This window comes from Nycticebus coucang, chromosome 6 (genome assembly GCF_027406575.1).
Source record: "Nycticebus coucang isolate mNycCou1 chromosome 6, mNycCou1.pri, whole genome shotgun sequence".
Classification (NCBI taxonomy): Eukaryota; Metazoa; Chordata; class Mammalia; order Primates; family Lorisidae; genus Nycticebus; species Nycticebus coucang.
This window is the reverse complement of record NC_069785.1, coordinates 78,495,187-78,781,956: the sequence shown is the minus strand read 5'-3', so window position 1 is coordinate 78,781,956 and position 286,770 is coordinate 78,495,187. Positions and strand designations below refer to the sequence as shown.

Here is a 286,770-nt window from a genome sequence, read left to right as displayed (position 1 = left end):
CTGCACATGGGATCAGTGGCCCCACAGTGCAATGGAACATCCTGTGGTCATTTGAAAATGAGATTGGTCTTTATGTCCTGACCTGGAAGATATCCATGAAACACTGGTGAGAGAAGAAAAGCAAGCGGCCGATCAATATGTATGCCATGACCCCATTTTTGTTTTTTAAAAAAGTCTGTGTATAAGAATATATAGAACAAATACACAGTTGGCAATGGTACACAGCAAACTCTTCACAGAGGCTGCCCCTAGGGGAGACAAGAGGAAGTTTGATATTTTTTGCTTTATTTCTTGTAATTTTTTTAAAAATGAAGACTATTTGGAAGAAAAACAAAGCTGGCATTTTCAAAGACTGTGTGTGTTGAAATCGAGGCCCAGCTGTCCTCAGATGACTCTCCATCGTGTTCACGTCTGCTCTGGATCCCTGGCAGGGACCTGGCCCAAGCCCACCGGCTCTTGCAGCAAATACCCACACCCTGCACGTGCCCCCAGCCACGTAAGCTCCTCCATCATTCTGCCTACTAGTCTCCCTCAGGCTTTAACCTCAATATCAGAAGGACCTCTGGAGATCACATCTCACATCTTCATGGCACGGATATAGGGAAACTGAGGCACAGAGAGGGCAGGGACACGTTGGAAGCCTATTCTGTGAGGCTGCAGCTGAGATGAGGCAAGAGGCAGGTGTCCTGAGGACCAAGGCAACTGCACCCCAGCACCCCATTTTCAAATGGCCGCAGGATGTTCCATTGCATTGTGGGGCCACTGATCCCATGTGCAGGAGCATCTGGACTGTCTCCAGTTTGGGGCTGTATATCTGTGTTTTCTGTATATCTGCTGGGCCCCACTTCCCCCAGAGGGGCCCAAGGGATCGTGAGATGAAGGAGAGAGCCTGAGTGTGAGGGTGAGTGAAAGGGACGGAGGCAAAGAGGAGGAGGGGTAGAATGTTGGGGGCAGTCAGTGCCGGCCTCAGCCCAGAGCCTCCGGCAGCAGCCAGATAATAAGCAAGAATAATAGAGGAAAGAGAGCAAAATGTCACATGTGCTCTCGTGCCATTAGCCACCAGAGAAGGGAAATATCACATAATTAGGCTGGCCTTTGTTTGCCTTTGTGGAGGAGGAGCGTGAGGGACCTGGGTGGGTGGAGGCCACTGGGGACAGGCCTGTGTATTCGGCTGGAGGAGGGGCAGTGAGAAGGGTATTCCAGGGCTGGGGCTCTGGGACCCTAGGGCCCCCTCCGCCTCAGTTCCTGGGCCTGATGTGACTGGGGGTGGGCTGGAGTAGTAATGAGGACAGGGTAGGGATGGGACTTGTTCCATTTTGAAACTGAGACATTGAGCTCCCAGGCCTGCTTGCTAAACTGCCTTTGCGTTGTTTGTTTATATTTCCCTCGTTATTACCCAAGTCACAGAAACACTCGGGTAATAGCTGTAAAATTACACACTCGCAGCTAATTCGGGTACGACTCTTGGCATAGCAGCCGCGTTTTAAGGAGAAATAAACAAGGCCTGAAATAAAAGTCGGCAGGAATACAAATGTGCAGCAAGCAGGCCGGCTCCCTCCTTCCCCACAGCAATCAGCGCACATCACTCTTTCCACACACGCACACGCCTGCACACGCCAAGCACGCGGGCCCACACACCAGCCCTTCCAGTTCCGTTTGCACGCTGCCCCTGCTGCCTACACGAGTGCCCAAGGGGCATTTTTCCACTGCTCCTCCCCCTCTACCCTACAGCAGGGCTGGGGGGCTGGGGTTCTCATCTTTGCTGATCCAGGCTGCCCTCCCTGTCCTAGCACCCTTCCTTTGTGGGTGTCTGTGTTCCTCTCTTCCAGCTAAAGAGGCTCCAACCACCAGCTCATTGCTCATTCATTCCTTCATTTCTTGAGCAACTACTTTGTGCTGGGTGCTGTGCTCTACTGGTCTGTAAAACATTAGAAGAATAAATGCACCAATAAACATCTAGTAGATTATGATAACATTCCACCAGTGTGGAATGAGAAAGAAATAGGGACGACCTTTCTAGATTGGGAGGTCCAGAAAGTCTTCTTTGGGGGGAAAGGCCTGGCCTTTCTGAGTTGAGGCCTGAAGTGAGAGCTTATGGAGTGCAGAGCAGGGAGAGCTCCAGGTGGCCGGAAGAGCATACGCAAAGGCCCTGAGGCTAGATGGCCAGTGTGGCTGGAAGCAGGAAGCTGGGTGGTGGTGTGTGGGGATGAACTGTCCCAGAGAGACCTCGCAGGCACTATATACTCCCAGGAGCTGGGAAGGACTGTACATTCTAAGGAAGAGGTGGTAGTGAAATGAAGTCTTATTTGTGACTTTGAAAGATCTCCCTGCTTGGCTGGGAGAACTTTACAGAGGAGTGATAGGGGATCTGAGCAGCTGGGGCAGGCTGTTGCAGTCACCCTGTGGAAAGATGTCAATAGCTACGCACAGGACAGTTGCAGTGTGGATGGGGAGAAAGGGAGAGATGGCTAGAGCTCTGAAACCAGAGAAGACTGAGGAGAAGGAATCAAGGAAGCTGGTGGATGGAGGCACATTTGGGGGAGAATGCAAGAGGGGCAGGTTTGAGCACACAGGGAGAGGGAGAGAGAGATCCCAATTTGTACTCTCTGTGATCAAATGTCCCTTCCCACCCCACCATTTCTAATAAAATAAGAATAAAAATTCTAACCACAGTCTGTTGAGAGTATGAAACAAGGGGTGCCAAGTGCATTCCTCTGGACGCTCCCTGGTACACACACTGTGGGATTGCGACCAGGTCCCTGGAGGGGGGGGGCAAAGCCAGGGGCTGGGATACTACCTTGATCTGCTCTAGCCAAGAGCCTTTTTATGGCCTGGGAGGTGGGAAATGGGGTGCCCCACATCGCAGATGGGAAGCCAGGAGGACCCCTGGACCTCACCCCAGAGATGGGAGAGCTGAGGGCTAAAGTTTGACAGGGTGGGAGTAGGATGGGGACAGAGAGTGAAGATGGCAGGCTGGGCAGGGGCATATCTGAGGCAGCAGACAAGGACCAAGGAGCTGGGCCAGGGCCACAAGGGGGGCCTATCTCCAGCAGGCAGGCCTGGGCTTCCGGAACCAATTAATTAGCAGAGAACAATGTCTAACAAGGCCTCCCTGGGACTCAGGTCTACACCATGTAGTGTAAGGGAGTATGAGCATGTGAGCTCCCCTTAAAAATCTGGGGGTAGGGGCCTCTGAGCTGGGAAGGCAGAGGCCCTTGTTTGCCAGAGTCCCCAACTCTGGCCACAGACTCCCTAAGGACTCAAGAACCCTCCAAACTGCCACTGCTTGTCCACCTTTGTGTGTTAGAGGACGCTTGTGCACGTTTTTTCCATGGTCCCTTGTGTACTTGGGCACATATGAAACATATGCACGTGGTGCCAACAAAGTTGCACATATGTGCACACATGTAGGATGGTAAGTAGTAGCCTCTGAAGGCCCAGCTCAGTCTCCACCTCAGGAAACACCCACCCATATCCCCCAGGGCATGGCTCCTCTGTCCTTGTGCGCCTACAGCTGGACTGTAGAACTCTCCGGGGACTGCAAACTGAACACTGCTGCCCTGGAAGAAGCAGAAGCTCCCCTGTGCCCTTGTCAGGCCGCCCGAGGAGGTCTGCTGCGTGTAGCTGTAATTAGGAAACTGAGTTAGGCAGGGACAGAGGCCCAGGGTTTCCAGGACCTGCTGAGGGGAACTGCTGGTGCCTTGGGACGAATGTCCACACTGGCCTGAGGGTGCTGTGTTCTTCGGCAACACCTGAGGACTATGCACAGGGTCCTGCTCCAGCTTCCTTGTCTCTTGGCAGAGCCCTGGGGGAGGGACTGCAGGCTAAGTGACCTCATAACCAAGGACGTCTGGATGAGAGGAATCTTGCCGTGCCTTGTAGAATGAAGTTTGGCTTAGACATCATACACTGGCCTGGGTTCCAGGACCAACCCTGCCACTGACATTGTTCTTTGATGCTGGACAACTCCCTTCTCCCAGAGCCCTCTTTCCCAGGGTTTGTCCTTCTCAGCTAGAAATCAATGGCAGAAGGGTCATTTGTTGCATCATTGAGGCTGAGGCAATCAACCTGTGGCCACTGAAGACCACCCCAGCAGTGTGGGAGGGGGGTACAGCCTGTTACAAATGCACTTGTGTGAGCTTCTCATTGCTCCACGTCTGTGGTCTGGAAAGCCTCTCCCTAAAATACTCAGGGTTGTTTAACAACTATGCACTCATCTGAGCTCCGTGCCTTCCAGAGCTCACAGGTCTTCAGGGAGAGAGACACATAAACAATCACAAGCCAAAAGCTGTTATGCAGGTTGGCACGGACAACTGGTTCTCCCCTGCCCCCGGCTGGTTGCCCCAAGCAGGGCCTGAGTTCATACCTTCCTCTTTTCCCTGCTGCCTGTAAACAGGGCCAGGGCAGGAGCAGCCCCAGGAGCTGTTTTAAAATTTTATTTATCATTTTGAAAAGGGAATATATTCACGTTTCAAAATTCCAACAAGATAACATGGTATAGAGTAAAAAGTCTCCCTGCCTTCCTACCGAGTAAGCCCAGCTCTTAGTGTCCTGTGTGTCCTTTCAGAGTTTTCTCTGCTTTCAGAAATGAATACAAATAGGAGCTTCTGAATGGAGGGCCAAGTGATGCAGGGGCTTTTGTGGTGTGGTGAGAGTCAGGCCTCTGTCCCTACCCTTCAAAACCAGGGCTGTAGCCATCACAGAGTGATAATCAATCGGACACTTTCAAATATTCATGAAACACTGATGGATTTTTTCAGTCTGGAGTTGTAGGTTTCATGGAATTTGGCTTTATTAGCCAGAAAGTCAATATTTTCCCTGGGCCGCCGAGAGGCATGTGCTTCTGTCTTGCCTCCAGCCCTGTGGGCCTGACTGCCCTGCCCTGTCAGCTTCTGCTGGTGGCCTGGACTTTTTTCTGCCACTGGGAGCTGGTCAGAAAGGACATGGAGAAGCCAAACCTCAGGGCTGGAGTGGGAGCTTGGGGTTGGACACAAGTTCTGTGCAGACTCACTTGGGGCCTTGGGCAAGTCAGTATCTCTCCGGGGGCTCAGTGACCCAGTCTGTGCAATGAGAAGCCTGTCCCAGTATTGAGTTCCTCGTGGATTGCTGCTCAAGGGGAGCCTCCACGCCTTCCAGACTGGGGGCTCCCCAAGTATAGGGCTGAATCTTTTCTTCCTCCTTTGTCTCCCCCAATATCCCCAGAAGCAGGACAGAGCTGGGGTTCAGACTTTTTCTTCCTCAGAGCACAGCAGACTCATGGCTCCATTATTCTGGGAAGAAGCTGTTTTCATGAAATCTAAGGGGGCTATGTCCTGAGAGCCAGGACTCCTGGGCCTCATCCCAACCTGTCCCTGGCTCATGGCTTCTTGCTGGGGCCCGGGGAGCAGCTGTAACAAAGCTGATGGGATCAGAGTCTGATAGGGATGAGGGATGGCCGCCAAGAATGGCTGATGGAAGGTTATGAAAATAGAGCTGACGTTTCCATGACCCCGAGGTTGGAACCAAGGCGGCAGTGAGAGCTAAGAAGAGCATGGCTGTGGGAGGGGAAGGAAGGGGGCAGCAAGAGGAGCTGGGCGGACATGAGGGGGGCACTTGAGGCCAGGGGAGCTGTGGCAGGGCCTGCTGGTGAAACGTGTGGCCTTGTGAAATGTGCAAGTGCACATATTCAATTTGATGACCTTATGGTCTTAAAAATATTTACACATGCATTCAAGTAATCCACAAATTCACTTTATTGCAAAAATTCAAACAATATGCCAGCATATCACACAGGAGTCTTCCTCTCTTTACTGAGTGTCCTCCACCATCTCCTATTGTTAACAGTCTGATCTACACTTGCAGGCTTCCACCCTATGTTATAATAACATACAAAATATCTACATGTGCACAAACATGGCATTTCTTAATAACATAACTAGGCTCCTACTTGATAGGTCTTATTCTGGAAATTGCTTTTCCCCCACATGTTTGGGAGAATCTTCCCTTGTTATATATAGATCTGCCTTACTCTTTTTAAATATTTTAAGTTTTTTTTTTTTTTTTTTAAATAAAGGATGAGGCTTAGTTCTTTTAACAATTCCCCTATTGATGGGGATTTGGGGAGTTTCTGATTTTTGCTAAGGGATATCCTGATGATCCTGTCTTCTCGGCCTAGCTCAAACTGCTGCTTAGGCCCCAGGTACACAGGGCCCACCTGAATAAAAGCGTCTGATCTGCACGGCCAGCCCTCTCCTGTGGGGGAGGCAGAGTAGCGAGCACTTGGGGAGGCCCTCCAGGCAGTGAGCTGGCAGTGGTGGGCTTCATCTTGTTGCCCCTCAAGTCATGCCTCCTGTCTGCTCACTCTCTCGAGTTCTTGCCTAAGACAGCCTCAGGGGAAACCTTGAAGGATCTGTGTGTGGAGATGGCGCTGCTGGCAGCAGCCACAGTTGTCTGGGGGGAGCTCTGGGCTCGAATGGAACACGATGGGACCATCCAAAGTCACAAGCCAGAGTAAGGAGCTGGGAGTTCACTTCCCCTCAGTGCTTCTTGTGTGTCAGGCACTGTGCCATAGCACTGGATACTATCTGATTTCTATCCTGGGCAGTAGCAATGATTCCCTTTACAGACATTGGTAACACAGGGCAGAGAGGTGAGGTGACTCGCCCCAGGTCAGACAGCTGCTATGCCTGACCGCGTAGCCCAGGCCCTCCCATCTTCTTTGGCTGCCTCCTTTTGGCTTTTTGGCTCCCTGTATGGGGAGGGTGGTCTAGAGTCCCCCACGCCTCCTGCTACCCTGGGGGCTGTTGGGTAAATGGTTAGTGATGACAGGTGGACTGGGGACTCTTCCAGGAAGAGGAGGGTCATCACTGGGTTGACATAGACTGCCCAAACTCATCCCATAGTGGTGTCACTTGGCTCAGCAAAGAAACAGCCCCTAGGATCTGAACTGACATTAGAGAGAGTCAGGTGTGGCTCATAAATCCCTGGGCCAGTGAAATCCCCCAAGTCCAGCTTTGGGGTCAAAGGGCAAGCAGAATGGCCAGATACCCTGTGGCTAGCCGTGAAGAGTCAAGGCCATTCCTTGCTTGTGCCTTCATCCCTCTGTGTTAGGGCAGGATGTGGGGTTTCCTTGAGGTTCTCAAAATTGTCTGTAACCCTAAAAAGAGCTTCCGCCTCTGTGGGCTAACACATAATCTCCAGGTGCAGGGAGGAGACAGGCAGGAGCCCTGGCTCAAAACTACCTCTGCTCTGCCTTGGTGTCCCCATCACTACTATCAGGGATGGACCTGACCATTCCGAAGGGCCTTCTTGGCAGCTAGAGGTGGGCACCTTCCTCCTCCAGGGGAAGCATCCTGGGAGGCCCAGCGGGAGGTCCTGAAGGTCCCTGTGCTCCAATGGACAAAAATTAGGAGAGCGAGATGCTGCCTTGGGGAGCAGGAGGTGCTGAGAGAAGTAGAAGGTGGTACAAGGGTAAGTCTCTTGTCTCTTTTTCTTCCACCAACAGAACTGGGCAGAGAGGGAGGATCCTGATGTGGAGAGCTGGGCTTTGTGTACTTGTCTAGGCTGGAGGGCCCTTAACTCCTCTGCAACCCTCCCGTAGGCCCCAGATCTGATCAGGACCCTGTGGGTGCTGGCCTACCTGGAGAAATATTCTGGTGGGGATGGAGAAGGCAAGCCCCAACCTGTCCTTAGAGAGTTCTTGCCAGGCCTGGTGGACAAATTCAGGTCAAGCCACAGGATTTGGACTCTGGGGCCCCAGAGTCTATGAATATAGGCCTGACACTGGCCGATGGCTTTAACATGGCAAAATCAGGGCAGACTTCCTGGAGGAGGAGGACGAAGACTGTACTGAGTGGGTCCCTTAAGCTTGTGCTCTGGAGCCAGGCAACCTGGGTGGGCCCACCATGTCACTGACGGGAAGTGCAACCACAGACACCCAGCTTGGCCTCTCTGCTCCTCAGTCTCTTGTTTAGGGGATAGGGGCAGCAATATAATAGATCCTAACCCAGAGGGCTGCTGTGAGGGTCCTGTATATCTGTAATGGTGCCTGGCACAGAGCAACTGCTCCATAAAAATAAGCCAGTTTTGTTACTACCCTGTTTCCCCGAAAATAAGACATCCTCCGAAAATAAGACCTACATACAGGAAAGATAAGACGTCCCCTGAAAATAAGACCTAGCGCATCTTTGGGAGCACACCTTAAAATAAGACATTGTCTTATTTTCGGGAAAACAAGGTATTTCCGTCTTTGTGATTAGAGGATGGGAAGAATCTGAAAAGGTAGGGGAACTGTCCAGTGGCTGCCAAGATGGTACTAAGAGCACCAACGCTGAAATATCTCAGAGGGGCTCCAACTCTCCTGGCACAAGGGGTCCAGCACACACTTTCAAGTTGCTGGATTATCCAGGTCCAGATGTCCAGGACCCACACCCTGGGAACCAAATTTTGCCAGCTTTTAGCCTGAACTCTAAGGACTGATCCCCTCCCAAAGACCCAGAACATAAATGGTAGAGTTCTAAGTGCAATAGAATTAGAAAAAATATCTCATAGGTTTTTTTGACTTATTTTGACATGTAGAAGACCGTGTCTCCCAGCAGGTGGTGAGTGGGTGCATCAGACTGAGTCCATCAATAGGCTCAGGGGACAAGGCAGGTCCCCTTCTAGATCTGGGCCTCTATTTCCTCATCTGGATAACAGGAAGGTGTGGCTGGACCAGGTGACTCGAGAGGACCCACTATAAGTGGCTATCTCTGGTTGGCAGACCCGGACAGGAGCCTGGTGTCTGGTATGGACAGTGGGTGGAAGGGTCTGACTTCGGGGAAGGCTCCTCGAGGGAAATGATGGGCAGAGGTTGGGATAGGGCAGATCCTGTCGCTCCTTTCTTGCTACCTGGAGGGTGACAGCTCCTCCACTCCCTAAATGAGACTGAGGCTGACTGACAAGAAGGCTCCAGAGCCAGGCTGTCAGCAAGTGCCCCCTGCCACCTTTGTGTGGCTAATTTGCATAAAATTTGCACAAATCTGCATAATTTAGGAAACAGCCAGTGCTCATCTTGGGCAGTCCAATTCGCTATGATTTTATGAGCTTTGAAGTAGCCCTTTCTTCTCCTGCCCACTCCCCCTCCTGCTTTCCTTTGCTCTGAGTCTGGCCTGTCAGATCCTGTTGTCTCTGCCTACCTTTCTACGGCTGGTGGATGGGCCTTGCAGGCTTTCATGGGTCCCAAGAGAGAGCCCTTCTGCAGCTGCTGAGTGGAACTGCCTGTGAACCTGACATCAGTCCCAGCCCAAGCCTCCAAAAGGCCTTCACAAAGGAGGTTTGGGGACCCTGGGAAAGCTCTATGTGGTTCACAGGCCAAAATGACCATATCCTCTTTTTTACCAGGGCCCTAGGGTACAAGATGCTTCTGGGTTACTGTGAGGCTTTGCACTTGATGCTGGTGAGGCTGGGATGGTGCCCTGAGGCCCAAGAGGACAGGGCATACACTACCACTGACAGATCAAGCAGCTGTCCCCAAGGGAACTGACTTATGGATTACTGTCAGCCCAGATGGATGCCCCTGTAGCAGTGCCACAGGGCTCTGTCCCCGCCCTTTCAGCATTTTTATTCTTGGGTTAATCAAGGCTGTCTTGGGTACGAGTGACACTAACTCAACTCTAAGTGGCTTAAGCAAAAGAAAAGGGAGAGGATTTACTGTCTAATATAACTGAGAAATCCAGGGGTATATGGGCTTCAGGCACAGCTAGATCTAGAGGCTCAAGTGCTTTCATGAGGACATTGTCTCTGCTCTTCTTTCCTCAGTGGTGGTTTAAACTGGCTCCCTCCCTATCAGAGTCCCTGGAAGCTCCGGTGTTACATCCTACCTGCTCCAAGTGCAGATGAATCTGAGCTATTTCCCACCAGTTTCCGCCAAAGTCCAGAATGAAGCCTTGTTGGTTTAGCTTGGGTCATGTGCCCAAAGCTGAATAAATCACTGTAATCAGAAACATGTAACCCTCTCATTGGCTAGGCCCAAGTCATCTCCCTAGGGGCAGGGAGAGAGTCAGCCCCACTGCCAAGGATTGAGGTGAGGGAGGGGGAGGTTCCTTGGGGAAAATCAAGGACCCCTCCCAGAAACCAGAGAAGTAGAATACTGGGCAGGCCCACTCCACTGGACATGCTGTGCCTTCCTGGGATGAATATGTGGATATCAACTCCAAGTACAGGGTTCTGGAGATTGGCTAGGGAGAGGTTTATGAGGACTCAAGAGTCTAAGGATGAATAGCCCATGGTGGGTGCCTGGTGATGAGCATTTTCTTTTCTTTGTGAACAGGCTTGGACAAGATTGAACCCAGTCCCATAGGCACCTGGACACTGGGTGGGGTATGGTGCCATGATTCCCAGTGCTGCACTGCCCTCAGCCGCCTGGCCTCTGAGAAATAGGGACAGTGAGGAGAAGGGATGGTGGTGGCCTACCACATGAGGACCGGGAGGCACTGTGATTGAGCTCGGAAGGAAGGTGGGCAGGGAGGACCCTGAGGGAGCCGTGACCCTTCACAGCTAAAAAGACTGAAGGGAAAGGAATAATTACAGATGGAAGAAACCCCCTATTTTAGCATAATACCTCATCAACTGCCCAGCCCGCCATTCCATCCCAGCATTTGAGGCCAGAACTGCTGAGTCTGCCCTCCCACCTCGGACCAGCTCAGCGCTTTCTGTGCTCACTGAGGGCCCTGTGTTGCCCGGTCCTGATGGAGGCCGCAGCTCAGGCCGGAGCACCCACGCCCACACCCTGTGCTGTCCGGCTTCATCTGCAGCTGGCACAGTCAGGCTCCTCCATGCCAGGACTCTGCCCCAGGGAAGGGCCAGCACTCACCAGGCACTCACGATGAACCAGGCACCAGGCCAAGTGCTTTTACTCATTAATCCCCAACAACTCCAGGAGAAAGATACCATTACCTTCCTCCTTGTTTTACAAATGAGGAGCCTGAGGCCCAGAGAGCTTTAAGCAACTTGCTTAAATTGGCACAGTAGAAAATAGCAGTGAGATTTGAATCCAGCACTGCAGACCTGGGTTCTTTGTTTCATAGTGTGTCACTGCCTCTTTCTGTGCCTCAGTCCTACCACCTATACATTGGGCAGAATATCACCTGTGTGCCATGCTGCCAGAGGTATGGGAGGGTCTAATGCGGCTTTAGAAGACAGGGCTTGGGAAAGTGCCTTCTAGGCCAGAGCCTTTGTCCTCACTGCCATGGAGGAGCAGGAGGCTCCTGGAGCCTGAAAGATCTAGACTGAGAGAATTGTGAAGGAAGATGATCAACTGTGCCTCACTGAAAAGGGGAGGAAGAGGAGGAGGAGGAGGAGAAGGATGGGCCTTTTGGGGGTTGAGATTAAGGCCTTTGCTCAATAGTGGAGGTGGGTGGAAGTCAGCTGTCCAACCCGGAGGGAACCAGCTCATGCCAGCCACTTGTGGAGGATTTCAGCCGGAAGGGAAGGAAAGGAGGGAGGGTGGGACAGAGCTAGGAGAGGGCCTATTGATCCTTCTGGTGGCACAGAAAACAGGCCATGCTTGGGTCAGAGCAGTGGCCATCTGGAGAGGAAGAGAAACAATTACCTCATCTCCCAGTTACACAGCCTCTGCCAGTGGCTCTATGGCCATTAACCATTGCCTCCTCACCATACTGCCTGGGGTGCTGGCACTGTACCCATCTTATAGAGGGGAAAGCAGAGGCTCAGAGAAGCAAAGCACTGAGGGTTCTCCCAGCTTGGGAATAGTGGGTCTGGAGCTCACACAGGATGGAGCTGGGCTCTACGCCCTGCCCACCCACCTGCTCTCTGTGGTTAGGGACAGGCAGAGGCCTTATTTTCGTACATTGTCATACTGTTTTCTCAGAGCTTGAGCAGCAAGCCCTCCTTGGGGGCTTTGGGAGCTCCCAGGGTGGGAGGGAAAACCATCTGGGTCATCACAGCTTCACATGTGACTGGTGTTCCCGAGAAGAGCCGATCTCAGGTTCAGGAACTACCAGTTACTGCCACCTCCAAGATGACACGCTACGTCTGGAGGTGGCATGGGAGCAGTGGCAGGTGCTGACTGGGCCTGGGCTTCTGCAGTTGGGATTGCTGCCCACATGGAAGGTGTCCTGGGCCCCCCCAGTGTCTTTCCCAACTCTTAAGGAGGTCCCATGCCTAGTGGTGGCTTATCTGCCAGACCCCTTGATCAGTGTGTGTGTCTGGGGTCCTTTCAGAGGCCCCAGCTTCATGTGGTAGTGAGTGGCCTCCTCTCTCACTGTGTATGCCTCTTTCTGCCCCAAGTTCTCCCTGGATGTGGGGTGGGCAGATAGATCCTCATAGAAATGGCCGATACTCCTTGGTGAGCAACCATGACAGTTGTCTAGAGCAAGAGAGGGAGACAGAGACCAGGGCCTGGGGCCTGGAGCAGCAACCATGCCACATAGCCAGAGCTACATGGTGCTGCTGTGAGCCGGCTCATGCAGCCACTTGGCCTCCCTAGGAAGCTACTAATCCTGTCTCACACCTCCTGCCTCCTGGGAGGCAGCTTCCTGGAGGACCAGTGTGTCCCCTCTCAGGAGATGTGGGGCGCTTCCTGGCTTCACCAACAGTTTCTGATTCCGCCCTGGGTGGTCATGTAAATTTCCTTCCAAGTCCTCATTTCCACAGATGCCAGCTTGTGGGCTGACTGGTGGTTACCCAGCAACGCAGCAAATATTTGGGCCAGCCTGGCTGGTCAGGGGCCCTCATCCTCAATTTAGTGAGACCCTGTGGGCTTTGTCCATTTTAAACAATATTTAGATACAAAAAAAAAAAAAAATATATATATATATATATATTTGGATACTTTGTAAAAATAACTCCACTTGGCCAAAAGCTTTCTGCTGACCCCTTCTCTAGGGCTTTCTATTTGGGGACTTGGGTGGATAAGTGGGGGACTGGCACAGATAAAGGGGTGGGAGAGAGAAGGCAGCATGCAGCCATGGAAAGCAGAAACGGGGGCTCTGGGCTCCAGTCTCAACCTGGCTCCTGAGCCTCTGGTCGGTGGGAATGGGCAGACACCACAGGCTGCTCAGACACACGTGTCCAAACCAGGCCTCTCGTTTCTCCTGCCCTCAGACCTGCCCTGGCCTCAGGGTTCTGCCCCTTCGTCATCCATCTTGCCCACTCATGAAGTGCTCTGCGTCCTGTGGCTTTCACACTGTGCCCCCTGCTCTCACCTCCTCCAGCACCCCTTTTCTCCCCTAGATGCCTCAGTGGTCCCCTTGAACCCTTCAATTAAACCTCCACACTAGAGCCGGAGCCTGCTCTAGAGGGCAAATCCAATGCCCTCCAAGATCTCGATGAGAAGCTGTGAGCTCCTAAGCTGCCTATACCACACTTGCCCAGACCCCCTGGCTGGGGCTGTTCCCTGGGTACTACCCGTCCTGCTCCCCCCAACCCTCCCAATATCCACCTGGCTACTCCCAGGGCCGCCTTCTGTAGGTACACACCCAAGAGAGAGCAGCGATTTTCTTTTTACTCATCTGTCTCACACCATCCAGGGACCTAGCCTGGTCCATCCACCACTGCCTGGGGAGCTTCTCTGGCTGGGACCAAGGCATGTCACCACTAGCCCTCATAGTGCCTTGTGTGACTTAGAAAGAGATGCCTTTCTTGGGGTGGCCACAGATTCATGCCACCGTGCAGGGCTTGGTAAGTAAAGCATGGGCCGACTATGGCCCCCTCCCCCTCTGTTGGCACGTGGTCCTGGACATACTTGGTCTTGGCTGTGTCCCCGGGGCTGTCACAGAGTGGGCACCCTGAGGGAGCAGCCTGAGTTAGGGTAGAGTGGGCTGTGTCCCTCACAGGAGCCTGTGTCTCAAGCCTCCTGCCCTGGCCAAGCCTGGCTTCTGTGGCAGGTTCATGTTTTTTTTCTTGGCCTTGGGTGTTTTTGGCTGTCTGCTGAGATGAGCTTCTCCCCTCAGAGGGGCTCCTGGCCTGGCGTCCATCCTTGCAGGTGCTCATCCCCATGGATTGTGTAGATTTCACCCCTGTTCTTGTAGAGATTGGTTGGCACTCCAGGTTGGCACTGACAGGCCCGGGTGTCCAGGATAGGGAGGGCCTGGGAGTGAGAGGCAGGGAGGGGCAGACCCTAGTTTGTCCCATCTCCTCTGACCTCATGTTTTATACCCTCCCCACCCTGCCCAGCTAACTCTGCTTCCGCTGTGCTGGCCTCTTCCATGTTCCACCTATGTGCCAGACACGCTCCCACCTCAGGGCCTTTGCACCTCACAGAATCAGAACAGGACTCACTGCATTGGTACTCAAGGACCACCTTTTCAATGAGGGCTTCCTTGAACACATGTTTAAATTGCAGCCCCTCCCCAGTACTGCAATACTTAATTTTTTTTTAATTTTAATTTTTTTCTCCTTAATTTTTTTCCATAGCACCTATCACCATGTAAAATACAATTTATTTCACATTCTTTCACTCAGCGTCGGTTTCCCCGCTAGAACATAAGGCTCATAGTCAGGGACTTCTTACTGCTCTATCCACAGTGCCCAGCAGAGAGCAGGTAGAATGAATTCAGCATAAGCAAAAGAATGAATGAATCATAATAGTAGTAGTAAAAATACGTCCGGTCACCTGGCTGTGCCAGGCCCTTTGCATCTATTATTTCCTTGCATTCTCTGACATCCCTATGCTTCCTAGAATGAGGAAACTGAGACTGAAGGGGCTCATGGCTTTCCCAAGGTTGTTCAGCCAGTGTGGGGACTGAGCCAGGCTTGTCATACTGCGGGTCCCCAAATGTGCCCGTAGTGTGACCACTATGGCAGCAAGGGGCTGCACCCAGGCCTGCCCTTGGCTAGCCCCACCTGGGGCTCCTTTGGCTTTGGCCTAAGGCCAAGTGGCTGCATGCCTTGGTGTTCCAGACCCAGCAATGGGCCGGAGTCTTAGGCTGAGAGGAATATTTGGGGATCCATCCTTTGTTCTGTACCAGAGGACCCCTCCTGGGCCAGGGCCATCTGATGTCCTCTCATGGCCAGCCCACATCAGTGTTCTCGCTTGCAGCTTCCAGAGAATACAACTTAAAAGGCACAGCTTTTTATCTCCCTTCTGCCCAGCCTGCCCCCCACCAACCATTTCAGCCACAGATGAATTATATTCAGACACGCCGCTTTCTAAATCTACTTGTCACTCCCTCTGCTCACATCAGCCTCCCAGCCCCTTATTCCCTCCCATCCTCTGCCATGGCATCCTCCAGCAGGGCCCCCAGGGAATGTTGTGTATGAAATTATTTTGTGAAATCCAATACAAATTTTAATCAGGTCAACATCATTACAGGAAAAGGAAATGATGGATCTTCCCTGATGCAGAAAAAATGTGGAGAAGAACGAACTCCTCCAGCCCATCAGTCCATGCACTTGTGTGCACTCACACCCATGTGTGCATGGCCCCCATGCACACACAGGTGCCCTGCACTTGCACCCGTGCATGCATGCTTTGGGGATATGTGCACATCACTGGACAAATCCCTGCCACCCTCTGGGGTTCAGTTTTGCCATATGTACAGTGGGCCCTAATTGCTGAACTCAAATCCCTGCCAGCTGGGAGACTCCCTAGTCTGGTGCCTGCTGGCACCTGTGCTTTTAGTCACATCACCTGGGGAGGTGCCTACTTTGTACCACACTGCTGAGAGATGCCATCTCAGAACACAGGGAAATGAGTCTAATGCCCCAGCCCCCTCTCCCAGCCCACCCCTACCTTTGTGAGATCTGAGGCAATGGTACAAATGGAGGCTCATGTACCATATGTCTAGATATTTAAAGGTTATAAATCAGACTAACAAACTGTTTAAAAAAAATGTTCTAGGCCAGGCATGGTGGCTCACACCTGTTCCTAGTACTCTGGAAGATTGAAGTGGGTGGATTGCTTGAACTTTAAGACTAGCCTGAGCAAGAGTGAGACCCCATCTCTACCAAAAATAGAAAAAAAACTAGCCAGGTGTGTGGTAGGCACCTGTAGTCCCAGCTACTCAGGAAGCTGAGGCAAGAGGATCCCTTGAGCCTAAGGGTTTGAGGTTGCTGTGAGCTAAGATGATGCCACGGCACTCTACCCAGAGTGACGGAGTGAGACTGTCTGAAACAAAAAAAGTTCTAGTCTCTTGTCTTAACAAGTGGCAACCTGAAAGAACAAAAGACCAGGTTCATTATAGAATTCTTGGGAAGAATTGGCCCTCAGGTCTCAGCCCCAGGCCCTGGCCTGGCCTCCACCCCTTTCCCACTACCACTAGCTCTGTGCTATCCTGAAGTGGACCTGATTTACATATATGGGGACATGTGAACAAGCTCTACCCCCCACCCCCAGCAAACAGCCCCTAGGACTCCCCTCAGGTCTTGAGTGGGTACATTGGTGAACCAGGGAGAAAGCTCATTTTGGCAGGGAGTTCCAGGGTCTTCTAAAGAGAAGGACTCAGGGCAGAAGCCTTCTTGCGTGGGCTGATGGTTGTTCTGACCACCCTCCCGCGATGGGAGCAAGTGGAAGGAGAAGGGGAGGTCACTCCTAAGGTCTTGACAACCAGCCCAGAGGTAGCCCTTAATCCCCTCTTACTCTGGACTTCTCTACAGTTTTCCTCCATGGTGGGGTACAACATTTAAGGGGTACATGTCAGGGAGACAGACAGACATGAAGAAAGTTTTTTCTGTACCTGCCTAGTGCTATGAGCTTCCTCCCTCTGGGATGGGGGTGGAAGCTGGCTGTGGGGACACAGGAGAGAGGGACACCAGCCAGGGCACTCACATGGGGGAGAGGTCCAGATTAGTGCACGTGGGAGGACCATTCACCGCCCTCGTGGAGCTATTGTGGGTGCTCTCGGAGGTCTGCCTCAAGGATATGTGAGGCTACCAGAAACCCCAATTGGTGTCATTAAGATCCTAGAAGACAAATCCATTGGTGCCCATTGTTCTGAATGCAACTGAGAGAAGAGACAGCCTCCCTCTGATTCATTTCTCATCCATAAAATGGGACAGTGGCACTGGCTGCTCTGAAGTTCCTGGGACAGTTGCAGGGGCTATGTCTCTGATGTACACAAGGTAGGGACAGAGAAGACTAACACCCCCACTTCTCCAGCCCTGCCCTGACTCCTGGTTGGAATTCAGGAAGCTGTGTAGCTCTGTAAACTCCTTTGCCTGCCCCTTATCCTTCTGACATTTACAGAAACCACTCCCTCCTCTCCTTCCAGATGACAGCTGAACCTCCATCTGGGCCAGCAGGGCAGTCTTAAGGGCAGGGCTAGAAAGTTGTTTGGCCTCACCCTCTCTTCAGAGACTCCCAGGAGCAGGAGTCTAGAGCCGTAGGCTGAAGGGGGCCAGAAGCAGGGATGGGAAGTAGACCAGGGTCAGAGGGGTTGGGGGCAGCTCCCACTCCACAGAGCTCCTCCTGGGACTCTTCCAGGCTCCCAGGACAAGGGTACTGAGCCCTCAGCAGATCTGCCATAATGGCCTTGGCTTCTCATGGGTGTTTATTCTGCAATCAGGGCCCAGCATTGCTCCATGTCCTGTACAATCCTTCTCCCTTCTTCCTTGGTCTTCTCTGCCCTGGCCCTGTGGCTTCTCTAGTGATCATAGTCTGAGATGGGGAATGGGCAGGGCTTGCTCTCTGTGGGTCCCTGGGCCCCTGGGCAACACCTTGCATGCCTGTCTGTCCAGGTGCTTTGTCTAAATGATTGTGTTATCCCATAATTCATGTGTTAAAACCTAATCCTTAATGAGATGATATTAAGAGATGGGGGTCTTTAGAAGGAGACTAGATTGTGATGGCAGAGCCCTCATGAATGTGATTAGTGCCCTTATAAAAGAGGCCTGAGAGAGAGAGGGTGTTTACTCCTTCCACCATGTGACGACATAGTGAGAAAGAGGCATTTATGTGGAACAGGCCCTCACCACACACCAGATCTGCTGGTATCTTGATTTGGACTTCCCAACCTCCAGAACTGTGAGTAATCAATTTCCATTTTGGATAGTTACCCATTCTGAGGTATTTTGTTATAATAGCAGAAATAGACTAAGACACCTGCATGATCAGTGGTATCAGACCAACGGCACTGCGGTGCCAAGAGAGGTATAGGAAGAACTGTATCTTCCAAGATGACCATCTGGCTTTAGAATAATCAGTAATTTATGGGCTTGGGATTCTCATGGGGACTGTACTCTAGGCTGCCATCAATGACACTCAGAAATGGCCTGGGATAGTCAACAATATTGCCAAACAAGGAAGCAAATCTTTATCCAATACCTACTAGTGCTGGGCACTTGCTACTGTTATCTCATTGAATGTTCATAATAGCCCTGTAAGGCAGTTGGTATGGTCCTCATTTATAGATGAGAATATTAAGGCTCAGAAGTTACATGACTTTTCAACATTCACAGCATAGGAGATGCCGTAAGGCCCTGCCTATATGCGCATTAGTTCCTGCATCCCTACCCCCAGCTTCCCACTATAGCCCTCTGTAATTCCTTGAGGAGGGCTTCCTTGAGTCCCAGAGCTAGCTCAGCCCATGGGAGGGGCACTCCAGCAATGCCAGGCACTAGTACTCCTGGGGCAACCTTAATGAAGGGATGGGAAGTGGTGGGTAGGGCAGCTCTGAAATGTAATCTATGCAGTCCCTCAGAGGTCCCCAGTGGGACTAAACTCTGGTGGCCATAGTGGTCACTTTCTTATTAATGCACCCCGTGTTGACTTCTCTCCCTTGCCTATCACTTCCCCTTCCCCCCTTCCACTGCTTCCCAAGGAAGTTACTTCCTTGAATAAACTACCTGCACTCGAATCCTTGACTCAGAGTCTGCTTCTGGAGACCACAGCCTAAGACTGCCGTTTATGTGGTCAGTGCCAGGTGAGACTGGATCCTAGGGGAGAAGACATTGTCAGTCCCACAAAAGCAAAGCCTGGCTTCTGGTCTCAAGCCTTCCTATAGGACTCTCCAGTGCCCTCAGGACAATGTCTGCACCCCTGAGTGGGGGCCCCCTCTGGCTACCACACCCCCTGTGGCCATACCTGAAAACTCACCAGGCTGCTGGTTACCTCCTCTACCCTCACCAAGCTGGGACCTGCACTAGTGTGGCACCCAGCAGATACGCCGGACTGGAGCCGGCTCCTTGAGTGAATAAAGGTGCTATCCAATTCTGGGAGCTCAGGACAAGGGCTTGGCTGCTTTGGGGGGATTTGGCTGCGGGTCAGGGAACAGCTTTCCCATTACCAGCCCAAAGCAGCTGCTGAGATGAAAAGATGTGAATCATGGAAACGATTTCATGCTTACTGTGATTACTGGAGCGTTGGTGCCACTCTCCTTTGCAATTTCAGTGAAGAGGCCTTTCTGCCAAAAGGAAGCCTTCCCAGCTCTGCGGCAGGGTGGCTTTTGGGTCTGCCAGGGGCATCCCTCTTTGAGTGGCAGAAGCCTCAGGGTGGCAGATCCAGATGGGCAGGGTGTGAGGGGCAGGCTGGGAGAGAGAGACAGGATGGTGGGGACAGGGGAGGCTGTCAGAAAAGAGCTGCGAGGGGAAGGCAGAGCATCGAGAAGGGCTCCACCTATGCCTACGTCTGTCCCAAGTGAAGGCAGAGGAGTGAGGCCACTCAGAGCCTGACACCTCTGGAGGCAGCTCTGCATTGAGTTTGTAATTCCCTTCAGATGTAGAACCAGATGCTCAAGTCCTCCCTTAAGGACTGTCCTATCCTTAAGTCTTGGTCACTCTACATATAACACAAGGGCCCTGAACTAGATGACATTTTGCAAAGAGCACAAGACTCTTCAAAAGTCTGTCTTCCAAAGCCTGACTGTGTTACCTAATGGCTTGTGACCTTCCCTGATTTTCTCATCTGTAACATGGTATAGGGAAGCAAAATCTGCTTCCCCCAGCTGGTGATGGGATACTGTTCATTCTTTCATTCAACAAAAATTTACTGAGCATTTTCAAGGTACTAAGGACACAGCAGTGAATAAAACAAGACAAAACTCCCTGCTCTCATGAAGTTTGTGGGGTCATAGTCAATAAATCAGACAAATAAATACAATATAGGGTCTGGTAGATGTTGATAAATGCTAGGGAGAAAAATAAACCAAGAGAAGAGACTGGGATGTCTCAGTGGTGGTGAGGGCCTGCAATTTTAGGGTGGCACTGAGAAGATGACAGCTCAGCAAAACCTGAAGGAGGTGAGGGGTGAAGACATGGAGACCACAGGTGCTCAGAGCAGCTCTGAGGAGTTGGGAGCTTGAGTCAGGGAAGAAGGCGGTATCAAGAGAAGGGATTGGAGAAGTCTTAGGGTCTAACAGTCATGGAAGAACTTTGGCTTTTACTCTGTGTGAAGTGGGATCCACTTGGAGTTCTGTGTGGAGTGACAGGACCTGATTTGTCTGAACAGATCACTCTGGCTGCTGTGGGGAGAAGAGACAGGGATGGAAGTGGGTAACATGAAGAGATGGTTGTGATTGTCCTGGTAATAGGTGATGGTGGTTCCAGTGGGATGAACAAATGCAGAAGGACCAGGTAGGGGAGGTGATTCTGGGTCATACATGCTCATGTCACCATGTCATTAAATCCTCACCTGGTTAGAAAGCTAGCCTGCTTTCCTCCTTTTGGAAACATTGAGAAAGTCTCTAGTTGGTGCTAGAGTGTGCCTTCCATGCCTCTAACTCTTCCAAATCTCTTTGCCTTAAACCAAAAACAGGCCTCAGATTCACAGGCTTCTGTGTCTAGTTAATGTTTATAGAATGTGGTTTTTGTTTTTATCATTTTCATGATATTGTTTTCATTACCTTCTATTTATGGGAATTGAGAATGGGCTTTCTCTTAAAGTACTAACAGAAAAGTGTCTTTTAAAATAAAATTTCCAGGCTGGGCATGTTGGCTCACACCTGTAATCCTCAGCATCCTGGGAGGCTGAGGTGGGTGGATTGCTTGAGCTCAGGACCAGCCTGAGCAAAAGCAAGACCCCCATCTCTAATAAAACTAGCCGGCATTGTGGCTGACACATGTAGTCCCAGCTACTTGGGGAGGCTGAGGCAAGCGGATTGCTTGAGCCTAAGAGTTTGAGGTTGCTGTGAGGCCATACCACTCTACTGAGGGTGGCAGAATGAGATTCTGTCTCAATAAATAAGTAAATAAATAAATAAAATTTCCACATAAATAAGTTGATTTAGAGAATAATACAGATACTATGATGGTTTGTTAAAAATTATGAGGCTGGTCTTGAACACTGCAGTTTGGGACCCTCTGGGCCAGGGAGGAGACCTTGTCTTTGGCCACATGACACCCAGGCCTCCCGGATTCTGGTGTGCTAAGGCCCTGAAACTCTCAGAGAGACTTTGTACTACCCGGTCTCCCAGAGCTACTCAGTCTCCCTTGAATCTGAACCCGGAAATCACCTCCATGTACCAACCCTGCTCTGCTGACCCCTCCTCCCACCCTGCCTGCTCTGGTTGCAGAGGCAGCTGGGGGATGAGGCAACAGTCAGGACAGGGCTGGCTCAGGAAGCAGGGACCGCATCCTTCCCTCTCCGTGGGTGACAGGGGCATGAGAGCCTCTGCAACCCGCAGCAAAGGAGGGTCCTGTGAGTGCGGGGAGGAGGCCGTGGAGAACTTTAATCACCATGACTGTCATGCCCGTGAGCCAGCCTCCCACTCTAGCCTGCTGAACCATCATCACATTTTCTTAGCTCTCTCTTCAATCTCAACTTGCCCTTTCTCTACATGTAGCCCATAGATCATCCTTAAAGGTTGGCATAAACTAGAAGGGAGGGAGGCAAGGAGGGCAGCAGCCTGCAGGGACGGCCCCAGGTAGGAGGTTTGTTTTGGGCCCAGTGCAGTAGTGTTGGGCCTCCTGTCATGAAAGATGGATCTGGCCACCCACTTGCCCAGCTGGGGACTGCTAGAGCCCTCTCACCCTCTGCCCCAGTACAAGTTTGGGACAACCTAGCCTGGGGCTGATGATTTTGAGCAGAGTCATTGTCACGGCTCTGACTCCCAGCCCTACCCATCCATTCTGCACACTTTGCTCACCGGGGGCCATGCTGGCCATTCCCCTGCTGACATACTTGCACTGGGCCCTGACGGCCTGCAGATTTGGATTCAGAGTGAGTATACTGAGCACCTCTCATGCTCCAAGTAAGATTCTGAGTACTTCCATGACATCACCCTTTTTAAAAGACTCTTCCAGAGCTCCAAGACAAATTTTGGCCAGAGAAGACTGGAAGACTTAGTTAGACCATTGCTGCCTGCATGCTCTGGCTGTCCTCGCTGGCAATCCTGGGCGCAGCCCCCAGGTTCCCCCAAAGTCCCAGTGTGGTATTTAGACTCTGGTCCTGGATCCTCCAGCCGGTTCCATCTGGTTCCATTCCAGAAGCACCAGAAGGACAGAGGACACACAGCTTCTCCTCCTGCCTTTCCTTAACACACAGACACCAGTCTCCCGCCTAGAGGCAGCCCCTCGGCGCCCTCCACCCTGCGCACATCCCCCCAACTCCTTCCCCTTCAGCCAGGCCCCATTCTGGCCCTCAACTTACTTTTATTTTTTTTTGGAGACAGCATCTGGCTCTGTTGCCCAGGCTGCTGGAGTGCAGGGATGTCAATCGTAGCTCACTGTAGCCTCGAACTCCTGGGTTCAAGTGACCCTCCTGCTTTAGCCTCCTGAGTAGCTGGGATGATAAGCATGTACCGCCATGCCCAATTTTAATTTTTTTCCAGAGATGGTATTTCAGTATGTTGCCTAAATTGGTTTCAATCTCAAGCGATCCATCTGCCTTGGCCTACCGAAGTGCTGGGATTATAGGCATGAGCCACTGCACCTGAGACTTAGTACATTAATTGGGCATGGGAGGAATGGAGAGGGACACGGGACAGGTGTGTCAGCTTGGAAGCCCCACCTGGCCTTGCCTGCCTTGTTCTAGTTGTAGCCTAGACTTTCCTTCTGTGCCTCAGTGGCCCCCCACACTCCCCTGATGGCTCGGAGGGTCCTCACCAGATGGGGCCAGCTCGGGCTGGTTACTGAGGTCCTGGATGGCTCCCTGGAATGCTTCTTACCTAGATTTTGTCAGATAGGTGGAAGAGGAGGGGCACCATTCCTTCCTGCTCCCAGAACTTGACCGAGGAGGCTGGGCAGCGAAAAGCAGGATGGGTCAGAGAGGCTGTCCTGTGGACCACGTGCCCTTCACTGGCTGACAGACCTCACTGCTCTGGCGCCCTTTTCTTCTGGAAGAGCTGGCAGATAGTCTGTCAAATTTTTGAGGTGTTCTGAAGTAGCCCTCCCTGAACATCAGGGATGACAAGGAGAATTCAGGAGCTCCCTGGCCCTAAGGAATTGGAGCACACCAAAGTCAAGTAGCTGAGGGTGGGGAGACAAGACAGCAAGCCCTGGACAAAGGAAGCATGCGAGCTGGGGTCTGAGCAGCAGCCGAGTCTTACGCTTTGGTTCCAGACATCACCTAGACTGGAAGAATCTAAGATGCGATGATGATTCTAAGGAATGAAAGATTCTAATAGCAGTTCCAAGGCTCCAAGGCATGAGGCTTCCCAGCTCTGGAGGCCCTAGTGTCCCTGCCTTGCTGGCGTGTACCTGGGGGACCACACCCCCCTCAGCTTGAGTCAGGGCATGGGGAGTAACAATACTTGTTCCTGATGATGGCTTGAGTTTCCCATGTTTCTGAAGGTGAAATGCTGATTTGTTTGGAAAACATGGCCTCTGCTTTCTGAAGGAACAGGTCCATTTTCCTCCTTCACTGGGCTGGGCCAGGCCTGTTGGAGAACTGGCCGTGAGCTTGTGCTCTCTGCAAAAGATTATGGCAACAGCATGCTTGTTATGAGAAATGAGGGACCTGTCTGCCAAGGGGCCAGGGGCAGGGGCAGCAGAGGTGAAGTGAATCCCAGGTACACTTATCCTCTATGCACCTGGGCCTGGGCTCTCCAGCCCCCTGGAAAGGCAGGGCTGCCCCTGGTTTGGCTCCCTCTTCTCCTGTCCCAGGAGACCCTGAGTCTCGGACTGGCAGCTACAGGGGGTGGGAGAGAAGAGTGAGCAAGGGTTTGGGTTGATGTGGAGGTTGGCACATTCACATTACCTCCTGCCTGGTAATGCTCCCCCATGGCCCTTACCTGCCTAGACCCCCAAGGTTGTATTTTCCAGGGTCTGGCTATCCTATCCCCGTCCCCAAACCCCCAAAGGCAAGGAATGCACCTGTTACCTTCCATTCCTCCCTAAGGTTCTTCTCCTATAGGTTCCCTGCTTGAGTAAGTTCAGAGTGCCTTGAAAGCAGGAATCCCACCTTCATTTTAACAGAACACAGGGTGTGACTGTCTAAGTCTGCAATGTCCAGCACAAGAGCCACCAGCCATGTATGGCTACCAATCACTTAAAATATGGCTTGTCTGAATTGAGATGTGCTGGGAATATCAAACACACCGGGGATCTCAGAGGCTCAGAATAATCAAAAAATGTGAAATATTTCATTAATGATTTATAGTACTAATTACATGTTAGAATGATCTTATTTTAGATGCATTGCGTTAACTAAAATACTTCGCAAAGTTCATTTCCCTTCTTTCTTTTTTTCAAATATGGTTACTAGAAAGTTTAAATTCCATGTGTGCCTTGTGTTTGTGGCTGATATTATATTTCTGTTGTCCAGGGTTGGTCTAAGGGCAGAGTCCATGTGGGGTTACCGGGACCCTTAGGTGTAGATCGTAGGAGCCCCAGAAGAACTGGGGGCTCCTGGAAAGAAACTCCAGGAAGGAGTTTCCACCTTTTTCCTGAGAGCAAGTTCTGGGGCCTGTTGAGGCCATGTGTCAGGGTAGGATCTGCCTGGGAGGGGGTTGACGGCTCTGTCTGCTCATGGGGCGTCACGGAGTCTGTGCCTACCAAGGCAGCCCTTACTTTAGCAAGGTCCCAACAGGCTAGGTAGGGCCCTTCCTGTGTCAGGGTTCTGGAGCAAGCACAGCCTGGATTGAAGTTCCAGCTCCACCATCAACTAGCTGGTGACCCCAGGGGCTCTGTGACTCAGTTTCCTTATCTTAAAATGGAGTTAACATCAGTACCTCACAGGGTTGCTGTGAGCAGTGAGTGAGTTAATACATGTAAGGATGTCAGAATAGCCCCCAGCACATAGTAAGTGCTCAGCACTCACAGCCAGGGTGTTGGTGCCCTGGTCTGGGTCACTCAGAGGAGGGAGGAGGCAAGACGTGGCAGTGGAATGGACAGGTTTCAGTCCCAGTTCTGCCATGGCCACACTGTCTTCAGTTTCCCCTGTCACATGAGGGTGGCCAGAGCCCTGATGGCCCACGGTAGGAATGGGGGTCCAGTGAGTATGCACCTGCTCCTCACGGGCCCTGCCATCACCCCCAGAAAGCTGTGTGGAAGATAGAGTCCCACAGAGGCTGGGCAGCTGGAGAAGGTGACCTTGAGGCCTGGCAGGGCGGGGACAGGCCAGGCTGATGAGGGGCTAATAGCTATAGGACCTGGGAGCCTCAGCTCTGCCAGACCCTCTGAAAGTCTGGTCTTAGCACCGCTGGAAATTCTTAAGCTGGGATTTCAGTTTAATTACATATTGATTAAATGGAACAAAGGCGTGGGGGCTCCAGGGAGCAGGCTCTGTGAGCATCTGATGGAATTTCAATCCTGCTTTTTCCCTGCCTCCCACTCTCTTAGAGCCTCAGAGCTGTCCCTGCTGAGGAGCTGGCTCTGCATGAGCTCTGCGGGCATCAGAGGCCCTGCCTTGAACAGAGTGGCAGCAGGTGGCCTTTGGCCACACAGTGCTGGATTTGCTCCCCTGCCTCAGCCACCAGCCCTCCCATCCACTTACTGTCTATCAAACCAGGCCAAGCCCAGAAAAGTTCCCATGGCCTAGCCAAGGTTGTGCTCAAGGTCAGAGATAGTTCTCGGATTGTGTCTGTTTGACAAGTATTTCTTTTTTTCCCCTTCTTTCCTTCCTTCTTTCCTTCCTTTCTTTCTGTTTTTTTTTTTTTTTTTTTGACAGAGTCTCACTATGTCACCCTTGGTAGAGTGCCGTGGCATCACAGCTCACAGAACCCCCAAACTCTTGGGGTCAAGTGATTCTCTTGCCTCAGTCTCCCAAGTAGCTGGGACTACAGGCACCCACAACACCCACCTATTTTTTGGTTGTAGTTATTATTGTTGTTCAGCTGACCCGGACTGGGTTCAAACCCACTAACCTCGGTGTATGTGGCTAGTGCCGTAACCACTATGCTACGGGCGCCGAGCCTGATAAGTATTTCTTGAGCACCTACTTTGTAGAGGTTCTTCTCCAGGCACTGGGAAGTGAGTTGGCTGAAGGTCTTTCTTCAGAGAGCCCTTGGCCTGGTCAGGGGAGGGCTCTTTCTGACCCTTCCTTTCTGAGGAGGTGCCATCTGCCCTGCCAAGAGAAAGGTGGCCAGGAAAAAGTATATGGGATGCAGGCAGAGGATGGAAAAAGCATTCCAAGGAGAAGGAACAATATGTGTGAAGACTGAGGCAAAGGAGGCACTTTGGAGGCCCAGAGAAAGCCAGGTAGGGAGTATTAGGCAGGGCATGCTGGGTGAGAGCTGGACACATGAGGTGGACCCATACGAGGTGGGACTGAGGCAAAGGAGGCACTTTGGAGGGCCAGAGAAAGCCAGGTAGGGAGTATTAGGCAGGGCATGCTGGGTGAGAGCTGGACACATGAGGTGGACCCATACGAGGTGGGACTGAGGCAAAGGAGGCACTTTGGAGGGCCAGAGGAAGCTAGGTATGGAGTATTAGGCAGGGCATGCTGGGTGAGAGCTGGACACATGAGGTGGGCCCATCAGAGAGGTGTATGTATCACGGCATCCTCCATATGAGGGGGTGGGGGGCAACTGGTCATTAGGACATCCTGCTCCCAGCAGTGTAGTTTGGGGACGTGACCTCAGATCAAGAGAGGTCAACTTGCCAGTTGGTGATTCTATTCTCTAACTACTGTTTGGTTTAGGAACAGGCATGTGACTCAATTCTGGGCAATGAAAGGCGGAATTGTATCTTTGAGCTGCTGAAACAACCAGCTTGGAGGATCACCTACTTAAGAATTCATGTTTTGTGAGCCAATACATTTCTTTATGTTGTAAAGCCAGCACTCACTGGATATTTTGTTACTTGCAGCCAAGTACCCTGACTGATGGAGCTGTGTAGACCAGTGATTTTCTTTTCTTTCTTTCTTTTTTTTTTTTTTTAATTTTTGCTTTCAATTTCAGCTGGCTTTCACTCTTCTTAGTTTGAAGGGTTTTTTTTCTTCTTTCGTTTTCTTTCTTTCTTTTTTTTTTTTTTCTGTTCTTCTTTAGCAATTCTCTTGCCCTTTGCCTCCCAAGTAGCTGGGATTACAGGCACCTGCCACAACGCCCAGCTTTTTTTTTTTTGGTAGAGATGGGGTTTCACTCTGGTTCACTCCTGCTCATACTGGTCTCGAACCTCTGAGCTCAGGCAATCCACCTGCCTCGGCCTCCCACAGCGCTGGGACTACAGGCGTGAGCCAGCACGCCCAGCCTAAACCAGTGATTTTCAACCAGTATGCTATGAAAACTTTTAAAGATCATTAATTAAATTATTTTCAAAAGAATTACAAAGCCCAGTAAGTATATATATATATATATATTTTTTTTTTTTTTTTGAGACAGAGTCTCACTATGTCACCCTTGGTAGAGTGCCATGTCGTCATAGCTCACAGTAACTTCAAACGCTTGGGCTTAAGTGATTCTCTTGCCTCAGCCTCCCAAGTAGCTGGAACTACAGGCACCCGACACAACACCCAGATATTTTTTGGTTGTAGTCATTGTTGTTTGGCAGCCCAGAGCTGGGTTCGAACCTGTGAGCTCTGGTGTATGTGGCTGGCGCCCTAGACACTGAGCTACAAGCACCAAGCCAGTATATTCTTTTTTTGCTCCTTTTTTTTTTTTTAAATCAACATACTTTAAGTATGCCATGGAAGTTTAACTATAGGTTCAAGTGTGCCATGAGATAAAAATGGTGGAAAAACAATGGTGGTAAGGACTTTACACTTTGACTTCAGAGCAGTGGGGAGTCACTGAAAAATTTTAACATGAAAATATTTCCTTTTTAAAAATATCACTCCAAAACGAGTGCACTTAACGCTACTGAACTGTACCCCATAAATGCATTAATGTACACAGTTATGATTTAATAAAAAAAGATAATAAATTTTATGTTATGTGTATTTTACTACGATAAAGAAAATTTAGATAAAATGTATCACTCTGAGTGCAAAGTCAAGGAGGAAAGGGTGACATCAGAGACACCAGCTGGGAGGAAGAGGTTGCCAAGGGCAGCAGTGGGCTCCCCAACAGGGAAGTGAGTACGTGGAGGCTGGACTAGAGTCTGTCAAGGGGCTGGAAAGACATCCCATCCCCTGGCAGGGTGTGGGCATGATGCTGTTCTCAGTTCTTGTCCACTGTAAGATTCAGCACCGCTGCAGACTACTTTCCTGCTTCCCAGGGAATTTCAAGATCCTTGGCCTGAGTGAAATTCCCAGATGTAGGAGTGGCCCAGGAGTCAGAGGAACTCTTACCAACACTCCCTATTCCCTTCCCTGATTTGTTTTCCTCCATAGCACTGACCACCCTCAAATATTTGGCCTGTTTTACTTATTTATCTTGTTTGTTCTTTGTTCTTTCCACTAGACCTGTGCTGTCCAATATTATGGTCACTAGCTACGTGTGACTGTTTTGATCACTTGAAATACGACTAGTCTGAATTGTGATAAGCTGTCAGTACAAAATATATACCAGATTTTGAAGGCTTAGTACGAAAAAAGAATGTAAAATGTCTCATTAATTTTAAAATACTGATTACATGTTGAAATGACAAAATTATGGATATATTGGCTTAAATAAATGTCATTTAAATGAATTTCATCTGTTCAATTTTGCTTTTTAAATTTGTGGCTACTGGAAATTTCACATTTAATAATCAGCTTGTTGGCTCAGTGCCTGTAGTTCAGTGAGTAGGGTGTTGGCCACATACACCGAAGCTGGTGGATTTGAGCCTGGCCTGGGCCTGCTAAAGAGCAATGACAACTACAACAAAAAAACAGCTGGGCGTTGTGGCAGGTGCCTGTAGTCCCAGCTACTTGGGAGTCTGAGGCAAGAGAATTCCTTAAGCCCAAGAGTTTGAGGTTGCTGTGAGCTGTGGCGCCACATTACTCTACTGAGGGTGACATAGTGAGACTCTGTCTCAAAAAAAAAAAAAAAATTAAAAAATAATAGTAATACTTGGCTTGCATTGTTTTTCTATTATACAGCGTTGCATCAGACCAGGGTTGGCAAACTATGTTCTATGGTCAAATTCACACACAAACTTGACTTTGTGTAGCCCATGAACTAAGAATGGTTATTATATTCTTCAATGTTTGCAAGAAAACAAAGATAAATATGCAACAGAGGCTGTATGTGACCTACAAAGCCTAAAATATTTACTATCTGGCCATTTATTTACCGAAAATGTTTGCTACCTTTCTACAAGATCACAAGATCGACAAAGGCAGGAACACATGTCAGTTTTATTCTTTGCTGTGTACCCAATGCCTGCAATAGTAGGTGCACTGCTGGGCACGTGGTAGGTGTTCACCAACATTCAATGAATGAAAGAGTTGCCAAACCTTGCATAGCTGCTCTTCCTGCCCTGGATGCTGCCTTCCTAGCCTGCCTGGCTGCTCCCAAGAGCAGTGGCTGTGATGCGGCTTTTTCTGTGTGTCCCAACACACAGCTGAAAATGGGGCTGAGCCCATGGGTTGGAGCATGGACAGGAATGACACACTCAGGGCAGCATGCTGACTCCTCCCACTCTTTTAGAAGCCGAAGCCTCCACTGTCCATTCCTGTTGCCAAGAGTCTTGGGAGTGGGGGAGGCAGAGAAAACCCCTTAAACCAGAGAAATCCTTATTCATTTAAGGGACAGGGCTCTTGACAGAGACAGGAATTCTGCCTTGGCCTGAGGAGGCTGGGGTTGGGATAACATCTTCTTCAGGGCCCAGTTCTTTTCTAAGGAGTCTGAATGGAAGGTAGGATGACTCAGAGCCCCAGAATCAGCCCCAGCAAACACTGGGCACTGCGTGTCCTACACAGGATGCGGTGACTTTGACAGACCAGAAACTAGGAGTTGGCTATGGAAAACAGTATGGAGATTCCTCAAAAAAATAAATGTAGATCTATCATTTGACCCAGCAATCTCGAAAGGAAAAGAAGTCATTTTTGTCAAAAAGACACTTGCACTTGAATGTTTATTGCAGCCCAATTCACAAGGGCAAAGATGTGGAATCAACCTAAGTGTCCATCAGTTCATGAGTGGATAAAGAAAATGTGGCATACGTGTATATATGCTATGGAGTATGACTCAGCCATAAAAAGGAATGAAATAATGTGTTTTGCAGCAACTTGGACAGAACTGGGACCATATCCTAAGTGAAGTGTCTCAGTACAACACATGTACTCTAATTATTGGGAGCTAATCAGTGGGTACACACAGGCACAAAGAGGTGGAAAGGACATTGGAAATCAAGGAGGGGGGAGGAAACAAGGGGTAAAAACTTACCTACTGGGTACAATGAACATTATTATTATTATTATTATTATTTAGTGATAGGCACACTAAAAGCCCTGACTTAAGCCTTATAAAAGGTATCCATGTAACAAAAACGTTTGTATCCTCTTAATATCTGGATATTTTAAAAAGAGAGACCAGGACTTGGCTATCACGATTGCATGCTTTAAAAAAATGTGACTTTTTTTGTTTGTTTGGCGGGACAGTTGGGGAGACTCCTTTGTGTTTGGTTTTTATAGCCATGGCAATAAAATTCCTTCTGACCATCTCTGCCCATCCAGTATGCATAGGAAGAGGGGAAAGGATTCAATGGCTCCGCCTTGTGCATACAGAGACCAGAGAGACAAAAGAAAGAGAGGTGTTTCCTTTGCTGGGCAGCTAAGATAAGTGTAAAAGTCTCAAGATATACTCAAACCAGGGGTCGGGGTATTGACCCCACAGAGGAGGCTGCGTGCCTGCATGGGAGGCAGTCCACAGAGGGCCACTTAATCTTCCGCGCCTCAGTTTCTCCTCTGTAGAATGGCTTAGGGTGAGGTTCAGAAGTAGTGACTTAGCAGAGAGCCTGGCACAGAAAAGGTGCTCTATAAATGGCCTTCATAACTGATAATTTAGGAAATAATTCCCTCTCTAGGGGCTAGAGAAGGGAGAAGTCTGGACAGCACCTATTTGCTTTCTGTGTGTGGTCAAGAAATTTTCTTGTGGCCTGGAGAGGCTCCAGTGTATGGTGTCTTAGAGCTGGGGGTGGGGTGGGGCAGCTGGTCACTGGGCACCAGGGAGAGTGAGCCAGCTGTTCTCCAGCCTGAAAACTTCCCTCCCTCCCACCTACCTTTGTCCTGGCTCAGAGTTCCCAGAATGTGCCAGTGAGAGATTGGCAGCTTCCCTGTTCTCTTTCCCGCCCTCCTTCATTTATTTATTATTTGTTATACGGGCTGTAATTAAGGAGGAAATATTTGCAAAAGTTTAGTGATTCTAAAGATGCCATTCAGGCACAGTGTTGTGGGTAGGGAGGGGACTGGAGGAGACTGGGCCCTTCCTTCCTGCCAAAGGGACTTTGTAGAAAGGGTGCTAGATGGAGCAGCTGGAACTAGCCCTTACTGCCTCTTCTGGAAGCCCAGCTGAGAAAAGCACCTACTATGTTCTGAGCCCTGGGCTGTGGCCTCACTCAAGGGGGTAGCAGCCTGCTGGGTGAGGCAGACATCTTAACAGGTGACTCCACTGCCAATGACATAGGGAAGCTGGGTCCTGCTCCAGACCTCTGTTCTCTTCTTGACTTACTGAGGGACAAGCCCTCCTAGGCAATTTCTCCTGGGGAAAGTACACCTTCTTTTAAATTTGTCCAAAACATAACCAGTCTTATGGGTAGTCCCCTTAGGTGGCTCCAGAGAAGGAGACCACCTAAGCCATGCTGTACTTGGGATGCATTAGGGAAGCCTTCCCAGAGCAGGTAACTTTGGCCCAGGGTTTTGGAAAGTGCTGTGGAGTTTCACGGTCTGGGGCAGGGTAAAGGAGAAAGCAGGATTAAATTTCTAGTCGGAGGGAATGACATGTGTGAAGGCTGAGGGCATGTTGGTGTTTGACATTTGAAGGCAAGGCAGGCACCCTGCTGGGAGTCAGCGCACACCAATCTGTATATGCAGCAGCAGGGACTTGGGAAGTGGAAAGGAGCCAGATCAGGAGGCCTTGAATGCCAACCTCAGCAGATAATGGGAAGCCATCTGAGGGGGACACTTTTGCCCCAATATATAGGTGAGAGCCCTGAGGTTCAAGAGATGAAGTTTTGCCCAAGTTCCCCAGACTGTAGGCTGGGTCTGGAAGGCAGGCGCCAACCTCTGCCTGCTTCTTATATCCGTGTTAATGACTCTAATTCACTTTGTCCATTAACAAGTCTTTATTGAGCAGAAGCAGGCGCCAGGAGTCCATGTGAGCTGCCACATGGGTGCCCCAGGGCCCTGCTCCCAGAGAAGACGGCCCTCTGAGCTCCCTGGACAGCCGTCTGAAAGGCTGATGTAGTCCTTTGTCCCCTGTCATCATCCCTGGGCTACAGTGCCTCCCCCACCCCGCCCCGATGTCCTTCCAGGCTGGTGAAGCCTTCATTCAGGTAATAGATGGCAGATAAGAAAGTGGGCAGTCACTATACTTGCTTGTGACTTAGATTCAGCCAGGTGTCTCTTGGGGTCCAACGTGGGCCTTGGGGATATGGTGGGGAGATGTGTGGCAGGACCAGTCCAGCTGATGCAAGTGTCCCTTTCTACCTGGAGGAGGGCTGTATGAGTGGCCAGAAGAGGAAAGGAGTTAGTCTGGCTTCCAGCAGTCCCCTCTTTGGCTCCCTATGTGGGCTGGCAGGGGGCTGGGAGGAGTATTGGTGGGCTGCTAGTAAAAGAAGAGACTGAGGCTCAGGGATAGGGCTAACTGTGGGGATCCCAGAGCACAGGAAGACCCCTGTGATGAGAACGTGATAACTCAGTCTAGAACAGGAATAACCATGGACGTGCATGAGCCCTTACAACCATGCATGTTAAGAAGGCTGACTGCTCAAAGGGGCTGGCTTGGCTGGGCTTGGGACAAGGTAGAGGTCCCTAGCTCCACTGTCTTTATAGCCTAGTTGGCTCATACAGCTGACAGCTGGAGTGGGAACCCAGTTCCTGCCTTGCTTCTGCTTTCCCCTCCACTGTGATACTGAGCATGAGGCCTCAGCTTTCTTATCTGCACAATGATGATAAATCTCTGCTTGAAACTGTCCCTGGGGGGTTGTGCTAAAGGTCAAAGCCAGGCAGTAGCCATTACTGGGATTGGATTTCCCTATGAAGTTTAAGAAGGGGCTTTAAGAGGAAAAGATTACCAAGAGTCTCAAAGCAGCAGCACTGTAACATTAGGCCCATTTTGTTACCGGTATTTCTTTCTTCAGTAGGTCCTTGGTCTCGGGGATTCGAAGAATGAACCCACAGAGCACAGATCAGTGGTAAGATAGGATTTTATTAGACAGAAAGGAATATAGAAGGGGTAAAAAGCACCAGAGCTTCTGGAAAGAAGGACTAAAAAGCAGCAGAGCTTCTGGCAGAAGGCAAGACCCAAGTGGGAAGACTCTACTGGGCTCTTTGTCTAGGGGTATAAGGTCTTGAGAATTACACTTGGCTAGATCTTGGTGTTAATGAGCGTTATTGACAAATAAATGATACAGTCCCTCCAGTTCAGGGCAAAAGGTCAGGGAATTCCCTTCAGGAAATTGCCCAGGTCCAGGAAAACTGGGGTCCCCTGTCCAGCCTTGAAGGGAACCCTGTATCAATTTCACAGATACAAAAACTGTGGTCCAGAAAAGGAGAGAGACTCGACCAAGGTCATACTATTGGGCTCTATATCCTGTGACCCTAGTCCATGTCACAGTTGCTGCTCTTTCCCAGCCTGGGCACCCATGTTGTTACCACCAAGTCACCAGAGCTTTCTGAACCATTTGTTTTTATGTCTGTACATTGGGCAGCCTGTGAGCAAGGCTGGTGTCACCTGAGTATAAAACTGACAAGAGGCGTTGGCACAGTGTGGAAACTGTCTGCAGAGCAGCCGCCTGTGAAATTAACATGATATCGAAAGCGTCAATGTTTATTTACTGGAAATATCTGGACAGGATGCAAAGCAGGCTGCAGCTGCTGCCTCGGGGCTGAGGGTGAGGGTCATCCCTGTCCATCCCTCCTCAGCAGCCACTAGGCCCTGCTGGCAGACCCAGCTGGCCCTCTGGTTTGAGACTCCCATTCTCTTCTTGACTTGCTGAGGAACAAACCCTCACCGACAAAGTAGAACTTCATTAAAATTTATCCAGCGATGGCCTCCCTCATTTCCCAGAGTTCCAATGATGATGTCCATGGACCTAGTGAATAGGATGGGACCTTTCTGAGGTCCTCGCTGTCTGGGTACCTCCAGGGTGGAAGTCACAAGTCCCTGAGCTCTACTAGCTATACACCCACCTCTTCCCTTCTGGCAGCCAGAGGGACGGCTAGTTCCAAGGCAGCCCTCCCCCAGCACCCCCTGATTGGGCCAGGATATAGTCATCTGACTCAAACCTAGCCAATCAGAGCATGTCTCGTGGGAATTTGAAATCAGGGCACAGAGATTAGGTTAGTTGCAAGGAACTGAAATACAGATGTGCTGGCTCCTGGCAGGGGCTCCCATTCTGGGGTGGTCAAGCTCTGTTAATTGCTTGTTGATAAGTGAAGGAGAAGATTGGATGGTGGAAAATGCAGCAGATGTGCAAAGGGAAAGAGATGAGAGAGACTTTATAGCTCTAGGTAGAGCTATAAAGTTTCAGTTTGGGAGAGGGAGGCCTAGCAGTTCATTCTGCAATTGTGGGTTTTTTGTTTTTGTTTTTGTTTGAGACAAAGTCTCCCTCGGTCACTCTGGGGTTGAGTGCAGTGGTGTCATCATAACTCACAGCAATCTCAAACTCTTGGGCTCAAGCCATCCTCCTGTCTCAGCTTCTTGAGTAGCTGGGACTACAAGTGCCTGCCACAGGCCCGGCTAATATTTTTTTTTTTTAGTAGAGACGGGGTTCTTACTTTTGCTCAAACTGGTCTCGAACTCCTGAGCTCAAGGGATCCACCTGCCTTGGACTCCCAGAGTATTAGAATTACATGCACAAGCCACCACACCTGGTTTGCAATTGTGTTCTTAAAATTTCTCTGTAACCTGGCTCCATGCCATAGCTCCAAGGCAGGCGGGTTCGAACCTGGCCTGGGCCTGCTAAACAACAATAACAACTACAACAAAAAAGTAGCCGGCATTGCGGCGGGCGCCTGGAATCCCAGCTACTTGGGAGGCTGAGGCAGGAGAATCGCTTAAACCCAAGAGTTTGAGGTTGCTGTGAGCTGTGATGGTACAGCACTCTATGGAGGGTGACAGAGTAAGACTCTGTCTCAAAAAAAAATTTTTTTTTTTCTCTGTAACCTTATATTCAGAGAGCACTTTGAAAAAGGGTGAAACTGGCCTTAAGACAGAGACGGACATCCAATAGAGATGACCTTCCAATAAAATGTAGAATTAGCTGGGAAGGAATAAAGAAGGGAGTCAGTGGTCCATGGTGGGAGGTAGTAAAGCTGCTAATTATGCTGTGCCCTAAGGTGTTGGGACCTAGAGGTCGGGCTGCTGAGAGCCAGGCTCAGGGGACCACAGAGAAAAGCAGAATCAGGGCCTCTCCCTAGTTTGCCTCTGCTCCTTCCTGCGACCTCCGTGAACTGGAAACGTGTCTCCTGATAGCTACCAGCCTCACTCCATAGAAAAACTGACAGTGACATTCTCTGGTTCCAAGTTCAAATATCCAAGGAAAGGGTTCTGATTAGTGGCACTTGGGGCAGGTGCCAACTCCTTGTTCACTCAGCAACAAGGAAATGTAGGTGTGGTTACCCCAGCTTGGTTTAGGTGCCCTGCCCTAGACCAGGCTATGCCCAGGGCTGTGGGTTCTGTAAGAAGAGGGCAGCTCCTGCCGGGCGCGGTGGCTCACGCCTGTAATCCCAGCACTGTGGGAGGCTGAGGAGGGAGAATCGCTTGAGCTCAGGAGTTCGAGACTCGCCTGAGCGACAGTGAGACCCCGACTCGTGAAAAAAATGGAAAAACCCAGCCGGGCGCCGCGGCGAGCGCCTGTAATCCCAGCGGCTTCCGGAGGCTGAGGCAGCGGGGTGCCCGCAGCCCGAGTCTGAGGTTGTGGTGAGCTACCACGCCCACTGCACTCTGCTCAGGGGCATAGGGTGGGACCCTGTCTCAACAAAAAAAAAAAAAAAAAAAAGAAGAGGGCAGCTCCTATTTACACCATATGATATGGGGTGGGGGTGGGGAAAAGAGGGAGGCTGAGGAGCACCTTGCAAAAAACAAGCCCTTCTGAGCAAATAAAACAATAAATGTCCACTCTGTTCTTCGGCACAAAGATCTGGGGGGTGGAGGGGCGGGGGGACAGGCCTGCTCCTACCACCTACTCGTCGCAGGAAAAGCAGAGAAGACTGATCAGCCTCGACTGAGGACAATTGTGCAGTGCTGGGCTGAATACTTATCATAATGTCCATTTTGTTATATGGAAGTTGTCATTGCACTTGGGCTATGTCCTCTCATAATTGAATATCAGGTGTGTTGATGGTGAGGAAAGTTTCAATTTAGCCCAATGTCCTCTGACTTTCTTGGTGACATCAGGGCAGTTTAGGAGGGCTGCATGAGGTCTGGAAACCAGAATTCTGACCTTATTTTCTTTTGAGGCTATCTGGGAAACCCTGATTCAGTCTAGGGAGGGTGAACCTCTTAGCCTGAAATGAGACCAAATTAGAGAAATGGATAACACCTCCAGTGTGGATGTGGGTACCAGGACATCTTTAAAGCAGTGGTCTGCACCTGGCTGCACATTAGAATCACCTAGGGAACTCTCAAAACTCCTATTACCCAGGTAGCATCCTACACTAGTGAATCAGAATCTGTGGAAGTAGGAATTAGATATCAGTATATTTTAAAGCTCCCTTGGCAACTCCAATGTGCAGCCAGAGATGAGGACCACTGGTCTAGGGAAATCCATTTTCACTTTACCCACACTCTTGCAGCCAGGAAGCAGTGGCTTCTCCTATTTCCTGGTCCTGCCTTAGCTAACTGCACCAAGGGTGGACACCTGACCTAATCCTGGTACATGGTAATTTATCTTGGGAATTTGGAATTGGACAGGAGGCCGAGTTAGTGCTGTGGGGAGCTGAAGCTGCCATGTTAGAGTAACTGTGCTTAATCAAGCATCCCCTGATTGAGCAGAGAAGGAAGCCACTCCTTCTGCAGAGAGGTAAAGGTGACCTGAGCTGCTGTGCAACCAGAAACTGAGCCAAGAGGAGAGAAAGGATGTGCATCCCTGCCTCCCATCCCTTGAGGCTGGCCAGGGCCTCCCTGAGATTATCAGTACAGAAACCTCCCTGTGAGAGCACATCTTTAAATGGGCTGCCGTTCCTTGCACCCTAACAGTTTAGGACACAGAGCAATGAAAGCTCAAATGAATCCAAGCCCAAAGCCCTACACTCCATTTCCTGGAAGCCCAACAAAGGACAGCAGCTGGCACCTACTGGGCTCATCCCACAAGCCAGGTGCTTTCCACAAGCATTGTGTCCAAGTTTCCCAACAACCCTGTAAAGTGGGAATGATTAGGCTGGTTTTATGGAGAAGTGCAGTAATGTGCCTCAGGGCTCCTGGCTGATTAGTGCAGAGCAGAGACATAAACTGGGGTATGCCAAATCCCTGCCAGCCATCTCACCAGAAGCCAATTATGCAAAGCAGGCCAGCGTGGAGGTCCTGCTGCGATAAGGGAGTGGGGGCTGCTGCTTGCCTGGGGCTGACTATTTCAGGACAACTCTGCTTGGGTTCAGGCCCTAAGAGAGAGGCTGCTGGGAAGTGGGTCACAAGCCGGTGCCCAAGGAGTGCTTGCTAGCTGAGAGCCATGACTACTCCTGTCTTGTCACCACTCTTGTACAGGCTACAGAGTGTGCTTTGAGAACCGCAGAGCCTGTTTCGATCCCAAGTCACAGATTTCTCATAGTTCCCAGTATTCATATCTCTGGTGGCAATGTTTACGTGTGTGTTATCTGAGTGATTCCCTGGTTGGTGTCCAGCCCCCTGGAGGGCATGAACTTTGCTTTTCTTGTTCTTTGTAATATTCCCTAGTGCCTAGCCCTGAGACTGGTGAAAGTAGGCGTTCAGTGAATATGTGGGAAAGAGGGAGGAAGGGAGTACTTGAGAATTATTATCCCCCTTAAGCCGGGCATGGTGGCTCACTCCTGTAATTCTAGCACTCTGAAAGGCCAAGGTGGGTGGATTGCTTGAGTTCAGGAGTTCAAGGCCAAACGGAGCAAGAACAAGACCCTGCCTCTGCTAAAAATAGAAAAACTAGACAGGCGTTGTGGTGAGCACTGTAGTCCCAGCTACTTGGGAGGCTGAGGCAAGAGGATTGCTTGAATCCAAGAGTTTGAGGTTGCTGTAAGCTATGATATCAAGAAACAAACAAACAAAAAGAATCATGACCCCTCTTTATAGATAGGTAAAACCCAGGGAGGGGAAACTGACCACAGTCACTCAGAAAGTCATAGTTGAGCTGAGCTTCAATCAGACCCAGTCAGGAGGGAGGCCCCAGGGAAACAAGACAGATGTGAGGTTCCAGCTCAGATGTAGGCATGAGCAGCCCTAGATAGATGTGTAACTACAGAATGAGTATAGGGTGAAAGAGTATTGAGACCCTGAGCAAAGCCCTTCCATGCTCTCTGGTGAGGGACAACCTCTCCTTCCAGTGGGAGCAGGCAGAATGAACAGTGGTGGTTGTTCCTCCAAGCCATAGGCCTTCTCAGTCTGGGCGGGGCAGTAGTTGGGCCACAAGCTGGAGAAAATGAGAAGCCTGCACAGCCTCACTACAGGGCCTGGTCAAAATGCTGCTTGTTTATAAGGTTCCTAAAGACAGAGGGGGACAGAGAAGCTTGTGTACCTAATTGGGTAAAAGATCATTATGACTGGTGGCCATCACGGACTCTTTCTATCCAGCTGAAGCAAATCTCCTTTTTGAACAGGACACCTTGGTGTTGAAATGGGTCTGTGGGGACAAACTCTCCTTGTCTGCCACCATGAGTCACCTGGTCCAGGGGTCCGTGATAGTTTGGAATATTCTAAATAAAGGCTGGAAGCTGTGTGGGGAATCCGTAAGAATGATAATAGTAGAAGCAGACATTTTTTGGTCACTTACTCTATGCCAGATGGTGTTTTAAGTGCTTTTCAGGCATGATCTAACTTACTCCTCACAAGTTACATGGGCAACTTGCTGGTATGTGATAGAACCAGAATTTGGACCCCAGTCATCTGCCTCCAGACCCCATGCTCTTAAACCCCCTACACTCAGCCCCTTGGGCTAGCCTCCATCTCATGGTATGTTTTATGTTTGATGTGATCCCCAAACTCAAGGTATAGTCTTGCCTAGCCCCCACTTTGGCAGATGCTAAACCGTGGAACTGATTTAGAATGGGGTGTGTGCCCCAGCACTGAGGGGCGGGGGGTGGGAACCTCCCCATTAGAGGGAAGAATGCTGATGGGGCTTGGAGGAGAAGGAGCTTGGGCGTCTGAGGAAGAGAAAGGCGGCCAGTGCAATTTCTTCAGAATCCTCTGGAGACAACGAGACAGGAGAGAGTCACAGAGGCAGGGAGGCTTTGAGCCAGGTCCCCTCGCAGACACACATGGCACCTCTGGCCAGGGTACTTATCTGTAGCCGGGATGTCCAGGTGGATCAGCTTCGCTGGGATTATTTCGGTCTCAGTATTTGGAGCCTCTGAGACACCCCTACTCCTCCTGCCTTCAGCCTAACCCTGCCATCTAACCCTTTAACAACCAGATCGAGTGCACAGGGTCCTGAGTGAGGCGTGGTCCCCGTGGCCACGCCCCTTTCACACTTACCCTGGCAGCTCCTGCTGGTCGCCTAGAAGACAGTCAGCGCCCGGCGCGCTCTCATTGGCCGGCCGCCGTCCGGGGGAGGGAGCGAGACTCCCGGTGTATGCCCTTGTTTGTGCGGACTCACATGGGTGTGCAGGGTGTGTGAGCACTGAACACAGAGGCCGGCCTGGCTGCGCTGTGATCCCAGGAAGGAGGGAGACAGAGGATGGAGACAGGCTATGGACCTCTAGGAGGGCTGCGACGGTTGGAGCTTGGGAGCTTAGTTGGGGCATGGCTCAGCACCTGCCAGCATGCGGGCACACTTCTCTACCTCCGTGTGCCTGAGGGATTCGGGCTGCTCTGCAGCAGTGTGAATGAAAGGGTGAGAGTGTTCAGCGTGTTTCAATGTGACAGCTATTATCTGGTGGACATTGATGGTGTTTGCTTGTGTGGGTGCCTGGGAAAAGGTTTTGTGTGGACACATTGCAACATGTCTGTGTGGGAGATTGTGTGAGGCTGTACACACGTGAGCTCTTCTGTGTGCACATGCCTGCTTGCTGGATAGGGATTGTGTGTGCAACAGAGAGGTGTGCATACTCACCGTTTAGGGGTTTCAGCCTCTCCCTCCTCTGCTCTCACAGCTCCATTCTTTCCTTCTTTGATTCTGAGGTGCTCTCGTGCTCAAAAGCCCACAATAGCTCCCTGTTGCCTGAATGGTGCATTACAGAACACCCTGCCTTAGCTTCCCAAGCCACCCACATCCTCCCTACACTCCACATGGGCATCAAAAGCCAATAGGAGGGGGAGGCTTCAGGCTAAGAATGATGTGTTTAAAGTGGATTCTCCTCATCCTCAGCCAAGGGAACTGTAGCTGGAAAAAGCTGGTGCCTCCCTCTGATCTCCCCTATCTGCTCTCTGCACGAATGGGAATGCTCCCTTAGCCTGCCACTGCCTGGGGTCACTGGGCTCTACAGCCGCAAGGTGCTTACCAGGTGTTGTCCCCTCATCTACCCAATTCCTCCAAGAGTGTTTGGAGAGCGTTCTTTTGTGAGGGCAGGGCTGGAGGTCAGGTGGAGGGTCCAGCTGGAACCTAGGAATACATCATGGGCTACCCTAGCCTCTGCAGCTCTTTGCCTCACTACAGAACAATCCCTTCATCTACCCCACACTTCAGCCTTCCCTTTGTCTCTGGGTAACTGCAGGGGCCCATTAACCTTGCAGTGTCCCTGTCCTTTCCAGCTATCCCACAGGAGAAAGAGAACAGCTGTCCTCCTGGCTCTTAGCCAGCCAGGTGTCAGCCAGTGGTCAGGCACCCTCCTCCATGCTCTGGCTTCAGGTTCTCCCACAAGTCCTTATGTCTTTGCTGGTACCTCCATGGGGCAGAGAATCTTGTCCACTCTTCATGGCCTGTCTTGCCTGGTGGGGCTCTTGGAGCCCATCTTGTCCAACCCCAGCTGTACCGAGAGGAAAAGTGAGGCAGAGGAGCAGAAATTGGCCCCAGGTGATAGATGACTGGTAGGCTGCCAAGAAGGACACAGAAAGACTCCTGAGAGGTGACCTCCAGGTGCATGAGGGTGGCGGAAAGTGGCTGTTCAGATGGCAGAGCCTATATGGGCTTTGGATGTCCAGACCCAGCAGCTCCTCAGGTTGCAGAAAATGGGCTGGGGTGGGGCAGGTGGATTGCTGGCAGGCCCCTGTTCCAGGGCTATGTTCCAGGTGACTGAATGGCCAGTTTGAGCATGGAGAGAGGGGTTAATGGGCCCAGAGCAGGGCTGTAAATGTTATATAACCTGCTGGACAGGTTATAAGTCTGCCTCACTTCAGCGGCAGTGTGGGGGCAGGGAAGTGAGATAGGGGATATGAATGAGGTCTGGGTGAACTCTGAAGATGGAAGAGAAGATGGGGAGACCCAACTGGTGTAACTTCTCTCAGGCCCTTGGGGAGCGTCAGCCCAGAGATGCTCAGGGACTAGTACCAGGTCACACCACCTCCTGCTGCTGCACTGAGGACAGAGCCCAGGCGAGGTGAAGGCTTGGAAAGCTTCACTCAGACCCAGCTGGGTAGCCTCTCACCTCTTCCCCCACCAGTGCCCTTGAGTGTCCTAAGAGAAGCCTGGGGCTGGCAGACGACAGAGGGGACGAGGCTTCACTGTGCCTGCGTCTCTTCTCTTTACGATGCCATTTTTTTTTAACGAGCTATGTAAATGTCTGACTGCTAGTCTGAGAGCAGGCAGGGCCTCCAGCTGCCCCCTGGGAACCTGAGTGCTCCCGGGGCCAGTCTGACCTTGTGTTTCCCATGGGAAGGCCTTCTGGGTGCCACCTTATTGCCACCTCCTGGTCCAGCCCAATCACAGCTATTTGCTGACTCATTTGTTTTGCGACCTTGGACCTGTCACTTCCCCATCTCATAACCTCAGTTTCCTTATTTAAAAGATGGAAGCACACAAGAGCATTTTGTGCTTTCTAAGGTGCCATGACTTAGCTATGCAACCTGGGACAGAGTCTTGGCCTGAGATTTGTGTTTCTCACTGTGCTGATTACTGCCTTTGGGCTGTGCTCTGGGCCCTGGCCCTGGGAGGGGTGCATTTTGGGGAGGGCCCCTCCTCACTTCTCTTTTCTCCTGCCTATCTTTCTTCCACCTCCAGCTTCCTCCTCCTCCTCTGTTCCTCTGGTCCCTTCCTGGGATTGGCTGTCTCTGTGTGGTGTGTCACAGTCCAGCCTGGGAGTGAGGGGGTAGAACTGGGGACAGGGGACAGGGAGAGCCAGGCCCTCATCCCTGCTGCGGTCATATCCGGGGCCCAAAGAGGCCTCTGGGGGGAGGCATGAAGCCTGGGGGTATGAAGGAACTGGGTGAGGAGAGGGGCTGGGCTGAGTACTGGGGCATCCCCCCAGTCTCCACGGCCCCCCAAAGTACCCACTCTAGCCTTCCCAGGTACCAGCACTGTTACTGGTGTGATGACAGGGCCTGGGCTGGGGATGCAGGATGTGCCATAATAGGTTTATGGGAGGCTATAAATCCCCTTACGGGCTGAGCAATCAGCTCCCTCAGGCAGTTAGAGGCTGGAGCTGGGGGGTAGGGGGCTCTGTCCTCCCAGGGATGTACTGTGGGCCACTACTCTCAGTCCCTCAGAACAGGCTCCAGGGCCTAGGCATCATGCTGTGGCCTCAGGGCTGCACAGAGATGCCAGGTAGACTGGGAGCCAGGAGGGAGGAATTGACTGTCAGCAGCTTTGACCCCGATCCCACCCCCATGTGCCCACCCACCCATGCCATAGCACATTCATTCCATTGCACAAAGGAAGGAGGCCACAGGAACTGATGTGGCTGTGCCCACTTCACAGATGGGAAGGCTAAAAGTGGTTCAAAGCAAGGAGCCCAACCTGCTGCTTTTTCTGCAGTGAAATGCTGGTGCCCTGAGTATGACTCCTGACTTTGGCACCTACCTGCCTTGGGCCCTAGGCGATGACTTGTCCTCCTTGAGCCTCTGTGTTCTTATCTAAAAGGGAACATGTTAGAACCACCTCATGTAGGGGTAAGTAAGAAAAAGTACATGCAGCATCTGCCCTGGTAAAACCCTAGGTAAAGAGGAGCTATTGTGATTGTTGCTGTTTCTCAGTACTTCTCTCCTATGCCTGCCCACCGTGGGAAGGACATTGGAACAGGGGACAGCAAACAGGTTCAAGTACTGGCTCTTACCAGCTATAGGTCATTGGGCCAGGCCCTATCACTATATGTTCCCTACTCCTGAGCAAACCATAGCAGCCTGTGCACCAGTAAAAGATAACTTCCAAAGGTGGCTCACCTCCAACTCACCTCCCACATGCCCTTTTGCTGGGTGACTGCGTAGCTCCTCTTGTCAAGAGCTGGGGTCTGTCCTCCCTCCCGTTGAACCTAGGGGGACCTGTGATTTGCCTTGACCAACACAACGCTTAGCCAATGTGATGCTGTGGACTTCCTGGTCTATGCCTTGACAGACTGGCAGCTTCCATTTCTGCCATCTTAGAGCACTGAGCCATGTGGAGAAGACTGGCTAGCCTGGAGAGACATGTGCAAAGAGAGAAGTGAGCTGTCCTTATGTCCTCCTGTCCTCCCCAGCTGAGGGGACACACATGGTCAGAGGCCATGTGGGATTTTCAGCTCCAGACAAGTCTCCCCCATCAATACCAAACAGAACAGAGATGAACTGTTCTCACCAAGCCCTGTCCAAGTGGCAGTACTGGGGACAAATAAATGGTGGTTGTTTAAAATCACTAAATTTTGGGGAGGTTGTTACGTGGAAGTAGATTAATGATACCACTCTTTATCTCTTCTGTACCAGCTTTACCCAGACTTGGCGTGTGCCAGGTTGAGCTCCTTGGCCACAACTTGCTGGGCAAGGGGATGGGCACCTGACTTCAAGGCAGCCCATCCATTGGCCTGTAGATGATCAATCAGATTTCTTTTTTTCTCCTGTAAGCCAAGAAGGAAGTGAAGGAAGTGAAGGTGCCATCCTTGGCCAGGTCCACTTCCAGGTCCTTGTAAGTGAAGGAAGCTGGAGCTGAGGTATTTTGCATGGGAGCTGGGGGTGACAGTTAGTCCTATATAGGCTGTTATGTCATCAGAGGACACCAAATTGAAGAGAGCAGCAGGAAAGGTGCCAACACAGAACTAGGTTCTGTAAGGGCCCTACTAAATCATTTCACTCAGCTGGTCTGTGTTACCCCTATTCCTTGGGCTACATGTACCCCGACTCCAGGCCCTGGAATACTCAAGGTTCCTTGGCCGGCTGGTGACAGAACTTCCCCAGGGACTCCCAATACCAGCCATGGGTCTTCACTGCTCCTCTGACCCATAACCCCTTCTCCTTTACCCCCCTACCCCTACTCCCAACATACACAGGTTGTAGCCTGGCCTCCAGGGCCCCCAGGCATGGCTACTGTCTGTCCTGGGCAGATAGGAGTGATGGCCCTGGAGTCTGCTCCCACCCTCCCTATACAGCTGAGGCCTCCAGCACCAAAGCAGAGGGCATGGTCAGGTTTGGTTTGTATCCCAACCCCCGTTGCAGTTCCAGCTCTTTGGCCTCCCGATGTGTCCTGCACACAGTCCCTTATCCTACCAGTTCCTGAGTTCAGCTACCACTCCTCTGCTTGTCCATAAAGATGCCATGCTAAGAACAGTGGTAATCAGTGTGCCCCAAACAGGTGCCACACACCATGTAGGTGGGCATTTTATAACACTGTCTTTAATCTTCCCAGATACCCTGTAAACATAGGATTCTTACCTCACTCTGCATGTGGGGCTCAGAGGTAGAAATGGAATTTGAACCAAGGTCTGCTGGACTCCAAAACCCTGTTCCACCTGGCACTCTGCTGAGAAACTAGGGAGGTAACTTTCCATCTCTGAACTCATATTTGGACTTGTGAGGAGTAAACCAGGGAAAGGTCCTGGTGCTCACTGCTCCCTCTAATGCTCATCCTCCTGGTGCCATCCTTGGCCAGGTCCACTTCCAGGTCAAGGGTGGTTTCCAAGTCTTATTGCCCCTTCTCTTCAAGGCATGCCTGTCTCATGGAAGAGAAGGTCTAGGGATGCTCCGGTCTTGGTCTCCTGGCAAGTGGGCTAGACTCTTGATTTTTCCCTAGTAGCTTCCTCCAATCTCATCCCTATGGCCTTTCCCTTGGTCTATGCCTTGGCCATATCCCTGTGGCCATAGGGATGAGATTGGAGGAAGCTACTAGGGAAAAATGAGCAGAGCAGTCAGCTCCCTATGGAGTTGAGGTGGCAGGACATCCTGACTTTACAACCTCATCGGATCTGTGGAGGGATGTGGGTGGCCCAGGAAGCCTCTGGCCTCCAAGCCACAGCTGGGTTCAGGCTTCAATTGCACATGTGCCAGGGCAAGAGGATACCTGTTTCTCTTCTCTCCCATTTGGAGGCTGTCAGGCCAGGAAGAAAGTAGCTTCTCCAGCCTGGCTTCCCAGGATGGTCCCCTTAGATCTGGCAGGGCTCTAAGCAGCCGTGGACCTCATTTATGCAACTAGGAAGGAGCTGCACCAGGACCGAAACCCAGGCCTCCTGGCTTCCAGCCTGTGCACTGCCTAGGCCCAGGCTTCTCTGCTGGGGCCAACCCAATCCACTCAGCCTAGGCACTCACATTCTCCACAAACTGACCCTCTTCCCCCATCTGAAAACAAATGAGTCATTTTCTCGTGTTTCTCGGGGGGGTGGGGGCAATTCCCTCCCACTAGCCAGGAATAAATTGGCCCTGACTCCCCACCAAAACCAAAACCTTGAGGTATCCCAGAGGGATTAAGTGACAATTCTATAAGCTGCCTCTTCTAGGCAGGAAATGCAGGGCCTGTGCTTTGGTCTCTCTTGGGAGGTGGGCAGACCTGCTCGGTTCTTGAAGTCTTGCAAGATAGCACTGGCCCCTTGTTGCATACAGGCCCCTTGTGCCCCAAAGTGTTCTCCTGCCAGGAATGGCTCTGAGAAGCCCTAAGCTGGGTTTAGAAGTCTGTGGCTCTGGGAGTCTGGAATTAGGCCCTAGTTCTATCACTTAGTAGCTCTGTGACTTCTGATAAATTACTACCCTCTCTAGTCCTTCTGCATCTGGCAGGATCTGCATTCTAGATCCTTCTGCATCTGTATTAGAGTTGGATAATCATCACCACTACCATTTGTTGAGAGGTTACTGAGTGTCAGGCACTGCCCCAATCAACAAATCTTTTCTCATTTAATCCTCCAACAAATCTTTTCTTGTTTAATTCTCCTAACAACCCAAACTAGTAAGATCATCATTATTTCATTGGTGGTAAGACTGAAGCTATAGGAGTTAGGTAATCCCACACAGCTGGTAAATGCTTAAACTGGAACTCAAACTCAGACCTGACCTCAAACCTCGCAGCCTCATAACCTCTAGTCTAGACTGTCCCCCAGGGACCCTCAACTTTTTGCCCACCAAAATTCCAGGAGGATCCTATTTCCCCCAGGGATAAAATCATAATTCAGAGAGCTGGAGCCTTCCCCAGAAACTGGGTGGTGGCTGGGTGAGGCCAGGGTGAGGACAAGACTGGCCCAGCTATGGCTACAAACTGCACCAGCTAGAACCAGAAGCAGAGCTGCCTCTCAGAAAGTCTTTAGATGGAATGAATGAATGAATGAATGAGCAAATGATTGACTGAGTGCCAACTCCATGCTGGACTGTGCCCACCATGCCATCCCCTCAGAGGTTTGGTTTAGAAGGCACAAGGCATGTAGCTAACTAGTTCATGCCAGCGTAACTTGAGGATGGCTGAATCCAAAGAGTCCCCAAGGAGAAAGAGGAAACATGGAGGGGAGGGACCAGGCCTTCCTGATATTGGTGCCCCTCCCTCCTGACCGAGATTGGGAGTAGATGAGCACATGGTCTGATGGCTGAGCCACTGGCCCAGCTTTTGGAGCCAAGGCCCATGGACTCCAGGCAAGTTATAAGGTGACAAGGTGACTGCTGACTCTTCATACTCTGTTATATGGGGCTCCCTCTCCAGGCTTGAGTTTGGAATATATAGGTTTGGTTTGAAGGGACAGGGCTGAGGGGAGGTGGGCAGATGCTGTTTTACCCTCCTGGTAAGCTCACGTGCAGGGAGATCCCAGCCTCAAACCCAGAACCCCTGGAAGTCCAGGATAAGCTCCAAGTATAGGCTAGTGGAAGATGGGGCAAAGCTGGATGGTGACCTGGGACTGGGCAATCTCAAGGCAGCCCCAAAACTGCTTACCTCAGCCCCCACAGACTGGGCACTTTATGTGGGAAGTGGCATACTGTAGGTGCTTGATAAATGCTTATGGAAAGAAGACTTGGAGAGAGATGATGTTCCCAATCACCGCATAGGTCCAGGCCAACATTTGAGGGGGCCTCCAGCTCCTACAGGGGCTCCCAAACCAGAAGTGGCAGAATCTCTGATTCTCACAGGCCACAGGACCCCCCTGTGAGTCTAGAGCCCCATCTCTCCATTCAATGCTTCCAGCTGCAGCCTGGCCACTGTCCTAGCAGGAGCCTCTAGAAGTCTCTGGAGCTGTCCCTTCCTCTAATGCCCCCCCAAGCCCTGCCCCCATGAAGCTCCCTTCAGCAGCACCCCCTTCCCACAGAGAGATAATAATGACCATAATGAGAACAATCACCCACATGTGTGCACAGCGCTTTACAGGTTACAAAGTGTTTCACATACATCATCTCATCAATTCCTCACAACAGCCCTGTGAGGTAGGCAGGGCGGGGGAGGGGGGGTAATGTTCCCATTTGTACAGATGTGGAGACTGAGGCCCAGAGAGACCAGTGACCCGCTTGAGGCCACATAACAAGTGAGCAGCAGAGCTGGGACCAGAGGCTAGGTCTCAGTCCTACCTCAGGCCCCTGGCTCTCTCCACTGACTGTGCTGTCCCCAAGGAGGACCCCAGCCCCTGTCCAGAGTCTCAGCCACACCCAAGCCAGGCTCCCACCTGCAGGCAGCAGTGCTGCCTGGTAGCCTAGCAGACAGGTCTCCACCCCCACTGGCAGACCCATCCCCTCCACCCACTCCCTGCAAACAGTCAGCCTAGAGCTGGGCCCAGGCCTGCACCCAGCCTGCTCCTGATGGCAACCTGGCAGGGTGGGCAGGCAGATGGGGCTGGAACCTCCTTTCCTGTTTTCCTGAGTGATCCCTCCCCACAGGGGAAGAGAAGAGAAAGGAGGAAGAAGAGGAGGAGGAGGAAGAGAAAAACAAGAAACTGAGTTGGAAGAGGCCCTGGAGCAATCAGGACGTCAAAGTTTGCATTCCGACTAGCTATAGGAAATAGGTTTTTTTTCTTTTTATTATTTCAAGTTTTCATAAAAATCCATAATTATTGAAACCCAAGTTACAGAGGAAGTTCGTAACTTTTTTATTGTATTACTGACTCTGCCGCATGTCGGTTTGCCGGCTTTTGACTCCAGTCTGTCAATGAACGCCCCTGTGCAGTTGGGGTCCCCAGGCCTGGACTTCTGAGGTCCTGGTAGAAAGAGGGCCGGTGGTGAGGGCTGTGGGGGGCAGCAAGGGATGGGGTGGGAGGGAGAAAAAGAAGTGTGGAGGGGTACTGAGAGGGTGGGAAGGACTGGGGAGTGAGCGGTGGCGGCCAGGCCCCTTCCCCTGCCGGCTGCCTGGGGGTCCCTGCCCCCCGCCCGCCCTCATATCATCTTCATGTTGAACTTGCGGGGCGCATCTGCGGAGCTGATGCCTGCATCCGACTTCCGGGGCACATACTCGATCTCAATGTTGTGCTTCGTGTTGCCCTTGCCCCGGCTCCAGAGAAACAGCAGCACCAGGCAGAAGAGGACCACGCCCAGGAAAGAGATGAAGCCCATGGTGGTGGCGATGATGAGCGTCTTGATGTCAAAGGGGAAAGGCACGGTGGCGCGGGTGCTGTTGGCCTCTCCCTCGCCGGGCTGGTTGGAGATAAAGGCGAAGGTCTTATTGGGCTGATGCGGCCAGTCGGGCGAGTAGCTGCGCACATGCAGGTGGGCAGGCATGGAGTCGTTGCCGCCTGCGTTGGCCGCGATGCACAGGTACGTGCCGTTGTCCTGCACCTGGGCGTAGCGCACCTCCAGCGTGCCATCGGGGAAGACGGTGAGCCGCCCATTGCTCTTGGCTGAGACAAGGTGCTTGCGGGGCGAGAGCCAGAGGATGGCGGGCGGCGGGTCGCCATCTGCGCGGCACACAAACTGCACCGTGTGGCCCTCATCCACAAACACCTGCTGCGCCTTGCGGTCCCGGATGCGGGCGCGGCGGCAGGTGAAGTAGTTGGGCAGTAGCACATCGGGGAAGTCCTTGAACTCCTTGCCCTGGACGAACTCGGGCGTGGCGCACGTGGGCTGCTGCCGGTTGAAGTTGAGCCGCCAGCGGCGCCGGAACACCCACAGGAGTCGGCAGTCGCAGGCCAGAGGGTTGGAGTCCAGGATGAGGGTCTCCAGGTTGCCCACCGAGTGGAAGGCCGACTCCTCCAGTGTGGTCAGCTGGTTGCCAGAGACATTGAGCACTCGCAGGTAGTTGAGGCCGCGGAAGGCATACGGCTCCACCACCGCCAGCTGCCCGCCCACCAGCTGGATCTCCTGCAGCCGCAGCAGCTCATGCAACATGGAGCCCTCAATGGTGCTGATGGGGTTGTAGGAGAGATTAAGGAAGCGGAGATAGACCAGGTGGCGGACGGCCAGGTAGGGCACGGTGGTCAGATTGCAATGTGTGATGGACAGGGATGTCAGGTTGAGGCCGTATAGGCAGTTGGGTGTCATGGTGTCCAAGTAGGGCCAGTGGGAGATCTCCAGGACTTTGAGTCGGTATAACCTCTTGAAGGAATAGTCCCGGATGGCATTGATGTTGAGGTGCCGCAGCCTTAGGACGATGAGACCGTGCAGGTGGGACAGCGCCTCGGTGGGGATGGAGGTCAGGTTGCATTTCTCCAGGGTCAGCTGCTCCAGACTGTTGAGGCCACTGAAGGCGCGGTGGGAGATGTACACCAGGTCGTTGTCGCCAACCTCCAGCGACTTGAGGTTGTACAGGTCCTGGAACATGTAGTCCAGCAGGATGACGATCTTGTTCTCGCTGATGTCCAGCTTGGTCAGGTTACTGAGGCCAGTGAAGACACCCAGCGGGATGAGCTTCAGGCGGTTGCTGCGGAGACCCAGCGTCCGGAGGTTGAAAAGGTTGTTGAAGGCGCCAGGCTCTACGGCGCTCACGATGTTCTCGTTAAGCTCTAGCTCCTCCAAGTGTGGGAAGCTGGCAAATTCGTCCTGGTTGAGAGTTTTGATGCGGTTTTTACCCAGATCCAGCAGGCGAGTCTCGGTGGGGATGCCCTCGGGGACCGCCACAAAGCGCTTGCGGTGGCAGAGTACAGCGCGGTCCTGGGCAGAGCACTCACAGCGGGGTGGGCAGCCCGTGGCCGAGCCTGACAGCACTGAGCCCAGCACCAGCAGAAGGATGGGCTGCCAGCAGGCCAGGAGGGGGCTAGGCATGCTCCTTGCACTCCCCGCCAGCATCCTCTCGCTCACCTGTAGCCAGGAGCAAGCACAGGACAGAGGTGGCAGTTAGAGGGCAGGGTTTGACTGGATCCCACCTGAGCCCTCCTGCCTGTCGCGATGACCCTGACAAAGAGAGGAGGGGGTCCACATGCCCAGGCTAGAGGGCCCTGGTAACCTCCTGTTGCTTCTCCCTGCTCAGTCTTCCCAGAGGACTCTCCCAGCATCCCTGGGAAAGGTGCTTTCAGCCAGTTACCCCAGAGGAGCCTGGGACACTGGCACCATTTCCTTCACATTCTGTAGGCAGTGTGACTCCAGGCATGCACGGTCCAGCCCCACCCAGAGCCTCAGCTCCCTTGGGCTGTGAGGGATAAAGCCAAGCGTGCTCAGCTGCCCTGGGCTCACAGATGAGATCAAAGGGGCTCAAGGGTGGAGGCCTCTGGGAACCACCAGACGAGGCTGAGGCTGTTTTCAGCAGAAGTAGTGCAAGGGCTTCAAAGGCTGCTAGGACCCAGCTCCTGCAGGTGCTGACGTTGTGCCCCCTCCCACAGGTTAGCTGGGCACCAAACCTAATGGTACCTGCCAATGTTCATAAATCTCCCTCGTGGGGTTCTTAGATTGGTGGAAGGTGCCCTCATCCAGAAAGCCCAGCCCTGAAACCAACTTCCCTTCCTCTGTACCTGCAAATCTTCTACCTGGCCTCCTGCAGAATCTGACCTCTCCCTTTCTCTGAGTCCCAGTGATGTCTCAGCTGAGGCTCCTGAACTCAGGGCCCTCGGCATGTTTGCTCCTCCCCCTGGCCTTGGCTCTTAAAGTCCTTTCTTCCCAGAATGCCCCTTTCCCTAGCTGTTGAAATCCCACCCTCAAAGCCTAATTTAAGTTCTTTGCTCTGAAAAGCTTCTTCTGCTTCCCCAGTAGGAAGTGTGCTCCACCTCAAAAAATCTTCAAGCCTTCTGTCTGTCTCTCAGGGTTCCAGTCACCTAGTCCCAGGGTTAGTGCTAGTCTAAGGAAGGTGCAGCCAGACTTCCACGGTCCAGGATGGCCAGGCCACCTTGGAGGTACCTGTCCACAAGCTGGCACTGAGGATGTGATGTTTGTTCAAGCTGGGCCCTACGGCCATGCAGGGCTTGGGTGGTGGTGACAAGAGAAAGGGTGCTGGGAGAAAGGGCCCAGACTAGATGGTCTCTGGGGTCCAAGCTGCAGCCATCTTGCTATTGCTGAGGCCAAGACTCACCCCTGCTCTTCCATCCCACCCTTCAGGACCCCTGGCCTTGCTGCTGTGTCCACATCCTGCACATGTGGCCCTCATGGGGCTCACTACAGGAAGGGGAGGCTAGGTTGGATAGCCCACCTCTCTGCCCCAGCTCCGGCCCTTTTCCCACCCACACCTTCACATAGTTTCTGTTTTCAAGGCCACATTCATCCATACTTGTCATCCATACATCAACCATTATGGCAACTGAGGCTCAGAGAGGTTGTGGCTGCCCCAGAATACCCAGACAGTAGAAGGGGCAGATTTGGGACAGGAGCTCTGGTCCATCAGTCTCCAGTGGTGCCACACAATTTCAAATGCTCTACCCGTCATTCAGGCCTTATAGGCACTTCCTGGTTGTTGATTAACTAAGTGACTGACTAACCAGAGAGGACCCAGGGCATCACTGACATGTGGAATCTGCAAGGTTTCTTGTTATCCCCCAGGGCTTTGTCCACCCTGAGCACCCTCTCTTCATCCAGACTCCTCTGTGCTCCAGCCTCTTCCCATCCCACCCCCACCAGGCTATTTTCCACAGTCACACATGCTCCAGTGCCCCACTAGAAAAGCAAACATCCTGACAGGCAATCAATAAGTAATTGGGCCGGCAGCTGGGGCTGGTGCGAGTATGAGGCTGGAGACTTCAAGAGGCAAATAGGACTTTTAGCATCCATCTCAGGGCTGGGCTGAAGGGCAGGATGGGAACTGCTGGAGAAGAGGCTGAGGAATGAGGGGGATAGTGAGGACACTGGCCACCCCGAGATGAAGGCAAGCCCCTCACCAGGATGTGAATCTGCCTGACACCATCTGGCCTCAACATACCCATCTACCTCCTCTCCCACCATTCCCCTCAGTGAAACCACACAGATGTCCCCACTTGTCCTATACAAGTGCTTCTAAGCCACCTCCTGAAGAATGGGCCCAGCAGCTTTTGTGGACTTCTACCCCAAATGCAACCTCCTCTACAAAGTCATCCTTGACATAGTCCATCAGATAGCAGTTCTTGTCCATGACATTAAAGCCACTTTATTCTTATTAGTAGTGATATTATGTAATTGGTATATGGCACGCCTCATTCCAAATGTGCTTTGAGCCCAAATGACAAAAAAGTTATGCTATAAGATAAAAAGATAAAAGCTAAAGAAGAGAAGCCAGTCAGGAAAGAATGCCACAGTCTTGTATAATGACTAAAAGTTAGAGCTTCCTAGTAGCCTAAGCAAAGAGGGAATCATACCCCCAAACCTCAGCACTTGGCACCTCTCCTGTCATGTATGTTTAATCATGAGTCAGTCATGGGCGGATCTGTCTTACCTACTAGAGAGTGAGGTGCTCAAGGTGATACTGTGTCTGTAGCCTCAGAGCAAGTTGTACGCAGAACCGACCCCAGTGAGTGTTCTTTGATAGGAAGTGTGTGGTCATGAGTGAGTTTTTGCAGGAGAGAGTTTTTGACGGAGCTGGCTCACTTAGCAATGAGAGACCCAGGGAGCTGAAATATGTTGGTGGAAAAGCTGGCCAGCCTTGGTTGCAACCTCCAAGCCTGGCAGACCGATAGAGCCATGGGCCATGCTCCATAGGACCACACTCCATAGGACCACGCTAGCTGTAGAAGGACATGTTATGAATTGCTTCCCCCCTTGCCTGTTACATGTGGCTACTTGAAAGGTGGAGAAACTGAGGCCCACACAGGCTAGGATGTTTGCCCAAGCTGGCACAGCAAGAGCATAGCATGCCGGACCTCATATTCTGGCCTCATACCCCCATGGGGTCCCTGTCATCTAGGGATGCTAGGGTCATATCTGTGGAGTTATCCAAACTGCTGAGTGGGCAATGTGCTGCTCTTGCCATTTTAGCACTGTTAATCCTATGGGCTACTCCTGGAATTGCCAAGAAGAGGTGTTTTATGCATTTTAATCAGTGTTTTATTTTGGATCCTTGCCCCCGAAGGGCTTTCCATAAGAGTGAGTTTAAAAATTGGACCAATAAATATAGAGGAAATAAATATTGAAGGCAGGTAGGTGGGCAGGCAGAGGAGTGCTGTGTCTGGGGCACTACACACAGACCCCACAGCCGCTAAAGTCCTCCCTAATCCTGTGGTGGCAGAAGCTGAGCCATCAGCTTCACGCTGCAGAGGGTAAGACCCAGGCTCTGAGCTGCCCCCACTCCTCCCAGGACAGATAGACAGGCCGCCAGCCACCACCATACCCTCACTCATGTTCCTGGGCAGATACTCCTGTCTCAGAAATGCAGTGCTTCCTGACACCTGCAGTTCTCTGAGGCTGCTGTGTGACCTTAGGCAATGCCTGTCCTCTCTGGCCCATCTCACCCACTTCACAGTGAGGGGCTGGATTCCAGGTTCCCTGAGGGAGCTGCCAATAGAAACCAGACTTTCTCCAGCTGGAAAGTTAACATCTTTAAACCTGGTTGGGGGGTAAAAGGGAGTGAGGGAGGTGTTTCAGGGCCCAAATTGTAGCTTCACTAGGGCTGGATCTATTTGAGGGTGGCCCCATGTGGGTTGGCTCCCCTGACTGGGCTATCGCATTCAAGATGTCCCCATGGGGGATTAGGGTTGGACAGGAGATTGGTGGAGAAGAAATGGGGAGTCACCCATGGGTGGATTCCCACTGAGGGAGGTCAGAGGTCATTCTTTCCCACAAGACAGCATCTAGGGACAAAGGTATGTCTCCTCCATAGCACCCAGCCAGGCCCACACAAACCATACCCTTTTAGAAAAGGGGGGGAGCTAACATTTGGAGAACCCCTGCTATGGGCCAGGTTTGTGGCTTTATACACATTTTCTCAGAAACCCTCACACCAGCAATCAAAAGAGGTATTTCTCACCCATTTTATAGATGAGCGAATCTGAGGCTCCCAAAAGGGAATTCAGTTGCCTTAGGCCTGGGCCACAAAGCCAGCGGGTGGCACTGCTGTTTCTCCTGGCCTGGCTGCCTGCCCCCAGGAACGGCCTGGTGTGAAGGGGGACTTAGTTTGATCTGCAGGCGGCCCAGGAGAGGGGCTGGTGTGGCAAGTCAGTGTCAGGCTGAAGCCCCAGCGCAGAGGGAAGGTGCTAGTCCTCAGCTACACCCAGGTGTCCTGCCTCCAAACCCTGACAAAAGCCTTTCCCCAGCTTTCAGAAAATGATGTGCTGAACACGCTGCCTGCGTGTTGGCAGTGTTCTTCCACCATAGCCTTCTCCTGTGCCTGCCACTGCTGCCTGTGTTTGAGTGTCACCTAATTTGGGGCTGGCTGCAGCGCAGGATGGCAGGTATAGTTATTTTAGGTTTACAGTATCAATATTTCATGGTGCTCCCACTCAGAGCTCCTCAGGGACAGCAGGGATCCCCACACACACAGCATGAGATCAGGTGTGGAGGCTGCGCTCCGCGGAGGCTGTGGCCCAGGGCCCTCTGAGCAATGGGCCTCGGGGTTCTCCACCTGGCTGTGTGGCCAGGGGCATCTTCCTCTCTTCTGAAGGAGGTGGATGTGCCTGATCTCATCTTGCCTGGAGGCCTGCCATGCCTGTGACTGGGTCCACAGTAGGGTGGGAGTGAGAAGGGACCAGGAAGGAGCAGACCTGGGAAGAGGTCCTGGAGGGCTTCAGAAAGCCTGCCCTGTGGTCCTGCCCAGCTCCACGGCCAAGAAAGGACTAGGAGATTGGGAGACGGAGAAGGTAACAGAAACAGAGAGCACAGAAGACACATCGTGGGCGAGACAGGAGAGAAAGAAGACAGAGGCAGAGAAAGCAGAGTGGGGAAGCAGGAGAAAGATGGGGCTGAGGGCAAGTGGAGGGGGCCAGAAGTCAGGGAAGAGAAAGGACCACAGCTTGCCCCATGGACCCTTTCCTGAGCTCCCACCATGTGGCAGGTGTGAGCGTGGGGCTTGTTAACACATCCTAGCACCACCAAGACCCACCAGGTGAGTCTCAGAACTTCAACATCCAGGTGGGGAGGCTGAGACTCAGAAAGGTGAAGGGACTCGTTTGTTCTGGATTGCAGAGAACAGGCATGGTCTGGGTTCCTTGTACTCCCCAGGTTCCTGCCTGTCTGAGGTCCCTTCTTCACTTCAGCTCCAGAATGCTGCTGGGTCCAGTTTATGAAATGATAAAGAATGGAAGAGGGACGTGTATCTGCTCAGACTTGAAAGGACTCCAACGGTTACCCCAGCCTGGTCCTTTCTCCCACCACTCCACGCCTGGAGGCCTTCAGAACCAGCTCACATTTTTCCCCAAGCAGCTCAAGCCTCAGGAAGAAGGGATCAGCATCTGTGGGTCCCATCTGGATCTCAGGCACCACCCTCTAACCAGCACTGCTGGTGTGCTTCTCTCCCCTCCGTCTGTGGTAGTGTCTGCAGTCTCCTGTCACAGGGCCCCCAGACTGAGAGCCCCCTCTGCAGGGCTGGGTCAGATACAGCTCTATACCTGCAGGCCCAGCCTGCAGCCTCATCCACCTCAAAGGGGCAGACAGCCCATCCAATAGCTGCTGGACAGCTCATGAGGACATCAGGACGGGAACCCACACTCTGCTCTCCAGCACCTAGTCTGGGCTCTTAATGAAGGAAGGCTTCAGGGAGGAGGGTGACATGCTGTGTGAGCTCAAGCTGAAATACAAACATCTTCCACAGGCCAAGTAGAAGACAGAGTGGGGGCATTTGCAACAGAGAGGACAGCACAAGCAAAGGTGTAGTGGGTGGAGGTGATATGTAGCGTGGTAAATTTGAGAGCATCCTGGGACTCCTGACGACTTCTCTCCAACCCCCAAATCCTGACCCCAGTCCCTGGACTCCTCTTAAAGACACTCCATTTTGGCTTTCCAGGGCCAATCCCTGCTGAGGTGTGAATGGCTGATAATGGCATGAGGTGTGAGCTGCTAATGGGGGAAATAATTCAGTCTTGGCCAGTCTAATCCAGCAGGGCTATGGCGAGAGCCCAAGCCGGAGAGCAGGGCCTGCCTCCTGCACGGGAGGACAGGTGAGGCTGGACAAGGGGCCCTGCGAGGAGGGGGCGCAGTGCCCAAGCTGCCTTCCTGCAGGAGGAATCCGGACTGACTTCCAGGCTCTGCAGCCAGCATCTGCCTGTCTCCCCAGGGCTGGTCCCCGAGGCTCTGCCTGCCTTCTCCCACCTCCTCCTCCTTTAGCCGCCCCCCACCACAGGGAGAGAAAAATAAACCTGGAAGAAAATTGAGGTCATGTCCTTTGTTGTGTATAATTCTTTATTTTCCTTTAGCTCTTGGTTCTGGCAAAGAGTTGCTAAGCTGTGTGTGTGTGTGTGTGTGTGTGTGTGTGTGTGTGTGTGTAGCCTGAGGGTGTGTGTGTCAGCTGCCCCTCCTCCTGACAGCCATTCTCCTAGGTGAGCTCAATCTTCTCCCAGGGGTGCTCACTTGGCCTCCGCCACCCTCATCAGGGCTGGAGGGTACTGATGGGTACAGTGCGGCTGTCCATATGCCTGCCTGCCAGGCACCCCTGGCTGCCCTGGGCTCCCCTTGTCACCTTAGGCAAGCACCTGGCCCCCTTGCACTTGAGGGAGGAATGCCCCTTCCCATCCCATCAGAGCATGGCCATCTCTGGAGCTGCCAGCCTTCCGGCCAGCCCACAGCCCCAGGCCATTTGCGGGATAAATTATGAATTTTAATTGTCAGAGCATCTTAGTGTTTAAAGGCTTCTATATATAGGCTCTGCCCTCTGGGAGTGGCAGGCTTGGAGGGGAGTAGCAGGAGTCAAGCGGGGCCTAGAGGAGGCTCATCTGGGTGAGCAAAAGGCTGAGGCCTTGGCTCCAGCATGCACGTCCCTACTCTGCTGCATGACGTGGGTTGGGGGTCCTGGGCCACTCTGGGCCCTCCTGCCCCCTTCATGAAGTTGCCTGAGTAGATGGCATCCTCACTTGGGTGGGAGCTGTCCCAGAGCAAGGGAGGGGTAAACAAGAGCCTATGTGCAGCGACTTGAAGGAGACCAAGGAAAACCCAAGTCCTGCACCTCCAGATTTCCTCTCATGTCTTGAAATGCCAACTAAGGTTCCCAGGGACAGGAGGGTATCCCATACCCTGCCCAGGCCAGTGGCCCCTTGGGACACTCCTACCTCATTCCCACTCATCTTCTCACACCTTTCTGGCCCTCCCCCCGGCCCCCCCCCCCCCCCCCCCCCCCCCGCTCCACTCTCAGAGCTCCTCCACCTTGGGAATAGCTCAGGCCTGGAAACCAGCCTGGGCCCCCTGGGAGAGCCACAGGTCTTGGGCTTGGGAATGGGAGAGGGTGTCACAGTTTCACAGATCCAGGATGGGCAGTGGGGAGTTGAGGGGAGTTGTGGGACTAGTATGGGATTTGGGATTAGCCAGAGACCTAATAAATATAATGACAATGATGATTGGAAAAACTCTCCTGGCAGGCCATTGGTTCACCAGGCATTATTCCGAGCACTTTACATACAAAAATTCACTTAATCTCATAACAACCCATTGTCATTATCCCCACTTTGAAGATGGGAGAAGTGAAGCACAAAGAGGTTCTGTAACTTGCCCAAGGTCACAAGGGTAGCATGATTTGAAAGCCAGCAGTTTGGCTCCAGGGCCCAGGCTCTGTATTACTCCTCTAGCACCTTGTTAAAAATTTAAAGAAAAAGCTACTACAAACACTTCACACCCGGCACACACTTGTTTGATCCTCACAGTGACCCCATGAGGTTGGTATTAGCATCCCTATTTTATTGCTCAGAGAATTGAGGCACAGAGAGGTGATGTGATTTCCCCAAAGTCACCCAGTGGTAAGTGGCAGAGCTGGGATTAGGCCTGAGGCAGTTAGACCCCAGGTTGTCCTGACCACTCTTGCATAGCACCTCTCTCTGACTCAGGTTCAAGGGCCTGCTGAGCTGCATGATCTTGGGCAAATGGATTTACCTCCTCATTTGGAAAGGGGATGGCAGTCCTCACAGAGCTGGGGGCATAGAGTTCATGGAGAGGGAAGGGAGGAGACATTTACACTGCGCACACTACGTACTTTGATAACCACCATAACCACAGCACTGAGCCTCGCCACATTAACCCCACTTCACTCATGAGGAAACTGAGACTTGAAGCTGTTAGTTCATCCGCTCAAGGTCCTGAGCTTGCCTGACTTTAAAGGCATGATAACCTCCCCATCACACAGATGAGGACACTGAGGCCCAAGAGCATCTAAGACTTGTCCAAGATCTCATGGCATCTCAGGGCTAGGTCGAGGAAGAACCGAGAAAGCTTCCCCACTACAGCCGCCTTCTCTCCCAGTGTCATTGGAGGGTCACATAGCCACTCCCATGGTGGGGCTAGGTCAGGGACGGGTGAAGGTTTGAGTTATTTCTGCCTCAAAAGGGGAACAAATTTAAAAACAATCCCTCTATACTTCACAAACCAAGGTCCAGTGAGTTATTTATAACATGGATAGGCAAACTGTAATAAAAATACTTGCCTTTCCAGCACTAGCCGTTCAAAGCCTTCTCTGCTTAACTGAATTCGGGCCAACCCTTTGCCAAAACCCATTTTTCCAACACTGGTAAATTGAGCTCAGTATCAAGGTGATGGAACTTGTGGTCAGACACATACAGGGGCTGTGCCTTGATTAGACACAATAGATGCCATCCCCCAGCTGCCTGTCCCTGAGAAGCCCATACTTGGGTGATGGGCGAGAAGAACTGGCCCCTCTGCAAATCACTAAGGAACACAGGAAGGCTGAGGGTGCAAAGGACCAAATGCAGGCCCAGAGATTAGAGCCATGAGGCACAGGTGGAATCACAGGGGAAGCCCGTTCAGCTTAACATGAGGAATCAGATGGAAGATCAGATGGCTCCAAATGGAAGACCTGTCTTTTGTAGTGAGCAGCCCATCATGAGAGGCATGCAAGCAGAGACCATAGATTAAGGATGCTGCAGGAAGACACTTCCTCTGGGATCTACACCTTTAGTAGCCCTTCTCAGCTCTGAGATGCCCCTGTCCTGCATACAAGTAAAGGAACCTGAGATGGCCAGCCCAGCATGCACCTGTAACCCTATACCAGGCCAGGCAGAAGCAGAGTGCTGGCCAGGCCCTACCCACTCCCAGAGCTGCGAGCAGGTTCTCTGTAGAGGGAAGCAGTGGAGGTGGCAGAAAAAGATTAATTCCCTCAAATGGGAAAAAAAAAGAAAAAAACACACACACACACCCTAATAACATGTAATAAGAGGTTGGAGACGAGGAACAATGCCCTGGTAATGTCACCCTGGTGGCAATCAATTTGGGTGTCACATGAAATAGGCATAATTATTCTGCCAGCCCCGGCACTCGTCTTTAACCAGCTCCAGGAGCCCAGGCCCGGGTAGGAAGGCAGCATGGAATCAATGGTTGGTGCACTAGGCTGGCACAGGGAACCACTCTGAATCACCCTGCCAGCACCAGGCTTCTCAGCCCCTCTGGGCAGCAGGGGGCTTGAAGGCCTTATGGGTTGGGGCCCTCCAAAAGCCCAGGAGCCACTTTGCTCAGCCACCCCTCACCTTCTCCATGGGCAAGAGCAATCAGAGAGGACTCCCTAAGGAAATGGGAATGAAGAAAGCATGAACACACATTTGTTCCATCCAATGTTCATTCCTTGGGTCACCAAACTCTTATTAAGCACTCACCAATGCTAGGCCCTATGCCAAGAGCCAGGGTATAGAGATGGAGTTTCCAGGGGCTATGCAGGAAGGGAGTGTTAAAACCATGAAACACAGGCTCCCTCTGCCTCCCAAGCTAGGATCACTCCTTCCCATCCTGGGGGAAACAGAGAGCCAACAGGGTTCCTGGAATTTGCTGTCCTCTTTTTACTCTAAACATGCATAGACTTAGCCCTGCTCGATCCTCTTTCATTCCTGTTTCCTTAGGAAGTCTTTTATGATTGCTTTTGCCCACCCCTGCGGGCTAGGCTTGCACAGACAGTATGCCCACAACTGGGGAAACTGAAGTGCGGAGGGAACAACCAATTACTATATACCCATTAGACATTGCCTGCTGCCCATCTCAACCCCCATTCCATACACCAGACACCCTGAATACTAGAAATACAAATCGAGGCCATAAAAGAACACCATCTTATACTCATTTAATCAGTAAAAATCTAGACATCTGACAATATCGAGTGTTGATGAGGGTAGGGAGTAATAGGAACACTCATTTCCTGATTTGGAAAACACTGTGGCACACATTTTCTAGTAAACCTGAATACGAACATGTCCTATGGCCCAGCAATTCTGCTCCTAGCTATGTGCCCCAGAGACATTCTGCATGCTGCCTCAGGTAACAAGAAAAGAAGGTTCATTGGCAGCATTGTTTGTAAAGCAAAAAGGAAAATAACCAACATGACCATTGATAGGACAATAATAAATACACTGTCAATGTCAAATAACAGAACATTATGCCGCAGTGAAAATGAATGAACTATGACTACTATTATTTACAACAATATAGATGAATCTTAAGAACATGATGAAGAAAAAAAGCAAATTCCTACAGTTGATGCTCTTTTTATAAAGTTCAAAAATAACTAAAAATGAACAGTTTTATATAGTAGAACTTCCGTAAGTTGACAATCCAAGGGACTATAACAAACTGGTCAACATATGGAGGTGGTCAACATAAGGAATGAGGCCTCCTGTACTGATATGATACATACATGTGGTGCATGTCCAGTCTATGATAATTAGGGCAACTTGAGGTGGTCAAGGTAGTGAGGTGATCAGCTATGGAGATTCTAATGTATATTAAAATATATGATTTATAAGAGGCAAGAAAATGTTTCTCTCTTTAAAAGAGAACAACTAATTTAGGGCAGCCATTGTCTCAGAAAAAGAAGCCAAGGGATGGGTTATGGAGAAGCACCTGGGAAGATGGACATCATTACTAAAGTGACAGGGCTTAAGTTGGAGAATAGGGTCATGGTGTTCATTATACAATGATTACTACTATTGCTATAAATACTAAATACATCGATTAAGTAATTAACAGGCCAGGCCTGGATCAGGGAGCAAGACCCCCAGCCCAGGGACCAGGAGGAAGGCATTCTAGACCCAGCTGCACGCTTGCAAGCTGGGGACTTAGTGCAAGTCGCTCTGCCTCTCTGGCTCCACCTCTCTGGTTCTGTTTTTCTCAGGTATAAAATCAAATCTCTGTACCTGCCACCTACTAGGATAAGAGCGGGAGCACAGCACTGATATAAACTATGACTAGCTGGCATTTGTCAAGAGTCTACTGTATACCAGGCACTGTTCTAAAAGCTCTGTGTGTATTAGCACGCTTCATCGTTATGACCTCCCTAGAGGCAGATACCATTGTTAGCCTCTTTCTACGAAGAATCTTCCTTCATTCTGGAATCCACTGCTTTCCATGTCTCTGCAAAATCTGCTACTTCCTTAGGACTTAATCTCCCTCTTGGAAGAAGAGGAAAAAGGAAAAGAGACCCCTGACTGCTTCAGCCTCAAGGGAGAAATTCTGCCCTTCTCATGCTGGGTGTGGGCTACTCAGTACCCTGCTATGTCTCTCCCCAACCCCTACCTGGGGCATTTTTGATGTCACCTAGCTCTGTCCATCTATCCAAGCTGAGGACATTAAGCCCCCTCCGGGTAGTCCTTGCCATCTAGCCAACAGCTGCTCCCTGGTGCCTCCCAGTTATCTGCCCTGTCCCAGGGAACAGGCAAAGGAGCCCAAAGGAGGGGCCCTAGAGTTGCCCAGGGTGTTGAAGGCAATCCATGGGAGCCGTGGGGGAGCCCAGCCAGCTGAGAGCTGGGCAGGTAGCTCAGTCAGGATATGGATAAATGCAGGGAGGAATGGGCTGGCGCACCATTAGGTGCAAAGCAGTGTAATTCTACGGTGTGGGTGCAGAGGAGGAGGAGGGTCAGTGACTTGGAGCAGTCAGAGAGGACTCTTGGAGGACCTTTTTGACAAGGATGCAGGACCAAGCCAGGTGAGGATGGGAGGATATGGGGAGGACCTTGTGGGAACAGAGCAGAGAGCCATCAGTGGGTAACTTCGGGGTGGGAGAACCTGGAGCTAGAAGGCCACCATCTTTTCATAGAGTGACACTCATAGGACAGCTAGACCAAGAGACATACCCACCAGGAAACCAAGGCCCTGACTCTGAAACCACCACACTTACTACTGCCTCCTCTCCCTGGCCCTTCTCTGGCCCTACTTCCTCTACCTTCCACCAGACACACTGCCTCAGACCTCCAGGGGACCCTGCACACAAGTCATTGCACTGCCTCATCTCTCAACAGGATTGCACCCCCTACCCCTGAATGTCCACCAGACATTTGCTTCCCTAGGCCCCAGAACAGCAGCACCAGATGAGCCACCATTGGTACCAGGGATCCTGTCTGGCTTCATGCTGAACAGCAACCCATTTCCACAAGAGGTGGGTTTCTCTGGGGTGGGGGGAGAAGTGTCCCTCTGAATTCTAGATTTTAGAAAACAATACCCAGTAACGGAAAAATGGGTGCTCAGAGGGAGGGGAGAGAGGAGATGACCCCAGTGATTAAAGAGACTACAGCAAGGGGAGGAGTGGTCCCTCCACCTCCCTTCCAGTCACATAGGGTCCCTAGGCCTACAAGCCAGGACCTCAGCCTTGAGCACACTGAGCACACACCCATCCGCCTAAAAGCTGCTCCCTGAGATTCAGGACCCACTCTAACTCCAGTGGGGAGAGCGCAGCCTTAACCAAGCTCTACCCAGGGCTCATCTCACACTTAAATTGGCAAGGGGTAGGGAAGGGGGCAGACAATAAAAGACACCACAGGGGGCCTGTCCCTGCCTTTGTTAAGCCCCCTCTAGGAGGGGCAGCCAGTGCTGCTGGAAACCCCTGAATCTGTGCCATCTTTCAGTATGGTTCTAAGGAATTCTTGGCTTCTTTCCTCTGCCACCCCATACCCTCCCTGCTGCCTCAGGCTGCTGGTAGAAAGGAAGGACAATCATGTTGTCCCAGTAGACCAGGTGCTAGCACCTTCCTAGAGTGTGAGGACATTGAGTCTCTCTTGGCCCTCACAAGGACAAAGGGGCTAGGAGCAGCTGGCCCTCTCCTTCCTCACCAGCACTATTCACTGGATCTGGGGAAGCCCCAGGCTCTCTTGACGCTGGGTGCCTGGCTCATTGCTCTGCAAGCTTGGGAGGCACGGCTGCTGAAGCCGCTGGCATAATGACCTGCAGGGTTGAGCCTGGAGCTGTGGGCCAGGCTGGGCTGTGCGCCCTCTGGCTGCCCAAGCCAAGCAGAGGAAGACTGAGGGAAGGCTTGGCTGGCAGGAAGGGGCTTGCCCAGATGGTACTGCTCCCCAGCTCAGGGTCTCCTGCACTCCCACCCCACCAGGGCAGAGTTGTTACCATCCTTCCAGCTGCCCCATGTCCCCCATTCTAACTCCAGGGCCTCTGAGAACAAAGAAGAGGGGCTGGCACAACCAGGGTGGATGGGGCTGCTGTGATCCCAGCAAGAACCAGGAGGGGCTGCCCGCTGGTCTGGCCCCACCCCTCCTCCTCCAAGTGGGATCCATGCAAAGGGACACATCTCCTGGGGTGCCTTGGGGACCAGAAGCCAACAGCCCACCCCAAAAAGGGTGGGGAGGGTAGCAGGAGTCTCCTTCCTCCCTTCCCTCTTAGCTGGCTCCCACCTCCCACCAGCTCTGCCTCAGAATGAAAAGTGGGGCAGGAGGAGGTGAAAGCCCAGCTGAAGGCAGACAAAGGGGAGGCCCCTAAAGGGTTCCTGGATTCTCCCCTCCCTCCCCACCACTATCCCTACTCCCTTCTGGCCATCTCCTTTTCACCTGCAGGAGCTGGAAAGGGGCAGTGCTTGCGTTTGTGTGTGTTGGGGGTGGGGTGGGGGCTACCATCCAGGCTGGAGCTCTTGGAGAAACCCAGTCCCTGATTTGTGTCCACCAGCTTGGAAGTGCCTGGTGCTCGCAGGGGCTGCCTGGGGACAGTTGGGGTCCATGGACAGAGGCACCCACACAAGGCTTACCATCTAGGGTGATCAAAGCTCAGAATGGGTGGGGGACTAGAGGGGGAGACCGGAGCAGGATTGGGACACCGGTGAGGGCCCCTTCACACCTCCAGGCTCCCAGCTTGCCAACCTAGAATTTTTGGGTTCGGGGAATAGGAAAGGAAGAATTTTCATTTCTGAGGGTTGGGAGAAAATCAGGCCTGTGACCCCAAAGGGGGTCTGAGTGGCAATGAGGTGCCTCGCAGCCCCAGGAGGGCGCAGGCAGGGCCAACGGCGGCCCCCGGGGGCGCTCGTCCCGGGGCTGCCTGCTCGGGGATGGGCTGAGGACGCCGGGCTCACCTGCATCTCGGGCGCGCCTTCCGTCCGCTCGGCTCGGTCACCAATCGCATGTCTCTCCCGCCGGCCCGGCCCGGCCCCAGCCCCTGCCCAGCCCCCTCCTCGGTCTCCTCCTCCTCCTCCGACACCTCCGGCCGGCAGTCCGCTCGCCCTCGCGGGGCCGGCCGTCCGTCTGTCTGCCCCACGCAGGCGGGAGCCAAGCCAGAACCGGAGCCGGAGCCGGAGCAGGGGCTCGAGAGCGAGGAGGCGGGAGGCCACGGCCCCGACGGGCGGAGGGGCGGGCGCGCTCAGGACGCGCGACGCGGGCTCCACGAGCCTGGTTCTGAGCCCCGGGCAGGCCAGGAGCCGCCGCCGCCGCCTCCTCTGCCGCTGGGGCCGGGGTCAAGGCCGGGCGCGCTCCGCAACGGGGCTGGGGCCAGGGCTTGGGCCGGCGGACAGCGGCCGCACATGCTGCTCGGAGCCCCGCACGCTCCGGGACTGGGACTGGGACTGCGACCGGGACCCCCCCCCACCGCCGCCGCCTGCGCTGTCGCCCGCCGCCCGCGCCGGCTCCCGCGCCGGCTCCCGCCCGGGCTCCCGCTCGGGCTCCGCGCTCTGCAGCGGCGCAGGGAGGGAGCGCGAGCAGCGAGCCAGGGAGGGAGGAGGGACCGAGGGAGGGAGGGAGCGCGCGCGAGCGGCGGGAGCCGGGCGGGGGAGGAGAAGGCGCGGCCGCAATGCCAAGGTGGGGGGGCGCGTCTCCTTCCAGCGAAGGGGACAGAGAGGGAGGAGCACCCTAACCCCTGCCCTACACAGATGGGGCAGCGAAACTGGCAGGGGGCACAGAAGCGGGGCGCGGCAGCCTAGCTTCCGAACCCGCACCCCCGCTGTCCACAGAGGGCCGCGCCCCTCTGGGTCCTGGGTCCGGGCGAGTCCCGGGCCACACCGGCTCCGGGGAGCTCGGCCGGCGGTCCTCCCAGCGTGCGCGCGCGCACACCCTTGCGTGTGATTATGTGTGACCACATAGATGTGCATGTGAGCCCTGAGTGTGTTCACACGTTAACGCGGGTCATTGCACCCTGCCGTGTGGGCGAACGCACGCACGAGAACGGACAGGGCTCCCCACCCGACCTGGGTTGTTTGGAGGACGGCATGGCAAGGCTTAGACCGCGAGCCTGCGTCCTGCCCCTTGTCCTCTCCTCTTGGAAAGTCCGCGAGACCCTGGAGGGTCCACTTCCTCGCAGCCTGCGGGTAAGGCAAGCAGAGAGGAAAGCTCCAGAGGACCGCAAGAAAGCCGCGCTGGCTTCGCGGCTTTACCCAGGAGCAGGGTCTTGGGTTCCTCTTTGCGGCTTTGGCCCAGCCCAGCCGGCTCCAGGTCCAGCAGGGGGCAGAAGGCCTCTCTGGCCGGCTCTGGCCGCGGGCACTGCACACACAGACCAGCAGAGGGCACTGCTGAGCCTCAGTTAGCGCTTTCCTGTTCCCTACACTGCTTCAGAACCGTCCCGGAGATCCTTGCCGCGGCCGCATCTTCAGATGGGACCAAGGAATGGGACCTCTCCTCAGAGATTCATATCCTCCTTGACCCGCAGATACAGAGACTAGGCTGGGAGGATGCAGAGTAGGCTATTACCCTCGGGACTTCACCTTCTTCCCTTGTACACACCGTGAAGCCCTGTTTTATTGGAATAATCATCAGTGCTGACACCACCAGCGACAATCATCCCTTCATTCCCCCTTTAGCACATTCGCGTTCCTAATACCTTGAGTTCACAGGGGTAGGGGATCAGGTTGATAAAAGAAGCTGAAGCCGGGAGGGGGGAAACTAGCCCAAGGCCTCTCAGATTCTGGGGCAGACCCTAGGAGCCTGCTCCCAGTGATTAGTCCCTTCCCTCCGTGAAGCCTGAGTGACTTCCACTGCAGAGGTGCTGGCTGGGACGGAGAGGCCACTTCCCCACCCCCTGCTCCCCAGCACCATCTTGCTTCTCCCCTGTTCAGCTTCATACATAGCCCAAAGAGTTGCACATACCTTCTGTTCCAGCTAAACCAATCCTCGGGCTCACTGCCACTCCGTTGCTCTGGACAGTCCTGCCTGGAGAACTCTCTACCGTCTTCTACCACTAGGTCCATCCTCATCTTAGGTCTAGCTAGAGCCCCCTCCTAGCAGGTGTCGACGCTCTGCTCTGTGCTCTACATTCATCCTCCAGCAACCCTAGGCGGAGACACTGCTGTCCCCCCCACTCCGTTAAGGAAGGAAGCCCAAGCTCAGAGAGGTTGCACGAATTGCCAGTGGTCACACAGCTCGTAAGGCATAGGAAGTGAATTTGAACCGGCTTCTAGGACTGAGTAAACCAGCAGGGGGCAGGCTTGGCAGAGGGACCGGCAGGTGGGAGGGTAAGTGGGGAGGAGGAGTGCAGGAGTCCCCCTCCCGTCCAGACCCCAGCGCAGGCGCCCCCCATCTCCTCAACTCGGTGCAGCCTGGACCCCTCCCCAGACTCCGCAGCCCCTCCCCACCCGGCTGTTTGTGAGTTACCCGTGAGCTCCCGCCCTCCCGCGCCGCCTCCTCCCACCAGCCCGACAGGAATAGACGCTCGCAAGCTCCTGCGTAAAGGCTCTGCCAGGCACCCGGCGGGCGCGCAGACCCGCTGGGGGGCGGGGGCGGGGGCGGGGGCTATTCCTGGTGCGGCGACTGACGCAGGCAAGGCGCGGCCACCGCACATCTCCGCCCCCGACTCACCTGCTCTCTGCCTCAATGATCTCGGCGGAGAAATGGGGGAGAGTCCACTGCTTCTACCCTCCAACTCCCAGGTGCTAGCTGAGGAAGCTGACCTCCTGGGGTGGGGTCTTCTGGCGTTCACAATTATCCCTCTGTGCTTTGGAGGCAGCAGGAATGACCGCGTAATTGTGTGTGGGAGGAATTGCCCTGCAGCCTTAGTTTTCCATCAGAAACAGTATCCAAGCATTTAGCCTTCCCTGTGTCTCCAAAAGAAATGACCCCTCCCAGATCTCCTTGTCTTATTTCACTAATGGAAGTAATGGTGAGAGAGGGGCTTTGGGGGAACAACTTGGAGGGGAGGCCTTTTGAGGGTCCAGCCTGGGCCTGGTGAGAGAGCCGGCTCCTGAAGTAATTCAGAGACCCTAGGAAGGTAGATCCTGTTACTGGGTCCCCATTCAGTCAGTTGCCTCTGCATGAGCTGTGAAACAAGCATCTCTTTGTTCCTGTCCTGTCGGGTGGTGCTCAACAGAGCCTCTTAGGGGTCCCAGGGCCACAGAGAAGTAACACATGAGGATGGCACAGTCCAAGACTTCTCTAGCACAAACAGGGGATTACATCCAGAAGCTAAAGCTGAAGACTGCTCACCCACACCTCCAAGCTTTTGCCCTTGCTGGTCCACCTGCTTGGCATGCCCTCTCCCTGGTTGCCACCTGTGCTTTAAAACCAAACTGAGTCTGATCTATTTCTATCTCCTCTCCCCAGATTGAAATGCCCTTACAGGCAAGGCTCTCAACCTTTTCCTACTCTGTCCTCAGGCTAGGAGTTCCCAAGAGCAGGTCTGAGACTGTATGCCTCACAGGTGAGCACACAGCAGATCCTGACTTCAGGATGAGAACTCAGCAAGTCTCAATAAAGCAGGAGCTGATGGCTGGAAGCAAAGCAGAGAAGCTGGCATGGGCTTGCCAGGAGACTTCAGAGGAGGGGATAGAGCCTTCTAACATTTATTCAAGCTTGATTGTAAGCCAGGCTCTGAGCAACACTTTACATTCTTCACCTCACTTCAAGATTAGCATTGCTATTCCCATTGTACAGATGAGAAAACCAAGGCTCTAGGAGGGCCTGTGACCTGCTCAACTTCACTCTCTAAATAAGAGGTAGAGCTAGGCTTGGAGCTGTGTGTGTGTCTGATGTCAGAGCTGAAGCCCTGCTCTCCACTCACTCCGGGAGGCTGAAATGGCAGGAGGTGGGGCCAGGGTGGGGCCCAGGGGTTTCCCAGGCCCAGGAAGGAGAGGGTGGCACACACACTGTTTGCATGCCTGCTCTGTGCTGGCCCTGGCTGCTTGCATCTCAGCAGCTCACAGGGTTTTACGATGATGATTATTTCTGAAGGCACTTGAAATTAATGAGGGCTCTAAAATGGCTGGGACAGTGGAGTCATTGCTGAGACCTCTAATTAGCAAGAAAAACGGAGAACAGGAGCTGGGAAGGCAAGTGGGAGCTGGGCAAGTGGCACTGGGAGTGGAGAAGGGTTAGGGGAGTGGGGTGGAGCTGGCATACAGCTGCAGGTCCCCTATGGAGCTGGATGCTCAGGTGTACTCCATGTTCCACTTCATGCCACAAATGAACTTGGTAACTTGCTGTGTAACCTTGAGGAGCTTACTGCCCCTTCTTGGGGCCGAAGTTCCTCCAGCTATGCAATTAGGCAGGGTGACCTGAGGAGACTCTAAGCTCAGGACTCTGTGGGCCTGCCTAGACAGTGGGATGAGGTCTCAAGTGGGGGCTCCTTGGAGGACCTTGAGTCTCTGGAAGGCTGAAGCCTAGAAGCTGGGGGCCATGTAGCCTCTGGGAGCCACAGAAGAGGCCCAGCACTCCCCTTTGGCTCTCACAGGCCTCCAAGCTGGGGTTGCTGAGACCACTGGTGTAATGAAGTCCTTGACACTTGGGCTGGAGTGAAGTGGCTTGAGAAGTGGCAGGAAATCCATAGGGTCAGGGCCCTGCAGTGGCGCAGCTGTGGAGGCCAGCAAGGGATGAGGGCACCTGAGGGGACTAGTAGGGAAGTCCCCTCATGGAGGTGGGCCTGGAGATAGGCCCAGGCTTAGGGCCTTCCTGCCTTCTCCTAACCCCCTTCTCAGGAGACAGAGGAGACTCAGGGACAACAGGTTCCAATGTGGGCATGGTGCAAAGGGTGGGGCCTAGGGATCTTAGAGTAAGGCACTATGTCCCAGGTGTTCTCCGGCTCCTGGCCCTCCACATCCTACATGGCACAGCCAGCAGAGAGAGGCAACTTCTCCCCACAGTGGTTAGCCCAATGTATATGGAAATGTACTGGTTGACATAGAGGGACACCCATGGTGGGTACAGGTTGTGGCTCTGAGGGCAGGGGCGTGGAATGTGCACCCCACTTAAGTGGGGCATCCTCTTCCTGGCCCCTGCTGTAGCCTTGTCCTGCCATGGACAGCTTTTCTGACCCTTGAGTCCTCTCTCCTCTTCTCCTTCTGTCTCAGGACCCTCGGCCCCTCCTTCCGGAAACCTGCTCTGGGAACCTCATCTTCCCCTCTGAGCTGGGCTCTGTCCTTAGGCACCTCACTTAGCTTCAATTTCCTCTGTCCTATGAGAACATCAGCAGAACCCATTTCAAGGGTGGTGTGAGGGCCTCACGACAATGTGCATCCAGGATTCACTGATGCTGAGCCCATGCCCCACAGCAGGTGCTCCATAAACTCAGGGTCACTCTCTGCCCCGCCCCTCCTCTGTGGAGTCAGTGGTCTATCCAGAGGTTACTTTCAGCATTTCCATGCGGAGAAGCCTAGACCAAGTTCCCTGCCCTCTGAGAATCAGGAATATGCTGAGGGTAGGGATTGATCCTTTGTCTCCTCCAGTTACCACAGCAGGGTCCAGAGCCCCAATTCCAGAGCGCTAAAGTGTGTCAATTAAATCCGGCAAAAGTCCTTCAATCAGGAAGGACCAATGGCTCCCCCTAGAGAAGGGGTCAGAGCATGGGGGCAGGGATACTGCTGAACCCTCAGTTCTCACTCCCCTCACCTCAGTGCGCTGATCATCAATGCCGCCATCTCAGCGTTTCAACATGAGTGATATGGCACTTGTCTTGAAGCACTGTGGGCAGCACCCTCCTCTGTTGGGAATGGCATTGAGAGTTAGGGGGAGCCCACAGGTCTTAGAGGATTTGAGGCAGAGAGCCTGGCAGGGAAACGAGGTACTCCGGGCTGCCTGGCTGCTGCTTCTTCAGAGGCCAAGAGGCAGGAAGTTGGTCAAGGCCGTCAGTGAAGGGCACCTTAGCACTGCCCAGCTGAGATCCCTCTAGGAAGACCAGAGTTCTTGGCCTTGAGTTACCATGAGATGCAGCTTTCCTTAAGAGGTTAGAGAAGTGTGCGCTCCATTAAAAAAAAAAAAATTAAACTGGGAGCATAAACACAAAAGCAAATAGAAAACATGGTTTGTGTAAAGGGACTACTCCCTGGCTCTTTGGGAACCTGGGCTCTGTGCTTGGCAGAGCGGCTCCTGAGAGTCTGCCTCGGCTGTCCCCATGGATCATGTCAGGGGGACTCGAGCTAATGTGTGCAAACAGGCAGCACTATTAGCAAATCCATTCATTAAGTGCTTGTCTTGAGTTCTGTTGTGCAGGAGATTTGTTTATTAACTTAAGTCAGAACCTGTTATTAAGTTAAAGGCGGCATGGCGCCTCAGAAGGTATCCAGCTTCGGGCCCACACAGTCTTTGGTTCTAGTTCTGACCCTGACCCTAACTGCTATGTGACTCTGGGCAAGTCACTTTACCTCTCTGAGCCTCTGTTACCCAATGGTAGGGCCCTAAAATGATCCTCCTCCCGGTCCTCCCCCCCCACGTTGTTCCCGCCCTCTGGTATTTCCCTGCTTATGTAATCCATCCCCTTAAGTGTGGGCTGGACCAACTGACTTACTTCTAACGAACAGGATATGGCATAAGTGATGCCGTGTCACTTCTGAGATTAGATTACATAAAACCTGTGGCTTCCATCTTGGGTACACTCTCGATTGCTTGCTTATTTGCTATGAGGGGGGCAGCTGCTGTGTTTTGGGCAGCCCTAAAGAGAAGTCTACGTGCAAATGAACTGAAACCTCTAATCAATACCCCTCAAGACCTTGAGACCTTCCAGTAGCCACATTAAGCAGTTCCTCCCTGAGTTGGGCCTTGGGATGACTAAACTTCTGGCCTTGTGAGAGACCCCGAGGTAGAGACACCTGGCTAAACCTCACCTGGATTCCTGGCCCATGACACTGCGAGATAATACATATCTATTATTTTAAGCCACTACATTTTGGAGTGATTTGTTAGGCAGCAACAGATAACTAATACATGCTTCATCTATGAAATGGGTAACAATTCTTTTCCCCTAGTGTGGCTATGGGTGTTGACACAATGCAGGCAGAGTGTCTACTGCCAGGGAGGGCAAGGAGTGGCATAGCAACTTGGTGGTTATCTAGTCAAGTTGAAAAGCAGCACATTCTATGGCCCAGGAATTCCCCAAAGCACGTGCAGGAGAAGGTGGGTACAAGAACATTCACACTTGTAATAGTGGAAAATCTGAAAGACCTTAAATATCTGTCACTAGAGGAGGAAAGTACAGATGTGGTATCATCATACAAGGGAATGCTATGCAGCAATGAAAACAGGCTGGAGTTACATACATCAGCACGGTGATCTCACCAACACATTGTATGGGAAGAAAAACAAAGATATATACAAGTTTGCACCATTTATAAATCATAAAGTTTAAAAACAAGCCCCAAACTCTATAAACTGAGTATAGATACCAGCATGTATAGGAAAAGTATAAAAATGTGCATGAGAATGATCAACACCAATTCCAGGAGCCCGTTATTAATACAGAGAGAGACAGGGAGGTGGCAGAGTCAGGCCTATCCTGACCTGCATGCCGAACCCCACACCATGAGTAGCACAGTGGTTCTAAGTGTGTTATCCACCCGCTTAGCAACCCATTCGATCCTCTCAACATCCCCAGGGGGTCCCTTCTGTCATTATCTCCTCTTTTTTTATTTTTTATTTATGTTTTATTTTTGAGAAAAGAGTCTCACTTTGTCACCCTCAGTGGAGTGTCATGGTGTCATAGCTCACAGCAACCTCAAACTCTTGGGCTCAAGTGATTGTCTTGCCTCAGCCTCCAAAGTAGCTGGGACTACAGGGACCCACCACAACACCTGGCTATTTTTGGAGATGAGGCCTCGCTCTGGCTCAGGCTGGTCTAAACCTGTGAGCTCAGGCAATCCACCTGCCTTGGCCTACCAGAGTGCTAGGATTACACCCAGCCTAGTTTTTATTTTTTCACTTTTGAAAACAAAGTCTCACTCTGTCTCGCAGGTTAGAGTGTGCCATGGCCTCAGCCTGGCTCACAGCAACCTCAAACTCCTGGGTTCAAGCCACTCTCCTGCTTCAGCCTCCAGAGTAGCTGGGACTACAGGCTCTGTCACAATGCCCAGCAACTAGTTTTTCTATTTCTAGTAGAGAAGGGGTCTCGCTTTTGCTGAGGCTGGGCTTGAACTCCTGAGCTCAGGAGATCCACCTGCCTTGGCCTCCCAAAGTGCTAAGATCACAGGCATGAGCCACCGCACCCAGTCTATCATCGTCTCTTCTTATGGAGGAGGAAACTGAGGCACAGAGTCTCCAGGGAGATATTCCTGGGCTTCCAAGTCCAATGGAGGGGGGCAGGGCTTCTTGGTTCCTCACTCTGCCTCCACACTGCCTCCTTAGCTCAGTCCCTTCTCCTATCAACAAGGGACAGACTCACTCCCTTTCCCTTCATGGGTGTGGACTGAGATATGGCGAAGTCTTAATTAATCAATCCTGAATATTTGCACAGCCCCCAGGAGTCAAGCCTGGTGCCAGCTACATGTCAGGGGAGACTAAGAACAAGGAAGTGTGGACAAGAGAAGGTGTCACTAAGATCATTCAATTCAACACAATTCAGTTAGTTTTACACGGACTCAGTTCACAGACAAAGGTTGAGGCTAAGGAGTATTACTTGAGCTCTTATGGCATGCTAGGCCCTGTACTAGGTGCTTTTATAAATAATCTCCTGTAAGCCTCAACCATACCCTGTAAAGTAGTTAATGAGAAAACAGATCAGGAAGGGTTAGCAGCTTCCCCAGGTTACACAGCAGAGCTGAGCTTGTCATCATGTGCCCTCCCTCCACTCTGCTCTGCCCCCTGTTTGGTGCTGGGGACATGGGTGGAGGGCCCGGGCCTTGGTGCCCAGGGGGTTCTTGATCCAGACCAGAAGAGTCTGGAGGAGTTAGGAGGAGGGAAGCAATCAGGACAGACTTCCGGAGGACAAGGTGTAGGCAGGCACTTCGGTGGACTCACTAGAGGTGAGGCATGTGGAAACATCCACCCATTCATCTACTCATTCATTCATTCATTTGCTCAACAAACATTCATCACAGCACTCAAAGCCCATGGTCTAGCAGGCAAGACTCAACCTAGTGTGATGCAGGCCGAGGTGTGGGGGTTATGCACACAGAGCAGGCACTGGGGAGATGGGATAGGTACTTAGGAGGGTGTGATGGCTGAGCAGAAATAGAAGAGTGAGTAGGAGCCAAGCAGGTGTGCAGAGGTGGAGAATGGTTCTCCAAGCAGCTAGAACTACAGGTGCAAAGGCCTGGGCCCAGGATGGGGGAGGGAGGGACAGCTGACCCTGAAGAGGGTCAGCACTGGCCAAGAAGTTTCCAGCTCAGCCAAGAGAAAGGCATGGGGCTGAGGTTACCATCATCTTTCCCCCAGGTGTGGTGGCTGCCTGCCTTCTCCACCCAGTTGGGTCCGCATGCCATCTCAGTCTTGTCAGGCAGGCTGGGACCCTCTCCAGAGGGATTAAGAGCAGGGGAGTTTGAACCATAACGGTGCATGTAATTATGTGCAAATCCGAAGGAGGGCTCCTTAATAATTGATGGTGGGAGAGAGTAAATATCGGCAGAGGCACCCAGCTGCATCGCCCTGGCCCGTCTGGCTGGGACCCAGGGTGGCCGCCTGGCCGCTAATATGCCTATAAATTATTGAAGTTATAAAGAAGAAAGCAGGTGTCATGTCAAACCCATAAACAGCTTGTTAGCTAAGACTAACGAAGGGGTAGCCAGCTGCCTGGCATTGCACTGGTTCCCCTCACTCATGCCCGTTCAGATTACAGATGGAGACTGAGGGGTGGGTGTGGCAGGAGGCTGAGAGCCCAGCTGGCCCCATGCCCCCCCGCCACTGGCCTGACCCCTGTGGAGTCAGGTGTTGCTGGGAGAAAGAGGAGGCCAAGAGCCAGAAATGAGGCGGTGGGCGTCCCGCCACCACAGCATGAGAATTGCAGCTGGACACACCTATGGCAGAGGGTGTTAGAGATAGACCGCTGGGGATGCTGGGAAGAACTAGACGCCAGGGTCAGATACTCTGGGGGCACATCCCAGGGAGGCCACTTTCTCACTGTGTGACCTTGGACAAGTCACCTGCCCTCTCTGAGTCACTTTGTATTCGTGTTACCTGGGACTAGTCATGCCAATCTTGAGGGTGGTGGGATGTGTGACACTTCTGGTGCACAGTAGGCCCTCATAAATAGCTCCCTCCACCTCCCTGACCCACCCCCTTTTCAGGGGCTGCTCATTAGATCCAGCCTAATGAGGCTTCCTTCTGCCAGACTGTTTATACTCCATTAAGGCCTGAGCCCAGGACAGCAGTGGGAGGGAGAGACAGCTGAGGGGAGGGGTCCAGCTGCTAGGGTTGGCTCAGCACAGGCTACCAAGCACAGGGCACCCCCTCCCAAGGGGTAAAGGAAGGAAACAATAGAGGCAGGGCCCTGGGGCCAGAGCTGCCCACAGAGGCCTTGAGGTGGGGGGACAGGGAGGAGGGACAGTGGAGAGAATGCCTGGGCATGTGAGTACTTTGGCTCCTCAATGCAGAAGAATTTGGAGCCTGTCCCTGAGAGACTGAACTGTCCCTCAGGCTGGGGGTCTGCAGTCTCTGAGACACTCCCTTCCAGGAGGTGAGGCCAGGCAGCCTAATTTGGGCACTTGAGTGCCTGTGGAGTACCACACAAAAGGCAAGGGGGGCAGTCCAGGCCTTGGGAAGTCCCCCCTCTCCCCAGCCTGGCCCTGGGGAGGTTACTGGATCCACCCTCCACAGCCTGCCCAGCGCCACACAGGGAGTAGGGCTGGGCCTGGCACGTGGGCTTGGGCAGCAGGCAGCTGCCTCTCCCCAGTCCTGACATGACCTCAGTGGAGCATTACTTCTGCAAGTGGTTTCCTTCTCCCGGACAAAAGAGAGAATCCCCCAAATTCTTATCAAATACAGCCTGAGCTGGGCCTATTCTTCCTGGGGTCCTTTCTGCACCATTTATCTTACTCATACAGCCTTAGTCTGCCTCATTGGGCCTCTGTCGAAGATTCACAGAGAGGCTGCTTGGCTGCCCGAGGCCATGCAGCACGTCAGCACTGAAGCACCTGGAGCCCCGCCACCTGCCTCTCTCTGCACCCTGAGGTGGTGGGGAAGTCTCACACTCAGCGCACTCTGACAGCCGCTGTGGTGTGGCGGGGTGGCCTTCCCACAAGCTTTTCCTGCCAAGAACTCCTGGTGCCCCTGCTACCTGCCCATCCATCACCTGGCCATTGGGGTGGGGGCAGCTGGGGCAGATGCCTGTAGTGTCAACCAGAGTGCATCAGAGAGAGGACAAAGGGATCTTATTAGGATAGCTCTCAGGGCTAGGTGCCCACTCTGGGCCCTAAGGATAGCTCCCCACCCTTGAGAGGAACAGTCCTGCCTAGGATCACATAGGTCACATGTGGGAACTGGAACATGTCTGTCTGGCTTCAGACACTCACCACACTGAATGGGGTACATAGAAGGTGCGATAGTGCATCCATCAGGGGCTACCAAGAACTGAGCAGGGTGTGCCCTCTGGGGGGTGGGCTTGTTAAGTCAAGTCCAGCCCTCATGGCCCTTTGAGAGTCTATCCCTCTCTGCCCGTCTCTCCCTTCTCTTCAGCTTAACTCTCCTTCTCTCAGAGGAAAGGGACAGCAAGTCAGGCCTTCTTGACCAGGCCTCCAGGATGGTGCTGGCTCCCAGGATGGCTGGGTGGGCTGGGAGAGCAGGACTCTCCTTATCTAGGTCAGGATAGGAGCTGCTGTAACGTCAGCAATGGTCAAGTTACACAGAGGGGCTGGGGGTACAGGGGGTATGTGGGTTGAGCGTCTAAGGGTCTCTTCTGGCTACAAAGGCCTGTCATCCTCTTTCCTGCCTTTCTTGGGTGTGCCAGGCCTCCAGTTAGGGACAAAGTGTCCAACAGACTCCCTCATAGCATGGGGTCGGGGAGAGGAGTTACTGACGACACCCAGCACCTTGTTCAGGGTTTACACTCAGAGAGGAGCCGCAGCACTAGCTCCTGAAATGTCCTTCTTCAGAGTCTGGTGCTGCCTCTAGTAGATCCCTGGGCCTTTTGACTCCCACCATCAAGGGAAGGGGCAGGGGGTCAACATATCCTAGATGTGGGTGGGTATGATGACTGGGAAAACCTTCTAGAATATGGACCTCTCTGGGCAGCCTTCAGGCAAGTCCCCTCACCCCTCTGCCCTCATTTCTTGAATGAGCAGGACCTTGCTCTAAAGCAGTGGTTCTCAACCTTCTTAATGCTGCAATATATTTTCATTGTTAAAAAGGGGTCGAGACCCACAGGATTAAATGAATAATCCATTCGAGAGGATGAGCTGTGCGGTCCTGATTCTGGTTGGGGCAGTGGTGTCTGCTTTGTGTATGGATAAAGGTTTTTGTGGTTTTCTCTTTTTTTTGAGACAGAGTCTCAAGCTGTTGCCCTGGGTAGAGTGCCGTGGCATCACAGCTCACAGCAACCTCAAATTCTTGGGCTTAAGCGATTCTCTTGCCTCAGCCTCCCAAGTAGCTGGGACTACAGGCGCCTGCCATAACACCTAGCTACATTTTGGTTAGAATTGTCATTGTTGTTTGGCAGGCCGGGGCTGGATTCGAACCCTCCAGCTCCCATGTATGTGGCTGGTGCCCTAGCCGCTGAGCTACAGGTGCCAAGGCTGGTGGTTTTCTTTTTTAAAACAACTGTGTTGTAGATCTGTGAGGGACGTATCAAGGATAAACATGTGGTGTCTCTGCTGTGTGTATTGGGGTAGATGTCCAGAGAAGTACTTTTCTGTACCTGTTTCCATTTTTTAAGGCCCATTAGTCCACAGGCAAAAAACCCAAGCCCCAGTCAGAGCCTCCCAGCTGAGCTGGAGGGGGCCCCACCTGTGGTCTGTACCTGGGCTGCGCCCTCCCTCTCTTTCCCTTCTCTGCTCAGGTTGTCCTGGGAACCCAACCCCCACAACATGGCTGACCACAGCCTGGCAGGCAGGTGGCTGAGGGCGTACCCTGAGCATCCGCCTGCTCCTTCTGGACCCATCACCTGCCTGTGGTATTTCTGTCACCTGAGAAATGAATATGGCATTGATGGGGATGTGAGTGACACAAAGAGGGTAAGAGAGAGCCCAGCAGGAAATGTGCTGGGCCCAGAGCAGGGCTGAGCTCAGGACAGACCGAGCCCTGGCCAACCTCTCACTGGCCACTTCTGGAACTGAGGGATGCAGCACTGGTCTGGATCCTTTAATCCCAACAGATGCAGAAAGGGTTGCTGTGGCCATTTCACAGATAAGAAAACCGGGGGGGTAAGAGAGGTGGGGTGACTTGCTCTGGGGGAGCTAAGACCAGCAGCCAGGCCTGGCCCTGGTGACAGTCACAGAGGTTTGGAGTTGGATGGGGGCTTGTGGGTGGGATCCTCCCCACAGGATAAATGATGTGGCTCAGGCTGGCAGCCTGAGGTGGAGGTATCTAGAAGGCCTCAGACAACAGGAGGGCTCCCCACACTCTCAAATCCAAACATGGGCGTGTACATTCAGACACAGTGTGTTCACACCACCTGCTGGGGCGTGAAAACCAGCCATAAATACCTGCACTGTCTTGGTGGCTCATCACACAAGTGGGGAGAGAGGCCTGGTGTGCCCCCAGGAAGTTCCCAGTGACTCACAGAGTGCGGAGCCCCTCTATGCACCCAGACACCCTCCTCCCATGCACACACCCTCAGAACAGGCTTGTCCAGGAATCTTAATCTTTCCAAACAGAGCGGTGGCAGAAGGACCATCCACCTATTCTCCAAATGAGGGGCTGAGGGGACTGGGAGGATGGTACACTGGCTAGCCAGCTTTCAAGACTTAATACCTCACACCCAGGAAAGGGAGACCAGGAGGGCCACCCCACCCCTGGGACTCACAGCAGGGTGGCCAGGGGGTGGAAGCCCACTCCTTAACAGTGTTTCTCTCGCAGGAGTCACCCACACAGCATGCAGAGGGTGGACCTCACTGCCACTCACCCCGCCAATGCCCAGCTCTCTGCTCTGGGACCTGGCAGCAACATTTTCACATTTACTTAACGCGCTGGAGGCAGAGGGGGTGTGTGTGCACGTCTCATGGCTAAAGATAAATGCCAGCTAATGTCTGAAGTGTGGGAAGCATCGTGAACAAATTCAGGGCTACTGTGTTCATCCTTCTATTCCCAGGCCAATCCCCTGATGAATGCAGGGCTGTTGCGGCCACCCTTAGCTACATGTCTGCGCTTACTCTGCACCATCACACATGTCTGACCTTTCCCACTAGAGAGCTGGCTTCAGATCCACTTTATTTATTTATATATTTTTTATTTATTTATTTGTTATTATTATTATTGGAGACAGAGTTTTACTTTGTCACCTTTGGTAGTGTCATGGCGGCATAGCTCACAACAACCTTAAACTCTTGGGCTCAAGTGATTCTCTTGCCTTGGGAGATACTCAGCCTCCCGAGTAGCTGGGACTACATGTATCCACCACAATGCCCAGCTATTTTTAGAGATGGGGCTCTTACTCTTGTTCAGGCTGGTCTTGAACCAATGAACTCAGGCAATCCACCTGCCTTGGCCTCCCAGCCTGTGAGGATTACAGGTGTGAGCCATTGCACCCGGCCCCTCCAGATCCACTTTAGAAAGGCCAATGGCCTTTCCTTAAGTCAGCAGTTAGCTCTGGAAACTGCAGTGTAAATAGGAGCAAAGTTAAAGACCTACAGGTAATTCTCCCCTGTGGATAACACGACCCTGCTTTGCTAAAGTGAGCAGTGAGCGGAAGGAGACGGCCCAGGGGGCATAAGATCCCAAATGCCTCTCAGACCCCTCCAATGCCTTGGGAAGCCAGGGAGTGAATCTGGTGAGTGATTTTTGCTGTTTCCCCACCTACAAAGTAGACGCTGCCTGTCCTGCCTGCCTCACTTTGGGACTCAGGTGGGAGGTGACCTAAGCAGGGTGGTTGAAGGGGCTTCAGCATGAGCCTGGTGGGAGTGTGATGTGGCAGACACCCAGCCACCAAGACTCTGTCCAGCCCCAGGAAAGCAGTAAAATAGTAAAGGCACTGACTGTCCCTCCTGTGCTCTGATCCAGCAGCATGTCAGGAAGTCTGTGTGGTCCAGGTATGTGGCCTGGAAGGGACCCTGCTCAACCCCACCACACAGCAGCATGCCAGAGGCACCAGCCACCCTGGACACAGCACCCACACTGGCACACTCTGGTTCTGTCCCTCCTGCTTCCCAGCACCCCGATGTCATGGCAACCCAGAGAGCAAAGTGGGAGGCAGGGATGGGAAGAAGAGGGGAGGGGAGGGGACAAGGCTGTGGCTCATGGCAAAGTGAGAGAGTCAAGCACTTCCTCCCTGCTCTCTGCACCCCAAACACAGGTCACAAATCCTTGAGCAGGTGGGCCTTGCACAGGTTTAGCCAGGGTTAGATCAGTGGTCAGAGAGCAGAGTGGCACGTGCAGGGCCAGGCTCCAGGGCTAGTCGCTGTCCCAGACCCCCCCAGGGCCTACCGTGATTATTTTCTCATCTTTAGCCCCACAGCCTGAGGCATCTCTGTCCTAGGAGCTTGGGGCAAAAGTGACTGGGCTGGATTAGCTGCCACAGGAGCGTGGGCTCTTCTACACTTGCCCAGAAAGTAGGCAGACCCCCAGCTCAGACCTCAGGAGACGGTAACTGTGTCTAACACTTACCGAGCCTTCCTCTGTGCCAGCAGACCCCAGGGCCCATTACAACCTAGGCAGTGACTCATTCCACACTCCCAACAGCCTCATGAGGAAGGTCCTACTGATATCCCTGCCACATAGGGGAAGAAACAGAGGCACGGAGAGGCTAAGGGACTTGCCAAGGTCACAGTGATGTGAGTGGCACAGATGTGACTGGCACTGGTGTACACTCCAACTGAAGAGCATACAGAGGAGGGAGGGCTGGGCTGGTGGGCTGTGTGCAGGGCCCCTCGAACCCATTTGGTCCACTTGCCTGTTTTATAGGCATCAACACTGAAGCCAGAAGGGTCATCTCCCAGTGGTGTCCGTGGTAGGAGTCTAGGGATGGGCTGGGGATTGGCCCAAGGCCCCCAGAGGCTCTGAGATCAGATCCTGGCTATGCCCCCCCAGGGCTGCCCTGCCCCTGACAGAAGACACCAAGAAACTAGGGCTGAAAGGGCCAAGGTCACTCTGCCAGAGCACAGCCAGGGAGTGGTAGCCCAGCTTACAAGGGATCTGACCCAAAGAGGGTAGTGATCAGAGCTGGAAGGGAGGAGAGAGGCAGCTCAAGCGAAGGAGGGAATACCAGGGTCTCCTGAAGGAGACCAGCTTTTTAGGAGTGGCAGGACCTTGACATGCAGAGAGAGGGCCAGATGTATTTTAGGAGAAGGGGGTACCTGGTGCAATCAGAGGCTGGGCAGAGTAGGGTCTGTACAAGTCCCACGGGTTAGGGTTAGGGTTGGGCCACAATAGCCCAGTGTGGGGTCTGAGGAAGAATATGGCTGGAGGCATAGTGGGAGCCTGGAATCTCTCCAGGGTCTCCCTCCCTAGCACTGGGGCCAATTTTTAACTCACTACTGAGATGCCACGTTACTAAAAGGGGGCTGGGGTGATGGCAGCCTGGGAAAGGCCTTGGTGAAGCCTTGCTCCTCTCTCTGCTACTTGCCCCCTGCCCTTTTCTTCCTGGTTGGCCTTGCCCTTCCCTCCCACCTTTCCTCTATTCTCTCCTTGTGTCTGTCTCTCATCGTTCCTTTCTTTTCAGCCCTCAGCACTTTTCCTGAAAGAGAACAGCTGGGCTGCTGGAGTCACAGAGGAAATATTTTTTTGACTACTTTGCAGATTCCCCTTCTCTATGAAAACTGATGCCACCATTGCTGAGTGATGGATGGACAGTAAGATGTCTATTTCCTTGCCTCCTTCTTTCCTCCCTCTCTGTGGGCTCTTCCCTGGGGCATCTAGGAAAGATGGAACCAATAGCTGGGGAGGGGGCGGTAAGTGGGGAGGACTTTGGTATCAGGTGTGGGCAGCTGGGGCCCTCGATATCATCATTAACCTACCATTAACCCCATTTTCCAGATGAGGAGACTGAGCCCCCAGACCACCCAGACCCAATCATAATTACAATATCCACGTTAGCCATAGGAGCTGGCATTTAAGGAGAACTTCTGCATGCCAGGCACATGCTAGACACTTCACATACAACGAACCTATGAGGCAGACACATGATCAGCAACATTTACAGAGGGGAAGACTGAGGCTCAAGGAAGGGAAGTCACTAGCCCAAGGCCACACAGCTGGGGGCCTGTAGAGCTACAATGTCCACCCACACAACTGTGTACATGGCCACTCTGCCAGCTAAACCCCTCCCCTACTCCTAGATAGCTAAGAGGTGATAGAGCTGAGATTTGAATTCACATTGGTCTACACTCTCCCTCCACACTGGACTCTACTCCCATGTCTGTTACTGTTGCCAAGAGAACATGAAATAGCAGTTTTCTCCTGACCAAAACCTGGATCCTAACCAAAACCTGATTGCCATGGCCCACGGCAACAGAGCTCCAGGCCAAGGCTGTCTCAGCCTCTGGCCTGCTCTCTTTGGGCCTCAGAGCCCCTCATATGGAAGGAAAAGACTGGAAACGTTAGGCCTTGAGTAGAACAAATGAAGTTGGCTGAGGCTTTCCAGGACCACACTCACCCACCCATACTCCCTTCCAAGGGTCACCTCCAGACCCCTGATCCTCTAGGGCAGGCATCCTCAAACTGCGGCCCACGGGCCACATGAAGTGGTATGAATTGTATTTGTTCCTGTTCCTGTTTTGTTTTTTACTTCAAAATAAGATATGTGCAGTGTGCATAGGAATTTGTTCATAGTTTTTTTGTTTTTTTTTTTAAACTATAGTCCGTCCCTCTGACAGTCTGAGGGACAGTGAATTGGCTCCCTGTTTAAAAAGTTTGAGGACACCTGCTCTAGGGCCTTAGTTGGCTCCCTGCTGCCTTGCCAAATGGAGAACCCATGGAGAGGAATCAGAGGAACCCAGGCTTAGGTCTCCAACCTGCAGTCACAGCCCTCAGGGGCCCCCAGGAATCCTGCACACATACCCCAGAGCATCCCCCTAGGGGTGCTTGCTACTGTGGGTCTTGATCTGTGTAACCCCAAGTCCAAACTTAAAATGCTTTTAGGACACATCCAAGGAATGATCCTCTATCCTCCAAGCTGATACAGATCATTTTGGCCAGACATGGGAGTGACACAGGACAACAATCTGCATTGTCTGCAAACCCAGAACCCTCATTGGCTGTCCACACACAGTCAAGCAAATGGGAATAGTCTAGGCAAAGTGGTCTATGTAAATGTTCATGGACTCTAAGTAAACACATTGGGTGGTGATGTCTGTGATCAATGTAAATTCCATTCTTTTTGATAAGACAAAAGACTTTATGAAAAATATGTCTGTCTGATGGAAACACACACATGTGCAGCCAGTAGAAATACGTGTTTTGTATAAATGTAAGGTTGAGGCAAGCATCGTGTGAACCTATAACATGGGGACTGATCCAGGCATGGGGAGCATGAAGTCTTGAGAGCACAGTGTGTCAGGGGGTGGGGATGGCTCTAGAAGGTCTGACAGAACCAAGCGAACCCAGAGGGAGGTCAGGGGCTCTAAGAACCTAGTGCAGCAGGTAAGACTCTGTACCGAGGCTGGACTCCCACAGACCACCCTGCTCTGAGTGCAGCAGCCTCTGGCACTGCTCACGGCCAGGCAGGTGATGACCACCAAGGGGAGAATGGGAAGGATGAGAGGGTGGGAATCCTTTTGTCATCCCTTCCCTCCACCCCATTACACCAGGGGGTCTATTACGGAAAAACAGAACAGGCGTGTCAACAAGACTTAGTTCCAGCCCCACTTAGCCATCAGCTGACACTGGTTAATGCACCCCAAGTCCCAAGCCTCAATCTTTTCACGTGAAAAATGTGAAGGGTGACAAATACTACCTGCGTGGTTCCCATAGGAGATCAGATGTGAAAGGGCTTTGCAAACTGTAAAGTGGTGAGCAATGTGAGGTGAGGGGCTTTGTCGTTGATTGATAAGCACTAGGGAGGCCAATGTGATGTCCACACGTGGCGTGTAAGTACGTATGTGCCTAACTTGTCCGTGCATGTGTGTGTGTTTTTAAGACTTGAGGCGTTCAGTGACTATGCCATGGAGTTTTAGAGTGAGGGGGAAGAGGAGGAAGTGAGATTTCAGGATAATCCTAAAAGTGAAAAAAGTTATTACGTGTCAAAAGGAGTGGGGAGGCTTAAATGGCTCCCAGGTGGGACACAGAATAAAACAGTCCTCGCTGTTATTTTTTGATTGTCTCCACACAGCAAAGACCCGCAGAGGGTCGTCATAGCAACCCTGGGCATCCGGCAGGGGGCAGCCTGGACCCCGCAGGTTTGTCTGGGCTGAGCACTATGAGTCAGCCTGTCAGACTCCGGAAGCAGGGGCTGGGTCCAATGGGAAGGAGTCCCTAGTTCTGTAAGCCTCACCCACAAAGGAGAGAGAACCGACTAGAGGGGCCAGGTCAGGTTGGGACTAGGAGCTACACACACAGGTGGTGAAGTCTCAGGACAGGGATGGGGTCAGAGGCTGCCAGAAAGTCCTGCAGGTGATCACAGAGGGATAAGGCTATGCACAGCTAGCAGAGATGATGGCAAGAGGATTGCGATGCAGCCTGGGGAAGGGTCTGGGTGCTGGAGTAGACAGGGCCCGCGTGGAAGCTTGGGATTGCGACTCTCCCAAGCCACAGGTCTTTGCTAATGCAGGGCAAGTAAACATTTTAGAGGCTGGGTCCAAAGTGGATTTGGCCTCAGTAATGGGATTCAAAGACAGGGGTCCAGCAGAGGAGGAGTGTGGAGAGGGAAAATCCTGATTGGGTGCACACACAGAGGCCACTTTTGATGGAAACCTCAATCGGGGCAGGGGGTGGAGGAGAGAAAGAGTTCCCTGTTTGTGGAGAGGTAGCTATGAGCTTGCTGCCTCTTCCACTGCTGTATCCTAGTGCCTGACATTCAATACGGTTTTTTTTTGAATAAATGATGGAATGACAGAGTACAGAAAGCTACACAGAAGCTCTAAGGGACAGTTAACACCTTCTTCATGATAATTTGTTGGCTGATATTAAAAGAAACAAGCAAGCTAACGAAACCAAACTGACTTAAAAGTAGCAAATGACAAAGTCCCAGGGATAGGAGGCCACAAGAATCTTAACATTAGTTGGCCCAGGGCATACACCCAGAGATTTCAACAACCTGAATCTGGAGAAAGTGGCAACAGCTCCTTCCTAAGGTCAAATGACAAAAGCCTAGATTTGTTTCAAGTAGTGACTGATAAAAGTTCATTTCTACTAAGAAGGTCCCACATTGTACCTAGGTGTTCAGATTTCTTTAGATCATCTTCTGAATTAGTAAGCAATGATTCTGAAGTATGTGAAACCAGCCTCACAGTTTGAAGTTCTTGAAATCGCATTTTCCAAACAACTTTAAGTGAAGAACAAGCACACACAAACTTGAGAGTGCTTGAATGGTGAGCAACCCCAGCAAGTGACGACACGTGGAGTCTGGGCGGTGTGGTGGATGACCCTTCATCTGTTGCACTGCTTCCAGGGAATGGGGCTCCACAGGAATTAGGGGTTTGGTGTTTGTAGGGTTGGGGTTTTGGGGTCTCTGGGTTTTGCCAGGCCTTCAGGGAGCTGAGGTTGAGCATGGGTGGCCATGGGACACTTCTTAAGCTCTAGAGAAGTCAAGGAATGCCACAGAGTGTTAAATCCAGAATCCATTGCCCATCCATTCCAGTGTCCTCCTCCATCCACTCACCAAGCAGATGTCCCTCCAATGAAGGACCATGTGACTCCTGAAAAGCAGGCACAAATGGACCACAGAGTTCAGCAGTGTGAACACATGCTGTGGACAAATATTTCACCTTTTCTGTGAATCAGGGAATCAATGGGTCAGGGCATCCCTCCCAGGGCCACCATGGGGATCGAATAAGATGACGGATACCAAAGTGCCAAAAATAGTTACTACTACTCTTATCGCTGTTATTAATTCATTGGGGAGAAGGGGGGTCCCTGTCCCAGCCTCACTGGGTTTTCCAGCGGCATCCCTTCTCTGCACTGTGAAATCACAGCTGACAGCTCTTCCGTCTTCCCCAACAACCCCAACATCTCTTGCCTACAGCTGCAGCTGGGGAAGGAGAGTGCGTGTGCGTGTGTGTGTTGCTAGAGCATGGAAATCACATTTCCCCATGTCAACACATCTTCCAGGTGACATCTGTCACTCACACCCACTCCAGATGCACCCTGCCGCTAAGCCATTCCTCCTACTGTTCTTCACCTAGTACCCTCCCTGCCCAGCTAAGTGGTTCAGGGTCCAGCTCCCATTCCTCCATCATCAGGCAGTCATTCTGGGTTTCCTCAGTCTAGTGGTGGTCACCAGCAGGCCCAGGAGGGGAGGAGGAAAGGAAATTAGACTTAACCTCACAGACCTGTTTGGTCTGTGCCTTGACTGGTAGCCAATGAGTCTTCCTGTCACCCGCCTGGCTTTTGCCTTGTTACCTGCCTGTCTCCTCTCCTGACTGTGAGCTACTACAGGGGAAGGCAGGGCCTGACCCTCATGCTCATCCCAGTGGATGCAGGGCAATAGCAGGGTGGGTGGATTAGGCCCTCTCCCTCTCTAGCCACCTCACTTTGGGGAGGGGAAAATGCATGTAGACAAAGAGGCTCAGATGGGGACAGGGATGTGGCCAATCCCTTAACTGGAGGAGAATAAAAGGGACTTACCCAAGGTCATACAGCCTGTGACTTTGAACTCAAAGTCCAGAGTCCATGTGGCTCTGGATTCTAGGAGTCCCAAGGCCCAGTCTGCTACACTGGCCCCAGTTGAGTTAAAGTAGCCCAAGTCCTAAGTTGCTCTCCCTGCCTGCTGTCCTCTCCCACCAGGCTCTCTTAGACTGATCTTAGACTCTAGGGAAGAAAGACAGCATCTTCCAGAGGAAAGACGGCTGGGTGAGAGGCAAAATTCCCAGCACAGTGGGCCACTCGGACCACCCCAGGCCCTCTTGGTGGAACGTTTGTTGAGTGGAATTGAATTTACTGTTCGATTGCAGGCGATGTAATCTGATCTGTAGTCTTATGAAGCCCTTGATAAAGTCACGGTATTACTGGTATCTACTGCTTTCTTTTTCATTTGTTAAACAAGGCACAGGGTTACTCAGCTGGGTGTGAAGGTGTCTTCCTGCTCTTCCTGCCTCAGCTGCCACCATGCTGTGTGCCCCTGGGGAAGTTGCTACTTGTCTGTCCCAGAAACAAAGGTCTTCAGCCTCAAGATAGGGAAAGTCCATCAACCCTGATGACCCATCTGCTAGCTAGGAAAGGAAAGGAGGGTTGGATCTCCATGGAGGTGGGGATGAAGGGAAAAGAGGAGACATTTATTAGGTAACTTCTGAGTGCCAGGGTCCCTGTCCCCTTTAGTTCCCTGGATGCTCACGGCATCCCTATGTGGCAGATGTCTGTGATCATCATTAAAAGAGCAGCCATTAATATACCAGTCTTTTCCCTTTTAGGCATGTGCTGAGGAGCCCTATCCCCAGGTGTGGCCATATGACTTGCTTTGGCCAATTCAATTTTAGTAGAAGTTAGACATGTCTTTTACAAGAGAAAGCTTTAAGACCCAGTGTGGCCTCCTCCTGCTGCCATGTTAACTGTTAGATGCACATGCTGAGCTGGTCGGTGTGCCATCAGCCTGTCAGCCTGTACCAAATGACAACAAAGACCCGGTATGCCACACACGCAGTGGGGTGAGAAACAAACCCGAGTTGTTTGAAATCTCTGAGATTTTAAGGTTGGTTTGTTGTTTTACTGCAGCAAAGCCTAGTTGAGTCTAACTGATAAGGTGCCACTGTGCTCCCCATTTTCCAGATGAGGAAATGGAGGCTCAGAGAGGTCAAATAACATGCTGGGTGAGCCAGAGTGAGTTATGGCAAAGTTGAGAGTCAATCTTAATCCACCTGGGACCAAGACCACACTCTTCCCGAAGAAGGGGCTCCTCAGACTGGCCAGGTATGGTCATGGCCCAGACAGCAGAGATAGGGGCCCAGGGCTCAGCAACCATTTCTCCTAATTTTGAGCTCCTTGCTGAGCACAGGGCTCCCACAATCCTTACACTAGCCTGCTGGAAATGTTGGATGGAGACCTTAAGTCTGTCAGGGCTGGAGGAGGTCAGAGGAGAGAGCTATGGGGAGGGCACAGAAAGGTTCCAGAGCTGGACAAACCTAGGCAATCATCCTGGCTTTGCTACCTCGAGTTGGGTGACCTTGGGTAAGTTAACTGTCTTTTTTCTGAGCCTCAGTCTTCCCAGCTGTCAAATGGGAATAATGCTACTTCCCTCATTATTCTAGGAATGAAATGAGAGGTAAAGATCTTGGCAGGATTTGAGACTTGGGCTCTGTTGTTACAGGAGGCACCATACAGGGCAGAGGTGGGCCTGCAACCCCTGCCCTGCCTATCACACTTGCCCATGGGAACAAGGCCAGGCTTCCCTTCTCTGTCTCCCCTAGATGTGCCCTAAGAAGGCTTGTGCCTTCATAGGTTCCCCCCAGCCCTGGAGGAGGGAAGGCCAACCCTCCATAATCCCATTTACAACTGGGAGACGGCAGGCCAGAGGTAGGGTCTCTCCCACGGTTACACAGGAAGAAGTTCTGAGGGAGCTGATGTCACAGTACTGGCCCCCTGCTTGGCAGCTTCCTTTTCCAGGGTCTGGAGGGACTTCCCAGAATGCTGCCTTAGACATGGCAGGCAAGGCTTCTGGGAAGAGGTGCAGGGGAAGAACTGGAGAGTCCATGGAGCAGCAGTTCTCCTTTAGAGCTGCCCACACAGCCCTGGCCTGGCCCAAGTCTGAGATGGGTCAGGCCTGTTTCTATCCCCAGACCCCAAGCTCCCGCCATGTGTCTCACGGCCTTCTTCCTGCCACCTGGCTGTCCTCTCTACAGTGCTGCTCCCGGAGAGTAGTACACTGGTCCCACCACCACGCCTCTGCTCAGGGCACACTTCCCCATGGACAGAGGCATGTCCCTACCTCCCTGGCTGATGCTGGGGACTGCGTCCTGAATGATCACACCAAAAGCAGCCTCCATCTAAGGAGATCTGGTCTGGCCTCTCCACTGTGTGCACAGCACAGGAAACCTGCCAGGCAGGTGCTCTCATTGTGTGAAATGGGGAAACTGGGGCTCGAGGAGATTCATTTGCCAGAGGCATGAAAGATGGAGCCAGATCCACATCCAGGTCTGTCTGCCCCCAAGCATGTCCCATGCCCCAACCCCTGACGAGATGGATGGGTAGGAGCTGTCTCTCCCATCTGCTCCCTGCACGTCCCAGCTTCACCACTAACTGCCCAGCCCTGCACAGTTCCTGTTCTCCAGGCAACCTTCCAGGTCTGCTTTGGCCATGTGGAGGTATGCCGTCTAGAGGTCTGCAAAGGACTCCTGCTCCCGCCCGGGCCCAGGAGAGCAGGGCCTGAGTCTTCTGCCCTCTGCTGTTCCCATTGTCACTGTCCACAGGGCTAGGCACTCGGGACAGGGATGAGGGTAAGAACTCAGGAAAGGTCCAAAGAGTTGCTTTGAAACCTTAGGCAGGGCACAAAGCTATGCATTTTAAGGGAAAGGTTTACCCAAGGCATGGTGAATCAGAGGGTACTCCGGACTACTCTTTGGTCCTGGGCTGAGCTCAGGGGAACAGAGGTCTCTGACCAACCCTCCTAGCCCCAGACAGCTCCCGCTGTCCCTCCAGTTCCCTCTGTCTGACTCCATCTCTCTCCCTCCTTGCCTTTTTCCACCCCCTTCTCCTGCCCTTTTTCCCTTCCTAAAAAACACAGAGAAATGGGATTCAGAAGCCTACACCGCCTGTGAAGCATGGTTCAGCCTCCCCAAAAGAGGAAATGCCAGCGTGCGGGTTCTCATGGCAACTCCAGCTCCTCCCCCCGCAGCCACCCTGCACCCATATGGCGAGACAGGCATGGCACTGGCTCAGTGGGGCCCTGGGGTCCAGGGTCTGGGCTGCAGCTGGGGCCACAATGGTTCCTCAGCTGGCCTGGCCAGAGCTTGTCCTCCTAGGCACCTGAGACCACCTCCTGCAGGAACTCCCCTCAACCCCATCCAGTGTGTAGAAATGTGAGATGGTTTTCAGGAGCTTCTCAGCCCTAATAGAGGGCTTCCTGTGCTTGGCAGCAATCTAAGGCAGACTGAAGAATGGAAGCTAGTGCCAGGTGGACTTGGGGACCACAGGACTGATAGCTCAGGAGCAAATCTTCTTGGGGCTGGCATCATCTTGCCTCCTTTCCCAGGACCCACAGGATAGACAAGCAGGGTCCCTGGTACTGCCCAGCTCCTCCTTCCTCCCCCTGACCCCAGGGCAGCTGCCCCAGACCTCAGCTAGCCCTGGAGCATCTTCAAGGAACTACCTGGGTGGGCTAGGTGGAGTGGTGGGTGGGTGAGTACCCAAGCCCCAAATCTGAGGGGAGTAAAAGTTGGGACTCACTCAGTATGGCTTCATGAATGTGGCTCCCTCCACCAGCCTGGGGACATTCTTTCTGGATACTCTGAACCCCAAAACTACCTGTCTTGATCCCTCTTACATTCTCCCCACTTCCAACATCTCTCCCATGAGTGTCAGAGTCATGGAACACTAAGGGGTGGGCCTGACCCCCTAGGAGTATACAAATGGGGTCAGAACCACACAAGGCCATGAGATGAGTCTGGAGTCAAGCTGGGCCCAGAAGCAGGTTCCCTGTCTCCCTGCCCAGGGTCCTATCAAGGTCCCAAGCCACTTCCTCTGCCTGTCTCCCCCCTGGACTGAAGGGAGGACGGGTGGATGTGGGGGCAGGGAGTAGGGATTTGGGAACAGATGGGTAAGGAGGCTCCGCCGCGGGGGCTTACGGGAGGGGGAGGAGGCCCAGAGAAACTGGAACTGTTACAAAGTTGCGAGTTAAAACATTCTTCACACTCCCGCCTCCTTTACTGTTCTGATGCACCAAGACGTGACAAAAATGTGTCAGATTTTTTAAAAACCACACACACACACAAATGCCAGTCCCCATCTCTGTCGCCCGCCCAAGCTTGGGCCATCTGTTTCCTGGGGGTGGGAGGGGGTGGGGCTTGGCAGTTGGCACCATCACTCTGGACGCCCCCAACCCTGGGTCTGGACCAATGGCCTGGCCCAGAAATGGCCCCTAGGCAATGGCAGGATGCCTAGGAAGGTGAGAGCTGTGACACTGCCCTCCCTCAGCAGCGTTGCCCTGCCCTGCTGCCAGGGCACTGCCAGCTCTGCCCGGCCTGGAGTCCAGCATACGCCTGGCTCTTCACACTGAGGATACTGGCCCTCTCTCCATCTGCTGTGGCTAGGGGTAGTGGGGCCAAAAGAGCCCTCCCTGAGGCTTCTAGAGGCCACCTTTGTGGAACAGATGGGAAACCAAGGCCCAGAGAGGAGCAGAGTCTGCCCAGGCCACAGGGAAAGCGTCATGTCAGTGTCTCACCATGCACCCAGCTAACAGGCACTGTTCTCCCCACGCACCGTCCTGGGCAAGGTGGATTCGGTGCTGAGACAGGTGCAGGCTGCTCTCTGGCAGCTCCAGGACAATGGGGGAGGTAGGCACACAGGCACACTGGGACTTCCAACAAAAGAATGACAAGGAAAAGAAAATAAGTGTGCCTGGTGGTAGGGACTAGAGAGAAATTAGGGTGACAAATCATTCCGATGTATCTGGAATTACCTGGATTTAGCTCTGAAAGTTCTACATCCTGGGGGATACACCTAGGTCCTGGGCAAAGTGGGACAACTGGTCACTCTCACAGCTACTTTACGTTGGTTCGACAGAACTGAGCCCTGAGTGTGATGGAACCACGCAGGGCCTCACAGGCCCTGGAAGGCAATATATACCTGAGAATTTTATTTGGTTACAGGGTCAAATTTTATTGTGGTCATTGAGTCAAATTAGGGAGTAAGCTGGTGCAAAAGGCACAGCCTGCAGAGAATTTTTAAAAATTCATTAAGGCTGGAGACCTGGAGGCAAAGGCAGCAAGTGGCTTAGATGACCAGAGCAGGGAGCAGGTGCTGGATCTTTCCAGGCCTCTGCAGCTTCTGCTGGGAGATGGGACTTGAGCATCAGAAGCCACTGAAGTGTGTCAGCAGGGGCTTGATGTGGTCAGATTTGCAAGAACACCCTTAAGGCTTTGAGCTCTTCATTCCTCCATATAGGACCCCTTCCTGCCACCTCCAGAACACCACCTCCCATTGCCCTACCCCCAAACCTGGGAGCATCTGGCCGCCTGTCAGGGCCCAGCCCAAATGCCACTTCTGAGGCGTCTTCCCTGGATTGCTAAGAGGGGCAGGTGCAATCATGCCCTACGCAGGACTCCCTGACCCAAGATCCCTAAGCAGGGGTCCCAAGGGACCCCTCATCACAATGGCTACCCTTTAAGTTCCCACACTTTGTCACACTGGATCCTCAAGGCCATCTGAACAAACCTACATCCAGGTATGAACATAGACCAGTGATTTTGAACCTTGTTTATCTCACGGCCCACTTGAACCTACAGTTAAACTTCCACGGCACACTTCAATTATGTTGATCAGAAAAAAAGGAGTGAAAAAAGAATGTATGTACTGTGCTTTGAACTTCTTTCAAAAATAATTTAACTAATGATATTCAAATATTTTTGTGGCACACCTAAGATCCTCTCAGGCATACTGATATGCCACGGGACACCAGTTAAAAATCACTGATATAGAGGCTCAGAGAGGCTACATTGTTTGCCTGAGACCACATAGCAATTTACGGCTGAGGTCAGTTCACAACTGTGTCACCTCTCTCTGAGGTCCTGCCCACAGAACTGGGGAGAAACAAGGAGTGGCCAGCCACCTTCCCACAGAGGGCTGGGTGAATGGCCATTACCACACAAGGCTGGATGGAATGGGCCCTGGGGCGTGGTACCTGCCCAGCTGGGAAAAGCTGGCCTCAGCTGGGAGATTTATAATGGAAGCCTCCCAGATCAATTACTGTATTACAGGCAGCCTGACCTTGAAAGCTGGCTGGCAGGAGAGGCTGGGGTCGGGTGGGAGGGGCTGGTGGGTAGGGCTGGGTGGGGACAGCCTAAGAGTAGCTGCTCAGCCTCCTCCAGCAGGGGGTGCCCTGGGGAAGCAGGAGAGAGGAAAGGGGGCAGGCCTGGAATCTCACCATTATTGCACATTCTGTTTAAAATGGTTAAAGTCTCTGTAAGAATGCAACAAACCCTTCCCCACCCTGTACTCCAGGAGGAGTGCATCGGACCGTTCTTCCAGAGAAGAGGAGTCAGCACAGTTATTTCTCTGCTCTGAGCTCCCACCTCCCTACCTGCAAAGTGGAGATGCTCACCCCAGCTTCACTCACACCACAGTGTTCCTCTGAGGCTCCCGGTAAATAGACCTCTATGTGGGCTCTGGGACATGTCCAACCTGGCTCAGAGTCAGGATTGTGGCCAGAGTGCCCAGGCAGAGGTCCAGCCACAGTGAGACTCGGTTTCTTCAGATGGCCTGTACAATGACCCTCGTGCCAAGGGACTTCCTAAGGGGTGCCCTGAGATCCTGAGGTGATGGTGCCCAGCCTGGAGCCCTACCCTCTTGGGCATCTTCTGGGAGATCAGTGAGCCCCCAGGGGAGCAGAGTCCCTGCTGCTTTCCAAATGCCTGACATGGTTTGAGGGACAGCAGCCGGACTCTCTACACCAGTGGTTCTCAACCTTCCTAATGCCGTGAGCCTTTAATACAGTTAACTGTGGGTCACGACCCACAGCTTGAGAACCGCTGCTCTACACTAAGAGGTGGGATGGAGCCTTGGAGGAGGGAGAGGTTTGCCTCCCGCTCTTGTAATCTCCCCTGTTCCTCAACATTCTTCCCTTAAGTTCCTGCCAATTAGAAATTCACTGGGTTAGTGTCTTTATGAAATGACTTAATTTATATGCTGTGTTTAGAACAGTGCCTTCCTGGCCTGGGTACAAAGTGAAGAGTGGAGGCTCAGTAGCCTGTAAGGGCTGAGGGCCTTCCCTAGTTTTCCAGATGTCTAGTTCAGGACTAGTGAAAGGCAGAGGGAGAAAAGAGACCCCTGCCTAGAGCGCAGACCTCTTCCCAAGATGGCAGGGGAGAGGAAGGCGGGGGTCTGGGCTGCAACTGTGCCTGGTGCCTGCTCATCACGGTACTGGGCACTGCCAAGAGAGTTTGGGGAGACCGGGATGGGTTCGGGGTGATTATGGGCAAACAGAGTGGAAAATGAAGCTCTTCGGCTGGCAAATGAGTTTAATAAAAATGAGATGGGCAGAGGCTGTGATGAGAATGGCAATGCTGGGCAAAGGCAAGCGGGTTTTCTAACAGGCATGGGAGGAAAGGTTGGGGTGGGTCAGCTTTACCCCTTGCCATCAGGAGCTAGCCATGTTGCAGGATTGGTGCCCAAGTCCCCAGATCCACCCAGCACCAAGAAAACAGAGGAACAATTGGATTGACCAGGTGGTGAGATGTGGTGAGATGAAGTGAAAGCATGAGGGACTGTAGTCAGACTTGTAGAAGCAATTCTTGGGACAGCATAGAAAGCATAGGGAAGGCTGGGAAATCCAGTAGACAAGCATTTGCCCCTCCGAGAGAGCATTTGCCCCCTGGCTCTGCCTCAAGGCAGCAAGAAAAGCCTCTTCACTGAGGCTGTTTGAAGATCCTTCCAGGGCAGGCTTCCCTTTGCGCCTCAGTTTGCATGTCTTGAAATGGGGATAACAGTGCCTTGCCAAGGTCATATGGGGCTCCAAATATGTCCCAGAGCCAATCACTGTCCATTCCCCAGATTAGGCCACTGTCCCTGAGGGCAGGGCAGCCGGCAAGCCCTTCTTTGGCCCAAGGACGCAAACACTGCAGGGTGAACAGTCAGCCCCATGCCTCACACCACCCTAAACATGGCTGCCTTCTCCCTGTGCCCTGATATCCTCACCTTCTGCTTCTTTTCCCCCTCCTGTCCTTCCCAGATGGGATTGTACAAATTGGGACAGAGTGGTCCTCAACACATAGGCGAACCCTCTACCTTTGCTGGGCCTCAGTTTCCCTTTCTGGATAATAGCTGTGCTGACCCAGAGAGTCTGGAAGACTCTGGGGAGAGGGGAGAGTATTTTCTCCAATTATGCCTCAATCCTCACAAACTGTTCCTGCCCAGGATGCTGCCCATACCCCACCATGCCCAGTTACCTTCCTACCCAGGCTCCTCCATGGCCTCTGCGTGGGGAGAGAAGGCGGCGAGGGTTAGACAGGAGCTGCCTCCAGGACAGTAACCGACTGTCAAGCTGGTGGACAGACTGAATGCCCCCTTTCTAGCTTCTTACCTACTGACCTAGGAGGACACGCATGTGAGTGTGCCTGTGTCCCTAGCTCTCAGGGCTCCCTGTGCATACACTGAGTAAGGCCAGGTTAGCAGAGGGAAGACATTGTGCTGGCAGCTCCTGTCCCCTGCTCCTCCCCTGCCCCAGCTCCTGAGCACAGATGGCTTCTGAGGAAGCAGGGGAGGTCCAGTGTCACCCCCTCTCAACCTGACAGGCCTTTGAGGATCTGTCTCACCTCCATAAGCCTCAAGTCCTGGGCTAAGGCCACCCCAGTGGCCTCTGATAGTCCCTCCTTACATGTAGCTTAAGTCAAGTCAATTATCTATTCCTTCACTTAACAAACATTCTCGACACCATGGTCATGGCCTGGTGGAAGGAAGGAAAAGTCTATTGTGTCACCTGAAAACCAGGGCAGGTGGGTGTGGGAGGAAGGAAGTGACTTTGGTGTCCTTACAGGGTGAAGGTTTGGGAGGTTTCCAAGGTCCCTGGGTAGCTTACACCATGGCAATTACCCATGATCAAGTTTTCTCAGCTAAATAAGGCCTGGTTCAGAGAGAAAACCTCACCACCTCCCTCTGCCACACAGTCCAGTGACTATTTCCCTGAACTTAATGGTGTGAGGAACCCCTACCCTGGGTGTGGGTCTTATCTAGGGGACTGATCTAACCACTCAGGGCTTTAGCTAAGTCCTCACCCATCCTACCTGTAAGCTCCATCCTGAAATGGCAGTGGTATCTTTAGCTGTTTCTCTGCCCTTCTCCCAGAAACCCCTTCCCGCCCCTCAGGCATCCTACCCAGACCCCACGCTCTGCCACACGACATCAAATCCCAGGTTAGGGGTCTCCCTCTGTGTTCAGGCACTCTCTGTGTGGGGTTGCTATTACATGGCCTCAGTGCCAGAGAGGTGGGTCTTCCAACCCGCTCTGCCCCTTGTCCCCAAACACCAGGGGCTGAAGTTTGGAGGGTCTGGGGGGATGGGGAGAGCTTCTGTCGCCCTTCATGCAATCAGCTGAGTGTGGGAGAGAGGGGCCTGGTCAGGGTGATGCTCAGGCCCAAGAGTGGGGTTGCCTGGACAGGAAGGCCAGAAAGGGACCAGACAGGGTCAGCCCAGAGTCCCACTATAGGGCGTCTCTAGTAGCCTGGGGTAGGACGGGGGCAAACCTCGGCCTTCAGACCACAGCTAAAGCTTGCAACAGTAAGCGTCTGTGGGGATGGTAGGGAGATGCCACAGAGCCTTCCCTGGGAGACTGACCCAGATTTCTCTCTCTCCCTCCCTTCTGCCACACAAGCACTGAAAGAGAGAGACTGAGAGAGACAGCACACATACACATTCTCAGCCCTGGCAGGCAGAGGGGTGGTAAGGGAGGCGGCTTGCTGGAAGCTCTGGGAAATGAGAGAGAAATCCTCCCTAAATCCCTGGCCACTGTCACTAATAGCTGAAATATGCTCTTGACAACAAGGTGAAAGTCCCTGGATCCTTGGGCCTGGCCTCGCTGCCAGGAGCTGCAGCCCCAGGCCTGTCTGTTAGGGAGACCTAGGCCTTGTGTCTAGGGGTCATGCCTTCCTGACATCTCCTTTCTTAGGCAATGCCCTATAGGCTCCCAGATGTGTCCCCGAGATGAGGGCTATGTGAGTGGTGTGGGGTACCTACCTGTCAGGATCCCCTAGCAGGCACTTAGGGGAGGGAGCTTGCACACAAAAGAACTGGAGGGCTCCTCCTAGCCTGAGCTATCTCTGTGATACCAGCTTCTACCCACAGTGCCTGCCTCCAGGAGCCCCCACCCCTCTGAGCTGGCTGGGACTGTCTCCAGGAGGTCCACCTCAGGAGGAGCTTGGGAGGGGCTGAGGAAGGCTGGGCCCAGGCCTAAGAGCAGCAGGTTCTAGAGAGTCTGGCTATGGTGAAAGAGAAAATGTGTGTCCCTGAGGGACTGGTGTCTGTGCCCGGGGCGGTTGTGCACGCATGAATTCTACTTCCAGGGACAACTCCTTCAAACATGCGGACACGCAGCTGTACAGACAGAGCACACACGCAGAGACCTGCATGCATAAGCAGACGCAGGCCTATCCACACGTGAGCATAAGTGTGAGCTTGTACAAAGGTGGGGACACAGCTGGGTATGCAAGTGGACACACGTGTACTGGCCCGCGCACACGTGAGCACCAGCAGGGAGTGCCAGGTTCCCTTGCAGGCTACTCTGGTGCCCATAAGGTATGTGAAAGAAATTTTCCCCAGAGACCAGCCAAATGCTTGGAAAGCTTCTGGAGGTGAGTCTGGAGGGAAGTCCACTCCTCCTGTTCTAGGCCCTCTGCTCTACCTCCTCTCCAGACAGGCCTCTCTGCTGGGCCATGCATGGCTCACACCTGGCTCCTTCCCTAGTCCCTAAGAGCTGGAACCTTGCTCCTTGCTGATGAGCCCAATGTCCTGCCAAAGGGAGAGAGAATCCTTATGATTTCCCATTGCTTGTGTGAGACTCTAGGCAGAATCTTCCCCTAGATTCTGGGATGTCTGGGCCTCAGTCTCCTTCTGTCCATTGGAAGGGATGCTCTGAGGGTCACAGGTTTCCCATGGTCAGGCCCGGCCCAGAGCATCTATTTCCTAAGCCCAAGACAGCTTCCCAGCTGGGCAGGGTGCCCTTTGTCCTCACACAGCCCCTCCACAGGTAGTTGGCTCAGCCTCCATGCTGGGAACACCACCCACAGACACTGACCTGCCCACGCCTCATCCTACACCAGGCAGGAAGGGAGAAATGCTGGGTGGCACACTTCCAGCCTTCCTGGCAGGAGTCCTGGGCCTGCTCTCAGCCTCAGAGCCTTTGCATAGGCTATTCCTTTTGCCTGCAAGCTTATCCCTCTCCATTAGCCTGAAAATGCCAGCTATTCCCTAATAAGTCTGTTCCAGTGTTTCCTCCTCTATGTAGCCTTCCTCCCTCATTCCACCAGCCCCACTCAGTGCTCTGGGTTGGCACTCCGGTAATGCGTCCACCCCACTAGGCTGTGGGCTTCCCCAGGGTGCAGCTAGGCCCTGCTTACCTCAGTGTGCTGAGAGCCTCCAGAAGGCCTGGCTCCAAGCACCAAGCATCTGGCAAGTGCTGGCTGCATGAATGAATGAATGAATGATGTGAACATCCTTGCCAATCCCCTGCTGTGAGTTGAGATACAAGCTTCCAAGGTGTCCTATGAGGAGGGCTCTTTGGTGGGCAGGGTGGCCTCCCTGTGCCTCAGGGAGCCTTCTGGTTGGAGGTTCACCCCTCGTTCAGCAAATACCCTTAGTGGAGGTCCCTGTTATAAGGTTTGCCCCTCATTCAGCAAACACCCCTGGTGGAGGACCCTGTTCTCAGAAAGTGTGCAGTTCTCCTGGGGACAGCACACTCTCACCAGAGAAGATGGAAGGAGACTTGGAGGCCTGTGGAATGCAGAGTTAAGAGTGTGTTGTCACCACTGCCCTCATTTACCATAGGCCACCACTGGGCTGGGTGGATGGCCCTTGGCTGCCCTAGGGAGCTCACAGGGAAGAGACGTAGGTACAGAGAATGACTTGGGGCTAAAGCTAGAGGCAGAGAAGGGAGGTCTGTGGTCCCAAGCAGCTAATTTCCTTGTATGTCAGTTTTCTTTATCTATAAAATGGGGCAATAAGTGTATCTACCTCTAGGGTTATGAGGATCAAATGCTCGTAAGATGCCTTGAATAGTGCCGGGCACATCATAAGCACTCTAGAAACAAGACGTGCCACAGTACTTTTTGGTCATTAGTTCAGAGTAGTCCCAGACCAGGCTGACAGCACAGGAGGTGGGGATGTCAAGGGCCAGGAACGGCCTCTTTGAATGATCATTGGCTTGGCTTCCTCTGCTCAAGGAAGTGAAGGATCTAAGGACATTTGGGTGTAAGGACACCAAGACAAGTGACATGGTTGGGGGAGAGGATTCTGACCCAAGAATTCCCTGGAGGAGAGGAAGAGGGGAAGCCTGAAGGGGGTAGGTAAGGAGTTTCTGCTGTGGGAGGACAATCCTAGCCCTCCTGCTGCTCTTAGGGGGGAGGTGAAGAGGGTGCAGTACCAGCAGGAAGGGGCTGTGTAGCCCTGAGTATGGCCAGCACAAGGCAGGGGAGGGCCTTCCCCACTGGAGGAGCTATGTGGGAGCCCCCCCGGCTGAGTGCTGTGTGTCTTCCCAGAGACATGGAGGTCCTCTAAGGGCCACACCATCCTGGCAGAACATGGGGGAAGGAGGCAGTTTGGGGATACCCCAGACAAGGGGTGCACCTAGTGGGCTGTGCTCAAGGAGAGCAGAGGCTGGTGTGGAAGGGGGTGGTTGTGGAGAGAGGGGAGGACAGTTGACTTTCTTCTCCTGCTCATCCTTCCTCTTCTCTTTCCCCCTACCTAAAGCCACCCCCACCCCCCATCAACCTTGTCAGGATGACATTAATGGGCTGGCATTAACAAGCCAAGCTCCTCCACTTGTCTGGAAGATCGAGCTTTAGCCTTGGAAGAATTGCTAATTACAGCCACAATAAGGAATATCAATGATGGACACCAATATTATTGCCTCCTTCATCCCTGCCTGTTTATTTGGAGATGAAAAGAGCCCTGGGGCTGTCTCTCCAGGATGCTGCTGATGAGTGACAATGACAGTTCCTTGTAGAGATGGGAGGAGCCTCCACTGGCTTCATTCATGAAACTGGGGGTTGTTTCCTCTGGGCAGGGTCCTAGGACAGGGCTGGACCTGCGGGGAGGGGACATTCACAGAGAGGAGGAAGCAGTGATCAGCTCCCAGCCCTGGTTCACCAAGTGACCACAGCCATGTCTGTTTGCCTCTCCGGACCTCACTTTCCTCATCTGACAATGGGTATAATAATTCTAGTCCTGCCTACCTTGTGCAATGTGTGTGTGTGTGTGTGTGTGTGTGTGTGTGTGTGTGTAGGTGGGTGAGTAGGTAAGTGAGTGCAAAGGCAGGACTTTAGAAGGGTGACTCATCATTCAAATATGGGGGCTTTATGGGAGACAAGCTGGAGGCACCAAAGAAGAGATTGACCAACTCAGCGAACTAGAGCAAATCCCTCCCCACCCACCCTACCAAGCACTCAAAACATGGTGGAAATCAAACACCAAAGCCAGAGAGCAGAGACATCATGGACAGCCACAAAAACACACTATATATGCCAGGGTGCATCACTGAGGCACACACAAACCGCAGTCAGGAACACACACATACAATGGCCAAGTTCATAAACAAAGGTGCACAGACTGGAAATAGTCAAGTACACACACATAAACATGCCCCGAACATATGGACACACATGGAAACAAATATGTACATGGCATAGTCTCTCTCTCTCTCTTACACACACACACACACACACACACACACACACACCACCTTAGGCCCAAATTTGGGTTCTTCCTAGCCTCCTGAACCTCTCCCTGCTGAGAAGGAAATAAAAAGCTCCATGTGGCCTTCAGGCACATGTGGCTGCCCAAGCTGTGGACCAGCCAAGCAGCAGTGATGAGGCTGGCTGGGGGTGAAGCCCAGCGTGGCCTGAATATTTCACAGGAGATTTTGCTCCACAGAAAATCCCTTCTTCGATTCTGTGCATGTCAGGGTATAATTACCCATTAGGTGGCAGAGCAGACACCTGAGCGTGTGTGCACTGAGTGCCATCCTCTGCCTCTGCCACAGGCCCATCCCATCTCTCACCTGCCTCCCTCCTGGTCCACAGGGAGGAAAACTGGAGCCACTCTGGGACCAGAGTGTCCTCTGCCCTAGGTCTTGAGGCTCTGCCAGGCATAGCAAGGGAGGGACCAAAGTTCCCCCATCTCCTCCCCTGGAACTTAAGGCCATGGCTTGTCTCACCTGCTCATCTTCCCCCTTCTCTCCAGCCCATCGAACTGTAGCTCCCTGAGTGAATGACAACAGACACAGAGGGAAGGTAAGCAGCAGAGGAAGGGAGAGAGGCCATCCAGACGGACTCTGGAGACCCTGGAATACTCTCTCTCATTCTTTTTGCCCTAGAAAATGTCTACTTAGGCTAGGCTCAGCTCAGGTGGCCTCTCCTCTGAGAAGGCCTCTAGGACACCTCCCAGAGCCTGGAGCTTTCTCTGGCATAGAATTCCTAAGGTCATGTGGCATGCTGGAGGCTGAATTGGGCAGAGAAGCCAGGCCTCCCCACCTGATGCAGCTGGTGGCCAGCCCCCGGATGGGCAGAGGAAGGTGGACGTGAGAAGGGCAGGCAGCTCTGCCTTTGCTTCCTGCCTCAAGGCCCCCAAACTCCTGGAGTCTCAGAATCAATCCACCTGCTGGATCTGGCCTCCATTCCCACTGGCAGACAAGTGGCACCCCTGGGCCCTCCAGCCCAGGCCCTGTCTGTTGGCCTTTCAGCCTTTGCGCACACAGGCCCCTCTTCCCAAAGCCTCTCTCAGGCTGGATCCTGGGCTCTAGGCACAGTGCTCCTCCCAGAAGTCTCATTTCATCACCACCTGCCCCTCCCATCAGCTCTCTCCCCAGCTAAGCCCCTGCAGCACCTTTGGGAGAGTGTACAGGTGAGTAAGAGGAGACAGCTGGAAGCCCTGGGTGGCAGGGTTACTCAGGACCAGGGCCAGCCTCCATCTAGCTAGAAGCAGGCCTAGTGTCTTAGGGTCTGACTGCCAGCCACCAGGAGCAAGGTCAGGGTTGGCAGACAAGGGAGGGGAGAGGAGAGAAGGGAGAAGAAAGGAAAGACAGAAGTGAGGGGGAGGAAAAGGGAAGAGATAGAGAAGGGGATTTAGGGGGCAAAAAGGAGGGGAGGAGGAAGAGGGGAGAGAGAGGCTGCTCTTAGTGCCAGGGGCCCGGGAGAGCTAAGCCAGAGTCTAATACAGGGACACAATAGTAGGGCAGCTGTTAGACAAATGAGATACAGATCAGTCCCCGCAGGCCACGCAAGGGGGGAAGGCAGTCCCTTTGAGAGGAACGCCAGCTTCAGACAAGCAATTCCATCTCCTTTCCAGTCCCCTTGTCCCACACTCCAGTGGGGCAGGAAGTGTCAGTGGGTGGGAAGGCAGTGCCCACCTGGTACTCAGCTGGGCCAAAGGAGCTCAGCTCCCCTCCTGGGTAATCTCTAGGATCAGACTTTCCTGACCTTGGTTATAGACCAAACCCTGACCCTGGGCACAAAGTAAACCTCAACCCTGGCAGGATAGACTGGCCCTCAGGGGACCGGAGGAGGCTCCAGATGGCTCATCGTCTCCTCCTACTCCTCAGGGCTAGGTGACAGATCTGGATTATGGGTGTCAGAGACGGGTCCTGGCTCTGAGCGACTGCTGGCAGCTGGGCCTGAAGTGGTTCATGGGTAGCTGATTTCCTGACCTTCCTGAGACCAAGCAATTGACATCCTCCTTGACAGCCAGGACACAGCAGGCGTCTAATAGTTGCCAGCTCCCTCCTTGACCCCCAGCCCCAAGTTTCCTCAGAGATGCTGCCACTCACCAAGCCCCATCCCAGAGCTCATCACCTCCCCCCTCCACACCAGCCAGCTCCTCTTTGGGGGTTGGGGGAGGAAGCTGTGAATCCCCAGTACCTGCCCCCCTTCCCCTCTCTCCTGGCCTTTTCCAGCCCTGATACACATCACATGGCCCCCATTCAGTGTCCTCAGCTGGCTGTCAGCTAATCCCTGCAGAGGTGTTAACTGATAATTAAGATGTTAGCTGTAAACTTAAGGTGTGATTCCCTGCCAGCAGTATTTTGGTTTTAAAAGGCTGCGTTTGGAAATAGGAAACCTTTAAGACCCAGTCAAATGGCAGGGAGGGATGTAGAATGGGGTGTGAGGGGTATTTTGTACCTGGAACCCCCTGAGCCTGTCCCTACAGGAGCCCAGGGCACTGCCTCACAGCACCATGGCCTATGAGGCAATGGCACTGGACACAATTAGAACACAAGTCTCTCTGAGACTCAGTTTCCTTATCTGCCATTGGGGAGATAGAATACCAATCTTGCAGAATTGTCGCACAAACTGACCCAGCTGCTAGGTAAGGTCCAGGAGGATCCTGAGCTCCAGTCCCTAACTGCCCTCTGCCTCTTGCCTCATTGAAGGTAACCATGTCAGCTTCCACCCCTCCTGCCTCCTCACATTACCCCCGATCAATCACCAAGTCTGTTTTCTCACCTAAATCTCTCCCCAGGCAAAAATCAATGGAATTGAATAGCAAGGCCTGGACAGACATGAGACTATGGGGACATTTAGCAGATGACAGGAATGGTGCTTCAGAGCTTCAGAGTGGTAGGGAAGGAACACATAATAAACAGTATCCAAACAACCAGCCAGTCATTTGGAAAAAACCCACTTAGATCCCTACCTCGAACCACATACATAAATGCATCCAGATGAACTAGAGGGTTAAACATTTTTAAATATCAGAAACAACTAGAAGACAATACAGGACAATATTTTTAAAACTTTGCAGTAAATAAGTCTAGAAACTCTAAGGGAAAAGAAGGCCAGACTTGATCACAGGACAATTTTAAACTTTTGAGGGGTTAAAAGGAACCCCATATATTTAAATGCAAGGAAAAAAAAAACTTGTGAAAAAGGATTTGCAACACATGACAGAAAAAGAGTTAAATCACTTAAACTCTTATAAATCAATTTCTTCTTGCAAATCAATCAAATGCATTTCACTGCCCCCTATCACTGAAACCAAGGTCACCTAGACCTCCCCACACTGAGGCAGTGATCAGTTCACAAAATGGACTCTACTCCCCTTCTCTGGCCCCTTTGACACATGCTTGAAACATGTCTGCCCTTGGCTTCCAGGACATCAGAACTGCCTGTTTCTTCTCCACCTCACTGCATGCTCCTTCTCCATCACCTTTTGGTTCCTCTTCAGCTACCTGACCTCTAACTGATGGAGGTCCTGGAGCCGGGTCGTTGGCCCTTCTCTTTTCTATCTATAGTCACTCCTTGGGTGCTCTCATGTAATCTCACAGCTTTAAATGTGCTATCTTTATGCTGATGGCCCCAAATTTGTATCTCCAGCCCAGAATTGTCCCCCAGAGTCCAGCCTTATATGCCCACCTGTCACAGTAGACCTGGCTGTCTATTGGCATCTCGCGTCTCACGTGTCTGCTGCCAGGCTGGTTCATGGGTGTGCAGCCTGGGCCCCAGATGTAGGGAGGCCGAGGCGGGGAGATTGCCTGAACTCGAGTTCGAGACTAGCCTGAGCAACAGCAAGATCCTGTCTCTACTAAAAGTAAAGAAACTAGCTGGGTGCAGTGGTGGGGGTCTGTAGTCTCATCTACTCAGGAGCTCAGGCAAGAGGACTGCTCAAGCCCAAGAGTTTGAGGCTGTTGTGAGCTATGATGATGCCACAGCACTCCACCTGGTATGACAGAGTAAGACTCTGTCTCCCCTACCAAAAAAAAAGAAAGAAATTCTTCATTCTTTTTTTAAACAAAAAGAATTTTTTGGTTCTTACCCCATTTTCATTGTGCTCTGGGTCCCACTCATTTTCTATCTGATCTTAGCTGCAGCTAAGCCCCTTCTCTCCCCACACCAAGCCCGCTCTTCCCTCCCCTCCCCATGCTGTCAGTGGCAACCCTGCCCTTCTAACTCCTTCTGAGTTACTCACGGCTCCCTTCTCTTCCTCACACACACTGTCTTATCTTGTCTTGTCTCATCAGCAAATCCTATTGGCTCTATTCTGAATGTGCATTTGGAATCCATCCACTTCTCCACCAAGACCCCCTGGTCCAAGCCTCTGCCACCTCCTCCCTAGATCATTGCAACAAGTACCCTCCTGACTGATCTCTGTGCTTCACGGCTGCGAGAGAGAGCTGGTTAAAATGCAATTCAGATCATTCCATGCCACTCTTTAGAACCTTCCATGGCTCCCTACCTCTCCCTGGGTAAAAGCCAAAGTTTTCCAGGTGGTCTGCAAGCCTGTGTGATCGGTTCCTGCTCCCTCTCTGGCCACATTTCCTGCTCTCTCTCCCTTGCTCCCTGTTCCAGCCACACTGGCTGTCTCACTGCGTGCCAACAGGCCAGATCTGCTCCTCCTGACTCAGGGTCTTTGCACTCAGTGTTCCCTCTATCTGGAACACTCTTCCCCCAGACATCCACTTCCTGCAGGCCTTCACTTAAATGCCATCTCTCAGTGAGGCCTTCCTCATGACCATATCCAAGCTGCCCGACACTTCCCATCCTTCTCCTCTGCTTTACTTTTTTCTCCTTAGCACATAACACCTGCTTACACACTGTATTTCATGTATGTACCTGTTTTCTGTGGCTGTCTCTCCTCCAGGAGAGCATAAGTTCCAAGGAGCAGGTGTTTTCTCTGTCAGTTTTGTTCACTGTTAGGTCTCTGACCAAAACAGTGCCCAACACATGGTCGGGACTGAATAAATGCTCACTAGATGAACAGACACATGCAAGGAAAAATGAGCAAGGGCCCTGAGAGGAACAGGTGATTCCAAATGCAGGAACAGAAATGGACAAAAAGCATACGCAAACATGTTCAACCTCATTAGCAGTCAAAGAAACGTAAAGTGAAAACTCCTTTTTACCTATCAGAGTGGCAGGGATTTCAGTGATTGATAAGCCAGTGGTTGGCAAGAATGAAGGATGGGCCTCTTATGCATAGTCGAAGGCACAGCTTTCTGGAAGGATCAACATAGACATGTGTGTGCCCTCTGACCCAGGCAGTCCAATTCCGGAAACATTCCCGAAAGACCCATAACACAAGTGCACACAGATGCACAAACCCAGAGGTTCCCTGAGTGAGGTTTATAAATAGCCAAATGCCAGAAACAATCTAAATGACCACCGACAGGATTAATAATTAATAAGCAATTACAGACTATCCATGCAATGGAAGTGAAAGGATAGGGAAGAACTCTACAGAAGAACCTGGGACACTAAGCGGAAAGGCAAGGATGGAGAGGTGTAACCAGGACACCAATGTCTGTCCTTTTAAGATATATTAATAAGTATGTAGAAAAAAGTCTAGAAGGATATATGTATACCAAACTGGTGGGTAATGTAACTTTTGATTGGAAAAGATGATGGGAAGGACTTGAACTGCATGCTTTAAATACCAAAGGGTGGCTGGAGAGATAGACAGCATACAGAGAATGCATTACCTTAATAATCAGGAAAACCATTCTGCTTAACGAGAAAACATATCTTTGGGCTCCCCAATATTAAACGATGCAGAAATAGGCCACTCCAAGCCCTTCAATATCCAACCCTGCCTTGTCTGTTACCTCTACCCCCACCTGGCACCCCCATGCACTCTGAGTTCCAAGCTCATGAAGCAGTTTTCCGTTCCTGGCTCCTTCCACAGCTCCACGCCTCACAGCTCTGTTCACAAGCACAAAGACCCAGCTCACCTTCCCGGGATCTCCTCAGCCCGGACCCTGCTGCCAGAGGGCCAGGCAAGAACACCACAGCACTCCAAAGGCCAGGACTGCTGTCCCCCACCACCGGGTGAAAACCTCCAAGTCTCTGCCCCAGGATCAGCCTGCAGGGTCTGGGGGATCAGGAAATGCCCATCGATTGTGCCTGAGCAGGCCCCTGGCTCCAGGACACCCACCACGGGCTCCTCAGCTGATCTGAGGAGGCCAGGGTAGGCCCAACAGAGAGGACTAGCCAGAAAAGGAGGGAGCCTGGGAGCTCAGGCCCCTCGCCCAGGGTCACCAGATTTGGCAAATAAATTGTATGTGCCATTTGGGACATAAAAAACTATTTGCCTGATTAAAGATAAAATTTAACTGAACATCTGTGTTTTTCCTGGCAATCCTAGCCCCCACTGTATCCCAGCTGTTGGAGACTTGGCACCAGGCAGAAAGCCTTCACCTGGGAGGCCCAGGAACAGCAGAAAAATGCCTCTTCTGACCCACCGCCAAGAGAACCTGGAGTCAAGTTAGGCTCAGTCCTGGTGCTGGGCAGAGCACCCCAACCCTGGGTTGTCCTGCAGAGAGCTGGGAACTTCCAGACTAAGCACCAGCAGGCACTGTGCTTGGCAGAGGCAGCAGAAAGCCAAGTGACAGCAGAGGGGGCTGAACAGAGGCTGCAGAACCTCCTGCAGCCAGAGCTGGGTGGTTGTGCAGCACAAAATAGGTCCTGAGTGGTGCAGACAGTGGGCTCGGAGTGGCCTGGGGTTGCAGCCTGGTGAGGAGAGAAGGGATGGCTGAGGTGGACTGCCTCTGTTCCCAGAGGTCAGGAACTTTTCCACTGGAGACCCCACATTGTGTCCCCTACTATTAGCCCAGTAGGGGTTGATATGCTTAGGGCCAGCTTGGGTCAAGGGACCTGGTCCTCACACCTGAAGTAGAGGCATGAGGCAGGGTGATCCGACCATGCTCTCCCCTACCTGGGTCAGATGGTGCGAGGAGGCAAACAGACTGGCCTCTAGGGGTCCGGGGAGCTGTAGCCTGTCCGTCGCAATCCCAGCATGCACTGTGGGGGGAAGAGCAGGAAGGTTAGTGTGGGCCAAGTGAGGGCTTCCTGCTACCACGGGGCGGGCCCACCTCAGCATGAGGTCCCCAAGGCAGATGCCCACTACTCAGCCCACAGGACTCAGTACTACCCCCCACCCCACAGCATGGGCCTCTCTGCCCCTTCCCCAGTACCACCCAGTGGCCAGTCCCTGACAGATTACACCCCTCTGGAGCATGAACCCCCTGACCTTGCCTTCAAGGCCCTGTCCAGTCCCCTGCCTTCTCACTGTCTCTCAATGTCCACCATAGATCAGCTCTACTTCTGCAAGTTTTACTCACACTCACAACTACACAGGGAGCCAACCCCGCCCCATTCTCTCTGAGGTTCCCAGAACTGTCCTTCAGGTCTGTGCCTGGACTCCTGAAAGTGTTACTCACATGTCTTCAGCCCCAGCACCCCTTAACGCAGGATGTCTGGTTTTGGCCCCACCACTCCTGTAACACCCTTTGCGAGGTCTCCGAGGACCCCATCTGCACCCTCAGTTCTCCCATTTCAGCCTGTGGCTGACCCCCACCATGGGAGCACTCTCTCCTGGTGACCCCCAATGCTTCCTCATTCTTTATCCAATCCCATCACTCCTTCCAGACATGGACATAGCCACTGTCCCCTTCCGCCCTCCTCCCTCCTGGATCATACTGATGACACTCACACTTCAGGCACACTCAGAGGTGGGTGAGGCCCCTTAACCAGGACTACATGGCACTGCCCACACTGGCCTTGACCCACCATCCACTCGCCTCCCCTCCTGGCGACATAACCACCTGCTTCCTTTTCTTCAACTAGGTCTCAGCTCAAGGCACCTCCTCAGAAAGCCTTCCCCAACCCCTGTGTGAGCAGCCCCTCGTACCATGTCACACTGCCTGTTTCAACAGTCCCACATGGAGCTTCCTTCCAGTCAGACTTACTGAGGTATGATTAACCTACAGTAAGATGTACCCTTAGGGCACAGTCCTATGCTTTTTGACAACTACGTACAGCCATGTAACCACTAGCACCATCAGAGTATAGAATGATTCTATCATCCCCCACAACCTCTGTGTGCTACCCACCCCACCGTGTGTATGGTCCACTCCCCCACCCCCAGTCCCTAGCAACCACTGATTGGTCTTCTGTCCCTGTAGTTTTGTCTTTTCCAGAGTGTCATACAAATGGAGTCATCTTGATGTAGCCTTCTGAGTCTGGGTTTTTTTCTGGACCTAGCATAATGTATTTGAGATTTATCTGTGTTGTTTCTTGTATCAGAATTTCATTCTTTTTTATTGCTAAATAGTATTTCATTATTTATCCATTCAGCAGGTAAAGGACATTTGGGTTATTTCCAGTGTGGGGAGATTATGAATAAAGCCACTATAAATATTCACATACAAGTTTTTGCATGAATGTAAGTTTTTATTTCTCTTGGGTAAGTATCTAGCAGTAGGATTGCTGAGTTGTAGGGTAGGCATATTTTTAACTTTGTAAGAAACTGCCAAGCTGTTTTCCAAAATGGCTGTACCACTTTGTATTCCTGCCAACAACCTATGAGAGTTCCAGTTGCTCTGTATCCTTGCCAACACTTGGTATTGTCAATTTTTTAAAGTCAATGTAATGATATATAGTGGTATCTCACTGTGATTTTAATTTGCATTTCCCTAATGACTAATGGTGATAAGCATCTTTCCATATGCCTGATTTTTTCAGTGCCATTGCTATTTGAAATTATCATCTTAATTTAATTATTTACCTGTTTATTTTCCATTATATGTAAGAGCAGAGACCTTGACAGTCTTCAAATATCTAGAAATTTTTTTTTTTGAGACAAAGTCTCACTTTGTTGCCTTTGGTAGAGTGCTGTGGCATCATAGCTCATAGCAACCTCAAACTTTTGGGCTCAAGCAATCCTCTTGCCTCAGCCTCTTGAGTAGTTGGGACTACAGGCGCCTGCCACAACACTCAGCTATTTTTAGAGAGCAAGGTCTTGCTCTTGCTCAGACTGGTCTGGAAGTCCTGAGCTCAGGCAATCCACCCACCTCAGCCTCTCAGAGTGCTAGGATTACAGGCATGAGCCACTGCACCTGGCCCCTAGAATAATATCTGGTATTGAATAATGATGATGATGATGATGATGATAGTAGTGGAGTGGTGGTAGCTAACATTCATAGATCCCTTATCATTTGCCCAGCACTGTTCTGAGCACTTTGCAAATATTAACTCATTTCATCCTCACAAGCACTCTAAAAGATACAGATGCCATCAATACTCCACTTTACAGAGGAGAAAACCAAGGCAGAGAGCAGTAACTAGCCCAAGGTCACACAGCTAATAAGGGGATGAGCCAAGCTCTGATCCCAGGTGTTCTGGAGTCAGAATCTGTAGCTGTAATGGGGACATTACATGGCCCACAGCAACCACTTGATAAACCCCAGGTGGAGAGAATAACCAGGAAGTCGTGGCCTTGGCTCTTCCAAAACTCTTGCTCTGAGAGTGGTCCTGCAACAACCTTTGAGCCAGAGTATTCTACTGCTTGCTGAATGTCAGCACATTTCCCTGGCATTTTCCTCAACCCCTTTACAGTTAGTTGAGCCATATGAGAAGTTCTAGCCAGTGGGCTGTGAACAAAAGTGATGCATGTCACTGCTGGGTCAAAGCATTTAAGAGCCAGTGTGTGACTCTACCATTTTTTAAAAGAGGCAGCTATATAAGACAGAGCATCTAGCAGCCTGAATCCCTGAGTGACTGTGTGGACCAGAGCTCTCCCACTCCCTGCTTCCCACACTGTGTGTATAACGTGATTTTATGTGGTAAAGGAGGAAAGAAGAAGGAAACCTTTGTTGCATTAAATCACTCAGGGCTCAGAGAGTATTGTTAGTGCATCCCACCCTTCCTGTCCTACTGGGCCCCTGGGGGCACCGCAACCTTACTGTATTTGGCTAGAGGTAAGTTTGGGTGACTCTCTTGGTGAGAGAATTAAGCCCCATTTGGGAGCCTCTGAATAAGATTTCAGTGGGGGGATAGAACAATTTCAGTCTCCAAACTGGAGAGTTCCCTCTCCACAAGGAAAAGGGGAAGCTTCCCGCTGGATCCAACAGTAGAGCAATCCCCACATGGAGAAAGGAGACGTGGGATGAGGCAGGTGGCACGATAGCTGAGGCCTTGGCCTACACTCAAGGTCCTGAACTTGACTTTACAGCAAAGGCTAGGGCATCTCTAAAGCTTTTCTCTTGACTCAGCTCTCTGAAAGCCTCTGCATCCCCCAACTCATCTGGCCTGGATAGACAACTCAGGGGAAAAGGAAAACTCCTACACGCCTTGGAGCTGCAAGCTTAATTGTAGGTTAATATTCTGAGCTTATTGGCATTGTACTTTGGCAATTATCACTTCAAAATGCTGTGTGCTCCTGTGCGGCGGCACAGGGGATGGGGAGAAGAGGCAGCGCCTTCAGATAGCATGGGCACTAGCAGGTGACCATGGGAGAGCTCTTTATGTTTACAAATGCTCCTGTGACTTCTTACTTTTCCTAGGAAGTAAGACTTGGATATACACCCTCCTCCCAAAGCTGGTACAATCCAGCTGCTTTGAGGCCATTAGAAAGCATCTTCTGTCACTAGGGCTTTTGGGCAAACTCAACAAGTTTTTTGCATGTGACTGCTTGATACTGATATCAACACTTACCTTTTCGCATCTAAAGGCCTGATTTTGAACTCTGGCCAGGGGAGCTGACCACTGTAGCACACTGCACAGCAATGTGTGTGTGGTAGGGGAGGGGGCTTGGGCTGGAGGAGGGGTGGGGATTATTTAAAGTGAAGAAACCCCTGGGACAAAGGCAGGCTTAGTGGGACCTGGGGACCCGGGGACCTTGGCTTCCAGAAGAGCAGCTGAGCTGACCCTCTCACAGGCTCTGGGGCTTGGGAGGTTGCAACCGAAGTGTTGCTGTGCCTCCGGGGAGGACTGAACTAAGTTCCACCACCCTTTTGGTTAAAAATAAAATGGTGTTTGATTGATATGGTACAACTGAGAAAAACCATACAGGGAAACAGGTAGAAACTGCTCCTTTCTTTACCATGATGATTTACTTGGGGATTTATTTTGATGATGAGAAGTCTATAGTGATAAGTTCGGTGACTTCTGTGGGTTTCAGTTTTGTTTTATTTGTAAATATCTTCTGCAATTTTCTGTGAGGCTTTTTTGCGGGTGGGGGTAAAGGAAAAGTTTGCAATTGGATACAGGCCTGAGGTTTTAACCCAATTTGGATACGTTGTATCCATGTTCATGGCTACAGGATTTGCTTAGATATGCTTGAGATAAGAGATTGGTCAGGGATCCAGGGATCCAGAGTCAGCTGAGCTAGGGTCAGCTCAGACCCTCAGCTCTGAAGCACACCTCAGTGTCCTCCCTCAGGGAGAAAGGGGTTTATAGTCTGATTCACAGACGTCTGGGTAATGTTGGGATGAATGCACAAGCTTATGGAAAATGCCTGACTAGAACTGCTTTGGGGGAGGAGTCCCTGAGTACAACATGAATCGTTTTCGCTTGAATGGTTTTTGCTGATTGATTGAGTTTTAATTCACTGCCTGGCAAAGGTTTGGGGGCTGGAAACAGAGGACAAAGGTTCAGAGGCAAATGGTGCAAGAAGTCCCTATGGGAAAATTGAGGGAAAGAAGGGACAGGTGGAGGGAGAACGGCGGGGTAGGAGGAAGGAACGCAGCCTGGACCCCAAGGTGAGGAGTGTCATTTTCATAATCGTTATTGTCATCACAGATAGCACCCAAGGAGCCCTCTTAGGTGAAGCACCTTACATGTGTGAACTTCCCACAGACACTGCTGAGCCTTGTTCTCAGGAGGGGGAAGGCGATGTGCACAGAGGTGAAACAACTTGTGAGGAACGGGGCCGTGTATCAAACCAAGCCAGCCCGGCTCCAGCACTGGTCCCTAAGAGTCCCTGATGAAACCGGGATGGTTGTGTTAGAAATGAACAGAAGCTTCCCGATGCCATTGGCAGGAATTCTGTCCGTGGGTGGTCATATCTAAGTTGGCAAAAAATTCCTCTTTCTGCCACTTACTAGCTCTGTGACCTTCAGCAAGTTGCTTCACCTCTCTGGGTCTGGTTCATAGGGGAGCAGAGATTAAAGAGTGAGCATGTGCGTGTACAGTGTCTCATACCAGACTTGACAGGGACTAGACATTCCACAAAAAACAGATACCCTCCCCCCCAGCCACGGTACAGATGCAGTCTCCACGTGTGTGCTCATATGTATACGTGTCCCTGCCAAGGTGAGCGCTCGTGCACCTGTGTGCATTTCCTTTCCTAGTCCTATCCCAACTCAGTGTTTTGGTGGCATCAGCAGTCCCCCCAGCCAAATACCCAAGGATCACTCTGGAATCCTCCCTCTGTCCCTCTCTTATCCTCATGTCCTATCACCATGGTCAGCCAACTCCTGAGTATTTCTCACCCACACACAGGCACAAGGGTCTCGGCTGCTTTCCTCCTTCCCCACCCCCCTGCACACGGTGGCGATCACAAATATGACCTCATCTCACTCCACTTAAAACCCTTACAGGAAGCCTCTCCAGGCCAGACGTGAAACTCAGAAGCCCTGAGGAACAGTCTGACGGACTTGACTCGATAAAGATCTAAAGCCTCTATATGGCCAAAGATACCACAAAGTTAAAAAGACAAACAGCAGACATGGGAAAATATTTCCAACAGACCAAAGTTTTAAAAATTTCTAATATACTAAAAGCTCTTTTATATCAATAAGAGAAAGACAAAAAGAAAAGAAAAATGGGCAAAGGATATGAACAGTCAATTCACAGAGGAAGAAATATGCATGGCCAATAACTGCAGGAAAAGATTCTCATTCTCACTGGGGAGAGGGAAAGTCAGTATTGAAACTACAGCTAGATATTTTTCTAGATTGGCAAAAATTAAAAAGACTGATAATTGCCCGTGTGGAGGGTGGTGGGGAGCAACGGGCACCCCTAGATACTGAGGCTGGGGGGCATAAACCAGCCCATCCTTGGGAAGAGCAATGTGGCGGCATCTTTCAAAATTGAATGAGCGGACCCTTCGGCCCGACCACTCTACATCTAGAAATCTTCCCCACGGAGAGGCTTACGTGTGTCAGTAAGATATATATACAAGGATGTTCACCGAAGCATTATTTGCAAGAGTGAAAAATGGAAGACAACCTAAATATCTGTCAACCTAGGACTAATGACATAAATTACACTTTGTCCAAACAATGGAATATTAGGCAACGATTAAAAAGAACACAGCAGATCTGCGCGCCATGACGTTGACAGATGCCCACAATACAGTGGGAAGTGAAAAATGGAGCTGGGAGAGTAATGTGCATAATAAGATTCCATTTCCTTTTAAAAATAATATACAATAGATATGTTTGTAAAGGCACAGAAAATGTTCTGAAAGAGGCACACACCAGACGGCAGCAGGGGGGCGCTGGGAGAGCGGGATTTAAATCTCCCTTTGCCTAATCTACAGGACACGTTTCTATATTGTTCCCATTTTTTTGCTTGAGCAAATATTGCTTTAATGGTAAACAAGAAAAAATTCCTCATTCCATGACAAAGTCCAAACATGTCCTGGTAGGGCACCCTGGGTCCCTCAGAACACAGCCTCTGGGCACCCCCAGCTCCCGTTCTGTTCTGTTCTCACAGAAGCTCCCAACTCTCTCCCTCACACGTCCTCCAGACTGCCTCTGGGCCTTTGTCCAGAAGATGTCCCTCTTCCTGGAATGGCCTTTCCTGCCTTTTGTGCCTCATCTTTTGAGGTGCTCAAGTGTTGCCACCTTCTGGGAACCTTCCCCGAGCACTTGCCCGGACGCTGCCTCCATGGGGCCGTTGCTTCCACAATGACGGTGGGTCAACATTGAGGAAGTACACACTGTTTGCTGGGGACCATGCTATGTGCCTTACATTGTGTTGGCTCATCATCCTCATAGCAACCCTCTGAAGTAAGTTTGTTATCACCCCATGTAACAGATGAAGGAACTGAGGCAGAGAGGTTACATGACTTGCTCAAGGTCACACGGCCAGTACTTAGCAGAGTGGGTAAGTGGACGCAGCCAGAGTGTCTGCTGGTGCTTAGCACACAGGGCTGGAAACCCCCACCCCCGTCTTATACCTGCCAGGCCCCAAGCCTCACCTGTGAGCCCCCAGGTTGGGATTTGCCTTGTTCCTCCCCCTCAGAGCCTAAGCATGGTGGGGAGTGGAGAGGGGAGTCTGCTGGGCTGGCAGCACCCACCCCCACACACCCAGGGCTACAGTAAGTGCCTCAGGGCTGGTGTGCTCAAGAGGCTAGGCCAGTGCTGTCATGGACCCGCTGGCCCAGACTGCTAGGAAGAAGCAGTGGGCAAGGAAAGGCTTAGGTCCATAGGGAGGGGGTCCCAGGCTGGGACCTGTCCCTGTCCCCAAGGCAGCTGCCAAGACAGACCCTGGGAGGCCAGAAGCCTAAGAGGGAAACAGGCAATAAGCTGTGGGATGGTGCCCAGGGAGGAGCCCTGGCTTCTGACTGGGGTGAGGGCAGACAGGGTCTCCATGAAGGAAGCAGCATCTGAGCCCAGCCCACAAGGATGAAGGGGGTGTGAGCAGATGGAGTCAGGGAAGGGGAGCACGGGGGTTGGAGCAGCTTGAGCAAGGCCTGGAGGTGGGCTGTGGGGAAGAGTCATTGGTTTTGGCTGGAGCACAAGGCAAGGTGGGAAGCGGCAAGGGACATGGCAGGGGGGACATCCTGGGGAGCAGCCCCCAACCCTGGCAAGGAGGGGTATTTGTGGAGGGATGGTGGGGTGGGGGCAAGGATCTGAGTTTGTTGAGCCAGCTCTACCTTTGCAGTTATCAGTATGACCATGGCCTTGACTCCCTCATCTGTAGACGAATAACCAACTCATGAACTGCTGAGAAGATTAAATGAGACTGATTTATAGCGCCTGGAACCCAGGGAGGAGGTGAGCACATCAGGGGATGGGCATGATGCTGCCCCCTGGTGTCTGCCCGCACACCCGTGAACTTGTGTGTGCACCTGCCCCTCCAGGGCTCCCATCCCAGGGAAAATATTCAAACAGACACAATCCCTGTGTTTAAAGCATAAATTCAAGATTTTATACTCCTCATAGAGCCCCCAGATCTTGAGCAGGTCCCTGCCCCTCTCAGGGCCTCAGTTTCCCCCTGGGTGGTGGGCAGCTGACAAGGTGGCTTCTCCAGGTCTGGCTATTTAGAAAAAGGTAGGCCATGGAAGGGGGGATTTGGGGAGGTGGGGGGATGGAAAGCCAGAGGGGTGGTTTCCGGACAGGAGATGGGGAGTGAAAGAAGCAAAAAACTCTCCTTTCTAGGGCTAGTCCCAAGCCCTCAGCCTGTGGTCAGAGGCCTTGGCCCAACACTGACCCCTGCCCAGCCAAGGCCCTCCTCACTTCTCCCACTCTGAGGATACCAGCTATGACTGGAAGCTCGGCCCCCAGTCCCAGATGCCACTGACTGGCCTAGGCTCATCTGAGTGGTCCCCCAGCTCCCACCAGGGCCCAAGTAGGGGGGAGTGGAGGAGCCATAAGAAGAGACGCCCCCACTCCACAGTGAGTCCCCCCACCAGCAGCACCAGTGTGCAGGCCTGGAGGTAGGCAAAAGAAGAAACACACCTGGCCCGGGTACTTTAAGCTGAGTGGCATCAGGCAAGTCCCCACACTTCTGTTTCCTCTTCCATGAAATAGATACAAAGGCCTTCCTTGTAAGGTATCATTATCAGCCCAGCGCTCACCACCATCACTCTCTCACAGCTTCGTTGACCATGAGCTGAGGGAGGTCTGGGGGGTCACAGCCAGTTCTTGGTGGAAGAAGCTACTGTAGACCCCTAAACCCCTCACCATGGGCACCATCCTCCTCACCTCCTCAGGGACCCTGTCTCGGCCTCCTCACTGGCCCCTGCCTCCAGCACCTCCTCCTCCCACCTGCTGCAGGAGGAACACTCTAAATACAAATCCATCCCCCCTGCTATTCCAGGGTCTCCCCCACCTCAGCTCTGATCACTTGTTGCTGTCATCACCTGTTTGCTTGTCTCCTCCACCACCAGCCCTGTGGGCAGGGATCATGTCTGATTCATCCTGGCCATTCCAGAGCCTAGGGCAGGGCTTGGCACAAAAGTCCTGCCTGTTTACTCCTCCTATCCTGGCACCTATTTCTCTGCTGACATATCCATGACAATGCTGGACTCAATGTGGGACCAGGGTCAGGGCTTGGTGTAGGACCAGGATCTGTCCATAATCAGGGCTCAGTAAGGCTGGCATCAAGGTTCAGTGTGCTGCTGGGGTCAGGGCTCAGTATAGGACCAGGATCCAGATTCAGTCTGTCCATGATAAGGGCTCAGCGTTTGGCTGAGGTCAGAGTTTAATGAAGGATGTGTTCTACCTGCAACTTGTGAAAAGTATGGGACTCTCCATTGCTTCCCTCACTGCTTTGAAAATGATACATCCTGGACCTGGGATGCCAAGCCTGGGTCCCTACTGTGCCTACTCTCTACCCTAGCGAGGTGGTCCTGTGCACCACTCTGGACAGCCATACTGAGATTCCTCCTGACCCCAGCAGAAGTGGCTCAAGGCGGGGAAGTGCTTTCTTGCCTCCCAGTCTGACCTTGAAAAACACAGCAAGGACCGTCGGCTTTCCGGTGTGGATGTACTCCTAAGTCATGAGGAAGAAGCACTTGTGGGTTATCTCATATTTCTCAATTATCCACCCCACTACCCCCACTCCATTAGCCCAGACAATCCAGTGCCAGTGGAGGTAAACCAGCTCTGGCTGAACATGAAGGTGAAGGTGTCTGCTGGCATGTGGCAATGAGATGTGTCACCCAAATGCTTCCTCCTGTCATAGTGCCTGAAATCCTTCCTTCGTGCTCTTTGCTTCTAAACATCCCCTTGCTGACCCTCTATCTGGTTGAGTTTTCAGCTCTCTGAGGGGCAGACTGTTACATCCCCAGCCCCGGGTGACCCAGGTCTGACCCAGACCTGCTCACTCACAGTCCTCAGAAACAAGAGCCAAATCCGAGACTGGCCTGAGTGGGCATCAAAGCCGGGCTTACCTCTGGGGACAGTAGTGCCAGGGCAGGAGGGAGCACCTGCCCCCGAGACCCCCCCAACCCTCACTGTCTGTGTCTGCTACTCAAGCAGTGGGTCAAGTTGGCTTGCTGGCAAGACACATGGCTCTCATTTTAATTAATTAAAGAAAAATCTAATCACTGCATTAAACTTCTCATTACTCCACTTGAATACCCGTTAAGTAAATTTAATTACCAGAGGATTGGGTTTCCCAGCCTTTTTCATTAGCTTCTGATAAGATGGGGAGGAGGCGGGAGGAGGGTGGGAAGGAGAACAATGCTATTCTTGACCCACGGAGGGCAGGATGGGCACTGTACTGGGGCCACCACAGTCAGGCTTTGGTGCATCCTTAGGGACAGGCTTGGCCCTGGGCTGGGCGGAGACCTCCCCCACCCAAGCTGTCCCAAGAAGGAGAAGACACAGCATTCGGCTGCAGTCAGCGCTGAATGCTTCACTTATGGCCACTCTTGGTTATTTATACCCTACCTCCTTCCAAAAGAGTTGGAGGCTGCTAAGATAATATAAGCAGCACAAGCTAAAAAATAAGAGAACAAATCAGGGCAAGGAAAACGAGAGAGAAGATGAATCCAGAGACATGGTTATGGAGCAGATGCATGCCACAGCATCCTGAGCATGTACCAGAAATGGGCAATAAACTGGCTGTGAGCTTCCTAGCAGTCAAGATGAAGAGAGCAATGTGCTATAGCACTGAGGCAGCAGCCAGCAGGGTGTTCATGGAGAAATGCACGCTGGGCCCTGGCTTCCAACTGTAAAGAGGGTGGAGCTGGAAGATGGACTAAGGAAAACACTTGCTGGCTGGAGCAGTCAGCAGAGGATTCCTGGGGAAGGAGGGACCTGAACTGGGTCTTGAAAAACAAGGGAGCAGTAGAGAGCGAGGAAGGGCATAATGGGTAGAGGGAATTGCATGGCCAGGGGTCAGGGGGAGAAGAGGAACCAATGGAAGAGAAGAGGCTGGGGCAGGGGGACAGTGAGGGGCCTGGGTATAGAAGAGGTTTCTCCAAAGGACAGGATTGAAGGCTACGCCATCACCAGACCCTGGGCTGGGCTGGCAGCTCCCCGTGCTAGAAGGTACTGGCACTGCCAGCTGGGGCAGGAGGAGCAAAAAAGCCAGAAGAGATAGCAGAAGAGAGACCTTTGGCCAGGCTGTGGACACAGGCTGCTTCCCTGTACTAAATGGGCACCTGCCTACATGCCTCTACAGCCAGTGTACTCCCCCATCCCTCAGCTGCTGGGAATATGACTACTGCAGCTCCCTGCTCCCCCTTCTGCAGAGAATCGCACTCCACAAACTGGGGTACCTTGCCTGAACAATACAGGCCCCCTATCAATAACTAACTGATACAGGGACAAAAGCTCAGCCCCCTTGTCTGGGAGGTAATTCTGTGGTATAAATTATGCCCCAGGTTTCCCTGATCCAGCCCAAGGCCCAGTGACCACAGCCTCACTGGGTTCTCACTCCTGTCTCATTTATCATGAGATAAATCTCATGTACACAAAACCTTGTCTCAGACTCTGCTCTAGAAATTCTGACCAACAATATTCCCTTGCAGCTCCTTCCAAGTTCGAGGAAAGTAGGGATGCCCCAGCCTCCCTGGGGAGGGAAGCAAGAAGGGAAGAGGACAAGGATTTACGGAGCACCTGCTGATGAGATTCATTACCCAGTTATGAAACTGAACCCCAGAAGACACAGGGATTTGCCAAAGGACACACAGCATGTCCACATCCATCTTGAACTGGCCTCAAGCTATCCAGCCTGAATACACACCGTCTATAATGATCACTTGATATTTGCCTCCCCTAGTTGGATAGGGGGTCTCCCTTCTCTTGGAGAAGCAGAACCCCAAGCTTTCTTTGGGGAATGAGGGTAACATTATGAGGATAATCCCCTCATTCCTGGTCACTTGGTTGGGGAAGGATGGGCCCATCACTGTTTCCACATCCTATGGACCCAGTTAAAGGTTCAGAATAATCCAAATCCTGCCCATAGGGCCCCAAGATCAACTCTAGGACTTTTATTTGTTTTATCAGGAAAGCAAATTTTGTGTCTACCCCTAACTTCAGACTTAAACCTAGAAGCATGTTGCCCCAGAAACTCTGTCAGACATCTTTTGACCATATCATGTCAAATGCCCCTAGCTGTGGAGCCACCAACAAGTAAGAGAAATGAAGAATTGCAGGTAGAAACCAGGTGCTGGTGGCACTGTTTGAACCACTGGATGGAACCCTGCCTGACGCCCATCCTACCTTCAGACACTTTGGTTATTAGAGCCGATAATTTCATTTAATTGAGATAGACTTTTGTTTTTGTTTTTGCTACTTATAATCAAAAGGACCCCGACAGATATAATGTTCAGAAAGGCATCCTTCTTGTTCCAAGGACCAAGATGACTCAGATATCCCCAGGAGCCAGGGAGTGGGGAACAGGGATGCCACCTACCGTGCCTGCTGCTGTGCTCCGCTGAGTCCCAAAGCTTGAGGAGTCCCTCTGGCCCGGGGTGGGTGAGGAGTAGGCCTAGCAGCTGCTCCAGGGGCTGTGCAGAGTCAGAGCTTTGGAGAGGTGGGCAGGAGGCTATGTAGCCCAGAGACTCACGGCAGCCAGGACATGGTCACAGGATCCCTTAGGAAAAAGGAGAAACAAGCATGAGGCAGTAGGGATCGTATGGGAGATAGAGAGGGAAATGGGCACAGAAAGTAGGGCAGATGGCGGCCACACCCTGGCAAATGTGAGACCCCTGGAAATATCTCTAACCAGCACTGTTCAATAGAACTCTCTGCATTCATGAAAATATTCTGCATCTGTGCTGTCCAGTATGGTAATCAGATGTGGATACTGAGACTGAGCAGTGGATACTGATGTGGATACTGAGACTGAGAAGTGATTTTTAATTTTGTTTTACTTTAATTAACTTACCTTTTCTGTGCTTTTTTTTTTTTTAAGAGACAGAGTCTTGCTCTGTCACTCCCGCCACAATTACGAAGGAAAATAACAAAAAGGTGATCGTAGCTCACTGTAACCATGAATTCCTGAGCTCGTGCACCATTACAGCCAGTTAATTTTTTTATTTTATTTTTTATGTAAGTAGAGATAGTATCTTGCTATATTGCCCAGACTAGTCTCTAATTCCTGGGCTCCTCTGATCTTCCTTCCCCCCAAAGAGCTGGGGTTACAGGTCTGAGCCACTGTACCCAGATTAATGTATATTTACATCTAATAGCCATGTATGGCTAATGGCTACCACATTGGACAATGTAGCTCTGAACCAAATCCTGTCCACCTCCTGCCCACAGTACACGGGGGAAACTGAAGTTCAAGGAGGAGGAGGGATTTGTCACAGGTCACACAGCAAGAGGCTAGCAAAGACAAAACCAGAACCACATTCCTCTGACTCCCAGTCTCAGCTCTCTGTGGAACCCTCTGCCCTTCCCATGGTGGCCTCATTTTCCCCATCATGCTCAGCACGGTCACGTGAAGTGTCTCATTTCTCTGAAACCCACGCTGCTGCTCCTGGGGGAAGGTATCAGCCCATCGTTGAAGAGATCTGCCTCTTCCAGCTACTACTACCCACCCATCCCTCAGCTCCCCTGGCAAAAGAGCCTCAATGAATGTCCCTAAAATTGTCCAGGAAAATCGCCACTCAGCGGGGAAGCCCCTGGGCATGGAGCTGTTCACTGTAAGGTTACTTAGGAGAGCAAAACTCTGAAGTCCACCCCACAGTGGTGATGACAAGGTGAACCACGGCACCTTTGCTCAAGAGAATATTATGCAGGCATGAAAAATGATAAACATGGAGACCTCTACTGACACAAAGCAATGCTTCCCGAACAAAGCTGAGTGGGAAAACTGCCAAAATGGGTGAGGGTGGGGCTGGGTTGCTGTGGTGTACAAGACTCCTGCTCACAAGCCCACTCCAGTCTGTCATCTTCCACCTGCCCTGTGGCATCATGGGCTCCAGGCTACATACCTATTTTATAGACCAAGGAGCTGGGGCTTGTATACACGTGCTCCTAGTTATGTGGGGATCATGGGCAGAGTCGGGAAGGGAACCCTTGGCTTCTGACTCTGAGGACAGACTTCTACAGCTGCTCTTTTTGTGCCATGATGGCGCCATTATGGCTTTTCTTTCCTCCCTATTTAGTTGTTCATCGCATTTAACAAACATGTATGTATACAGTGCTTCCTAGGTGCTACAAACGTCAGCTCATGTACTCAGCAAACAGATGGATGAAGGAGCAATTACCTTTATTGTCTAGATGAGGAAACTGAGTCACAGGGAGATGGAGTAACTAGGGGCCACTTCTATTTCCCAAATATTCTGCAAAGATCTAGTACTGTCTTCACAGGAAAAGGGTAAGGGGATGGGGAGGGAGTCGTTGCCTTGGAGTGGTAGAAACAGAGATGTGGTTTTTTTTTCCCCTTTTTAATCTCATGAAAATTCTTTTTTTATAGCAATTCAAAGAAAAAAACCCAGGAAATGAAATGAATGTATCCAAGAAAAGTTTTTGAAAAAAACGTTAAAAGTGATCACATCGAAGCTACTGATGCAGCTGAGAGACCTCAGCTGTGAAAACAATCTACCTCCCAGCAGTGATATTCACATCTCCAGCCTTTTCTACCAATTTCCTGACCTGGGACCACTCCCACATGCCTGGGTGAGATCCTCGCCTCAGAGGGCAGTGGGAAGCAGCCCAGCACGGAGGTAAACTTCAATAAACACCTCCCAGCTCTCAGGCACAGTGCACTGCATGTTAGCAGGCAGGTTCCAGAGCCCCCACTGCCTTAGAGCTCCAGGTACCTGGCCAGGGCTGACCTTAGGAGGCCATGGCATTCAGGCCTCTGCTTCCGGCCCTAGGCAGCCTACTCCACAGCAACTGAACCCCAAAAGGTGAACAACTTCACTGAGTAGGAATTTTGTGTGTGTGCTCACACACGTGTGCACAAGGCCCACACCTATACACTTGTGTGTCTTCAGGCCCAGACACCCCCAAGCCTGTCACTAAAGGGGCTTGATTTCCAGCAGACACATGCACACATACACAAAATTGTTATATCAGTAACTGTCACTATGGCTCCAACCTCATTATCTGCTATTTCTTCTTGTTTTTTGTGCTATTTTTCATTCATTCATCAAATACTTACATAGCACTTACTACATGCCAGCTGTATTATAGGTGCTGGGGACTCAAGAGGTACAGGACAGACAAGTTTGGTGCTCTCATGGGGATGGTACAAATGATGACAAATAAACGAATAAACAAAATAAATTCAAAGAGTTATAAGTGCAATGAAGATCATAAAGCTGTAATGTGAGAAAGAATACTTGGGGTGGGGCTGTGGGTTATTCTAGCTAGAGGGGCAGGGAAGGTCTTTTGGAAGAGATGACATTTGAATTTATTCTGTGCAAAGCTGCAGAGGGACGCTGGGGCCTGAGGGCCAAGGTAAGGGATTTCCTTACCTTGGATTTCCCCCCAAGTGCAATGAAATCACTGCAGGGTTTTAACTAGGGAAGAGCTATGGTGTTTTCTTCACTGTTAAAAGAATTGTCTCTTCATTTCCTTAAGGTGCCCACCTGTGCCTCCCCTGAACTCCAGGGGAGCAGGCCTGGGATGGGCGACCAGTGGGTTGGCTGTTACACCATCCCAGCTCAGCCAGGGTGACAGCACAGTAAGGGACAGAACAGGCAGATTCAGGATACACACACAGCAGAGCCAAGAATGGTGTCTGAGGAATTAGATGTGAGAGGGTGGGGACAAGAAAAAGAGAAATTAAGGATGACTCCTAGATCTTCTACCACAGACACAGCCTGCTTTCACAGCTAGAACACCCCCCCACCACGAGAACCCCCAGGGGCCTGGTCAGGACTTCAGGCCCCTAGCAGAGACTTGGCATTTATGGGGCCAAAGAGCACAGCTAGGCACAGAGAAAAGATCCCAGGGGGACAGGTCTCTGTGCATCATGAGGGGTGGTAAGCATCCTGTCCCTGAAGGCACATAAGCAGAGGTCTGAAGACCATGTAAGTTGGGTGAAGATTTGTACTAAATGAGGAAGTTGCTTCTGCTGTGAGTTTAATTCCATCAATATAGAAACCAAGGCTAGATTGTATAGGTTGGTGGGTATTAGAGACAGTTAAGGGAAGACTGCTGGAGTAATAGTTACTGTTATTACACTATCACAGAACATTCACATCTATTTTCTACCTGGGTTCTTAGCCCACAGTGGGAGGCAGATAAGGCAGGATGACTAAACCCATTTAGTAGATGAGGAAAGTGAGGCCCAGAGAGGGAAGGGATCAGCCCAGGGTCCTACAGCACATCAGCCCCTTCCATGGCCTCACATCTAGGGACCTCCCCCTGCCCCACCCAATGGGAAGCCCACCTCCCCTGCTCTAGAAAGAGCAGGAATCTCCCCAGTCCACCTGGGCTCCCAACCAGCTGCCAAGACTCCCCATCCTTGCAGATTAGAGGTGCTCTTTGCCCCTGCTCCCCTGAACCTGTGAAGGGGGAAATCCTAGCTCAGAAAGCTTCCCCCCAGGTTATGGGGGGAATCCTCCACCCTATCCCCTTCTTCCCTGGTGGTACCACAGCCCCTTAAGCTGATTCTTTCTTTGCCCCAGAAATGAACTCAAGATCGGCCCCTCCCATGCAGCATCCTTCTTCCCCCACACCACATGGCTGCTGTAGCCAGCAGGACCCAGAGCCCACCTTGCCAGGCAGCCCTCCTGACCACTTTCATCTTTCCTGCCAGCTGGGCAGAGACAGGGCAGGAGAGGGTGGGAATTGGGGGTGGGGGTTCTCCCCAGGGAGAAGTGGGATTGCCCAGGTGGGGAAGCTGCCACCCACTGGCACCACATCATACACTGAACCCTCAGGATAACCTTGGCAGTCAAGTAGCAACATCTTGGCTTACAGGTGAGGCAATGAAGGCTTGGAAGACTAAGGAACTTGCCCCTATTAAAAATATTGGACAGACAGAAACAACTTGTAAGTGCTGGGATTTGAACCCAGGACTGGCTGATCCCAAATATCTCGTGCCTTCCCCTGCTCCCTGCTGCTTCTGCAGAAGTGTGAGGCAGCTCAAACAGGCAGCCTGGTGAACAGATGGGGATGGGCTGGGCGAGGCAGAAGAGAGAGAAGGCGATGCAAAGAAAGGACAAAGAGGGAGCAACAGAGACAAATGAACAGACAAGTGAACCCTGCCGGGCCAGAAGGAGCAGCTCTGGAAGTGGCCCTCTTGATGGATGAAAGGCCTCAAGCACCACCTCTGCTGCCATCTGCCCCTCCAGCCTCTGGGTCCATCCACAGGTGCTCAGGACCAAGGAGACTCCAATAGTTGAGGGCCATCCTTAAGGGCACCCCCACTGGATGAAGAGGTGGGCAGAGGGAGTTGAGAGGCCAGTTCTGGACCTGATCAAGTCCACCTGCCCAGCCTCCATCTGCCCCCGACTAGCTGGAGGGCCCAGCACCCAGACTGTCCACCACACCGGCCAGCCCCGCGTGGCTGAGTATGTGCTGTGGGCCAGCCAGGTGTTCCCTGCCCCTGGCAGCCAAGCACAATCAGCCCGTCCCCCAAGCATGCAGGGTTTAAGTAACAGTCTTTCCACTGAATATTTAAGAAGAAAAATACCCTTTTTTTTTTTTTTTTTAAAGAAAGAGAAAGAAAGGGAGGGGAGGAGAGAAGGGAGGAAGCTAGCAGAAGAGGAGGAGAAAAGGAGGGAGGGAGAAACCTACCCCATCATTGCAGTCAAGGTCACAGGCACCAGCATGGCAGGGGGCGGGCTTGGGTGCCGAGTCTTTAATCTGGGAGTTCAGGCTGAGGAAACTAAACGCTTGAAGCCGGAGTACATTACTGCCCTGAATGATCTGTCGGCTTCTATTAGGCTAAATATCTCTGTATAATGGAGAATTATCCTCTGAAGAGGCAAACTGCCGCCTCTCGGGGAGGGGGTGGCGGGAACCTCGCATCGTGAGGGCTCTCCCATGGTGGGGGTGGGGCAGGACCAACTCAGAAAGCCACCCCACCCTTCACACCCCCTCCCTGGAAAGTCACAGTCAGCAGCTGCTTTGATGTTTGTGGTGGCACCAGTCTCCCTCCTCCTCTTCCTCCCAGACTCCCCTCACTCCCTCTACTTAGAAGCCTGAAAACATGCCAGGCCTGGGGTGAAGGCCTTTACAATACTGCTGGCCAGCTGAGTGACCCTGGGCAAGTCCCCAAGCCTCTGTTTTCCTGTCTGTTAGATGGAGCTAATAATATCCACTAGCCGTGTGGGTGGTGGCTCTGAAGCTGGCACAGAGCCCAGCAGAGCGGGCGTCCTGCTGCCCACTGGACAGCATCCTCCTCATCCTCACTGGCCCACTTAGGGTACTGCCCCCTCCTCCAGGACTCCCTCCCTGACTCCCACGCCTGGCTATCTCCCTCCTTGGGCACCTACAGCCAGACCTGGGCTTCCCAGTGCTCAGTGGCTGTGTGCACAGGCGTGTGAGCCCCAAGAGTTCCCTCTGAACACCCTCCTGGCCCCCACCCACACACTCAGTACTTGACACCCTGGACTCTGCACAGATTTCAGACTTGGATGCAAGGGCTGGCATAAACCAGGAGCAGAGATGGTGACACCGCTGGCATGTGCCACAAGGGGTGACACTCATGGGAAGGCAGTAAGCACCAGGGAAGCCAGGCCAGGAAACCAGAAATCTGAGACCATCAGCAGAACTGGCCAAAGCACAGGCAAGGCTCAGGGCCAGGTGAGAGGAGCAGAGAGGGAGGGCTCAGTTCTGGGGGCTTGTGACAGGGCACATAGTAGCTGCTCAGACCAGGAAAGGTTTGGGTCAGGAGGGGTGGGGCTGACCTGTGCATGTAGGATTGAGGGTCAGAGGACTCTGGTGGGGTGGGGAACAGGGCACCAGGTGAGGGGATTCTGCAGACCCCAGTCTCTGTCCCTCAGGGCTCCCATGCCATCTCAGCCTGCAGTAAGTCTCTGGGACAGCGCAGGACCTCTTGCTGCACGTATAGCATCCATTGTTGCAGGGCGTGCAGCTGAGCTAGGGGGACCACACTGGAGACAATTCCAGAGAAAGAGGCCTGCAGCCCAGGGGACACCCAAAAAGGAAGGCCACCTCCAGCACAGAAGCACACTGCTTGCTGCCCATTCTCCACTGTAGCCCCAAAGATCCTGCCAGAGCTCCCAAAGCCTGGGGGAGCTGCTTGTTCATTGATTGATTCATTCAGTCAACATTGCCCTCTAATGCTGCTTGTGAACTAAGAGTACACAAATACCCCAGATCCCGCAGCAGCGCAGCAGAGAGCTCACAGTCTAGTGGGTAAGGGAGAAGCCCAGAAGACAAGAGACAAGAACTCAGGATCTGTGTGAGAGTGGGAGTTTGGGGAGCTGTGGAAACATGGTAGGGGGCATCCAATCCAGGTTTGGGGCTCCAAGAAGGCTTCCAGGGGAGGGATCTTTGAAGTAGTCTTGAAGGAAAAGGAGTTCAGTTTGGAAGTAGCAGGGAAGGGCATTGCAGGCAGAGGGACAGCCTGTGCCAAGGCCCAGTGCACCAGCAATGGGCTGGAGAAGGTAACAGCTCCCCACCCTTAGGGAGGGTCTAGTGCGCATGACTAGGGGGCTTAGCTCTTATCCCAAGAGTTGTCAGGAGTCTGAAGAGTTTTAAGTGGGGGAGTGACAAGGTCCTTGTACTGCCACTGGGTAGTGGATGGATTATATGGGAGAAGACAGGAGACAGTGACCCGAGTTAGAACTGAGGCAGGGACCAGGGAAGAAATGAGGAGGCCTGAGATGGAGCAAAGGGGGGGGGGTGGATGCAAGAGGGATTTGGGAGGCAGAATGTGCAGAGTGAGGGCAGCGGTTCTAACACTGACAGCAGCAGTGCCCCACTGAGCACCATCAGTGCATTTATCTAAACAACACTGGCAAACTTTGCAAAGCCCTTGCAAATGCATTAGATACTTTGGTCCACACAGTGCTCAGGTGAGGCAGACAGGCCGCTTACTTAGTTCATTAATTCAGTTGCATGTGTTGAGTGCCTCCTATGTTCAGGGGACCACTCTGGCACACTTGACACAAAGGGAAGCTGAGGCCCATAGATGTTGCCTGAGAGTTCCATGGGAGTGACCAGAAATAGTGGTTTAAAAACTCAGCTATCCTCCAGACTTGGGAAACAGATGGGGTCAGATGCCAGACAGGAGCTATACAAAGGGAATGCCTGAGAAGGGAGTTGGATTATGGGTCCCCAGGAGCAGGAATGAGCCTCAGTCTGGAGTAGAAGCTCCTCCTCTTCCTCCAAGACAGGGCTGGGAGAGCAGAGATACACTAAGAGGGGTGCAGGGAAGGAGGCACAGACCTCCATGGCTGGAGGCTGAAAAGTAGGGGGGAACGGACCAGAGATGGCAGAGCCACTAGGTCCAACTGAGGGGCATGTAGGCGGGCCAGAGAGTGAGAGGGATCAGAGTGGCCACATCAGGAGGACTAGGAGCTAGGCAGGGTCCAGAGGTCCTCCCCTCTGAGAGGGGAGAGGTGGAGGACAAGGAGTCCCTGCCAAGAGGTGTAGGCCCCTGGACTGCCCGAGTGGGTGCACCATGCAGCAGCCTCAGGCTTCTCTGTGCTCTGTGGGCTACGGAGCCAAAAACCTCCTGAGACGTGAGAAGAACCTCCTCAGACGTGGCTCTCAGGGCCCCAGGGACATGTCAGGAAAAGCCAAGAGCAGCCCAACTGCCCCCTGAACGAACAGTAATGATGGGAACTTCTGGGGCCGCTTCCTCCCCTCTGTTCACCTCCATTTCCCTCAGGTCCAGCCACACCTACCCCTGAGCATTAACACTCTCAGTGGAGGAGCTCAGCAGTCCCCTCTTCATCAAAAAACTGCACCTCACAGGCAGCCTAGTCAGAAAAGCACTAGCCCAGGCCTGGCACACGGCAGGTGAACATGAACCACCATCCCTGCCTGGCAGCAGGGCCCCAGGGAGTCTGGTTGGCATGGCACCCCCAGTGTCTCAAACACACAAAGCGCTCTATTAACTCCACTAACCCGAGTCTACCTGCTAACCAGCCAGGAGCGATGTCACCAAGTCAGGATTCTGCCCACTGGGACTGGTGGGGAAGAGGCTGAGAGGAAGGGGATGTTACAGACACTCCAGGAATGGGGAAGGCTGCAGCCGAGGCCAAGGTCATAGGAGTAGCAGAGGCCTTGCTCTTGCCATACACCTTAACACTCCCAATAGTTCAATGGGCTGCCAGGGGACCTGGGGCGGGGATGCTGAGGCTGGGCACCCAAGCAGAGGGCCCTTGGACAGATGCACCTAGCGCCCACCTCACCTGCTCCAGGGCCTCCTCAGAGCACCTGCAGTCCTTGGAGTCCCCCCCACCCACAGGCTCAAACTAGAGCATTGCAGGGAAATTGAAATAAATCAAGAAAAGGAGATACTGTTCTCAGAGAAGGGGCCAAACCTGGAAGATTTCACAGAGGTGTGGCTTTTCAACTCACCTTAGCCCCTCTGTGAAATGGGACTGCTCCACTACAATGCCGATGACAACCCTTACTACTATTCCTACCACTACTACTAATAATAATAGCTAAAGCATTTGGGGCACTTACTCTGTGCAAAGGTCTATGTGAGATCTCTGTGGCCAGAAAACACAGAGGAGCTGAGGCCAGGCGTGCCCCCTCCTAACTCCCAGTGTGGTTGGACTGGCTAGTGGAGGAGCTGACTGGGGTCTGGGCCTTGGCACAGCTGCAGGCAGGTGGGTGTGACCAGCGATCAAGGTCTCTAAGTTGTATCACTCCAAGTGGCTGTTCCTGTAGAACCTGGTGAGCAGGATGGGATGGGGGAGGGATTCTTATAGAAACAAGCCAGAAGCAGCAAGGTGAGAGGTGTATCAGACATGGGTGCAGAGGCTAGTATGGATTTCCTGGCATTAAAAACACCCAGGACGAGTGCAGCCGTCTACCTGCAGCCTCCCACTTTTGTCTTCCACAGGGCTAACTCACCCACATGCCAGGCTTCAGTGCTTGGTCTAAAAAGGCAGGGATGGGCAGGAGGTGGGAAGAGAGGGAAGAGAAAAGCAGCCATGGTTGTCTGCTATGAGCATCTCCTGCACCGAAACCATATACTGGGTTGGTATTGTTATTCCCACTTGACAGATGAGTAAACTGAGGCTACAAGGGGTTTATGTTCCTTGCCCAAGGTCAGGGGAAATGGCAGGGCTTGGATCTCACACTTAGAATCATCTGGTTCTAATGGATGCCATTAAAGATGCCATCTAAACATGCCAAAGGCTAAAGGGCTAATGAGGCCAGAGTTGGAGGGTATTTCAAGCGTAATCAACAGGCCTGGGAGGAGCCTTTGGGAGTAAGCCCTCCCTGGCTCCCCTCTTAGTGGCTGCAGGTCATCCTAAGCACAGGGCTGAGGTGGTCAGGCAGGTTGAGAAATTGAGGAGATAAGAGGCAGGGGAGCTGGGCACGGTGGCTCATGCCTGTAATCCTAGCACACTCGGAGGCCGAAGCGGGTGGATTTCTTCAGCTCAGGAGTTCAAGAGCAGCCTGAGCAAGAGCGAAACCCCATCTCTAAAAATAGCCAGGCGTTGTGGTGGGCACCTATAGTCCTAACTTCTCTGAAGGCTGAGGCAAGAGGATCTTTTGACCCCTAGGAGTTTAAGGTTGCTGTGAGCTATGACGCCAGGGCACTCTACCATACCAACGGCAACGAAGTGAGACCTGTCTCCAAACAAAAAAAAAAAAAAGAGGCAAGGGACAGTAAGGGAGGTCTCCCCTTTGACTTCCAGCTTTCTTCTCCCCACCTAACCCTGCCCCCAAAGCATCCCACCTCCCTGGTTGGGGGGGCACCCAGAAGCCCTGAGAAGGCTTGCCTGGGGAAAAGGTGTTGGACTGTGGCTGAAGAGCAATGAAAGCCCAGCCCAGAGCTAGGCCTCAGGCCACCTGTGAGCTGAAGCTAGCAGAGGGAGTCAGGAAGTTAGAGCATCATTCCTCTGAGTCCTCAAAAATGTTTAGTTTCCACAAGACTTCTGAGCCTGGGATGGGCAACAGCGAGGAATATTGGTAGTGGGTGGTAGGACCCTGGGTTACGGCCCCTCCTCTACTGTGTTTCTTGGCTCAAGTGTGTTGCCCTCTCCGGTTCTGAGTCACATACAACCCCCTCAGTCTTGGGGACTCAGTGGGGTGGAGATGTCCCCAGACAAGCTGCCTCTCAGTGCCGAGGGGGAGCTCTAACCCTCTGTCCTACCCTTCCTAAGGGAACGTGCTGTCAATGTCAGGTACCACAGATGATCCCACCACTCCAAGTGGATATTACCGCTGAACCTGGTAAGCAGGGTGGGATAGGGAAGAAATTCCAAGGGGGGCTCTAAATCTGTGCCCTACCCTTCCTAAGGGAACATGCTGCCAAGGTCAGGTATCACAGATAACCCCATCCTCCAACCCAGGGACTTGCAGACAGCTTTGCCTTCCTTGGTTACTGCTCCTGTTTGGATAGTCTTCATTAATACAGGGCGCACACTCAGCAGGATCTGCCATGGCCTTCCTGTACCCTCTCAACAAGGTGGTGATGCAGGTATCAGTATTCTGATTTTCTTTTTTTTTTTTTGTAGAGACAGAGTTTCACTTTATGGCCCTCGGTAGAGTGCTGTGGCGTCACACAGCTCACAGCAACCTCCAACTCCTGGGCTTAGGCGATTCTCCTGCCTCAGCCTCCCGAGTAGCTGGGACTACAGGCGCCCGCCACAACGCCCAGCTATTTTTTTGTTGCAGTTTGGCCGGGGCTGGGTTTGAACCCACCACCCTCGACATATGGGGCTGGCGCCCTGCTCACTGAGCCACAGGCGCCGCCCAGTATTCTGATTTTCTAGGTGAGGAAACTGAAGGCTTAGACACGAGAAGGGTCAGGCTAAGGTATCCAGGAAGAACTGCAGAAAAGCCCCAGGGGAGGGTTTGGTTCAGCACCCTGGACAGCTACAAGAGCTCTCTACCCATGCGGCTGCCTTCCTGACCACCCCACAGGCAGTCCCAGCACCTCCCCCACCCCCACCCCACCCCCACACCCTTGGCGATGTCGGCATTGCCCAATCCCTTCTTCCTGTTTAACTCCACTACGATTTTCTTGGATCTCTCCTGGGTCTCCAGGTCTGTAACCTGTGCCACATGGCACAGAGACCCCAACAATGTAGCTCTCCCGCTCCCTTTACATCTCACTCATCCAGCAGCAACTTGATAGCAGGAAACAGTCTCCTGTCTACAACACAGTCTTGGCACACAGAGGAGACTGGTAAGAGCCCACTGGCTTGGGATCAGGCAGCTGTGGATGGGAACTGTGCTGGAACTGCTGGGCCCATGGCTTTGCCTCCCTGAGCTGCAAATTCTCCAGCTGGGAAGTGAGCTACCTCTGTCTCCCTCATAGGTCTGTAGGGGTCTACACACAGAGTGCAGGGAAGCCAGGCAGGGGGTTGATCCTTCCTCACAGCAGCTGGGGCCTCCTGCTGACCTTCCCCCAGTCCACTTCCTCCTGGAACTTCTCTCAAATTCTGGACAACTTCCCCCAGGAAATCTTCCAAATGACTCACAAGTCGGGGGATTCTTGTTGCTGGAAATGTCAGGAAGGCCTAAGAGAACAGCCGGTGCAGTGCCTGGAGTCCCACTCTTAGAACACGATTCTTTCCTGTCTTCATGGGTTTTCAGTTTCTACAAGGGTTTTGAGAGAGAGTCAGGGAACACCTAGGAATACTGCCAGTGGGAGGTGGGACCCTGAGGTCCTGGCCCCTCCTCTGCTAACATACTATGTGTCTTGGCACAAGTGTCTTCACATCTCTGGGCCTCAGTTATCCCATCTGCAACATGACATGTCCACACCTACAGAAAGAGGGGGCTGGCACTCTTCCAACACCACTTCCCGGAAGCAAAGAAGGAAGTGCCTGTGAGATGATGTCAGGGGTCCTAGGAAGAAGCTTCCAAAGCTCTAAATCCAGGACCACGATGCCTAAAAGTTCTCCACAGGGACTGACACATTCATTTACCCTCCTACAAAGGGAAAAGTTGGATCCATGGGTTTTATGGGGCCCTGGAGACAAGCTCTGCCCAGCTCCCCGAACTGGTGAGGACAGAACCTACCTGCATGCCTCAGACCTTGGAGAAGGGTCTCCTTGTCCATCTTCAGATTGAGTTGACCTTCCTAGGGAGTTTTGACCTGAGGAAAGCTGACTTCACAGCCCCCAGTCTATAAGGAAAGGGGATGAGACTCCACAGGGGACCTGGGCAGGAAGGGAGCTCTACCAAAGGTCCCTCTCTGCCCCTGGAAGGGGTGCTGTGGGGCAGTGGAAGGAAAAAAGGGACAACGTGTTTGAATCCTAGTTCTACCACATATCTAGCTGGATGATCTCAGAAAGTCACTTCATCTTTGTTTTTTTTTGAGACAGAGTCTCACTATGTTGCCCTCGGTAGAGTGCGGGGTGTCATAGCTCATAGCAACCTCCAACTCCTGGGCTTAAGCGATTCTCTTTTCTCAGCTGGGACTACAGGCGCCCACCACAAAGCCTGGCTATTTTTTTGTTGCAGGTGTCATTGTTGTTTAGCTGGCCCAGGCTGGGTTCAAACCCGCCAGCCTCAGTGTATGTGGCCAGTGCCCTACCCACAGCTATGGGCGCCACCTCACTTCATCCTTTTGAGTTCCAGTTTCCTAATCTGTAAAAAGGGGACAATAATAACCCAGTGGCCTATATGGTACCTAGTATGTGGCAAATTCTGGAGACATTATGACCATTTAGACTTTTTCTCATTGGGGCTCAGAGAAGGTGACATCAGCCTGGGAAAACGGACTAACAGGTCCTGTGAGGGGAGACAAGCAGAGTGCTCAGAAGGAGTGTGGATGAGGCAGAGCCTCAAATCTACCGCAGATGGCTGTGCTTAGAGAACTATGCTGGGCCTTGACCGTGGTCACATACTGACCATGACAACCCTAGACCCACTGAGCCCTGGTGACACACTGGCAGTCACTAGCTGCTGTAACCAGTTTACACCAGAGACTAACATCTTGGTCTTGATCTAGCCCTAAGTGGGTTACAGTTCACTTCTTCTTATAGAGAAGCTGCTGGGTTCATGAGCACTGGCTCATCCCTAGCGGGGAGTGGCAGGAGCCTGGGGACTCGCCCTTTCTGTTCACCAGCCCACACTCTCCCGCACCTCCCCCTGGCTTCTGCCTTACACACACACATCAGTCTTGCTTCTATCACCCCTGTGGCCTCGCTTCCCAGGCTCCCTGACCAGTTTTGTTTCTTGACCACAACTCCACAGCCCAAACCCATAAGGTGCTCTCCAGCTGCAGCCTCAGAAGGCAGGAGGACGGAGATCCTGGCACACCTGGGGGAGAGGGCTCAGGCCTCGCTCATACCCTAGCTTGAAGTCCAGGTGGGGATTCTGAGGTCACTGGGAGGTTCAAGGTGGCCTGAGGACCCCTGTCTTGGTCGAGGGCTCCTTCCACCCAGTTCTTGCCTGTCAGGGGGTTTCTCTCCTCTCTCTGCTGCCCAGGCAGGAGAGACGGTGTCCTGAGGGCTGGGTGCAGGCAAGCCCCAAGGTCCCTCCCACGTCCAGGAAGGAGGCAGGGGCCCTCAGAGCCTCAGAGAGCTGCCCTGTCCCAGGCTCCTGTGCCCTTAGAAAGCCCTGACTTGAGGTTCATTTTAAATGTCTTCTCAGACTGAACAACTGAAGAACTTTTCTGGATCCTCCCAAGCACAACTGGGCCACAGGGCTGAGCTGTTCTGACTTTCCCAGGGCAGCTGAGGCCTTCTGGCCTGTGGGACCCTAAGGAACCATTTACTACTAAATCCAGACATGGCGCCAGGTGAAGACTGAGGTGGCCACACTGGAGACCTGAGGCCCAAGCCCACACTGCTGATTCACCCCTTCACTGGAAGCTCTGCTCTTCACAAACACAAGATGAGATGGGGGTGTGGGTCACCTCTAGAGGCCGACAGCTCTGAGTTCACGTGCTGGCTCTGAGCACTACCAGCTATGTGGTTGTGGTGGGGACACTTTACCTTTCCGAAAATGGGGTTAATAATACGTAAATTGCAGGACTGTTACAACTAAGACCCTGATATCCTGCCATCTCCCAGGGATGTCCCCACACACCTCATCCTTCATCTTCCCCTAGACCCCCCTTCCTCCTCCAGTGCCCCTACACCTGTAAATTTCTCCCTCCACCATCAACCCAATGGCCCAAGCCAGTCACCTTAGAGCCCTGTGATCCCTCCACCCAACCCAGCACAAGTCTTAGATCTGTCTCCAATTCAACCTCCTCTTGTACCTCCATCCTGGGCTAAGGCTACCACCCTGGACACTGTGGAGCTGCCCATCTCACCCTTTTGTGTCCTTGTGTCCCTTCTCTATCCAGGGCAGCATCACTGAACCAAAGGATTAGACCAAAAGGAGGGTTAGACCAAAACTCCCACCGTCCCCATGGTCCACAGGCTCTGCTTGACCCAGCCCCTGCCCAGCTGTCCAGATCCTCTGGCTCTCTTCCCCACACCCCACGAGTTTCTTTTCTTTTCTTTATTTCCTCCATCTGCTCCCTTCCCCTTCTTTCCCCTGCCCTCTCCTCCCCTTCCCTTCCTTTGACAGAGACAGAGTCTGGCTCTGTTGCTGGGGCTCGAGTGCAGTGGCATCATCACAGCTCACTGCAGCCTCATACTTCAGAAGCAAACCACTATGCCTATTTACTTATTTATCATTTTATAACTTTTTTGTTAGAGAGGTGGTCTCAGTATGTTTCCCAGGCTGGTCTTGAACTCCTGGCCTCAAGTTATCCTCCCATCTCAGCCTCCTAAGGTGCTGAGATTATAGGTATGAGCCACAATGCCCAGACCCCCCACCCCACAAGTTTCCTCCCAACCACACCAAGGTTCTCCCAGGCATGAAATGCACTTCCCCCTCCTGGAACACTGCTCCCTCCTTCACATCCACCTTCTCAGAGAAGCCCTCCCAGATTGCCCTCAGTCTGCCAGCAGCCTCCCCTACCTCCACATTTTCTATCATTCCCACATACCACTTGTCACAATTTGTGATTATACTCTACTTATTTGTTTACTTATTTATTATCTGTCCTCATCCCCACCCTAACAAAAACTGTGAGCTTCACTAGAGAAGGGGCCAGGGCTGTCTCATACCACAGTGCTGGGAACACAGTAGGTACTCAGGAAGCAGGATCCCCACTAAGGTCCATCACTCAAGAGCGGAGCAGAGAGCCCACCCTCCCCATTTCCCTGGCCAATCTCAGAAGCTCTATTCAGAGACCCAGAGGAGATGTGGGCAGTCACAGCACAGCTCTGCTTCCTTGGGCAATGCCCATGGCTGTGGCTGTGCCAGGTTGCCATGCAGATCCCCAGCAGGGGACAGCACAGCTAGGGACTAAGCAGAGCAGAACATGCAGCTACCGAGATCATGCCAGTGGCCAGGTGTTCTCAAAACAAATCACCTCAGCAGGTGGCAGGCAGAGGGCAAGGGTGCTGGAGAGGAACCAGGATGTGCCCACATCTAATGTTCCAGGGCAGGGGAGGGGGGAGAAAGAGAGAGAGAGAAGATGAAAGAGAAGAGAAGGAGGAGGAAGAGAAGGAGAATCATCCCTGCTCAGCCCATCTGGGTGCTGGGCTCTGGCAGGCTCTGGCTCAGCCCTGGTGCTGCCTGCAGCAACTTTGGCCAGATAACCCTTTGAGGGGCATGCTCCCTGCAGAAGGTATGACTCAGGACAACTTGACCCTGGGAGAAGGGGTGGTTGAACAGGGCTGGGCTGGGTCTCACACACTGGACTCAAATCATGGAACTGAACCAAAGTGACCTCTCCTAGAAGTGCTGGCAGAGCAAGGGGCCAAATAGCATCTGTCCCCGGGCACTTTGGGCCCTCAACATCTCCCAGCCGGACCTCTCTAACCTTCTCCCACACTAAGCCCTCCCGGAAACCCAGATTTTCATCTTCCTACCAGCAGACCACAGATGTCCGGGCACACCTCCGCCTGTGCTGTTTCCCCTGCCTGCACTGTCCTTGCTCATCAGCCTGTCCTATTCCACCTGCTCAATTCCTACTTCTTGCAGGAAGCATTCCTGAACTCAGGAGTCACCAGCCCACTGAGGGCGGCCTAGCCAAGAGCTATGACCCTCCCATCCATTCATTCATTCATTCATTGAGCAAATCTACACCAGGCGCCAGGTACTGCTGAGGCCCTGGGAGTGCTAGAGTGAATAAGCCCAGCTCGGCCCGGCTCGACTCCCGGGAGACACGATGACACAAATGTAATCCCTTTCAAGCTGCCTCTTCAGGGCCCCCAGGTCCTGGATGGCACAGGGGCGAGAGCTCTGTGGTGGCAGTCCAGGGCTGAGCAGGGACACAGGACAACCAGACCATTCTGTGTAGGTGCTGGGGTCCTGAGGAGGGTGCCAGCTCTGGGGTACAGAGTGATGACAGAGGCAGGAAGGCTGCAGTGGCAGGGGGTTCTGGGGCAGACTGCACTACAGCAGTCTTCCTACCAGCAGACCACAGATGGATCCTGCCCACCTCCTGCCCCACCAGGCCTGTGCCAGAAGGAACCATAGTCCTTTCCCCCATGGCCTTCCAAGGACTAGTCCTGCAACCCACCTCACCCCAAGGGAACCACTTTGCCAGGCAAAATGGGGACATTGCTCCACTTTTCCCCATGCAACCATCCTCTAGCTGTGGCCCACCAGTCAGTGGGAACCAAGATACTCCCAGGAACCTGTCAGAATGCACACAACTGTAAAAGTCAGGATGGCAAAAAGCCCCATGGCACAGGGAGTTTCTCCAGTGAGGGGCACCCTGATACCTCTCTTCTCCCACCATGGCTCCCCTATAACCTGTTGGCAGCCTCAGGGAAGGGGGGCTTGGCCTTAGCATGGCTGGGGCAGAACCAGGAAAGAGAAGCAGCCATCTTTATAACCACCTCCAACACACACACACACACACACACACACACACAGCCCTGGGTTGGGGCAGGACAGGGTATGGAGGAGAGCCACATCCACCCAGTGCCACTGAAGGATGCCAGGGAGCCAGTTCTTCACATCAACACTCCACTCAGCAGCCACTCTGCCCAGCATTATGCAGAGAGGAGGAAGAAAGAGACCCCCATGGTCAACCTCTCCCAGGAAAGGGAAGCAACATGGGTTCACTTCCTGCTATGCACCCGATGCTAAGTACCCAACACCCGCACTACAGCCCTGTTCACCTCAACCCTGGAAGCAGAAATGATCCCCAGGGCGGTGCCTGTGGTTCAGTGAGTAAGGCACCGGCCCCATGTACAGAGAGTGGTAGGTTCAAACCCGGCCCCGGCCAAACTGCAACCAAAAAATAGCCAGGCGTTGTGGCGGGCGCCTATAGTCCCAGCTACTCGGGAGGCTGAGGCAAGAGAATCGCCTAAGCCCAGGAGTTGGAGGTTGCTGTGAGCTGTGACACCACAGTACTCTACTGAGGGCGATAAAATGAGTCTCTGTCCCTAAAAAAGAAAGAAAGAAAGAAACAATCCTGACCACTCTACTGGAGGAAGAAACAGCTCAGCAAAGTCACATGACTTGCCCAAATTCCCATGGCCAGCAAGCAACGGAGCTTAAAGTCCGGTCAGTGCTGGGGCAGCAGGGATTTTAGCCAGATATTGGGGAAATCTCCCAAACAGGCGGAGGAGAAACCTTAATCCCAGAAAGGGCTAGAGTCCCATCCCACGAGGCTAGGTAAGTGGCTGAGGGCAGGAGACTGAGCTTGTTGACCTGTGGAGTCCCACTAGCTGTGACTTTCTGGCAACCCCTAGAAGGCTCAAAGACGGCTTTCAGGAAGGGGCTGGGCAGCCCCTGAGAATGCCTGGGGGTTGGGGAGGGGTGGGGTCTCTGGACATCAGGATTTGCCAGAATGCTGGATAAGAGCATGGGCACCAATCTGAGGTGGCTCTGTTCTCTCTGCAGAGGCCATGACCTCCTGGGGCCACCAACAGAGACATGGGTTCCTCAGTCACAGCAGAAAAGGGGCAGGAAAAGATGAGATGAGGGAGGGAGGAATGCCCTCTGAGCGCCCAAACCAGCCAGTGGGGAACACTGTCCTGCAGTGTTGACAGCACCTGGCACCAGCTCGTTCAGAATGTCTGTTTTGCGTAAGGTAATTACAGTCTTTCCTGTGTAATAAGACGGTTTTTAAAGGCCATTCAAAGGAAATTTCCTATAATGAGGTGAAGGGGTTTACAGTGTTAGACATCAGGGCGGCTGGTAATTGGTGGGACCCTGGCTGAGTCCTGGAGTGAAGCAATGAGTCTCCACATCTCAATGGCAAAAAAGAGGAGGGGGGATGATGAGCCCTGGGAGAGAGGGTGGAAACCCTGCCAGAAAAGTTTCTGGGACACCAGCAGTGTGGTGTGCCCTAAAGGGCAGGGAAGGCTGACAGAGCTGGGCTGGGGCTGGGCAGGGCAGGGGACAACTCATAGGGGCAAACACATTGAATGGTATGCTCCCCCCACAAAAAAATTCACGTCCACTTGGAAACTCAGAACGCGACCTTGTTTGGAAATAACATCTTTGCAGAAGTAACTGGGTGAGTCCTAATCCAATGACTGGTGTCCTTACACAAGAGGCCAACCTGGACTCAGACGCACACAGAGAAAGCCACATGAGGACAGGCAGAGGGGAACAATGTGTCAACAAGCCAAGGAATGTCAAAGATTGATGGCAGCCACCAGAAGCTGGAAGTGGCAAGGGAAGATGCTCCAGAGAACCTTAGAGAAAGCCTGGCCCTGCCAGCACCTTGATTTCAGACTTCTAGCCATAAGAACTGTGAGAGGATAATTTTTATTGTTTTGAACTGTCAGGTTTATGCAGCCCTAAGATACTAGTACAACAACCATTCTAACAGCTAACTATCCGGCCATGGAGAAGACAGCCTCAAAAGGTGGTGAGCCTCCCACCTCCAGGGGTATGCAAGCAAAGCTGGAGCGTCCCCTGTCCCCCAACCTGAACAGCTTCTGGTGCAGATTCCCATTTAGTCGTCTGTTCGGCCTCATTGTATGCAGCCCAGGGAATAGGACAGGACAGGGTAATCATTCCCATTCCACAGATTTGGAAACTGGGGCAAATAACATGCTCAAGAGTTCAGTGCCAGTGGCAGGCCTGGAGTCCTCCCTGCCAGTCTGGGGCTCTTCCAGGCTCATTACCCTGAGTTTTCCTCTGCGCCCTCCCTGCCTCCCGATGCTACTATGGCTCGATGTCCTGAAAGGTGGAGAAAAGCCCAGTCTCCCTGGACACGGCTGTTCCAGAGGGAAATGACATCCCTGCTGAACGGTCTTTCCCACCGCTGCCCTGTCTCTTTCCAGTGGCACTACAAGCCCACTGCTCTAATGCGCATGTCCTGGTGAGGTCACCAGCCTCTCAGACAGCATTCAGCCTAGAGAGAAGCCACCGTGGATGATAGGCCCTCACTGAGCACCTACTGTGTGAAAACCCCAGCAGGGCAGAGGCGGGAGTAAAACCCATAGGAAGGCAGGGGACCCATCTCTCCTCAGAGACAGAGGCCACACAGATGAAGCCACCTAGAAAGATCCCACAGGGCGTCGCCAGACCAAGTACAACCTCTGGATGGGAATCCTGTGCCCCTCAGGAGGCTGGAGGGAGATGGCAAGTACGTAGTAGAGTTGGTGTGACTAGGAACCAGGCTGGAGCAGTCAGGAGGGGCCCACCTGGGAGGAGGAGGAAGGGGGAAGTGTGTGATTAGGGGAGCTCTCAGTTTCTCCTGCCCCTTCTCCTTCCAGGCCTCAAGGGGGACAGTGGCTGCCAGGGCTGCCCTCACTCCCACCCTTGCCCGGCACTCAGGGCCTGTCTGTGTTGTCAGAGAACTTGGCGAAGGTCCCTCTTTTCCAGCACCAAATGAAGCAAGAGCCGTGCCAAGCTCACCGGTCCTGGCACCTGGCGCTAAATGCTGGTTAATTGGTGCTGAGCAGCCAAGAGACGTGAGGAACGGGCTTTGAAGTACCTGGTGTGACTTGTGCAGCAGGAACAATGGGCCACCCAGCCAGTGTAGAGTCTCAGCTCCTAATTAGGTGCTGCTTTGAGCATGGAGGCATCAGATTAATGAGGTTTACAGCGCTGGGTTACATGGCATGGCGGGCTGCCTCTGTTCTCCCATTGCAGTTTGATGTCAAAACCTTGTTCTCTAAATCAAAGGGTCTCTTGAAACTCTGCTTTCTGACATGCCTTGGGTTTCTGCTAGGTGTCTCTGCCAGGGAGCTAAGAGCCTTCACCTCCATTCCTTAGCTGTGCTGTGGCGCCAGCTTTTGTTACACTGAAGACATCACAGAGCAGGAACACGCGAGCCCACCTGGGACGGAGGCCTTGGCAGCTGGCAGCTGGGCTAGCCCCCTTTCACAAAGTGAGCCAGCTCAAAGTCACATGGCAAACTCGCTGCCTGGCCCCAAGACGGCAGACCCTCTCTGCTCTTGGCCGCTCCGGGCTTACTGGGCCATGGAGAATCCACTGGCCAATTTCCCACCCTTGGCATCTGTTCACAGGCCTTAGGGGCCTCTGGTTCACCAGTCTTGGGAGAAGATTGAGATGTCTGCAGGAGCCAGCCTGCACAGCCTTGCCTTCTGCCTCTTTTGCTCCCATAGAGAACACACCCTCAGCATCCTCTCTGGGCCTTTGCTCACCCAGCTTCCTTCCACTCCCCACCCCTCAATTTCCTCACTCCAGTCAACTAAACTTTCACCACACTTCAAAGCCCATCTCAACCCTATGCCTCCTTTACAGAGGTCCCTGGATCTTTCTCTCCTACACCAAGAATTTCCAGCCCCAAATTCCTATTCCTTTCAATGACTGTCTCTTGTCCCGTATGCCACTGTTTAAAGTTACTATAATATCTCTGCTCATTATTTTGTCCCGTCTCCCCTATGAGACTGTGGCATAAGGACAGAAAGAGCATCTGTCACCTTTGTGTCTTCACAGTAAAGACTGGCTGATAATAAAGATCCTGCTCCCCTCTGACATTCTGTCAGCCACAGATAGATGAGACAGCATCTTACCCTCAGTTTCCCCATCCTGCTTCCTTCGTGGCATTGCTGGACTATCCAGAAAGACGCTGTACAGAAACCTATGTTTTTCAGGAAGATGGGGCAGTACACAGTGGGGTGAGGTACCCCTGGGGAGAGTGTGGGGCAAGGGGATAGGCTCTAACAGGGAGGCTGGGGACAAGTCAATTCCTCTTGCTAAGCCTCAGTTTCTCTATATGCAAATGAGGTTGGTCCCAGATTCACAGCATACATGCCTTAAAACTTACTCAATCTTCACGACCCCCTTTCCTCCATTTATAAATGATGAAAGGCCTAGAAAAATGTATAAAACCCCCTATAAGGAGAGGAGGCAGTGCTCAAATCCAGGGGACATACTGGCTCCAGAATCCAGCTCCTCACCACTCCTCTAATTCACAAGTGGGTCCTTGCTAAGCTCCACCAGAGACCATTGTTTCCAGAACTTACATAACCTCTCTGGGCCTCTGTTTTCCCATTTGAGGGGTGGGCATGTGGTGACATTTTGCAGATGACTTCTGCTAGGCCAGGCCAGGCTGCTGTGTTCCTTGCTCTTTGGGCCCCTTCTAGTCCTTAGGTCCAAATCCTACCCACCTTGAGTCTTCCTGTCCCTTTGAGGCCACCCCATCAGCTGTGCTCCCCAACATCTGCCCAAGAACTTCCAGACCACAGAAGGCTGCCGTCTGTCTCCGCACCTGCACCCTTGCCATTCTTCTAGGTGACTCCCCCATGTTGAGGGTGACTGGCACTGGGGCTCTCCACTCTCTGACCACTACCTCCAGTGACCCGAAGCTGCCATTCCCTCCAGCCTCTCTCCCAGGGCACGGCCTGACCCTGATACCACCACACTTCCTGGACAAACCTCCCAGCCTGCTGTAAGGAGAGCCTTTCCTTACAACCCTTTCGCTGTGCTGATACTGTCACTGCCCCCCTCTGTCCTTACTCCCATAGCCAGCTTGGGTTCTCCAGGCCATCGGTATAATAGACCTCAAATGCCTTGCCCTCCTGTCCCTTGGTGGTATCTTCATGAAATCCCAACCAGAGGAACCCAACCAACATCCTCTTAGTGCCCATAGCTGGGAAGCCAAATGCTGATGGAGAAACGACCCTACCATGAAGGTTCTGTGACCTCCAGTGGTTGCGGCACTGCCCTGAAATCCTAGCTTGAGCCACCATCCAGGTCACCTTCCCACTCTCCAACATGGCAGTGCCCCCCCTACTTGTGTGGCCCCTCCTTGTTTCACCTGTAGCTCTCTGCTGAGGAAGCAGAAGCCAGGGATGTGGACCCCTCCTCCGCCCTGTGCATTCTAGAAGCCCATCTGCTTCCTGCCTGAGGAGGGGTTGCACTGTTGTCAAAGGTTAGGGGTGTTACATACACTCTGAGCCCACCCCCACCCCAGTCCCCAGTAATTGGGCTCTCATCCTACGCTATCTTTCAGCATCACCTGTCTTGCACTCTTTACTGGATCCTTCATCCTTCCCATCAGCAAACAGTCATGTTCTAGTGTCTGCCATCCTTTAAAAATCCCCTCCCTTAATTATGCTGAGTTTTAAAAAAAATCAATCTCAGAAGGTTATATCCTGTGTGCTTCCATTTATGTAAGACTCATTAAATAACCAAATTATGGAAATGGAGGACAAATTAGTGGTAGACGGGGTCCGAGGGGAGAGGGTGTGCATGGTGGCCCCGTGGCGTGGTAGGGATCTGTGTCTTGGTGGTAGTTACACAGAGCTGTGATAAGATTACACGTGACTATATATAAACACACACCGAGAGGAGCGCATGTATAAATGGTGAAATCTGAATAGGCTTGTGGATTGTACTGATGTTAATTTATCTGGCTTTGATAGTGCACTGGAGTTACGAGAGACGTAGCATTAAGGGGGGGGCTGGTGAAGGTGTACACGGCATGAACAGCCAAGCTGGCACTTGCTCTAGACTACTGGGACACCACAGCACCCTGCTTTTCCCGCTCCACCAGGGTATGCCTCCTAGTATCCTATGCTGGCTCCTTCTCCCTCCACGCTGCACAGTGGTGAGCCCAGGGTCCAAGCCCTGTTCCTCCTACCACCCACATGGCTACCTAGGGGGTCTTATCTGTGCCCAGGTTTTGTTTTGTTTTGTTTTGAGACAGAGTCTTACTACGTCGCCCTCAGTAGAGTGCCGAGGTGTCACAGCTCACAGCAACCTCCAACTCTAGGGCTTAAGCAATTCTCTTGCCTCAGCCTCCCAAGTAGCTGGGACTATAGGTGCCCACCACAATGCCCGGCTATTTTTTGTTGCAGTAGTCGTTGTTTAGCTGGTCTGTCCTGAGCTCAAACCCGCCAGCTTCAGTGTATGTGGCCAGCACCCTACTCACTCAGCTATGGGTGCCAAGCCTGTGCCCTGGTTTTTAAACACCACCTGCAGCTGCAGCTGCAGCTCTCACATCCTCATCCCCTACTCCAGCGGTTCTCAACCTGTGGGTCGCAACTTACAGGAACTGTATTAAAGGGTCGCAGCATTAGGAAGGTTGAGAACCACTGCCCTACTCAGACCTATTCCCCAGCTCCAGGCTTCTGACCCAAACTGCTGGTGGGTCATCTCTGTGTAAGGAAGTAGTCAAAATGGAACTCCTGGTACTCCACTGCTCCTTCCCATCTCAGAAAAGGCCCACAGCAGCTCGAGCCAGGAACTGAAGTGTCCTCCTGCCTCCTCCATGATCCTCCCCATCCCTTCTCCTTGATGGGTTTGGATTACCCACCTCTTGCCATCACCATGGTCACCATTTTGACCCAGGTCTCCACCAATTCTGCCTTACTGATTCCCTATTTTTTTTTTTTTTTAGAGACAGAGTCTCACTTTATCACCCTCGGTAGAGTGTTGTAGCATCACAGGTCACAGCAACCTCCAGCTCCTGGGCTTAGGCGATTCTCTTGCCTCAGCTTCTGAGTAGCTGGGATGACAGGCACCCACCACAATGCCTGGCTATTTTTTCTTGCAGTTTGGCCTGGGCCAGGTTCGATCTGCCACCCTTGGTATATGGGGCCGGCGCCCTACCCACTGAGCCACAGGCACTGCTCTCATCCCACATGGCTTTTTTTTTTTTTTTTTGTAGAGACAGAGTCTCACTGTACCGCCCTCAGGTAGAGTGCCGTGGCGTCACACGGCTCACAGCAACCTCTAACTCTTGGGCTTACGTGATTCTCTTGCCTCAGCCTCCGGAGCAGCTGGGACTACAGGCGCCCGCCACAACGCCCGGCTATTTTTTTGTTGCAGTTTGGCCGGGGCTGGGTCTGAACTCGCCACCCTCGGCATATGGGGCCGGCGCCCTACTCACTGAGCCACAGGCGCCGCCCCCACGTGGCTTTTTAAAACATAAATCACATCAGTAACCACCCTTGCTTAACTTATCTATAGTTCATCAGTGGCCTTGGAAAATACCCCATGGTCCCAAGTGCCATGCAAATGCCCTCCCAGTCCCCCTGCCACTGCCACTGCCCTTGGCCACATCGCTGTCTCTTCCTTACCCCAGAGCCCCCCAGCAGATGCTCCTCAGAGTTCCTGCCCACCTTCTCTCACCAGCTGTCCCTGTTTACCCCATCACTGTGCCATTAGCATGTGGAACTCTCTGTCTACCCCACCTGCCCAATGGGACATGCACAGACAGTACCTGGGACAAGGCCGGCCCTCAGGTATGCTGGAAAAACAAGTGCACAGCCTCCCTGCTCCCCTCCCCACTCCCAGGCTAAGGCTGGCTCGCCTGTGCACGGGGAGGGTGCACATGTCTCTAAACACCCACTCATTCCACTCTCCCCCAAATAATAATTGATACCCAGATGACTCGACGACATGATAATTTCCCCACATCTTGGCTGGGAGCTGCTTCCAGCAGTAAAAGTTTGCTGTTTTATGGCCCCAAGAAGACATCAGCTGTACCGTGCTAAAATTATCACCTAGTGGAGTCATCTGTTTAAATACTCTGGAAACTACATACTCGAGGGCTGAGCACTAGTCTCGGCTGTCTGGGACGCTGACAGTGGGCCTGGCTGTCTGGAACGCTGGGCTCCTGGTGACTGAGCCCACCAGAGCTTGGCCCACTCTACAGGGTGACAAGTCACATGTAGAATGTGGCAGGGCCACACACTTCATGGCCAGAATGCTGCAGATGCCCAGTAAGGGGCACTCTCCATCCCTTTCCCACATCAGCGGGGCCCTGGGAGGAGAGAGTGCAGCTCTTTCAGCAAGGGTGGTCAGGCAGCCTCAGGACTGGGCAGTGTGTGGCTAAGGGGGAGATGGGGTCAGAGGGGTGAGCTATGGCAACTGAATTTGGGTTTAGCCTAAATTGCATTAGTAGAAGGCATGCTATTATACGAGACACTCTTAAATGTCCTGAGAGGTAGTGAACTCCCCATCGCCAGAGGTGACTGAGCAGAGCAGGACATGGTAGGAAGACAGTTTGGATGGGCTGCCCTTCTCTGGCCCTGTGACACTGGGGCACGGTCCCTAAGTGAAGTGGAGTTCCAGGGCCAAAGACAGACCACTGGCAGCTTGGGTGACCCTGGGAAAATCACAGAACAGTGCTCAGATGCAGTGTCCTTATGTCCACAAAGAAATAACATATATAAGATCTCTGTGTGATGGGTGCTTACTATATGTTAGCCCATCCCCTCCCTGCACTAGGGCCTCTAATTGCTCCCTACTTCCTTCTGAATCAATGTAAATACCTTGAGTTGGGTCTTGGTACCCTCCCGGTATCCTTCCTGCTCATTCCCAACAGGTGCCCAGATCTACCCTTCTCTCCACCTATTCGAGTCCAAATGCCAGGGCTACCTTCTCCAGAAAGCCACCCCTGGCTGCTCTGATGGGTGCGCAGCTCCTCCTTACTTGCAGGCTGTACACACACCAGGTGTTTGTGGCCGGTGGCCCTGGACAGGTGTGCCTGGTACCCCTTTGACGTCTCATGGACAGTTGGCTGCAGTAGGGAAACATCCCCTACATGTGTGTGTGTGTCCTGTAATAATGGCAAATACTTAACACTGCATTTACTACATGCCAGCCACTTTACAGGCAACCAACCCATTTAATCTGCACAACACATTTACTACGAAGGAGGCCCTATTCTTTTTTTTTGAGACAGAGTTTCACTTTGTTGCCCTCAGTAGAGTGCCTTGGCATCACAGCTCACAGCAACCTCCAGCTGTTGGGCTTAGGTGATTCTCTTGCCTCAGCCTCCCGAGTAGCTAGGATTAAAGGTGCCTGCCACAACGCCCAGCTAAGGAGGCCCTATTCTTATCTTTCTTTTATAGAAGGCAGAACTGAGCACAGAGAGGTCAAGTGACTTACCCCAGGTCTGACAGGAATAAATGGCAAAGTCAGATTTGCACCTAGGCAGCATGGCCCTTAAGTCTCCAGTCCCAACCCTGACTCTGTACCACTCAGCTTCCCAATGCAGACACTGCTCCCCACTTTGGGCCTTTTCACTAGTCCTCTGAAGAGTCAGGAGTCACCCTAGATGGATGGCTGTGGTATTCAGTGACCCTGGAGGTCAAGACACATGCTAAAAAACACATGCATGTGCCCACAAGGAATGAGTGAGCACAGAGACTCAGGAACACACAACGCGAGTGAAGAGCCATCTGCTACCAGTCCCACTGCTGAGTGTCTCTCACTTGTCCTCCTCCCCAAGCCATAGTGGGCAGGGGAGTGAACGGAGGTGACTCAGGCACTGCCCACCTCTGCTGTCAAGTCTGCCCTAGATGTTAAATTCAAATCCTGGTCCACTCATGTAGATTCCTTTGTATAGGTGGCAGCTTCGAGGCCCAGAGAAGGTTGGATACCCTCCTTAGGTCACACAGCAAGTCAGAGCCTAGGGAGTTTCCAATGAACTCCTAGGGGGATTCCAGAATCCCCAATTCCATAAATTTCCCCTATCTGTACTTGCTTTGAGCAGGACAGAAATAAAAAGAAATGAAGAGAAAATAAGAATAAATAGAAGGGAAGAGAGGGGAGAGAGAGGAGAGGAGGGAGGAAGTGGGAAGGGGAGGGGAGGAGACAAGAGGAGAGGAGGGAAGGAAGAAGGGAAGGGAGGAGGAGGAGGAGAAGGGAAGGGAGGGGAGGGGAGGGGATGTGAGGAGAGGAGAGGAGGTGAGTAGGAGGGAAAGCCTGCCTCAAGCCTCAGGGCGCCCAGCTCAGCAACTTGCTCCCCAGCGCCCCTCGCCCACAGCTGCTGCCTGGAGGAGTGCAGTGAGGCGGGGGTTAACTCTGCCGTGGAGCAGAAAATGAGGTTCCAGTTATTAGTTGATTTATTGCTCTGTCCTCAATCTGCGCTCAGGTCCTGGAAGGAAATGTTCCACTCGAAAGCATTAAGCATCTTCAAAGAGCAGAGGCATTAAAAATTGAAATCATAAAATAGACACGTAAATACAGTGGAGGTGAGAGGGGAGCAGCCCCCTAGGCTGGGGTGGGGGTGGCAGGACCGGGTCCCAGCCAGCCTGTGGGCTGCCACATGCATGTAGGAGCCAATGTGTCTAAGAAGGCGAGGGGGCGTTCCTGCCCAGAAATGGCGCCATAGCGCTGGCAGAGCCTGAAACCCCTCCATTAGCACTCCATGTCTTGGTGGGCAAACCGCCCTGTCTGAAAACACGGTTCCCTCTTGGCAAAGGGTCCTAAGCTCAGCCCCAACCTGGTCAGATAGTGGGGGCAGAGGGATGAGTAGGAAAGGCAGACAAGCAGGGGGACTCACCAGACTCCTAGTGGAGGCAGCGGGCTGGTGGGAAGGGGAGGGACAGCCCAGGGAGCCAGGGCTGAGCAGCCCCCATTGGGCCCCAGCCAGGCTACTCCACACGGGAGGGAGCCCCAACAGACAGGGCCACACAGAGGTCCTCTTCAGTGTCACCCAGACCCTCACTGCACAGCTAGGGCAAGGAGGGTCCCTGCTCTGTCATCGGCGTGCCTGGGCGGTGGTCTTCCCCAGGGCCAGGGCCCAGTGAGCTGGGAGCAGGGGTAGCGGCACCCGAGTGTACTCACTACTACCCCCTCGGGAAGTGGGGGCTCCCAGCTCAGCATGAGCTCACACCCCTGACTTGTTACCTCCCGTCTAGAGAGCCAGCCTCTTCTGGAGCCCATAGAGGGCCTTGCCATGTCCCTTAGCTGCACACAAGACCTACATGGGACACACACATGTGTGAATGTGTAAGGACAGAACCAAAGAAGTGAAGCACCCCAGACACACACGTGTTAAACAGCTGTATGTATGTAGGCACATGTCCATGCTGTGGTATACACAGAGCGTGCCCACACGTGTGTAGACGTGACCTGTGCACGCACATGCCCACCTGTGTGTACACTTGCACACGTGGGCTGGCACCCACCCACACATACAGTATCCACATGTGTCATGTGCACACATCCACATGTGTATGTGTGCACATGACAACATATGTGTGCACATGTACATGTGTGAATGTTTACACATACGTACAAGGCAAGCCTCAGGGCCCCAACTCTTGGCCCCAGAGATGCAGGCCAAGAGCCAGTGTGCAGAGTTCCCATGAGAGAGGGGCCAGGAGTGTGGGGACCCACTGGCATTACTTTCTCAGGCAGTGAGGATCCCTCTGCCTTAACCCCTTGGCCTTAGCCTCCATCATAATCCCCTGGGCCTGGGCCAGGAGGTCTTGGCTCCTTGAACTCCCTAGACCTTGGTTCCCAACTGTGAGACCTTGGATGAGCCCCTGCCCCTCTTGGCCCACGTGTGCTATAGGCTAAGGGGTCTCCCTGCCTGCAACAGCCTCTTCTCACCAGGTGGTAGGATGGAGAAAAACTCCAGGCCTTGTTCCCTCATTTCCAGCAATATAGAGGACAGGCTGGGCAAGCTGGTGGGGAGCCAGAGGCAGGGACAGGACCCAGGCTATGTCTGCACAGGTGTGCACAGCACAAGCAGCACAAGGGCCAAAGTCCTCAGTAGATGAGGGGCTCTCCAGAGGGGGCAGTGACACCCACCTGGGGAGAGAGTTGGGGCCTCAGGAAGAGGGGTGAGCTCTGGCAGAGGCGTCTCCCACAACCCCTCCTCACTGCCTCCTCCAGAGTCACACCAGCTTTGCTGACCCCTCTGGGCAGTGACAGGGGCTGAGCAGCTCCCTGAGGTGGCTGAACAGAGTAGTGGGCAGCCCCACAGCATCTCCTGCCAGCACAGGGACACTTTTCCTCTCAGCTTCTGGGGGCCTATCTCCACTCAGTTCTTTCAAAAGGGATGGCAATCAGCTGAGATGGCACCCCACTTCTTTGAGACCTAAACACCCTTCCCCAGGCAAGACCAACCCCTCCTCAACCCTCATGGGCAGACTAAACTGACGAGGCCGGAAAGACTCAACCACCTCCCAGGCCGGGGTAGTACTGAAGAGGAGGGTGGAGGCAATGGAAGATAAATGGAGGCGGCCAGCACTCAGCGCCCCTGACTCCTTGCCAGCATGGGCTTGCCAGGGATTCTGACTTTTCAAGAGACTCCAAAAGTCTGATTTTGATGGGAAACCTCCTAGTTTTTCTTTCTTTTTTTTTTTTTTTGTAGAGACAGAGTCTCACTGTACCGCCCTCGGGTAGAGTGCCGTGGCGTCACATGGCTCACAGCAACCTCTTAACTCTTGGGCTTACGCGATTCTCTTGCCTCAGCCTCCCGAGCAGCTGGGACTACAGGCGCCCGCCACAACGCCCGGCTTATTTTTTGGTTGCAGTTTGGCCGGGGCTGGGTTTGAACCCGCCACCCTCGGCATATGGGGCTGGCGCCCTACTCACTGAGCCACAGGCGCCGCCCACCTCCTAGTTTTTCAACAACCTGTGGTCCAAGGTTTTTGCTACACACACACACACACACACACACACACACATGCACGCACATGGGCTCTCACATGTATGTGCTCTCACGTATTCACATTTACACATGTACACACAGTCTCACTGGTTCACATACTTACACATGTAAACATACACATAAACACACACTCTCGCACACAATACACTCACACACTCACAAACACACGCACACGTTCTCATACACATACACGCACATATCACACATACACACCGTCACACTACTATGAGAGAGTGTGCCTGGAAGCCCCCATTTGTGATCTCTGGCCTAAGCAAAGAGAGGAACTGGGCTGAGAGACAGTAGGGCTGTGCTCAGTTATACAGGCAGCGGCGCCAGCCCAAGCCCAGGCCCAGGCCCCTGTGTCTGCCTCCTCTGCAGCTCAGCTTCCCTGACAGCTGGAGGTGGGAGCCAGCCCTTCCTCGCCACTCCTGTCTCCCATAGCACATGTATCAGAGCCCTCTACTTTAGGAAGGAACCCACTCCTACCTATGAGGCTGAGGGGAACACCCGCCCCAGCTCCACCCACCCCCTTCACTCCAGAACCTCTCCCGGCCCAGGCACCTCAGTCCCCCACATGTAATTTTTCTTAATTGGGAGCTTGTTCATTATCTCCACGCTTTCCAGAGGAAATAAACAGCAATTAGAGAAATAAGTGGTGTTTTTATTCGCAGGCAGACTCAACAACAGAGAGCCCATCCCATCCCCGCCCTAAAGTCCAGTCCTGACACCTGCCAGGTCCACTCCTGCCCCCTCTGCCTGCTTCCATCCTTGCGTGCATGTAAGCACCAGGCCTGCCTCCAAGCCACCCGGCAGCAGGTCGCCTCTTGGAATCTGCTTGAAGAAACATAAATTGCTGAGAAAGGGCCTCCTTCCCCGTGCAACAGAAGGTTAGAGTGTTTAAAGAGAGCAGTGGAACTGTTTTTATTAATCAGAACTGCTATAAAGAAAGCATTTTAATTAACATAATTATCCCGATTGAGAAAAGCAGTCCTTACCCCATAGATACTTTTCAGACTAAAGATGCAAGCTGTCACGATCAGTCATAATTAAGTAAAGCAAGCTATTTTTTTTTTCCTGTGCTCCCTTCCCCTCTCGGGCACTGGCTCCTCCCTGGGTTAGATCTCAGAGTGGAGACAAGGCAGATGTGACACCCTCCATGTGCTCAAGGGCCACAGTCCAGCTGCCTCTTCAGCTGCATCGCAGAGAGGGACACCCCCTCTCTGGGGCCCTGCACCACAATCCCCTCCTGTGACTGGATGAGCACCCATCTCAGCGAGGCCCACCTCATCCCCTCATCTCTCTACCCATGGCTGAAGGACAGTCCCTCCCAGATACCTGCAGGAACTTTCCTGGGTCAGCAGGCTCAGAGGGGACAGAAAACAGAGAGCCAGTGGGCACCCAGGACCATCACTCTGGTCCAAGCCTCCACCCCTCCAACCCGGACACTCACATTCACCCTGTTCACCTCCTCAGTCCACTCTTGACAGAAAGTCAAGCTATTTCCCCACATGACAGCCACAAATCTGTCCATAAACACAAGTTCAAGAGTATAACCCCTCCACCCCAGTTAACACTCTGGTAGCCCTGGCGGAGGCCCAGCCCTAGCTCCTCCAATCACCCCTCCCATGATACCTCCCCGCACTCACTCTACTCCAGTCATACCAGCCTTTCAGAATCCCCCTGCACTTCGACTACAGGACCTTTGCACACGCTCTATACACTAAGCACCAGTCTGCTGCCCCCTTTCCTCCAGCCATCACCTCCTACCCTCCTGGCTCACGCATTCATCCTGCAGCCCTCAGCTCAGGTGTTACCTCCTTCAGTCCCTCCCTCACCTTGCAACCTGGTGAATCCTTTCTTAAATCCTCTCACACTCCTCACATCTGCACTGGGGGTAGGTACACGGTAACCTCACAGCGTTAGCATCAGTCTTTGTTTACCTGTAGTCCCTTCCATTCAACCGTAAACTCCAAGAAACAGCCAGAGATGTGTTTTTTTGCTTTGTTTGATCATCTGATTGTATTTTTGCTTTGTTCACTGTTATATCCCCAGTGCCTACCACAGAGCTTGGCTCATGGTAAGCCCAGGTCTGCGTAGGTCCTGAGAATGTCTGTTTTGAGGCCAGATGAGGAGGAGAGAGAGAAATACAAGAGCCTTGAGCCGGGGGCCTGAGCAGGGGATATATGACCTTGCGACTTTCATCACCCTCTCCCATCCCCACTTCAGTTTCTCCATTTGGGGAATGGGAAGCCTTGGAGCAGGTAACTTCCTCTGTTCCCCAACCCCTCTCCAGCCCACCCCAACCTCTAACTTACCCCACCAAAGCTTCAACCCTCCTTCTTCCTGCCCCTCCTTCCAGCAAAGCTGGAACTGCTGACAAATCCACCTGCTTACCAAATACCTGCCACCTTCCAAGTCCACCTGGGGAGGGTGAGGCCGGGAGCTCGCTGCTCCTACCCCTACGGCACCTGCAGGGTGACACGTGCGTAGGTGACACATGGACGTATTTCACCCCAACACGCTGCAGTTTCCTCCCCAAAAAGGTGCTTATTTTTGAGTACCTCCTAAATAGGAGCCTGCAAAATGTGCTGTCAGCGCTTTTTAAATGGCTTGTTAATGCTCCTGTAAAGCTCAGCATGCCGGCCAGAGAAGACAGCTCACTCCTGGCCGCGTCCTGGCCTGGACACCCTCATAGCCTGTGCTCTGAGCACACAGCCAGGCCGAGCATCCAGGCTAGACTCCGAGGTGGTCAGGATGCCCAGGAACTAGGCTCTCCCCAAGAAATATGCCTCTAGCCCTTCCCACCACCACCGACAGGGCCACAGAGCTTGGCAACCCTTCAGAGATGGCAGGAGGCAAACCTGGGCCCCGCCTGGCAAAGCAAAGAAGAACAAGGACGAGCTTTGTGGCCAGATGGCCCAAGTTTGAATCTGCTTGGCCACTTTGGGCCAGTGATCTAATGTCATGTGTGTGACTTTGGGCCAGTGACCTAATCTCTTTGGGCCTCAAGTGTCCTCATCTATAGAATGGCCATGCTAACTCATACCTCAAGGCTATTTTGAAGAGTGAATCAGGTAATGAATACCAAGTGCCAGGTAACATCTGATTTTAAGGTATGGTAATGGTATTATGGTTATGTTTTGTAAAGGGTCCTCATCTTTTAGGGATATACACTAAAGTATCTATAGATAAAACTATACAACATCAAAATAAGCAAGCGGTGGTGGGGAGTGAGTGGGGGACGGAGGAAACATGTCTGGCCGTGAGCAGGTGCTCGTGGATAGAGCATGGGGTTGAGCAGACTCGCTTCTCCACTTTCATGTATGTAGGCTGCTATTTTCACACCAAGCCTTCACACAGTCACCCAGCGCATGCTCAGCAATTCAGTGTGTGCTCTCCCAGCCTCAGACACCTCCAGGCAGGACTGAGGGAGGGCAGCAGCAGAAAGACCACCCAGAGCACCAGGAAGGGAGCTCTGGGGCTGTGCCTGCCCCCGGAGACCCTCACTGTCCACAGAAGGGACCATGGGCAGGTGAGGGGTCCTTATAACCCAGATGCCTCAGAGTCCAGAGGAGCAGGGCAGCCTGTTTCAGGTCCAAAGTCCACTGCTCCAGCTGTGTGACCCAGGGACCATCACTTTCCCTCTCTGAGCTCCAGATCCTGTCAGCAACAGCCCACATCCCCGCTACTCCATCTTGCCCCACCCCCATCATGGGCAGTCATGGAAGGGATTAAGTGTGAGGGAGGACAAGCCCAGTCTGAGGCCTAATCAACCCTAGACTGCCCTGCCTTCCTCAGCAAACTTAAATACAGCCGTGGTCATCCATGGACTGCTACGGTGGGCAGGCTGACCTCCTACTGGTCGCTGGGATGCAGACCTGGCTAGACCCATCCTGCCTTCAAGTGACTCCCAGGGGAAAAGTCATTTTTTTTTTTTTTTTGGTCAGAATGAAGATGGAGGACAATGGTAATAATATTAATGGCAACCGAAGCTGGCTTTCACTGCAGACTAAGTCCTGAGCCCAGAGCCACCTGAGTCCAAGCTCTGCAGGGTGGGGAGAAGCTGGGCCCTCCGTCTGGGCTTCCTTGAGGAGCCAGTGGCAGAAAGTGCCAGGTCTGTGAGCCTGTGGCCGCACCAGAGCAAGTCCCCTCCAGGACTCAGTTTCTTCACCTGGGAAATGGGGGCAGAAAGACTCCAGCCCCACCAGGTGTGCACCAGGGAATGTGGCACAGGTCGGGGAGGGGCCAGAAGCCCAGTGGTTCCAAATGGAGCTGAGGCGGCTGTGAGGTAAGTCGGGGCGCGGGGGTGGGAGGCGAGAGAACGAGACAGATCTCTCGGGCTTAGCTCAGGCGTTGTGATATTTTTCCCTGGGTTATATTTTTAGATGGACTACTTTCTCTCCCCTCCCCCTGCCTCAGTAGGAGGAGGAACACAGAAATAGCCGGGTATGCGTGTCTGAGCTGGGCTATATATAGTGGGCACAAACCCAGTCACCCAGGGTTTCTCCCACTCCCTGCCCCTGGAACAGGAGTGGGGAGGGCTTAGGGGGGCCCTTCCTCTTGTCTAATTGCCCTAGGGTCTTCTCAGCTCCACCAACTTCCTCCAGGCACCCCCCACCCCAGCACACACATGTGCACACAGATACACACATGGCTGGTGACTCCCTGCGCTGACTCAGGCTCAGGGGTTTCTCAGGGGTCTGGAGCAATCAACACAGCCTGGCTCAAGAAGGCTGGGTGAGGTGAGATGGGCAAGGAGATGACCTCCCAGGACCTAGAGGCCATAATTCTCTCCATCTCAGTTTGCTGGTCTATAAAACCAGGGCTTTGTCAAGTCTGTGGACATTGTGACACTTCAGCATCTTCAACAGAAGATAGAACTAATGTCAAACTTGTCCCCCTCAAATGTGTCTGAGTCCCAGTGTTCGGATGGGTTAACTGGCCTGGGACTGGCCAAGTTCACCAGCAAGCCTGTTATGGAGTGTCTTTTTAGTTTCAACCTCACCTCTCTGAGCTGCTTCTTCAGCTGAGAGTGGGGACTTACACAGTGTGGGTACGGTCAGCACCTACTTCGTGGGCTGTTGTGAGGATCAGATGAGGCAAGGCACATGGAGTCCCGAATGCTCGGCTTCTGTGACCAGGAAGACAGCCTCAGCTCCTAAGAGCAGTGAGTATTTATCACCTCCCTTGGCTAGAGCTCCCTCCCAGGCCAGGGCTCCCACCTTACCACCAACACCTGGCCCATTCCCTCCCTGAGGCCTAGCCTGACAGGACTTGAAGAAACCCACCACCAGATCAGCCATGCCTAGCCCATGGCAGGTATGAGCAACTGCTTCCTAGTGGACTCTGTCACTACCCATGCTGGGAAGCCACAGAAGAAGGCCTGACCTGCTCCTAGGCCTCCCAGCGCTGGCCACATCAGCTGTAATTACACATCGGAGTAGAAGGATTTAACCCCTATACCTGCCCTCTCCTGGTGGGGGGCTCCCTCCTGAGTATCCAGGATGTTTGAGGTGTGCCCAGTCCAGAAACAGGTCTCAGTGAGCTTCAGAAATTTCCTAGCCCGGGACCTGAGAGGGACAAAAAGCCCAGGATGGGGAATTCAGCCACGTGGGCTTAGGAGATGTGAGCTTGGAACATAAACTCCTGTGTGGAACTTCACACATTCCTGACCATCTGTCACTGGACTTCAGACAGAGCTGGTCTGAGCAACTCCAGCCCAGCAGGTGCCGGGGAGTTCATGTAGAAGTGACTACCCTACCCTGCTCCTGCACCTGTCCCCTGGCCACTGGACTTTTGAGCCCAACTGCAAAACTTCATTTATCCTTCATTAATCCACATAATTACATTTGTGTGGTAGATTCCACCTCAGAGTTTCTATCAGCTGAGCACCCAAAGTCAAAACCGCCTCTCACTGGCAAGTGTGGGACTGTGCACTTTTATTTCAGTCACAGAAGAATGGGGCAGGACAGGTGGGCGGTTAAGGTGCCCCAAGAAGAACTTATTCCCACAGACCAGTGACCAGTGTTGACACTTTGGGCTGTTAGTCCCGTACACGTCCTCCCAAGCAGACAGGCGCCTGGGTCCCTGCCCCATCACAGAGCTCCTGACCCTACCCGAGGCTCTCACAGCACTGAAGATGGGGGGAAGTACTGCGTCCCTGCAGTAGTTCACGCTACCCCAGTGGGCTAGAAGCCCCCGCCTTGTGGGAAGCCCAGCCTTGCCCAACCTGGCCTGGGTTCGGCAGGACCCAAAGAGGGGAGAAGGAAGGACTTGGGCCAAAGCAAAAGCCATCACCAGGAGAAAGAGAAAGAAAGGGACATGGGTCCTGTCCTTATTAAGGCATCCAGATGTACAGACGCTATACAAGAAAGAATGAGCTTGTGGTTGCTGCTTCCTCTATTCACGTGAAGAAAAAAAGGAAATTGGACTCTTACCTTATACCACATGCAAAAATTAACTCAGAATGAGTGAAAGACCTAAATATAAGACCTGAAACTATACTACTCGTAGGAAAAAACAGGGAAGAAGCTTCATGACATTGGATTTGGCAATGATTTCTTGGATCTGACATCAAAAGCAGAGGCAACAAAGGCAAAAATAGACAAATGGGACTACATCAAACTTTAAAACTTCAGCTTAGCAAAGGAAATAATCAACAGAGTGAAAAGGCAACCTAAGGAGTGGCAGGAAATATTGGCAAGCTATATATCTGAAAGCGGTTAATACACGTACCTAAAATATATAAAGAACCCCTACAGATCAACAACAACAAAAATAATCCAATCAAAAATGAGCAAAGGACTTAAATAGACATTTCTCCAAAGACGATAGATAAATGGCCAAGAAGCACATGAAACAATGCTCAGCATCACTAATCATCAAGGAAATGTGAATTAAAACCACCATGAGATACCTCACATCCGATAGGATGGCTACTAACTAAAAAAAAACACAGACTAATACGTGTTGACAAGGGTGTGGAGAAATTAGAATTCTGTGTACTGCTGGTGGGAATGCAAAATGGTGTAGCCACTATGGAAAACAGAATGGGAGTTCCTAAAAAAATTAAAAATAGATTTACCGTAAGATCCAGCAATCCTACTTCTGGGTATATATATCCAAAAGAATTGCAAACAGTATCTCAAAGAGATATTTGCACACACATGGTTCATCGCAGCACCATTCACAACAGTCAAGAGATGGAAACGACCCAAATGTCTATCAACAGATGAGCAGAAAAACAAAATGTAGTGTACGGGACTGACGGACTATTACTCAGCCTTACAAAGGAAGGAAATCCTGTCACAGGCTACAACTCTGATGAACCTGGAGGGCATTATGCTAAGTGAAACACACCAGTGGCAGAAGACACATCTACTTGATTCCAGTGAGGTATCTATTGTAGTCAAACTTATAGAAATAGAAAGTAGAATGGAGGTTGCCAGGGCCTAGGGGAAGGAGTAAAAAGGCAGTTGCATTCTACAGGTATAGAATTTCAGATATGCAAGAGAAGGGAGTTCTACAGAGATGTGGTACAATGAGGGCCATGTAGTTAACACTACCATACTGCACACTCTAAAAAGACTACGTGTAAGATGGCAAATTGTGAGTTGAGTGTTTTCTTATCACAATAAAAGAAAGAAATAGAAAAATGAGCTTCATCCCCATCCTATAAATGAGGAAACCAGCACTCAGAGAGGTGAAGTAACTTCCAAAAAGTCACACAGCTGGTAGGCGGTATTGAGGATTCAAAGCCATTTAGTCTGCTCCAGAAGACACTAGCACATTCCTTTAAGGAAATGGCCAGGGATGACACGTGGGGACTCAATAAAGGCTTATGGAGGAGACAAGTCTTACCTCCCATCTTAAAACAAGATTTTTTTTAAGAAGGCTTTGCAGTCCCTGGAGAGAAAAAGAGGAGGCCCCTTCTTCCTCAGGCTGGGCCCACCTGCCTGGCGGAGACGGCCCGTGGCTGCCCTCAGCCTCCTAGTCCAGCCAGGTCTGGTGCTGGCATTTCAGACAGCTGCCCCTTCCGTTGCCTGGCAGTGGGATTAATGCTCACCCTGCAAGGTGTCCATTCATCACAGCCTTGCCACATGCCCAGCAGCTCAGGCCAGGTAGGCTGCACAGGGACTGCTGAGTCCTGGCCCTGGTGCCCACCCAGTTTCTAGCTAGGCTGGAGATCAAAGCCTCATCTCAGCCCCAGAGGACTGGGGGTTGGAAGGGAGCAGACCCAGAAGAGGGCTTCCTGTTACCCTTTCCGCCTCATTCCTAACCCCTCCTCCCAGCATCCAGGGTGGAGACCTGAGGGCAGCTCCAGCTCCAGCTGTGGGATCAGATGGTGATAATGAGAGCCCCACCTCATCCACTCCTTCCCGGCCAATTCGAGGCAGGCCTAGCCCTCTCTAGGCCCGGTTTCTCACCGGTAATGGGTGTCTCACTATTCCCTCACTAGCTCTCAAGAGGGGCCAAGGAGATAAATGCTTGAAATGGAATGGAAGCATCATAAGTGGTGGGCTCCTTCCCTTTCTACTGAATCCAGATTACCTGGATTCAAATCCCTGCTCTACCACTTAAAGACTGCGTAACTTTGGGCAAGTTACTTAACCTCTCTACGCTTCAGTTCCTTTTGTGAAAACAGCTTGTGGATTGTGGCGAAGGTTAAATAAATAAATATTTGTAAAGTGCTTAGAACAGCGCCTGGCACACAGCAGGCTCTGTTGAAGCCTGAGCTGTTATTACCGTCAGTATATTGTTGCTGTCCTATTTCGTAGGGCTGTTTTGCGGTCTGGACTTGACCAAGTATATGCAAGACATTCTGCAAAGTGGAAAACCCACCCCCGGTGACTGCTACATGTCCATGAACCCTCCTTTTTGACAAGGCTTTAGGGATCTCCTATTGCCCCCCACCCCAAGAACCCAGCTGGCACTGGGAAGGAGGTGGGGAAGACCCCATCCTGCCTTCAGACAGCTCAGGTGCCACTGGGGAGGTGACAATGACACATCCAGATCAATGCACAGCCAGCCTGAGGGAGGGGCTGTGAGGAACCTCAAGGGCTGAGCTAGGCTCAGGCCTAAGAGCCCAGAGGCCAGGCTTGGGGAGCCACAGCTGATGCTTAGGCCAAGAGGAGCCACTGAGGGTTCTTGAGGAGAGGAGAGGAGCACAGCAGACAGTGCTGCCCTCAGGCCCAGGCCTGCAGATATGCAGACCCAGCAGGACAAGAGAATCCAGAGCTGGGAGGGGTAGAAGCTGGAGCGCTGTGGCCCAGTGCCTACCTCGCCCTTTCAGCCACATGGCTCTTGCCCTGAGCCCCAGGATCATCCTGTGTAGGAGGACGGTCTTCCTGACTGGAACTGGCCAGCCCCTGACCCAGGTCAGGTATCTGACCTCCACTGTGCAGACTCCGAGCTGCCCCGGGTTGTAGGGATGGCTGGACAGATGCAGCTCTCATTCCTCCAGGAGAGACTCTCTATACCACTCTGCTCCCATGGGCAGCATGAATCTCATAACTGGTAATTTCCCTTTTCACTCTAACCACCAGGAATCACAGGGCCAAATATTCAGTCCAACATCAGACGCTATGTGCCCATGTTCTAATATTTTCCAATCCTTTTCTTCCTAGTGCTCCTACTTTTGCCTGGCTTGGCTTGTCTATTTTAGTATCATACTTATGCTTAGAAGCTCTTATAAGTACTTTATGGAATAAAGTAGGTATAAATATATAAATAGTTAACATGTAAAATGCATCCACCCCCATTCCTTCATCTCCCATCCCCACTGGGCTACTCCCCAGATAATGGAAACTCAGGGCCTAAGGTCTGGGGTGGGTGTGTTGGGGTGGGTAGGGGGAAGCCGAAGCAAGCTCCAGCCCTGTCCCTCTTGGCTCTGGCATCTAGTTGCACACATGAGCTAGGAGGGCCCTGCTCTCATCCTAGAACATTCTATAGCCCTGCTAGTAACAATGGTGACTTTGACTAGTATTTACTGAGTGCCGACTACATGCCAAGCATCCCTCCTACTGCAGTAAGTGAAAGCCCCATGTAATCCTCCAACCACCCTGCCAGGTGGGTTCTACTATCATTTTCCCTTTACCAAACAGAGAAACCGAGGCACAGAGAGCTATGTAACATATCTAAGGACACGCAGCTGGAAAGTACTGGAGCTGAAATCTATGCCATGCTGTCTAATCCACCGGCCAGGTTCCTAACGGCTACACATCTGCCTCAGGGGCTCAGGTGACAGAAAGGACATCTGATGGAGAGGGGGAAACCACATGTCTTCCCAGCCCTGAGCCTGAGAGATCCAGTCCCTGCCCCCACGCACCCATGCAAGGGTTGACCTCTCTGTCCCTCTGTGCCAGACTGCCCCAGACTCTTCCCTTCTCTCATCTGCACAAGCAAGCATCAGGCCTGGGGGGACAGGGGAAGGATTCATCGACTCCAGAAGCAGCAATAGAGGGACAGGCAGGCAAAGAATGTCATTCAGACACTCTGGAGTAGCAGGGCAGGGAGGAGAAAAGCCAGACTGTGGCGTCAGAACAGCCTGAGACCCTGCTGAGCCTCAGCTCCCACTTAAGGCAGGCTCCGTGGATGTGATGTGGATCCGATACCTCCCTCCAGCCTGGCCACACTGCAGGGCTAGAAAATGACAGCTGGGGCAGGGTCCTGGGACTGCCCACCGAGCAAAACCAGAGCTGGACCCCAGCACCCAGGTCAGAATTCTGCCCCACAGCTGCCTAGTCGTGTGATGTTAGCAGGTCACTACACCCCTCTGGGCTCTATTTCCTCAGCTGCAGAATGGGAACAAAAGAATGATTACTTACTCAAGCTCGGCATACAATGTCTTCGACACTATTTTATTTTATGATCCCAGAGGCCTTGCAGCTCCCTCACCACCGTTCCCTTGCATCCTTGCAGGCAGGCTGGGGTGGGGAGCTGGGCAGAATCACGGGAGGCATGTGCAGAGAACAGGCTGGGCCCAGGCACCAGGCTCCAATGTGGAAGCCGCCCCCAGGTGTCAGTGCTGTAGGAGGTGTCAGAGAGCCGCCCCACTGCCCTAGTTTCCCCGAGAGCTTCCTTGCTGACAGGGGAGAACATCAGCATACAGAGGCACATGCATAGGCACGTCCCCCTGCTCAGGGGGCCTCGGGGGCTTCAGTCCCCACTCTGACTCTTCTGCATATTGGGCCAACCCACCTTCCCCATGTGGGCCTTCATTTCTCATATGGAAACAGGAATAATGACATCCCGCTCCTGTGTGAGGAACAAATGATGCTCCACGTGTGAAGAGCCTGTGCTAGGGGCCAGCATGTGACGTGTGCCAGGTCCTGCTCCCTCCCCTCTCCCCTGCCTGCCCCATCGCAACAGGCCAGGCCTCCCAGCCCAACTGGTGCACTCCACTGCTGCCTTCCTGTGCCCTGCCACAGACGCTTCCTTATTCCCTCACAGCTCAGAGATTTCACACCTCTGTGCCATGTCTACCCTGGTGACCAGAGTGCCTGTCACCCAAGTAGGGACAAGTTCTCTCCAACTGCACACCCACAGCCCTCGGTCAGCCTCAGTGATTCATAGCCAGAGGAAGGCAGCAGGAAAGAAGCTGGAGCCTCCCGGGCCAGGACCCGAATATCACCCACTGCAGCCTGAACCAGCTCTGCCACCTGCCGCATGCCAGGGAGCAACAAGCCACCAACCCTAGAAATGACGACAGCTCCACTGGCGGGGCTCTCATTACGCGCAGGGTCACAGTAGAGACTTCTCATGCATCCTCTCGTTTAATCTTCCCAGCAGCCCCAGGAGGAGGCAACTGCCGTGCCCATTTCATAGATGAGTCTGAAGCACTGAGAAAGGAGGAAATTTGCCCCAGGTCGCACAGGGCCCCAGGTCCAAGTGACAACAATATGAACCCACACAGTCTGGCTCAGAACATGAGCTCTTCACACTACACTTGACTCCCAAGTGTACCCTCAGTAGCTCAGAAATGCTCAGGGCCAGGGAACTGGTGGCAGAGGGCTATGGGGTCTCCCCTCTGTGCTGGGCTGACTGAGGGGAAAACCAAAGCAATAAGCAAAGTTTGAAGCAGACACATGCTGGCTTGTTAAAGCTAAAAATTTAGTCCCCGAGGATAGAATGTCATTTAAGGAACTAGCCTAACACCCACCCCCATTGTTCTGTTTCCCTGTTTTAGAAATGAGGGTAGCTCTGGCTTGGGTCGGCATCTCAAGCCAACACACAAAGTGAGGCCGGTAAACTCTGGCAGTGATGACCGGGTGGTGGTGGGTGCCCAGCAGACACACACATCCAAGCAGACTCTTGCCCTAGGCCTCCTGGGCTTTGCTGGGTGGACCCAGATCTCATCTGGGGCAGTCCTCACAGTTGTGGTTCCCTCAGACAGGTGTTCATTCTTTAGTGCCCATGGATAGCTTCATATGAGGCAGAGCATCCAGCCAAGGCTGATCACAAGCCTTGCCTGGCCTTGACTTCAGTCAGAGCCTGCATGCCCTGGTGTGACCTGCAGCTCCTGAACTCTGACAGATGAGGTCGTTGTAACTGTGACTCCCAGATTTGTATAATGCCTCTTTCCCAGGGCTCCCCACGCCCCCCAGCACACACGCTCCGGCTCTGATCCAGCACACAGGTTTCTTCTATTCCAAAGACTTCACGGGGCCATCCCACGAGTCATAAATAATGGAACATGCTCAGATGCTCTGTCCAGGTGTCTGACTAGCATCCCTTCCTAGTGGCTGAGGTCGGCTCATGGACTGGAACCCACCCCTTCCCAACTCTAGCCCTGAGCAGCATCCCTGCCACTAAATCCTGCATCTGTAACTTCACCAAGTCACCTGCCCGCTTCCCCAACCCTGTTGGTTTCTAGGCCTTCCCAGTGCACAGCGGCCACCCTACACTTCCCCTAGTCCTGGTCTGCACAAGTGACTGGAATTTGTTCTCATTGAACGACATGGGTCTGGGGCCCACTCAGCCACCCAAGGGATAGCAGCTAGGGGCAAGTACTATGGGGGTAGCTCTCAGAGGAGGCAGACTCTGAGCAGAGGGGGATGTCAGTGCCCAGGTGCAGAGAAGGAGATAGTGGGTTCATGTCCAGGAAGGACAAACATACCCCAGAGAGAAAGCCCAAAAGACCAGGCTAAGAGGCTCCGTCTCATACCTGCTGGCTGCAGCCTCCTGGTCCACACAGGCATCTCTACAGATTTGGTGCAGCCTCCAGCTTGTACCCCCTTCCCCATGGCTCCTGGGGACCTGTCCAGGAGACATGATAGCCACCAACGTGCTCTCCAACCATATCCCTACCCTCAGGAGGCCCCTAACTGGGAAGCAATGTGTAAGGGGAGTGACGGGTAGACTGGGGAACCTGGAGTGGGGACCTAGATCAAATTCTACTTTGACACCAAGGTCTGTCCTCACTTGTCAGCCTTGGCTTCCCGCCTCTAAGAAGGGAACAAATTGCTCCCTCTCATGGGTTGTGGTTGCTAAGATTAATGAGCTAGTTAAAGAAAGTATGAAAAAGGTTTTCTTGCAGACTTAAAAAGAGATGATCAACCATGGCAAATTAATAACCATTAACACCCCTCCGCCAGGCAGTCTGCCTGGACTGGGTCCACTGAGCACGGTTTCTCCTTTCCCAAATGACAGGAAGCCTGTACAGGCCCTCGCAGGGGTGTCCAAGATGCCGAGGGTGCACTTCTCTCATCCCAGAGTCCTTCAGACTCCTTCCAAGGCTCTGCTGCAAACTGATAGGTGTCTCAACACTTATCAAGTACAAACTGTGTGCCAGGCTCTCTGTCCGCCAATTACTGGACAGAGGATGCACAGTGGGGGGACTGTTACACACACGAGAGTGAAGCCAGAGCTCTAGTCATGCCCTCAGTTAACCCTGTACTGGGCCACAGCAGGCCAGGCCAGAGGAGGGTAGAGCGTAGTCAGCCCCACTCCGCAACCCCCACTGCCTCCCACCCTGCTGCTGCCACCCAGGCTTGCAGGAGGGGGCCACACCTCTTCTTTACCCTCCTGTGCATGGAGGCAGGGCTAACTTAGCAAACATGCCTGGGCCCCCAGACACCAAATTAACACCAGAAGCCCTCTTGGAATCATCCATAGGGCAAAACCTCCTTAGAACTGAAGTCAGAGAAGACACCAGAAGCCAGGAGGAGAGAGTTTGGGCAGAGAACGGTATGTCCACCCTGGAGACCTGCTGGGGTCTGCCTCGCCACCCCTCATCTAACAATGTTCGCCAGGCAGGGGGGGTGAACATGCTTACTCATCACAGAACACAGCCAGGCCCCCAAGGCCAAAGCCTAATGCTCAGAGCACCCCCGCCTCAGATGGTATGCTGGCCTGTCCCCCACAGGCAGCCCACCCGCCTAAGTGGCCCACAGCTCTGCTCCCAGCTTTATAAGGGGCCTACAGGTCCCCAGACTCACTCCTGCCTGGTTCCTGGGCCAGGTACCCCCACCCCAGGGCCCAGCAGTACCACCCTGAGGACCTACACCACACATAACCCTGACCCCATCAACCAGGGAGCCACCTTCCTCCTTTCTGCCAAAAACTGATCCCCAAACCTTCTCACTCCGTTCTTCACCAAGAACTCAACAGTGCCCCTCCACTTGGATCGTGACAGGGAGGGGGCCTTCAGAAGATGAAGAGGAGAAAGTGGTGACAGACAGAGGGAGAGAAAGCCCTGAACACACCCCTTCAACCCTGCCCCATCCACAACACAGATGGTGGCTGCTCACCTCACTCAGGCAGAGGCTCAGGGCTCATGGCTCTTCGGCCGGACACCTGCAGAGAGACAGCAGGGAGCTGGTGAGAGGACAGTCAGATTGGGGCCCGCAGACCCATCTTGCAATCAACCACCCACCAAGTCTCTACCCAGCCTGGGTTCCCCCATGCCCCGCAGCAGATAGAGCAAGAGGAGATCTGGACCCTGGCCTCTGGGAGTTTTCAAGCAGCCCAAAGATGCCTCTTCATCCAGAGTCAAGACTACAATTTCTGTAAAGCCAGGTTCTGGGCTGCAGCAGGCTGGGACTCGGGAGGTTCCCAGAAGCAGCTCAAGGAGAACAGCTTCCCAACCTACCTGAGCAAGCCTGCCTGTGGCAGAAGTGACAGTTCTCTGGCTCCTGGACACACAGGGATGAATCTCAAATCCTCCCTCCTGGGGCCACATGTGCCTCATGGTCCCAAGGAGCTCATAGGAGCTGGCAGGAAGGGAGCACCCAGGGCCCCTCCTCCACTTCTGCCTGGGACCTTTACTTGGGTTACATCTCAGAGTTGTCACTGGATCACCCCACATCCCTCATTGTGTCTTGATTTCCCCTTGTTGCTTCAATTTGTGTTCCCAGCAATTACTCTCCCATTGGAGGGTATCTGATCAAACTAAAAAGGAGGAGAGGGAGGGGAGGGGAGGGGGGAGGATGAGTGGAGGGAGGGGAATTGGTGGGAATGACAACTAAGGTGCATTTTACAGGGGTACATGTTAAATTTACTAAATGTAGAATATAAATATCTTAAGGACACCTTGCTGGGCCCTGCCCCAGAGTTTCTGATCAGTGTCCAGGGTGGGGCTTAAGACCTGAACTTCTATTTATTTTTTTTGCAGTTTTTTTTGGCCAGGGCTAGGTTTGAACCAGCCACCTCTGGCATATGGGACTGGCGCCCTACCCCCTTGAGCCACAGGCGCCGCCCTAAGACCTGAACTTCTAAAACATTTGAAGAATCGGCCTGGGTGAATATTTTATGAGGAAGCCTCCCCCCACCCCCCCACCCTGCCCACAGCCCCGGGCAATTGAAGCAACACCAAAAATACATCACTGGGATCTGATCAAACTAAAAAGCTTCTGCACAACCAAAACACAGTAAGTAAAGCAAGCAGACAGCCCTCAGAATGGGAGAAGATATTTGCAGGTTATGTCTCCGACAAAGGTTTAATAACCAGAATCCACAGAGAACTCAAACGTATTAGCAAGAAAAGAACAAGTGATCCCATCTCAGGGTGGGCAATGGACTTGAAGAGAAACTTCTCTGAAGAAGACAGGCACAAGGCCTACCGACACATGAAAAAAAGTTCATCATCCTTAATCATCAGAGAAATGCAAATCAAAACCACTCTGAGATACTATCTAACCCCAGTAAGATGAGCCCACATCACAAAATTCCAAAACCAGAGATGCTGGTGTGGATGTGGAGAAAAGGGAACACTTCTGCACTGCTGGTGAGAATGCAAACTAATATGTTCCTTTTGGAAAGAAGTTTGGAGATCACTTAGGGATCTAAAAATAGACCTGCCATTCGTTCCTTCAATTTCTTTACTAGGTATATATCCACACGACCAAAAATCACTTTATAACAAAGATATTTGCACCAGAATGTTTATTGCAGCCCAATTCATAATTGCTAAATCATAGAAGAAGCCCAAGTGCCCATCAACACATGATTGGATTAATAAATTGTGGTACATGTACACCATGGAATATTATGCAGCCTTAAAGAAAGATGGAGACTTTACCTCTTTCATGTTTAAATGGATGGAGCTGGAACATATTCTTCTCAGCAAAGTATCTTAAGAATGGAAGAAAAAGTATCCAATGTACTCAGCCCTACTATGAAACCAATTCATAGCTTTCATATGAAAGCTATAACCCAACTATAGCCCAAGAAGAAAGGGAGGGAAGAGAGGGAAAGGAGGGGAGGGGGAACGATGGGTGGAGGGAGGGTAATTGGTGGGAACACAACTAAGGTGTGTTTTACAAGGATACATGTTAAATTTACTAAGTGTAGAGTACAAATGTCTTAACAAAATAACGAAGAAAATGCAGTGAAGGCTATGTTAACCAGTTTGATGAAAATATTTCAAATGATATATAAAATCAGCACACTGAACCCCATAATTGCACTAATATATACAGCTATGATTTAATAAAAAAAATCCTGGGGTGGCACCTGTGGCTCAGTCGGTAAGGCGCCGGCCCCATATACCGAGGATGGCCGGTTCAAACCCGGCTGGGCGTTGTGGTGGGCACCTGTAAACCCAGCTACTCGGGAGGCTGAGGCAGGAGAATCGCTTAAGCCCAGGAGTTGGAGGTTGCTGTGAGCTGTGTGATGCCATGGCACTCTACCGAGGGCCATAAAGTGAGACTCTGTCTCTAAAAAAAAAAAAAAGATCCTGAACTTCTAACAAGCTCCCAGGTGATGCTGATGCTGCCATTCTTGAAGATACGTCCTGCCTCAGAATACAAAGCCCACACCCTCAGGAAGTTCGCTTTATACTCCGAGGAGACCACACACACGTGGAGACACACACGTGCTCATGCACACACACTTGACCCACAGCAACCAAGGCAGGAAATGTGGCTTCCGAACACTAAGGAGATCTGACAGGCAGGCTACGGGCTGGCGCAGTCACTGAGGGCCTCCTAAAGGAGGCAAAGACCTACGCTACCATTTTTACGTATTATAGTCTTATTATACAAGTAATACATGAAAGCATTCTCTTCTTAAGACCTTCAAATACAGAAGTCTGTAGAGCAGCGGTTTTCCACTATGCTATGAGAGGATCTAAGGTGTGCCATAAAAATTGTTCAAGATCATTAATGAAATTATTATTTTTTTTGTGTGTGTGGTTTTTGGCCCGGGCTGAGTTTGAACCCGCCACCTCCGGCATATGGGACCGGCGCCCTACTCCTTGAGCCACAGCCGCCACCCTCTCTCTTTTTCTTTTTTTTGATCAACATAATTTAAGTGTGCTGTGGAAGTTTAACTATAGGTTCAAGTGTGTAGTGAGATAAAAAAGGTTGAAAAACACCGCTGTAAACACACTCCCATTCCTGGTCACCTTTCTAGAAGTACTAACTGCCATCCCTGTGGTTAAAATTTTCACTGTGTATTTTGCACACAGGTACATAGAGGTGCACACACACTCGGGGGTGTGTAACTGTGTTCCTCACTTAACAATAGATTTTAGAGACCTTTCCCTGTCCACACATAGCAATAATCTTTGCTTGTACTCACTGTGCACCCACTGTGTGCCAGACACTGGTTTGAGCACTTTACCTATGAACCCATCTAATCTTCATAACAACCCCTAAGACAGATGCTGTTGTGACCCTAATTGTATAGACGAGAAACCAAAGTGCAGAATGGCAGTTAGTAAGTGCCCAAGATCCAAAGTTTGGATCAAGGCAGTGAACGTCTGTGCTCCTCCAAAGAGCCACAATGGAGTTCTCCACGGCGCTCCACTGACATTCCATGTGGGGGGTGTGCCCTCGCCTGTTTAGCCAGGCCCCCTGGAATGAGTGCTAAGGTGTTTCTGATTTTACATTACTGGGGAAAAAAATCCTGCCTCATTGCACACACGTGTTAAGTGTTTTCTGGATGCATTTCTATAGGTCAGATACACATTTTAAATTTTGATACTTGTTCCCAAATTACCCTCCAAAAATATCTGCACTGATGTGTGACTATCTCCCTACTTAAAAACAGTTCCTATTTACTGAGTACCTATTATGCACCAGATCCAGGTGCATAATGACGTCTGAGCTGTCATCTCTATTTTGCAACAAAGGAAACTGAGGCTTAGAGAGGTTAAGCTACTTGCCCAAGGTCACAGAGCATACCAATTTGACTCAATGTTGTGAAGGAGAAGAAGAAGGGAGGAAGGAAAGGAGGGAGAAAAGGAGCGAGGGAGGAAGGGACATTCCTTGACCCCATATGCCCTTCCATTTTTCTGTTCCCCTTTAATAGCAAAACTCAAAACCTGTCTGTGCGTCTCCACTCCCTCGCCTCCAGTCCTTCCTCACTCCCGCTCCACTTGGGCTCTGTCCCCACCACTCCACAAAGCTGCTCTTATCAAGGTATCCAGAAACCTCAGTTTTGCCAACCCCAATGGTCATTTTCTGTCCTCCTGGTCGCTGAGCTCTCAGCAGCATCTGACGTGGCTGATTGCTTTCTCTATTGGAACCACTTTATCTCTGGACTTCCAGGACTTGGCCTCTCCGGTGTTCTTCCCACACGCCTTTCCCAACGCCCACCTGACCTCCCTCCAAATACCCAAGCCCAGGGGCTTACCAGGACTTCCTCTGTGTCCTGTCTATGTTCTTCTCACTTTAAATCCCTACTGTGCCCCAGATCTCTCTCACCAGCTCCCCGCTAAGCACCAGTGCATGTTTCTAGGGGCCTATTTGTCATCTCCACTTGCTCATCTAACAGACCTGTCCAAACAGAACTCTTCATTTTAGTCCCCCAAATATGTACCCCTCAATCTTGACTCCTCTCTCTCCCCCTCGACCCACACCAAAGCCATCACCAAACCCTGTCAGTTCTACTCCCAAAACACAGCCAGCAGCACACTATATCCCCAGCTCCTCTGCCCCACCCTGGCCAGCTCTGCTCCCCACATCCACCTTGACTCCAAACTCTCACAGCAGCAAGGTGATGGCACACACCAGGTCCTGTCACCGCCCTGCCATAAGTAAGGGGTTTCCAAGACACAGAGTCAAGTCTTTTCAAAGCCTTGAAAAAGCCAAAGGCTTTCAAAGCCACACCCACCTCCCAGAACTCACCTTCCTCCACAATCCACCTCCCTCCCACACTGGACAGTGCCAGGGACTTTACCCTTATTGCTCCTCCTGCCAGAATGTTCTTCCACCAGACTTTTTTTTATCATTCCACTCCAACGAGTCCTCCTTTACCACCCCTGGCCACCCTAGGCGAAATGCCCCCTTGCACCCCACTCTCTCCCAGTTCCTTAGTATTCACCCCCTCCTGACGTTATCTTGCCTGTGTATGTGTATCCTTATTTCTCGTCTGTGCCCTCATCACAATATGAACTCCCTAAGGCAGGGAGTATACCCATCCCACTCACCTCGGTAGTCACCTCCATGCTATCTGTAGTACTTGGCAATCAGTAGATGGTTAGTAATTCTTTGTTGAATGAATGAGTGAATGAATGAATGGACGGGTGGGCAGAGCCAACTGTGTCAGTCTCCTGAGCCTGTGCTCTTACTGCCTCCCGTAGGAAGAAGAAGGAAGGAACCAAAGGGCATGGCCAGGCGGGGAGATGTGAACAAGGCCAAAAGGAGACCAGCAGGAGAAGCCACACATGTTGGAGAGCAGGAGCTGGAGAGGGGGAGCCCGGCTGCCCTGGGAGGCTGGGCCCACCAGCACCCCGCCCCCAGGAGTCCCAGCTCTTACACCTGCCAACCTGTCCCATTCACGGGGGAGCCTTGGGGGCAGCCAGCAGCTGAGCGAGACTGGCGGGGAGCCAGGACGCCTGCCAACAGCTGGCGCTGCTGCCAGGCAGCCAAGTAATCGTGTTAGCCAGCGGAAATTGGTCCAGGGAGTTTTTTTCCTTCGCCTCCCATTTTCTTTCTCTTCCCTTCCCCCCTTGGAGCTGCAAGACTCAGAAGATTGATCTTTGCCTGAAACGGAGGAGATAACTCCATATAATGAACTCCACTGTCCCTCTTGCTGTTTGGAGCTTTTAAAAAATTTAAAAGGGCTAGGGACAAAAAAGCTCATCCTGAGGGCTCTCTGGGGCTGTTCCTAACCCACAGAAGCCCCTGGCCCTGCTCTCATGCCCATCACCAACTCCCTATCTGTGCTCCTGTCCCCTTCTTTCTCCCTAGGGATGCCTCGAAGGAACAAAGGTTAAAAATATCCCTTTTCTCTTACAGATTTTAAAAATAATCTTGGTACGGTCAGGGTTGGGTCCACCCTGCCTCCCGCAGCCCCCAACCCCATGGCTGCACCATGGCTCTCCCTAGAGTCACCAGCCAGCCTGAGAGTGACAAGGTTCAGTCCACCTGTTCTCAAAGTGTCTCAGAAGAGCAGCGAGGGTGGCCTGCCCACTGAGGTGCTGCCAGAGACAGTGCCTATTCCTGCAACAGCTCTTAAAGGAGCCACCTAATGACGCATAAAGGGAGCACAGTTCTGACTGGGTCGGAGGGGCTGCTCCCTCCTCACTGGAGGTCTGTGCCACCCCCCCCCCCCGTGTATGTGCCACAGCTTGGCAGTGCCTCCAGCCTGCGCTCCTGGACGCTGTGCTCTGCATCCATACATTCACTCAACATTTACTGAGTACCTACCCTGTGACAAGCCCAGGGGACCATCAAACCCTCTGATCCTGCGCTCGGTGGCCTTAAAGCCTGGTGGCACAGGTAGTCATCAATCAATGGTCACATGTGGGTGGTAGGGAGGACATCGGTATGAGAGTTTTGACAGAAAGGCCAGGAGCCCTGAGAGCATGGACAGTGGTCTGGGAGGACTTCCCTGAGGAAGTATCCTTGGAGCAGAGATCTGAAGGACAACTATAAGACTGCCAGGCAGAGGGGCTGGGTGGAGGGCTCCAGGCATTACGGAAAAGGTCTGATCTCAGGAGCACGCGCTCCAGGAGGACCCCTCCCCTAGCTCTCTGCCTACAGAGAGAGGCCAGACCCTAAAATTACTTACCTGGCATTCAAGGCCTTGCCTAGACTGACTTCTGCTTCCAATACTCCCTTATCTCCAGCCTTTCCCTTCAGGATGAAGCTCAAATGCTGCCTCAATGGCCCCCAGACAAGGGCTGCCCCCTCAGTTGGCCCATATACCCCTGTGCTCCTCCCCACCCCAGCACAGCCCATACCCAGCCTGGTGCTGGGTGCTACAAGGCTATTGACCCACATAGGTCATGCTGAGCAGCCTCTGTTCCTGTGCCCTCCTCAGAGCTAAGAGTGGATGTCAAAGAGAAGAAAGCAACTAGGAACACCCTCAGCAGTTTGGACTCAGATCAGTGAGGGCTGGAGGGTGAGGGGAAGCTTCCTGGATACTAGACAGGCTTTGAATAAACAACGATTTGACAATGGACTGGGGAGTTCGGGGAAGCAGAGACAGAGGCTCAGGAAAGGCCTGAGAAGGTGAGGACCCAAAGACTGGGGCCTGCCCCAACTGCTCTGTAACCTGCAACTGCCAACAAGTCAAATTGGAGATGGGGAAACTGAGGCTCAGAGAAGGCAGTGGCATCCAATGGGCAGTGCATCCAGGCACCCGTGGCAGGCAGGATACTGTCCCAAGGTGGCAGCATCGTCCCTCCAGTCCCTAAGCAGGCACTGTCCACCCACCCACACCATTTCTTGGGTTCCAGCATTCCCAGCCCCCAGCACCCCTACTTCTGGAAGAGCTCATACACCAGAAGTTGGGCAGCCACCACACTGGGCAGCTACTAAGGGAGCAGGAGTCTGGAGGAGCAAGAACCTGGGTGAGGGAGGCCAGAGACATCTGCTATGTTTCTCCAAGAAGGAAACACTGGCTGGGCTAGTGAGAGACTACAGGTAGGGGATGTCCTGGGCAAAGCCCCAGAAGGGCCTCCCTCTAGATTGGCTTCTTTGCCCTCTGGGCATCTGGCCTGGCTAAACTCCTAAGAGCAGGGTTCACCCAAGCCTGAGCCTTTTTTGGGAACCACCCCCTACACCACCCATACTGCACTGTCCTGAGGGACCATCTGGAAAACTCCTGGAACCTGCCTGACCAGTCTCAGGTCTTCCATTTTCTTCCTTTGGGCCCTGATGACCCATCCTACCGCCTGGATCCAGGACATGGCAGAGGTTCTTGCCCCAGGCCCCTGACTACCCTTCCCAGGGATGCTCAGAGCCTAAGCCTCAGCTTCACCAAGAGCAGCTTGAACCCAGAAGCTGGCCAACCAGGAGGCAGGCCTCAGGCCCCACCAGCACAGCCCTGTGGGCAACCACTCTCCCCAGGGCCCACTGCTGCCAGGAGAAACAAACCGGACTAACCTGTGGTTCTGCTGACAAGCTTCCCTCCTCAGCTTCCTCCTCCTCCCATTCCAGCCCCTGGGGCTAGAGGATCGTCCAGCATCAGATGTGGCTGGGGCTGGAGGTGCAGGAAGGGCAGTGTAGCCAGCCCCTGACTTGCTCTGGAGCCAAAGCCCAAAGCTCTGGATTCCCATGCAGACCCAGAAAGCCTTGACTGAAATGTTGAAAACACAGGCTTCCCATAACCTCATCTGAAACCAGAGATGAGAAAGGCCAAGAAGAAGTTGGGCTCAAGTAGTGGGGAGGAGGCCTGGGCTATCCCCAGTGGGCAGGGCCTCCAACACCAGGCAAACAGTGCTGGTATCACACCCGGAACCTGGGAGCTCCATGGGCCCATCCACACAGAGGCGTGGGGCCCTCTGCCAGTCACTGGTAAGAGGAGAGGCTGGGCAGAGGGACCCTGGCTGAGTCCAGCCAAGGTCAGGCTGAACATTCTCTCCAAAGCTTCCTGGACTATCCCTTCCCCTGTATGTCAGAGCTCTAGGAGGTGGAGACACAGCAGACAGGGCCTTGCAAAGCCACATCACAGCCACTTATGGAGCACTTCTCAGTGCCTGGCAGACCGGCTCACCTAAGTCCCAGCAGCTCTCTGAGCTGGGCATTGGCACCCCCCTTTCCAGAGGGGAAGCTAAGGCTCAGGGTTGGGGGTTGGGGTGACTGGCCCAAGACACATGGCCAGCATGTGGTATAGTTAGGATTTGAACTCAGGTCTTGGTGAATCCAAAGCTGTTAACCACTAAAGCCAAATAGAGACAAAGGCGCTCTGCCCCATGGAGGATGTAGAAGGCACAAGAGAACATTGCTCCCAGCCTAGGTACGAGAAAAAGTCAGACCATCTGCAAAATCCTGACTTACTCAGCCCTTCAGAGAGCTGAGGTCACAAGGCAACCAGGAGAAGCAAATTGCAGAGTGACAGCCTGCCCGAAATAAGTGTGGCAATGTAGTCTTCACCTCTGGCAGAGACTGGAGGAGACAGTTGGGCCAAAACAGCTGGAAGGGGAGGAATTCCAGTAGCCGAGTGTGGGCCTGCCTGGCAGCCGCAGACTCATGATGCTCACAAGAAAGCTTGGGGTATGGTGGGAAAATGAGGAAAACCCCTCAGAAGGGCACAGGCTGGAACCCAAGTCCACTGTTCTACCTCTCCTCCTTGAAAGTGCACACAGAACCTGGTAGGGAGGGCAGAAGAGGTGAATTGACTGAGAGGGAGGAGCTAGGGAGCAGAGCCCCCAGACCCCCTGCTGCCTTGGCTCTCTCCACTAGGCCCCATGCTCCCACCTCCCAAACCCCATCAGCCTCCCCCTGCTGTGAGAGGCCTCACTGAGGATGCGGGCAGCTCCCTTCCCTCCCTCCTGCCTCCATCTAACCTCCACGTCCACCTCTAGCACACCTTCACCGGGCAGGCATCCCCCCTGTGCCAGACACAAGCACCAGGAGTTCCCCAGGGCCAGGACAGAGGGTGCCCAGGGCACCACAGGCCTGTTGTAAAAGGAGAATATAACTCCTATGCCCCACCAGAGGTGAGTCCCTGGGCTAAGTGGGGCACAGATTCTTGGGGGACAGGGGTGTCAGAGCCCAGACTTCCTGGCCTCAGGCCTGTGTCCTTCTTAAAGGACAGGTGGGCTCCAAAGAGCCCCAGTCTAAAGAGAGCTTAGAATACATGTCCATGTGAAAAACTCAATTTAATTCAAACTAGGGGGAATGAAGGGGGAAGTGGGAAGAGGGATTGGTGTGCTCCCAACTGATGGGCACAATGTTAAGGGTATATGGCTCACCTCTTGGGTACGGGACACAACAGGGACCTCACCTACCAACCTCAAACATTGTCACCTAATCTTTTGTACCCTCATATTAATCTGAAATAAAAAACAAAATAATAAATAAAAATAAATTTAAAAAATAAAGAGGGCTTGGAGGGTTTGCTCCATTCCTTCTGAAGACAGAATCTGCTCTGAGCACAGAGTATGGGGTGATTTTGCTTTTCTCTCTCTCCTTTAAGAGCGTTTAGACAGTCAAATTACAGTTCAATATAAAAGCAAAAGCAAAAACATGGATTAGGTGCTGGTTAGGGAAATCTCAGTTAATGCCTAAGTGGGGAATCATGAAGAATGCAAGAGGAAGGCCAGGGATTTGCCTGGAAGCTGGGGGAGGGGCATCAAAGGGGCTCTAAAGGGTGTTGCTGGGGGCCAGAGTGCAGGGGCATTCTCCTAATCAGGCATGGAAGGTGCAGATTCAGGGGCTCACATGTGAGCAGTGGGACCCTGGGAGCAACTGGGTAGCCTGCCCAGGCTTCATTTATCGATCCATCTCTCCAGTCAACAAGAGTGTCTTAAGCACCTACTATATGTCAGGCCCTGTGGGTCCTCAGTGGATACAGAAGTGAGTGACACAAAGTCCTGCCTTCAGAGTGTCTTGGAAGAGAACTCATCGTGGGCAGAGCCTGGTTCACCATCTCCCCAAGGGAGGCCTCAACACGGGCTATACTTTGAGTGCCTCTGGCAGACACCAGGACAGCCCAGAGTAAGGGTGGAGCAGAGCTTTGGAATTAAACAGGTGTCAACTGGGATCCTGAACCTACATCACAAGCTGTGTGTCCATAGGCAAGTCTTCTAGCCCCTCTGAGCCTGGATAAGAATAATAAAAGCAGTTAGCTTTTATTAAATAGTTACTATGTAGGCTCGGCACCATAGTTCAGTGGTTAGGGCGCCATCCACATACACTGGGGCTGCTGGATTCGAACCCCACCCAGGCCTGCTAATCAACAACGACAACTACAACAACAACAATAGAATAGCCAGGTGTTGTGTCAGGTGCTTGTAGTCCCAGCTACTTGGGAGGCTGAAGCAAGAGAATCACTTAAGCCGAAGAGTTTGAGGTTGCTGTGAGCTGTGACACCACAGCACTCTACTGAGGGTGACATAGTGAGACTGTCTCAAAAAAAAAAAATAGTTATTATGTAGTCAGCATAATAACATGTAGAACTTTACATGTATTAACTCATTTAATCAACACAACACGATGAGCTAGGTACTAACACTATCGCCCTTTCCAGAGGAAGAAATCAAGACACAGAGTTTAGTGCCTTGCCAAAATCAAACAGATTTTTGGGTTTTTTTTGGAAACAGGGTCTTTGCTCTGTTTCCCAGGCTAAAGTGCAATGTGTGCTATCATAGGTCTCTATAACCTCAAACTCCTGAGCTCAAGCAATGCTCCTGTCTAAGCCTCCCATGTAACTAGGACTATAAGGAACCAACCACAATGCTCAGTTATTTTTTGTTATATTTGTACAGATGGAGTTTCACTATGTTACTCAGGCTGCTCTTGAACTCCCAGCCTCAAGTGATCTTTCTGCTCAGAATCCCCAAAGTGCTGAGATTCACACAGAGCTGTTGAGTGTGGCCTGGATTCACAGCTGGACAACCTGGCTCCAGAGCCTTTACCCTTAACTGCTACACCATGCTTGAGAAGCTATCCCCAGCAGAGACCCTTAGCATTCCAGGTAACCCACTAAGATCTAGAATCACTGCCATCCCAGCCTGTCTCTACCCACTGATGTCCAGAGACCATCTCAAATATCCTTTCTGCAATGAAACCTGCAGATCCCTTTCAGGATTAAGGAGGAGACCCACATGCCTTGGGATCATGCCATGAACAAGACAGTGTGCTGATGACCTCACACATAATTGCTCATTTTTTTTTCATAACCCACAGAGGCAGGATCAACCACCTGTATTTCACAAAAGGGAAAATTGAGGCTCAAAAGATGAAGTGGCATCTCCACCATCACTTAGCTGATTGGGACAAAATTTGTCATATTCACATACCTCGAACAGGGATGGATGTGGGGGAACTGTGTGAATGGAGGCCAGTGTGGGGTCACCTGATGGTTCCTGAGCCATCTAGGAAGGGTACAGAGCACCTGAGCCTGGAAGAACAATAGATTATAGGGACTGGGGACAGGGTCAATCAGGTTGATGTATACTGCCTTGGCACCCTCCACAAGAAACCAGGGAACGAGTGTGGGGTCACCTCCACTCTGTTCCATGAATCCTGTCCCTCTCCCAACCCCAGTGCTAGAAGTGCCTACTCTTCTTTCCATCCATCCAATTCTTATCCAGATATTTTTTGTCTCCTCTACAAAGCCTGATTGCCCCAGCACCCCTTTGAGCACCCTGAACCTGTGGTCTGGCTGGGGTCTGGAAGAGATCTGAGGGGCAGAGTTGCCCCCATCCCACATGGGGCGATGGACAGTCAGGTGCAGGAGCATGGCCGGGATGGGGTGCCCAGCCCAAAGGATTACAAGTCACCCACCCCTGCAGGAGGTTCACGCAGGAGCCAGCCGCACCCGTTGGCAGCCAGGCTAGCATGATGGATGGCACCATTCAGGAAGAAATAAATCCCAAGGCTTGTGTGCCAGGTGAACTGGGGGGGTGTATCCATCTTAGAGATGCCTAATGAATGTGTGGGCCACAGCGGACGGCAGCACACACATCTGCCTCCCACCCCTCTCCAGCTCCTTGGCTCCAGGGACCAGCTCGTCCTTCTCTCCCAGGCTCAACCCCTTCCCCATGCTTTCTTACAATCAGGGGTAGAAGGGGATGAAGGGTCCAGAGATTAGCTGGCCCAGACCCAACCCCCCTAAAACTGAAGCCTAGAGATGGCCAGAACTTACCCACAGTCACACAGGGGATCAGCTGCAAAACCTGGACCAGGCCTCCAGCCCCAGCCCCAGCCCACCGGCCTCTCCTTCAGGTCCTCTCCAAAGACCCTCTGCCTTTAGCTCTGCTGAAGAGAGACCAGACAACCCTGAGCCCAGGCCAGAACTGCTCCTCCAGAGCACCATTCCTAGATCCCTCTGCCCCCTGACCAGGCCTAGCATGGGGCCACATCTCCTCCTCTACCCCTGACAACAGGGATAAGCCAGGGCAACACCCAGGGCTTGGGAGCACTTCTGGTAGGAGTGAGTGGATGAGGGGACCCTATGAGCCACTGGGAGTGCAGGCAAGTCCTCAAGGGTCTGTCTTAATGACCAGATAAGAATGATCACACTCAGTTTGGCATGCCTGGAGACTCTTCCTGAGACCAGACCTGCAGGCTGCCCCACCGTGAGCCGATCATGGCTGTGGAGCCTGCTGATTATTCTTTGCCTAGAAGAGCAGAAGTGAAGCCAGCTCTGCCTGTGTCAGGATGCCCCCCAGTTCCCAGGCTGGGCTTTTATAGAGCTGACGAGAGAGCAGCTCAGAACAAATCCCTCAATCAAATTAACGAGACACTGACCTGCCTGTGAGCAGAGCGGCGGGAGCTTTGGAGAGGGGAGTGGGAGAAGGGCCAGGGAACCAGGATGCACACAACATCAAGACATCAACACCAGAGCTGGGCAAGCCCCCACCCCCAGCATCTCCCGGCAGCTATCACCAAGCCTGAAATGTCACCATTAAAGGGAAACCATTCTGTTGGGGTTCGAAGGCATTAAAGTCTCTTATTAAAGTGAAACTAGCCCAGAGAGCGTTGTAGCCTCAATCATTTCCCACCTCCACACACTAGCAGAGGAAAGGGGCAGGGGGAGGGGAGAGGTGGGTGACACCAAGCATCCACTGTGTGCCATACTGTCGTGGCCATGCTGAAGCTCAGGGGTTAAGGGGCTGGCCAAAGGTCACCTAGCTGGTGAGTGGCAGAGCCCAAAGCCAAGCTCTCACCTTGTAACTGACTCCAGACAGGGGCTGTGGTTGCCTCTCTGAGCCTCCCTCAGATGGGATGAGCCACTGGCCAGCACAGCAGCCCTGCAGGGCAGCGGGCTGAGCTTTGCTGGGCACCCGGGGATGTAAACACCAGGACTGCACCCTTTAGGCACCAGGCTCTCCAAGCTGCTCCCTGGAGGCAGTACTTTTTACCCTACCCTCTGAAGATGCCATCATCCTCCTTCCCTGAGCCACTGGATTTTACCAGGGAGCAAAAAATCCAAATTCTAAAAACATCCCTTAACTTCTCTGAGCCTCGGTTTCCATGTCTGTAAAATGGAGTATGGCCCACCCTGCAGCATCATTGCAGTGACGTCGGGAGAGAAGCCCTCGAAGAAGGCCAGCACAGAGCCTGGCTCAGGGTCAGCACCCAGGGCAGCCCTACTGTCTCTGGGGGTGGCCAAACCCCTTCCACCTGCAGAGCTGAGCCCTCAGGGAGGCCCTGGAACTCTGAAGGGGCTTCCACCAGAGGGGGACTCAGACACAATGGGCAGAACCAGGAAAGCAAGGGAAGAAACAACGTGTGGAGGCTAGCCAGAGAAAGGCTGGTCCCTGCCTCGCCTCCCACCAGCCCTGCTCAGGGTCAAAGTCTTGGCCTCTGCCTCATGTTTGCCAGCTGCCCTGGAGGGAGGTTTAAGACCAGCAGCTCTGCCCACCCAACCTCGGGGCTGCTCTGAGGCCCTTACTGGCCACAGGTAGCATTGTCAGAAAATAAGCCTCATAATGTCCCTGGGCAGGCTCCCTGGGCAGGCCCTTGCGAGTACACAGCACAGCCCCTCAGTCCCACATCTTGGCCTTCCAGGGGTCCTCAAACTTTTTAAACAGGGGGCCAGTTCACTGTCCCTCAGACTGTTGGAGGGCTGGACTATAGTTTAAAATAAAAACTATGAACAAATTCCTATGCACACATCTTATTTTGAAGTAAAAAAACAAAACGGGAACAAATACAATCACATTGCCCCATGTGGCCCGCGGGCCGTAGTTTGAGGACCCCTGCTTCCTGAAGCTCTTCCCTGGTTCTCTTGCTCAGTCCCTCATAGCCCGACCTCAGCAGAGGCTACCAGCTTACCCCAAGTCTCTCAGTGAAGTGGACCAAAGCAGAGGCCTCTAATTCCTGACAGTGCTTCCCCAAAAGCTACCATGTGGGCCAGGCTGTGTTCCCTTCGCCCACTCATGGTGCCCACCCTTAGAGGACACTAGTGTGGACCTCCTAAGTTATGCGTGACAAGGCCGCTCCAGCACCTCTCTGGGGCCTGCCACCACACCACCACACCACCCCACTCCCCAGACCTCCAGCCATTGCCAAGGTGTCGTCCTGAAAAAAATGCCATCAAGTTGGTCAATCATCTCCTCCTTGTGAATGAACTGAGGGCTGGTTAGGCCTGCTCAGAGGTTGAAACAGACAAGCAGCCAGCTTGAGGATGGGAGAGAATAACAAGGGTGCAGGAACAAGCATTTCCAGAGAAGCTGCCATGGGACAGGCCTGCTCTCTCCAAGTTCATCCTTCCAACAGCTCTGGGGAGGCTTACATTGTGCCCACTTCACAGATAAAGAAAGTGAGCCTCTGAGGTGAAGGGCCATGGCTGAACTTGGACTTGAACCTGGATCTGCCTGACCCTGAGGTTGAGCTCTCCATTGCTCCCTCTACCTTTGTCCCAGGGACCCTGAGTCCCAAATGCCCCTTGGACAGTCTTACCAGTGGTCTCTTCCTTGCTGCCCTTGGGGTCAGCAGCTGGCCAAGGCTGAGCCCAGGGTGGGGGGACTCCTGCTGCCTTCCCGTGAGGTTGTCTCCCTTTCTCCTCTCTCCCCTACTCTCACTAGCAAATGAGTAAGAATAGAATTACAGTTTGGCTACACAAGACACAGAATTAGCAGGATTAAATATAAATAACTATTAAAAGTGCCTTATAATTAAATTCATTTTCCAGTTATTTGTTCTACACATACACATCCGCCCACACGCGTGCACACATGCATGCGCTCCAGTCACCCACTCCACACAGAGTGGGTGTCAGAGCCCCCAGCTGCTAACCAGCCTCCCCTTGCTGTCGCCTCTTCCCCAGAGTTCTGGCGCCTGCCTCTCTCCCTGTCTCTCTCCCTCTCCCTGGCCCTGCTTCTGGTTCATCCACCCAATTCTTTCCAGAAGAACGGATGCCAACAATTACTGCTACTGCTATTCCTGCATGTCTAGCCCACTATGAGCTAGACACTTGACACCCATCACCTCCTGTATTCCACCCAAAGGTATTTTTTTCACTCAATAAATATTTGGTTGCATGCCAAACACTTAATACACACGGTCGCATTTAATCCACACAATGACATTCATTCCTCCGTTAAACAAGCATTCGTTGGGCACCTGCTACATGCCAGGGCTCAGTAGGTGCTAGATACACTTTGGCCAAAAATACTCAAGCCTTTGCCCTTGTGGAGCCCACCCAATAAAGGCCCAGAGTTGGAGACAGGGGCCACCTCTGAGTTGAGGCAGGGAGGAGGCCAGGTGGGACAGGGGACCATGGAGAGGACATGTTGGGGGATTCTGCTGTGACCTCCTAGATGGCCTGGCTACGTCCCATTTCTCTCTGTGCCCATCTGCAATTAACAGCCTAAACTGCCCTGAGCCAGGTGGGAGCCAGGTGGGAATCCCTGCCATCTCTCACACTGTGCCCTCAAGAGGCCCCTGCTCCCCGCAGACCTTAACTTCCTTCTCCGTATATGGGAGACAATCCAACCCTGTCTGTGTAAAGTAAGGGAGCTGATACTTGTAGAGTACTTTGAACTGTGCCTGGCACCTGGTAAATCCTCAGTAATGCTAGTTGCCTTTATTATTACCATGACTGCTGCAACTACTGCTCACCATTACCCACCTCACCTGTGGAGTCAGTGAGTCACAGGGATGGGAGAACTTAGAACACTGGGAAGCCGGGTAGAGATGGGGAGGACTGTAAGACCTATAATAGTGGGGGGATGTCCTGGGAGGGGCACTGTGAAAGTAAGTTTGGGGGGTGTCAAATAGAAAAAGAGTATCTCCATCTGGTCCCCAGAGGGCTTCCTGGAGGAAGGAACAGCGCTTTAAGCCTCTCTATCCCGGCCTGCTGGCTGATCGCTTGGGCTGAATTCAGCCCCCTCCTCCCATAGGGCCATGGGACAACTCCAGCCCCAGAGCCTACACTGTAGGGGAGGGGCACTTCAATGCTTTTGCCTTTGAATCCAGCCATTCAGCTGGCTCACTGCCTTCCTGAGCCCTGGGAGAGGTGGGGGGAAACAGATCACACCCTTCTGAGGGGTCAGCTGACTGAACAGTGGGGCATGTGTCCACGATGAGCAAGGCCTAAGACAATACCCAGGTAAGGGTGTGGTCCCAAAGAGTACGCGTGAAGCCACCAACACTTCTAAGTCTCTCCTGTGTACTGAGAACTCTGCTCTCTCATCTCACTCAAGCCACCCTCTCACATGATGGGTGTGACCATGCCTCACTCTTCAGAAGAGGTGACTTGAAACCCAGAGAGGTCAGCTATGCCTTGCCCAGGGTCACAAAGCCTGCAAGTGGCAGGGCTGGGGACAGAACCAGAGCCATGGGACTCTAAGGCCTTCCCCTACTCCTTGCTGCCCCTGGACCAGGCACTGCTGGGAGACAGAGAGGCCAAGGGGACAGTGTCCCTGGAAAGCATCAGCCCTGCCTGCCCTGAGCCCTCTCATCCTGCTATCACCTCCAAGGGGGACCACCCACTCTGCTGGCTCCCTACAGAGCCCTGCCACTCAGCCAGTGCCGGAAGCCCAACAGTAAAGACTTTTGTCCTAAAAGAAGGCAGCTGAGCTAATTAGCAGAGGCTCTCTCCTTTCCTCTGCAAGGACATTATTTCATTATCCAAAGCCAAACACAGCCCCATGGTGTCCAGCAAACCCACTCAGGCAGCTGGCAAAAGCCATACAAATCGATGGGCAGTGAGAGGCCGGCTCTGGCCCGGTCTCCCCACAGGGCTTTGAGGCTCTGTCCAATCTTTTTGACTAATGCCAGGGAAGAGAAAGGAGCCTGTGTTGGATGGGAAAGATTAGAGGCTGAGCGATAAGGCACAAAGGCCCCATAGACAACCACAGCCTGTTGTCACTTCCAGATGAAATCAGCTAACCCCAGGTAGAAGAGGGAGGGAGAGGCAGGGGTGGGATTCTGCTACCAGACCAGCAGCACTGGAGAGCTGAGGGCAGCCCCACTGTGCCCATGTGGTGGTCAGTCTTCTTGTGTGCTCACGGCATAGAGGCCAGCATCCCCAGCAGAGGCACTGCCTACCTTCCAAGATCATCACCACCAGCTGCCCTAAACCCCTGATGGGCTTCTCACCATCAGCCCCCAACAGGCCAGCCTCATTCAAGCCTCCTCTTCAGTGACCAAACTGTTCTCCTCCTCTCTGCCTCTCCAGGCTTGGTGTCACCTCCTCCAAAGGGGCTTCCTGACTGCCCTGTCCTACAGGGACCTGCTCTGCCTCAAGCACTTCTCAGGCACTGCATAATCAAGCAACTGGCACCAGGGTGTTTGCCACACCCAGCTCTCTCACAGTGGTTGTGGCTGTGGCTGTTGTTGTGTTTGAGTCCCAAATGCTGCAGAGAACAGAGATCTGGCTGCCTCCACCTCTCCTCCATCACTGAACTTGGCATAAAGACAGGTGTTTGTTAAGTTCGTTGATCGAACACTAGAAAGTCCTAGAGCCTCCATGTGCTGCAATGGGGAGTTCAGAGACGAAGGCTGTAGCTTGCTCCAAAGCTAAGCATCTGTGTACCCTTGATAAATCACTGGTGTTCTTTTGGCCTCAGGGTCCTCATCTGTGGAAGCAGGGCTTGCCTCAGAATGACCTCTGGAGGCTGAGTTCAGCTGGGCGGGGCTGCAGGCCCACCGAGCCAGGCACTGTTCACGGTACTGTATCTGAAGGGGACCCTCCCTGGAGCTCCTGAACACTAAAGATGAACATAGGCGTAGACACAGAGGACTGGGGGCTATGGGGAGGAAGCAGGGTACAGCTGAGAGGGACAATTAATTTGGATTGCTAGTTCTGAGCACTTCCAAGGACCATTACCGTGGGGCCACTTCCTCATTCTGGTAGAGGAAGTTCAGCCTCATTCACTGGAGAACCAACAGTGTAGACAAGGATCCAAAGCCACTTTCAGGACATGGTCTGATGGAGGAGGGGGCTAGAGACACACACACTTACACTGTTTATGCAAACAACAGATGGCTTAGCCTCGAGGGCATCGACCTTGCCGACTGAGAGAGTGCCCTCCCAGCCATCACCACACAGCCGAGGAGGCACAGGGGACCCCTTATGGACCCACTTAACAGAATGAGAAAGTGAGACTCTGTTTCTGAATCCTTCTTACTTCCAGAGTGTTAGAGGCTACAGCCCAATTCTCTCCTTCTCCGAAGTGTGCCCGGTGCCTGTCTTCCTGAGAGCTGAGGGAAGAGAAGCCTTTGCTGTGGAGCAGCAGGCAACAGATGCAGAACTGGACGAGAGAGTGGGAGCAGGGAGGGTGGGAGGAAGAGAGGGCAGAAGGGGAAAGGGCATGAAAGGGGGAAAAAAGAAGAGGACAGGAAAGAGGAGAGAGAAGGGGGAAGGAGGGGAAGAGGAGGAAGGAAAGAAGGTAGAGAAGAAAAAGAGGAAAGAAGGGCGGAAGGAGGGAGGAGGGACTCCACCACTGTGGGGAAGCAGATCTTGGCAGGGCCCTGTGCCGACCCAGCCCCAGAAATTCGGCGTCAGAATTTCTCCAGCAGAAACTCCGTAATTATGGATAATAACAATCACTCTGCTTTGCATCTATTGAGCACCTTTCAGTGGGGATCTCCAAGTGCTTTGCTAACATTAATTCATTAGGCACGCCTGCCTTGCCAGGACAGGGTGACAGGACACTCGGCCCAGAATAGCACAGCTGGCCCCAGGGTACACAGCAGGCGCAGTCCCAGCATGGCTTGCACTGGGTGTCCTGGGAGGAGGGGCTCTTCAGAGTAGCCCTTTGGTCCCAGGCCTGGCCTCCAGCAGCCCCCTCAGAAGTCAGGCTGCCCTCTCTGCACCACATGGTGCAGCCTCCCTGCCCCAACCTGTTAGAGGGCCAGGCCAAGGGGAGTCAGGTGAGCAGAAGATGGCTAGCCCAGCTCTGCCCTCAGTCACTAGGCACCTTGGGAGACTCACAACTTTCCATGAATCTCCCTAAGTGAAGCTGAGGCAGGCAGCATGGGAAGGAAGCATTTTTACCTCTCCTAGGGCTGTGAACAAAAAGGTATGGCTTTTCCCTCTGCCAGCTGGACATGTAGGACAGGGGACCAGGTCACAGATGGATGCACAAATTCTCCTTTGAGGCCAGGACCTCCCTTATAGGACCAGACTTGGGCACAGCCAGGTCCCCACTCATTCCCTTCCAGGAGCATAGAAACACCCCTCATTCCAAACAGTTCAGTCCTGCCTCTACTGCCCACCCCAGGCCCAATCCCACACTGACATGGGGATAGGAGAGAGGCCCCTGGGATTTGGTGGGGAAGAAGGAAATTCCCCAGAAGGCCAGGCTCAGAATCTTACTCAGAAGAGGGAACTCTGGGGTCAGCAGGCCATAGCCCAAAGTAAGCCCCAGATCTCACAAAGAATAACCAGGTCTGAGTATGGACAGGGGAAACTGAGGCACGGTACAGCTGAGGCATGGGGTGTGAGAAGCACAGGCTTTGAAGTCAGACCTGCAACTGAACCCTAGTACTGCTATTCACTTGTGCTGTCACCTGAGCAGGTCATTACCTCCCCTGAGCATCATTTCTTTACCTATAAAACTAAGTAACACCATGGGATCATATGAAGTGGCAAGCACAGTGCGGCCTGCACTGTAGGTGTTTAACAAAGACAGCAGCCCCCTCAAAAAAGAAAAAGAAATACTCTCCAAAAAAATGATTGAAGAAAGAAAAAAAAAAAAAAGAAACAGCTGCCTTCATTAATTATGCTACATTGTGGTTACACTTTACATTTAACACCTTCCCTTCCCGAGGGTCACAGGGAAAAAGCCACAACTGGACCCCACTTCCATTCCCCAGGTATTTACTGAACATGTACATCTCGGGCTCCTCACCTTTGTAAGCGCCCTCAGCCCTGCTGGCTGCCTCCCCACCTCCTCCATACTCCTCCCCGTTCCCCCACACCAAGCACTCGCCGGCCCTCGCTGGTCTCTCCACTTAAATCATCCTCCTTCCTCCCCTCTGCAAAGCTAAATGTCCTTTCAATCTTCCAAGGCCTGATCCAGCACTTTCTCCTCCAGGAAGCCTTCTCTGATGGCCCCAGTATGGCTTCCCATTTAACTGCTCCCAAGTTCCTCATCCTGACACCCTGGTGGAACCAGGGTCTCTTGCAGATCTCCTCCTGTTCTTATTAACAGTGTGGCCACACACATGCCTGGCTAGCAGAGGGCTGGGCCAGTCAAGGGCAGGGCTGGGGAGGCCTCAGTGACAAGGAGGCTGCAAGTCTCCTTGCATGAGGAAGGGCCAGGGCAGGCCCAAGCTGGACCCTGCTCCACACAGCCTACTTTCTTCCCTGAAGGATCTTGATCTCTGAGTCCTTTCACATGATTGCAGCAAATGCCCCTTCAAACACAGACAGTACTTGACAGTTTTGGAGCCCACAGTCTCATTCGGGTCCATGAGGAAGACAGGGCCCAAAGAGCTGAGACACTGAGCTTTTGTTCTGGGGCTCACACACACACAACACAATGACACAATGACAGTCAAGCCTGCATTTTCACACATATTCACAACAAAGCACCCAGTGACACACACGAGGACACATGCCCACACGTGGCCCCATAATATACATGCACACTCCTGCACACAAGGTAACATAAACGTGCACACACACACACACACACACACACACCCTTCCCCATCAAGGGAAGGCCAAGCCAGAGGTGGGAGCCCAAGTCAGCAGCGCTGGCTGGCGAGGGAGTGAAACAATGGCCATTTCCCTCCATCTGGGCATCTGTCTGGCTTTTGATGACTTCTGCACATTTTCATCACAGCTTTAGGAACACTGTGAACACAAGACTTGAAAGACGACTGCAAAGGGACCACTTTAAGAGACCATGCTTGGGAGAATGACCCTGCACTTCCCTAATCCACCCACACCACCTCCCCGAGGGGCACTGATGTCCCCACGTGTGTGCACGCCACCACAGCCCCCTCTGCTCACACATTCAGCCCTTGGGGGACACCCCCACCTCTGCTGGGCAGGTCTCCCATCCAAACCTCCAGCCCCCCCCAGGTCTTGTGGGGATTATGTTCCAGCTCGGTGCCTCAGTTTCCTCATTGGTCAATGGAGATACGGGGATGACCACCAAGTCAAGGTGTTTTTAATCTAAAAACCGTTTTTCTTTTCCTTTAGGGTTCTATTCCTTCCATGGACCTTGAGGTACAGAGATGTCATTTTGAGTCCCCAGAGGAGGGGAGAGAGGGTGTGGAGACAGGGTAAACAGAGCCAGCAAGGGGCACAGGGTCCCCTGAGAGACAGAAGATGAAGAAGAGAACACAGGGCAGCCACAGGCCCCCTGGAGGGCTGGCTGGACATCCCAGAACCGGGGCTCAGCCCCCCACCCTGGCATAGGCCCCAGGGCATAGGAGCCCAATAGGGAGCCCAAACCTCCCACTCATTAGCCCAGACCTGCTCATTAATCACGCAGGCTGGGCGCCTCTCCCTGCCTTGGCTCTGTCAGGCCATGATAATATATGAAGAACATTCATTTATTCACCAACTTCCCACTCAGGAAAAGATATATGACATTGTAGGAATGGATTTATCCTGACACCCAGCTTTCAGCAAAGTGAGGCTAATTTAAACATTTAAGTCAGCAGCTTGCCCCTCCCCTTGCCTCCCAGTTTTTTTTTTTTTTTTTTTTTTTAATGGTGAGAAGGTGAAAGATGGGAGGGAGGTTGAAAATGTGCAAGCCTGCATGGTTGAAAGATCAAAAGCAAAAGAGAGGAAAAGGGGCCTCATCCAGGCTCCCCTCTGGCCTCTCCCACACCACAGTCTGGTCCTGTCTCTGAAATAGAATCCATTCAACAAGTGGGTACAAAAGAAAGAGCACTGGACCAGGGGTTCAGAGTCCCCCTTCGCTCCTCCATGACTGTGCACCCCTAGAGGCCTCTCCCACCTCTAGGCTTCTGATCCCTTGTCTATAAAGGATGGAGCAAATGAGACTCTGCGCAGTCCTCTCCAGCTTCCAAAGCTGGGTTCTTTTGTCCTCTCCTGGGTATCTCTTCCATCCTATGGCCCATGTGCATACTCTGAGATGAGAATGGCCAAGATGTCACCCTGCAAGAGAGGCACAGCTGACAGGTGCACATGGGAGAGTTCTAAGTCAACTGGGGCAGTCAGAGTGTGCTTCCTGGAGGAGGTGAGGTTTGAGTTTGGACCAGGAGAGCAGCAAAGCCACTAGTCTTAAAGAGCACAGCCTCTGAAGTTAGGTGCCTGGGCTCTTCCCATTTACTCTGTGACGGTGGCAAGCTGCTTGCCCTGTGCCTCAGTTTCCTCATCCAAAAAACGAGGATGACAGTGCCTGCTCCATGGGGGTCTTGGGATGATCAGGTGGAGCCAGCATCCGTGCAAAGCTCCTGGCACCATGCTTGGCACAGAGAAAGAACTCAGGCAATGTATCACCATCATCAAAGAGGGGACAGCCGCCAGAAGGAAAGGATGGAAATACTTGGGTGAGGTCCAGAATCTCCCCAGTGCTTCTCCCCGTGTTAGCCTTGGCCTGTCTGGGTGTTCTAGAGTGGGGTCTGCTCTGCTCAGCCTCCAGGGAGCCCACCAGGCCCTCCAATGGAAGGAGCAAGATTTCACTATGCTCCAGCCCAAGACCAAACCACCCCAACTTCCATGAGGAAGGAGTAAAACCAGGGCCTTCTCTGAAGACCTGGAAAGCACTAAACAGCTGGGCAGCCAAGGAAGCAGGAGGCACCCAGGGGTGGGCACGTGTGTGTGCACACACACCCCAGCTTTTGCACAGCTCCTCCTCCCTTCACGTGCCTCTGACCTGAGATTACAAGCCCCCAGCAGCCCCCTTCCTTCTCGGGCCCAAGAGTGGATGGGCACAGAGGAGAGGTATGAGTTGAGGGGCCCTGCACCAGTGGGAAGGCCAGAGGGTGGCTGGGAGGGAGGACAGGGGCCTGCAAGGCCTGTTCAGCCTGAGTGCCAGAGCCACCTTAGTCCAGGTGGGCCTGGGCCAGCAGGCCAAGGGTGAGCTTCAGTTTCCCCACCTGAAAAAACGGAGTCAGTTACAGCAGCCTCACAAGGTAAAGAGTAAGTGAGGTCAGATATTAAAGCACCAAACCCAGCTCCTGGCACACCATAGGTATTCAACAAGCATCCCATTCACCTCAACGCCCCTCCCTTAATTTCAGAGATGCCAGGGAGCTAAGAGAAGCTCCTTGTGCCCAGCTGGGAACAGGAGAGCACATTGGGCAGAGACTGGCTGGAGCTGGCGAATACAAAGAAAAGGGGCCAGCGATATGGGGGCATCTGCCTCTCTGTAAATCTTGCTCTAATTGAGGGTCCTATTAGAACATGTCCACTGCTACTTAATGAACGAGTTCCTATTCCTATTATTTTTAAGAGTTACAAATCAATGAACATGCTGAGCCCTCGGCCCTGGCCACAACTGTGGAGAGTGTAGCATCTGCGCCATGCCTGGAAGCAGGACACCACTGCTCACTTGGTGCCAGCCAGGGCCCCTCCCAGATCAGGCTCAGGGGGTACACACCTCAGAAATTAACTGCCAGGTCTCAGAGCCACCCCCACACCCTGCGCCTCCCTGAGTGGGCCTGGATGACAATTCTAAGGAGGCAGCTTTTTTTTTCTCCTTAAGAGAGAACTCGGTGGTGACTCATGCCTGTTTTCCTGCAGCCCTGTTTCTGGTTGTCGTTCAAGCACACCTGATGACTCCCTCCTCCGTGTGGAAGGAAGAGGGGTGTCTGATGGGGCTGGGGAGGGGAACATTTAACAGCCCAAATTGGATACAGAGAAAACCAAGGAGGCAGTGAGACAAAGGGTCCTCTGGAGTAAGCCTGGCTGCTAAAGATGGCCCAGGCCCAGGCTCCCAGCCCCACTGGGCTTCAGTGCCTGGTGTAAAAGCAGAGGTTGGACCAGACATAGGGGTTATAAACTGAGCAACAGAATGTTTTATTTGGCCTGCTCAGTAGTTTTTAAAGGATTAGAATCAGTTGCCAACTTTTGAAAATCACATAGAAATCTGGATTTCTGGTTTCTCTTGGAAAAATCTAATCTGGCCACACCAGATCTACATTGCCACATGGTAACAATCAGCTGGGTAGTTCCCAGCAGTCCCTACTGGCCTTCTTTGCCCATTTTCACCCCTTGCCTAGCCCCTGGGGCACTGGAGTTTGAGATCCCTGAGCCCAAGGCTCACTAAGGGCCAGCCTCCAGCTCTGAGGTTCTCAATCTCTAAATGTGTACTGAGCACCCCAGGTCCTGCCCAGGGCTGGGGGAATTGGAGCACAGGAGGAGGAGGTCAGGACATCCCAGGGGAGAGAAGGAGGTGGGAGACCCTCAGTTAGTCTAGAACTGAGAATACAATCCAAAGCACACAAACCGGAAAATTTATAAAATGTTTTATTTTGCATCTTTTATTTATTTTAATTTTTTTTTTAATTTTGAGACACTCCCCCCAGAGAGAGATAAGGTCTCACTCTGTCACCCAAGTTGTAGTGCATTGGCAACATCATAGCTCACTGCAGCCTCAAATTCTAGGCTCAAGTGATCCTCCTACCTTACTCTCCCGAGTAGTTCAGGAGCTGCTAACTATTGCTAGAGGTGGTCTTGAGCTTCTGGTCCCAAGTAATCCTCCTACTTTGGCCTCCCAAAGTACTGAGATTATAGGAGTAAGTTACTGCAGCAGACCAAAGTATCCATTTTTTTTTTTTTTTTTTTAGACAGAGCCTCAAGCTGTCACCCTGGGTAGAGTGCTGTGGCATCACAGCTCACAGCAAACTCCAATTCCTGGTTTCAAGCGATTCTCCTGCCTCTGCCTCCCAAAGTAGCTGGGACAGGCACTGCATGGCATCACAGCTCACAGCAAACTCTAATTCCTGGGCTCAAGCGATTCTCCTGCCTCTGCCTCCCAAAGTAGCTGGGACAGGCACCCGCCACAATGCCCGGCTATTTTTTTGGTTGTAGCCATCATTGTTGTTTGACAGACCCAGGCTGGATTCAAACCCGCCAGCTCAGGTGTATGTGGCTGGCACCTTAGCCGCTTGAGCTACAGGCGCCGAGCCCAAAGTATTTATTTTTAACTCACGCCATTCTATTAAACCAAACATTTTCTCCAGTGCCCTGGGCAGGGCAAATTATACAGTAGCCTAGGCCACAGACATGGGACCACATGCGATCAAAGGCTGTCCTTGCAGCCTTGGCAATGGCACAGGAGCTGAAATGGACATTCTCTGTTTTCATATTTTCATTCTCTCTTTTTTAAGTATTCAGTTTAAAGGGTTGAGTTGTAATTGTTCAAATACATATAATGAGCTAAAAGCTTTCTTTCTCCATGAGTGTGCTCTTGCGAGTTAAGATGTCTAGACTAGAAATGCCATTAATCTGGTCCAGGTCAGGTTCAGGACATTCCAGGTAAATAGCCTCCTGCTGTAATTAAGTGCGTGAAGGGGAGATTCTGGCAGGAGTTGTCAGAAGGAAAGGCACCAAGGCCGTTTCCCAGCTCTAGAGGCACAGAGAGGAGTCCCTTTGCCTAAGGTTTCCACTCCATGGTGGAGTGGTATCAGAGGAGACCACTCAGAGGAGCTTACTGAGGCCCTACCACGTTACCAGCCCCTTGAGCCTCCATCCCCAGCACATAGCCTCTTTGAGCCTCAGTTTTCTCATCTGTAAAGTGGGTATGAGCAATGCTGTGTGGTCTGGCTGTGCAGCAGTGTTCAGTATTCCCCCAAGAAGAGGTCTGCAGGCCACCTCAGGTCTAGTTCTAGGCTGTGCTGTGAGACTCAGGCCAGGCTCTGACCCTCTCTGGCCTCTGGTCCCTCATCAGTAAATGGAGCTTTATGGCTTCTTGGGTCTTCCAAGACTTAGAGCTTGATGGCCTAGACTTGAACTCAGCCTGGCAGGATTGACTACAGCCAGAACAGCCCTGGCTTTCTGGTACAGGGGCTGGAAGAGGACAAAGAGAGGGCAAAGGCAGCCCTCGCAGGGTGAAGGCAGAGTGGGCCTGAGATGGGTAGAGGCAATGATATGAGGGCAGTGCATACAGGCCTGCCTTTTAGGACTCTGCGGTGTCCAGGTCTGGATGGTGGGACCACAGCACACACCAAGCACATGTGTGCTTTGCTCAAAGAGCTAAGTGGAAGATCAAAATACAGAGTCTCGGAGCTCCAGAGGTGCAGCTTTGAACAAGACCCCTCCAGGAAGCCTATCCTGATCACCTCTTCCTTGGGTCAGGGCCTACTTCCCACTGACCCACAAATGGGGTGAGGCCCTCAGAGGAACAGATACCTGCTCAAGATCTCTCTGAAGAGCCAGATGCCTGTGCTTCAAGGCCAAGAGATCTGGATTGGAAACTCCAGACCAGAGAGGGAGGGCACAATGTGGGCAAGGGAGGGCACACTGGACAAGGCTTCAACCAAGGGCTGTGCCCAAGCAGGACCCAAACTTCCAGTCTAATGTCGACCTGATGAACACATTTGCACTTTCAACACTCAGTCCACACATCTCCTCCTCCAAGAAGCTTTCTCTGACTCACTACTGCTTCCTCCTCTGGTCCACCCCAGCCTGTGTCCAACACACCTGCGTCTTGCCCTGAGGGGCCTTCATTACAACAGGTACTTACAAACCTGCCTCCCCACAGGGCTAGAGCCTGAGGGACCAGGACTAATTGCTGTCTGTCACCCCAGCACCAGCTCCAGGACTGTGCCTGACGCATAGTAGGTACTTAACAGACATCATAGGAATGAATGAAGATCCAGAAGTGAGGCGGCACGGGAGAACCGCCCAGAAAGGGAGGAGCCCTCCACCCGGCCCTCGCCTAACTGGCGAAAGCTGCAGAATTAAGCACAAGTTATAATTAAAACGGGATGTTTGAAGAGAAACATAATCCCGGTTTCTGTGGGATCCTCGGGCACAACAGTAATTAACGTCTCATTAACATTCGCCTAATTAAGCAGTTTATGAAAGTGTATGGATTTACATACTGCCACGCCAGGCTTGCTCAGAATTAACCCCTCAGGCCCCGGAGCACCAGCAGGAGCAAGGCCAGCCTGGGGCCTGGAGAAGGGGAGGGATGGTGACACCAGTCACAGAGGTGGGGCTGCACAGCCTAGCACCTCCCCCAGCCCCGCCTCCCTGCCCTGCCCTTCTTCCCAGTCACCGGAACAAGGTCGATTTCTCAAAAATGACCTTTTACAAGTAAAGGAAGGGCACTGGTCCCACCCTAGCATCAGCCCAGGCTCCGCCCAGCCGCACTGTCTGACCCCCACGTGTCTCCTCTGACATGCTCCTGGGTGCCCTGCCCCTATGGCTCACCTCAGGGAACCGGTCTTCTGAGAGCAACTTTTAGCCTCAGAAGCCTTTGTCTACTTTTCCGACTCAGCCCTCCCACTCTGGAGCCTGTGTTAGCACCACTGCTACTCTGTCCAGGAGCTCCACGAGGTCCAGAGCCTGCCCAAGATTACAGAGCTGGTGAGAGGCAGATCCCAGGGCTGATGACCTCAAGGCCCCGCCCATTTACCCAGCTGGCATGACATCAGAGGCACAAACACTCTACTGCCAGCGGCTACACAACGTGGTGAGCTGTTCCTCCTCGCCTCCCTGGATGCTAATTAGCCACCCTCCCTGGAGCCTCCTCCACTCCCAGCCCAGCCCCCCTGCTGGGGCCAAGCTTGAATCCAAGTCACTTGTGAGCACCCTTGATGGGAGGCGTCAAGTCTCCAAAGAAGAACAAAGAAAGGGACCTTTTAGGAAGGTGTCGAGGATCAAGTATTTTCTTCTACAGCACAATGAAGCCTTGCACACTCTATGCATTTTAGTTGTTCATTAATTATCTCCCACCCCCTCTGCGTTCACGCCCACCACTTGTGCACCTGGGGGCCTGTCATCTCTCTGCCCATTCCAAGGGCAAATTAGGGCAACTTTTCTTGGAGATAATTCAGCAACATACATCAAGAGCCTTAAAAATGTTCATCCCCAATAAGTTATAAAAAGCATAAGCCATAAAGGTGAGAAATTTAACTTTGTTACAATTCAATCACCTGTGCAACAAAAGACATCATACTGGGAAACAACAAGCCACAGACAGACCAGAAGAATACACCCGCAGCACACGTAGCTGACAAAAAATTTGTTTCTAGGCTATATAAAGAATTCTGCAAATCAACAAGAAAAAGACAAATCACCCAGTTTTTTTAAAAGGCAAAGAATTGGAACAGGAATTTGTCAGATGAGGGGACCTAAAGGGCCAATAAACACATGACAAGAGTTGCTGAGGCTCAGCAGAGTTCCAAGCAATGCCAAGTAAAAAGTAGGAGATACAATTCTGCCCTCATTAAGTTGGTGGACATCTAAAAAGGCAGACAGTGCCCAGCATCTTTAGAGCAACAGGACCTCTCATGCATGCATCGCTGGTGGAAGTGAAAATTGCTACAAGTATTTTGGGAAACAATTTGATCTTATCTTTGAAAGCTGAAGATGCATACACCCTACCACCAAGCAATTCTACTCCAAGAGAGTCTCCCACACACACACAAGGAGGATGTACAGTGCTCACAGCATCCACATTTGTAAGGGTGAGAAGGGGAACACGCGAACGTCTGTGCTGCCGGCAGCAAAACAGGACACCGTGGATGTGCAGGTTCGTTCAGGTGGAATGAACGCATGTGTGGGGCCAACCTCCACTCCCCTCCAGAACCGCATCACAACAAGGAAGGATCTTTCTTGTACATAAATCCACAAGGATCAAGACTGGAAGAAGAGGAAACAGCAACATAATTTTGGAATTGGAGAGCAGACGGGTGAGTGGTAATTGATTTGGCAGAGCTGGGAAAGCAGAGTCCCAAGTCCCTGTTCTATTAACTGGCAGAATCTAGGCTCAGGAACTGGTGGCACCAGGTACCTGTGGACATAGGACTGAGGACTGGTTGGAGGCAGACCCCAAGGAGCTCCCTCCCCAGCTCTTCCCTGGGAAGACTAGTGGTTATTTTTTTTCTGGGGAAGATTAAGCTGAGGGTCTCTGGCTGGGGAGATACCAGCCTGGGGGAAGGGTGGGTGCACATACTGAAAATTTAAGGTACAGGTGAAATTTTATATGCTGAATTTCAGGTCAGGTCTCCAGCCTCTCTCACTCAGCTCCAGGAGATACAGAGTCCTTTGGGGAGACGGTGTCATCCACCATTGGGGTGCCCCTGTGAGCCGGTGTCATCCACCATTGGGGCGCCCCTGTGAGCCGGTCTAGGCAGACCACCAAGGGAAGCCACTGTTGACAGGCCCACCCATGCATAAGGGATTTCAGCCTCTGGTGCCCCCCTCCTACAGAAGGCAACCCACTGAGCACAGCAGACATTTGGGTGTCAGCTCCACCAGCTCAGAGGCCAGCACAAAGGAGGGACTCAACACTTTCCTGCTCCAGGAAGTAACTGAGGAAATCCCTGCGGTGAAACACAGAGCCCCAGACAAGGAAACAAACAGAAAACCGTGCAACAGAAAACAGGCAGTGCAGACAGACAGGAACTTAGTAATAATCATTTTTTAAAGCTATCGTTATTTTCCTCAGAAAAACAAAATATAATATCCCTGAAACAAGAATGGATGCAAATATATTTTACAGAGAATTTTCAGCCTTGCTCACTGCCCTCCAAATCCCACTGCAGCCATTGCCTCTGCCAAGATGCCGAAATGAAAGAAGCAGAATCAGCACCAGCCACCCCCCACCGGCCCCAGTGGGAGAGCCTGGAGATGAGGAGGATGTAGTCCCGGCGGGCCACCTGGCCTTCCGGGCCTGCCCGCCACGGCCAATGGAAAGCCTGGTGATCCCAAGTCTGGAAACTGTCAAGTAGGAGAAGATATTCAGAACAAACATTACCAATAAAGAGCTCATATCTAGAATATTTAAAGAAATCTTCCAGACAAGCCATTAGAAAAACTGACAAAAGACCAAAACGGACACCTATATGGAGATCTAAATGAGCAAGAAACGTGAACAAGTACTCAATGTCATTAGTCATCAAATAAACGCAAGATGAAAACATCCCACTTTGAAATTGGAATGTTGGTGGGACTGTAAAATGGTGTGAGCATTATGGAAGACAGTGTGATGGTTCCTCAAAAAATTGAAAATAGAACTATGATATGAGAGTCCTACTTCCGGATATATATCTAAAAAACTGAAAGCAGAATCTTTTTTTTTGTGGTTTTTTTTTTTTTTTTGGCTGGGGCTGGGTTTGAACCTGCCACCTCCGGCATACGGGACTGGCACCCTACTCCTTGAGCCACAGGCGCCGCCCATGAAAGCAGAATCTTGAAGAGATATTTGCACCCCCACGTTCATACCAGCACTGTTCACAACAGCCAAGTGGTGGAAGCAACACAAATGCCCACTGAAGAATGGACAGACAAAATGTGCCTCTCATACAGTGGAATATTTAGCCTTATAAAAGAAGAAAATGCTGTCACAGACTATAACATGGATGAACCCTGAGGACATTATGCTAAGTAGAAGAAAAGACAAGTACTGTGGGCTGGGTGTGGTGGCGCATGTCTGTAATCCCAGAACTTTGGGAGGCTGAGGCAGAAAGATCACTGACGCCAGGAATTTGAGACCAGCCTGGGCAACACAGTGAGACCCCCATTTCTACAAAAAATAAAAATATTAGCCAGGGATAGAAGCACACCTATGGTCCCAGCTACCCAGGAGGTTGAGGCAAAAGGATTTCTGGGTGACAGAACAAGACCTTGTCTCTAAAAAAAGAAATACATTCTTTAAAAAAGACAAAAAAAAAGAATGTTCAGAAAAGAAAGAAATCTCTGAAATTTAGTATCTATAAGGCAGAAATTTAAAACTCTATTAAAATTTAGGGTAGAATGATGAAATTGAGATCTCCTAGAAAGAAAAGCAGAAAGATAAAGAGAAGTAACCAAGGAGGGAAAAGATAAGGAAGCTGGGGCTCCCTCCAGGGTTTCCGCAAAGAGAGGACAGAAAACAAGGAGGTTAGGAAATCATAAAGTAATTCAGGCTGTGCCTCCCGGCACTTTGGGAGGCCAAGGTGGGAGGATCACTTGAGACCACACATTTAAGACCAGCTCTGCAACAAAGTAAGACCCCAGCTCTACCGAAAAAAAAAAACAAAACTTTTTAATTAGTCAGTCATGGTGGCATGCATGGAGTCCCATCTACTCGGGAAGCTGAGGCATGAGGACTACTTGAGCCCAGGAATTTGAAGGTGATGTGATCTATGACACCTTGGCACTTTACCCAGGGCAACAGAGTAAGACTGTCTTAAGAAAATAAAAAATAGGGCGGCGCCTGTGGCTCAAGGGGTAGGGTGCCGGTCCCATATGCCAGAGGTGGCGGGTTCAAACCCAGCCCCGGCCAAAAAAAAAAGAAAATAAAAAATAAAATGAAATAAAATTCTGGGGGTGGGGGATGATCTCCATCTGGAATTCTATACACAATCAGACTATCAATCAAGATTCAGGGCAGAGCCAGGTGGTGGCTCATGCCTATAATCCTAGCATTCTGGGAAACCAAGGTAGGTGGATGGCTTGAGCTCATGAGTTAAGAGACCAGCCTGAGCAAGAGCAAGACCCCATCTCTAAAATATAGCCAGGCATTGTGGCAGGTGCCTGTAGTCCCCCCCCCAAAAAAAAAAGATTCAGGGCAGGATGAAGAGATTTCAGACATGCAAGGTCTCAAAAATGTTCCTCCCATTTAATTTTTCTGGAAGTTTATTGTAGGATGTGTCCCACCAAAATAACAGTGTAAACTCAGAAGATGGGGGATCCAGGAGGCAGGAGATTCAACACGAGAGGGAAGAGGGATCCCCAGAGTACTGGAGATGGTGATCATGGCTGTCTGCTGCACAGCGGGTGTCCAAATTCTTCAAAAAGATCAGATTACAGAGTACTTCATGTATTTAGTTGTTCTGAGAGGAGTTTTACTCAACTGGAAAAGTTGAGATTTCAATTAGTGATTTTTAAAATGTCTCCCACCACTCCCCAAAAAGACAATTATTAACTCCAGGGAAAACAGTTGTCAAGAAAGGAAAAGTAATCAGAGTTGGCTACACAGCTCAACTGGGAAGCTCAGCCAATCAAAAGTGTGGGAGAGTGGGGTGGAAGTGGAGGATGGCGGTCAAACAGAGCTAAAGCCTCGGCTCACGCAGGAAAAGTCAATGGTTAATGCCCAAAACTAGACAATCTATGAGTAGCAACATCAGCCATTACTTATACACAGGGAAGTAAACACACACTGCAATGGCCCAGGGAAGGATGGATGGAGGACTGCTGGTTTGGCTCCTGCACACCTCCTCCCCAACCCCAAACTGTGAGTGCCCACTGTCCTGTGCACGGCACCCACAGCCCCCTGCAGCCTGCTGGGCTTCAAGGGAACCCCTGGGCCCTGCCTCCCGCAAAGGTCCAGAAGCACGGTCCCTAGAGCTTCCTCATCCCCCTCCTCAGCTTCCTGAGTGTGGGGGGTCTGCCCCAGTCAGAAGCCTACTGAGTTTTTTCTATCTTTCATTTAACAAATATTTGTTAAGTACCTCCTCTGGCCCAAGAGACTGGGGGCAAGATGGTGAGTGAGCCAGCCACAGCCTCTGGCCCCACATTAAGCAAATAAAACATTAAATACAAATCCTGAAGAAAGCCATAAAGGGAAAGAGCCTGGTCTGTAAAAGGAGAACCCTGGTTTACCCATGCAGACACAGAGGGGCGGGTAGGGCGGTGACAGGGACCCAAGTGTCCAGGCCAGGAGGGGAGAAGGAAGGAATAAATGGGGCAGAGGGATGGTGAGAGTCCCCAGCCCGCCCAAGCTCTGTCTCCGCTCCCCTTCCTTTGCTCCCCACCCTTCACGCTCACCCAGCCTGGGGCCAGGCTTGTTAAAAGATAGAAGAGAGAAATTTTAGACTCAGCCTTTTAATGGAAATCAATGCCCACTCACCAGGGTGATCTATACCCCAGACCATTCCTCACTCAGGTAAAATGAGGCCCTGCAGCTGGGGGAAGGGGTAGGGATGGGCAGCAGAGGTACAGACATGGGTCACTCTGCTAAGGATTTCTCTTGCCCACTGCAGACCCATCACTGCAAGTGTCTTCCTGCCCTGTCCCTCCTCCATAAATCCTGCTATCATTCAGGCCTCCACTGCTCAAGATCCTTCAATGGCTCCCACTGCCCTTGGGGACAATTTATGGGCTATGGTGTGCATCCCTTACCAGAGGCTCTGGCCTCACTGTCCCAGACCCTGGCTGCAACCAGAGCCAGGCCAAGCTCAGGGCCTCAGAGCTGAACCAGGGCTGCTGACCATTCAGCACCAGCCTCCCTGGAACAAAAGAAGCTGTCCATGCAGGGTGGGGCCCTGAGTAGGAAGCCCCCATCAGTTGCCACAGTCACCAAAGGCCTCCAGTGGGGCTGTGCTGAAGCTGAGCCTTGGATGAGCAACAATTTGCCAAGAGCATAAGGAAAAGAAGAAAACTCCACTTAGCCCATTCCCACCTCCAGGTCTTTGTTCTGGCTGAGCCTTCTGCTGCTCACAGTAACCCATTTCAAGTCCTACCAAGCTCCCCTTTCCAGTAGACTTCCATGATCCCTCCCAACCTCCCCTATGACTCAAGCCTCTCTCTTGCCTCCCCCTTACACACTCTGGAAGGTCTGATGGCTAAAAGAATGGCCAGGGTCAGTCAGTGGGTGACGAGGGCACATTCCCATGGGAAAAGCTGTCAAGGTCCTGCTCTCCCTACACTCTGCCACATCCCAGGCTGGGCTGGGCAATGTCAGAGCCAAGGAGGGAGGCAGAGGCATTGCCATGGAGAAAAGATGGAAGACAGAGCCACCTCAGCCACCCACCCCCCCAGGTGCTGAATAGCTGCTATCTACTGGCCTCATGCCCCAACACCCGCCCCCCACCATGAGCAGAGAAGAGAAGCAGGGAGGGAGGGCCTAAAAGAGCAGGCAGCAGCCAGCACGTCCACCTGCCAGCACCCCACATCAGACCTGCCTCCCCTCACATGTGCACAAAACGCATGAGCCTGTGTAACTCTGAGACCTGATCCTCCTCATTTTCAAGTGATGAAACTGAGACTCAAAGAGGCTTAGGGACCCGCCCACAGTCACACTGCAGTCAGTGGTGGGGCCAAATATGCCAGCCTGGGGAATGTGGTAGAGGCTGCCTGAGATGGGGGTCCCAAGATGGAAAGACATACCACTTGGGGCCTGAGTCTCAGGAAGCAAAACCCTTACTGCCTTAGCTGGCGTGGGAACCCTGTGGTCTTTCCAGGCTCCTCACCTCTACAGAGGCAGGCCCTGAAACCAATGCCTTCTCTCCAAAGAGAGAGCCTAGTAAGTGCTGGGCACTGGGGGTGGGGGTGGGGGGGATGATCTGGTTGAACCCCACCATGCCCCACCTTTGAGTGATTTACCGCCCCTCAAAGATGAGAAAAGTGAGAGGTCAACCCCAGGCCACACACAAGGAAGAGCAGAGTCAAATCCAAACCTGACTCCAGACCCAGGGAACTTAAGGAAATGATTCATTCCCCTCGATTCAGCAGGACAGGCCCTTCCTGAGCCCCTGGACTGATCGGGGCTGGGAGGTCCCAGAAGGCTGGAGGTCCCAGCCAGGGCTGGCAGGCTATCTTCCAGGGCCAGGACACCCATGACCTACCTACCACCTGCCTAAGCCAGTCAGGGGAAAGGGGCCCAAAGCAGTGAGCTGGTCCACATCTTTGGGACCCTGAGTAATGACTGTGACCCTTCTCAGGCTCAAATCACCAAGAAGGCTGAACCCCACCTCTGACCCAGCACTTCTTCACCCATCAGCACATCAGGATCAGAGAGAAGATGAGTCCAAACAGGGGTGACAGGGAGGAGCAGCCCCACACCCAAGTGAAAGCTGGACCGGCAGCTTACAAGGTTCTTCCCAACCTCCTTGACATTCAAGGACCCTGAACCTCCAAAGGTCTAGGATTCTAAAATGTTGTGATTCTGGGAATTTGATGTCTGCAACCACTTTCTAGCACTGACTATACCTACAGCATCGTATAGCACCATGTTTACATCTGCAGGTGGCATTAATAACCCACTTGTCTGGTGAGGGGCAGGGCTGGGATCTGACTCCAGGGCACTGACCAGAGCCACTGGGCACTGCCCCACAGTCTGAGGGGCCTCACGCTGTACACTCTGAGGTGGGAGTGGGGAAGTGGGAAGAGTACAATAGTCTCTGCTGATCCAGAAAACCAAGAGTCTGGGAGACATTGAATCCTCATCCTAGGAGTCTCCACAGCGAGTTCTCAGGTTATGGGAAGGAAGTCCCCATGCTGGTCCCAGCCCCCATGATCCCCCAACAAACACTGCAAATAAGAGCTCCCAGTGTTCCTGGGGACCCCTGAGGAGGAGTGGGCCCCTGGAACCTGGGCCAGGAGGCACAGGTAAGGACTGAAAGAGACTAAGGCTTTGGGGACCCCAGAACCTGTGACCACCCTTCACCTGGGTGTGGGCAAGGTGCTGGGGGCCATTTCATAAGTGTACTAACTAGGAACAGGTGACCCTAGGCTCAGCTGCACATCCCTGGGTTGCTGTCCCAGCTCTGGTCTAGGGAGGTCCTAAAGTCACCTGCCCTCTCTGGCTTGAGTTTCTCTCTGTTCTACGTTGATCATCCCCCTCCAGCCAGGCTCCCAGGTCTGGTAGAATCCTTGGAGGGGCGGCCTCCGATTTAGAGGCTGCAGCAAAGATGGGAGGCCAGCTCCACTGTGCACTCTACCTCCAGGCCTGCCACCCTCCAGATGCAGAGGAACCCTGCACCTCCCCTGGGCCAGGTTGGCCAGGGCCAGGAGACTCCACTGGCTCCTCTATCCTGAGCTCCCTCTTCCTATCCCTGAGAGTGACCTGGATGGACAGTCCCCACCCCAGATTCAGGGAGTGAAGTGGTATGAATATGCGATTTGGTGTCAGGCAGCCCGGTTCAAACCCCACCCACCAACCCTTAAAATTCCAGAGCAATTTGGGGCAAGTCTTTTAACTTCCCGCAACCTCTGTTTCCTTATCCACAAATGGAGGCCATAAGTGCCCTGGCCTCCAGAATTCCTTTAGAATAAAAGGAGGGCAGGTGTGAGTGGGCAGAACAGTGGCTCACGGGCTGGGAATCAGGCTGTCCCCAGGGCTGCCCCCAGGTCCTATCAGCCTGACACCATGCCTTCTACTTCCAATACCAAAATCTTCAGACTTGGGGGTGGGGGTGGGGCATCTGCAGTTTAAAATAAAGTGGAATTTGCCTCTCATTAAAATGAAGTTTGTCACCTCTATCATAAATTGTCCTTCTCAGCTGCAGAAAAAGGTCCATTAACACATTTTTTTCCTTCTCTAAATGAGGCGAGAGTGGGTAGATTTGAAAATCCCTGTGGACAGTGAAAAAGCCAGAAAAGCCCTCTTTCCCCCCCTCCAGCTGCCCCCCAGCGCCAAAAAATCATTGTAATTATCTGTCTGGGAGCAGGCTGGGGAGAGCGCCTTAGCATGGTTCGTTAAGGCACTAATTAGTAGGAACCGGCTTTAGCTCTGGGGGGTGCGGGAGCCAGGGGAGTGGGCTTCAGTCTCCCTCCCTTCCAACTATCCCCCAGCCTTCCACCCACACAGTCTCACCTCACCTGGTTTGTGGGCACTTGCTCTCAGTGACACCATGGGCGACACAGCATGGGCTCCTGAAGGGAGTAGAGGTGGTTGCAGAGAGGCCAGGGAAGGGGCTGCCCCAAAGGAGGCCTCAGAGCCCAAGTCCTTGCAGTAGCTCTATCCCTTAAGGCCTCAGTCTCCACATCTGAGCAATGGGAGGCAGGATCACGTGACTACTGATGACCTCTGGGGCCCTGGAGACATTGTCCCAGGAAGCTTCAGCACAAACCAGAGAATGTAGCAGGAGGCCTGGAGCTCAGGGCACTTTCAAGTCCAACATTATAGCAATGCGTTCAGCATTTAATGAACACCCACCGTGTGCCAGGCTTGACTAAATCGATCACTTAACCTTGACACAACAGCCCCATAATGTAGGTACAATTCTCCACTTTACAGATAAAAAGGCTGGTCGTAGTCAGGTTAAGTGACAGTGAAGTGAAGGTAGGTCAGATCGGACCGAAGCAGGCCAAACTATGCCCACACCCTGAGTGCCCCCAGCCCCTGAATCCAGCCCCAGGTCCCTCCCCACAAAGGAAAGAACAGTGGTTCTACAGTCCCAGTGCCTTCAGCCAGTGACCCTGGAGGTGGGAGGTGGAAGACGGGAGCTGGCTATGAGCACTGCAGGGTGAAATGCAGGCCTGGGTCACATAGCCCGGGAGATGGGAGGATGGTAAGGATTTGAGCTCTTCCACAACTTCACAGTTCACGAAATTCAATCTGTGCCCTGTCAGTACCCCAGAGGCCCCCAGAGCAAAGCTTCCCCCTACCAGTGCTCTCAGCTGGGAACCTTCCCAAGAAGCAGGACACCTCCCTATCCTGCCTACTCAAGGATCCCTGGGCCCTCCACCCCTCCCTTAAATCCTGAAGACATCCCTATGGCTCCTGCCATCCCACAAACAACATCCATTCTCAATTTCACACCTCCGTGGCTCCAAAGGGACACTGAGTCAAGAGTTCCGGGAGGGGAGCAGCAGTCACAAGACCCCAGATGGGGAGCCCCATGCCACCCTACTGCCCTCCTGGGCTTAACAGCTCCCAATGAGGGTTGCTCAGGCTCTGATCCTGCCCTGCCAGAGCCTCTGAGGGGACCACAGCCTGCCCATGCCTTCCATGGGGGAAGCTGAGCAGGGGGAGCTGGAAGGATGCAGAGAGGCCGTGAGAGTGTGCAGGAAGGGTATCCCACTTCCCCAGAAGGTTCTCCTAGGTTCTCAAGTGAGCAGAGGGTGTGGGCCCTCACTAGCATGAAACTCCAGTTCACCTGACTGCCAGACTCTAAGGATAGCCCTCAAGCCCCTTGCCCGCCCCCCCACCCATCTCCCCTCACACACCTTCCAGTGTAGATTGCACCTCAAAATCGAGGCACAGCCCCGCCAACTCCATCCACAACCCCCAGACACCAGAGGCTGGCAGGAGGCTCACACTCAGTGCACACCAACTCACACACACAGCCCCAAGTGTCCAACTCTGAGCAGAGGGTGAGCATACGCAATCTGTCAGTCACAGCCTGACAGCCACCCAACAGAGGCAGATGACAAGAAGCTTCCTGACCTCATGTTTGCTGATATGAGAGCAAACTGGTCATGGGGTCATAGTGGGTAGTCCTGGATTTCCAGCCTCCCTCTTTACCTGGGTCCCACTGTCTGTAGAGGAAAGTGTCCAAGAGGAGCTGAAACTGGCATGCAGCATCAGTACCCAGGGCTCCTCCTCAGTGACCCTGGGTCCTGCCCCAAAGAGGCCAAGGCTACAGCTGAAGTCATACAGTAAGTCAGGACCAAGCTGGGACTAAAACCACACCTTGAGGAAGGGCTTAGGTACAATGTATGTCATGAGGGGAGCAGAGACACAGGCTATATGCTCATGTCATGGGTCATCTTATCTCAAAGAACTGAGGACAGCAGCACCTTGGGCCTAGAAGGACAGATCCCCACCCTGCCCTCTCTACCAGGCACTTCCTCTCCAGTCTCCGTTGGCCTTGGCCTTCAAGGCCCCACTTACATCCTTCCAATAACAGTAAGTTCACCTCCACACAAGGCAGTGCAACTACCTGTAGCTCTAATTGAGATCCCCCTCCCTGCATCTGGCTCTACCTTAGGGCCCTGGTCACCCAATGTAGGCTCGAGCTTAAAAGAAGGGGTCCCACCCCTCAGATTTCTGGGCACGAAGCATAGCCCCTGAGCCTACCATTGTCCAAGTTGCAGGTCTCAGTTGCTCCTACCTGCCACCTCTTGCTATCATCCCTGGCTGGAGACCAGTCCCCAGCACTCCCTGATATGAGACGACTGAGTTAAAGCCTCAGCAGTTCTGGTAGTATGGGCCTACCACACCCTGCTCAGGACAGGGTCCCTCACACAACTGGCATAGCTGAGACACCCCAACCATCCCCTCCTTTACATCTCACACTCTACTCCTTGTAATATAGCCTTCCTCACTGGTGCTATGGCTCTCCAGCACTCCTCCCTATGTCTGTGCCTCTCTAGATTCAGACCAACATTGTGCAGTAGGTTTCCTGTATGCCATTGCTAGAGTCAGTTTCCTAACTCTGGAAAATATCTCCCTGCCACCTTGGTTGGCAACCTAAGGTTGGCCTTGGACCACAGGCCAGAGGCTGGAGGGTTTCCACAAACCCTGGACAGCAGTAGGTACCCCACTCACTGCCCTCCAGAGGCCCACTTCCAGGCCTTTGTCCCTTCATCAGCATCCCCGCCATACCTTCATTAGTGCAGCTGCTGTCCCTGAGCCCCAGGCCTAGAGAGTTACAGCCCATCCATCCCTCCCAATGTCCTCACCGCCGCCTCCATGGGCCCATATTACAACGTACACATCTGTCAGCCTGTGGCCGCACTGCCACGGCTGTTTCCAGGGAGACAGACTCCGTTTATGACATTATCAAAAAGTCCAGCCCCTCCCTCCCCCTCCAAGTCCCTACCCCTATCTCCCTTTATGGGGACGGAGATTTGGGCTGTAAATATCACCACATGTCTTCCCCGTAGATTCTAATGGGGGCTGAATACATTGCTGTGCCTGAGGTTACTACAACCACAAACGAACAGCCTCAGCTATTTGGGCGCATTAAGGCCTCACTCATTCTGGCTGCCCTGGCCACCCTCCCTGCCACGCCCAGAGCCTCTGGAGAGTCCCCAGCCTCATTGGCCTGCAGACAGACTCTGCTCATAGTAGAGGTGTTCTAAGGGTAGGTCACCTGCCCTGGAGCTTTAGCAGGAAGAAAGGAAGGGAGCTGACCCTGGCTAAACCCTCAACTGGCCACCCCAACATGGTAGGCTCTTTACATACCAGCTACCAAGTCCTTCTTCCAGAAGCTGCACAGGGAGCCAGTGTTATGGAGGAAAAAACTAAGCCTTTGTCCCAGGTAGCACAGCTGATCTGAGGCAATCTAGGAGTCAAACTCAGATCCTTGGACAGCAAAGCTCCTACCACCACAGCCAGGGCCTCAAGGCCTAAGAGTTAAGGGCTATGTGTTTTACATATCTTAACTAATGTAAGCTTCACAAAACCCCATAAGGTCTGTGCTGCTAATACATTCATTTTACAGACAGGACACTGAGGCATGGCCAAGGCCACCCAGCTTCTAGGTAGAAAAGCAGGACTCAATTCAAAACCAGGCAGGCTGACCCCAGAGCCCAGCTCTGAGGGCTCCATTTAGAGCTTCATTAGGACTTAGAGATCCATTTAGGGCTTCTCAATGTTCCTAATGCCGCAATGTATTTTCATTGTTACAAAGGGGTCGTGACCCACAGGCTGAGAACCACTGATTTAGAGCAATAGTCCAGCCTGGCCACATGAGGCTTTCCCACTGCCTAGAAGACTCAAGCACCTTCCTCAAGCCCTCCCTGCAGAGACGGCCATCACTGTCGGGAATGTAACAGTGAGGAAGCTCACATACTGCTGGGCCAACACATTGTAGGTGCTCACCCAGCCTTCCCCTGACCCCAGCAGGACACACACACGCCATGGCACCAGAGCCACCTCATTCACTCTCTCTGCAGGCCTGCGTCACCGTGTTAGCGTCCCAGGGCTGCTGTAACAAATCACCACAAACTTGGTGGCTTAAAAACAAAGAAATTTATAAACAAACATGTATTCTCTCACAGTTCTGGAGGCCATACGTCCAAAATAAGTTTCACGGGGCCAAAACCAAGGTGTTGGGAGGAGTCTGGCCTCTTCCAGCTCCTAGTGACCGCTGGCATTCCGTGCCCTGTGCCCACATCACTCCAATCTCTGCCTCTGTGGTCACACCACCTTCTCCTCCCCTATAGTCTCACACAAAGCCTCTTCATCTCACACGCCCATATGCAGCCCAGATGTGGGGAGAGGCAGGGATATGGAGTCCACCCATTACACACCAGACCAAGGGGTTGGAAACTCCCCCAAATTACAGCCTCAGCCAGGAAGCAGCTCAAGCCACAATGTCATCATGGAGCCCCCAGTTTGCCCAGGCCTGTGCTGGGAATGACCTTGGGGGGAATTAAACCAGTTTACAGCACAATACCAAACTGCAGGTTCAACCTATCCAGGGGACAGGACTGTCACTGTGGACTGAATTTGCCCCCCAAATTCAGATGTTGAGGACCAATTCCCCAATGTGACATATTTGGAGTAAGGAAGTAATTAAAGTAACATGAAGCCAAAAAAGTGGAACCCTCAGTGCTTACCCTCTTCTCTCTCTCTCCCCCTCACCCCTGCCTCTACTGTGTGAGGATGCTGCAAGAAGGCTGCCATTTGTAAGCCAGGAAGAGAGCCCACATCAGCACCCAGCCATGCTGGCACCCTGCTCTCAGACTCCCAGCCTCCGGAACTATTGTTTAAGCCGCCTAGTCTGCAGCATTTTGCAGCCTGAGTGCACTGAGATTGATGGCAAAGTCAAGGAGAGATCCTTGGAGGAGACAGGTTTTGAGCCGTCCTAGGGTGCCAGGCCCTGGCTGACCGAACCTTGCCACATAATGGGCCAGGTTCATCCTTTATCTGGTCTGCAAACCCTCACCAATTTGGGAGGAATTTAATTCCTCTGTTAAGGCGCACAGAGGCCATCCTGCAACCAGGGGTAGGAGGTTGGAATTTTCTGGCTCCTAAGCCCTAGTTTTCAGCTTCCCCCTCCTGTCTCTGGCAAAGGTAATTCAGCCAGGTTGGAGCCAGCCAGAAATCAATGTGCACAAGCCTCCCCCAACCCAGCTCCCACCCCTAAGGGGGCTGCTTAGAAATGGGGCCTGGGCTCAGCTCTGAATGGCAGAAATGATTGGGAATGCAGAGAGAAGGTCTATAAATAAATATACATTTTCATAAGACATGTTTAATTAAAGTGGATTAAAATTAATTTGCTTTAAGAAAATTAGAAGTGCCCTAGAGGAATTCAAAAGCAGGCCAAGAGTCCCTGAATCCAAAGGCTCCTTAGAAGGGCCTGGGGAGTGGAGGGGGGCTCTTCCCTGCACGTGGTGTCCTCGGGAGGCAGTTCACGTCTACTCACATCTACAAAGTGCTCCGTACACCACCAGGCTCTTTCATACGGCAATGGCAAGCATGATCAGCCTCATTTTGCCAGGCAGAAACTAAAGTCCAGAGGGGGTAATGACTTGCCCAAGGTCACACAGCATGTCTATGGCAGGCCCAGTGGGAAGCTTCTGGTCCTTTCTGCCAGCCCTGGGCATTTCATTCATGCTCCATGCACCAAAAGCCCCTCACCCTCTGTGCCCCAGCCTGAGCTGCTGCCTCCCAGGTTCTTCCCATCTGCAGAGTGGTAACCCTGGAGCTGTGACAATCTGGCTCCTCTGAGGCCCAGAACACGGAAGGCGGAGGGAAGCAGCCTGGGGGGTTGGGGACAGGAGCCAGAAAGGGAAAGGACCCGAAATCAACAAGCGTTCCAGAATTTTAAGCAGTTTTTGGAGGAAAACGAGGAACAGGTTCAGCTGTGGCAATTTGCTCCAGGGGAAAATTATGTTCCCGTGCTCTATTATACAGAACAGAAGGAACATTTGGTGGGTTGAATACTTGTTAATTTATTTCTCTGTTTGTTAATGGGCCCAACACACGCGCATGCTCAAGTGTGCACATGCGTGCACAAGCAGAGGCGTCAGCAGGAGGCAGCACTGGGCTCCCCAATCCCTGGGATTTCCCGCCACCCCTCCCATCAAGTAGCACTCAGGTTCTTGCTTTCTCCTCTCAAGGCCAGGGATCTAGAGAAAGACCATGTGCGGTTTGGGGACTGAGGTGAACCCCTCAATTTCCTCATCTGAAACATGGACTGGCAGTGAGACGATCCAATGTATTAGAGCAAGGCTTTTGCCCTTGGAGAAGTATTACCAGAAGCGATAAGTTGCTTTGAAAGCATCTTGAGAGTGTCCACAGACACGCAAAGGTCTCTGGCACTAACAAAGGAATGGTGGTCCCTTTGGCTCACTGGTGCCCCATCTCAGAAAATGGTGCCACCATCACCCAGTCGCTTGCCACCTCTATCACCAACCGGCAACCATGACCTCTCTCCTAGGGCCCCTGTACCTGCCTTCCCACATGCTCCCTGCTCTCCCTGCCACCACTCTAATGCATTCTCTCCACACAGAGGCCAGAGCAGAATTTGAAAGTACAAGCACCGGCCCCATATGCCAGAGGTGGCGGGTTCAAGCCCAGACCTGGCCAAAAACTGCAAAAAATAAAAAAAAGAAAAAAGAAAGAAAATACAAATCAAGTCCCATCGCTCTCATGCTTGACACACTCCATAGCATCCCCCCCAGCCCACCTCACCTCCATCTTCCTCAGCAGGGCCACCAAGCCTCTGTTTCCCACCTCCTATCCTCTCTCTCTCCCTCATTCCCCACCCCCCAGGTCTCCAAACACACTCAGCTCCTTCCTTCCTGCAGGCTGCTGCCTTGCTATTCCAAGCCCCTCAATGTCACCTGCCTCACTATTCCATGGCATTGTTTATTCCTCTCCCAATCTCATCACAGTCTTTGTTTGTTTGGCTCACCATCATTCACAAGAGTGGAAGCTACCTGATGGCAATGACAGTGTGCAGAATGTTCTAGGTGCTATATCCCCAGAACCTACAACAGCACCTGGCACTCAGGTTTCATCAACACTTGATGAATGAGTGAGTAAATGAATGAATGAAAGGGTGGGTCAGCTCCAAGCCAGAGGGGAGTGGTGAGAAGGGGGTCCGAGTCTCTGTCCCCAAAGTCTCCTGCCCCAGCCTCTGAAGGGCCTCAGCACTCCTTCTTCTCAGGAAAGCAGGCAGCATCTGTAATCTAGGCCCTATTCTCTAAACAACTCCATGAATCAGCTATAAGGAAGCAGACAGACCCAGGCCCAAGTCCTGGCCCAGCCATTCTGTACAACTTAATCCACCTGCCGAGCCTCTGTTTACTCATCTATATAACGGCGATCATCACAGGACGTACCTTCTGGGGCTGCTATGTGGATGAATGGAGCTGTGCTCTCAAAAATAATGATGACAAGACATATCTCATCCCTTACAGAGGAAGGAGCTGGAAAGATTGCGGGAGTTGCCCAGCATCCCACAGTCAGTGGTAAAACTAGAATCCAAATTCAGGTCTGTCTGACTCGGGACCCTGTGCTTTTTTCCTCTACACTGGACAAATCCCAGCTGGGAGTTGGAAGTAGAACACAGGAGGCCTTGCTCCATATGGACCTCTGTGGTGTCCATTTAGTCCCTGAGTGAGTAGACTTTGCTTTGCCCCGATTGCAGGATAGCCTTAAAGACACTTTAGGAAGCTGGGACAACTGACCAGGGAGCCTCAGTTCCGCCCCCACCCAACTCATGCCCAGAGCAAGGGAGCTAGGGAGGACACAGCTACCCAAGCACTGACAGGTAAACTGAGGTTTGCTGAGAACCAGTCTGTCAGGAGCCTCCTTTGGGTTGTCTGAGGGTGTGCAGGCCTGGGTCTCTAGCAGGTCCAAAGAACAGAAGTTGGGCCACATGGCAGGAGAGGAGGAATTAGCATTTAGCAAGCACAGCACCCAGCCAAGGGCACAGAGCAGGTGGGAGACAGCAGGACTCAGAAGGCCCTAGGGGCTCTACAGGCAGACACTGGGCCCACTAAATTTCACTCAGACCAGTTTGTAGGATGGGAAAGTTGTTGCTGAAAGTCCAGAGGCCTAGAGGCAGGGCTGCCCTGGCAGAGAGCCTGCCCGGCATGCCCAGCTGATGAGGGACCAAGAAGCAGGGAGCCAAGGTACCTTCCCCTTGCAGCCGGTGCACATTAAGAATTATTCCTCTTGCCAGCAAACAATTTGTTACAATATCCACTGCGCACTTTTCGCAGCTGGGTGCCCTCCCATACATCCTGAATTAATCCCGGAAGTCACTCCATTCATTTAGGACATGGCTGAATGGGCCCCTTCTTTTATTAGGGAAATTTTTCATTGTTTTGAGGCACTCATAGGTTTTAATTTGGGACTGAGACTTTAAAGCCTCTCTCAGTGGCTCAGGGGCACAAGTGGGCTTAGGCTAGGAAGAACCCCTAGATCCCCAAACCCAGTCTACCACCAGACCCCCAGGGAGATGGGAGCAGGGAACCAGAGCCCACAGGCCCCAGTGCTGTGGAAGCACTGAGTGTACCCTCACCTCAAAGAAGACAGTATATTTGGGTGCAGCTCAACCCAGCCTACCCAGGGAATACTGGGGGTCATCCTATCTAAAAACCACACCCTGGGGAGTAGCCTCAGGCTGGTGAAAGGCATGAGGTTTGGAGTTCAATATGTGAAACATGACCCAGGGCAGGGGAATCATCAGCCTCCCTGAGCCTAGCTTCCAACTCCTTAGAATGAGGCTAAGTGCCAACCCCCAATCTGGGCTGTTGTGCAAATCAAACAAGCTCAAGTTCAGAGCAAGTCTGACTCAAGGCTTGGCAGTGGGTTTTCTGTAAGGGTGAGTCTCCTGCTCTCCCAGCCTACTGAAGGCTACTCCTATATCCTCCTCTTAGGGAAGCCAAAGCCTCTGGTACCTTCCTTCTGGCTGCCCCAGGCTGATCTCCACAGGTGGGGTCCTGCCAGTATGCACAGCTGCCACCAGCCTCCTCCCAGACCTTGCCCAAGGCCTTCACACCTCCTACCTAAGGTCTTGGAGAGTGGAGAGTCCCAGGGATGGACCCGGCACTAAACCCCCACCCTCCCCAGGTGGGCCTGTGTGCTGGGATCCAGGCTGCATGTGTGTTGTCCCTCTGCCCTAGGCAGGAGACAGCTGTTCCACCCCCAACTCCTGGTCTTCCACCCCCACCAGGGCTCCAGGGATGGCACCTCTTTGGGCTCTGACACCCTCACCCCCACCCCTGCCACCAGGTACTCTCGCAGCTTATATCCTGTCCTGCCTGTCCTTCCCACCTGGTCTTTGCTCACCTGATCCCAACCAGGCCTGCCACTCTTCCCTGTCCCCCAGCCTCCCCAAATCCTCCTGAACCCTAAGGACCAGACTCCTCCAAAAAGCCCTTTCTGACTATCTCCTTCCCTTTTCTGAGGCTCACAGAATTTCTCCTTAATCTCTCTAATGTCATATTGCTGCCCAAAGGCAAAGACCATGTCACCTGCCCATTTTGCGGCAACCAAGCCCAGGCAAATCCCACTGAGCACTCAGGAAGGATAAGCTCATCAAATGATACAAGGAGAAAGGTATAGAGGACACCCACTGGTAAATACAAGACCTCCACAGGTAGGTATTATTATGCCCATTGTGCAGATAGAGAAACTAAGGTTAAAAGATGTGACTCACCTGCCCAAGCAGCAAGGCTCAGATGGGAACCAGCCCCACCAAAATGGTGCTATTAATACACAATGCATAGATCCATGTTCCATATAAAAGACCCACCAGCCCAGGGTCCAGGGGGTTTGCACAGCTTTCCATCTGATTCTCAGCACCCTCATGGAGGTTATCTGTGCCACTCAGGATAAATAGAGGTCCAGAGAGGCTGTCACTTGCTCAGGCAAATAAGTGGCAGGTTGAATCCAAATTCTCTCAGCTGCCACCTGGTCAGGACAGCTTATCAGGACACTCTACCTCACCCCATGCCATCCCCCCGCAAGCTGCTAGACACCCCCCCTCCTGTCCCTAACCCCAGGTCTCTAGGGAGCACCTGCATGGTCAGCTGACCTTTCTGAGGGTCTGTGCTTTCACAGCTCTGGGTATTTACACAGACAGCCTCGGCTGCGATGGGTCTGGAAAGTAGGCCATGCATGGGAAGGATGGAGGCGGCAGATGTGGACTACAAACACTCCCGCCACCCTCCATACTGCCTAGACGGAGGAACCACCCATGGGCCATCTCCTTAAATGACCCTGGCAAGTGCTGGGGCAGTCCCTGTCAGGGCTGGGATAACTGCCTGCACTAGCCGCAGAGGTGAGGGTGTTGGCCAATGTATCCTCCAAATCCTCTTTGCTTAGTGACCTGGAGAACCCAGGAAGACATGGCATGAGAACTCCTCTCTCCTCAGAGGGTCACCTCACTTCCCTGAGCCTCCGCTTCCTTGTCTGTAAATGGGGTGGTCACATCTGCCTCCCATGTACTGTCAAGATGGGAAGGACATCTTGGGCGACCCACTCCGGGCCTCAGTGCCCACCAGTTAATCCCAGCAGGACCTGAGGGTACACCTCTCCTGGGACACCAGCAGACACTCAACTCCAGGTGGCACAGATCCAAGAGCTTCCCAGGGAACCAGAGGTAGCATTGGGTGGGGGTGCCAAGCTGATGGGCAGGTAGACACACCCACAAACAATAACAGAACCACACCCAGGATGCCACTGTGAGAGCTAGGTCTAGGTAGCAGGTGTGGCATGGGCACCAGGAAGCTGGGGTCTCACAAGCCAAGAGGATACTGTCCCCATCAGAGCACACTGTCAGACCACATCCACTGCTACTTACTATCATGGAGGGCAGAGCCAGAGGAGCCCAGCAGAAGTGTCCCCAAGAGTAAATGGGATGGCATAAAGTGGTCAGACTGGAAGGGGCTCCAAAAATGGACAAAACTGAGAGCCAAGCCAGCATAGGAAACAGCCAGTTATGGGGAGAAGCCAGGGAGGGCGTGAAGCCAAGTGCATGTGTGGGCTGAGGTCAGAGAGAACAGCCTTTAAGCTTCACCCCCATCACAACCCAGCCAGGGTACCCATCCTCATCCCACCTCCTAGTCAGCAGCTCAGGCTCCACTCCAAGCCCAGCTCAGCCCTTTCATTATTCAGAAGAGCCTCTTGATTGAAAAGGCCTCTAAGGCATCTCACAAATAAGAATCCTTTAATTGGGAAGTTGTTAACTTCTCAAAGAGGAATTTTAATTTTGTTTCCCCACCATCTCCTCTCCCCTAAACATGCGGACTAAACACAAAGACTAAAAGCCAAGCACAGGGACCACCCAGCCTTCCCTAAATGTGGAGCCGCCCCAGGGACCAGCAGGAGAAACAGCACGCTGCCCTAACCCTGACCACCACACAACTCCAGGACAAACCCAAACTCTAACGCTGACCACCACACAGACCCCAGGCCTAACACTAACCCTGACTCCCATACAGACCCAGACCGAACCCTAATCCTGACCACCATACAGACCCCAGGCTGAACCCTAACCCTGACCACCACGCACACCCCAGGAAAAACCCTAATCCTGACCACCACGCAGACCCCAGGAAAAACCCTAACCCTGACCACCACACAGACCCCAGGACAAACCCTAACCCTGACCACCACACAGACCCCAAACAAACCCTAACTCTGACCACAAACAGACCCCAGGCGGAAACATAACCCTGACCACCACATAGACCCCAGGCCTAAACTTAACCCCGACCCCCATACAGACCCAAGGCCGAACCCTAACCTTGACCACCACACAGACCCCAGGACTAACCCTAACACCCATACAGACCCCAGGCCGAACCCTAACCCTGACCCCGATACAGACACCAGGCCGAACCCTAACCCTGACCCCCATAGAGACACCAGGCCTAACCCTAACCCTGACCACAACAAGGAACCCAGGCCGAACCCAAACCCTAACCACCACAGAGACACCAGGCCTAACTCTAACCCTAACCCCATACAGACCCCAGGCTGCATCCTAACACTGAACTCCATACAGACCCAGGCCGAACCCTAACCCTCACCACCACACAGACCCAGGCCTAACACTAACCCTAACCCTGACCCCCATACAGACCCCAGGCCGAACACTAACCCTAACCACCACAGAGACACCAGGCCTAACCCTAAGCCTAACCCCATACAGACCCCAGGCCGAATCCTAACACTGAACTCCATACAGACCCAGGCCGAACCCTAACCCTGACCACCACACAGACCCAGGCCTAACCCTAACCCTGACCCCCATATAGATCCCAGGCAGAACCCTAACCCTGACCCTCATACAGACCCCAGGACAAACCCTAACCCTGACCACCGCACAGACACCAGGCCTAACCCTGACCACCACACAGACCCCAGGCCAAATCCTAACCCTGACAACCACACAAGTCCAGGCCTAACCCTAACCCTGAAAACCACACCGACCCCAGGCCCCCACTGACTGTGAGAAAGCACCCTACCTCTCCATATTCCTCCTCGCCACCCCTCCCCACAGTGTCTGTACTCAGAGAAGAGGATGACATGTGGCTAAAGGATTAAAATGACAGCAAACCTCCCCTTCCCTGAGGGTTTCCCAGAGCCTGACATTCAATGAATGGCTGCACATAACCCCCACCACCCCACACTCTCCCACAGCTGATCACTAGAATTCCATTTCCTAAGCATTCACTATGTGGCAGACTCTGCTCTAAGCCCTTTACATGCATCTACCTACCTCACCCACTCCAGACACATGCTATTAATCCCTATTTGCTGCTGAAGAGACCGAGGCCCACAGAGCTTAGGCAAGTTGCCTAAATTCACACAATTATCCAATGGCAGAGCTGGCATTGGATCCCAGGCAGTCTAGCTCCAGCGAGTCATAACTTTAACTGACACCCACACCTGCTCCGCCCACAGCCTATTTCTTGAGGGCAAAGGCTCATGACCATCTCTGTGTCCCTGAGGACAGCATGGACCCAACACACAATTTCACTTAAGTACTTGCAGAGTGAATAGATGAAAGATGAATGAAAACAAAGCCCTTTCCTATACATTTTCTCCCTTGAATCCAACCGCAGGCAAACAGGATAAGTCCCTAATTCAGTCAGGTAGGGCTGAGGCCTGGAAGTGAAAGCCACTGCCCCAGGGCCCTGCATTACTGACTGGGAGCTCCTCCTCCTAGCCCACTATGCGTGCCTGCCTGTTACCCCGATGTGAGGGGTGCATGGATACAGGGATGCACCGTGTGCCTGGGCACTCTCAGGCTGGAGCAGACCTCAGGGGAGCACTGGTCCCAGTCTTGATGTAGGAATCTCCTCTCTGTGTTCCAGATAGCTTGGGGTGACTCCGATACTGTACGTGTGCACTACACAGCATGAGAAGTTCACAGTCACCAGAGTTACCCCAGGACAGCTCACCGCTATGAAAATCATATCTCTAGTCACCTGCTGTTATGAGTAGAATTGTGTCCCTCCAAAAATTATAGGTTGAAACTCTAACCCCTCAAACCTCAGAATGTGACCGTATTTGGAAACTGGGTCATTGCTGAGATAATTAGCCAATTAGGATGAGGTCGGACTGGAGTAGGGTGGGCCCTGAATCGGTAGACTGGTGTCCTTATAAGAAGAAATTTGGAGAGACAGTCTACGTTGTGAAATACTGTGTAGGGAGAGCAGTTTAACAATGTGGCTCCAGGGAGAAGACCATGGGAAGTGGCACAGGGTAGACGGTCATCCTCAAACCAACACCAGAGGCCTGGAACAAGCCCCCCACAGCCCTCAGAAGGAAACAGTCCTTTCAGACTTCCAGACTCTAGAACTAGGAGACGATAAATCTGTGCTTAAGCCACATAGTGTGTGGTACTGTATTACAGCAGCCCTAGCAATCCTATACTCCCAAAGACTGGGTTCCAGTGCAGACTCGGCCCTTCGGTAGTTGTATGACATGGGACGAGCGCCCTTCCTCTCTGGTCCTTGGCTGGTTCAATTATCCCCAGGATACTGCTTGGCACATAGTAGGTGCTTCCTGGAAGAACAGGAACAACAGCATCCATCTTCCACATGACCATGATATGGGTAGGATGAGTTGAAGGATGGGCAGTGCCATCCCTAGTGATGGCTGGATCAGCAAACACACAGAGCGACTGGGCAGTGTGGCTGCAGCAGCCTGAGTATGAGGAATCTGTATCTTCTGAGCCCTGACCACCCCAAGCAGTCGCTTCTTTAATAGAGGGTGGGAGAGAACAGCAAGAACAATGCCCTGAGGAGGCTCTGGGCAGGCAGAAGTGGAGGGCGCCAGTCCTCCATCCATCCACAGACATTACCAAGTCCTTGCCCATGCCAGGCCCCACGCTGGGCCTGGGAGGTGGGAAAGGAGAGCTCCCAGATCCCAAACATGCCCCCTGCTCCATGTGCAGCCCAGACCCATCCATGAAAGGTTAGAGAGGCAGATTCAGCTCAGTCAGCATAAGGAAGAGGGGCATCAGATCTGCCTCCAAAGCCTGGGCTTCCCTGGGGAACATGAGGTCCCTGTCCCTAAAGGCATGCAAATAAAGGTCAGAAGGCCACACAATCTCAAGGACCCTGCCCTCCTCACCATAAGTCTGGGTTGGGCCAATGCATCCCAACTTGGCTGGCCATCAAGATGTGACTATGGGGCTTGTTAGTCACCCTGATACCTCGGTTCCCCCTGCAACTCTGGATCAGGAGGTCTGGGTGGACCCCAGAGGATCCTTGCTCTAACGGCATCCCTTGGTGGTCCTGATACAGAACCAAGTTTTGGTACCCAAAGGGCTCCATGGTTGAAATGGGATTCCATTAGGGAAGAGCTTTGACAGCAGTGCATGGGGGTGGCGGGCAGCACATGGACAGGACACCTGAGAGACAAGAGGATACGGAGGGCAAAGATCAAGACAAGCTGAAGGCAAGAGCAATGCTGAGATGGGGAGGACCAGGCACAGGGTACGAACAGCCACTCAAAGGGACCCAAGGAGGTGGGGGAGTAAGAGAAGACGTTCTGGAAGAGGTGGGCTTTGGCTAGTGGTTAAGAAAAGCATTCTATATCAATGTGATGAAAGGTAAGACAGAGCCTGATGTGTGTGAGGTTGGGAGGGATGAAGGAGCAGAGTCACCTGTCAGAAAGAAGGGGACCCAGAAAGGGTGGGCTCCAGACAGATCAGGAAAAGTCCTTGAATACCCAGGAGAAAGATCTTGGATTTCAACCTTAAACCATAAGGAGTCATTGCAGGTTCTTGAGGAGGAGCATGACCTGAAGGAAGGCCTGTATTAGCCACTACCAGGGCCTCGGCTGCTCCAGACTCACCACATGAGGCTGAGGCTCCCTTGGGGCAGAAAAGGGTAAGAGGATTAGGCCCGGTATGAGCACACTTCCTGCCCACCACAGTCCTGACAAATGCTAAGAATGATGGTGTCAACTATTAGGCCATTTGGGAGGAGCAGCTGGGAGGGTGAGCTGGCAGTAGTTTCTATGGACTGGTAAATCCAGAGACCTTGTCTGCAAGGCTGGAGTAACAAGCCCACCTAGCAGCAAGGGGGCCCCTGGGCTGGACTCACCCTAAGCAACAAGGCCCAGATTTCTTCTCTACATGATCTTGTCCAGGCTCAGAGGCTCCGAAATCCACCCAGATGCTGAGGACTCACCCACCTGCATCTCTAGCCCTCTCCTGCCTCAGCTGCAGGTTTACACTCCTCTCTGTCTGTGCAACCTCCCCACGAGGACACCAGCACATCAAACACTTCCCAACAGGACTCTCGCTTCTCCCCTACAAGCCATCTCAGCTCCCCATACTTCAGCTTAGTCAACAGCTCCAGTGCCTACCCACTCCCTGGCCGGGATCTCCCCCAACCCAGATCCAGCCCCACCATCTCCCATCTGGACTGATGCTGGGATCTGCCAACTGACCTGCCAGCTCTGCTCTCTCGCACCCACCCCATGATGCTGTCTCAGCAGGCAGTGAGAGGAGCCTGCAAGCCTCACATCCCCTGCACAACTGACTCTCAGCTCTGCAAGCCTCGCTTCTCAGCCTCTCCACACCAGCTGCCCTCCAGCCACAAGGGACCCTTGTGCTGGTCCCAGCCCAGAGCCTGTCCAGACCTCCACAGAGCCTGTTCCCTCTGCTCTGGTCTCTGCTCAAAGGATGCATCATCCGAGAGGCCTTTCCCGACCACCCCACAGAGAGGGGCTCCCATTTCACACTTGCTCCCTTTTCTAGCCTTCTTTTTCTTTGTGGTATTTACAACTCCCTGGCCTTGTATTGTTAATTCACTTATCTGGGTTTTTTCTCACTAAGCTGTTGGAATGTGGGCTCTCTGAGGGCAATTACAAGTTCTAACTTACCCACCTGTGGATGTGACCCGGGGCACACAGGACAACGCCCGATGCAGAGCAGGTGTCCAGTAAGTACAGGCCACATGGAGGATGAATGAACCACTGAAGAGACGACGACTTCGACAAGCCTTGTGTAGCCGCTGGTGTATGCCACAGGATAGAGGAGCAACTCAGGAGACAGTCTGCCCTGAGACACCCCACAGTCTGTGGGGAGAAACAGCCCACGCCAATGGGTCATCCCAACCAGAGTATGCACAGTGTTGAGCCCAAAAGACGCACACAGGGGAGGGAGCTCCAGGAAGGAAGCCGCTAGCTCAAGCAAGAGATCAGGGAAGCTTCCTGAAAGACATGACACGTCACCCCCAGCCTCCTTTCCTAGCCTTCCAGTGCTCCTGCCGTGGGCTCCCCACCACCAACGGGTTGAAGAGGAGGACTGTAGGCCAGCCGTGCCAACCAGGAGTACAGAGATGTTCACAACTTGAGCCTGCATCCCTCCTGCAAGGAGACCTGGGCAGGGCTCACCGAAGGGCAGAGGTCAATAGCTATGGCATCTGGGACCCCCAACCTTACCTGCCATTCCAATGCCACCCTGCTCCTCCCTCCATTGACTGAAGCACTGGAGGACAGGACAAAAGAAGCAGGGAACAGCAAGGAAAAACCTGAGCTTCCTCCGGGAGTATAGAGCTCTGCTGAGCTACACCCCAGCTGCTCGGCACAGCCTCCAAGATGCTCCAGGACCAGCTCCAGCCCCCTCTGGCCACCACTCCCCAAACACACTCCAAACTCCCCTACCTCTGTATCTGCGCTTAGGTTGGGACCTACCCCCAGACCCACCCCAAATCTCTTCTGCCCTCCATAACCCTTTGTTCATTCAGGCATTATTTGTAAGGACAAACTGGGAACCATCAAAATACACCACAGAAAATTGGTTAAACATGCCCTGGCACGCACAGGCTGAAACATTACACCGCCATCAAAACTCACATTGTAGAAGAGTATTTAATGATGGGAAATGATCTTGGTATGGTATTAAGCACAAAAGGCCGGTTAGAAAACAGTAAGTACAGCTTGATCCCAATTATGTCAGAAATACATATTTTGTAAAAGACTGACAGGCTAAACACTCAAGTGCTCACATTTTTCTATAGAGAACACACATTACTTTCTTATTATCAGAAAAATAGAATGTTTTTAAAGGACCTCCAGACTTTAAGGCTCAGCCCAAGCATCACCTCCCCCAACAGCCCTGCCAGCCCCCCAGCTGAGAGAGGTGCCTCCCGACCCTGGATTAGCCCTCCCCCTTTTCCCCACCTGATGTGCCCCACCCTGGCACGCCTGTGGGTGCTACTGTCTGCCTGGGCAGTGGGAAGCTACTATAGCCTCCTGGCCAGGTTGTAAAAAGAGTCCAGATCACTCTACCTTCCGTCACCCTGACCACCTCTCCAATGACCCTGACCACATCCTCATTCCCCATCTCCCATCAGCAATTATAGGTTAAACTGGAGGGGATCATTAGCTGTGCATTCCACCCAGAACCAATTAATTAGCAGAAATATTTTGATGAAAATGACTGGACTTCAGAGCCAGGCCTAGTGCCCAGGAAGGAAATCCAAGCGGCTGCTCCACACCCAACCCCACCAGCTTCCCAGTTAGAGGACAGGGCTGACAGAGCCTCAGTCACACCATAACTGTCACCCAATGCTTCAGGAGAAGGGATTCCAGGCCCGCTGCCCTGATGAACTGCCAAGGCCTTCTGCTTCTGAAAAATGAGGATGATACAGCAGGCCGGCCTGCTGCCCGGAGCCTTCCCCACCATTCCTTCTGCCTAGCAAAGTCCCTCTGCAGCCTTCTCGTGGGTCCCAGAGGACTGTCAAGAACAGGGGATTGGTCCAGATACAAGGTGACTTGATCAAGGTCACAAGGTAACCAGGGATCCAACCAGGCAGCAACCCAGGTCCTGTCCTTCCCATCGCCCACTTCTTTGGGATATGCTATGGCTCCTCCATAGCTGGTCACATGGAACATGAAACGGGACGGCCTGTCATCTCCCACATTCTTGGTGTCTCGCTCCTCGTGATACAGTCCAAGAGCCCATCTGCTCTGTTCACAGAGGGCCAAGGTCACCTGGCTGTCAGGGCTTGTCACACATACATCCCTGGGGTCTGAGCCTCATCCGGCTCTGAAGGTGTCTGGTCCCACACGCTGACTCTGGCATGAAGCCACATTAAACTCCACATGTCATAGGCAATGCCAGCCTCTTGACAGTTTCTTGGACCCTGACTGTCTCAGTCTACGTGTTCCTGCTCCCTCATGACCTGGAGTCAGGCACGTATTTGGTCAACAGTGCGACAGCACCAAGGACAGAGCCCTGCAGCTCCCCTTTAGAGACCTCCCATGCCACACAGGAAGCCATTAGCCAGCTCTGTCCAGGAAACCATGAGGCTGGGAAGAATGCCCCAGGCTTCTGAGCTGGCTGCCCGAGCCCTGCCATAGCAAGGGCTGGCAGGAGGTGACATTGCCACAGCAAACCTCCTGGACCTGACAGAGCGTAGGGAGGAAGACACAGAGGACCCCCAGAGAGAGGGTCCTGAGATGGTCTCCCCTGGAGACCCCACACCCCCATGGCTCACACCACCCCTACTCTGCCCGATGGCCGGAGTGACCTCTCACCTCAGGCTAGGTGGGCATCAAGGGAGTGCAGCTGAGGTGGGGTCAGCCTGGACTTGACCCAGTCACCCTCTCTGCCCATGGGCACTGCAGCCTCAGGACCTGTGGACACAGGCGACTGTGGGGAGAAAGGAGATGGTTGTCAGCTAGAGCAGCGCAGCAGTGGGGTCCATGCACACAAATGGGTCTGATCCTTGGCTGGGCAATAAATGCTCATATACCCCTCACATGCTTTCTCTCTGTCACACACACATACTCTCATTCACTGGCACACTGACTTACATACTCACATAGGTTGTCAATCGCTGATACACACACCCACATGCAAGCACACGTGCCACCAGCTGGGCGGGCAGGGCTCTGGGAACAGCAGGGTTTCTGGCCCCAGGCAGGGTGGGATGCAATTATGCTCCTCCCACCCACTGGCCCTGTGACCTTGAGAAAGTCAAGTCTCTGAGTCCACTTCCCTCTCCATAAAATGCAGACACCATCTTAGGACTGCTGGGAGGGTACAAAAGAGAGAAGGAACACACGGACTGGCACACGGTACGGTGTCCAGCCAATGCCACTGCTGGCCTTCCTCCCTCAGGCTGTCCCCAGAGAGAGGGTGGGGACAGAGCACCTGGAGGCCTCTCCCTGGGCCTTAGCCTTACCTTCCCAGCCCCAAAGACCCACTCGGACCCCGCCTCTCCTGTTTTAATCCTTCATCACATATCTCGAAGGCCCCTGCAGGGGGAGGACACAGGGAGTCAGGCTCCTCCATGAGGCCCCAAGGCCTCAGTACTAGGGGTCATAACCTCCAGCTGGAAGCCCGGGGAGGCAGCTGACAGCTCTCCCAGCCCCTGGCCTCGTGGCCCTAGACTAAACTTCCCCTCTGACCTGTCTCCCCAACCTCTCAAACCAAGTCTGGATCCTTTCTGAGCTGCCGCAGAGAGGCCCAATCATTTCTCAAAGTAGGAGACCCCCACTTCTGGGCGCAGCAGGGGATGGAGGTGGTAGGCAGACAAACAATATCTCCATAGTTGTGTGTTTATTTTTCTGTGTATTGGGGGGAATAAACATGACAGGCACATCACAGGTATGATTTCCCAGATGTGTGGCACGGGGAGCACCACGGTAATCGGCCTTCACACATGAGTCAATACAATGACAGGATTGAGAGAACATGAGTGCAGGTGGTGCCCAGAGGGGGCTGTGACTGTGGCATCGAACTCAGCACCTGGCTCCCAGCAGTCCTCCTGAGGATAAGCAGCTCTCATCTTCCTGGAGGGCCAGGACAGCCTTTCCTCCCCTCTTGATTCCCCATATGGTACCAGCCAGCATGAGCCTAGGTACTCGGGGGACTGGCAAGGCGTTCTAGGACAGGATGGCTGGGGGGATGGCTGGATGGGGCTCTGAGATGGTTTCTCTCAAGCAGGCAGAAGATAGAAAAGGCCTCAGGGTCCCTCCCAGAATAAACACTCTATCAAATCTAAGATGACACTAATAGTGGAATTTCTAGCCATGTTGGGGGCAAAGAAGGAGGGAACTCTCTGGAGAGCAGGGTCTTCCCGTTTCATGGGCTACAGACTTCTCTTCCAACAATAGGCCAGGAAATGGGCACTGAGCAGGTTCCAAGGCCTACCCTGCCATTCCCATCCTAAGGATGAGCCACAAGGCAGTATGGACCAGCTAAGAAAAGGCTGCCCAGCCCCAAACTATGATCCCGCTGCCAGTCAGCCCTGGGGATAGGACAGGGCAGGACACAGTGGTGCCAGCCTGGGACAGAGGGGTAGCCAGGGCCTGACAAGTTTCTTAGGCCTGGGTCCTCCACACCAGGTCTAGCGAGGCAGCATCTCAGTGCCCACCCAAGCTGGATCCTGGTAGATTGTCACAGGCCAGCCAGGCCCAGGCCAACATAGGTTGCCCTGTCCCTGGAAGGTCTCCAGACCACCTGGCTGGCAGCTCTAAGCCCAGTTCCACTTGAGCTAGCTGGGCAAGCCACCCTCCAGTGCCTCTCTGAGCCCCCAGCTGCCACATTCTAAGACAACAAGTGGGCCTCCCACTCCCTTCCCCCAAAATCTTCTGGAAGCTCCCACACTCCTCTGTGGCATCACAAGGAGTTGCTATGGAAATGGGACCACAGGCAGAGCATGACAATGATTTGGGGCATGGAGGAGTCGCAGTGGGAGCTGGATGCTCTCCTGGACATGAGGTCTGCCCCTGTGCCAAGTCCCAGGATAGACATGAAATCCCAGCTGCAGGCCTCCCAGCCAAGGAGGGTGGAGGGACCACAGTCGAGGTCAAGACTTCCTACCTGCCCTCCTGGCTCCTTGCCACCTCAATGGAGCCCAGGGAGCTCTCAGAATCTAAGGTCTATGTGTTCAGTAGAATTAACACATGCCCCAGAGAATGACAGACTTTCATGGAAACAGCTACTCAGGACACCGCCTACGTGCCTTCAGTATTCTGTGGGGGCTAGCACCCAGCAGATGTGCAGCAAACACTGTGACCAAAGAGAATGGTGCCAGTAGGCATGCATGTGGCACCTGGGTCTGTGCCTGCTGTGGACAATATGGCACAGAACCACAGAGTTTGAAAGGCCAACACCCATTGTACAGACAGGGAGACTGAGGCCCAACTAGGGCTTGGGTCATGCAGCAAATCAGCAGAAAAGCCAAGCCCAGAACACAGGTCTCCTCTTCCCTAGACCCGAACCTTCTGATCAACACCCCTGGTTCTTCACTGATTCATTCTACTTTTATTAAGTACCTACTGTGTGCTTGGTGATTGGGATAGGGAAATATAAAGAACACTACTCCTGCTCACCAGGAGCTCAGAGAGGAGACAGGCCATCATAATCAGATGGGCGGCACCAGGACAGGGGCCCCAGGGGCTGCAGGAGCCCAGGGAAGTTAACCAGAGTTTCAGGTTATACACTTCGGAGAAGTGCTTCAAAGAGAACTCTGGGTTTCCTGCCTTATCTCCCAGCTGCTCCCTCAGCACAAAGCCACCTATGGGCCCACCAGGGGCCTTTACCTCTAGGAGGTAACAGTGGGTATTCCCCACTAGTACGCCCAGTCCCCAAAAACGAGGGCCTGTGAGGAAAGCAAAATGAGGGCCTTGCTACACAGAAGCAACTAAAAGAATGTTGGCACCAGATTCTCCCCTCATCCCCCACAGAGCCACGGTGGATGCCCAGTTGAAGCTGCCTCTCCCTACCCAGAGGCAGTTTTGCAGCTGCGGAGAGCTGCCATCCTGTCCCCAGCCCACCAAGGGTTGCCACCACTGCTCACTCCCACGTTGTACATTTCCCTTGCTCTTTCTTTCCTGAGCAGCCCCCATGAGCCTGGAACTGTGCTGGGTTTGGGGTAGGCAGAGACAAGTATGCCCTGATGTTCGCCACCCTGATGAAACCCAATCCTCATCTCTTTGTTACCAGCATGAAAATTCTCTCCTGTTTTTTTCTTTGTTTTGCTTTGAGACAGAATCTCAATTTGTCGCGCTCGGTAGAGTGCCGTGCCATCATAGCTCACAGCAACCTCAAACTCTTAGGCTCAAACGATCCTCTTGCATCAGCCTCCTGAGTAGGGACTACAGGTACCAGCCACAACACCCAGCTATTTTTAGAGACAAGGTCTTGCTCTTGCTCAGACTAGTCTCAAAACTGTGAGCACAGGCAATCCACCTGCCTCAGCCTCTCAGAATGCTAGAATTACAGGTGTGAGCCACAGCCCCAAGCCTCTCCTGTATTTTTTGATGAATTGTTTTGTTTTTTGTTTTTTCTTTTGGTGGTAGAGGGAAAGCTATACTGAGAGTGAAAAAGGGAACACTTTCCAGAACTCAGCTTGGAAGTCCCTCTAACCCCACTGTACCCCACATGCCTCCCAGCAGCCAGTACAGACCTCCAGGACCTATTTTGCACAGGTAGAAACCAAGACCTTAGAGGTGGCCAGGTAGACCCCAAGGAACTCAACACTGAGAATGAGACCGGGGAGAGTCTGGCAAGGACAGAAGGGAGGGACCCAGTCCAGAGCTGTGGAAGGGAAGAAAGAAGTCTTAGAAGGCTGCCTGATGGTGGAGGGACTAGGACTAACCCAGCACCTGCCCTCAGCTCGGACAGGAAAAGTTTCTCTGAGGGAGAGAACTGGGTCAGGGCCTGCCCTGCCAGCCCACATGACTTGAGGCTAGCCTGGCAGGTGGAAGGTGAGGAGGGCATGCTCCCTGACAGCTGTCATCCCATGCCCAACCCACTAAGGGCTGCCACCACTACCACCTCACATCCTTAGTCACCGTTGCCTGATGGGAAAACAGGGGACAGGATAATGGCAGAGATGGGGTAAAGGGAGGCATGTAAGAGACAGAGACCCAAAGAGAGACAATTCAGCAGATGGACAATGGGAGAGGCAGAGAGCCGCAGTGGATGCACAGTTGAAGCTGCCTCTCCCTACCCAGAGGCGGTTCTGCAGCTGTGGAGAGGACACACTCACAGCTGGGAAGAAGCCACAAACTGGGACTTTGCAAAGATTTTTCAGCAATAAAACTCTTATTTGAAAGGAAATTTTACACAGTGGGGGAAGACTGTCTATGCCAGACATTAAATCCAGAAGCCATAAAGTGAAAATTGGACAAATCCAACAACTGTACATAAACATGCCAGACATCTATATGGCAAAAGACACTGTAAACAAAGTTAGAAGACAAATGAGACACTGGAAGAAAATATCACTAATATGCAAAGAGCCCCTACAAATCAATAAGAAAGAAGACAAAAGAAGAGAAAAATTGGCAGTGAGTTAGAAATCTGCAGAGGAAGAACTAAATCGGCTAGTAAATGCATGAAAAGATGTTCTGTCTCACTAGCAACTGGGGTGATGCAAATGAAAACATCCTACCATTTTTTGCTTATCAGATGGGAACATTTTTAATGACTGATAAGAAGAAGTCCTGGCAAGGATGTGGGGAAATGAACATTCATAGACCATTGGCTCAACCTTTGGAAGGGTGATTTGGCAATATTAATTAACATTGTAAGCCCACACACCCACAATCTAGTAATCCCACACCTAGGAGCCTCTCCCACAAAGTATTAGCCCAAGTACTCACAAATAAATACTCAAGGATGCTCATGGAAGCATTGGTGGGGAGAATACAGAAGAAATTGGAAATGGCCTAAATGTTTATAAATAAGGGAATGTTCAAATAAAATCAAGCATATCCAGGCTATGGAACATTTTGCAGCCATCTGACAGAATGAAGTACATCTATGTATAACAACAAGGGGGAAAAAATCAAGCTGTAAAACACCATTTCAGAATGAGCCCATTTTTATAAATAACAACTGGTCAGTATGTGTCCCCAAAGACTGGAGGACAACACTCCAGACTTTACAGTCATCACCTCTGGGGTTGGGGGGAGGGAACACGGAGGCTTTCATGGCCTCTGTTTTCCACAAATGTATTGTTAGCTTTTCTTTTGTAACCAGAAAAACGAAATCAATAAAGAGTTTATGGGTTGTTGTCGTTTTTTTAATCTTTCCAAGACCCTGATGTGAAATGCAGATCTAAGCAGGGCTGCTCCAGGTGCAATGCAGGGCTGTAAGACCAGTTTGAGAACCTGAACCTGAGAACTTCAGGCTGGCATTCCCACACATGGGACAGAGGCCTGCAGACATCCCAATCCTACAGCTGCTCAGCATAGCTCTAGCCTCCCAGACTGGAGTCAAGAGATTTCTTTAGATATCCAGAAAATCCAGGGACAGTCACAGACTTGGGAACCTGGGGCTGAGGCTGAGGGAAGCCCTGGGGATGAAGGTAACATGGGAGGGTATGTTTCAGAAAACTCCAGGACCCAGGGCAGACGAATGTCAAGGCTCCTGTGCTGGAGGGAGGGAGAGGCTAAGTGTGTGTTTCTCCCTATGTGTACAGAGAGAGGGTTGATGACCCATGGGTACAAGGAGAGGCAACCCAGCGTTCACAGAGAGGGCATGTGAGCAGGTCTACAGGGGTGAACTCCGGAGGATGGGGGGACCCCTAGTAGTGTGTGGGCATGTCTGTAATTTAGAGTAGGGGTGTGTGTGCGCATGTGTTATCACTGCAGGGATGATAGCAGAGAGGGGGTGCGTTTGTATCTGCAGGGAGAGGAATCCAGCAAATCTGTCCGTATTTGTATGGTACATTTGTGGTGTGGCACGTGTCCCCGGAGGTTCCCATCAGCAAGGAGATTCTGTGTGCACGCGCGCATGTGTGCGTGTCTATGTGCATGTTAGGACATGTGGGCAGCCAGCAGGCCTGAGCAGAAACCAAGAGCAGATGACAAATCCCAGAGATCAGACCTGTCTGGAAGTGCCGCTCCCACGCGTCAGTCAATCAACAAATTCGGAGGAAAGTGCCCAGAAGGAGCCTGACACTGCCTCCAGTTCCAGAAAGTCCCCTACCACCTTAAGCATTTGTTTGCAGAGCTAATGTCTCACCTGCCTCCAGAAGACAGACTGAGGCAACCTGAGGCAGGGACAGGAGGGACCAGCACACTCCTCCCGACCAGGCCCCAACAGCATCCTCCAGGTCTTCTGTCTCCACCTCCAAGTTCCACCTGCAGAAGGCGGGGGAGCATTCCAAAATGCAGCTCCAACCATATGCTGCCTGGTCCACACCCCTCTATGGCTCCCTACTGCTCCCTCCCACACTCCTTACTGGGCCCACCCTATCCCCAACTGGCCTCCAGCTTCCTCCTGCCTGACCCCAGTGCCTCCCTTCCAATCGGACAGGGTCTCCTGTCCTCCCTGAAGGAACTGGGCCTTTGCATCTAATAATCTCTCTGCTGGCAATGCTCTTCCTTCCCTACCAGTCCCCAGTATCCTCTAAGAAGCCTCTCCCTGTAGACTGGGACAGAAACCCCTCTGGTATCCCCACCCTGTGCTCACCTCTGTCCTGCCCTCATTCCCCAAGCTGTGACTGCTGACAATTCTGGCTTCCAGGGGTGGGTCTTACTTTCCTCTGTGCTCCAGAGCCTGGCGCAGGCCTGGCACAGAAGCATCTGACACAAAAGTTTGTAGAATGAATGAATGGGTTTACTACAGCACTCTAAGCCTGGTACCCAGTGGGACTTTCTTAAGCCGCAGGACGGAGCAGAGGAGTGTGGCCTGGGGTCTGTGATACCTGGCCTCCCAGCCAAGGTCAATGCAACAGGTGACAAATGATTAAAGCCGGAGCTCCTAACTGGGATCCCCAGGGAAGGGGTACTACAGAGTTCTAGGGTATCGAAATTCCACAGGACTGAGTGTGAGTATGTGTGTGCAGGAGGGGGTGGAGCTCCCATTTTGAACACAGGGCCTATGGCTTCCATCAGATTTCCCCAAGGGGCCCAGAGATCACAGAGTCAGAAGCACCAAGTAGGAATGGAGCAAGGCTCACCCCAATGGAGAGAAGTCTGAAGGCACAACACCCACAGGCACATCAGGGGTATCTGTTGGGGGTCAGGGCTAGTACAGGTCCTGTGTCCCTGGGCTCCAAGCCAGGACTCCTTTGGGAGTCACTGGGAATAGATGCCTGGACAGGCAGAATTCAGCAGGAGTGAGTGGCAACCCTGAGTCTCATTCTCAGACTCTCTGGGCCTCAGTTTCCCCATCTTATGCCTCTGGGCTAGACAAGCAGTCCCTGCGAGTCCATTCCGTATGGAAGGATACAAAGGAGCACAGCTGGGTGGCCCTGTCTTCAGGCCACAGGGCTGAGTATGCAGTCCTGGGTCCAGGCAGTCCGCCCACCTTCCAGTGTCCTGAGTCCCTCTTCCCTCAGCTGGAGGGGGGGCTGGCTGAGTAGACTGCCCCTTACAGCTAACTGGGCCTGCAGAGCTCCAGGCCCCTCCTGGGTACTGCAGCCATCACCTCCCACATCACAGTGACCATGGAGATGACAGGAGCAAGAAGTTTCATATGAGCCTGAGCTCAGGCTAAGGGAACCCAGCTGGGGAGCTGGATAGGACTGTTGAGCAGAGCTGGCAGCCAGGCCCAGGCAACAGGAGCTCAGTGGATCCCCAGGTCCCCAGACCCCTGCAGGGGCCTGCCTCAGCCTAGCCTTGAGGTCTCCCAGTGAGTTAGTGGTAGGGCTTACTCCAGGCACAGACCCACCTTCCCACCCTTAGGGGACTCAGTGCACACTTCAGTACCCCATAATCCTGCCAGAAAGAGACAGCTGGCACTGGGGCTCCAATAGACTGATTCAAATGCAGACCTGCAATGTCCCCTAATCCAGCCACCCTGAGCCTTAGTTTCCTTCTCCATAAAACAGGGGTATAAAAAGTGCTGTCCGACTCTTGTGGTGAAAATTAATAAGGCACAGATGTGGCTTAGCACTCATAGCACAGTGGTTACAGTGCCAGCTGCATATACCAAGGCTGGCGGGTTCTAACCTGGCCCAGGTCAACTAAACAAAAATGACAACTGCAACAAAAAAAATAGCCAGGCACCTGTAGTCCCAGCTTCTTGGAAGGCTGAGGCAAGAGAATCGCTTAACTCCAAGAGTTTAAGGTTGCTGTGAGCTGTGACGCCATGGCACTCTACCCAGGGCGACAGCTTGAGACTCTGTCTCAAAAAAATAAATAAATAAGGCATGGATGCCCTGTCTACTTGGAGAACAGGGGATCTTGCACCTATCCCCCACCATTGGGCCTCAGCTTCCCCATCACTACATAAGAGGGTTACCGTGAGTGACTCCCCAGGTTTCTAGAACCTCTGATGCTTTATGGGAAGCCCATCCAGGTACTCAGCCCGTACCCCGCTGGGTGTGCTGTGGAAAGACAGGGTGCTGTGGCAGAAGCCAGGGCCTGCCCTGGGAGCTCCCTGCTAGTAGGCAGCCAAGCACCATGGCTGTGCTGCATGGCCACTGTCTCCTTAGCAAAGCTGTATGTGGAAGTGCCTGTGGCAAGGCTCCCAAATGGGTACTCCCAATGCCCCCACACTGCCACAGTCTCCACCTACCGCTCACTCCACTCATTACCTGCCAGTCCCTGTTTAGGCTTGAAGGGCTACAAAAGAAGCTTGAACATGGAAAACCAAGTGTGAGGTGGGAGTGACCAAGGAAGGCTTCCTGGAGGAAACAGCACAAGAGTGTCAAATCACTCACACAGACTGTCAATTCACACAGGAGGCCTTGAATACCCAGATGAGGAGCCCGAACACTTAGGGACAATTTTAGGTGTGCTTCTTCCCTCAGGCAGGGACACCTAACCCTACCTGGGGCTAACCTCAGAGCCGTGGCCACAGCAGAGGGCTCTGGGAAAGGAAGGCTAACCTAGGAATCCTACCATCTCTCCTGGGAGTGTGACTCCATCCCAGAGAAGTCAGTGACTAGCCAGTGACACCCAGCAGACACTGAGGCTTCGCTGCAAACAGCTTTGCTGCTGGTAAGTACCTTCTGACCAGGGAGGGCCTCCTGGCAGATGAAGAGCAGTGCTGGCCCCAGACTCATTCATATTCCGGTCTGGCTGCCGGCTTCAATATGGCTGAGAGACACAAGGGCAGAGGCAGCCCTCTGAGAATGCCCGGCAATGATTCCTCTCCGATTCCAATTTATTTTCTATCATTAATGCTTTTGAAAAGCCCCACATGCTCTGCAAAGAGGGAAGGAGCACAGGGCTCAGAAAGGGAGGAGAGGAGAGGGCTGGGGGTGGAGACCGGTGCTCAGCAGAGGTGGCTGGGGCAGCTCAGTTCAAATCCCCATCCCAGCCCCACCTGCCTGCAGGACCCTGAGGCGAGCTGGACTTACATCTGTCAGCTCAAGGGACTGTTTCCAGGTCTACTGAGGGGTCAGAGGTGAGTGGACTTTATAAACTATAAAGAGCTGTACACCTTGGAGAACAGTGAAGCAGACCCAACTACAGCATCAGAGACCTACAAAGTAGATGCCTGCCTCCCTAGCTACACAAGGAGGCCCCCACCCCAGGGGTCAGAGAAGACCTGGAACATCTCTCACCGCAGCACAGGCAGACGAGGTGGGTCCCTGGGTTTGACTCAAAGTCACACTGCCATCCTCCCATGCTCCCCAGGCTCCCAGTGACCCGCCCCACTGTGAGCAGCCCTCCTCTCCATCAGCCCCACTGCAAACCAGAGGAATCTTCCCTACACAAGTCTCCTGCTCAGAACCCCCTCCAGGGCTCCCTAGTACCTTGAGATCAAGACTAACCTACCTACAAAGCTCTCCCCAGGAGCTCGGGCCCACCTGAGCAGCCTCAGATCCAGCTGTACCTAACTTCCCTGTCTCTGCACATGCCAGTTCCTGTCTAGAATTCCCTCCTCCTCAGCCCAGTTCACCTCAAACTCCTTCCTCCTCTTCAAGATGCAGCCCTAGGGTTTTTCTTCTATGCTTTTCTCCCCAACTCCTCTGCTCCTCTGGCTTGCTCTGCCCTGTGCCCCTAGTACCCAGTATCCACCTGTACTGCAACGCTATAAGATGGTAATTTTGTGCAATGGTGCCCCTTTGATCAGGGAGCTCTGTGGGGCTTCTGATTCATCCTGTGCATTCCTAGTGCTTGACAAAGTACGAGGGAGAGAGATTTATTCAGGCAACAATCTTCACTGAGCACCTACTAGGTGTCAGGCTCTGTGCTGCATACAGCAGCCCACTAAAGGGAGCCAGTCCTTGCCCTCAAGTTTCTTCCAGCGGACAGGCCCGGAGAATGCCTCTCAAATGAATGTCTCTCAAATGTCTCTCTGCTCACAGAGAACTGCTTTATGTATGGGGAAACTGAGGCCCAGACAGGCAAAAAGCTGCCTTTGGGTGTTCTGCCTCCCTGCCTATATCTCTCCTATCCCATTTCTCTCCCAGGACCATAGACACAGTGACGGGAGTGCAAAATGAAAGGTTGGAGTCAAAAAGGAAAAAAAAAAAAAAGGAAGAAGAAATCCGGCGGATTTTCCCCTTTTCTCCATAATGTAAAGAAAATTGCTTTTGCCAAGTATCACAGCTTAAAAGCAATTAGAGTTTTTGGAGGGGACTCTGGGCACAAGCAGAAGCAACAGAGCGAGCGCCCGGCACGGAATTTTTCCAGCGTTCGTTTGTAACAAGCAAAAGAAAAAAAGGCGTAAAAGCAGCAATTTCCAGCAACAGGGACAGTGAAGACAAAATATTTGCAGTCTCTGAGGGAGGGTCTCGAAGGGGCCAGGGACCCCCTGCTCGCACCCCAGCCTCATGTTCCAGGAGGCAGAGAATGGGAGGGAAAAGAACTGCAGGCAAGGAGGAATGAGCAGCTTCAGCCTGCCCCACCCCCAGAAGCCCCTCCCCAGCTGCCCCCCTCCCCACCACGTGTAACCCCAGCCACTGTAGATGCATCCCTGTAAACCTCAGACCCAGCTACGACTCTGCCCGGCTTAAAATCCAGAGAACATCCCCACTGCTGGCTGGCACTGAGGCCCGCACAGCATGGGCCCCTATCCAGCCTCATCTGCAGCCACTCCCCCACATGGCACACGGCCACCGCTGGCTTCTGAGCAGCCACGCTCAGTCTCACTGCCAGGCCTTTGCCCTGAGAAAGGAACAGAAGGAATGTGCACCACTCCCTGGAGAGGGAGGACAGGCAAGTTTGAGGATAAAGACCCAGGGAGGATGCTAACCAAGGGCTGGACTTCTAGCCAGCCCTCTGGCAGTGACCCAGACCTCATCTGGACTGTCACTGGACTTTTGGCTGCCTCTCTCGAAATACAGAACAGCTCCCTCCTCCTGAAACCTAACATCTTCTTTGCTGCAGCCCGGACTGCGCGCGCGCACACACACACACACACAGACGGCCTCCCATAGAAGCAAATGTTCCTGGGTTTGAACATGGGCTCCTCCATTCATTAACTATGTGATCTTCACCAAGTCCCTTATTCTCTCTGAGCCTCAGTTTTCTCATCTGTTAAATGGGTGGTAATAGTACATATCTCACAGGGTCATTGCTAGGATTAAATGAGGCCATATATGGAAAGCACCTGGCACTGTGCCACCCTACTTCAAGCTCACCCCTAAGTGTGACTCTCCAGGCTTCAACATGGCTCGCACATGTGCACACAGGCCCCCATGCCACCATGAAGTCACCAAGAAATGTTCACTCTGAAGGCATGTGCCAGCTGGGAGCAAAGGCCGCCGGAGTCTCGAGGAGGCACACATGGAGGCCCAATCCCTGAGCACAGGGCCAGAGATCCTCTCATTTTATTTGGCTTAGGGAGGATTCCTCCAAAAACAGTGGTAAGTCTCAGGCAGAGCCCTTAGAAGCTGCCAGGCCAGGCAGAGCAGGAGAATGGAAGCCCAGCCTCCCTAAGGGATGAATAGCACACCGTCCTATCAGCCTGGGCCTACAGCTCAGCCCCCCTCCCCCCATCCTCCCAGCCCCAACAAACAAAGGCAAACACCAAGACACAAGGAGCAGCAGTCACTGCTCCAGCTGAGAGCAGAAACCAGGCCTCAGAGGCAGCGTTACCCAGCAAAGTCAGGCAGTGCTGAGCTCACATCCTAGCCCACCAGTGACCAAGTAGGTGACCCCTTGGAACCTCAGCTTCCTCATCTGTGAAAGGAAGTCAATGATGTCCACTTGCATGGCAGTTGTGCACACTACTAAGAGTGACATTCTTCCAGGGCCCACCTGAAGTCTAGCACATAGTCCGTCTGGAAAAATACGGCAATGGGGCCCTGCCCACCAATCCCTGCACTGCAGGCACAGTGCTCTCTCCCCCAGTGGGAGAGCAGGGGAAAGGCCTAGTGGTATTGGGGGACAACAAGGATCTGTGCTCTTTCATGCAACTCATTTCCTATCCAGTGGGGGAGTAAAGGACAGACCAACAGCCAGCCATAACCTGTGCTCCCCACCTCGCTCTCAGAGCAGAAGAGACCTGTGCCTACCTCATTTTACCAGGGAGGAAACAGCTGCCCAGGAGAGGTGGCAACGTGCTCCAGCCCTCACAGCCGCTTTTTGGAGAAGAGGTGGTTTTCCCCTCTCTCTTCAGCTGCAGAGAACTCACAGATCCATGTAGGGTCTGGCACCACTGCAGGGACGTGGACCAGGTATCAAAAGGTGTTTTGATGTCTCTGTCCTTTGCTTCTCCTCTGGCGGCATTTCTCCCAGGAACCTCTCCCACTCTCTCCCCCACTGACCTAGAGAAATGAGCCCAGTGGTAAGTCTGGCTCTAACCAGGGCACTCCCTGCTGTGGGGGCAGGGGAAGCGACAGGAGACCAGTGTCAAAACACCCCATTGAGGCCTCCTCCTCAAACTGCACACCCCTTTTCTCAACCAGTAATGAGGCTCACACACACACACGGACACAGGCACGTGTGTACACATAAGAGGTGAGGAGGAGGGAGGGGAAGGGAGAGGAGGGCAGGCCCTAACAGAGGAACCCCATGCCCATCCCTAGGGATGACTGGCAGCCCTTCCACAGCTGGGCTGGTCTTCCCCTCCTTACTCAGGGACCACTCATTGGTCCTGAACCAAAAGTCCTAGAAGCAGGGGATCCTGGGACTGGGCAGCCAGACACCTATCTTATCACCAAGGCTCTGCACTTCTCTGTGAGACCCAAGACCCGAGACAAAATTGGCCACTCCCTGTGCCTCAGTTTCCCTATCTGGAACCTGTAAGAAGAATGAGATCATCTCTGAGGCTGCCTTCCAGTCCCAGGATTCTCTAATTTCATACTTGGACCTCCACACCGCCCTCCTCAGGGAATCCCAGGCATATAGGCATATAGGTATGTACAGGGGCAGGCCACCCTGACCTCCAAGGGGGCAGGGAAGTCCAGAGAGATCTGCAGTGGCCTGAGGCTGCTGGACAACACTCATCCTATCAAAACCTCCCCAGGGAGGAGCCCATGCCCAGAAAGGAGAAAGAATGGCTCCTTGGTATGGCCAGAGGCAGCCAGCGCCCCCCCATTTCTACAGGCACTCCAGGAGCTTGCCCCGAGTCTCACTCCCATCTCTGTGCTGAGGCCACAGTCTTTGGCCCAGCCCAGGGCTCAGGCTCAACCCTAAGTCCCCAACATACACCTTCCCCAATTCCAACAGGCCTCCTGGCCATCCAGACTTGGATACTAACCCGTCCTGCCTCCAGCCTTCCTTCTGCCTTCCCCATTGCTCCCTCAGAGAGGCTGCTGGGGGCAGCCCAGCACCTTGTGCCATCCGCGGCTCCCTTGGCCCGCCCTACATGGCCAGAGCCTGATCACACTTTCCTAAACTAAACAATAAACAAGAAGTTGTTACAGATTTTCCTGACACTGCAGTTCCTGATTAATCCCCACAGCAAACAAAAGGAAGAGTGACAATATAAAAGAGGGTCATCTCTTGTTTCTAGGTGGAACCTCCAGGCTGAGCCAGGAGACCCCCTGCCACCAGTGCAGCCTTAGACCATTGCCCCCTTCTCACTGCCCCCTATCCCCATGTCTACCCAGTCCAGGACAACACACACAGACCACCCCCTATTTCCCACCCCGTCCCTCCCCTTCTCTGCTATGTGACCTATGTGACCTTGGACAGGCCTCAGTCTCCCCATCTGTCACATCCTCATCTCCCAAGGACAGCAGAATTAAAGGAAATTTGAGACCACTTGAGGTTAGACAGAAATATTCTCTCTTAAATTTTAGAGATGAATGCTGAAATATTTAGAGGTGAAATGTCATGATACCTATAATTTAAAATACTTCAGAAAAAAAGGATAAAGCAAAATGTGGCAAAATGTCAATGATTATTAAATCTGGGTATATAGGAGTTCCCTGTACTATTCTCTCTACCTTTTTACATGTCTGTATGTCTGAAAATGTTCCTAACAAAAATTGTTTTTAAAAAAAATAGTATTATCACATGAGCCAGGAGCCCCACAAACAACCCACTGTGCCCCTGGCGTGCCTGAAAGGCAACTGGGTCTCCTAAGTAGGTTAAATGTCCCCCCTACCATCTCCTTTATGCTGTTTCCCTAGAAATCGCTTTTTCATAAATTCCACTGAGCCCTGGCTGCACAAGTAGAAGGCTTAGCACATTCAGAAGCCAGGCACAGAGCTTTACTCTCGGCTGGGACTCATGATACTGGCTCCAACCCATGGGGTCACCACCCTCTCCAGCTTCAAAATGCCCCTCTTTGTGATAACAAGTCAGTGATTACCTGGCCATCTCATTCAAAGGCAAAGTGTTACCCTACAAAGAAAATACAAAGAGAACAAAATCCCCATTTAATAGATGGGGAAGCTGAGACCCATGGCCAGGAGAGACTGGAGGCAAAATAAGGAAGGTGGAGAACACAGGAAGGTGGGAGTGAATAAGTTCCCCATCTGTCCCAATTCTCCCTCCTCCCAACCCTGGCAGGGTGGGTCAAAGAGAAGGTGGCCTGTACCTCTCTTCTCTAGCTGTTTATTGAGCTTCCTGGTCAGAAATAAATGGCCATGATGGCAATCTCCCAGCCAGCCCCAGCTGACCCCTGCTAACAATGGCCAGGCCCACCTCCGCCAATCGATAATGAAGAGTTATTGGTACCCCAAATAATCAATCACTAATTGCTGAGTGCCATGCAATTCATCAGGGAGAGTTATGTATGGTCAGTGACTGAGCGTCCCTGCCCCAGTCTTGTGGAGATACCAGGGACAGGGAGGAACGTACCTGTGGTAAGTACCTCAGCAGAAAAGTTGCACATAACTCAGGAGCTTCTCCAACAGATGTCCTGGGCCTAGCCCACAACCCCAGACCCAAGCAGCCACTCGGGGAGGAAGTGAGAGTGGCCACAGACATCCCGAGGGATGCTCTGCATGTCCCTGATCAGCCTTATCTGGCCCCCAGGCATGCCAGATACCCAAGGCAGATAAACCCAGTCCCTGCCACCAAAGCATTCCCAAGCCACAAAGAAAGAAAAACGGCCTCACACATGGTAGGTGCACAGTAAATGTTACTAAAAGTAAAGCAGATACGCTGATCCCAGAGTTCTAAGGAAGGATCAATTACTTCCAGCTGGGGTGACCAGGCAAGGGTTTTTTTTAATGTGACATGTGAGCTCATTCTTGAAAAGGGCATGGGATCTACATGGGCAGAGATGGGGGAAGGACTGTCAGGTAGAGTCCAGCACATGTGAAGCCATGGAGGAAGGAAAGCCACAGCGTGTGTGAAGGGAGACTGAGCAGCGTTTGACTGAAGCCCGGAGAATGCAGAGTAGTACTGGAGGGAGAGGGCTGGTGTGGGACCATCAGATTGTACAAGGTGCTGAGAGGTCCGATTGCCAGCCTGGAGGTAACAGGGAGTGCTGGAAGGCTGTTGAGTAGGAGCATGCCAGCCAGTGTGTACCCAGAAGGCACCATCCACAGTTACTGCCAAGCTGCACACCCCAAGAGGACAGAGGCTGGTCTTATTCATCTCCGTTACCATAACATCCAGCACAGCCAGGCCCAGAGGAAGTGTCCAACTAGTGAATCACTCAATGATCACAGGATCATCTAATTGTAGGATGGGAGATTCCATGGGATCTGAGTATCATATTTTTATTTTTATTCCCTGCCATGTATAATACATATTTATATTATACCCTTAAACAACAGCCTTGTAAAGCAAGCAGTAAGATCATCCTCTCAGTTTACAAAGAGGGAAATTGAGGCTCAAAGAGGGACAGTAAGCTACCTGCCCAAGGTCACCCAGCTGGTCAAGGGCAGGGCCCAGTGTCCTCTTCCCTGTCTCAGAAGGCTGAAGCTTGTTCACCTTGGGATGGCTGGCAAGCAAAGGTCCACCACTCGCTCCTCCCTGGCATCTCCTGCCCTCCAGAAGGCTGCCCACTCTCAGCCCCTCCTTGTGCTGGGCAGACAGAAAAATGCAGCAAATGCTGCCTCACTGAGCATCCTTCATATCACCCCCTGCTGGGATCAGCTGCTGGTCACCATGACAGCCTATCCCTGCACCTATGATGGAGATAGGGCTGGGCAAGGAGTCTTTGAATTCCCAAGCTTGGTCTAGGCAGAAGACAAAGCCACTTCCCCTTACTCTCCTCCCCAGCAGTGTGGGAAGCCTACCTATGGAACAAAACCATTGGACCAGAAACCCAGAGACAAAGTCAATCTCAAATCACTGTGTGACTTCTGAACAATCACTTCCCCACTCCCAGCCTCTGTTTCCTCATCTGTGAAATGGGCCGATGTATCTGCCTACTTTATAGAAATACCAGGAGGACTAAGCAGGAAAAACATAAAAACATTTTGCCCTGGAAAATAGTAATGATAAGACTCCTCTTTACTAGAGTCTAGATACTGAAACTCACTTCCCTCTCTTGCACAGAACAAAATATGAGCTAACATTTACCAAGATTTTACCATGCCTGCTTTACATGTATCATTTCAACATATGCTAATGACATCCGTATGAGGTAGGTGTCATTCTCCCCAGTGAGGCTCAGAAAATAAAATGACTTGCCCAAGCTCACCCATCTTGAAAGGAGCTAAGTTGAGATTCAAACCCAGTTCCATGTGGCATCCAAGCCCAGTTCCTTCTGATCCTACCAGGCTGATTTGATGAGCCACTCCATACCGAAAGTCTCAGAGCTTCAGAATCAATGCTAAGGGTGAAGCTGCATATATATATATATACCCATGGACTAGCAAGGCCATCAGAGCTGGGTAGGGCCTATGAGGGGGTGGCTGGCACAGCTGGTCTTGAGCTAATTGGATCAGTCCTGGGCATGGAGCTGCTTGTCCAGGTGCCCTGGCAAATGGGTGCAGAACTGGGCTGCCTGCCAAGGCCCAGCCTCCACGTCCAAACCAACCTGGACAGGGAGGTTCCATTTCAGTCCCCGCCTGCTTGACCCTGGTGCTGGCAGTTCCCACATAGACCCAGAAGGCCACTGTGGCAGCTGCTATCCCTCCTCCAGCGGCTGGCCGGTACTTCCCCTGATGTGGCCATATGGCCCCATATGCTCCAAGACAGCTGGACTGCTAAAACAACTACATGAGGACGTCCTCTGCAGAGGCCTGGAGGCCCAGCCATCCCACCCACTCCTGCCCAGCAAGCCCTAGGCACAGCCAGGAAAACCCCAGGCTGGAGTGCCCTATGCCCAACTTGCTTTATAACCTTTGCTAGTCACCGCCCCTCTCCCAGCCTCAAGCTCTTCCTCTGTCAAATAGCAATGCTGACCACCTGTCCACCTCTTCCTTCCATAGCCCTCTTCCAGGGTTACAAACTTCCACCCAGTTATCCAACTCACTCCAGTTATCCAGGAAGACAAACAAATGTGTCCATTTTACAGACATAGTAATTGAGGCAAGCCCAAGGGCCTCAGAGACTTACTCAAGTATGCACAGTGGCAGGGCCAGTACTAGCAGGTACATCAGTGATTCCAAGACACTTGCCACCTCTGTATGCCCAGGAGATAGGACTGGAGACACTTGAGCCCTCACCCAAATCTGCAACCCAGACTGTTCCATCCAGGGACTCCTTCCCCAGGCCAAATCCCTCCATCCTCCACTGGCTGGAGAACCACACATGGCCCCTCCGCTTTCCTGGCAAAGGCAGGTGCAGTGCCCGTCTCTGCTGTTGTCCTCACCACCAGCCTGGATTCCACAGCAGCCTCGGGCCCACCCACCTCCCTGCCTCTAGGTCTGCTGGCCCACCTCTCCTATGACCACCAGAGGGAGTGGTTTAAATCACTAATCTGATCCTGTCCCTCTGGAACTTCAACCCTGAAATCTCTGAATTCAGGATCAGTCCACATTCCTTAGCCAGGCACTGAGGATCCTCCTGTCTGGTGCCAACCTGCTCCACACCCACTGTATCCCAATGCAATCTCCTTATCCAGTCCCTCCCTCCTCTATGCCTTTTCAAACACTGTAACATCTGCCTGGTAACACCTCACTCACACCTGCATTCTCCATTCATTCATTCAATAAATATTAGCTGAGCATCTATCAAATGAAAAAAACATCTCAGGAGGTCAAAACCCCACCAGCCCTCCAGTTCTTGGCCACTCTCCCACTGTGTCTCTGCAGTCACCTAGCCTACTCTGCTAGTAAGTGCAGGGGTACAGGTTGAAGTGTTTTTCCCCTTTCAGAGCCCATCCAGGAAGGGGGTCCACACCTCAAACCAGGAGGGGACCCAAATGTGGAGTGAGCCTCAAGGGTAAGACTCCAGGCAGTGGAGAGCAAACAGCAGGGGGTGATCCTTGGGAGCAGATGTCTGGGCCCCAGAAACCCATGGTAGAGATTCTGAGATCAGTCGAGGTCACAGTGGCCCCCAGCCCCGACAAAAGGCCACCTGAGTGATTGGCCTTTGCCCCCTTGAGTCACCCCAAGGCCCAGCCCACCCAACCCCTTCCTATCACTGAATTTGTTAGAATGTAACACTTTTACAGTTTAAGACACAGGCATAGCAGGGTCAGGGCTGCTGCTCTTGTGTCCCTTTGGAGGGAAATTAAGGGGGCCACACAGGGCCCTTTCCAGTCAGGAGGTTAGGCTAAGGGAGTGGCCATTTTCCTAAAGGGGGCAGTCAGTGAAGGCTGGGCACATCTGGCTGGAATTTTCACCCCTGGCAGAACAGACCAGAGGCCAAAGAGGTGACCTGCTCTCCCCATCCCTATGGCTCATCCTGCTGGAGTCAGTTGCGGGGGGAGGTACCAGAAGAACCCAGGTGGCAACCAGAGCACTGGTCATCACTCAGGAGGCAAAAGTCCAGAGCTCAGAGAGCCATGAGGAAAAGAGAGAAACAGGAAGAGAAAAAGAAAGAGGAGGGAAGGGGGAAAAATGATGGGTAAAAAGGACTAGTCAACTAGAACCAGCAAGAGAGGAAGGGAGAGGATACCTGAGAGTGGAAGCCAGCAAAGAGTTTGAGGAAGCCCCTGCCAGTTCTCAGCAGGCCCAGGCCCCATCCCCAGAGGAGACTCCTGGGCAACAGCTCCTATCCCTCAAGGCTTTCAAGGGCCTGAGTGGCCCTGTGGATGAGTCCAGGCTGTCAGCAGGACTGAGGGGGTCACAGAGGCCTGCCTGGGTCTCATAGTTCTAGCCTTTGGTGCCTCAGGTAGGCCACCTGCGGAGGAAGTGGCCCCAATAGTCTCCCTAGGGAGCCCAATCCCACAAAGGTGAGCTCTTTGTCCAACAAACAGGCTCCAGAATGGAGCTCTCAAGAGAGTAGGAGGGATTCTGAGACCCAAAGAGAACAATGCCAGGGCATAGCCCAGAATACCAGTCTGTGTGGAAGGGTGGTACACAACGTCCTAGGGCTGTGTGGAGGATTTATGGGAACCAGGCTTACAAATTGTCAAGCATAGCACAGACAGACTCTGGCCCCAAATTTAGAAAGTACTAGTTTAACCAGGCTGGGGTCGGGTCAAAAGGTCACACAGGTCAAGGCAGGGTTATCAGGAGCCTTTGCTAAACTGGAAAGGTATTTGTCACAGGCAGCAGGAGAGCTGCCCTGGGGAGGGTCTAGGGGCAGGCCACACAGCCTCTGCTGCTAGGTCAATAGAGAAGGACTGAGTTCCCTTCCTATCCCCTCCCTGCCTCCCCAAAGCCCAGGATCAGACGATCCCTTCACAGTGGAAAGGGGCTGCCTTGAGACTTAGGAGACTGGAGTTCACCTAGCTCCATCTCTGTCTCAAAATCCCCCTCTGTGAAATGGACAAGAAGCATGCCCACAGGTCCTGAGAGATTCCAGAGGGATAATGGAGGTAGAAGGTTTAACCCTGAAAGCTGGTCAAATATAGATATTACCATACCCCCATAGACCCAAGTAGATACTGACTGTTCCAGCCACCACACCCCTCTACACAGCATTCAGGCTGAGATCAAGACTTCTGACCACATAGGTTCGTAGACTAGGAAAGGGGACATATAGACAGGGGCTGCTGAGGACCCCAGGGAAGTCTAAGCTGGAAGGATTCAGGTGCAATCAGCAATCAGAGAAGGCTCCCTACAGGAGGATTTGTAAAGGAAGGGACCTGCAGGGGTTCCTGACACCCTCACCCCCACCCCGACCTTTTCTTGGGCCTCTTACTTCTGGAGACACAGGATCCCTTCCCTCTCAGCACCACATCCTCTGCCGGACTGGCTGAGCTGGCAGTTGGGGTGGGGGTGGGGCGTGCGTGGGGAGGTTCCCCAGGCAGCAAGCAGCACAAAACCAGAGTATGGGAGGAGACTCATAAGGGGAGCCCGGTACACAGCACACAGCCACAACCTTGAAACACAGTGAGGACTCATGGGCACGGCTCCAGGCAGTGATGGGGGCACTGGGCTAGTGGGCCAGGAGACTCCCCTCCTATTCCCAGCCTCTTGGGAGCTCCTGGAGGTCCAGGTCTGGTGAAGCACACCTTTTGGGTATTTCCCTTCTTCCAGCCACCCGTCCCGCAGAGCAAAAGGTGCGGGACACACACCCATACACACAAGGGGAAGTCTCCCCATTTCCTCAACTCACCACCCCACCCCACCCCCATGTCTTCAATCAGACTGCAAAGACAACCTCTTTGCTCCCGGACCCGGGAGCTGTCATCGCGCCTGTCCCGCCTGACCCTGGCAGGGTCACAGGAGTCTGGCGCCTGGAGCGGCTCCAGAGAGGCGCCGCGGGGCTGCACGGGTGCCCCGGAGAGTGGGCGACTGCTCTGATGGGGCGGTGGACGCGCACCCTCTCGCCCTCCAAGCGGCCCAGCCCTTGCCCCCGCCCCATTCTCCACGTGCGTTCTCTCCTCTGGAAAGAAAGGCCTGAGTTCCACCATTAAAACGCCTCCACCCCACCTCCTCCCGGCCACCGCGCCCCGGGGGCTCCACAAAGTTGCTCCAAGTCGCCGGGGTTCTAGCTGCGGGTTGAGAGTTAGGCGGGGCCGCGCAGCGGGCGGGAGCACGGTCAAGGCCTGGGGTGCCGAGCGCGCACCCGCTCAGCTCAGCGCGTTCACGCGCCCACCACGGAGGCGCGCCCAACACCCCACCCCCACCGCTGCCCTAGAGGTTCCCGCCCAATCAGAGGCCGCGCACGCGGCGCTGCCGGCGGGCAGATACCCCAGCTCCCTGGCCTGCGCCCTTGCGGCCACAGCCCGGCTGCAGCGTCCGGCTCTCGCCATACTCACCGTCCCGGGCGCGCCGTCCGCGCGCGGCTCCGCTGCGGGCCGGCATCCCGTGGCTTGGCTCCGCTCGGGTCCTCTCTCCAGCTGGGGTTCCCGCTCTGCAGGGCTCGGCTCCGAGATGGTAGCGCCGGCAACGAGCGAGGCAGGGAGGGCGTGTGTGTGTGTGTGAGAGAGCGCGCGCGACGTGTGCGTGTGCGCGGGAGGGTCCCGCGCTCCCCTGCGCGCCCTACTCCTGCCTCCTGCTCGCCACGCTGTGATGCCAGCAGAATCCCTAACGCGCGCTCCCACCCGCCCGGGCGCGCACACACCCCCGCCGTCGCACACCCAGCTCTGCACTCCTGGGGCGCTCACAAAGCACACCCCAGCCCTGCCGGCCCGAGCCCTCAGAGCGCACTCTGCATCCTCTTCCTGGCCGGCTCCGTCTCAGGTCCCCCGCTGCTCCCAGTGGGAACCCTGTGGGCGTCCCCGCTCCTCCACCTTGCTTGGCCCGGCAGCTGAGCCCGGCCCAGGTGCGGACTCTGGCTTCAGGCACTCCTGCCCAGAAGCTCCGGCTCCCTCCACCCCTGTGCGCCGCCAGCCACCGCGAGTTCTCTCGCTTCTCTGTTCCTATCCTGTCACTGCCTCTCCAGCATCTCCTCTCCTTTCTCCCACCTGCCCCCCATCCCAGTCCTCCGGCTCTCCCGCTGTCTCCGTCCTGCCGCCGCCCTCTCCGGAGCCCCTCCTCCCCACCGCCCTGCGCTGCTTCTCACATTCTCCGCATTACATCGGGTGCCGCCCGCCGTTTTGCTGGGCTTAGGGTTCGAGCGCGCAGTGGGCGGCGTGGGGACCCACCGCGCCCCAGTCTCGCCGCCCCCTGCGCTTCTCGCCTCCTAGCTCCGGCCTGGCGGGTGGCGACGTCCCGCGCTAGCCTCTGCTGCCGCTGATAGCTCTCATCTCGCTCGGGCTTAAAGGGATAGCGCACCCGGCTCGACCTGCCCCACCCGGGGGCTCCGGGGAGGGCGGCCTTCTAGCGCGGGAACCGTCCGGGGCGGTGGTGCAGCTGAGGCCCTTTGCAGGCGGCGCCCTGTTCTCTAGCTTTGAGCTCCGCCCTCTGGGGCTGGAGGTGAGTCAAGGAGGAGGACGGTCGGCAGCTGCCCAGACCACGCCATCCAGGGGGCGCTCAACTCTTATTAGCCTCCAAGCCTGGAGTTGCGTTAATGCAGACTGGGAGCCCAGGACTGCCTGGCCAGAGGAAAAGGGATCAGGGAAGCTGTTGTCTGGATCTGAACTTACAGTGAAGGTACCTGTCATGCTGGAAAGACAAGGTTCACAGGATGGCCTAACGCTCCTGCTGTGTGACCTTGGGCAAATTCATACCCTCCCTGCACCTCAGTTTACCCTTCCATGGAAGGACCTGCTTCCCATCATCTTTGGATCTATCTCCAGCTCTGATACGGTGATAGATCCCACAGAAGGGGAGTCCCAGGGCACGCTATTTGCCTTCGGAATCCCACCTCCTTTCCCCTACCAGGCCTCACCTGCCCCCCTTCCTCATTCTGTGACGTTCCTTCTGAATTACCAGGGGAACAAGGCAAGGTTGAACAGTACAGAGACCTACTAGATACAGCACTTTACCATTTGCAGAGCTCTTTCACATCCAAGATCTCCCTGCACCTTCATGATACCTCTGGGAAGTAAAGTGCACTTCTAGGCTCCTGACCAGCCTCATCCTGAACAGATCTGGAGCAAGAGCATTTCCTCTTCGGGCCCCTGCCCACCATTACTCCCACCCCAGCAGCCCCTTGCTGCCCAGCCCCCACAGAGGGATGCATTTTTGCCCATTTGTTCACTAAACCTCTATTGTGTACCCTATCCTGTCCTACGTACTGGGGAGACACGAATGATTTAGACAAAATTCTGCCTTCAGAAAATGAGAGAGTAGGAGGTATAATGGAGCTATTGAGATGGAGGCAGTCCAGGAAAGCTTCCTAGAGGAAGTGACATTGAAGCCAGGTATTAAAGGATGAGTAACAATTGTCCAAGCACAGAGGAACAGAAAGGACATCCCATGCCAAGAGAAAAGCATATGTAAAGACCTGGTGTGTTTGGGAGAAGAGGGTCTATTATTACCTTTTTTTTTTTTTTGAGACAGAGCCTCACTTCATCACCCTCAATAGAGTGCTCTGGCATCACAGCTCACAGCAACCTCAAACTCTTGGGCTCAAGTGATTCTCTTGCCTCAGCTTCCCAAGTAGCTGGGATTACAGGCTCCTGCCACAACACCCAGCTATTTTTAGAGACAGTGTCTTGCTCTTGGTGAGGCTGGTCTTGAACCCGTGAGTTCAGACAATCCACCCGCCTCAGCCTCCCAGAGTTCTAGGATTTCAGGTGTGAGCCATCGCACCTGGCCCTGGAAGAGGGTCTATAAAAGTCTTGAACTTAGGAGTTTCAACTTTGTTCTGGTAAGCAGCTGGGCAAATCTCAGCAGAAGCTGCCAACTCCACCTTTCAGCCATATAGCGGCATGGCTAAGGACTTCCCAAACCCAGCAGCTTTTGTAGGAGGCCTCCTCCTTCTCTCCTCTAAGCCCAAAGTAACTAAGCCCGTATCCACAGCCAGATGCAGCACAGCTTCCCCCTGCCGACTGGACCTGGAAGTGGGGGAAGCCCAGCGGCACTGTGGCTGTGATGTGAGACCAGGAAGGGCCAGGCCTCTTGCTCCCATCCATCAGGAAGATACACTGTAGCGATCCCAGACTATGTTGTGAGGCAGATCCAGTGCCATTTCCAGCCTCAATGTTCTCCTGTGTACAAGGGGAATAAAAATACTTAGGCAAGGTCCCTCTCACCCTTTCTCCTTCACAAGAGGGACCCACTTCCAACTCCCTTTGGAAGTGCTCTAAAGTTTCTCTTTGTTCTTCCTAAATAAAATCTTTGTTAGCCTAAAAAAAAACTTAGTCAACAAGGTGATTGGCAAAGAATTCGTGAGGGATAACACACATGAATGGCTCAGCACACAGGAGGCATTCAAAAAATATCCTCTTCCCTCCCCAAAGCTGAGCTTCATTTGGGGGCCCATCCCAAAGTCCCTCATTGCTTCCCCTTTCCCCTCTTCCCTGGCCATTTTCCCTCTGCCTTCCTACTAGACTTCCTGGAGGCCTCATGGGAGATGAGCTCATGGCTGTTGCCTGCTCTGGCTCAAAACACCTCCTGAGAAGTCTATCCAGGGCTTCCAGGTGGGCCCTGGGGAAGCCAGAGGGAGACAAACAGCCTCTCCCCACAGTCCCTGACACCCAAGCAGAGCAGTTCCAGTCTGTGTTTCCAACCATTTCTCTCACTTCTCCTGTCTTAGAAGCCACACAGCCTTTGTGTCTATGCTTGAAAATGTATGCCCCCAGCTATGCTGTGCAACCTCAAATACGTAGCCTGCCTTCTCTGAGTCTCAACTTCTTCCCTAAGTATAAGAACAAGCTGCTATGCCCCCGGGGTAATGAATATAAATCTACATCATCTATTTTTCCTCAATGGGGCTGAACCTAGGCCCTCCACCCAGGAGTCTACACAAAGGCAGTCAGATGCAGAGGCGTCTCTAGGAATTCCATGTGTCCTATCTTTGTGCTGGCGGCCAGGGGCTCGGATACCTCTGCCTTACAGCAGATAGCAGGCTTCACAGACATGGTATGATTATGAGTGGGCCAGGGCCAGGGGCCAGGCTTGTGTGGGCAGCTCCAGGAAGGGGAGTTCTTTCGCCAGCGGCTGGGGACCTTCGTGGGTTCCCCCAACAGTGGCTGAGTTAGTGCCCTTATAGGTGCCTGCCCACATCTGCTATTTCCAGCCATATCCACAGACCAGTGGCTGTGAAGAGGTCTGAGGGGCTGTGAAGTAGGGCCTGGTCTGGTCTGGGGAGTCAGGAGAAGAATTGCAGAATGTGACATTTGACCTAGCACCAGGAGGTTCAGCAGACAGTAACTCAGAGAAGCGAGGGCTCCAGAGAGAGGAGGATGTATATAAAGGCCCTGTGGCAAGAGGAAGGAAAAAAGGTCTAGTGATGGTACCCACCCCTTCCGGTCCCCATAACTGTAAATAAAGGTTGGATTGATCATCTACCCTATCTGGTTAATCCTGGGCCACAACCTATAACAAAGGGGTGGAGAAAATACTATAGACCAAATGACCCCACTGGAGCCAGGTTCCAGGGCCTACAGTCCTGCAGTGGGCAGAGAGGTTCCTTGGGCCCTGCTGCTGGCCTATGCCTACCCATCCCTCCTTCACCCCTGAGCTTGCCTTCCTCAGCCCTTCTCAAATGGGGCACTTCCTTTCCCCACCCCAACCTCACCTACACCCTCACCCATTCCCACCCAGCCACTACATCAGAGGCCTGGGAGCCCCTTTGGGCCTATAAAAGCTGAGGTTGTGCCTTTGGTTGTCCCATCGGGGAAGGGAATAATTCTTTACTCCTCCTGTATCCCTGGACAGGACAGAGAATGAAGGAAACTGAAATTCTTGTCATAACCATTAGCTATTCTGTCAAGAATGTTTCTCCCTGGGCGGCGCCTGTGGCTCAGTTGGTAGGGCGCCGGCCCCATATACGGAGGGTGGTGGGTTCAAACCCGGCCCTGGCTGAACTGCAACCAAAAAATAGCTGGGCGTTGTGGCAGGCACCTGTAGTCCCAGCTACTTGGGAGGCTGAGGCAAGAGAATCGCTTAAGCCCAGGAGTTGGAGGTTGCTGTGAGCTGTGTGATGCCATGGCACTCTACCAAGGGCCATAAAGTGAGACTCTGTCTCTACAAAAAAAAAAAAAGAATGTTTCTCCCTGTTAGTCATCCTCCTGGGACCCAGAAGTCAGCACCCCTGAGGGAAGCAGACTCACCAGCTGACCCTTTAAAACTTGCCCAAAGAAAAGCTCACCCAGTGGCACCATTCCAGTAAGACTGCATCAATCTCCTGGGTGCCAGCAAGAAAAGACAGGTTTATGGAGCCCATTAACTAGTGGGAAACTGAGGCTGCAGACAGAACGAACTAGCCCCAGTCACCATAATGAGCCCATCAACCTCATTTCATCCTAGACTGCTTGGGGAGAGGGAAGTCCAGGGAAGCAGGACTCTGTGGGGTGCTACTTCTCCTCTCTTGTGCCCCTTTGCAGGTCCAGAAACCAGCTGGCCCCTCTGTGGTGACACTGTGCTCTGTGAGGGGCTTTCTTCTCACTTTAGAACTGCAATCCCTGCATCTAAGTCTGTCTTATCTTGTTATGGGCGCTTCCTAAGTTGGCTGGATAGCCCTGCAGAAGCTGTCCCCAGGACAGCAGAGGGCTCTTGACCTCATGGAGCAAGGGCTAGGCCAGCTTGTTGAGGGGCCCAGGTCAATCCACAGTTCTGTGACATCAGCTTTTTCTATCCTAATCACATCTTCCTATAGCACTTGGGAGGTGCTTTGCTGTCCACAAAGATCGATAGTATGCACCTTCTCAGGGAAGACTCCCTACAGCCCAGGGAAGTTGGAACAAAGATTATCCTCTCATACAGATAAAGAAACTGAGGCACAGAGTCATGACCAGTGTGGACAGGGAGACCTGCGGTCTAGCACAGTCACAGGGCAGGAGCTCAAGGAAGGGGACAGGAGGGCAGTGGAAGCTGTGGATGTTAGGAATCTGGGCAGATAGTAGCCACTGCCTGCTCCTGAGAGGTGAGCCTGACTTGCACTTTGGGAGGCCAGCCCAACAGTGGGAGTGTGGGGACCTGGAGTGTACACAGCTTAGGAAATAGACCTGCCATTCAGTTCCCACTCACAGGCGGTGGGTTCTATGGCAGGCCCAAGGGCCCGTCCTTGGGAGGACTCACAGATGGTGAGCAGACAGGTACATCGACAGCCATGTCCACAGAGGGAGGCCAAGGTTCCAAGGTCTGGAGTGGGCACTGTGTTGGGGTGGGGGACTGAAGGCCAGCATGATCACAGAATTGGGAGTTGAGTCTGTGGAGCCTGGACCTGAGGAAAAGAGAGGCCCGGGGACTGTCCAGTACTAGCAACTGCAGAATTTGGTGCTCCCACACAGGCTGTAGAGTGGCTGCCCTTGAAAGGGGAGCCTGGGGCACAGGAGTGCCCCGGGAGTGGGGGGAAGCATGGCTAGATCTGTGGCCCCTCCTGAGTCCTCAGCACCCACCAGCTTAGGCCTGACCCTCTGCAGAGGCTCAGGGAGGAAGTGTGGCCACATGGACAGTGTTCCAATGCAAGAGGACAAGAAAAAAGGGAGGGGGAGAGAAATGCATGAGGGAACAGACAGAAAAATGAGAAAGCACCTCCGCTCTTGGGGGAGTGGCAAGGTGGAGGAGCATGGCCAGGTCACTGAGGTCCTTGAATGCCATGAGAGGCTGATTGGACTTTGAAGAGTTTTAAGCAGTGGAGGCATGTGATCAGATCTGAATTTGTGGACACTCTCTGGGGTTCCCAGGTAGCCTGGATTAGATTGGAGGGGTGAAGCTGGAGAGCCTGGGGGAAGCCGTTGGGGTGATCTAGTACTAAAGAAGGGTGGAGTTGGGGGTGGGGGGGTCTAAGGCCTAGGCGTGTAAGAATAAAAGGGGCAGGACTCCAACGTGTGAAAGTGGGGCCCCACAAGGACTTTTCAGAAGAGGAACAGCTATTTATTGCAAGCTGATTCCTTCCAGGATTCATGACCTTGTTCCAGGGAACCCTCATACCACATGTAGAGGACACCACAGTGCAATGCCCAGGTGCCTCTTCAGGCTGAAGCACTCAACCCTGCTGCCAGGAGGATTGAGTGTGACAGGCCAAAGGTGAGTACCTCTGCCCTGGCAGGAGAATGAAGGGGGAGCTTGTTTGCCCAGGGCCTTCCCTTCCAGGGGATGAAGCCTCTAGTGACTGGTCAAAGCCAAGATAAAGTCCTGTCCCTTTTGCCCCAACTCAGAACAACCCTGCAAAGATAGCCCAGATCCAGAACTCCACCAGGAGTCTGCCTAATGAACGCGCCACAGCCCCATCCTGCTTCCCTCACTTGCCAATCTCCCTCAGAGAGCCTCCTTCCAAGGTATTATCATCCCCATTTACCCATGAGGGAATTGAAGCCCAGAGGTGTTAAGTAACTTGCCCAAGGTTGCACAGCCAATAAGTGATAAAGTGGCGGGCCAGGGCCTAGCTGGGGAAGAAAGGGACCAGGGCCCCGGGCTGGCTGGGGGAGGGTGGAACAAGCCAGTCTCTAGGGAAGGCTGGCCCAGCCCACAAGACATGCTGAGGCTCCTGACCTCAGTTAATGATGGCCCCAGGGGTATTCCCAAGAGTTCTGCCTCCCAGCCCCACATGGGTGTTTCCTTTGACCACAGTGATACTCTCTTCCTCCATGTTCTCCTTTCCAAGCCCAGCACCAGACCTAGCTGCGTTGACCATTACCCAGTTTCCCAAGGTTGGAGTGAGGTGCAGTTCTCCCAGGCCCTTCACAGAGAGCCCTGCAGCAGACTGTGTGGCCAGCCCCAGCATGAGGGTAGCAGGTCGAGTGGGCAGGCAGGCATCTGACTGGTATAGCCAAGCAAACAGACGGGAAGGAAATCAATTTGAGTGTTTGATTAATTTTAATTTTTAATTTGCATGGAGAGTAATGCACCCCATTTGACACTGCATACTCACTGCGAGCTGCTGGCAGTCACCATTACTGCCACCTCTGCAACCTGCTGGCAGTCACCATTGCTGCCACCATTGCTGCCACCTCTGCAACCTGGTGTGCCCAGTGGCTCCCTGCCCTTCTGTCAAGAGAGCCAGTCCCCAGCACGGCAGACTGGCTTTCTGCAAAGCTAGTAGCCCTCCACCCCTTCTACCCAGGAGAAAATATCTATTAAATCTTCTCTGTGTGAAATGGGAGGGGCCAAAAATGCACTCTCTCCAGGGAGGAGCCCCAATGGACAAAATCTATTCCAAAGTTAGAGTGTGCCAATGGAATCTCCACACGATGACATGCCAGTTTGAGGCAAAGGGAGGTTCTATGAATACCTTGGCTCACAGCTGCTAAGTAGTTACATAGCCTACCTACACTCAATCACAGCCCTCTAAGACTCAGATCTGCCTTAAAACTGGAACAACTCCAGCTCTTGTGCCCTGTTGCTTTGATAGTTGGAGCTCTGCTATCTCTTTATTTAGAATTTGACCATGAATGAGCTGGGCAAAGCAAGCCTGAACTGGGAGAGACTATGCCCTATTCCATGGCTCCTCTCCTCTCTCACTTGCCAGCCCCTATGTCCTGACAGCAGTGTCTTACAAGGTTGAAAACAGAGACACTGGAGTGAGACAGACCTGGGTGGAATCCTGATTCTGCCACTTACTAGCTGTGTGACCTTGGGCAAGTCACATTGTCTTGCTGAACATGGCCTTCAAGGACCCTTCCAACTGTGCTTCCCTCCTGTTCCCCTTTAGGACTTGCCTTCTCTCTATGTCTACAGAACACAATGTTCAATTGCCTCCTTCAGGAAGCCCTCCCGAGGAGAGAGGCAGAGCTGGGGGTGAAGAGGAGTGTCTGGCCAGGGCTAAGGGGACAAAGGAGGTGTCTAGAATCCAAAGCACTATTGCTGCAATAAGGCAGAGAGAAGGCTGGGGCCACAAGAAATGGGCCACCAGAGGGCAGGCCTCAATCTTGTCTTTTAAAAGCCTCTCTCCCTGAGATTTGGGTTTGGGTGGGTTGGCTCCAAACCTCTCAAGTCGTCTGGAGACTTCCAAGCCTCGAAGTCAAGGAGCAATGAGAGCCTCCTCCTCTGGGACAGTGAAGGGAGTGGCAGAGACTCAAAGTAGGACAGAGACATTAGGAAAATAGCCACATGACAGCCACCACTATGAAGCACATAGAGCAGTGGTTCTCAACCTTCCTAATGCTGCAGCCCTTTAATAAAGTTCCTGTGGGTCGTGACCCACAGGTCAAGAACCGCCGACATGTAGCTTGCAAGTGTGTTCAACTTTTGCTTACATTTTCTTTTCCTCTCTCTCTCTCTCTTTCTTTCTTGACATGGTCTCACTCTGTTGCCCTAGCTAGAGTACAGTGGCATCATCCTAGCTCACCAAATACCTGAGTTCAAGTGATCCCCCTGCCTCTGGCTCCTGAGTAGCTGGGGCTAAAGGCACTCACAAGGCCTAACTAATTTTTCTGTTTTTTGTAGAGATGGAGTCTTGCTCTTGCTCAGGTTAGTCTTGAACTCCTGAGCTCAAGAGAAGCCTTAGCCTCCCAAAATGCTAAGATTATAGGCATGAGCCACCATGCCTAGCCTATGTACATTTTCTCATTTTAATCCTATAAATAGCCATGTTAAGGATATTGTTGGATCCATAAACAGATGAGACTCCAAGAGGCTAATAATGACTTGCCCAGGTCATGGCCTGTAAGCCTGAGAGCCAAGATTTGAGCCTAGATCTTTCTGGCTCTAAGGAAGAACATTTGGGATCACCATGAAAAAGAAGAAAGAGGGAGGCACCTGTGGCTCAAAAAGGAGTAAGGTGCCGGCCCCATATGCCGGAGGTAGCAGGTTTAAACCCAGCCCCGGCCAAAAACTGCTAAAAAAAAAAAAAGAAGAAGAAGAAGAAGAAAGGGAGGAAGCTAGTGCATGGCCCAGCCTCTCCTCAGGGTCCCAGCACCCTGGCCTAGGACAGTGGGGCCTCCCCACCCCCCAAGAAACACTTCCTCAGACAGCCTTGCAGACACTCTGATGATTTACAATCCCAGGAAACGTTAGTCTCCTCCTAGCCTTTGAGCCTGGGGGCAAGACCAGGAGTGCCATGGGAAGAACCTGGTCATGCATCAGAGGTGGGGCAGCAATACTTGGGGTTAAAAACTAATTATAACATTTTATAACAAAAATGACATGCCAAGCATGGCTTTAAGTACATTGCATATGTTATGTTCAATTCTCACAGTGAACTCGCAAGTTCTTGATCATCCTTGTTTTACGGATAAGGAAACGGAGACATATATGTTAAGTAATGCACCCAGGGTATCACAGCCTGAGAGTGGCAGAGTTTAGATTCATTTTCAAACAGTGAGGTTGCAGAGGTTATGACTGTAATCATCTTGCCTCTCAAAACAGCCAAGTGCTGCTCCCAAACTCAGAGCTACATAGGATGGGAGCAAGATTTGAATTATAACATTCCTATTTGTATACACTTTTTTAAATTTTTATTTATTTATTTATTTATTTATTTATTTTTTGTAGAGACAGAGTTTCACTTTATTGCCCTCGGTAGAGTGCTGTGGCGTCACACGGCTCACAGCAACCTCCAACTCCTGGGCTTCAGCGATTCTCTTGCCTCAGCCTCCTGAGTAGCTGGGACTACAGGCACCCGCCACAATGCCCGGCTATTTTTGGTTGCAGTTTGGCGGGGGCTGGGTTTGAACCCGCCACCCTCGGTATATGGGGCCAGCGCCTTACCGACTGAGCCACAGGCGCCGCCCAAATTTTTATTTATTTATTTAGACAAAGTCTCATTCCCTCACCTTGGGAACAAAGCAATGGCATGATCATAGCTCACTGCAAACTCAAACTCCTGGGCTCAAGTGATTCTCCTGCTTTAGCCTTCCTAGTAACTGGGAATACAGGTGCTTTCCATGGTGCCTGGCTACATTTTTTTGATTTTGAGTAGAGATGAGGATCTCGCTTTTGATCAGTCTGGTCTTGAACTCCCGGCCACAAATTGTCCTCCTGCCTCAGTCTTTCAAAGTACAGGATTATAGGTGTGAGCCAACACTCCCAATATTTCAATATTTTTAGAATGCAGAAAATGAGAGCCCTGTGTCTCTGCAGACTCAGCACAGAGAAGCAAACTGAGTTGTCCTGCCTTTCCCTCTGTTCCAGGAGATAAAGCTCCAGGCCCTCAGCTGACTCATGAATGACCAGGGTAAGTCTTGTTCCTACAGGACCCCATGCCCTAGGACCCATCCATACAATGACTTCTCAGGACTGGCCCGTTCTAAAAATCCAGGCGATGCCCGTAGCTCAGTGGGTAAAGCCCCAACCATATATACCAAGGCTGGCAGGTTCAAACATGGCCCAGGCCAGCTAAAACAACAATGACAACACCACCACCAACAACAAAATAGCCGGACATTGTGGCAGGCACCTGTAAGACCAGCTACTTAGGAGGTTGAGGCAAGAGAATCGCTTGAGCCCAAGAGTTTAAGGTTGCTGTGAGCTGTGACGTCACAGCACTCTACCCAGGGCGACAGCTTGAGACTCTGTCTCAAAAAGAAAAAAAATCCAGTCTCCTCATTCTACCACCTCCAGGGAGTCTGAGTCGCTCTCTGGGGTCCTGAAATCACCCTCCTGGCTGTAGGCCAGGAGTCTGAAGACCCCCCCAAGCCAACCTGTTTCTCTGAACACTTTTTTTTTTTTTTTGCAGTTTTTGGCGGGGCTGAGTTTTAACCCGCCACCTCCGGTATGTGGGGCCGGTGCCCTACTCCTTTGAGCCACAGGCGCCACCCTCTGAACACATTCTTTAAATCAACATTTTAAATATGAACTATCACCCTAAACACACATGAGGAGCTATTTCTTAGATGTCCCACCAAGGAGAATCCTTTCATGAAGGTCGCAAATTAATGCAGCTCTCACTCCTCCCAGTGGGCGGCTCCATTCTCATCTGAATTTTTATGTGCTTCAGTGAAATGGGTGGCTCTGTAGCTCTAGACTTGGGGTGAGTACAGAAGGAGGTATTTAGCCCAGGGTCTCAGTAAATGTTATCAGCTGCCATCCTCACTACCATTATCATCTGGCCTAGGCAGCCCCCTCCTCTGGGACCACAACCACACCCAAATGTGCACCCCCAGGTTGTGGCTCCAGAGAGCACATCCAGGGAGAAGGCAGTGGTCTTCATGGCCTTTTTAGAAAGATGGCCCAACAGAAATGTTCTGTGAAAAGGGAAGACGAACTTACCTTTTAAAGGCTGCTCAGACTCCCTTTGTCCTAAAGCCCTTCCCCTTGGGGGACCTGGATATCCTTATTCCTCTCATTGCTTTCAAGCTAAAACTAGATAAAGGTCTAGAAAGTCTCCACTCACAAGTCCTGATGGGGCAGCCTCATGAGCCGACTCCATGACAAACTGATGATGAGGCCATCTGTTCCCGCCACCCTCCACTCTTCTGCCCCCACCCCAGGTTCCCCATCCCAGTGGGAAGCCTGGCAGTCAGATTCTAGCTACTGAAGAAGGAAGATTCCCTCCCCAGCTAAGGAAGGGGCCCAGCTTACAGGGAAAGTGCTGTGTCCCCATTACAAGGGTGCTTCCTCACCCCGGCGTTATCCCAGTTACCCCAACTCAGAAGGGGCAGAGCCCCAGGCAGCCCCAGCCAGCTGGGACACAGGACCTTGTTACTCAGTGTCCATTGCAGACTATTCTGTCTCCACCACTGGGTCTGGGGACCCTCAACTCCTTTCAGCAAACACTTACTGGGCACCAACGGTGTGTCTGACCTGTGCCAGGCCATTCTCTTACACACAGTCCCACTTGATCTTCATGACAACATGTAGAAGTGGGTATTTTACAGATAAGGAAACAGGCTTAGCAGGGTTAAGCTATTTTCCCAAAGACACATAGCTGAGAAGAGGTAGATGGGATGAGAGCAGTTCTCCCAGCCCTGCCCAAATGGTGACCCCCCACAGAGCTGACTGCACCATACACTTTTCCCAAAGGACAAATGAGCCTCATTGAGGGATTGAGGGGAAGGAATGCCTGGCCTAGCACTGCTTATACCATGCTGGGGGAACCTGTACCACGTGACATGCCATGTGAGCGATGGTCCAAGTGTTAGATTTTCCTATGGAGAAAAAGCAGTCACACCAAAGACATAATTCCTTCCTCGCTCCCTGCTTAGCAGGCAATCTGGGGGACCCAGATGTTCTGTTTCTCCATGGAAAGGAAGTGTATACTGAGGGGTCCAGGAGGCAGGTGTACCCACCTCTCCATACACATGAACACAGGCTACTCACTCCCTGGGCCCCTGGGAAAGACCCCTTCTGAAATGGCGATGAGTTCTGAAAGGATTGAGTCACATATGCCATCCACAGCCAGGAGGCAGGCAGGTAAGAAGAAGTGGGCCTGATAAGGAGCGGTCAGGGGAGCACAGGCTCTGCTCTGGCCCCCCACATGAGTACAAGTCAGGGATGCCAGGCCTCCTGACTTTTCTTTCTTTCTTTTTTTTTTTTTTGTAGAGACACAGTCTCACTTTATGGCCTTGGTAGAGTGCCGTGGCATCACACAGCTCACAGCAACCTCCAACTCCTGGGCTTAAGCGATTCTCTTGCCTCAGCCTCCCGAGTAGCTGGGACTACAGGCGCCCGCCACAACGCCCGGCTATTTTTTGGTTGCAGTTTGGCCGGGGCCGGGTTTGAACCCACCACCCTCAGTATATGGGGCCGGCACCTTACCAACTGAGCCACAGGCGCCGCCCTCTTTTTTTTTTTTTAAGACAGTCTCAGTTGCCCTGCTGTTGAGTGCCATAGCGTTATTGCTCACAGCAACCTCAAACTGTTGGTCTCAAGTGATCCTCTTGCCTCAGCCTCCAAGTAGCTGGGACTATAGGCACTGGCCACAACACCTGGCTATTTTTAGAGATGGGGTCTCACTCTTGCTCAGGCCGGTCTCGAACTCCTGAGCTCAAGTGATCCACCCACCTTGGCCTCCCAGAGTGCTGGGATTACAGGCGTGAGCCACCACACCCAGCCTCTCCTGACTTTTCAAGAGAAGCTAAAACTCAGACTTTGTGTAGAAACTGGCCATTTTGTAAATGTTGATCACTAATTCAATTTTTCACAATTACCACATGGGCCAAATATTTGCCACCTCTGGCTTTTGCCCTTAGATGCTCCCATTGACCCAGTGGATATCAGCAATGTGGGCCCAGTGCTTCACAGTTAGAGCCCCCCTGCTACAGTTTGAGACTTTTTGTCCCCTCCAAAATCCATGTTAAAACTAAATTCCCAATTTTACAGGATTGGAAGGTGGGGCCTTTGGGGAGAGTGATTGAGTTGGTAGTGCTGCCTCTAGTGATGGATTAGGACCTCTATGAAAGGATTGTGGGAGTTGTGGTTGTGGGTTTCTCTTCTTTCACTCCTCTGCCATATGAGTACACAATGTCCCTCCCCTCTAGAGGGCGCAGCATTCAAGGTGCCGTCTCAGAAGCAGAGAGCAGCCCTCCCCACACAATAAACTTGCCAGCACCTTGGTCTTGGATTTCCCAGCTCCAGAGCTGTTGAGAAACAAATTTCTGTTCCATTTAGTTTACCCAGTCTCAGAAATTTTGTTTTAGCAGCACAAACGGACTAAGAGACCCTTTCCATGCCACTCTTCTGAGCCTCAGGCAGCATAATCTCGTTTTTACAAATGTAGAAACTGAGGCAAAGAAGGGGCAGAGTCCTCAGGGGGTGGGCCCTGACCTCAACCCAGGCTTCCTCCGGCTCTAAGTCAGTGAGGTTACCCCTCCTCATGGGTGGGAGAAAACCTGGGCTCCACCCAGTAGAGCCGACCTGATCACACCAGCTGCTCCAAGGAGCAAGATGCCAGGAACCCGGGGCACCGATTTTATTCACCTCTCCATTCTCAGTGACCCTTTCAATTGACATTCTGTGCTGAAGCAGGGCCCCAGGCCCCAGAAAGGGTCAAACAAGGTGGAAGGTAGGCTGTTAGCAGCCCTAATAGTGGGAAGAGATGATGGGTTGACTGGATTTTCTCAATTGGTGGTGATACTGGCCCTGCTATGTGCATTGATATTTTTCATTAAGAAGTTGCCACATTGGATAGGGTGGGGCAGGGGCGGGAACCAGGCTCAGGGACCTGGACTCACAGGGAGCAGGGCACAGGACCTGAGACACTAGGCTCTTCATGGGGAGACCCAGAGGTGGGATGAGGAAATCTGCAGATCCAAGACATGGAAGGACCAATGTCTTTTCTCTGTGTCTTACACACATGCACACATGTGCTCAAGGCACCTGTATGGAAGCACCAGCACATGTACACACATGTGTAAGCAGGCAGGTATACATGCACACATGCTCACAGACCTCTAAGCCTTTGCTCACGTGGGGCTCCCCACCTGGGACACTCTCCCCTTCTCTCTGAATTCTTTCAAGTCATTTCTGAGGTCCTCTCCATCCTAGCCTCTGGGGCCACAGAGGGGTATCTGAACCAGGGCTCAGGCTTGGGGTAATTCAGAACTCATGTAGGGGGTATGGGTCCATGTGAGAGCAAGAGAGTTCTAGACCAGGGTAGAGCCCAGGGACAGGATAGTGCCAGGGCAGATAGTGGGGGCAGAGAAGTGTCCTAAAGCTGCCAGACTGCTGGCAGGGATCGGATGAGGCCCCTCTGTGAAGAGAAAGGGGCAGCCCAGTCTGGGCCAGGAAGGGCCTAAAAAGCTCTCCTTTAGCACCCTCTCCTGGAAGCTCTTCAGGACTGCCATGGACCAGTTGCTCTCTCCTGCCCCTGAATTCCTACTGCTCAGACTGGTAGCAGAACCCACTGAGTTAAGGGGATCTTAAATCCACCTTCCTGGAGCCCCTGACCTCCTGAATCAGCACCAGATCCAGGATCAGACTTTTAAAACCCGAGCCCCTCAGCAGTGAGGAGGCAGCCTCCAGCACCTAGCAACTGAGAAACTGGACCAAGTATGATTGGTCACTTCTATTTTACAGGAGGGAAGGCCTGAGCTGATTGGCTGGCGATACTTCTAAAAGGAGAACCCTACAGGCACAAAGAAGTCCTTGCAAAGGGAGAGATGGTAAGGCTTAGAGCAGCGGTTCTCAACCTGTGGGTCGCGACCCCTTTGTAACAATGAAAATACAGCGCGGCATTAGGAAGGTTGAGAACCACTGGCTTAGAGGGTCAGAAGCTTAGCTGTCCTCAGACAGCCATCAGACAGTCCTCAGCCCAGAACTCCCTCTCCCACCCAAGCAGACCAGAGCAGAGAACTACCCAGTGAAGGCATGCAGTTTCAGCCATACTCCCAGCAGATTTCAACCTTGGCACTCCCAGGAAGGTGGACCCAAACTCTCACTCTCATTCTGCTCATGGGGCAGAACTATTTGCAATAAAGCAAAAGATTCTGGCACTCAGAGTGTTAGCCTAGATTAACCAGAACAAACCTAGGAGCATTCCCCAGAGTGTCCCGGCATCTGCGTCCCCAGGTAAGTTCCCCGGGTGGGAGTGTAGCCATGTCTGCAAGAACTAAGAGCTTCCAAGCTGGAAGGACTCTGGGGATGACTAGCCCAATTACCCTTATACAAATTAGGGCCAAAGAGAGATAGGCAGGGGAGAATCTGTCCTTGGCCACTCAGATACTTAGAAGCAGAGTTGGGTAGGACTGAGACTCAAGTCTACCAAATGCTGGTCTGTCCAGCACTCTTCTCTCTGCACCACACAAACCTGCAGATCTGTTAGGCCCAGCTCTTGGTTGTATCCATGCCTTTGCATATGTACCTGGGATGTCCTTCCCTCCATCTCTAGTAGACAAAACCCCACCCATCCTTCACTTTTCATCTCAGTGATCACCTTACCTGGGAAGCCTTCTGAGATGCCCCCCTGTCCATCTTTGTGCTCCCTTGGCCTATGCAGATGCACCCCTGTGCAGATGTCACAGCTCTGGTCACATGAGACTCTCTCTGTTTACGTGTCTTTCTCTCTGCAGGTTTGCAGCCCCTCCAGGATGGGGTCAATCTGTTCCATCCTCATGTCTCCAGCATCTGGACAAGATCCAGGGCATAGGCTGGAGGCCGATAAGTAATATCTCCTCATGAGAGAAATGAAAGACTTCAGTATTCTACCCTCACAGTTTCCCTCCAGTGTAATTCCCATTTTCTGCCTTCCCAAACTTGTGCTTGGTCAGAGAGAGCAGAGACCCAAACTCTGCCCTCCGGAGTGCTCAGCCCAGAGCCAGGGCAGAGATGTGATTCAGGTACAGTGTGCTCAGGGTTATTGCTTAGAGGCCTGGGTGCCAGTAGGTGAGGAGCACTAGACAGGGCTGGAATTGGCTTTTTCCCTGGCCTGGGTGCCTGTGCGGCAAGCAGAACCAAGGAGAGGATCTGTCCCCTTCTTAGCCCCTTATAACACTGTGAGGCTGCTGCCCTAAAGGGCTCTCAGCCTAAGGTGTGAAATTCCTAGGGGCATGATTCAAGTTTTCCATGTCAGCAGGCCCCCATGAGCCCCCCTCCCTAAATAATGCAAATGGTACCCCCTGGAGCTGGGCGATATGGTGGCCCTTGGGGGCTCAGGACAGCTGAGTCCTTAGTCTCACCTCTGCAGTGTCCATGGCAGTGACTGCTGGCTCAGATGCCCCTGCCCAAGAGAGTCTGCTCACTCCCAACTCTAAGCCTCTCTTCCCTGCCCCTGCTCCTGGCCTCCCCGCTCAGTCTTCACCCCTGCTGGGCTAGAGGGGGCCAGTGGCTCTCAAGTTAGACAGGCCCCTCCCTGGATGGCAGCTAGGGAATGGTTAAGCAAAACATGTCCATTTACTGCAGGGCAATATTTACATTTTTCAATATCAGGCAAAGACATGGCTAATGTAACAAAACAGGGCTGTTCACCTAACAGTGGCACCATTACAGGAGCACCCACTGTGCACCAGACACCATATATCATTTCTAATTCTCACAAAAATCCTAGGGAAGGAGTGTAATTAGTCCTATTTTGCATGTGAGAAAATCAAGGCTCAAAGTGGCTCAGGGACTTGCTTAAGCCACAACCGTGTTACATGGAGACAGGACTGGAGGGTGTCCTGCCTGACACCAGAGCTTTCCACCTGTCCCCTCCTACCGCCACCTCTCAACACCTCCCCACCCCAGTCATCGGGGACTATGAAAGCAGAAAGGCAGCAGTGGGTTGTGTCCGAAGGACTTTGGCCAGTGCACAGTGAGGAGAGCCCCCACAACAGGGCCCCTCCTGTAGGTTTGAGCCATCCTTCCCTGCCACAAGCCAGGGCTGTTCGCTGTGCGCTACGTGTACATGCGGCTAGATGTACTTGTGGACACGTGCCACATGAAACAGTCAGTCATATGTCCTGGTCCCAAACAGACTGGCGTCAACTTACACTCATTTCACAGGTGCTAAGAGCATGGACCCTGGAAGTCAGACCGCCTGGGGTCGTGTCCCAGCTCTGCCACTTATCATGCGTGTGATCTTGGGTGAATTACTTAATCTCTTTGTGCCACTGGGTCTTCCTCTCTGGGGATAATAATAATAGTTTCTAATTAGAAGATCTGAAAAAGTCTCCAGAAAAACCTCTTTTTTTTTTTGAGACAGATGCTCACTCTGTCGCCCTTGGTCGAATGCCATGGTATCACAGCTCACAGCAACCTCAAACTCCGGGGCTTAACCAATCTTCTTGCCTCAACCTCCTGAGTAGTTGGTGCTACAGGCACCCGCCACCATACCCAGCTAGTTTTTCTATTTTTATTTATTGTAGAGACAGAGTCTCGCTTTATTGCCCTCAGTAGAGTGCCGTGGGGGTCACACTGCTCACAGCAACCTCCAACTCCTGGGCTTAGGCGATTCTCTTGCCTCAGCCTCCCGAGTACCTGGGACTACAGGCGCCCACCACAACGCCCAGCTATTTTTGTGTTGCAGTTTGGCCAGGGCCGGGTTTGAACCCACCACCCTCGGCATATGGGGCCGGCGCCCTGCCCACTGAGCCACAGGCACCACCCGGTTTTTCTATTTTTAGTAGAGACCAAAAAGACCTCTATGTTAGTAGAGGTCTCGCTCTTGCTCAGGCTGGTCTGGAACTCCTGAGCTTAATCAGTCCACCCATCTCAGCCTCCCAGAGTACTAGGATTATAGTTGTGAGACACCACAGCCTGGCTAGGAAAACCCTCTTGAATGAAGTATTTGTGGAAACTCATTAGATCTGGGCAAACAGAAGGCTTTGAGACCTTCCTCGTAGAGTTAAACGAATTTATACAGGACCCGGTGCATGGTACGTGTTATGTGAGTGTTAGCTGCTCTATTTGTCAGTAAAGACTTACTGAGCACCTACTATGTGCCAGGAATTATGCTAGAAGCTGGTCCCCAGTGATGCTCAAGACAGGCACAATTCCCACCCTCAAGGGATCACAATCTAGTGAAGCTCCTCCAAAGAGCTCTTCATCCGCAAAGACACACTGACAGAGGGGACAGGCAGTGACTGAGGCCCACACATCTGGGAGGATGGAAGAGGGGAGATGGGGCATCAGGACCCCACTCTCTCTAGTTTTCTTCTCCACTTTCTGGCTACACCTGACCAAGCTTCCCCTGGGCTCCCTGTCTTGCCAACACCAGTCACAGGAGGCATCCGGGACTCTGCTCTGTCCTTTCATTCCTTCCCACCCACCCACACTGGCCCACCCCGCATCTCCCATCTTCACAAAGATGAAGCGTTCACCTCTGCTCCAACCTGGCACACCCAGCTGCCTGTTCAACACCTCCACCCCAATGTCCATCACATCCAGATAACCTTCCTTCTGGGTGCCTATTACAGCCTGGCAGCCCTAGCCACCCAGTCACTCAAGCCAGTAACCCCAACTCAGGCACTCACTATGTCCTATCAGTTCTATCTCCCACACTACTCTCAAATCTACTAACTTCGCTCCAGCTGCTCCAGGCTCCCCTTCCAGGCTCTGCTATCATTATGGGGCCAAGACATTTGTCCCCCTGCTGCTAGCATTGTTGTATGTAAGCTTATAGCTGTGCCCTTCGAGGGGCAGCACCCTCAGCCAAGGGAGACCAAACTTACTGGGAAATGCATGGGAGGTCTACACTATAACTCACAGCCAGTGATGGAAAAATCCTGAACAGAAGCCCACCTGGCTCAGAGGCTGTAGCTCAAGCTGCTAAGGCGCCAGTCACATACACCAGAGCTGGTGAGTTCGAATCCAGCCCAGGCCTGCCAAAATAACAATGACGGCTGCAACCAAAAAGTAGCTGGGTATTGTGGCCGGCACTGGTAGTCCCAGCTACTTGGGAGGCTGAGGCAAGAGAATTGCTTAAGCCCAAGAGTTGGAGGTTGCTGTGAGCTGCGATGCCACAGCTCTCTACCCAGGGCAACAGCTTGAGGCTCTGTCTCAAAAAAAAAAAAAGAAGAAGCCCACCCCCTTACCTCCTGACGTCTCTGTGGTTCCATTCAAGCCCCAGAGTTCCCCAAGGGACCAGGCTGAGACCAGACTCGCTCCGCTTTGCTGAACCACATCCTTGTCCTTGCCAAGCTTCCTCTGCCGTCCTGACCTGCACCCCTTACCCCCCATGGGCGTCACTGAAAAGCCCTTGGCCCCTTCCCAGGCACCACTTCTCAGGAAACCAACCTAAGACACCATCTCCCATGCTGGGCCAGTCAGGGCCACATATCCCAGCCCTGGGAGGACACTTGCAGGCCAGGTAGGGGCCAGGCTGGGGCAGAGGGACAGTGAGCCCCAGGCAGGGCAATGCTGGGAGGCTGAGCTCAGCCCTCTACCCACCTTGCCCCCAGCCCAGCCTGAAGGAACTACTTGGAGCGGGTCTGGAGCCCACCTGGCCTCCCTGATGCTGTGATTATGTTTTGTGCCAGAAGGACTGCGGGGAGCTGGAGCTTTCCCTCCTCCCTTTTTCTTTTTACTTCCCTGTCTCTTCTTTTCAAAGGCTGAGTCCAAGTTAATCAGATAAATTCCTCAGCAGTCGCACCAACAATTTTTCTAAGGTTCAGTCTCCCCAGAGCGACTCATAATTACTCCAGACTGAGACATTAAAGCAAGGGGGAAAGAAGAGCAGGAACAAAAAGATGTTTTTAATTAAAAAATTAATTTTTCCAACACTGACGGCTGGCCGGCTGTGGCACTTCACTACTCAGGAGACAATCCTCCTCCATCCCTCTCTTCCTCATTAAACCTCCAAGTGGGAGGTGGGCCTGGGCAGACCAGCCTCCCCCCTGAACGAAGCCTTCCTCTCTCTCCAACAGAAGCCTCCACTCTCTGGCCTCCCTCCCTCACCTGCAAAGTGAGTGGCTGGACTGCAGGAGTCTACGTGGAACAGCAGACGCAGCACACAGGCTTAGGAGCCATACAAACGTGAGTTCCCACCCAGTCACTGGGTGGTCCTGCCTGCTCAAGTGAGATCCTCAGGCCAGTACTATCACCTGGGAGCCTGTTAGGAGAGCAGAGTCGTGGACCCCGCCTCAGATAAGCTGAATCGGAATCTATGTTTTAATAAGATTCCAAGAGATTCATATGCTCATTACCTTTTAAGAAGCACAGCCCTGGCCGGGCATGGTAGCTCATGCCTGTAATCCCAGCACTTAGGGAGGCTGAGGTGGGCAGATTGCCTGAGGTCACGAGTTCGAGACCAGCCTGAGCTAGAGTGAGACCCCCATCTCTAAAAATAATAAAAAATAAAAATAAATAAGAAGCACAGCCCTGATCGACTCAAGCCTCAGCTATCTCCTCTGGAATATAGAGATATGGCTTAGTTTGTAAGGCTTGTGAACACAGACAAGAAAATAGTTAGACTCTAAAGCAGGAGCCTCAAAAAATGCTCACTAGTTATTACCCTTGGTTATTCTGCTGTTTGGTGTCAAACCTCACATGTGGCTCAGGAACTTGACTGCGTAACCGAAAGGCCTTCTTACTCTCTTGGGCACATTTGCTCCCTGTATCTGGGGCCCAGCCAAGAGTTTCCTAAAGGAACCAGACAGTTTTTAATCCAAGAAATTGTGACTGGTACTCAGCCCTACTATGAAACTAATTTATAGCTTTCATGTGAAAGCTATAACCCAATTATAGCCCAAGAATATAGGGAAAGGAGCAAGGGAAGGGAGGGGAGGGGGGAGGATGGGTGGAGGGAGGGTAATTGGTGGGACCACACCTATGGTGCATCTTACAAGGGTACATATGAAATTTACTAAATGTAGAATATAAATGTCTCGACACAATAACTAAGAAAATGCCATGAAGGCTATGTTAACCAGTGTGATGAAAATATTTCAAATTGTATATAAAACCAGCACATTGTACCCCATGATTGCATTAATGTACACAGCTATGATTTAATAAAAATAAAAAAAAAAGAGAGAGAAAGAAATTGTGACTGGTGGAAATAATCATTTACTGTCAGAAGCCTTGTCCAGGTGCCTACCCTCCTCACAGCACAATGGGGCTTCTGGAAGGGGGCAGGTAAGGTAGTGGGGAGAGAAGGGAGCTCATATCCCAAGGTCAGAGGGATGGACGGGTCTGCTCTAGATAGATATCAGCAGCCAAGAGCTCCCATTTTCACCTGGCTATTCCCTTCTGGGGTCTTTCCTAAGGACACAATTTAAAGTATGGACAAGCTTCTTGCCAAGGATACGTATCAGGTTACCTTGAACTGGGAGAAACTGGAGAGAACCCTGAGGATAGGACTGAGTGACTATTATTAAGGACCTTTAAAATGCTACTGAAGACCTTGTAACAAGAGGAAATGATTATAAAGTAATGTGGAATACAGAATAGTTATAAACTCTCCTATGTTAAAAAAAATTGCATGTATAAAAAAAAAAAACTGCATGTATAAATATATTCTTAGGCTGAAGTCCTAACCCCCAATGTGATGGTATTTGGAGACAGGGCCTTTAGGAGATAATTAGGTTTACATTAGGTCATAAGAAGGGGAACTTTGTGATGGGATTAGTGCCCTTATAAAAAGAGGAAGACAGAGCTCTCTCCTACCCAGGCATGCATTGAGGTGTGGCCTTGTGAGTATGCAGTGACAAGGTTGCTGCCCACCGCCAGGAAGAGAGCTTTTATCAGACACCAAATCCGCCAGCACCTTCGTCTTGGACTTCCCATCCTCTAGGACAGTGATTTTCAACTTATGTGCTAAGAGGATCTTAGTGTGCCACGAAAAATTTTAAAGATCCTTAATTAAATTATTTTTGAAAGACGTTCAAAGCACAGTAAGTATATTCTTTTTTTAACTCTTTTAAAATCAACATAATTTAAGTCTGCCAAAGAAGTTTAGCTATATGTTCAAGTGTGCTGTGAGATAAAAAGGGTTGAAAAACACTGCTCTAGAACTTCAAAAAAAAAACAAAAACCATGTCTGTTGTTTAAGCCACCCAGTCTGTGGTATTTCATTAGAGCAGCCTGAGCTAAGACAGTAGCATATCAGAAAAGGTGTAGAAGGGAGGGGGGAAGGAAAAGAAGGAGGATTGATGTGCTCCCCACCTGTGGGCACAGTGTAAGGGTATATGGCACACCTCCTGGGTGCAGGACACAACTACAACAGGGACCTTGCCTAACAAATGAAAACATTATAATTTAATCATTTGTTAATCTGACATTTAAAAAAAAAATGAGGAGGTAAAGACAAGATTTTATATAACAATGAAAAAAGTTAAGAACTGATTTAAGACCTGGTTTCGTACTAGGGATTGCAGGAGTCTCAGGGGAGTGACTGCAAAACTAATAGTTATAGGGACAAGAAGAGAGAGAAAAACTCCTCCTCAAGATGAAGGTGCAGAGCAAAATTTCCAAACACATAAAGAAGATTGATGATAAAGCAAAATCAACAATTAGAAGATGTAGTTATTGCAGAATAAATAGAGTAATCTTAAAATGACTTAATATAAACCTGTTTAAAAACCTTTTAAAAACAAGGAAAGAAAAGCATCTATAAAAGGGAACAGTAAGTATAAAACAAAAATAGGCAGATATAGAACAAGAATAGGCTGGAAGGGGTGGCTCATACCTGTCAGACCAGCACTTGGGAGGCTGAGGCAGAAGGATTGCTTGAGCCCAAGAGTTCAAGACCAGTCCGGGCAGCATAGCAAGATCCTGTCTCTAAAAAAAAATTTTTTTTAATTAACTAGGTATAGTGGCACACCTCTGTGGCCCCAGCTTCTTGGGAGACTGAGGCAGGAGGATCAATTGAGCCTAGGAGATTGAGGTTTTAGTGAATTATGGTGATGCCACTGCAGTCTAGCTTGGAACACAGCAAAAGACCCTGTCTCAAAAAAAGAAAAGCAAAAAAGGAATTATAACAAGAATGGAGGAATGTGACAAAGAGGATTTCTGGAAATCCTAGAAATGAAAAAAAAAAATCTCCCTTTTTTTGGAAGAAAAAATTCACTAATTGGGTAAATTCTAGACCAGACATATCCAAAGAAAGCTTAGTGAATTATAAGCTAAAGTGAAGGAATTTACATAGCACACAGCATAGAAAGGTAAGAAGATGAAAAACAGAAAAGCTCCACGAACAAAGAACAGAGGGTAAATAGAGAAGTTCCAACAGACACCTGATAAGAGTTCCAGGAGAAGAAGCTTGAGGGTTAGAGAGAAGCAATAGTCAGAGATACAAAAGCAGATCATTTCTTAGAATTAAAGAGAAAGGTGAGTTCTCAGATTGGTAGTAAACATCGAGTGCCTGGCACCATAAATATAGCCAAATCACACCTGGACACATGGTAGCACACTACAGAATGCCAAAAATAAAGACTAAAGCTTAAAGACTACCAGAGAAAAAAGACTTTTCACCTATCATAGAAGGACAAAAAGTTGTGCAGACTCACCAACAAGAAAGAAACCAGAAAGCCATGAAGCAAACACTTCAAGTGACTGAGTATAAAAACATACAAGGTAAAATTCCATTTGCTGCTAAATAATCCCTCAAGATTCAAAAGAAAATAAAAACTTGTAAAGCTGGAACAGTTAGACCCAAGGAATCTTCCCAGAAAGAAGAGCACAGTGAAAAGTGAACCTAAGGGAAAAATTAGGAGGTAATAACAAGAATGAGGTCAAAAATTGGCAGCTATACATACTGCATATATTTAAGTACATTGAACTATTGATCATAAAATATAACAATGATTATAATTAATAATTATTTCCCCAATTATGTTTGGGGACAACATGATATAGCTAACTCTAGACAACATTTTAAAAACTACTTGTCCAGGGCGGCGCCTGTGGCTCAGTGAGCAGGGCGCCGGCCCCATATACCTAGGGTGGCAGGTTCAAACCCAGCCCCGGCCAAACTGCAACCAAAAAATAGCCGGGCGTTGTGGTGGGCACCTGTAGTCCCAGCTACTCGGGAGGCTGAGGCAGGAGAATCACCTAAGCCCAGGAGTTGGAGGTTGCTGTGAGCTGTGTGACGCCACGGCACTCTACCGAGGGCAATAAAGTGAAACTCTGTCTCTACAAAAAAAAAAAAAAACAAAAAAACACTTGTCCAGAAAGATGACAGAGATACTGAATAACACTTGGACTTCAGTAGACAAACGGATAACTATATGTACATTGAAGTGTGAGCGACTTTAATATCACACTCTCAATAATGGCTAAAACAACCAGACAGAAGATGAGTCAAGAAATGGAGAACTTAACAATTCCAAAACCAAACTAGACGGAATAGACAGATACAGAACACTCTACCCAGCAACAGCATACAGATTCTTCTTAAATGCACATGGGGACAATTTCCAGGATAAACCATACGTTAGGCAGCAAATAAAGTCTCAGTAGATTTTAAAAGCTCGATATCATGAGAAGTATCTTCTCTGACTACAATGGAACGGATGGGGCTCAGAAAACAATACCCCAAAATTCAAGTCTTTTTTTTTTTTTAACATAGCCTTCCTGGCATTTTCTTAGTTATTGTGTTCAGACATTTATATTCTACATTTAGTAAGTTTCACATGTACCCCTATAAGATGCACGGTACATGTGCTCCCACCAATTACCCTCCCTCCACCCATCCTCCCCCCTCCCCTCCCTTTCCCCTTTCCCCATATTCTTAGGTTATTATTGGGTTATAGCTTTCATATGAAAGCCATAAATTAATTTCATAGTAGGGCTGAGTACATTGGATACTTTTTTTTTTTTTTTCAGTTTCTGACTGGGGCTGGGTTCGAACCCACCACCTCTGGCATATGGGGCCGGCGCCCTACCCCTTTGAGCCACACACACTGCCCCATTGGATACTGTTTCTTCCATTCTTCAGATACTTTACTAAGAAGAGCATGTTCCAGCTCCACCCATGTAAACACAAAAGAGGTAAAGTCTCTATCTTTCTTTAAGGCTGCATAATATTCCATGGAGTACCTATACCATATTTTAGTAATCCATTTGTGGATGGATGGGCACTTGGGCTTTTTCCACGACTTAGCAATTATAAATTGGGCTGCAATAAACATTCTGGTACAAATATCATTGTTATAATGTGATTTTTGGTCTTCTGGGTATATACCTAGTAGAGGAATGGTAGGATGGATTGGCAGTTCTATTTTTAGATCTCTAAGTGTTCTCCAAACATCTTTCCAATTAGTTTGCATTCCCACCAGCAGTGTAGAAGTGTTCCCTTTTCTCCACATCCACGCCAACATCTCTGGTCTTGGGATTTTGTGATATGAGCTAATCTTACTGGAGTTAGATGCTATCTTAAAGTAGTTTTGATTTGCATTTCTCTGATGATTAAGGATGAGGAACATTTTTTCATATGTCTGTAGGCCATGTGCCTGTCTTCTTCAGAGAAGTTTCTCTTCAAGTCCCTTGCCCAGGCTGCGATGGTATCACTTGTTCTTTTCTTGCTTATACGTTTGAGTTCTCTGTGGATTCTGGTTATTAAACCTTTGTCGGAGACATAACCTGCAGATATCTTCTCCCATTCTGAGGGCTGTTTGCTTGCTTTACTTACTGTGTTCTTAGCTGTGCAGAAGCTTTTTCGTTTGATCAGGTCCCAGTAGTGTGTTTTTGATGCTGTTTCAATTGCCCAGGGCAATTTTTTCAAGAGTTTCCCCTGCACTTTCTTCTAGTATTTTTATACTTTCATGTCTTAAGTTTAAATCTTTAATCCAATGACAGTCTATCTTAGTTAATGGTGAAAGGTGTAGGTCCAGTTTCAGTCTTCTACAGGTCGCCAGCCAGTTCACCCAGCACCATTTGTTAAATAGGGAATCTTTTCCCCACTGAATGTTTTTTAATTGGCTTGTCAAAGATCAAATAACAGTAAGTAGCTGTGTTCATCTCTTGGTTCTCTATTCTGTTCCATACATTATCTCTCTGTTTTTGTGCCAGAACCAGGCTGTTTTGATCACTATCGATTTATAGTATAGTCTGAGGTCTGGTAGCGTGATTCTTCCTGCTTTGTTTTTATTTCTGAGTAATGTCTTGGCTATTCAAAGTTTTTTTCTGATTCTATATAAAACAAAGTATTTTTTTTTTTGAGATCTTTAAAGTATGGCAGTGGAGCTTTAATAGGGATTGCATTAAAATTGTTTATTGCTTTGGGTAGTATGGACTTTTTAACAATGTTTATTCTTCCTAGCCATGAGCATGATATGTTTTTCCATTTGTTAACATTTTCAGCTATTTCTTTTCTTAGAGTTTCATAGTTCTCTTTATAGAGATCTTACACGTCCTTTGTTAGATAAACTCCCAAATATTTCATCTCCTTTGGTACTACTGTGAATGGAATAGAGTCCTTGACTGTTTTTTCAGCTTGACTATTGTTGGTATATATAAAGGCTACCGATTTATGAATGTTGATTTTGTAACCTGAGATGCTGCTGTATTCCTTGATCACTTCTAAGAGTTTTTTAGTAGAATCCCTGGTATTTTCCAGATATATAATCATATCATCTGTGAAGAGTGAAAGTTTGATCTCTTCTGATCCTATATGGATGCCCTTGATCCCCTTTTCTTCCCTAATTGTGATGGCTAAAACTTCCATTACAATGTTAAAGAGCATTGGAGACAATGGGCAACCTTGCCTGGTTCCTGATCTGAGTGGAAATGATTTCAATTTAACTCCATTCAATACGATATTGGCTGTGGGTTTGCTGTAGATGGCCTCTATTAGTTTAAGAAATGTCCCTTCTATACCAATTTTCTTAAGTGTTCTGATCATGAAGGGATGCTGGATATTATCAAAAGCTTTTTCTGCATCAATTGAGAGAATCATATGGTCTTTGTTTTTTAATTTGTTTATGCGCTGAATTATATTTATAGATTTATGTATATTAAACCAGCGTTGAGACCCTGGGATAAAACCGACTTGGTCATGATGTATAATTTGTTTGATGTGTTGCTGGATTCTGTTAGTTAGGATCTTGTAGAATATTTTTTTAATTTATTTTTATTGTTAGATCATAGCTGTGTACATTAGTGCAATCAAGGGGTACAATGTGCGGGTTTCATATACAATCTGAAATATTCTCATCAAACTGTTCAACGTAGCCTTCATGGCATTTTCTTAGTTACTGTATGCAGGCATTTGTATTCTGCATTTAGTAAGTTTCGCCTGTACCCATTCTAAGATGCACTGTAGGTGTGGCCCCACTCATTACCCTCCCTCCACCAAAACCTCCCTCCTCCCTTACCCTTCCTTGGCCCTTTCCCCATAGTCTTGTGCTATAGTTGGGTTATAGCCTTCATGTGAAAGCTATAATTTAGCTTCATAGTAGAGCTGAGTACATTGGATACTTTTTCTTCCATTCCTGAGATACTTTGCTAAGAAGAATATGTTCCAGCTCCATCCATGTAAACATGAAAGGGGTAAAGTCTCCATCTTTCTTTAAGGCTGCATAATATTCCATGGTGTACATATACCACATTTGCTAGTCCATTTGTGGGTCGATGGACACTTTGGCTTCTTCCATGACTTAGAAATTATAAATTGGGCTGCAATAAACATTCTGGTACAGATGTCTTTGTTATATTGTGACTTTTGGTCTTCTGGGTATAAACCTAATAAAGGAATTACAGGATCGAATGGCAGGTCTATCTTTAGGTCTCTAAGTATTCTCCAAACATCCTTCCAGAAGGAATGTATTAGTGGGCATTCCCACCAGCAGTGTAGAAGTGTGCCCTTTTCTCCACATCCACACCAATATCTCTGGTTTTGGGATTTTGTTATGTGGGCTACTCTTACTGGGGTTAGGTGATATCTCAAAGTAGTTTTGATTTACATTTCTCTGATGATTAAGGATGAAGAGCTTTTTTTCATGTGTTTGTAAATCGTGCATCTGTCTTCTTTAGAGAAGTTTCTCTTCAAATCCCTTGCCCACCCTGAGATGGGGTCACTTGTTCTTTTCTTGCTAATACGTTTGAGTTCTCTGTGGATTCTGGTTTTTAGACCTTTATTGCAGGTATAACCTGCAAATATTTTCTCCCATTCTGAGGGCTGTCTGCTTGTTTTACTTACAATGTTCTTGGCTGTGCAGAAGCTTTTTAGTTTGATCAGGTCCCAGTAGTATATTTTTGATGCTGCTTCAATTGCCTGGGGAGTCCTCCTCATAAAATATTCACCCAGGCTGATTCCTTCAAGAGGTTTCCCTACACTTTCTTCAAGTATTTTTATAGTTTCATGTCTTAAGTTTAAATCTTTTATCCAGTGAGAGTCTATCTTAGTTAATGGTGAAAGGTGTGGGTCCAGTTTCAATCTTCTACAGGTTGCCAGCCAGTTCGCCTAGCACCATTTGTTAAATAGGGAATCTTTTTCCCACTGAATGTTTTTAATTGGCTTGTCAAAGATCAAATAACGGTAAGTAGCTGGATTCATCTCTTGGTTCTCTATTCTGTTCCAGACATCTACTTCTCTGCTTTTGTGCCAGTACCATGCTGTTTTGATCACTATCGATTTATAGTACAGTCTCAGGTCTGGTAGTGTGATTCCTCCTGCTTTGTTTTTATTGCTGAGTAATGTTTTGGCTATTCAAGGTTTTTTCTGATTCCATATAAAACTAAGTATTATTTTCTCAAGATCTTTAAAATATGACAATGGAGCCTTAATAGGAATTGCATTAAAATTATATATTGCTTTGGGTAGTATGGACATTTTAACAATGTTGATTCTTCCCAGCCATGAGCATGGTATGTTTTTCCATCTGTTAACATCTTCAGCTATTTCTTTTTTTAAAGTTTTCATAGTTCTCTTTGTAGAGATCTTTCACGTCCTTTGTTAGGTATACTCTCAAATATTTCATCTTCTTTGGCACTACTGTGAAAGGAATAGAGTCCTTGACTGTTTTTTCGGCTTGGCTATTGTTGGTATATATAAAGACTACAGATTTATGGGTGTTGATTTTGTAGCCTGAGACATTGCTGTATTCCCTGATCACTTCTAAAAGTTTTGTAGTAGAATCCCTAGTGTTTTCCAGATATACAATCATATCATCTGCGAAGAGTGAAAGTTTGATCTCTTCTGACCCTATGTGGATACCCTTGATCACCTTTTCTTCCCTAATTGCAATGGCTAAAACTTCCATTACAATGTTAAAGAGCAATGGAGACAATGGGCAACCTTGCCTGGTTCCTGATCTAAGTGGAAATGATTTCAATTTAACTCTGTTCAATACGATATTGGCTGTGGGTTTGCTATAGACGGCCCCTATTAGTTTAAGAAATGTCCCTTCTATACCAATTTTTTTAAGTGTTCTGATCATGAAGGGATGCTGGATATTATCAAAAGCTTTTTCTGCATCAATTGAGAGAATCATATGGTCTTTGTTTTTTAATTTGTTTATGTGCTGAATTATATTTATAGATTTGAGACCCTGGGATAAATCCCACTTGGTCATGGTGTATAATTTTTTTGATGTGTTGTTGGATTCTGTTTGTTAGGATCTTATTGAGTATTTTAGCATCAATATTCATTAGTGATATTGGTCTATAATTTTCTTTTCTTGTTGGGTCTTTCCCTGGTTTGGGGATCAGGGTGATGTTTGCTTCATAGAATCTTTTTCTATATTTTGGAAAAGGTTCAGTAATATAGGTACTAGTTCCTTTTTAAAGGTTTGGTAGAATTCTGACATGAAGCCATCTGGTCCTGGATTTTTCTTTTTAGGGAGATTTTGTATGGTTGATGCTATTTCAGAACTTGATATAGGCCTGTTCAACATTTCCACTTGATTCTGGCCAAGTCTTGGAAGGTAACGTGCTTCCAAGTATTGGTCAATTTCCTGCAGATTTTCATATTTCTGAGAATAAAGTTTCTTGTAATATTTGTTAAGAATTTTTTGAATTTCCGAGGAGTCTGTTGTTATTTCATCTTTGTCATTTCTGATTGATAAAATTAGAGATTTTACTCTTTTTTTCCTTGTTAGGTTAGCCAAAGGTATATCTATTTTATTGACCTTTTCTTTTTTTTTTGTAGAGACAGAGTCTCACTTTATGGCCCTCAGTAGAGTGCCATGGCCTCACACAGCTCACAGCAACCTCCAACTCCTGGGCTTAAGCGATTCTCTTGCCTCAGCCTCCCGAGTAGCTGGGACTACAGGCACCTGCCACAACGCCCAGCTATTTTTTGGTTGCAGTTTTGCCGGGGCCGGGTTTGAACCTGCCACCCTCGGTATATGGGGCCAGCACCTTACCGACTGAGCCACAGGCGCCACCCTTATTGACCTTTTCAGGAAACCAACTTTTTGATTTATTAATCTGTTGTATAATTCTTTTGTTTTCAATTTCATTTAATTCTGCTCTAATTTTGGTTATTTCTTTTCTTCTACTGGGTTTGCGGTTGGAATGTTCTTCCTTTTTGAGATGTCCCATTAAATTATTAACTTTGTCTCTTTCTATTCTCTTGAGGAAGGCTTGTAGTGCTATAAATTTCCCTCTTAGGACTGCCTTTGCGGTATCCCAGAGGTTCTGATAATTCATGTCTTCATTGTCATTTTGTTCCAAAAATTTGGCAATTTCCTTCTTAATCTCATCTATGACCCAGCTATCATTCAGCATAAGGTTATTTAACTTCCATGTTTTTGTATGAGTATGCAGATTCCTGTTGTTACTGAGTTCAACTTTTATTCCATGGTGGTCCGAGAAGATGCAAGGAATAATTTCTATTCCCTAAATTTACTGAGGTCAGACTTGTGACCTAATATGTGATTGATTTTGGAGTATGTTCCGTGCGCTGTTGAGAAGAATGTGTATTCAGTTTTTTTGGGATGAAATGTTCCATAGATGTCTGTTAAATCCAAATGTTGGATGGTTAGATTTAAATCTAAAATTTCTTTGCTCAGCTTCTTATTGGAAGATCTATCCAACGCTGCTAAAGAAGTGTTAAAATCTCTGACTATCATGGAGCTGGAGGAAATCAAGTTGCTCACGTCTGTTAGAGTTTCTTTTACAAATTGAGGTGCATTTTGGTTGGGTGCATAAATATTAATAATTGAAATCTCATCATATTGAGTTTTACCCTTAACAAATATGAAGTGACCATTCTGATCCTTCCTTACTTTTTGTTGGTTTAAAACCTATTATATCTGCAAATAGAATTGCAACACCTGCTTTTTTCTGATTTCCATTTGCCTGAAATATGGACCCTCATTCCTTCACCCTGAGTCTATATTTATCTTTTAAGGTAAGATGAGATTCTTGTATGCAGCAGATATCTGGCCCGAGTTTTTGTATCCAATCAGCCAAACTGTGTCTCTTTAGAGGACAGTTTAAGCCATTCACATTAATGGAGAATATTGATAAGCCTGGTAATTTTTGGATATCAAGTTTTTTGAAAGTTCAGTGGACATTTTTAATCCTTTTGCCACTGTGGAATTTGGAGTTTGAGTAAAAGTATCTGAGTGAGTTTACTTCTGTGGTAGAGGATTGTGCTGGTCATTATGGAGGATAGGTCTGAGAATATCCTAAATAGCTTGTTTAGTTATGGCAAATTTCTTCAACCTGTGAACGTCATTAAAGTATTTAATTTCTCCATCATAAGCGAAACTCAGTTTAGCTGGATACAGGATCCTGGGTTGAATGTTATTTTCTTTTAGGAGATTAAAAGTTGATGACCACCCTCTTCTGGCTTGAAAGGTTTCAGCAGAGAGATCTGAAGCCATTCTAATATTCTTCCCTTTGTAGGTTATGGTTTTCTTACATCTGGCTGCTTTCAGAATTTTCTCCTTCATATTAACTTTCGTAAAGTTAATTATGATGTGCCTGGGGGATGTCTTATTCAGGTTGAGCCATGCTGGGGTTCTGAAACTGTCTGCTATCTGAATTTCAGAATCTCTTGGCATGTCTGGAAAATTCTCTTTCATAATTTCATGGAGAAGACCCTCTGTGCCTTGCAAAGCCACTTCATCGCTTTCAGGGATTCCTAGGAGGTGAATATTAGCCTTCTTCGAATTATCCCAGAGCTCTCTGAGAGAATGATCCATTTTTGCTCTCCATTTCTTATGCTCTTTGAGAGTTTAGGAACATTCAAAAGCTTTGTCTTCAATGTCAGAAATCCTTTGTCTGCTTGCTCCACTCTGTTACTGAGGGATTCTACTGTATTTTTCAGATCTTTGAGGGCTGCAAATTCTTACCTCAATGTGTCAAATTTTGGGGTGATTTGTCTTTAAATTCATTGAATTTAAACTTTTGAATTGCTCGTGGAATTTCTAATTCCAACTTTTCCTCCATTCCATTAATGTTTGCGATCCAAATTCTGAATTCGATTTCTGACATCTCGGCCATCTGTTTATGAATGGGATCTTCAATTGTGTCTGCCATATCTTTCCTTGGGGGGTTGATCTACTCTGGTTATTCATGTTACCAGAGTTTTTCCATTGATTCTGCCCCATGATTGTTTTACACCATTTGACTAGATGAGTGGATAAAGAAAAGTTGGGTTGAGGGGCTCCAGGAGCATGATTAACCAGCCCCTGCCCAAAAGCTGGGACTGGTGTCTGGAGCTTTGACAAGGACCCATACAGTGCTATGGCCTGAGAAACTGAGGACCTGCTTGGTGTGGTGGGGCTAAGTGGCTCTGTCTTGTTTTCAGCTGGTCTCTGTCCAACCCTAGTGAATCAGTTACTCTCGGTTGAAGTTTCAGCTGTGGAGAAATACCAGCAATTAAGTCACCCCACCCCCACAGGCAACAATTGGAGAAGGAAAATCAAACCTTCCTACAACCACACACCCAGGGTACCACTTGGATAGTCCTTGGGCGATTGGCCCAGTTCAAGAGGTCCAAATAAATTGTCTCAGTCAGCATCTGTCTCAGGTGGGAGAGTTTAAAAGGTCTCTGGCAACTAGATCACAGGGGTCTGCTGACAACTCAAATATGACTCACTCTGGCGCTCCGTGAGGTCAGAAGAGCCCACCCAGCAAATAGATTAGTCTGGGAAGGTTGGTGGCTCCTTCTCCATCTTGTACCTCTGTCACACCCAGTCACTGATAACCGCATAGGGCTGTGACCCAGTTGCCTCCAATGAGCAGATACTCCAGGGATTTATACCTGCCTGAATCACAGGGAGATCTGTGTCTCCTCAGCCAAGCCGCTGCTCTCTGCCACTATCCAGCAGGGGGAGGTGAGGCCTGACAACCTCAGGTGCTTAATGGAAGCTGGGGCTATACACTCAGTTCCATCCCCACCCCGCCCCTGTTACTGACAGAACAGAACAACTTCACAGAATTTGTTTCTGTCCTGGCTATATTACCCCTGCAGAAGAGACACTGTTAGAGTTCACAGAACCTGTGCCTCAGGCCCTGTCTGTGCCACTGCCTGGTCTTCGCTGCAGTTTGTATTCCAGCCTCTGCCTGCCCTCCTTTGTCTTGGCTGATGATCCTCTGAGGGCTGAGTGCCTCTTAGGCTCAGTAAAGCAGTCCTCTGGGTCAGCCCTGCCCTGGGAATCTGCCAGCTCTGCACGTGCATATTCTAGTCCCCGTGCTCCACCCAGGCAGGTACCGCCTCAGGCAAACCCTTTACTCATGGGGTGTGCGTTTCCGTCCCAGATCTGTTCTGCCAGTGGCTGCCACCAGAGAAGATGCCCAGCCTCCTCTGGTTGCCCAGAGAGACAGGGAGTGTGACTCCAGAATATCCAGGGGTGAGCCCTATTGTTGCTGAAGTGGCTGCTGCTCTGTGCCTCAGGGCACGGGCACTCCTGTATGGTTCCCTCTCAGCTGACCTCAGTGAGTCCTCTCCTCACTCCTGTGCTGCAGAATCAGCACTGACCAGCAGCAGTCCATCCCCTCTCCACACCTCTTGAGAAAATACCCAAGAGTCTGGACTCCTGGAGGACAGGCTTTCAGACCTCAGAGTAAGAGTGGAAGGGAGTGCTGGGAGTTCAGAATTGCAGGTAGGGAATATGTACAGTTTTATGCCTGGCAGGAGAGTGCCACAGCACCCTAATAGAGGAAGTAGGTCCAGTTTTTAGAGGGTCTCTCCTGTGGGATGTAATGGGAGGACTTTTGAACTCTGCTCACTTGTTTGTATGGAGTACTCCAAGCCGTTCTCATGGGGAAGGGGACTCCCATCCACTTGGTGGTGGATTTTGTACCTTTTGTTTGTATCCTTAGGGTCACAGCTCGTCTCAGCAGGGTTGATGTGCATTCTTCAACCTTCTCTCTTGGTGCAGCTCTAATCTACCAGGTCACTTGCTAAATTTCTGTCCTTTAACTCCCCTTCTGGATGGGAGCCCCTCTGGAAAGCTGGCTTCAGTCAGCCATCCTGCCTCTGCCCCCTTCTTTACGGCTGTTTTAAAAGGGTTTCCACAGACCCAGCACATAAACATAGGTGGTCAATTGAGTGTTGGGCACAGGAGGCAAAATTCAAGTCTTAGAAGCAAAAGTTTTTCTCTGACCTTCTGCCCCCCTGCTTCTTAGTCCCAATCTTCTCTAAGGCTAGACAGAGAAACTACAATTCCCCTTCCCCAAGATGGGTCATAAAAACTTGAACTCCTTTCCTTTTCTTTTCCTTTTCTTCCTTTCCCTTCTCTTCCCTTCCCTTTCCTTCCCTTCCCTTCCCTTCCCTTTCCTTTCCTTTCTTTTCCCTTCCCTTCCTTTCCTTTCCTTTCTTTTCTTTTCTTTTTTTTGAGACAGTTTCACTCAGTCACTCTGGAGTTGAATGCTGTAGCATCACAGCTCACAGCAACCTCCAACTCTTGGGCTGTAGTGATTCTCTTGCCTCAGCCTCCCAAGTAACTGGAACTACAGGCACCTGCCACCACACCTCGCTAGTTTTTCGATTTTTTTTTTAGTAGAGACAAGATCTCACTCTTTCTCAGGGTGGTCTCAAACTCCTGAGCTCAAGCAATCCGCTTGCCTTAGCCTCCCAGAGTTCTGGAATTATAGGTGTTAGCCACCAAATCCAGCCTCTTGAACCCTTTTCCTCCTTTTCCTGAAAGCCTGCCACAAAACCTAAAATTATCCTATGTGACAACTGGCCATGAATAAATTATCTGACCTACCTTGTCTGACTGTAGGTCATAAGACCCCCATCCCAGAGGAGGCCCCCCATCCCACACTGCCCGCACCGAGAAGGAACAAATGCAGCTCAGAGAGGCCAAGAAGACTCTAGACAGACAGGTCTTGCTGGCTTTCCCCATTTAGACTATTAACACTAGATCATTCCCTTTTTGTCCAATCATGTCTCTATATGGCTGTCCATACTTTGTTGAAAGTAGGCACAAAAAATAGGAAATTTCCCCTGTATCTTTGGGTCTTAATTCTGAAAGGGCCCATGTATGCACAAAAAATAAATTAGGGAGTTTTCTCTTATTAATCAAACTGTCTCATATCAGTAATTTTTCAGCAAACTTTTGGGGGGGGCAAGGAACTTGGTCCCAACAGAATGAAATTAGATGTTGGATATCAACAGTAAAACTGACCAGGTGCAGTGGCTCATGCCTGTAATCCTAGCACTTTGAGAGCCCAAAGTGAGAGAATCACTTGAAGCCAGGAGTTTAAGACCAGGCTAAATGACATAGTTAGACCTCTACACAAAATTTTAAAATTAGTCAGGTGTGGTGACTGCAATTCTTATAGTCCCAGCTACTCAAGTAGCTGAGGCAGGAGGATCATTTGAGCCCAGGAGTTTGAGGTTGCAGTGAGCTATGATCACTGCACTCTATCCTGGGTAACAGAGAAAGACCCTGCCTTTTTTTTTTTTTTTTTTTTGCAGTTTTTAGCCGGGACTGGGTTTGAACCCTCCACTTCCGGCATATAGGGCCAATGCCCTACTCCTTTGAGCCACAGGCGCTGCCCACAAGACCCTGTCTTTAAAAAATAAAAAAAAGAGATAGATGTAAAACTGGAAAATTCATGATCAGACACTGTGGCTGACACCTGTAATCCTAGCACTCAGGGAGGCCAAGGTGGGAGAAACACTTGAGACCAAGAAACTAAGACCAGTCTCGGCAAGAGCAAGACAGATCAATAAATCAAAAGCTTTTTCTGCATCAATTGAAAGAATCATATGGATACCCTTGATCCCCTTTTCTTCCCTAATTGTGATGGCTAAAACTTCCATTACAATGTTAAAGAGCATTGGAGACAATGGGCAACCTTGCCTGGTTCCTGATCTGAGTGGAAATGATTTCAATTTAACTCCATTCAATACGATATTGGCTGTGAGTTTGCTGTAGATGGCCTCTATTAGTTTAAGAAATGTCCCTTCTATACCAATTTTCTTAAGTGTTCTGATCATGAAGGGATGCTGGATATTATCAAAAGCTTTTTCTACATCAATTGAGAGAATCATATGGTCCTTATTTTTTAGTTTGTTTATGTGCTGAATTACATTTATGGATTTACGTACATTGAACTAGCCTTGAGACCCTGGGATAAACCCCACTTGGTTGTGGTGTATAATTTTTTTGATGTGTTGTTGGATTCTGTTTGTTAGGATCTTATCGAGTATTTTAACATCAATATTCATTAGTGATATTGGTCTATAATTTTCTTTCCTTATTGGGTCTGTCCCTGGTTTGGGGACCAAGATGATATTTGCTTCATAGAATGTGCTGGGTAATAGCCCTTCTTTTTCTATATTTTGGAAGAGGTTTAGTAATATAGGTACTAGTTCTTCTTTCAAGGTTTGGTAGAATTCTGATGTAAAGCCATCTGGTCCTGGGATTTTCTTTTTAGGGAGATTTTGTACAGTTGATGCTATTTCAGAACTTGATATAGGCCTGTTCAACATTTCCACTTCATTCTGGCTAAGTCTTGGTAGGTAGCGTACTTCCAGGTATTGGTCGATTTCTTTCAGATTTTCATATTTCTGAGAGTAGAGTTTCTTGTAGTATTCGTTAAGGATTTTTTGAATTTTGATGGGAGGAGAGCAAGATGGCAGCCGAGTAACAGCTTCCTTGCATCTGGGCACCATGAGTCCGGGGAGATAGGACTCCAGGCATCTCTGGCTGGTGGGATCTGCCTATCATCACCCCTGTGAGGATACAGAGAGTCAGTGAGAGACTTCTGAACCACAGGAGGAGGACTAAAACAGTGGAAAACTGGCAAGTGGTTGCGTGTGTTCAATCAGTCTAAACCTGCCCACAACTGTAAGTTCAGTAGCAGCGAGACTGCAAACCGGAAAGGCCTTACCTGTGAACTGTTTTGGTGTCTTTGGACTTGGCACTCAGTTGAACTGCCTTGGGGAGAGCCTGAGCGGGAATGTGGAGAACTTTGGCCGTTGTCTAGGCCCCAGTCTGTGCTGCTGAGCCAGACGGAGCTAATAGTGTTTGGCTGTGGGCCACAGGGAGCCATTGTGAGCGATCTGCCCCGGCAAGCTCCGCCTTCAGGGTCTCAGAGCTAGAATCGAGTGGGAGCTGGTAACCCAGCGACCGAGCATCCTAAGGGTAGAGTCTGAGCTGCCTCGCAGCCCTAAACCTCAGGGGCAGAGTAAGACCAGTTTTGGCACACTGGGTAAGTGGATAGCCACTTAGCAGTGATTTCAGCGACAAGCACTTTCCTGGGAAAGCTTCTGCTCAGCAAGTTTACAAGTTCAAAGTGCCTTTTAAGTGGGCTGAAGAGAGATTTAGGGTGTCTACCTGCTGGGGTTTGAGAAATCAGCAGCCTCCCGTCGTATCAGAACTGTGATTAACATCTCATACCCCAGAAGACCACGTGTTGCCCAGACAATATTCAACAACATATACATACTGCTTTGTTTTTGGTTGTGTTTTGTTTTTTCTTTTTTGTTATTGTTGTTTTTTGGTTTGGTTGTTCTTTTGTTTATTTTGATGTTGTTAATGTTGTTTTGTTTTGTTTTGTTTTGTTTTGTTTTTTTCTCTTTTTTTTTTTTTGTAGAGACAGAGTCTCACTGTACCGCCCTCGGTAGAGTGCCGTGGCGTCACACGGCTCACAGCAACCTCTAACTCCGGCTTACGCGATTCTCCTGCCTCAGCCTCCCGAGTAGCTGGGACTACAGGCGCCCGCCACAACGCCCGGCTATTTTTTTGTTGCAGTTTGGCCGGGGCTGGGTTTGAACCCGCCTCCCTCGGCATATGGGGCCAGCGCCCTACTCACTGAGCCACAGGCACCGCCCGTTGTTTTGTTTTTTAATTTCAACCTTATCCGTACAGATCTTTTTTCTTTCTCAATTTTTCTAGTTTAATTATAATTTCCCATTGCTGCCTTTTTTAATAACTAGAACTTCATTTTTGCTAGTGTTTCTACCACTACTATTTGGTTTTTTACCCAATTTTATTCCGTAAAGTTTTCTGTTTGCTTGTTTTGGTTTGATTTATAGCATATTTGTCTTTCCTCTCTACTTGGTGGAAGTGGGGTACTGTTTCTGATTAGGTTAGCAGAGCTGCTGACCTCAAGGGATCCACCCAACTGGGCACCCCCAGAAGGTGGATTTTTAAAGGTTGTGTCAAAGTATCCTACTGTACACCTATATTGCTCTGTCTCCCTCTTTCTGTGCCTCTCTTCTTTTTGTCAATATTCCTTTTACCCACCCCCTCTCCTTTCTCTATTTATTTTTTTCGTTTCACTTGGTCCTCCTTTCTTTCATCCCTTTCTGGCTCTTCAACCTTCTCACCCTTCTGGTCCTGTACCAAAAGGACTCATCTAAACCTTAGTCCACAGGCACAAGAACTTAAAGAGCAAGAGGAAGTGAAAGGAAAATTAGGGCAAGGAAACAGATAAAAGAAATCACTCATGAGGAAGAATCAGCAGAAAACTCAAGGCAACATGAAGAACCAGTCCAGAACAACCCTGCCAAGGGACCATGAGGTAGCTACTGCAGAGGATTCCACCTATACAGAAATGTTAGGAATGACAGAAAGGGAATTTAGAATACACATGATGAAAACAATGAAAGAAATGATGAAAACAATGAAGGAAACTGCTAATAAAGTGGAAAATAATCAAAAGGAAATCCAAAAACAGAATCAAATAAGAGATGAATGATATGAAGAATATAAAAAGGATATAGCAGAGCTGAAGGAACTGAAACAGTCAATTAGGGAACTTAAAGATGCAATGGAAAGTATCAGCAACAGGTTAGACCATGCAGAAGAAAGAATTTCAGAGGTAGAAGACAAAGTTCTTGAGATAACTCTGATAGTAAAAGAGGCAGAAAAGAAGAGAGAGAAAGCAGAACGTTCACTGTCAGAATTATGGGACTTTATGAAGCGTTCCAACATACGAGTTATAGGAATCCCAGAAGAGGAAGAAGAATGCCCCAGAGGAATGGAAACCATACTAGAGAATATTATAAAAGAAAATTTCCCAAATATCACCAAAGATTCTGACACACTGCTTTCAGAGGGATATCGGACCCCAGGTCGTTTCAACTCTAACCGAGCTTCTCCAAGACACATTGTGATGAACCTGTCCAAAGTCAAGACAAAAGAAAAGATTCTGCAAGCTGCCAGGAGTAAGCGCCAGTTGACCTACAGGGGCAAATCCATCAGAGTGACTGCAGACTTCTCTAATGAAACTTTCCAAGCAAGAAGAAAATGGTCATCTACATTTAATCTACTTAAACAGAACAATTTCCAGCCCAGAATTCTGTACCCTGCTAAGCTAAGCTTAAAAATTTACGGAGAAATCAAATCATTTACGGATATACAAACATTGAGGAAATTCGCCACAACAAGACCAGCTCTACAGGAAATACTTCAACCTGTTCTGCACACTGACCACCACAATAGATCAGCAGCAAAGTAAGAACTCAGAAATTAAAGGACAGAACCTAACCTCCACACTGATGCAAAAGATAAAACTAAGCAATGGACTCTCACAAAATAAGACGAATAGAATACTACCACACTTATCAATTATCTCAATAAATGTTAATGGCTTGAATTCTCCACTGAAGAGACATAGATTGGTTGACTGGATTAAAAAACACAAGCCATCCATTTGCTGTCTGCAAGAAACACACCTGGCTTCAAAAGACAAATTAAAGCTCCAAGTCAAGGGATGGAAGACAATTTTTCAGGCAAATGGAATTCAGAAGAAAAGAGGAGTTGCAATCTTATTTTCAGATTCATATGGATTTAAAGCAACTAAAGTCAAAAAAGACAAAGATGGTCACTTTATATTGGTCAAGGGAAAAATACAACAAGAAGATATTTCAATTCTAAATATTTATGCACCCAATTTAAATGCTCCCAGATTCTTGAAACAGACCTTACTCAGTCTGAGCAATATGATATCTGATAATACCATAATAACAGGGGACTTTAACACTCCTCTTACAGAGATGGACAGATCCTCTAAACAGAAATTAAACAAGGATATAAGAGATTTAAATGAGACCCTAGAACAACTGTGCTTGATAGACGCATATAGAACACTCCATCCCAAAGATAAAGAGCATACATTCTTCTCATCACCCCATGGAACATTCTCCAAAATTGATCATATCCTGGGACACAAAACAAATATCAACAGAATCAAAAGAATTGAAATTTTACCTTGTATCTTCTCAGACCATAAGGCACTAAAGGTGGAACTCAACTCTAACAAAAACGCTCAACCCCACACAAAGGCATGGAAATCAAACAATCTTCTGTTGAATAACAGATGGGTGCAGGAAGAAATAAAACAGGAAATCATTAACTTCCTTGAGCATAACAACAATGAAGACACAAGCTACCAAAACCTGTGGGATACTGCAAAAGCAGTTTTGAGAGGAAAATTCATCACTTTAGATACCTACATTTGAAAAACAGTAAGAGAG

At 51.7% G+C, this 286,770-nt stretch overlaps 1 protein-coding gene across 10 annotated transcripts; it reads right to left on the bottom strand.

Moving 5' to 3' along the window:
- Nucleotides 1-48,085: 48,085 nt before the first annotated feature.
- LINGO1 (leucine rich repeat and Ig domain containing 1) lies at nucleotides 48,086-245,245 on the bottom strand. 10 transcript variants are annotated; one of them, XR_008380800.1, is made up of 8 exons: nucleotides 244,967-245,245; nucleotides 222,967-223,081; nucleotides 166,193-166,238; nucleotides 164,608-164,699; nucleotides 156,906-157,012; nucleotides 153,383-153,910; nucleotides 152,908-152,965; nucleotides 152,164-152,273 (listed from the first exon to the last, which is right to left on the bottom strand). XR_008380800.1 is itself a non-coding variant. In XM_053595444.1 (6 exons), the coding sequence occupies exon 6, from the start codon at nucleotides 50,946-50,948 to the stop codon at nucleotides 49,104-49,106; it is 1,845 nt and encodes a 614-aa protein (XP_053451419.1). In that variant the 5' UTR covers nucleotides 50,949-50,960; nucleotides 120,969-121,148; nucleotides 164,608-164,699; nucleotides 166,193-166,238; nucleotides 222,967-223,081; nucleotides 244,967-245,245; the 3' UTR covers nucleotides 48,086-49,103. The 10 variants fall into 10 exon arrangements, 8 of the variants coding, with proteins under 8 accessions (XP_053451419.1, XP_053451420.1, XP_053451422.1 ...); XM_053595444.1 differs by lacking the exons at nucleotides 152,164-152,273; nucleotides 152,908-152,965; nucleotides 153,383-153,910; nucleotides 156,906-157,012 and adding exons at nucleotides 48,086-50,960; nucleotides 120,969-121,148; XM_053595445.1 differs by lacking the exons at nucleotides 152,164-152,273; nucleotides 152,908-152,965; nucleotides 153,383-153,910; nucleotides 156,906-157,012; nucleotides 164,608-164,699 and adding exons at nucleotides 48,086-50,960; nucleotides 120,969-121,148.
- Between the last annotated feature and the right edge of the window lie 41,525 nt (nucleotides 245,246-286,770).